Source organism: Poecile atricapillus, chromosome 17 (assembly GCF_030490865.1).
Source record: "Poecile atricapillus isolate bPoeAtr1 chromosome 17, bPoeAtr1.hap1, whole genome shotgun sequence".
Lineage (NCBI taxonomy): Eukaryota > Metazoa > Chordata > Aves > Passeriformes > Paridae > Poecile > Poecile atricapillus.
Genome location: NC_081265.1, coordinates 5590957 through 5854667, shown reverse-complemented (window position 1 = coordinate 5854667; position 263711 = coordinate 5590957). Strand labels below are relative to the sequence as shown.

At 42.3% G+C, this 263711-nt stretch overlaps 10 protein-coding genes and 1 long non-coding RNA gene across 32 annotated transcripts; 6 read left to right on the top strand and 5 right to left on the bottom strand.

The window, feature by feature from the left end:
• Positions 1-979: 979 nt before the first annotated feature.
• ANKRD40 (ankyrin repeat domain 40) lies at positions 980-8471 on the bottom strand. The gene is made up of 5 exons (XM_058852027.1): positions 8227-8471; positions 5525-5673; positions 3431-3904; positions 2436-2617; positions 980-1238 (listed from the first exon to the last, which is right to left on the bottom strand). Exons 1-5 carry the CDS (start codon positions 8400-8402, stop codon positions 1098-1100), a joined length of 1122 nt encoding a protein of 373 aa, XP_058708010.1. The 5' UTR covers positions 8403-8471; the 3' UTR covers positions 980-1097.
• Positions 8472-11871: 3400 nt separating this feature from the next.
• LUC7L3 (LUC7 like 3 pre-mRNA splicing factor) lies at positions 11872-30844 on the top strand. Of its 6 annotated transcripts, none has more exons than XM_058852023.1 (12): positions 11872-12082; positions 18711-18777; positions 19789-19828; positions 20089-20233; positions 21207-21281; positions 21370-21474; positions 22545-22706; positions 22895-23178; positions 23720-23880; positions 28724-28864; positions 28970-29075; positions 30394-30844. In XM_058852023.1, exons 1-12 carry the CDS (start codon positions 11984-11986, stop codon positions 30404-30406), a joined length of 1398 nt encoding a protein of 465 aa, XP_058708006.1. In that variant the 5' UTR covers positions 11872-11983; the 3' UTR covers positions 30407-30844. The 6 variants fall into 6 exon arrangements, with proteins under 6 accessions (XP_058708006.1, XP_058708004.1, XP_058708009.1 ...); XM_058852021.1 differs by having other exon boundaries at positions 29492-30844; XM_058852026.1 differs by lacking the exon at positions 28724-28864.
• Positions 30845-32382: 1538 nt separating this feature from the next.
• LOC131585770 (ankyrin repeat domain-containing protein 40-like) lies at positions 32383-39524 on the bottom strand. Its single transcript, XM_058852239.1, has 5 exons — positions 39057-39524; positions 38346-38494; positions 36358-36828; positions 35687-35862; positions 32383-34995 (listed from the first exon to the last, which is right to left on the bottom strand). The coding sequence occupies exons 1-5, from the start codon at positions 39188-39190 to the stop codon at positions 34852-34854; spliced, it is 1074 nt and encodes a 357-aa protein (XP_058708222.1). The 5' UTR covers positions 39191-39524; the 3' UTR covers positions 32383-34851.
• A 14458-nt stretch (positions 39525-53982) lies between these two features.
• WFIKKN2 (WAP, follistatin/kazal, immunoglobulin, kunitz and netrin domain containing 2) lies at positions 53983-59335 on the top strand. The gene is made up of 2 exons (XM_058852238.1): positions 53983-54254; positions 56387-59335. The coding sequence occupies exons 1-2, from the start codon at positions 54054-54056 to the stop codon at positions 57896-57898; spliced, it is 1713 nt and encodes a 570-aa protein (XP_058708221.1). The 5' UTR covers positions 53983-54053; the 3' UTR covers positions 57899-59335.
• Positions 59336-80946: 21611 nt separating this feature from the next.
• On the bottom strand, positions 80947-85375 carry TOB1 (transducer of ERBB2, 1). Its single transcript, XM_058852240.1, has 2 exons — positions 85110-85375; positions 80947-82887 (listed from the first exon to the last, which is right to left on the bottom strand). Exon 2 carries the CDS (start codon positions 82748-82750, stop codon positions 81779-81781), a length of 972 nt encoding a protein of 323 aa, XP_058708223.1. The 5' UTR covers positions 82751-82887; positions 85110-85375; the 3' UTR covers positions 80947-81778.
• Positions 85376-85476: 101 nt separating this feature from the next.
• Positions 85477-127519, top strand: LOC131585825 (uncharacterized). 2 transcript variants are annotated; one of them, XR_009279052.1, is made up of 9 exons: positions 85477-85976; positions 103482-103803; positions 104342-104495; positions 104952-108044; positions 109415-109518; positions 119146-119358; positions 120782-120874; positions 122766-122831; positions 127268-127519. It is a non-coding gene; the product is annotated as an uncharacterized LOC131585825 (long non-coding RNA). The 2 variants fall into 2 exon arrangements; XR_009279051.1 differs by lacking the exons at positions 119146-119358; positions 120782-120874.
• Positions 127520-145968: 18449 nt separating this feature from the next.
• On the bottom strand, positions 145969-204271 carry SPAG9 (sperm associated antigen 9). Of its 4 annotated transcripts, XM_058852481.1 has the most exons (30): positions 203831-204271; positions 197589-197709; positions 186749-186819; positions 180300-180394; positions 175602-175755; positions 172643-172853; positions 172066-172165; positions 171374-171495; positions 168320-168377; positions 167666-167818; positions 167526-167577; positions 166974-167104; positions 165777-165833; positions 164703-164876; positions 163906-164035; positions 163569-163661; positions 163121-163288; positions 162206-162377; positions 160879-161106; positions 159982-160177; positions 159428-159550; positions 158798-158878; positions 158245-158312; positions 156888-157036; positions 155667-155838; positions 154605-154718; positions 152880-152918; positions 151842-152018; positions 151346-151483; positions 145969-149627 (listed from the first exon to the last, which is right to left on the bottom strand). In XM_058852481.1, exons 1-30 carry the CDS (start codon positions 204134-204136, stop codon positions 149512-149514), a joined length of 3969 nt encoding a protein of 1322 aa, XP_058708464.1. In that variant the 5' UTR covers positions 204137-204271; the 3' UTR covers positions 145969-149511. The 4 variants fall into 4 exon arrangements, with proteins under 4 accessions (XP_058708464.1, XP_058708465.1, XP_058708466.1 ...); XM_058852482.1 differs by lacking the exon at positions 152880-152918; XM_058852483.1 differs by lacking the exons at positions 180300-180394; positions 186749-186819; positions 197589-197709; positions 203831-204271 and adding an exon at positions 179467-179784.
• Positions 204272-207899: 3628 nt separating this feature from the next.
• LOC131585874 (nucleoside diphosphate kinase-like) lies at positions 207900-211695 on the top strand. Its single transcript, XM_058852497.1, has 5 exons — positions 207900-208145; positions 208656-208788; positions 209314-209415; positions 209748-209860; positions 210192-211695. The coding sequence occupies exons 2-5, from the start codon at positions 208660-208662 to the stop codon at positions 210307-210309; spliced, it is 462 nt and encodes a 153-aa protein (XP_058708480.1). The 5' UTR covers positions 207900-208145; positions 208656-208659; the 3' UTR covers positions 210310-211695.
• Positions 211696-212444: 749 nt separating this feature from the next.
• On the top strand, positions 212445-215241 carry LOC131585974 (nucleoside diphosphate kinase; the record flags this gene model as incomplete). Its single annotated transcript, XM_058852668.1, has 5 exons — positions 212445-212749; positions 212944-213076; positions 213648-213749; positions 214452-214564; positions 215005-215241. Coding segments are annotated over 5 exons (771 nt in total), but the record flags the coding sequence as incomplete, so codon positions are not given.
• On the bottom strand, positions 213091-251323 carry MBTD1 (mbt domain containing 1). Of its 12 annotated transcripts, XM_058852496.1 has the most exons (18): positions 251135-251323; positions 249753-249800; positions 249230-249418; positions 243401-243602; positions 242112-242251; positions 241429-241543; positions 241255-241340; positions 235633-235750; positions 234858-234992; positions 234296-234384; positions 232705-232939; positions 231388-231443; positions 231023-231127; positions 230079-230232; positions 227528-227610; positions 226984-227218; positions 226317-226394; positions 215671-219597 (listed from the first exon to the last, which is right to left on the bottom strand). In XM_058852496.1, exons 4-18 carry the CDS (start codon positions 243552-243554, stop codon positions 219479-219481), a joined length of 1902 nt encoding a protein of 633 aa, XP_058708479.1. In that variant the 5' UTR covers positions 243555-243602; positions 249230-249418; positions 249753-249800; positions 251135-251323; the 3' UTR covers positions 215671-219478. The 12 variants fall into 12 exon arrangements, 11 of the variants coding, with proteins under 11 accessions (XP_058708479.1, XP_058708477.1, XP_058708478.1 ...); XR_009279057.1 differs by lacking the exons at positions 249230-249418; positions 249753-249800 and adding an exon at positions 213091-213427 and having other exon boundaries at positions 219381-219597; positions 251135-251318; XM_058852494.1 differs by lacking the exon at positions 249753-249800 and having other exon boundaries at positions 251135-251314.
• Positions 251324-251762: 439 nt separating this feature from the next.
• On the top strand, positions 251763-260224 carry UTP18 (UTP18 small subunit processome component). Of its 2 annotated transcripts, XM_058852573.1 has the most exons (14): positions 251764-252130; positions 252261-252388; positions 252490-252585; positions 253354-253433; positions 253660-253745; positions 254311-254436; positions 255292-255466; positions 255803-255903; positions 256647-256737; positions 257053-257176; positions 258092-258266; positions 258673-258815; positions 259412-259471; positions 260071-260223. In XM_058852573.1, exons 1-13 carry the CDS (start codon positions 251819-251821, stop codon positions 259434-259436), a joined length of 1662 nt encoding a protein of 553 aa, XP_058708556.1. In that variant the 5' UTR covers positions 251764-251818; the 3' UTR covers positions 259437-259471; positions 260071-260223. The 2 variants fall into 2 exon arrangements, with proteins under 2 accessions (XP_058708557.1, XP_058708556.1); XM_058852574.1 differs by lacking the exon at positions 258673-258815 and having other exon boundaries at positions 251763-252130; positions 260071-260224.
• The last annotated feature ends 3487 nt before the right edge of the window (positions 260225-263711 follow it).

Here is a 263711-nt window from a genome sequence, read left to right as displayed (position 1 = left end):
CACAGCATCTGCACTTCTCGTGGCCTACCAGAGTAGAACTGTTCCTCAAATTCAAGTGACTAAATACTAAAATCAGATAAAATCCAGCTCTTAAATACTTTTCAATTTCTTTATTTGAGAATTTCACAGCAAAGTAATCAAATCCTGACTTTTAACTAACTGTGATTTTTTTTTTTCAGTAAACTACATGGGTAAAAACAAGTTACAGTGAAAAAAAAAATACATTGCATAGGAACATCAAGATTGGCTATCAGCCCAGAGAACCCTGGGTATTTCACTAGTTTCTTTTTACACAGGTAACTATAGGTTCAAGATGCAGGTTTTCTCAGTTATGTAGGTCAAAGGAAAATAAAATTACACTTTTTGTGCTTTTAAAAGGGGAAATTAAAGCAGCATTGAAGAAATGTCAACACAGTAACAAAAATAGTATATTAAATTGCACATGTCAATTGCTCATGTATGTACTCACAGACAACACTAAAAGGGATTTTGGTTGAGAGTATATATTTATTATTTGAATAATTACTGTCACTTTTATTTTCAACCTGAGAAACAGGGAAAAGTGTAAACAGGGATTAAGAAATCACAGGTAATAAGTCACTTGATAGAATTTAAACTTGACATAGTTTTGTGCTTCTATAGATTTAAACCCTTCCGGGGTTTTTTTTCCCTCTAAGTAAGATAGGACTTAATAAACATGATCTAAAAAGAGAACACTGATGGTAATGGACTCAGTACAAATATTAAATGGGCTTCATGGCAGGTTCTTTAGCTCAACTACCTCTGCTATTTTATAGCAAACAAATTATTACAACAGCTTAAAGTAAGCCTTTCCCTGAGAGCTGCTAACTCTGCAGTATTTCATTACCTTTTTGTAAGGAAGTGTTGCATTAACAGATAGTTCTACCAATACTTCCTGTGCATTGAGCTACTTTTATACCAGACTCACTGTTCATAGATTAATTAGAAGCTGTGAATGTGCATAACCACTTCAGTTTATTTCATGGTTAACAAAATAGATTTTTTCACATCATTAGCCCTTTTAGATACTGTTTTTCAAACCCAATTGTAAAACAAAAGATAAAAATATTCCTTAATTAGTACATAAGTTCTGATGCCTTCTTGTTATACCCACTCTGTTCAGAAAGTGTTGGGACTCTGAAAAGTAAGTTTTTGTCGCTTACTGTTAGAACAAGCTCCAGTTCTTGGAAATCCTGTAGCCTTGCAACATCCTTGTCCTTTAAACAAATACAATAAGGAGTTAGGTGATAGTGTCTGTTAATTTTGCAGAGGTATGTTAAAATAATAACACAAGGTATGTATTTATTCATAACTATGAATGGTTTTTTACAGTGAACTGGAAAGCAAATATCCTGCTGCACCTTGTATTTACTCTGGGGTCTTATTCAGCTATGCCATTATAATTCTATTTTTAGAGGGAATGCAACACTGACAGTGACTGCAAGTGATTAGTGGGATTACACTTGTCAAGATCTACTGCATGCCAACCAAATCCTTTTTTTCTACCCTTGCTAATTCTTGGAAGCTGATGAATTGATGCTTGTGCCTACCCAAGGAGGTACTGGATGTGGCTGGCTTCCTTCAGAGCTACCCAGCAAGGCCAGCTCTGAGCCCCTGCAGCAGTGCTCTGCTGCCAACAGCAGTACACAGTCAGATTTGTGCCACTGCAGGAACAGTAGGGGTCCTGAAGTCCTACCAGAGAGCCTGAAGTGATTAGAGGTGAAAATAAAAAGTTCTTTCAACAGTAACCAAAGTTGGAAAGTGACAGAATTGCTCATGTCTTTTTTTTTCTCCACTTCTTGACTAACACAAAGACATCCTGTAGTCAGTGAAGATGCAGCAGAGTGAAGTCTGTTAATCTATTTCTAATCAGATTTTCCCCGCAAACAATGCTCTACAAAGATTTCAGGATGAAAGAAATGTCAGTGGTGAGTTGGTAAAACAGGTCAGCAGGTCCCTTCTCTGCTGGCTGCAGGGTAAATGTCACTGAAGGAAGGACAGTTATGTTCAGAGTAACCCTGAAAAACACCTCTGTGCAAGGACTGCAGCCAGGCCTTGCTCAACTCACAGGGTTTGGTTGAGCTCTGCAGGCTTTGTAAATGCTGCTGGCAGCTCACAGTGGTGTTATGCTGTAATGAATTTTACAACAGAGTCATAAGATAAGGTATTAACTGGGTCCAGCACCAAATGATTATGAAAGGAGGTGATCAAGAAAATTGAGAATCTTTTTACTTAAGAAATCCCAAACAAGTTCTGAGTGTTACAAGTTGAGCAGAGATTTTTCATTTTTGGTTTGTTTTTTTTTTTTTTTTCCAACATGGACCTATGCAAGTGACCAACAAATTATTCCTTTATAACAGTAACCTAAAAATCTCTTCTATAAGTTGCTGCACTTCAAAAGGTAGAGCTCTTACCTTTCTTAACATTGTATTTGGTAATTTTCTGATCTTCTGGACATGCTCAGGGTTCACACCCAGCTCACGGCAACTCACTCGGAGCAGCTCCTTGTAGGTCAGTTCTTGTCTGTCCAGTTCAATTTCAATGAAGTCATTTTCTCTAAGATTAGGGGTTTTTATTCTCACTTTAAGCACCAGTTCTATTAGAAATAAAAAGTCACATTAATAGGCAGAGGTATAAAGGAACTGGAAACAATGCCTTTATAACAACTTCCAGGTATTTCTATGTTCTATTAACCTCATTTGTGTCATTGGTAAGAATACATGAATCCTCAGAAAGCAAAACTTGGAATTCTATGACCACAGTTTTAATTAGATTGATTTCATCAAACTATATGAAAAAATCATAGCAAATCTAATGCAATATATGTGTGCATGTCTGAACCACTGTATGAATACTTTTAATTGATTTAAGCTGATCTACCAGCAGCTTACACCAGTTACCAATTTCCTGAGCAAACCAAGATTGCTTTATTGGTATTTCTTGCTCTCAGTTACTTCCCATTGCTACCCCATGGTATCACAATGCCTTTTACTTGAAGAATGAAAGAATGGTAACTGGAATTCCAGGTTTCCCTCTCTGGGTAGGCAAAGTTTCCCTGCAGAACAGGCAGATCCTAGAACAGCTCAGTGCAGACTGAGCCATGTGAGTTTCTCTTGAGCACACTGGCTGCTTGCTCATGATCTGTATTTGCAGCTTGGACTATGCTATTTAGAGAATTAGATTACCTGGGTGTCTGTATGCTTTTATAGCAATTGAGACAGCAAATGTTTACATCAATATTTTAATAACAGTTCCAGCAGAAACAGGGTATCTGCCTACTTCATTCCCTTCAAATGTTTCCTGAATGCCAAAGCATGGCAATCTGAAAGTCTCTGGACACATGTGATTAGTCTGCATTGCCCAGGGTGACAGAAGATCCACACAAACCACAAGAGATTTTTGGAGTTACCTTGCACGTTGGGTGGAAAAGCTCCCGTGAAGAAAACAGGCTGAAAGGCTGGCACAGGCCCCATGCAGGAGCTGTTCCCTTGCTGGGGTAGGAATTGGTTGGATCCTGCTGGTGAAGAGGGGCTTCTCCCCCAGGACACTGAGCCCTGGTAAACAGGAGCTCTCTGGAGGAGAGGATTTGGGTGTGATGGCCCAGCAGACCCTCGAGGCAGGGGTGGGATGTCCCCATTAGGAGGCACCTCAGGAGCACTGTTCCCGGGCTGCAATGGTCCTTGTGCTCGTCTGTAGGTGTCAGAGTCAGCTACAGATGGAGAGATGGTGTCTTGTGCTTCCAGGTGTGAGAGATTCCCATTCAGGGCAAGATCTGGAACGCTGGTACTTGAGGTGTAAACATATGGGAAAGGTGGGTTAGCCAGGTAATTGGGGACGATTGGCAGATCTGAATCTTGCTTCAAGTCTGGGAGTTCATCTTCCACTGTAAAACAAACCAAACAACATTCTCCAAGACCGATTTTGGGTTTCTTTTTTTTTCTTTTTCTTTTTTTTTCCTTTTCCCCTATTTTTTACAGAAGGGAATGCAATGTTAAAAGCATCATGGGTTAGAAGATGCATCAGGAAGCACTGTGTCTTTTTTTCCTGTTGGAGTCAGAGGCACAGAGTGTGTGCCCTTGTCTCTGATACCTGGCTCTGACATCCAAGAAAGCACTGAATTTCATTTAACACCATGAAAACAACTGTTAAATAGAAAAACTGAAAATCTAAGTGTGTAAATTAGAGAGTTTTCTTAAGTCATTGGGTGAGAGGGTTGAAGTTTAAGGTTTGAGCTAGTTATAAAATAAGAGGCAAGATGGAGGAATTAAGGCATTGTCTCTTTTCCTTCTTCTTTCCTCTTCATCTTCTTTTTCTAGAGATTTTTGGGTAGTAGTAAGTGATTGGATAGAGAATGCCGCAGTGCAGCACACAAATGGTGGGTCATTGGGTCAGTAAGAAAAATAATTTACTTGGCATTTGTTAATTGGTTAAATAGATATATAAAAAACCTTGAAGAAGATCTTTGTTAGCCATTTTGCACCTTTCTTAGTGCACATAACTCCTTGTACCCTGTATCCATGTAATGTAGATAAAAGAAGAATAAACAACCAAGTCCAAACAAGAGAAAACTGCCTCTCTCTCATCAATCTTCAGTCCAAGGGGGAAAAAGAGCCCAATTGCAAATGTCCCATCAGGACATTTTCCTACAGTAAACAGAATGCTCAGGTGTTGCCATACAAACATAAAAGCTGAGTCTCATTCTAATAATTCTGAGAGTGCTAATTCCTTCTATACACTGCAGTACTTCTGTTTTGGCTTGTTTTAATCTGTAGCAGCACATGGTATGGTAACATGATCTCTGGTGGAATAATGCTGTCATCTTCATAATATATCAGGCAACAAAAAACAAAGGGTCGTATGTTGTTTGCTATCAGGACAGAGGATAAAGGGAAGAGAACATGCAGTACTGGGAAAGCTGCAGCATTACCCATTCAACAGCTGGGAGAGACAACAATGAAAACAAAACCAGACATAGGAGTACCAAGGAGAGACAAGAGGTTGTTAATCGACCACATTTCAAATTACTTATCACCTCCAGCAGCAAAACCTGCTCTGGTCCAGCGATAGAGATGCTCTACCTGTTAATGTCCTTTAATGAGCTGTTTATCTGGGCTGCTAATTTTTGATTTATCCAACACACAAATTGGAAAATTAGGTGTTGCTCATACAAGGGCTTCCTACAAATTTGAGAGATTTCTCTCCTGCTGTTCTTCTGAAAACTGGAAGCTGCATTTACTTAGCAGATAGCATTCCTAAAAATACAGTTTTTCTGAATTTCCAGTGTTTAGAAAAAAAGTTTGACTAGCTGGGTATGGAATTTATTGGTATTCCCCTTTACTAAAAACTTTGTTTTCTTACCATGTAAACACTCTAGAAAGTAAGTCCTAATAGTAAAATCTAAACACGAGTGTCTTCACATGCAAAACAAAGATTGGAGCACACATGCTTTCAACAGCCTTTTACTAATCTTTGATGATTATATGGCACAGCCACTACAGGTTACCTCCCAACATCTTCCTGATCTCTCTCTTGGATGTTAACTGTGCTGGCCTCTCCCCTTTCTTCGTCAGGATGTCCTTGTCAGCCCCAGCATGCAGCAGATAAGCCACAACCGCGGCGTGGTTCCGCTTACAGGCCCAGTGCAAACAGGTCCTGCAGGTGGAAAACAAGAACACTGTGTCAAATCCTGAGTTATGGTACATTAATCTCCACTCCTTCTTGCTGCCCATGAGAAGAACACCCTCTGCACATGTAAAGTGGGTTTGATTTGCAAATTTCCTTGGAAATTCACCCTGGATTGGGAGTCTGCAATGGCACCTGCTGATGGCATTTTCTCTTTGCTCCAATGCTCTTTACTGCAGTAGCATTTTTAAAGTTCAGCATCTTTTCAATTTATCATTTCTTAGGCTACAGCTTTTAGGCTACTGGAAAAATATGAAAGTAAGGTTTGTGTATGATATTTTAATCTTTGAAAGAATTAATGTACTTAGAATACTTGTGTTTGTGTGTATATGCGATCTATTACCGGTATCTCCCTAGGATGCTGTATGTACTCTTTAATTAATGCTGCCAGCACAAGTACTTGCACTTTCTGGCAAGTAAATTATGTTTAAAATATTGTAAGCAGTTTCTAAGAACAGTTCTTTGCCCAGTTGCCATTTGCTGCATCAGTAATTACTCAGCTTAGATCTGCAGACAACAAATTTTCTGCAATCTGTAAGTGATGCACACAATTAATCCCTCTTCTCTATTTTTAAATTATTGTTTGCAGTTGCTGGCTAGAGAAACATATTAAGGAAACATCCTGAAAGTTTCTTAGTCCTCATATCTTATTTAGTGTGTGTATTAAGGACTTATAGACTCACACGTAACTTGTTATAAAGTTGTACCATTCTTTCCTATCCCAGGTTCCAGTGGTGTTTGACCTTTCTCTAGCTTTTATATTTTATTTTAATTCTCTAGCTCCAGCTGAAGGAAATTCTTAAGAAAAATGAACATGCTCAACCCTTCTCCAAGTTTGTTCATTTATTTTTTAAGAATTATATAAAATAAAGCAGAGATAAATAAACTTAGAAAGGAAAAAACTTTCATTTGAAAGTCCCGCTCAAAAAGCTTTTTCCACTTCAGATGGTTTGGTTTGGTTTGGTTTGGTTTGGTTTGGTTTGGTTTGGTTTGGTGGGAATTTTTTTAGTGAAAGAGACTGCAAAGTCAGAGAGACAGGGTGGTATTTGCATTGAGCACAAAATTTACTGTTTAAAAAAGTTTAGTTTTTAGAGAAGATGTGTAAGGCTCAAGAGCACAGCCTCATTTTGGGATTCATTCTGGCAATTCCACATGGCCTGTGAAGAGAGGAACCATATCACAGACCTGATATGTACCAAAATATAAGTACTTGACATCTCTAAGCATCACATATACTAAAAAGCTCACTGCAAAAATTTTAAGTGTACAGACTTAAACAATAATGAAGATCCATTTATTGCCATGGCTAAAAATTACCAGATCATTATTTTTGAAAATATTTAATTTCATTACAAGATTTATTTAATAAATTCCAGTTTTAGACACAAACTCATTCTGATGACAGGTTGCTTTTCATCTCACTAAGATAATTCAGTGTCCTGTGAATCAGTTACTTTAAATTTTTACAAGCTTTAATTTTAATTTATAGCTCAAGTGTTCCACACTTCTCAAAACTGTTGTTTAGAAGTCTTGCTCCTTTCCTAATTTTATTTTTCCTATTTTTAATTATAATGTCATAGAATCCTAGAATGGTTTGAGTTGTAAGGGACCTTAAAGTTCATCTCATTCCACCCCCTACCAGGGGCAGGGACACTTTCCACTATCCCAGGTTGCTCCAAGTCCTGTCCAACCCAGCCTCGAACATTTCCAGGGAAGAAGAAGCCAATTTCTCTGTGCAGCCTGTGCCAGGGACTCACCATCCTCACAGGAAGAATTTCTTCCTTACATCTAACCTAAGTCTCTCCTCTTTTAATTTCAAACTTTCCCCCTTGTCTTGTAACTATCTGTGTAAAAAGTTGTTCCCCCTTTTTTTATAAGTTTATAATTTTAAGCACAAAACAGCACAGTAAATACAGGCTGAATTGAACCTGTGGGAAACAGTCTCCAAAAATGCCTGAGCATTCCCTGTAAAATCCTCCTTCAAATAAAATTATGTGTGTGTTTATGTCTACAGTGTTACTTGTACAAGTGTCTATTACAGACCAACCTTTGCTTTAGTGTCCTCAGGTGGATCTGAACGAGATGCCAAATCCCAAGTGTTTCTATACATCACTGGAACAAGTTCCCTGCTTGAAAGTCATTTTCTAACTTGAGTTAATAATAAATATTTCTGCTTAGGCAAGAGCACATAAAACCGGGGTTCGTGTTCTGACAGATCACGCTGTCTCAGGCTGGAAAAAGAAAAATCAAAACCAACACTACAAAGTAAGTCCACAGTGACCTGGAGAAGGGGCAAACAGGAGAGAGGTGGAGTGGGGAATGTGTTTGTGACCCCGGTTATCCTCTCTGGAATAGGGACAGCTCCATAACGGAGTATTCGGAGGCAAATCCACCTTTTCCTTCTCCTCAATTAAAACCACGACACCCTGCCTCGCTCGCCGTTCACCTGCGGAGCGAATCGGCGGCAGCCTCCGCACGGAGCCGAGCTCGCCGAGAGGCCCTGGGCTCGGGGGGTGCCCTTACCATCCGTTGACTTCATTCTGGGAGTTGAGGCCGACCCCCAGCTCCACGAGCCGCCGCACCTCCTCCGCATCGCCGAGCGCCGCCGCCTCCCGCAGCCGCTCCTGCCGCTCCCGCTCCGCCATCTCCCCGCAGCTCCCGCCGGGCTCCCGCATCGCCTCCCGCATCGCCTCCCGCATCGCCTCCCACACTGCCTTCCACACCGCCTCCCACACCGCCTCCACACCGCCTCCCACACCGCCTCCACACCGCCTCCGCACCCCCGGCCGCTCCCAGCTCCGCGCTCCGGCCTGGGGGACACTATTGCCGGTGACAACCCGGCCCCGACAGCCGGTTCCGGGGCGCGGCCGCTGCCCGGCTACGGGCCGGACGGGGAAGGCCCGGGTAGGTGTTGTTTAATAGACATAGAAAAGCATCGTTCACCCTGTCTCCTGCTCCGCTGATTGTTTTTGCGGGCTCTGGGTTTGTCATAGAGTGAATTATGGAATCATTGAGTGTTAAGTGTTGGGAGGGACTACGGATGCTAAATATGAGCAAAAGCAGGGAGCACAGTTCCTGTGGAAAGGCAGGCCGCAGAGCTCTCTCAGTCTCGCTTGAGAAAGTGGCCTGAGAAATCATGAGGAATTTTTTTAAAACAATCCTCAGACATAGAAGACAGCCTTGCAGGTGCTGTTTGACAGTTTCTTGTTTTCTTGCAGAAGAAGGTGGAGGGGTGGTGTACTCCACTGTCCAGTGATGGTGATGTGTTAATTCACTAATCAATAAGAGTTTTACCTTTCTGTACTTTCACATATCTGCCTATAAAAGAAGATCTGAGGTAATAAACCTCACCCTCCTGATCAACTCACAACAGAGTCTGTGTTGTGCTTCTCACTGTTCCCAGTAAAGCAACAAGGGACCTTAAAGATCATCTCGTTCCAGTCCTTTGTCATGGGCAGGGACACTTTCCACTAGACTGGGTTATTTAGAAGCCACATCCAGCCTGGCACTGGACACTTCCAGGGGTGGGCCATATTTCTAGCTCACTGAGTGTCTGTGGTAATTTAATTAATATTAATTTTATCCAGTGGTTTTACTCAAGGAAAGAAGAACTTTATGATAACCACTGTTATGCAAAAACCTGCTGCTAAAGAGGCTAAATAGAGGGATTCAGAAAAAATGGGTTTGCCTGGTAACTGCATGAGGAGGTAGTGAAGAGATTTTTAAGATTATGATGATTTGTGTTGGGAAGGAACATAACACTCATCCAGTTCCAACCCCCTGCCATGGGCAGGGACACCTTCCACTAGACAGGCTGCTCCAATCCCCATCCTGCCTGGCCTTGAACACTTCCAAGGATGGGGCATCCTCTTATCCTGCATAGGAAACTCTCCATCATCTTTGTGTGTTCTCAGCAGAATCAACTAATCCCTAAAAAACCTAACTAAAATAAAGATCACTGTCTGCAAAGCAATTGGAAAGATTATAGGTAATTCCTGCCACTTGCATGGATTGGTTTGAAAAGCTGTTTTTTGTCCTCGTGGATTTGTCCTAAACCAAGTTCAAAATAATAATTTCAAACTCTACTCAAACTTTTGTATTCCAGCTTGCTCTGTGCAGCAACTGCACCATGCCAAGGAATTCTGCAGTAGTTGGGCTTCAGTGTAACTCCTGTTTGCTTCCTTTATGCAATCAGAGCATTACAAAGAAACTGAAACAGCCCAGTTCTGCTCCAGTTCCCAATACTAGCACTCCACTTTCCTTCCCATCCCCAAACCCAGACTGCAGGATATTGACTGAAAATTCATACCATAGCTTGTGTTACATTGATTTCAATCACACTGTTCCAACTGTTCCATTGGGTTCTTAAATCAGTACAAAATTGCAAAGCTTGGAAGAAGTTTGTGGTGCCTCACAGTGCTGCATTAGGGAGAGATTTCCAGTAGGAAACTCCTCAGGTGCTTGCATGAAGTCCTCAGTGATGCTGAACAAAGTTGCTGTCAGTCTAAGTGGGTCTTACAGGATCAGCATGAACAGTGGCTTCAAGCTTTTCAAAAAATATAATTAAAATTTTAATTAATTGCATGTACTTAGGACATTCAAAACGATGTTGAGGAATTGGGAAATAGTTGACAATTGCTATTGTATTCAGTATCTATCGAGTACAAGGTCACATGTAGAAGGGAAAACAAAATGGGCTGGTTCTATGGTCAAAGAAAAAGATTTATGTTACATATGCAGGACTTCTATTTTCCCTCAACCTGTGAAGCATGGAGACAGGCTTTCCAGTGAAGTGGTGGAGTCATCCAGTGTGAAAAATAGAGTTCACTCTTTAGAATTTTTAAAAGATTAATAAGGGGATAAAAGGGACAGTGTCCAATGCTGGGGGTGTTTCTGGCTATTGGCCAAAGAACACACCAGCAGATTAAGACAGTGTTATTTATGTACTGTTACATTACTGAGGTATATGCATATTCATGTGTTTCATACATTATTCAAATATTCTTGTGAGCTTCTTGATGTTTCAGGAACTCTTTTGTTTGATTTTACACATCATCTTATCTGCATGACATCCTGTGGGTTAAGTCCATATATTTTTATTTCTTCTTGTGTTTCCATCCTTTTGTTTCACACACCCTGATAAGCAGTTAACAAGTTCTTCTATAATTCTTCTCCAGTGCTCTAGTTTGTATCAGTTATCACTTAGAGAGGTTGATCAGCAGATGTGGGGGGAGCAAGCGTAATTCCCTTCTCTTAGTAACACCATTCTGTTAGTTACTTAAGAGCATTTTAACATTCCATGTATTGCTAAGACCTATGATATAGTACATTCATCACACCACTATTTCTACAAGCTATATGGTGCAAAACTAATAGATTGTGTTACATTAATAAGCAGCCAAAAGGATATCCAATATCCTTTTATGGTTATTTGGATAACCATATCCAAATACTTAGGATTAATAACAACATGTAAAAGCTAATACATAAACGCAAAAGCCAATATTTTATTGTAATTTTTAACATTTTAACTTAAGTGTTCAAAAAGCGTGTGGATATGGCGATTGAGGACATGGTTTATTGGTGCGGCGATGGTTGGGCTGGATGATCTTAGAGGCCTTTTCCATCATAACGATCCTACAATTCCCTGCATTTTGAAGAGATCGTGCCCAGCTGGAGGCACTCAGGAGCGGGACTCGGTAGCTTCCAGGAGCGGTTTGGGTGATTTTATTCTGGAAGGATGCAGAGGGGGCCCTGAGGCTGCTTCAGCTGTGCCCAGGCCCGTGTCCTTCGCCTCCAGCCACGACCAGCAAACCCACCTAGCGCTGTGTGTGTGGGCTGTGTCCCGGTGCTGTGACACCGCACTGGGCTGGACACTGTCTGTCGCGACAGCTTTCCATCCACAGTGACACCACGGGGAGCACATTATCTCTCATCATTCCTCTCTGGGCTAGACCTGGTTTGCCGTGACACCTCACTGGGCAGGACACCGTCTGTGTGGCACCCGCTGTCCCTCAGGCGGAGCCAGGCACGGCTGTGGCGGTTCCCCGTTCCGGTATTAGCCGGGACCCCCCGTTGTTCCCCGTGTCCCGCCGGTGCCCGGGCTGGGCGGCACGGAGGCGCCGTGAGGGAGCGGAGCGCGGCCAGCCCGGCCCGCGCGGTGCATTGTGGGCAGGGCCAGCCACCGCCGCCATTTTGTCTCTGTCAGGAGCGGCGCAGGCGGTCGGGGCGAGGCGGCCGAGGTGGTGTCTGGCGAGGGGGATCCGGCCCGCAGCTCACGATGATATCGGCCGCCCAGCTCCTCGATGAGCTCATGGGCCGGGACAGGAACCTGGCCCCGGATGAAAAGCGCAGCAACGTGCGGTGGGACCACGAGAGCGTGAGTGCAGCGGGGCCGCCTATCTCCTCCCTCCTTCGCTGCTCTCGCACACTGCGCGGGGCCAGGGGTTTGTCGTAGCCACATGGGCGGCTTCTCTCGGCCGGAGACAACTGCGGGGAGGGGGGAAGAGGGAAGGGGTGAGGTGCCGGCCAGAGCGAGAGTTCCGCGTGGTTTGTCGGGGTGCGGGTCGGCGCCTCTGTGGTGGGCCCTGCATGGCGGCCTAGGGCGGGCCCGGCCCGGCCGTGCGCGGGAGCAGCGCCGAGTCTCACCGAGGAGGAGGAGGAGGAGGAAGATCCCGACACTGCCGGGCTATTGTTGGGCTGCAAGAGGGACAGCCCCGGTGTTTGGGTATCTGCGGCAGCCGCCGTTAACGGGAACTGGGGTTTCCAGAAGGCTGCTGGTGGCGGAGGTCTCCCGTAGGGAAGCACAAAATAAAGCGTCGGGGCGGTTAAAAGAATTCAGCACCTCTCAGTAGAAGCTGCTGCCTTCCACGAAGAGGGATGGGACAGATGTTCTAGTTTGGGAGATAAATTGTCTCTGGATCTCTTCTTGGGGTGGTGTTGGGGGAGGAAAAAGAAGGGCATGCGCGTACCGACTTTAATGTCTGGAGGTTGTACCACAAGGAATAACTATAAGACTTTGGAAAGTGAGGGTTTGGTTAAGAAAAGCCTTATTCTTTCCATGTTTCCTCGCTCAGAGGAATCTGCTGGGGAGGAGAGCCGGTCGCTAACCTAAACAAGACTGTTTAGGAGTACTTAGGTACTTTTGTTAGTGTGGTGTTCATTCATTTTCTGCAGTAAGTAATCCAAACAAGACAACGTTGTTGTTGTTATTGTTGTTTTTATTGTTATTATTAGTTGGGGTTTCTCCATTGGTTGAGCTTTAATGAATGATGAGTTAGTTTTGGCCGTCATAGTTGGATTGTAAGTTATTTATGGAAAACCCAGTGGTACGTAATAGTTCCTATAGCTGCTGCTTTGAGGGAGATGAACGCTGATGAATTTTTCAATTTTCTCCCGTTTATGGTACCTTTTTTAGTTATGCCATGTGTTAAAAGAAAGTGTCACAGTTACAATAATTTATCACTTAAGTGATAGGAATTTCTGTGGTTTAAGTTGCACAAAGCGTTCAGCTCCTTCCCCCTTAGCATTTGCTTGGGGTGTTATTTGGGAGGAGGGAGAAGTGCTTGGGTTTGGCTGTTCTAAACTGCATCTTAATCAGATACATTATTTCATGTTTTTATATGGGATTTAGGTCATTATAAAGGAAGATAATACTTGTTTGAATTTGTTTTGATTGGTTGCAGTTGCATGATCTAAGGACCAATCTTACCTTAAATTTTTCAAGTGTGAGGAACCATTCCTTCCCTTGAAAAATGCTGCTCTAGGTAAACAGTGCAAGTCAGGAAGAAATTGTGAGTTCAGGAAGTTTTCATGACCTTGTTTATGTGTTTCTATGCTTACTTCATTAAGAAAATAATTCAGTTAGGTGAACAGTCAGATATTTTCCTTTGATTGTGAATTTAAAATAAGGAGGAGTTAGATGAATTATGTGAAATACAAGGTGAATGGCTTAAGCCATGTTCATCCAGGTAGAACAGATAAGGGGATTGGTTTGATTTGGTTTGTTTTATTAATTAAGGTGAGAAAGACCTCTCTTCTTGGTTGGTTTTTGTTTCACTATCATTTGCTTTTAATAAGTTCAGATTACTTTCTTCAAATAAGCAAATCAGAATATTTTCAGTTTTTCTTTTCACTTACAACATTAGGCTGAAGAGTTTGACCATAACCAAAGGACTCCATCTCTAAGCTGTTGTGTTTTGTTGTTTTAGAAACAGGGCCTTGTCTCTCCTTCCCAGTCCTCTGACAGTTAAGAAAGTGAGAGCTGTTCTGTGTCTGACAGCAGTGGGAAAATTACAGGTTTAGGATTGAGCCTTCAGTCCTGCAGGGTCTGCTGCTGTTTGCTCTGCTTCTGCTTTTATTTATGATTTAATACAACCTTTCTGCAAGGAATGTTTTCCTAGGTTCCTATAGTCAACTGATGAGTTCAGAAAACCCAACAGTTATGCCTCTTAAACACGTGTCTCAGTTTGACTTTGTCGCCTAAAGATTAAACTTGCTAATGCTGACATGTTTTAAGACAGGAAATGCAGATGAGGTTCAAATGGTGACATTAGTTTCTCTACCTGCTGTCCTGCTTTTCATGTGAAATCCATGTGCTAATGTAATTTCTTTTGAGATTAGATATAGATCAACATGCAGCCTGCTCAATGCCAGCATGTTGTATTGATCCCAAAATGTAGAATTTTGTGTCACATTCAGTTTTGAATGTGGAAGATTATCAGAAGCAGCTCATCTCTATTTTGCTTATCATTTGAAGATTATTTCCATGTGGCTATCAGAAACTGGAAGGTGCAGTGAAATGCAAGATAGAAGTGGAAGTTGAAAGTGTGGAAACAGGGTGTGATAGCTCAGTGTGTAATTTATTTGCAGTGCCAATGAAACATGTTGATCATATATTATAGAATATTTCGTAGAGCTTAAGTTCTTACTTTAAAACTTTGACATGATTAAAGCCTTTAATCTTTAAAAATTGGAATGCCATTTGTGGTATATTTCAGTATGATGGCATGTCCTTAACCAATCCTGGTTATGGCAAAAAGGCTTTGTTTTGTGTGCAGGAAGAAATTATTAATATCTTGTATTTCAGTCTTTCTGCTTACTATCATATCTGTAGACAGAGTATATTTCTTAATTGATTCACGCCTTCCTGCTTTAATATGCCACCTGCAACAAAGTGATTTATTACAGAAACAACGATTGCATAAGAGTCTGAGGCTGGTCTGTAGCACAAGACAGCCCAGCACAGACTGCCCGTGCTCCTGTAAGGTTTGTAAGTTCAATGCTTCATCAAGGCAAACTCCGGGTTTTCAGGAAAGTGGAAAGGGGTGAAGAGCTGTTAGAGACAAATGGCTGTGAGCAATCACCTCTGATAATGCAGTTTCTTAAAATGTAGGTATTCAGAATATGATTGGATGGTTTTAGCTATTTATAATGTGTTGTGCTTTTACTTTTATAATGCCAGTGACCTAAATTGCTTCACATCTAGGTAGAATTTAAGGACTTAATCCTTCAGGGGACAGAGGGAGAGAACCTAACCTTCCATTACTAATACTCTTCCAAGAGCAAAAAACATTTGTCTTTAAGCTTGGGTTTGGGAGAAGGGCTGATGTTTGTTTGGGTGGGCGGGCATTGCTCTTAAAATGTCTGCTCATGTGAGCTTTAATGGATTCAAAGAACTCAGCTATGAGAAGGAATTTACAGGTTTTTGATGTGTAAACCAGAATCTGCTGGATTTTATTCTCAGCCTTTTTACTAGGAATTGTCTCCCTGAAGGAATTTGTTTATGTCATTGTTTGTTACTGTTAGATACTTCTCCATCAGTAAATAAATTTCTTGAAGAAGAGAAACATGTTAATGTAGAAGCATTAATAATATTGATCTGTCAATACCTTCCTTATATGGGAAAGCTTTGAACTGCTTCCCAAACTCCAATTGAGCTTGCAATTCTTGCTGTTAACTTAATGGACTTGGATGTAAAGGATACTATTTCCCACCTCCATGAGATTTCAGGGATTAGTCAATTTGTGATGAAGAAGTGGAAAGTTCCAAGCATTCCTCTTGTAGTGTGGTAGTGTCTTACCAAAATGAGAGCACTTGGGAGCTTTGAGACCCAAGCTCTGGCTTATCCTGCAGCAGCAGTTTGACAGTGACACTTCTCTGTTGCACCTTCTTGGTAGCAGAGTTGCCATAATAATTCTGCAGAAAGGAGTAAACGCTTGTTACCTGCATAGGGACTTAGGCCTACCAAACTGCCTGTTATAGAATGTGTTTTCATAATTTCATATTACTTGTGATTAGTGCAGTGGCCTGATAAACCGTGCATGAGTGATGCCAGTTGAAGCTTATCAATCACCTCTGTTTCAGTCCTTTATGACTCCATGATGCTTAAGCCATTCCTTGGCCCTTACTGTTCCCACTCACCATTGATTACTTAGGATTGATTGGAAGTGCAGTTGATGTTCAGCCTGGGAAGGCAGATGTTGCACTCAGTGAAGCTGAGCTGGAATGATACTTGCAAGATGCTGCAGGATTCCAGCAAACAGTATTTTCCTGTTGAGGCAAACTTAGTTGAAGAGCATAAAGAAATAGGTATGAGAGGGGAAGAAAATCACTTCTGCCACAGTGGTCTGAACCACTCTGAAGTGAGTATTTCTCTGCAGGCTGCTTCCTAGGAGAGAATGTCAGGTAATTAATTCACTGTCTCACTCACTAGGAGTGCCATCCGAGTGCTAGAGTGACAGCATCTAGAAGCTGATAGAAAATTATGGCAGCTTTTTGGTGTGTGTGTGTCTTGTCATTATTTTGGGTTTGAGTTTCTTGTTTGTTGGATATGGCTTGTGTTTGTTTGGGGCTTTTAATAGATAAATAATTGCTATTGTGTATGGAGTGTTTAAACCTTGTATTTTAGTATTGGTTACTGCAACTTTTGGCTATAACCATCAGTTCATAAAAAGAGGACTTTCCTAGTAGAGCTGTTGAATAATAATTGTAATTCTTTTGGATTTCATTGGGGGTGGGGTTTTTTGTTTTGTTTTGTTCATCATACTTGTAAGTACTTTTCCTTTGCTGCTTTAGTTACTAGTAGTTTCTAAATTTTTACAGGCCAGTTTGCCTAATTTTTTGGTTGATAGAAGATATTCTACAGCCCTTTTAACAGTATGGTACGGTCAGACTGTCATTACTGTGCTCTCTGTGTCTTAGGAAATTGTCTAATCCATCTCTGAAATTTTTTGGGAGGTGTCTTTCCACTGATCCTTATACCTGGATGTGAGTATGAGAAAATGGAAGAAGAGAATGTATAGAGAAGTTACATTTCTATGGACTAGTACAGAAATCCATCCCAGAAACTGCTCCTTTGAAGCAACACCGTAGTAAAAAAAGGGATATTGCAGCTTTCAGAGAAGAGCAGATTCTGAAACCAGATTTTGTCCAGTAACTTTGTCCTTCTGAGAAGAAAAAAAAAAAAAAAAGGTCATTTTGCATGTTTTCTTAACTATTCTTGGTAAATTGCTTCAGATAAGTACCAGTGTCCAGACCTGGATCATGGGAGATGTATTCAGATAACATAAGAGATTTGTGTTTCTTGTCCATGGTTTGTTAATAGAAGCCTGATTGTTTTTCTGAGTGATCTCTAAAGCATTCAGTAGTGTTTTAATTTCCATAGCCTGAATTGCAGCTTGGAAAAATAAATCGGGTTGATCTAATTTGATCAGCGGATATCACAGGCTTTTTAGTGAGTTGGTGGTGTTTGGGGCCTCTCTTCTCACCCTCGTTTCTTCAAATACTTTAGTGAGTATCATGGGAGATAAGATCCTGCAAGTCTTTCTCTGAAGGATATGTGAGAGGATTAGAATTAGGCTGTAATGCATTCACAGTTACTAGATTTGCCAAAAATCAGAAAGTAACATGATGTAAAGGAGGTGCTGGTAGAATGTTCAGGCTAGTTTTGGATTTACCCCTTAATTAATGGCAGTCACATCTGTGGGAAGGGCCTAGTGAAAAGTTAATTATTTAAGACTGTTTATCAAGTTAGGGATCAAAGTATTTCTACTAGATCTAAGATTCTACCCTTATGGCTCTTCTGATGAATAGACAGGAGATATTTCTGTGTTATGAACATCAGGAACTGACCAACTTGACTAGCTAAGCCCATGTTCGTGGGTGAGGGTGAAATATCTTTTTAACAAAAGCTCGTTTTACCTCATCATATGTTAAGTATTTACTGACTAGAGTAACAGGTTAGTAGGTTTTTGAACTCTCTGGTGGTCTTTTTCTGTTATCAGAAAAAGAACATGACTCAACGTAAAACCATACTGTGCAGAAACAAACCAAACCCTTTCTCATTGGCAGGAAACCAGGTTAAAATGAATGTTCTTTTCTGCCTGAAGAGCTATATAATGTCTTGTTGCCTGTCATTCTTAAAGTAGGGAATTGTAAAAGCATTGGAGTGGGAAAGCTTCTGGATAATTCTCAGTCTTTTAATTGCCATTACAGTCCTTGGGGCAGTACCTCACGTTTGAGTGCAGGTAGCTCCAGTTCTCCGGGCAAGTAGCTCTGAGGAAGTGAAGGCTGAACCAGGCAAGAAGAGGAACTTGTTCCATGCTTCCATGGCAATTGTTCTCATCTCTTGTGGCTTTTCATAGTTAAGAATTTAATTCAAACTTATTAAATAGTCCAATCTGATTTAATTCCTTTCCTTTGGAACTAGTAAATATTTATATTTATAAACTGATGACTCTCTCCTCTAATCTTAAATATTTGGTGGTAAAATTAAGAACTATTACTATTGCAAGGAAAAGTAAGATTTTTAGTCTTTTGTCATCAAGATGCATCTTGTAGCACTCACTGCTGCCAAGAAATATAAAGACAAGAGGGTGTGTAAATTTTTAGAAATTGTACTATGTTTAAAGGAAACTTTATCGCTGTGTTTTAGAAATAAAAGCAATTACATAAAATTTTCAGTTCAAGGGGCAAAAAATGATGCCTGTTTCTTTCTTCTCTATCAGGTTTGCAAATACTACCTTTGTGGCTTTTGCCCAGCTGAATTATTTACAAATACCCGTTCTGATTTAGGTAAGTTTATAAGTCATGACATTTTTATTCACATAAAAGTAATTACAATTGAGCTTTTGAATGCAAACTATGTTTTTTATTGTTAATTACTCTGTCAGAACACTTTGAATTTTATTTTTTCATTTCAAGGGTTTCTAGTGATACAATATGCTAAAAGAAATATTTATCCTAGATCCTACTTTGTCTAAGTGAAAAAATGTCTTAATTTTTTTTTCTTACTGTGTAAGCCAAATTACTGGGTGTGGGGTGCTTTTCTCCTGCTCAAGTGTCAGTTTCTAGTTTGGGTTATTCTACCTGGGCAGGGTTTTAACCTATTTTTGTGTGAGTATCCATGATTGAGCTGCTTTACTTTAGAGACTCTCTTACTGTAGTAGTTACTTCTGAAGACCAGCTGTAAATTGCTGGTAGTTTTCAAGTGATGGCTACCTGTAGGATGTTGTTTGGAGATGGTCACTTAGCAAAACCAGACTTTTTGTCTTAGTTTCTAAGTCTGTTGAAGAGTTTGAGAGTCTGGGGATGGTGAGGAATTTTAACACAGCCACCTTCATGAAGTCAGAGCACATACCTCCTAATTTACTCTGAAGATCTATGTTTAAAGTAGCCTGTGTGTTGCAGAGAACCCTGGAAATTAGAAAGTGCCTGATGAAATTACCCTTCATATGTAATTTTTTCTTTTTTTTTTTTCCTTTTTTTTTTTTAAGCTCCAGGTGTTTAGGATATTACTTTGTTTGTTTGTATTTAATGATGTAAAACTTTATCTGGAAATCCTATTTTTATGAAGACTTTGTATATAGAGTCTCTTTTGGTTTTATAATTACTAAACAATGTCGGTATTCTTTTTCTTTAATGTATCTTTCAAGCTCCAGGCAAAGGAAGTAGAAAGCCAGAAGCATAAAAGTCCTTGTGAAATGTTTATAGCCCTTTTCTGTCATGGTGCACAAACTGGTGCTGGTGGAATATGAATACAACATTTAGGAATGCAAACTTTAGCTTTTTGTGTTGTCTTCTTAGGTCCTTGTGAAAAAATACATGATGAAAACCTACGCAAACAGTAAGTTTGTTTGATTTGTTAAAGCAGATAGAGTTTCTGGTATCTTTGAAATTTGTTAATAGCAACCCAAACATTACAAATTACTCGCTCGTTTTATTTGTGTAAACTTATTTATATTTTTATTTGAATAAAAATTTACTTATTTAAATTTATAGCATTCTCTTACTCTGAGCAAGAATTTATAATACTGTGTGTCTTGTTATTTAATTTTCTTCTATTAGGGCTTGATGTGAGCTCTCATTTTTAAATTTTTTTCTCAGGTATGAGAAGAGCTCTCGGTTTATGAAGGTGGGCTATGAGAGAGACTTCCTGCGCTATTTGCAGAGCTTGCTTGCAGAGGTGGAGCGCAGGATCCGGAGGGGCCATGCTCGTTTGGCACTGTCACAGAACCAACAGTCTTCTGGGGTGAGTCTGCAAGAGTCCTTGAGGCAGCTTTTCCTGTAGACAGTGTCTTCAGGGCCTTACCTATTCAGGTAAAACTTATTGTTATCCAGAAGATTCCTGATCAATAAGATTTTTCATCATTTAGCCAGGAGATCGTATCTGGCGCTAATGGATGAGCCAAGAGAGACTCCACAGTCAGCAAGAGCCCTCTCTGTTCTCACTGTCTCTTGATTTCCTCAGAATGAGTATCTGTTCTCTACCTGTCAAGTGTTGTCTTTACCTTGACCTCAGTTCACCTTCTCTCCACTAGTTGCACATTCCTCCCTCCCTGCACTAGCAAGCTGTATCTTGTCCCCTGATGGATTTGGAGCAGTGTCTGTGGCCTGTGCTCTGTGGCTTTTGTGACTGCCTTGCTCCTTTCTGCTGCCCCACACTGTTCTGTGCAAAGTCCACTTGCTTCAGAAGGAGCTGTGGACAATACCTGGTCGAGAGACAACACTTGTGGAGCAGAGCAGAGGTGGGAGGGCAGCAATAAGCTTATTCTGACAGCCTGCAGAGAGGACACTGCTGACAAATGCATCTTTGAAGTGAGATTCTTTTCACATTTTATGCTCAGAATTTGAATTCAAAGCCCACAGAACTTCTAAGTCATACTTCAGTGTCTGCAAAGATATGTAATAGCTGCATGGGAGTGTCAGAGTTTGAAGTTAGGACTTTGAATACAGTTTTCTTGCCTTTTATGGGCCAGGACCTTGAACGTTTTTGTTGATTTGGGAGGAATTAGTGTGACTAGACTTAACAGGAGTGGGGTAAATTGTATTGAGGAGTGTTTTATATTAGACTAGACTATTCTTAGTAGCTTCTTGTGGGAGAAGAGGCCCAGGGGGAGGTTATTCCCAGAGCATCTCTGGAATATGAGAAGACATACATTTGTATGCTTAAGCTATTTTAACAAAAGAAGAATAACCCCAACTCACTCTTTTACTTTTTGCAGGGAGCGGGACCTACTGGTAAAAATGAAGAGAAAATTCAGGTGTTAACTGACAAAATTGATGTACTGCTTCAACAGGTGAGGGTTTTTTAACCCCCATAAGAGAGATCTCTTGCTTTTGTTACTTGATCAAAAATTAAACTTTATTTTTTTTATTGTGTTTTAGATTGAAGAACTAGGTTCAGAAGGGAAGGTGGAAGAAGCACAAGGAATGATGAAACTCGTTGAGCAGTTAAAGGAAGAGAGAGAACTGCTGAGGTCTACAACTTCAGTAAGTAATGTGTTTGTAGTTCTGAGACATACCAAAATATCCTTCTGCTGAAGGTATGCAAGGTCTGTGCAGAATTTATTATATAGTAACAGGACATTTGGCTTTGTTAGTCCAGTGTGTTGATGAGGCATTTTACCTTGAGAGTGGGTTTCCTGCATACAAATTATTATATTCACCTAGCAGTGCTGGAAGAGAGCTTGCACCTTCCTCTAGTTGAGGTCTCAGTTAAACTTTGCCCTGTAGCCTCTGCAATATAATTGTACTGAACTACTGTGACTGTTACAGAAAGCCCTTGAGTCAAGGTTTGACTAGAGACAGGCATCTGTCTGACTCTTGAGAGCTACAGAAGCCAGAGGGAATGTGTTAAGTATCAAGATCCTGTTAATGAAAAGGAACTTAAGTTTAAAGATTTGACTTTGGTGTTTAATGAAATGCTCAAATTGAGATTCTTGTTTTATCTTTTGAGAGCCCAGAAATGTTGCAGACAGCGTGTTTGTGTCCATACTGTATGATTCATGAACATTGCACAGCAATAATCACCTGGGTTTATGTTGAAATATCAGTGTACTTCTCATATGTCTGTTGAAACAGTGGTTTAATTTGACCCCTCTACTTCTAAATTGAAGCCAGTAATTATTTTTGTTTTTCTTCATGGGGTATTCTAGCCCTTTGATTCCTTGAGGTATATTCCATGGTAGTTCTGCAGCTCCTGACATTTCAGTTGATGCCAAAGTAATCTTAAAACTGGAAAAGAAAGCTTTAAAAGAAAAACTTAAAACTTTAATTTTTCTGATATTGTGAGGAAGCTGCAGATGTAACTGTGTACATATTAATGCAGTCAGTAATGGTTCTGTGGTTTCTCATGGGCTCCTTCCATGTGGGAATGGGCATAGGGTGGCCTCTTTTCTCCCTATTTACTCTGATGGGGTGCAGTGCTCCTAAGAGAAAGCAGGCAGATGTGATTTCAGCTTTCAGTAGAGCCTGCGATTTGACAACAGTAATATAGAGTTCTAAACCTCTTCACTGACCAAAACTTTCCTTTTGCCTTATCAAATATTCTTCTTTTTCAGACAATTGAGAGCTTTGCAGCCCAGGAAAAACAAATGGAAGTTTGTGAAGTTTGTGGAGCCTTTTTAATTGTAGGAGATGCACAATCCAGGGTAGATGACCACTTGATGGGAAAGCAGCACATGGGTTATGCCAAAATAAAAGCTACTGTAGAAGATTTAAAAGTAAGTATTTCCTTCAGTTATTGAAATGCAAAATTCTTGGAGGCTTCCTAATTTACATAAAAGGCTGTCAAGTGAAAAGTTCAGGCTTTTATATCCTCAGAATCTATAAGCTTAAGTATAAGTAGTCGTCATTTCTTGAGTGAGTCATTGAGTAATCATCATTTCTTCCTGTGAACTTGTTTTTTAAGGAAAAGTTACGAAAAAGAACAGAAGAGCCTGACCGTGATGAAAGGTTGAAAAAAGAGAAGCTAGAACGGGAGGAGAGAGAGAAGGAGAGGGAGCGGGAAAGAGAAGAGCGGGAAAGGAAGAGACGACGTGAAGAGGAAGAGAAGGAAAAAGAGAGGGCTCGTGACAGAGAGAGACGTAAAAGGAGCCGATCACGTAGCAGGCATTCAAGCAGGACATCTGACAGGAGGTGCAGCCGCTCACGAGACCACAAAAGGTCAAGAAGCAGAGAAAGAAGGCGGAGCAGGTACCTGTGTTTGTGTCTGTGTGTCTCTTAAGTATTTTCCTATAACTTTCCAAAAGGTAAAAATCTTGTGGGGACTTGATCTGTCAGCCTGAGTCACATCACTGATTTGTTAGCTTCACTTAGGTCTGGCTTCTTAAGCCAAGACACACCTTATTGGTTCTAAGGATAGGCAAGTTTTTGCTGAGTGTCTTCTGTCCATTTTTGGAAGATGACACCGTAGTGGTGGAATTTGCTTTATGAGGGAGCTTTCAGCAGATAAAGAATGCTCCCAAAAAAGTAGGGTCTTCTTTCTTCCTTTAGTTGGTCTTTGTTTCATGGTGGTAGATACTTTGAAGCTGTGTAGTTAAGTGTTTTAGTAAATGAAGAGGTCAGTATGAAACCAGGTCTTATGTACTGGGAAATATTTATATACAATTTGTTAAGATTTGGTTTCTGCAGATAATCACTGTATTTAAAAGTGCTACTGTTCTACAGTTTTATATTCCGAGTTAGAAAATAGCAGCTGAGATTTACATTTTTGAAATTCTCTCTGAATGTTAAGGAGTCGTGACCGGAGGAGAAGCAGAAGCCATGATAGATCAGAAAGGAAACACAGGTCTCGTAGTAGGGACAGGAGACGGTCAAAAAGCCGGGATCGGAAGTCCTACAAGCACAGAAGCAAAAGCAGAGAGAGAGAACAAGACAGGAAGTCAAAAGAAAAAGGTATGTTTGTATAAAGACTGAGTTCTTAGCAAGTTTTGAAATACTCTCTTCTTAGAGTCTCAAAAGCTGTTAGCCTTTCAGTGAGTGACTGAAAGTTCTTAGTACCAGATCAGACCTGGTTCTGAAAGCTGTGTGTGTTGCTGCAAGCAATTTGAAGCATTTTGTTTTTTCCAGTTAACATCACTGCATATGTGTGCATACCTACACCCCAGGGTCCTTCTCTTACCTGTTGCACTTTGTCTGCAGATGAAGTGTGCAAGGATTTTCTCATATTTTAAGACCTGTTTACTTTTAGGAAAACAAGCCTGTAATCATCATTTCGTAAGAGTGAATGTCTTACATTCCTACTCTTAGTGGATATTTGCAAATTACCCTTTGCAGGCACACGTTTTGTGGGAGATTGGTACCTGGCTTCTCACCTGTACCATCTATTACTTCTCAACACTATCAGGTTTCCATTGTTATTCTTTTAACAGTGCTTTCAAGTTTTTTTTCTAATCTATAAATGCGGTCCAAGATAAATATTGCAGAATCTCTGTGATGCTCTAAATGACAATTTATGCCTCCTCCCCAGTCTCCTGCTCTTCCTCCCCACCTTTCTCCCTTTTTTTTGGTTTTTTTGTTTTTTTGGGTTTTTTTTATTTTGTTTGTTGTTTAAACAAAGTGAGTTTTGCTTTGTCAGTATTCAGGTGAGTCTCAACAGAAAGCTGTGTTAGTCCTTGGAACGGTTTTGTAGCTGTACATGCCATGTACCACAGCATTCATGGTGACTCACTGCTTCACCAGAGGCTGAAGCTCAGAAACTTGACTTTAAGTAGGATTACAAAGAGCTACAGTGAGAACACTGTAGATTCAAATTTTGTGAGAAGATACTAATTCACTGTTATTGCTAAATTTCCCCCTTTAAAAGTCTTTTGGAACTTCTGAAGGAACGTAATACTTCTGGCTCTGGTGGGGAGCTGACTAATGGCCAGTCCGAAACAGCCACCCCACTTCATGGGCTGATCATCAGTAATGGATGAAACAATTGTGTTTCTAAGGTACTTTTGAGGTTCTCTGGAATGAAAGGTGCTCTGTGCATGTGTCTGGGTTGCATAGGCCTGTCTGCTTGACCCTTCTCCGTATTTATCCAGTGGATTGGTTGCCAAAATGTTGGTAATGCTTCATGTATTTCTCTTCCCTGACTTCCTTGGACTGTTTGAATTATTCTGGTTTATACTGTGGGGCACCTTTAGTATTGATGCTTCTCTCATTTTCCTTTGCCATGTAAGAGAGTGGGTTTTGTTGCTTGCTCGTTGGCAGTGGAAATGATGTGCAGGCTTTAAACTCAGATTCAGTGTTGTAGCCTATATCTGTCCATTTGTTACTATTCTTACCTGATACTGTGCCTTTTTTGCCTGCTTTATGAACAGATTTTTGGTACTTGGTCAAGAATGTCCTGTTTTCCTGAATGTGTGTATCTATGCATATAAGTAACTGTTCTCTTATTTATTCAAATTTGATCTGGTTTTGAGATTTTCTCAATTCAATTTTCTCAGTTCTTTCCTTAATCTTCCCATAAATAGAGGAGCTAGTGAACTTTCTTCAGCATCTCAAGTATTTTTAGTTTTAACTTGACTGATTTCCTTGCTGGCTGTTTTATTTGCTGCTTGCTACTTTCTTCCACCAGAGATGAGAACAGTGAGGTGATGCTATGAGCTGCGATGAAAATCCCACCTGGGAAAACCAATTACTTTTTTTCACTGTGCCATCTTAACATTTGTAAAAACACAAATAGGCCTTAGAGCAGAAGAAGTTTGTTGTTTTCCCTTTGCTGGGAAAATCCTTTAACAGAAAAAAAAAATTAAAAAGAGGAGGGGAGGAAGGAAAAAACCCCAGTAGTAGTTAATAAGACCACATTCAATTTCTGTGCTGAAGCTGTAAGCACCATTGCAGCTTCATATTTACAATGTGGCACTGTAGGTAGGTAGTAAAGAGGAAAGCTTTAGAGATTCATATATCTGAAGTGTGTAACTTAAGTAGTAACTTAAAAGTTAAATCTTAGTACATTGGGGATATTTGCTTCAGAATCTGCTGGTCTTTATAGCCATCACTGATCTGCAGTTGTAAAAGTAAGCAGCAAAGGCTTTAACTACTTGTGGTAGTGCCTTTCATCTGGAAATCCCAAACTGCTTTATAAATATGAATATTAACACCAAAAAACCCCAAGGAACAGTTTCCCAAGATTTGCATAGAATTGCATATTAAATTAGTGCCACACTTCGAAAATTCAGAAGTCCTGGCTTCTTGTTCACTAAGATACTGTAGAAGACAACAGCCAAGGTTATAAGAAAAAAGTATGTGTAAAAATGGGGGCACTTGATTTGTCACTCAGATTTCAGGGTCAGGGATACCTTTGCTAAAGAAAGGAGCCACCAGCCATTAACACCAGCCATTAACAGCTGAGTGTTAGGTTAATATAAATCAGTAGAATGCATCTAGTGTTGAAGTTAACAAACTTCAGAGCAGATGGAGTAAATAGGGAGTTTTAATAAAAGAAAAATTATTTTCCAAGTACCTTAATTTTATGAAGGGTTCATACTGGAATGGGCCTCTAGACCACTTTGGCTTGGCTCTCTACCTTCCCTAATCTGGATTCTGATACTTACATAAAAGTAATTATGATCATGTTTTAATGTTAGTGATTAAACCTCAGCAGATACTGCCAGAACAGCTCAGTAATACTGGATATTATGTTTGATTTTCTGAATAGTAAAGCGATTCACTTTGTTGTGGTAAGAATTCTCACAAAACACATCTCAGTTGCTTGCACAAACTCAATCAGAAAAATGTGCTTTAATGTGTTTAATCAGGAAGCAAAGTCAATGTTATGTGATTATACCTAATACATCACAGTTGAAGTAATACACCCATTTTCAACAGCAAACTAATTTTGTGTGCTTTCTCTCTTACTGATTAAAAATACAGTGGAGGAACTTAACTTTTTGCAGATACTCTAGGGGTTAAAAAGTTATTGGGCTATTTGTTGAATACACTTTTTCAGTTCTGCTTGGCAAACTGGAGGTTTGCTATGGTAAACCTGTTTTAATTCTAAAATTTTTAGAAGAGTTTGATCTTTCATGCCACAGTTTATTAGTTTTTTTAACCTTGAACAAAATTATCCTTCCTGACCACATTCAAGACACAAAAAAGACAGAACAAAACCCTGCACACTGCACATCCATAGGGCTATTAAGATCTACCATATCTACATAGGACAGAAGATAAGATTATTGGACTGACTACTAGTCCTCTGCGGGGAAACAAGACTACTATTCCTCAGTGGATCCACGTGTGCACCGGAGATACCTTTAAGACACAAAAAGAAGACTTTTTAACAAGGTTAGTTAGAGTGCAATCTACCTGCGGAGTTGCCAAATCAAGGGCAGACAGACCCAAACTGACTTAGTCTTTCAGTGAGCTGGGTGACATTGCCGTGTGCTTTCTCCAAGCACCCTGCACTGGATGTGCTTCTGCAGGTGAATCCTCACTACTGGTGGTCATTAGGCAGTTGCCTTCATTTCTCTGTGAGGGCTTTACCCTATCCTTTGGTGTAGTGTGTTATAAAGCAAAGAAGTCGGGATGTCGCTGTTCTTTTAAAGCTTAATTTCTTGCTTTGTCTCCTGGAATATTAAAGTCTGTTATGCCAGTCTAGGTGATAATGTTATTTAAAATAGCTTTTTCAGAGTGTTCGATCTGTGCGCTCCTGTGTTGGAGATATATCTGTCTATTTATATTACTTACTTTGCCCGGATAGCAGGGAATAATCAGAAAAAAGAGCATGAATGTTGTTCTGTATGATGACATCTGAGAGGTTGGTTTTCTGGATTTTTTTTTTTTTTTCTCTCCAGAGTGTCTTTACTGATCAAGAGGTGAATATTATGGTGTGAAATAATACAGCAGGAATTGGTATTTTTAGTAAATTTGAAAATACTGAATTTACAGATGAGGCACGCAGCTCTAATACTGAATGTCTTTCTTCCCATGGAAATATTTTTACTTCTGGCTTCCTTCCTTCTTTGAGTTTTTAGTGTAGCAAATGCTTCAGTGAGCTTCCCAATTCATGATGAAATTGTGGGCTCATTCCCCCATATCTTGCTGTTTCTTTGCCTTTGAAAAAAAGTTGCTTTTTATATGTCTTCCAAGCTGTCTTCCCAAGTCCTTTTAATGAGTTGTCTATAAATGATGGCTGTTTTTATAAAATTGAGAATTAACAACGCTGACAAATGTGCAGCTTCAAATTTAATTTTGATTGTCACTGATCTCCACCTGCAGAGCTGTCAGTGCTTAATATTGCTTCCCAAAGTGTTTGATAGTTTGAGATTGCTCGTTTTCAATTGGCAAGTATCAATTTCTTTGATTATGCAGTGAAGCATTGTCCCATCACTCTTTTCTGATTCTCTTTCAAGACCCATAATTAACAAGAATTGTAAACCAAAGCAAGCCATACACAATCAGAAATCAAAACTTGGGGACCAAAAGAGTCCCGTAACAAGTAAGGAAGCCATGCACCATAATTACACATTTGCCTAACCTCTTTACCCCCAATTTGTTCATTTTGACAGAGAGCTGAGTAGCTGCCTCTGTTTCTCCTCTTCCCCCACCCTGTCCTGTCCCCTTCTACCTTTATTTTGTCCCCTCTCCATTCCAGCATGGTAGTCTGAAGCCTATTTCTGTAACTTCTTGAGTATTACTGTTACTGCTATACAAAGTAACTGTCTCATGTTGTATGCAATATATATCTCACATGTGCAATGTTTGTTTTTACTTTGAAATCCATGGTCAATGTCTTCTTTCATGGCAGAAAAGAGGGGATCTGATGATAAAAAAAGTAGTATGAAGTCCAGTAGTCGAGAAAAACAGAGTGAAGACACAAATACAGACTCGAAGGAGAGTGAGACTAAGAATGAGGTCAATGGGACCAATGAAGACATAAAATCTGAAGGTGACACTCAGTCCAATTAAAACTGATCTGATATGACCTCAGATCAGACAGAGGTAAGTGCATTATTTCAAACTTTGATTAGGGCTTTTTGTTACTGTTTAACAGTGCAGCGTAAGTATGCACAGATGAAGATGGAACTAAGTCAAGTAAGAAGACAAACTAAAGCACCTTCTGAAGGAAATGACAGTGTAGTCCTGCAAAACATTTTGAGGTACATTGTTTTGTCTCAGCTATTTTGTAGCAGACTCGTGCCCCCATTAGTGTGCCTCTTTGGGACATATTTGTAATATAGTCACCATAGAAAAATTAATGGTACTTTTTTTTATTTTTAGGGATTTTGTTTCGTTTTTTTAAAAAAAGTTGAACTGGTTTTGTATTTAAGTCCATATTGTGTTGGTACATCAGCAGAAACTTTTGCTTAAATACTTAATATCTGAGGCACATGTTGGACTACTTTGTTTTCATATAAACTGCTAGTATTTCTTTGTCAAGGATGTTTCTAGTTTTTTTGCTTTATTGCCTTGCATTCTAATGCAGTTTGTTCTGTAACTCGAGAGCCAGTAGCATTGGATTGATGGAAGTGTAGGGTTTATGAATTATTGCAGCTGACTACCATACCTCACACAGCGTTGGTGTTGTGAGCGGCCCATGAAAAGCCAAATTAAAAATCAAGGATTCAGTCAAACTAAGCAGGTACTCATGCCAGGTACTCCTTTCTCTACCCACATCCATGTTTGAATGCTGTTGCCTGTAATCTTTAAGCTTACTGTTGTGTTTTTGATTTTGAAGCTAGTGAAAAGGACTTTTTGTGTATTGTGTGAATACTGTAAATCTGATGTTAACAGAATGGAATTTTCTTTCAACTGTGTGTAGGGATGCAGTGCTGCCCAGAATTAGATATCTTTAAAGAGTTTAAAATGCAATAAACACTACATAATATTCGCCTTGTTACTTTCAATGCAATTCAAGTCTTTAAGAGGTATGTGTTTAATATTTCCTACTGTGTAGGAGACTTTGCAGTCAGCCGTAGCACAGAACAGTGGAATGGCTGATGACAGGCTTGTAAGGCAAATGTAAATGCAGAGACAGATGCCACCAAATGATGACAGTGTTGATGGCAGGAATGTATGCTGGAAACAGTTTGTGGGATATGAAGCAGCTAAGCAATAGGCAATTCCAATACTGTATTGAAAGGACAACTTGAAGTTTTTTCCCCGCTCTTTCTTACAGAAGGTCTTTAGTTGTATTCCTGAAATAAGGAACTAAAAGTGGAGATACCAGCTGATAAATGAGCTTCTTGTAACATAATTTGTTACTGTAGTTGCATTATGTATGCTAGGAGCTCTTAAACATTTAATGTTGATATTAAACCATTAATGCTACGTCATTGCTTCTAAAGCTAGTCATGTTCATTGATGTTTTTGTAGAGTTAAGATGACAGCTAACAACTGGGCGAGTGTATAGGAATGGTAAACAAAATGCTCCTAATGCTGTCTAATCGTCTGTTCTCCCAAAATTTTGCATTATAGGACTACTACATGAAGAGTCTGTGAAGACAGCGGAAGACAGCTTAAACTGAAGATCTGCTTTAAAATGAGGTGAAAGAAAGCTGTAGTGACGTAGAAAAATATAAAGTTGAGTTAGAATTTTTTTTTAAAAAATTTAATTCAGGACTGGTGTTTCCTCCCAGAGTTCAGAAAGATGTGTTGATAATAGCACATATGCTACTGAGAATATAAGTCCTGTATCCTTTTTTTTTTCTTTAAGACTTTTTAAGATAAGAAACCAACATAACCTGAACACATGGCTTGCTCAGTGTTTAATTGCAAGTTTTCATTCTTGGACTTTAAAATACAAGAATAAATGTTTAGTATTTGTGTGAATCAAACTAAAATGAATCCCATTTTTACAACTAAGCAATTCCTAGCTTCTTGATATATGAGAAATGGAAATAAAGTATCTTTGAATTTCTGTTACAAATTTGATTGTCTCTGTCATTGAACATTTAATAATATTAATTAAGCTGCTTTCCTAATAAATTGCTCATGTCTTCAAGCTTAGTTTATTAATTTGGATGCTTAGTTATTCTGTGCTGTTTGTGGGTTTGGGTTTTTTTGGTGCCATCAGGATTTGATTTCTGGATTACTTTTGCAGCAGTTAAATGCTTTTGGGTTCAGCATCTCCCCAAAAAGTGTCTTTTGCTGCAGTTGGTTAAGAAATCATAGAAATCTTGCAATAAAAATGTAGATATTAACTCTTTACAAAACTGTTCAACTTTGACAGCATATTAAGAGCAATTCCAGCACTGAAGTTGGCATTCAGACTGCCTTATATTTGCATTGCTTATATTACATTGATATTTTATTTATTGATTGATATTTATAATATTGATGTATTATTGATTAACAGCCCCTATGCAGTTGGTCAGAACAGACACACAGGGAGGGAGATGTGCCCTGTGAAGCTGTAGTGCAAGCAGGAGTGGTTCTTGTTGGAAAAGAACTGCAGTGTGTACTAGTCAGTGCTGTGGCTGTAAGGCAATGAATTTATGCTCTTTTAAAAGAACATTCTCTTTCTCACTAGTATTCAGGCCTTGACTGTATGTCACCAAAGTCAGACATGGACAGAACACCATTGTAACTTGTGCTGGCTTCTGTGGCCTGTGTGTGAAGTGCACTTGGGAGGAATCTGTATCTTGGTCTCTTTGGTCAGTAGGGCTAGGCTTTGATACCACATGTAGACAGCTATGTTCCTTTCTTGACTTCTGTTGTTCTATTTTTATATTCTATTGTTTATTAATTTAAGCAAGTACATGTGCAGGGGCACAGGGGATGGAGAGTGGGTATGGCGGTGTTTTTCAGAGAAAATAAAGTGTGAGCAAGTGAAATTAGCTAAATCCTAATTGGAAAGACATTGGATGAACACCTCCTCCTTTTAGAACTTAGGAGACAGGACTCAGCCTCTTCCTGGATGAGTTACTTCTTTCAGCGATGAAAATGTTTGTCTTGCACCTTCCACTGCACTTACTTGTTACAGGATTTGTGTTTCCCCTTACTTTGCAGAAGTAAAAATGATAAAATGAGGTACCTTAGGTACATTAGCCTGGGATTCAGATTCTGAAAGTATCATAGGGGGAGTCTTTAATGCTTGAAGGAAAATTCTGTTTTGCAGAGCATAGGAAATATGGTGCCTTTCGGCCTCCAGATTTGACTGTACAAACATCTCCACAGAGATTAATTCATCTTTGTGAGAGGTACCTTTCAAAGCTCAAGCCCAGGATAAATACCATCCCAGATTTTCTAGGAATGCTAGGCAAAAGGCAAGTATCTGATTTCAGTAAGCACCTCTTACATGCTTTTTCCATACTGGTTTTGATAACCTGACAGTCTTTTATTAGGTGTTACAAATGTACTGGTCCATGATTTTTCAAAGTTGCATTAAAATTTAAGTGTTGTGTTCGCTCTAGAGTGATCTTCACATCCTTCTACCCCTCACTCTGTAAAGGAAGAGATCGAGGTACTTGAAATGACTGATAATTTAATGTAAGTGAAGAGTAGTAATGTCAGATCAGTACAAGTCTGTAGTGCAAACAAAAGTCATCCCTGGAAGAACAGTAAGTTTTGTAAACTTAATCTCAGTTGTCATTCCAACAGTTTATTGTTCAAAGAAAAAGCCCAACAAAACCAGTTAACATAACTAGTGTGCCTTAGAGTTTATCAAACTGCATAAAACATACAAAAATATTTCTCTGAATGCATAGATTTACTGTTACTACAGTCAGATTATGAGTGGAGTTTAACACATTAACTGTTACTCTTGGTGGAAACTAGAGAAATAAAGCTTTTTAAACCAGCTTCCCTCTAGCAGAATGCTCAGTAATTAGTGGAGACAGTCCTTACACTGACTTCCTAAATTAAGGTACAGGAAAGAAATCAGATACTCCTATTAATTTTGAGCCATTTAACCACTACTGTTTTTCAGACAGTTATTGCACTTAATCTGAGCTAGCCTCCAAGCTATGCCTGGAAAGATAAATACACAGTTGTTAAAATAAAACCTTTTTTCCTGTCCTACAAGAAAAACAAAGCAGGAACCTTAGTTAAGAAGTTTTACTTCATACTGTGTCACAGTCTTGAGCTTCCCAAGGGTTGAATCTGGCATTAAAGTAGCTCAGCTCCTGGTTGAAGGAAAAAACCAGGATTGAGAATAGGAAATTAGCAGGGTTAAGGTGATGTGTATGGACAAAAGGATTTTCATTATTTTGACTGCAGCAAGCAAGAATTTTAAGTCTAAGTAACTTGGTGAAATCTGAGCCCAGAGTCAAGCAACTCCTCTGCTGGCAGAAGGGATTTCTGTGTTCTCTTGGCATGCAGCAGCTTGGGGGAGTCTTCCAGGGTAAAGCAGGACCCAGGGAGGGTGGCAGCCATGCTGCTTCTACCAGAACATGGTGCTGTACTATTTATAGTTTGACTGTCAACATTGCAGTCCAGATCAACAACAAACACAGCGCCAGCTGTACACAAACTGCTCTAGTGCAGCTTCATAAAGCAGAGATGGAAGGAAAATCAATACAGCTTGGGGTGGGGGGAGGAGGGGGAACAGAGGGGAGAAAAAGCAGCTCATGCAGTAAAAGCAAGTTTCTCACCCCTCCACCCACCACAGGATTCAGTTAAGGCTTTTGGTGCAAAGGTCAGCATCATATCTTTTGGTAAAAAAGAAAACAGCCTCCAAATGTATAGCCTTCCAGTCTGCCATTTTAATCAGGAAAAGCTTCAAGCTATTTATACTCCAGCAATGCTGTGACTTAAACACTTTAACCCACAAATCATTTTTTTCATTACTGACTTGCTTAAATGCAAGTTAAACAGTCTGTAGTTTAACCAGAGATGTTTTTTTTTCACTCCCCACAAAGAAGAGGAAAAAAAAAAAAGTTTAAAGCACCTGGCATTCAGCCCTTTCAGTACTCACATGGCTAAAACAAGGCTATGTAACAGTGACAGTAGACTGCATGATGTAAAGTTACAAGTTAGTTACTTGCTTGTGGGGTGTTTCCCATCTAGTGGCTCATAAAAGCATGCTGTGTTCCTTCCAGCTGTCATCTCTCATGAGGACACTACTATGCTTCTCACACAACAGAAACCACAGCTCCCCTTGGAACTAGTGTAGGAGGGATGGCCACAAAGAGCTTCCCTGTCTTGGTAATACTGACACCTGCTGTGGGTAATGCACAGGCTCACATCGGTCAGGAAGTAAATAAAACCACAGGTGCAGATTGGGGGTCCCCTCCCCATCTCCTGAAACACGAGCTTTCTCTTGAAAGGGCACTCCAGCTTGATTGAGACTTAATTAAGGAACATTTTGAGAGGCTTCTGTATTTTTTTGGTGGAAGTACAATATTCTCATGGGGGGGGGGCGGTATAATCATTTACATATGGACATGCTTATTCCACTTATTTTCAACCCAGTAAAAGGGTTTCTCCTGCCACTTTTGATGATTAAATATCTCCAGACAACCCATCTTGGTGTGTTTGTGAGGTGCAAAGATTAAGGACATTTACATTTTTAGAGAGCAACTATTCATTGTGTGCCTCTTTTAATTTAATAAGGAAGTTTAAAATGCATATATATGCACAGAGACACACAATTTCCTGAATCTTTCCATACATCTTACTTGGTCAGAGTGGGTATACTTAACATAATTTTCATATCAACAATTACATCTTTTGTGACTTCACTGCCAGATACAACCAATAAACTTCCTTGAAATATATTGGAAGCGTGTTATTTTACTAAACAAATGAGGTATCCCTTGGCTGAATACAGTATCAAGTAAAAAAATAAAAGCAAACAGGATATTAAATATAAAATATTAGTTAAAATAGTAACCCTAATAATAACTTAAGGTTTTACACACATTTAAGTTGCTGCCTTCCAAAGGCAGCACATGTCACTGCCAGGTGTTCACACTGCAGTTGCAGCACTCAGGGTCAGTAGGTCAGCTTGGATGCTCTGCTCTTGTGGCACGGCCACTCTGTCAGCATGGCTGCAGCGTTCAGGAAAGGAGAGCTGTCACTTCTCATAAGGACCAACTCCAGCTCTTGGAAGTCCTGGAGTCTGGCAACATCCTTGTCCTTGTAAGGAACAGACAAAACAACATTCTACTAAACATAGCTGGTTGTTAATTATAAAATAACTATAGGAAGTAAAAACTAAAATTCCACATCCAATAATAGCAATAAAGAATGAGAAAATAAATCCTACCAGCATATATACTCATCAGAAGTGTAGCAGGTTTGATTGGTTGATTTTTCTCCTCAAACTTTTTCTTCTCCTTTAATCTCATTATGATTTGGTTGGTTTTGTGCACGTCACTTAACAAAGAGTTGTGACCACTTTCGTTTAGGGACCTCCAGAATGTGTATTTTTGGAACAGAAGAGCAGGTTCATTTGTTAACAGCCTATCTTTAAGTGTTTGTATGCCAATTTGTGGATGTTTTTCCCCTTACTGTTTGTTCTTTTTAGGCAAGCAAGCCGTGAACAGGCAATTAATGTCAAAAACACGCTAAATGCACCGTTTGGGACACATTTTTAAAAAGTCAAGCTGTAATAGTTCCATCTGCTTTAGGAGCTAAAATACTCTGCCTATTTTGACAAGAATTATTTTTAAACAAGTTATGATGAATTTTTAAGAAAGGTCCAACATCCCTTTAAATCTGTCAGTTTAAGTCAATTTTTATTTAACAGTGATGTTTTGCCATTCTTTTTACAAAAATACCTTCTGATGTCTGTAAAGTCAAGGTAGTCTCTCATTTCTGTTCTTACCTTTCTTACAAGTGTATTGGGTAGTTTTCTGATCTTCTCTACTTGCTCTGGATTAACACCCAGTTCACAGCAGCTCACTCTGAGCAGATCTTGGTAGGTCAATTCCTGTCTGTCCAGTTCAATCTCAATGAAGTCATTGTCTCTGAGGTTCTGGACTCTGACCTTGAGCACAAGTTCTGACAGAGAAACAATTAAAAGGTTAACAACAAAAAAGACAAGCAACTCTAACCCAACACTACAGTGTTTACCATTATCTTCTGAATTCAAGTTTTTAAATACAATCCCTGTGATCTCACTGAGAAATACTGTGCAGTTAACAGAAGGTTCCAGCAAAAATACACAGAAGAATCATGTTAACACTGTTAAAACTGATCCATCCAGTCACAAAATCATTACCAAACTACCAGAGGTGTATTTGATGTAAATGTAGTGCAAAATTTAATTTTTCATGCTACATGGACCGATCTTTTCATTGCTTTGCGAAGTATTCCCATGGTTAAAATACAGTGTAACAGACATTTCACTTAACTGACTGAGCACTAGAAAGTTGGGGCACTTTTGGCCACAGAATTCAACATTTCTGCCTCTACTTTACCAGAATCTTAAGTGAAATTCGTACTTAACTTTTCACCCAGTAACTAACAGAACTATGAGATACGGCACCTGCTTACCTTGCATGTTATAGGGGAATGTTCCAGTGAAGAAGATGGGCTGGAAGGCAGGTGCAGGGCCACTGGGGGAGGTGTCTGGCTGCAGAGGCATGGCCTGGCTGGATGCTTCTGGAGAGCAGGGCCCATGGCTGGGGGGCATGGCTGGGGGGCAGCTGGGGCCATGGGGCACCCCTGGGCTGGCTGCAGCGATGGGGGGCACGGGGGGTGGCCTGGCTTCACCATCTGGTGCTGGGAAAGTCTTGCTGCTGCTTGACTTGGGTGTGCAGATGCTTTCAGCCTGAGTAGCTGATGAACAAGGGCTAGTTTCATTCTGGGAAGCAGAAGAGATGGAAGCACTTTCATTCTGGGATTCTGCCAAGCTGCCTGGAATGCTTTCTTCGGTACAAACGTTAGGGAGTGGTGGGTTGGCCAAGTAGTTCGCAACAATGGGTAAATTTAAATCCTTCAATCCTTGACATTCAGTTTGTTCCTCTATTGATGAAGTTCAAAAATGAGGGGTAAGGGATGGAGAGAGAAAAAAATCCATCATGTTACTGGATAGATCTAATTTTGAATATTGTTAGTTTTCCCATTGTATCATGAAACTACATCACATTCCAAGGCCATCAAAGAATGACACTAATTCTTTAGTGAAGAAGTCACATGCCAAGGCATGTAACACTTGGAGGCCAGTAGCTGTAAAGTGAAAGAAAAACATGTAAATGTCTTCAGTATATTGTTTTTTATAAACAAAGTGGGGGGAAAAAATAACCTTTGAAAGACACATCATTTCTAGCAGTGTTGTTCCAGCACTTTCAAATGAATTGGATGACCAGTAGTCCTTTCTTGAATCTCATTTTAAAATGCTTTTAATAGCGCAGCTGCAAATAGTTTATTATTACCTAGGCCAGTAAATTCAACCCAGTACTTCTTCAGGGAAGTCACTACTTGCTGTAATACCCAAACAAACTCAACTCTTGCACAAAAGCACTGCAGTAAGTGGCATTCCTGCCTGAGGATTACAGAACATAAATAGTGATGTCAAAGTAGATCAGAAAGATCTGCTCAATGATACCACACTCCCAGAATAAAAACTAGGAGAGAAGGTAAGTGATAGGTTTATTCCCCAGGAAACACATGAAAGCTTAACAGACAGAAAAATAAGATGAACTATGAACAGAGTTCATACATGTGTGCTTGTTTAGATGTCAAAAACAGGTGTCGTTTGCCACAAATTAGGCCCAAGAGATGAGCACTTTGCCCAAAAGAAAGCAAAAGTATCGTGTAAGAACATGCCATGTCAGGCACAGCTCTTGGAACCCGAGTCATGATTTAGCTGCAACCTTGTGAAGGATAACCCTGCACTGTTGATGTAAGAGCATATCATTCTAGGGAGCAATTTAAGTGCAAATATAGAAAACAGCACATTTCCAAAGGTAAAGCACATCAGAATTTTAATCTGGAGTGCAATACCTAGATGCTGATGGCACTTGCTCTTTTGCAGGAGTGTTACACACATCTAACTGGGTTTGCTGTGCACATGAAAAGTGTAAGATGGCAGAATTGCAGGGCAAAAATTAACCATAGCAGCAGCAAGTCACACTATAAAAGTGCTCAGAAGGCTTAAGTTCCTGAGTGATGAAGTTGTTTTGAGGGGATTTGTAATATTGATCATGGTCAGACCACAGGAAATTGTACAATTGCAAAAGCCCCCATTTGCAGCCTGCGTGCCAGCTTTAGCTTAATGACGGCAAACAGGAGTGCAGCAGCACACTTCCCAAAGCATACAGCTCTTCCACTTCTTGGTGACACAGCTCAGGCAGCTTTCCTGCCTGGAATACCCACGTCTGTTTGCCCAAATATGAATTCCAGTTAAAAATCAGAGCTATCTAATGAGATACAATGGTCCTAGCCAAGATTTTGCCAATTACTGCCTCAGATAAAAGCACTAAAAGTGTTTCAGTGTTTAGACTAAGAATTCTAGATTTTTTTTAAGATGAGAATGGTACCTCCCAAAATCTTGCGGATGTCTGGTTTCGATGTTAGCTGTGCCGCCAGCTCTCCCTTAGCAGTTAGGATGTGCTTGTCTGCACCAGCCTCCAGCAGGCAGGACACCACTTGGGCATGGTTCCGCTTGCAGGCCCAGTGCAGGCAGGTCCTGCGGGAAGGAAGCAGAAGGGTTGGGATTCACTGCCCCGGCCACTCCTCACCAGCCCCGTCCTACTTCACCCGAGTTACGCCTCAAGTGGTTAACTGGGAATAAAGTTTCCTTCATTGCAGCACTTTATTTAAAGTTCTGAATCTGTAAGTTGTGCAGGGCAGGGCCCTCCTTTGCCTTGCGGGGTGACTCCCACTACTGTCCCGCAGAAGCGATTGGACGGGGACCCTGAGCGCACACGCACAGTGACAGGTAAATGAGGGCGAGCTGCTTTTATCGTGATCCTCTTTAGCAGTAAATCTCCGAGCCTCCCGAGATTAGCTTTTCTGTACTCGCAAATGGGAAAACTAAGAAACATAAGAGCTGCGTCCCCGGAGTAGCTGCCTCACCCCGTGCCTGATGATACGTTTGGGGGGAGCCCTGAGCTCAACCACCCCGAACACGGCCGCTGAGACGGGCAGCGGGGGAAGAGCCGGGCCCCGCGGGAAGAGCCGGGCCCCGCAGCGACCCCGGCCCGCCCCTCGTCCCCCGCAGTGCCGGGACCCCGCAGGCCGCTCCTCACCAGCCATTGATCTCGTTGCGGGAGTCGATGTCTGCCCCCGCGGCCAGCAGCCGCTGCACCTCCGCCACATCCCCCAGGGCCGCCGCCTCCCGCAGCCGCTCCTCCAGCTCCCGCGCCTCCGCCGTGCCGCTCATGGCCGGCTCCGGCTGCGGCCCCTCCCCGCCCCGCCGGAGCCCGGCGGGAGGGGCCGGGCGGCCTCAGCGCGGCCGAGCCGGGCCCTTCCCGCCCCGGGGCCCCGCTCCGCTCCTCACGGCCGCCGGCATCTTGAGCCGGGCGGGGCGGGAAGCGCTGGAGCTGACCCGGCAGGGAACGGCCCTGTCCTGGAGTTCTGTGTCCGGTTCTGGGCTCCTCAGCACAGGAAAAACAAGGAGCTGCTGGAGAGGGCCCAGCGAAGGCTGCAGAGATGATGAGGGGTCCGGAACACTCTCCGATGCACGGACTCTGCGGGAGCTGGGCCTGTTTGGTCTGGAGAAGACTGGGAGGGGATCTCACCAATGCATTTAAATACATCCAAGGAGTATCAGAGGATGCTGTCAGACTTTTCATTGGTGCCCACAGACAGGACGAGGGGCAATGACCATAAACTAAAATACAAAATGTTCCACCTCAACACTAGGAAGAAATCCTTTACATTAATAAATGTAAACAGAGCTCTGGAACAGCTGCCCAGAGAGGCTGTGGAGTCTGGAGACATTCCAAAGCCACCTGGACATGTTCCCATGTCACCTGCTCCAGGTGACCCTGCCTTAGCAGAGGGTTGGACTGGGTGACCTCCAGAGGTCCTTTCCAACCCCAATGATTATGTGATTCAGTGCTCTCCCCACTCCAGGTGCTGGACAGGGTGAAAATCAAGACTAGAGTGTTTTGATGGGTTCATCCTCACCTGATATCCTGAGCCCTGTGTGGAGGCTTGAGGGGAGAGAGTTCCTGGGCGGAGGGGAAAAGCTGCAGGTGAAAACTGCCTGCCTGCAAAAGCACATCATAGAATTATTTAGGTTGGAAGAGACCTCCAGGGTCTTTGAGTCCAACCCATCATCTATCACCGTGGCCTTGCCCTTTTTGGGGTGTTTTTTAACCAGCAGCCTGGCTCCTGCTGTTGAGCTGTGAGGCTGCCATGGGCTGGGAAAGGACCACAAGGATGGGGTCAAATCCACAGGTTTTCCCAGACACTTCCAGCCCTGGCACCCACAGTTCCCAGCCCTTTCTTTCCTCTCCAGTGTGTTGCTCACACGCTTAATTAAATCACTGTGGCATGTGTTGGGGAGCTCATTTAACTCCAGGCTTTCTGTTTTGGCATCAGTGTCTGCCACCAAGGAGAAATTTTCACTATGCTGTTTTTTTATTTCATTGCGTCTCTTTTATTGCTTACTTTTCTTATTAGCGACATTATTTTTAACCTACCATTTAATTTAGGTCTTTGGTTGCTGTTGCTTTGCTCTGCTGTTCCTTCTCTGGTAATTGTGGCCATTAGGTGAAGATGATGCCTGCAGCATTACCATCCAAACAGTTCCTGAATATCTCTCCATATAGATGAAGCTTCAAAGCACAAACACCCATCTTCCTTTTAATCAGTCAAGAGAGGAAGAGGCCCACAGGCCAAATGTTTCTCTAAGAGAGAAGCAGCCCTGCAAACCACACTAATGAAAGCAGGAGGCAGAAGCAAGCAGTGACATTTTTAACTACTATGGCAAAGGTTACACAGTGACTCAGTGGCAATTTTTTCACACTAGATCACATGCTGTTGATCCCATACAATAGACTGAACAAACATTTTGCCCAGCTGCTACCAAAAGACTCAACAAACTGCATGAACTGGATTTGGAGAATGGTTTGCAAAGAAGATTTACCTGATGACAACTGCAAATTCAAACTTTAGGGACCTAGAAGACCAGCCCTCAACTGGACACTGCTGTGACCTAAATATTTGTGTTTTAACTCGTTGGCTTTTTCAGTAAAAGCATCTTAAATGATCACTCTTTAAGCCACAATCCCTTTTGTCTTTTTTCAGTGTCTGTGCCATAAAGCTATAAAACAAGGCACACATAAGTGGAGACCTAGTGATACATTCCAAGAAGCAGGATGCCTTCTTGCCAGCTGTGAAAATTTTAAATCCCGATTTTTTACATCTGTAAAAATCCAGTAGGATTAGTGGCAAAAGAGCTTTTTCCAAAATAATACAAGACAACTCTCAGATGGATAGGGAAAAGCTACTCAGGAGACAGGGACAGGCCTGAAACCAGGAACACTATTCCTGTGGTGTTCTCCAGTGCCACTGCCACTAGATGTCACAGTGGAACAGCAAGAGGAGCCCAGAGTGTGGCTTTGTGCTTGCTGTAATTGTGAAATGTCTTTAAATTTGTCTTGGCACATCCATAGTGTCTCCATACAGCTTTGATCCTGCAGATTTGAAAGCTCCTTGTGGTGCAAAGGGACATTATGCAACTTTTCCACACAAGAGCAGGGAAACCCAGTGCAGGGAGCTGCTTTCTGGGGGGGGGGTTATGGGCTTTTTTCTTTTTTTTTTTTCCCCCTCTACTTGAGCTCCTCTCCCAAAGCCACACAGGGCTTTTAAGGACTTGAAGCCGGCGGGTGATGCACTGAGATGCTCTCTCTCACGCTCTCTTGGGATGAGGATCCTTCTCTGTTGTGCCTGCGCCAAGCCCTGTTAAATGGAGCTTGGGTTCACCATTGCTTAGTTACACAATGTACTTCTCCCTGGAGTCATGAGATCTCCTCCCGCGAGGAAGGCTGTGTGGAAGAGGATTAGCAGCAAGTTCACTTGACTCAAACCTCCCCACTGCTGCCATGAACCTCCTGTTCGTGCCCTGCACATGGAGCCTCAGACCCCCTCGCACACGTCTGTCCCCTTTATTGGCACTGGTGTCACACTCACCAGCTCCCAGCAGAGCCTGAACTTGTCCTTTCCCATGGGACAGCTGGGTTTGTGCCTGTACCTGTGCAGGGCACACACACACACACACACACACACTTCCCTGCCTGAGCGTGGGGCAGGAGCCAGCTGAGTGAGCACTGGCCTCTGGAAACTGCTGGAAACTGGAATTGCACATGGTGCTCATGGCTGGAGCAGCCGCTTTGCCTCCCAAATGTTAAATGACTTTCGCCCTCCCCCGGGAACACACTGAGCTCTGAGCCTGTGTCAGGACCCCAGCTCAGTGATGTTTTGTTTTCTTTGTGATTTACAGGTGCTCAGTGCTCCCTGTTCACCAGCCCTGTGCCTGCAGCATCCCCTGGCAGAGCCTGCACCTCACTATCACAGCCTTGCAACAACCACAGGGGAGGCTTGGACCAGTCCTTGTCCCCACAGCAAGTTTTCCAGGTTTTATTGGTTAAGTGTTAATATCTGTCTTTATGCAAGCTTCTGACTGTGCCAGAGGATTGGTTCTTTTCTGCTTTTTTGTCTGTTTGCTATTTGCTCCTGTCTATTGTAAGGCTTATGAAGTTTTTTATTCCCTTTACATTTCAGGTTTCGTTCCCCATATCACTCCATTCCTCCCCATTAAACCAGCTTCTCAGTCACTGAAAGTTATGATTAAACATCTTTTTAAAGGCTTAATTCCCAGTTACACAGTGATACTGACAGCTGTGCAATCACATTTTAAGCACTTGTTCCCCACCCAACCCACTGAAATAATGTTTCTGGCAATTTAAACCAGCACGGCAGTTGTGGACTTGTGAGAAATAAGATTTAAGGGATAGTCAGAAACCTTAAATATGATACTCACTGCATACACTCAGATTGAAAGCTGTTGTGGGATTAAGGCTCAGGGAAATGGAAGGGACTGGTGGAGAATAAAGATGGAATTAAAAGTCAAGCCAGATACTCACTTAGATTTAAACTAATCTGTTCTGCTCACACTGTTTGGGAGTTTGAAGTGGAAAATGGGAGTTTGAAGGCAAAGGAGACAATTTCAAAGGAGGAAGCTGAAGTCACGTGGGAGAAGCAGTTTATGTGATACCAGTTTTTGTGATGACCCCCATGAGAATCTGTAGGTGAATTAGGTTAAATTCAAACCTCCATGTTATCAAGTCTTAGCCTGTGTCACCCAACACTCACCTCATGTCCATGGGGGGAAACACGCAGCACAAAGATTCATCTCCTTCCAGGACAAGGGTCTAAAATAGCACAGCCAAATCATCCTCTGGAGATGCCCCTTGTGTTCTACCCCTTGCCAAAAGATCCAAAGAGAATGAGCTTTGAACAAAAAAATTTCCAGCTGTGTACTGCCAGGCAAGATGAGCACCTGAGGCAGGGTGGATAGGGCTCTACTCAATAATATTTCCTCTATTTCTGATGAGATAAAAAAATCCTTCCAGTGAATCCCAAAACTGTGGGGAACTCACCCATCATCTTTCTTTTGACCATGAATGATAGCTTTTTCACTAAATCACCCAGCAGGAATTGCTACCCTGATAGTGGTGTGGAGGACTGGGATTCAGGACAGGTTTTAGCATCCTGGAGCATCCCTGAATTACAGTGCAACCAGCTATCTCATGAATTTTCAGCCCTGCTGCAGGGGCTCAAGGGGAGATAAGTGTCTAAAGAGGGACATTTAAGCAGGTGTGAGCACACACTCATGCACAGAGATGAACATGCCTGCAGCATGGAGTGAAATTTGACAGGAAGGTTTTGGAAAATGGCATTTATATTGGGGGAATGGTGATCTGCAAGGGAAAGATCTGCTCAGGCAGCCAAATCCCTTTAGAAATCAGGAATGGTGTGCGGCTGATCTTTATTCCAGTCGTTAATTTAACATTGTTTCTATTTGTAGAACAAATAAATAACTTCTGAACAAACAAATCAGGGAGCTGGAACCTGAGTGGTGTGGTACATCAGCTCAGGGACTCGTGGTTAAGAAGTCCAATAGATTTTGATAACAACTGGAAATTGTTCAGTGGATTAGTGCCTAAAGCCAGTTTGGCTTCAAGTAATGACAAGCCTGAGCTGCTGTGCCGTGGAGCCAAATTTCTCCCCCTGAGGATGGTTGTTGCTTGTTTTGGGATTGTGGCAGCGTCCCCAGGTGTCAGCCAAGTCCCTTCTGAGCTCAGAGACATCCTAAGCCAAAAAGCTGTTGAAAGGGACTGCCTTTGCTTTTTCTCCAGAGTTTTGTGTGCATTCTTCTCTGCCCATGTCTGTAGTCCCTCCCTTTGCTCTACTAATCCATGAAACATGTTCATCCTGGGGATAAGGGGCAAATATAACTAATTGCCTGAATTCTGCATGAAGGCATGTCCTGTCTAGGCATTTGGAGTCAAAAGGCTTCTGTGGATCTTGTCCCACTTTATCTCCTGTAGGAGCTGACTCCTGTGGAAAGTTCACAAGATGACAGATGTTTCACTTGCATGCCTGAGAAAAAAATTGTTTTGCTAAGACAAGATATACATTTATTTCTCCAGAGCTCTTTTCTTTAGAGGAAGCTGGCCTCATGCAGAAGATCAGTTGAGGGTGTTTGGATTCTCCTTAGGCTGTGTTTTGGCCATCAAGGAGAAAGCCCCCAGTGCAAATCATAACTGGTTACCCCGAGGGGCTGTGCCCTGTGCATCCCTCATGGGCACAAGACACAGCCAGTCAGTTTGGAAGTCTCCATTGACTTGGCCAGGCTTTCAACCAGGCACTATACAATTCATCAGAGTAATTAGCAAAGCTGTAACTAAAGAGGTCTCCATAGAGATTGACAGCATCACCTCCCAGCTGGTACACTCTCTGCCTCCTATTCTAAATTTGTTCTCGCTGTTTCCCTGGCTCTAATCCATAAGGTTAGTGAAATCTTCCAACATTTGTGACACATTACTGCAGTGGAAAGAAGGACAAAGGTGGCTAGGAGGGGGCTGAGAAAGAAAGAACCTGGTTGGTGCCTCAAGGGAAGCAGCAGAAACTGTTCACACATATATAGCCACAGTTTTGAGAATGGGATTAGGCAGAACAGCACCTCTGCCTGCCTGTCACTTGCAAATTCTTGCTAATACTTTAGGAGCTTATTGGAGGTCAGCACGAAACACCCAAACAGACTAATCTGTATTATAGACACATAATCAAAGTCACAAGGTTTTACATAATATATATTGGTGACACAAGAAATGTTTGTTCAAATAATTTTGTCATCAAGATTAGTGGCCATGAAAGCCTCTACTGTGCACTAACCTGGTTTTTATGGCCATGGCTACACCAGATTCCTCAGACAAATCAAAAAGGATCTGAGAAAGTACAAATATATGTCCTGAAACAATTATAATATTAGGTTTCTTGCCATAGCAAAGTTTAAAAAAAAAAAGTGTGTGTGTCTGTGTGTGTGTTTGTGTGTCTGTGTGAATTAGAAAGGGCTGTGCTTAAACTTCAGCTTAAGAGAGTTGAACAAATGGCTGGAGATACAATTTTTGCATTCGCCATTTTTTCCCAACAGTTTTGCAATTGCAGCAAATCACACCTCACACTCACACACTGCTCTGTGGGAATGTCAAGAAGTTGGGATTTCAAAGATAAATTGATGTCACTTGACCCACTTGTGAGCTTTACAGTCCCTTTCAGGGAGGTGGAAGCTGTAGTGCAGAGAACAAGTGGTGTGGGCTCACAAAGTCAGAGGCAAAGACAGGAATGGTTCCTGTGGACATAACAATTCCAAACTGAGAAATCCAATTCAAAAGGAAATTAGTCAATGGAAATATTTAGAAACGTACAGAAAAGTCTGATTTTCCACTTTCATAGAGATTTTTATGTATGACGTTACACAAACACACAAAAAAATCTGTACAATTATGAAAGAAAAATCACCCCTCCCTGGGGAAAAAAAATAAAAGGAGAAAAAGAATTTAAGAGCATTTTCTCTGTGCTGGGAAGAGACAAAGCCACAGCTCACACCACATTGTAAAGATTTTGACCAGCTTGTTCTCCTGGCTGATGTACAGCAAAGCCAAAGGCCTTGTGAGGGTTCTCCACATTTGCTGCCCCACTGCAGGAGTTCACCCCACCAAACTGAAGTGCCTCTGTGGAAATCCCATTGCCCTAAACTCCCCCACAGTCAGTGAAAAGAGAGCAAGAGTGATGCCAGCCAGACATTTGCAGAAGTGGAGTCAGAACTTGGGAGAGCTGAATTGGCCTCTAGATTTGTTGCAATTCACATGCTGCTACCATGTGAACCCAGGGCTAAAAACACTCCGGCGGCTTTTCCAGGACTCCTGAAAGCTCCTTTGTGGAAGCAGAGCTGACTGAACTGCCATTCTGGTCAAGAAAAATCAAGCACTGGGTGGGATTTCCAAGAGTACTTGGCTGTAACCTCACCCCATTCCCCTTTTCTGTCATTAAACACAATCCCAGCAACTGGTGAGACAGAGCACTGAGCCCAACGTGCTGGCCCTAAAGGCATAGGGAAGTTGTAACGATTAAACCACATGAATCTCTTAAATTGTTACCCAGGATTGCTCTGCCAGCCACCATCGTGTCAGGCAGGACCCATTATCTCCAAAATTGTCATGGAAAGAAAGTGCTGCATCTCAGCAGACCCTGCTATGCTGCAGGCTGCAGGTGGACTCTGAAAAGAAAAAAAAAAAAAGATGAAAATAAGAATGTAAGTTGAATTAGCTGGAATCAGAAAGAACAGCAGTGAAAAAAAGCTATCAAATGCAGGCAAACATCCCATTGCCAGGGCAGGAAGGGCGGGCTAGCTGCTCAAAAGATCAATGGAAGTGGGTCATCACTGTTTGCAGACATCACTGGCACCTCCAGTTGAGATGAATGAAGAGCACCTTTACAAACCAGAGCTGCACTTTGCTGTCTTTGGGCACTTCAGTAAAGGCATCAATAGCCCCGAAGAGCTGCACTGTCTCCTTCTGCTGGCCACTGCCTGGCTCCAGCTGCTGCAGACTCTGTGATGCCTTGCATCTGGTGGCACACAGGGAAAACTAAAACAAAATAGTTCACCTCTTGGAAAGACTCTTAATGTGCCCAGTTTAGAAGGCAGGGACTGCTCCTGGCAAAGGTCACCCTCTGGACACAGGCAGAGGATGTGCTGAGTAATAGCCAGGACTGCTAACAGCCAGCAAAACCAAAACAGGCAATAACTCTTCAGTTAAAAAGGAGTTTTGTCCTAATTTAAATTCCAATAAGACAGAATTGTTGCTAAAGGGATTTCATGGTATCTGCAGAAATGGAAATAGTTCCATTTTGTGAAAATTATCTTGTTTATAGTGAAGTTTTGGATACCAAACCCTCAGAGGAGCTCTGGAACTTCCAGGTTGTCTGGAGAAGCCAACACTCATTGCCTGATGAAAAGCCCAGATGCTGGGAGCTGCTCTGCATCTCCTGGAGAGGCTCCCAGCCACAAGGAGGGTTCCAAATATCCACAGGATTTGGTAAAATCTCACAATGGAGCACAAAATCATGCAAATCTGCAGCAGTTTAATCTCACCTCACAAACTCTTCTCCACTGAAAGGTTCAGAACCTTTCTTAAAAAAATCATCTCCAAGTGACAAAGAGATGGTTCCTTCATCACAGGGAATTAATGCTTGGGGTTGAACTAAATTAGTACACCAGATTAAAACCTGACTGTTTATATAAATTGAATCACATCACAAACAAAAGAAATGTAACTTTTCTATATTTAACCTGCATTTTGAGAAGGAAATGGTGCCCATGGGGTTGGAAGCAGGGTCTTGGGACTCCAACCTTTCGAGGCTGTTGCTGTGTGATACTCAGCAAGTGATTTCCTCCCAGCTTTAAATTCCTAAAAGTAAATAAGGGAGGTTAAATTAGGGTCATTTGTAGACTGAAGTGAATCTGTGCAAAGGGTTCAGTAATATTCATTAGTTCTACATGGGGAACTAAATTAACATTCCTGGAGAAACACCGCTGGCTCTGGTGAAAAATGTGCTGAGCACTCATCAGCCTGAGCACGTGCACCTCACTTTTATTCTGACCTCTGATTCAAACCGAGCTGGAACGAAGCACAACAACTGAAAATATAAAGAACAACAACAGATAAACCAGCTCAACAGCCACATGGGAACATTTCCATCTGCACACCACGGGTTTGGAGCCAGTTCCCTAAAGTACTCTTATTCAATCTTGCCATAAAACTAACTATGAACTCCTAAAACCTGCAACAAAACAAGGTGCTCAACTTCATGTGTCCATGTTGTCTGTATTTGTCACTCAGCAGGTGACAGGACGTGGTCCAGTCTGTACACCAGGTGGCTGAGAGGCCTTGACACAGAAAGTGCTGGCCCTGCACTAATGCCACTGACTGTGATTTCTGTTTCTTGGCATTCCAGGCTGCATTACAGAGCTCAGGTTTCCCTGACTCAAAGCTTAATTGAGGGAGCAGGTCTCACTCAGCATTGACAGTGACAGAGAACTGGAAGGGACTTTAGGAAGAGATTTAGATCATCCAGCTCTAAGGCAGGATGAACCCATTCCTAACATTTCATCTTTGCAATCTTAACAATCCAAAGATACCAACATGACCTCTCTGAATTATCTATTGGCTATCTTAGGCTTTGTCTCTAAAACAGAGACAGAAAGAGATGGGCTGGTAAAAGCTTCTGAGCTCAGCTTTTCACCATATCTCGCTGATAATGGGTATCTCATTGATTATCTTCCTTTGTATCCTTGGTGCCTCTTGCTATGCTGTTTCAGACAGAATAAACCAAACAATAATGAACCATCATCAAACTGGCAATTGCTTCCTGCCCAGCTTATATTAGCAGAGAAAGAGAAAGCAAATGATGATTAGTCCTATGTCTGCACTCAAAGATAAAACCCCTGAGCAGAAGCCATCTGCTGAGGCATAAAATAATAATTCTGGCACTAGCCCTGTCTGAGTGCAGTGCCATCAGCCCTTCCCAAAACACAATGCAATGCAGGCCTAATGCTGAGTTCTAGCAGGTGGCCCATAACCCTGTAATAAACTCCCTGCCATTGATTCCCCCCCCAAACTGAGCCCTTTTGTCTAACCACATTAACTCCTGCTCACTGAGCAGCTGCACATGAGGCAGCGTGCACACCAGCAGCAGCTCCTTTCGGTGAGCAATCACCATGCCAAATGTGCCCACTGAGCCTTCCCTGTTCTCTGAGATCTGCTCAGCTGTGTTATTTCAGAAGTCAAAACCTGCACTTGTTAGCTCTGGGTGCTTACAGGAAGATTTCTATCTTAGCTTGGGGAAAACTGAAATATGCCTCTGCTGCTAATTTTGCATATGAAGGGAGCAGAAATAAGACCCAGACAGGCTGTTCCCATTTTACACCTTCAGCCAAATCTGCCTGGCCCATTTGCATGTGCTCCCAAAGCATGTGGCCAGCACATCAGCCTTTGCCTGCTCTTTGATGTTCAGAGGTGCATCTCCTGCTGCCAAAAATCCTCCTCTCTCAGCCAGCTATCCAGCCAGCAGGAGACGTGTGGTCTTCTGAGGGCTGTGGAAAGACATCCAAGCTGGGTTCCCTGGCCATCCCCTGAGCAGGTCCTGCCAAGGTTCAGGATATCACTCAAAGGGGAAGGTTTGACTCTTTGCAGTCCAAAGCAAGATTAAGCTGAGGTCCCAAGGCATTATCTGTATTTCTCTGTGGAAATTTCCTGCTTGAGACAAACAGTTGGCAGCTATGCACCAAAAGGATGTCATCAGCATCTAGCAGTGATGTTCCCTTTCAAATGTCTGGCTATCAGCTTTAAGTGCAATAAGCTTTACATACAGCTTGGAACACTGTTACTGTCTAAATGAAACAGGTTTTTTTAGAGTACAGGCATGGTATTTTCAGCTGTGCATGGACAAGGAGCCACCTACAGAGGGTGCATGGTGATGGTGGGGCTGAAGAAGAGCATGTCCTTGGAGCTGCCTGCATGAGCAGGGTCCCTGTGGGCAGGGCAGATTTGGGATCCCATTTGGAAGAAGGGGCTGATTGATGCTGAGGACAGTGCAGGGAGTTGGTACCAGGTCCTGTTGCCACCAGCTGTCCTGTGAGAGGAGGAGGAGGGTGGCCTCAAGGACCAGACAGAGTCTTTGCTTTGTGCTACTCTCAGAGGCAGAGCAGATCCAGCATCCAGCCTTCACCCCTGGCCTTAATCTGCAGCATGTGCTGGGGACATCAATGGCACTGCTGCTCCAGCTGGGAGCCCTCGGGCAGGGTTTCGATGCCTCAGGCAGCAAAGTGCCACCAGCAGTGATGAGACACAGCCTGTCTGGAGAGGGGGTGGCAGCCGTGTTTGTGTTGGCAAAACCAGCTGCCAGTGGCAGCAGGCCCAGGGAGCACAAGAGGCTGGGGCTGGAAGGGCCCCTGTGCCGAGGAAGAGATCAATGGGAGCTGGAGTTTTAACATTGCAGGGTGATGGTTCCTGCCAAGAGCCTTCCACAATAAAACCAGCAAATCAATCCTCCACTGAGTAACTCCAGATGAGGGCTGCTGGCCTAGTAAATCTGATCAACAGTTTGCTGCTCCTTTAGCAGTGGCTTAAGGAAAAATAACAAAATAAAATTATACTTTTCTGCACATCAGAGAATCCTCTTTCTGTCCACAGTTAAAGGGTGCCACAACACACTCTGGGTCAACACTTGGCACAGAAGAAGAGGGCAAAAAAGGACAAAGAAATTATAATTTACATGAAACCCAACAACAGTTAAGGCAGTTCTAGATTACCAACCCTAACCAGGGCCTTGGGCACCTTAGGACTGGGGCTTTTCAGGACTGGTGCTGGTCACACACCAATGTCTCCACTGCTGGGAGCAGACCCAGGATGTTGACTGGTGCCATCAGGGCTCAGGTTTGTCCATCGGAGATCCAGAGAATTTCGTCCCATTTCCCCATCCAGCAGACTCATTCCAGCATCTTGATCAGAAAAAGGGATTTTTGGGTAGTAGTAGGGTTGCTTCTAAGGCTTGATCTCTTTTGGGAAGACCTTTATCACATCAGTATCTGACATGGCTGATATAAGATAAACCATAAAGTCAGCTTTCATAATGGATTTGTTCCTAGCAATGGGGAATGGGGATTACTTTATTATTAAATAAAAGATGCACAGTACTTTATACACAAGGAGAAACAGAAAAACTGGGCCCAGGGATTTTGGTGGAGACCGCAGTTCACAACAGTCATTGACTGGTGGTGTTCTGGAGTGTCCAGTCAGATCTACCGAGGTCACTGGAGTTAAATTAACTTAAACCAGGCAAGTAAACAGCCCTCAATGAAACCCAGGAGACAGTGAGTGCATTATTCAGAGCTTGGCTGTCCATGATGGGACAATCAGGGTCCCCGTGGTCCCTGAGCCAACCTGGGGCAGCCTGTATAGTGGTTTCCCTCCTGGATGTGCTCCTCAGGCTGGCTAACAGCATCTCTGGGATGTGCTGGCAGGACAGAGCAGCTGTCAAGGGTTGTTTGGAGCCCTCACTGCTTCCCCTGCCCTCTGGAGCTGTCTGCTCACATTCACAGGAAGATTTATGGCAATGTTTTCCTCTCTCATGGCTGAGCTCAAGTGGCCAAGGGACTGATGCAGGAACATGATCCCTCAGAGCTGAAAGCAGAAAGCTGCAGTGGGACTTACCTTTCACTGGAGAATATACCTGTGGATGGAGAATGACATAGCAAAGCAGAAGGCTGCTCTGTCTGTCTGATGAAAACCAGTATCAGATTTTTCAGAGCCCCACTCTGCTCCCCCACTGAAATGTGCCTCTGGGCAAGGGATCCCTGGTCAGGGACAGTTAAAAATTAGATTTTTTTTTTCTTCCTGTTTGGAACAGAGTTCCATCTATGGTGGCCCATATTAGTACATCTCTCACTCACCAAAGCTAGCACAGACCTGGCTGTGTGGCGCCAGGAGAGGAGATGTAGGCTGTAAGATCCCCAGCAGGTAAGGGGATAAAACAACCACAAAAGATTAAAGCTGGCAGGAAAAGACTGCATCCATGGCTGCTCTGTGGCAATGCCATGGATTGAGGGAAAACTCCCTGCGTGTGCTCTGGCTGTTGAGGTCACCAAGGCAGCTTCCCTGGATACCTGCACTCCTCAAGGCCCATGTACATCTAGCTTCAAAGCTTATCTGTAGTCAGTTTTACACTGTAAAGTGTCTTTGTTTAGTCAACAGAACCACTAATACATGTGATTTTGTTTTTAATAGAGCTTTAAGAATTTTAAGTACCTCTTGGGAATGTGTCATTTTTGGTCGGTTTTTTCAGGCATCACAGGGCGCTACGTTTGTCTTTGTAAACAAGCGCTGAATAAAACATTTAGCACACAGCCGCACTTTGTACAAGTGTCATGCAGGTTTCTAAAGTTTCAGAAAGAATAAATCAACTGCAAACTGCTGCCTGGCAGTTGACTTCACTCCTTATAAATAGCTAATTTGGACAACTTCGCTCTGCACGTCCCATGAAATTCAAATACTGTGCATATGGTTAATGCAGGCACACAAATCAGAGCTGCAGCAGCCCCTTTTATCAGCCTGGGTTGTTACAGAAATGCCACGGCGAGGGGCAGATCAGCTCCAGGTTGCCCTCCCTTTCTCCTGGAGGTGATCCCGGGGAACACCAGCAGGTCATTGTGCTCTGCTGCCTGGCCCCAGGGGAGGGGCAGGAGCCCCATGGTGACCCAGTTCACTGCCGCTTGTACTGGTTGGCAGCCATCATTGCTCATTGCTCAGGGGAGAATTAGGTCCAAACTCAGCCATGAAAAACAACCCTGGATTTATAAACCCAGTGGAAAAAGTAAGGGCTGACTCTGGCTTTGCAGCTCTCGGCACTGGGCATGGGGTGGATGCACACCCTTCCCTCCTGCCCAGGCACAGTGCTGCTGATCCAGCCTTGCAGAACCTCCATGTGGGATGCAAACTTACCTGATCCTCCCAGGAGGCTCTTAGCAACACACAGGATCCATCCAAGCTACTCCAAAACTCAGCCCAGAGGCCCTAATCCTGGAAGGTGCTGAGCAACTCAGACTTCTGCCACTCACCTCTGAATTTTGGCACGTGTTCAGCACAAGCAGGATCAGTCCCTTGCTGTAATAATCGGGGAATGAGGAACTCAGCTTGACCGAGTTTCCCTCCCACACCCCAACGCAAAAATGCTGTACATTCCTTTATGCAGGTTTCCATAGAAATATTTTTTTTGTTGTTGCTGTTAAAGGGGTCAGCAATGCACTGTACAATGGGATCTAGCTGTCAGGAAATATGGAGGAATTCAGGGACACTTTTAACATCTTCCTGGTGTGACTGGAAGGCAGCATTAAACTTAGCATCATGGAAATCTCCCAACCAAAGAGAAGAAAAAAGTCCGGAAGAGCCCCAGTAGAAGTTATGAAGACATTCTGCTTTGTTGATCCTAAGTTTAAATAAGTTATTTCTTCCCTACTTCCTTTGTTAAAATATGATATTCTGGCTTTAATTGCTTCAATCCTATTATTTGTTCCTTTTAGCAAGTGATTGTGTAGCCCCTTGCTGTGGGGAAATCCCCTGACTGCGGGTCCGTGTTCCTTAGACAAGTCCCCTTTCAGAAGTAAATGCCATTCTTAGCATAGGGAAGTACTTTAGGTCTAAAGGGGTTAAGAAGGCCTCCCTGCATTCAGAAACATGCAGGGGTCCCACCATGCCAGTTCCAGCCTTTTGAACTCTTTCCAGCTTTTTTTTCTTGCAACAAATCTGTCTGACTGCCACCAGGACATAGGAAGCGTGTGCCTGTCAAAGAAATCAAGTTTACTTTTTCTGACTTGTTAACAGAGGCAGGGTATAAATAGAGCTAACTCTGCTCGCACAAGTAGTGTTTCTCTTAAAATAAGGGGGTGACTTCCTAGGACCTTTAATCCAATGAGGTCCAGACCAAACTGCACTATCGACAGAGGCAGCAGAGGAGCTTGCTGAAGTTTTTACCGAAGTCAGGTGCATCTGGGTTCCTCAAAAACTTAAGGCTTACCAAAAAAAAAAAAAAAAAAAGAAAAAAAAAAAAAAAGAGCAACCCCAAGAGAACAAGAACTGCTTCAAGCTCGGACACTGCCCTGGAGAAGTTCTGAGATGTTGTTGGTACTGTTCACTCGGTGGATGTGGATCTTGCTGGGGAAGAGCACTGTCCTCTTGCTTCTGGAGGTGTCTCTGAAAGGGAGAGCCCTACCTCCAATCCGCTACTCCCACGCTGGGATATGCCCCAATGACATGAACCCCAACCTGTGGGTCGACGCGCAGAGCACCTGCAAGAGGGAGTGCGACGCTGACCTGGTGAGTGATGCACGTTTTTGTGTCTCTGCACCACTGCTGCAGCTCTCGGGGGGTTTGCTGGGAGCCTTCTGTCCCAGCTGGAAGGGCGCTGGCACCAGGCAGAGCCCAAAGCAGACAGCACATGTGTTGAACTGACCCGTGACTGATATAACATAGAAAAGGTTTGGTGGGTTATCAGTTAAGAGGGGAGGTGTGTGTCAGCTCTCATTTTTGCTGGTGTGGGTATAGCACTCACTCTGATCCTTTTCCTTGTTTTCACGTCAAAAGAAATGTCTGAATTTGATACTCCAGAGCTCAGCATGCCCTGAGGCCAATCTGTGGTATTTTAACAGTGTCATCTTGCTCTTTGTTGTTGGTGGCCATCATCAATGTTTTATATTCCCAGGAGGAATCCTGTATGAAATAGTTTAATTTAACATACGAATCAACCTTTGCTGCATTTGAAGTGCAAAGCTTGCTTGGGGTGCAGAATAGGGCATGGCTGAAATGACCAGACAGATGTTCTGTGGGATGCTCCCAGCTCAAAATGTGTTTAGCTTACCACCCTAAAATTCATTTTTCAACTTGTCAGCACTGCCAGCTCAGGCTGGCATCTGAAAATACCTGCTTGTCCTACCTCTTACATCATGTCCTGTGACAGAGTTTCTGCAGCCCAAACCTGGCTGACAGGAACATTTACTGTGCTGAAAAAAAGTGTTTGGGTTTGTGTTCTGTAGCCAGGTTGTTTCTGCAATGCTAAAAAGGGGGGAAAAAAAGACAAAAATTCTGGCCATAAGTAAACAAAGACATTTACTCAGATGGATCCCATGTGTTAGGAATGAAGGCGCTCTTTTTACTTTTGCCATTTCCAAATAAGCTGCCTCTGTTCCAACTACCAGGTGCAGCAATGAACACTAAAACACTTTCAAAACCCCAGCAGCAGCAGCACCAGCAGCAGACAATGATGTTTTAATAATTTACTGGCCAAAACCTGAAAGCCAAAAGCCAGTGGCTACAAAAATTCCTTTTGCCTAGTGGCAGCACAGAGTCCTGGGACTTTGGATGGAGTGAGTGTACTGCAGGCAACCAAGGACTCTGCCAAGCCACACTCCTTAACCCCAGCTGAAAACATCCCCAATCCTGGTTTCTAGCTTTGCTTCTGAAACATAGTAATGTGCAGCTGGAAATGGGGAAAGAGTTTTTGTATTAGGTCATATTTTTCCCAATAAGGAAAGGATATGGGACTCAGGAGAAGCTCTTTAGTGTGGTAGCTTAAAAACCATTTTGTTCTCACTTAGGGAAAAAGCTGATGGATTTTAGGGGGCTTGTAGAGGTTTAACACATGGTGGAAGTGTACCCTGTTGGCCACATGGTAGCTGTTTCCCTGGTCCCTTGAAATAATCCATAACCTCCCAGAAACCCTGATCACATGTATCAAATACCTTTTCTGCACAGAAGATGAAAATTCTGCTAAAATTAACCACAATTTAGAGCTGACTATAGCCGAGGCGGGGTGTAATAAATCACTAGTAGAGTGATGCTGCATTTCAAAATAGGACTAAAATAGGACAGAGAAGCCATAATGAGCTGTTTGGGGTTTGTTTTTCTAAATACCATAGAAAAACTATTTTTGGAGCAAGTATTACCTTGAGATATTCTATTTCCTCTACAATGTGAACAATTACAAATCCTTGGCAGTTTCACCTCCAAGAGCCGGCTGTTAGTCTCAGGGAATTCAAATAATACTTTACATACTTGTGTGGAAAATAAGAAGGATTACTGCCTACAGCCATATGATAAGACTTTCCATCTGCTCTTGTTTCTCAGGGCTTGTCCACAGGCATTTCAGAGAGCATGGAAGGGGGGTGGTTGGTTCATAGTCAAGCAGTCCATGTGACTCTGGGGTAAAGACTTACGAGGAGGTTTAGGAAACAGAATTACATTTTCCTTCCCAAGAGTCTTCTCCTTCAGCACTTCAGAACCCCCTGGGAAATGCTGAGGGAATGTTCCTACTCACTGACAGCAGGGGCACTGAGTTTCAGATCACGGATATCTGTGGCAGAGCTGAGTTTCTGGGCTCTCTGCTTGCTGAGTCTCCAAAAAGGCCTTTACTCTGTTCCCAGTAACGATCAGGTTATTTTCCTTCCCCACAGGAGTGCGAGACCTTTGAGAAGTGCTGCCCCAATGTCTGTGGAACCAAGAGCTGTGTGGCCGCTCGTTACATGGACATCAAGGGGAAAAAGGGGCCTGTGGGGATGCCCAAAGAGGCAACCTGTGACCGCTTCATGTGCATCCAGCAAGGCTCAGAGTGCGACATCTGGGACGGGCAGCCGGTCTGCAAGTGCAAGGACAGGTGTGAGAAGGAACCGAGCTTCACCTGTGCCTCTGATGGGCTCACCTACTACAACAAGTGCTACATGGATGCAGAGGCCTGTATCAAGGGCATTACACTGAACGTGGTCACCTGTAGGTACCATCTCACCTGGCCAAACACCAGCCCTATCCCCCCAGAAACAACAGCTCGCCCGACCACCGCCTACTCCGAGACAACAGTCATCGATATCTTGCCACCTGTGCTGGTGAACAACCCCGTCCAGCAGTCCGTCTATGTAGGAGAGACTGTCAGCTTCCTCTGCGATGTCACAGGGAGACCCAAGCCAGAAATCACATGGGAGAAGCAGGTGGATGGGAAGGACAAAGTCATCATGAAGCCAAACCACGTCAGAGGGAACGTGGTGGTCACCAACATCGCCCAGCTGGTCATCTACAACACGCAGCTGCAGGATGCGGGAATCTACACCTGCACCGCCCAGAACAGCGGCGGCCTCCTCCAGGTGGATTTCCCTTTGTCAGTCATCAGAGGAGAGCCCACATCCAAGGAAGCTTCCCAGAACAAAACACATTTTCCCACCGATGAGTGCCTGAAGCAGCCAGACAGTGAAGACTGTGGGGAAGAGCAGACCAGGTGGTACTATGATGCCAAGAAAAACAACTGCTTTACTTTCATCTATGGGAACTGCAACAGCAACCTCAACCACTTTGAGACCTATGAGCGTTGCATGCTAACGTGCATGAACGGCCCCATCAACACCTGCAACCTGCCAGCCCTTCAAGGCCACTGCAAGGCCTATGAGCCCAGGTGGGCCTACAACAGCTTGACAAAGCAGTGCCAGTCCTTCATCTATGGCGGGTGTGGAGGCAATGAGAACAACTTTGAGAGCCGGGAGGCCTGCGAGGAGATGTGCCCCTTTCCGAAGAACACGCACTGCAAGGCCTGCAAACCCCGCCAGAAGCTGGTGACCAGCTTCTGCAAAAGTGACTTTGTCATCTTGGGCCGCATTACGGAGCTGACCGAAGACCAGGACTCGGGACACGCCCTGGTGACGGTGGAGGAGATTCTCAAGGATGAAAAAATGGGATTAAAATTCCTGGGGAAGGAACCACTGGAAATCACGCTTTTGAACATGGACTGGAGCTGCCCGTGTCCCAACATGACCACAGTGGATGGCCAGCTGATCATCATGGGGGATGTCCACAATGGCATGGCTGTCCTACAGCCAGACAGCTTCGTGGGCACCTCCAGCATCCGGCGCGTGCGCAAGCTCCGCGAAGTCATCCACAAGAAAACCTGTGAGCTTTTGAAAGAGTTCCTGGGATTGCATTAACCTCCCTCATACGTGTGAGCTGCCCTGATCCATGTGTTAGTAGGGCTAACAAGTGCTAGGCTAGAGCCAAACTAAACTCACTGTTTAGGAGGAAGGAAGATCCACTGTAGGAGTTACGCAGAACCCCTATTTTAATCCATTAATGATGCTTAGCAACAACATAGTTTGGTCTTTGGCAGGCATGTAAACCAGCAGCAAAAGGCCATTAATCTTGCATTGAAATCAATTTGTCCATATAGGAGTGCCATTTAACTAGGTGACTCACTTCAGTAATTATACAATTTTTATCTAGCTTCCATCATAAATGACAGAATTCATAGCATTTGTTTGGCTAGTTGGTACACAGCTAAGAAATACGTAATGTCAATTTAATCTCTCATTTTCAGTCAGTTTGTCATTGTAAGTCACACACGGCTCCTTATAGCAGCACTAATATTTCAAGAGAAAAGCCTGTAAATTATTGTCTATATTTACAATTGTGTGCATTTAACCAACCTATGCATTATGAGTTTGCTTCTTTTAATTGCAATTTTCCTTTTTTTTTTCTTTTAAAAACCTCATTTTTAAATGGCAACTGCTACCTATCTTGCAATCCTTACTGGAGGAGAAACTCCCTTGGTTCTGTGCCCAGGACAACAGGTGCCTATAAAAGCTCAAGGCACAGTCTCACCCTGAAATGACATTTCTGTCACCAGAAAAAGGTCAGCAAACACCCTCGTTCCCTATTTAAGTTTCAATCAATATATTGTCTATCACAAAAAGTCCAAACCAGGACAGCAGTGTGCTGCCAGATGTCTTGCTTTTGAAAAGCCTTTACACCTGAGTACACACAGCGATTTATTGCTTATTTTCAGTATCAATCCTGCTTTTATAGATGAGAGAGCAAAGTAAGAGGAGCCAGAACAAAATTCAGCCTAGGAAAGTGAGATACACAATCTGCAAACTGCATTAGGCAGACACAAAGCTCCTGAATCTGAACTGCACAAACACCAGCAGACAAAGTGGACACTTTAAAGGTTTTTATCAGTGTCACCCTTTTAGAGCCTTTTTAGAGTCTTTCAAACCTCAGAATACACTTTCCACCTGGCCACTGTATATAGGTGTATGAATGAATTCCCTAAGACAGCCAGCACAGGCTGTGGGTGGGAGCAGGTGAATACACATAGGATAAATAATTTTAACACTTGTGTGTCCAAAAAATGTAACATTTGCCTATAAAAAAATCCTTAAATAAAGAAAAGGCTGATCCTGGAAACATCCTGCCGTGCTGAGGAGTGTGATTGAAAGGAAGAGGGGCGAACGTGGCACAGTGAGCCTTGTCACTGCTCCTTGTTCTGTGGGCTCAGCCAAGTGACTGTGGCAGAGCTCAGAGCTTGCTGCCCTGCACAAAGGGCCTGTTCAGGGCTGGAGCAGTGTCAAGACATGTCTGGGTGAGAAGGAAAGGAGGAAGGGAGGCAGGAAGGTGCAGGCAGTGCTGCCCCATGGTGCCATCTAACGGGCTTGCTGCGGGGCAGCCCAGGCTGGCAGGGGAACACCTGTGTCTCTGCAGGCCTGTGGTGGGGCTGGGGAAGGGGATTAAACAGGCAGATGTTGGATATCTGCACCCCCCCAAAAGCCTGTGCATGTTGAGTGTTTGGTAGTTGCAGGGAGGAAAACTCACAGTGAGAGAAACGGCATCGGATGTGAGTCCAGCTCTGCTTCCCCTGATTCCACACTCTGCACCAGCAGCCAAGCCACGGGTAGAGACCACTGCAGGATGGAGAACTGGGCTCCTCTCCCAGTGGTTTGGGCTTGGGTTATTTCTGAAATGTCCCTGCAACTGGAATGGATCTAAATCTCTAGTTATTTGGATAATTTCACAAGAAGCTGAGTGGGAGAGAGAGGAGTCTGGACCAGGCTTTGCTGACCAAGAAAATACCTGCTGGGTTTTTCGTTGTACCTTTCCTAAGTGTATGTGAAAAAAACCTCCAATTAAAGGCCCATAATGTTTGCATATGTTCTTGTGGAGACCATTTTCTGCAGATGGGAGATGCTGGCCCTACTGCCCTCTGAAACAGCTGGCATCTCCATCCCCAGCTGTGGCAGCCACCACTGACCTATGGCTCATCTGCCATTTTTTGAGCAACCTGGAGGAAGTGGCATGTTCTTACAATACTAACAGAAAGCTTTTGGAGGATGGAGGTTTAATAAACAGAGGCTTTGTATGCCTCCCTTTTCCCTAAAGTTAGGGGATTTTGCAAGTGTGAGAGTGTTGAGGTAACTCAGGAGTGTTGGAATGCCTTGGGACAGGTGGAGCTGATTGTTCAGAAGAGCTGGGATGCAAACATAGCTGGCTGGAGCAGAAAGTAGAGGATTCATTGCTTCTCCAGCCAGCACAGTGCAGTGCTGTAGCCTTGGCTCTAAAGTGCTTTCTTGGCTTTCCCTTCTGGTGAATCCCTTGGGAAGGCAGCAGGCACTTAAAACATGCAGCATGCAGTGCAAGTGCTCTGAGGCACCGAGAGACAGGGCTGTGCAAGGTGTAAAGTGTCTGCCAGCCCCCTTGGGGCACTCAGGCCTGCTGTTAGAGGGGTTTTCTGCACAGGGGATCCCAGGGGACACTCTGGGCCAGTTTTCAAAGTGGTGGGGTGAGATGGACACTGAACAGAGCAGTGCAGCTCCCTAGCACAGCACAGCCACTCTCATGTAGCTCCAGCCCAAAGCTGCAGACATGACCAGGTCCTGTGAGCCCCTCGGGCTCTGCCCCTGGCTATGCCCCACGGCACAGAACCACCACAGGTACCCTGAGGCAGAAGGAGCAGGCATCCCTCACCTGCTCACCAGGAAAAAACCCATTCCTGGCAGTTCTGTGAGCACCACACCTCCCTGTGGCATGGGGCTGACCCCAACCCAAGCCTCTCCACCTTCTGACCTTGAGGAATTCAGGTCTCCATTCAAAGCTAGTTTAGTTCAGCCTCTTATTAGATCCTTTAAGAAGCCTAAAATTTGAGCCTGACCAGCCCAGCAGCCCAGGGATGCTGCTGCATGGGGCCAGTGCTGGAGGATGTTGCTCCACCTTTCAGGACTAATAGGCACATGCATGTGGCTTCTCACCAGGAGGTCCCTTTTGTGTTGCTCATGAGCTCAGGTTCCATCCTGCCCTGTGGGGTCCTTCTCAGGCTGTCAGAAAGCTGGAAGGAAATGCCAGTATTTAAAGTTATATAAAATTTATGAGAGGAGAGAGGGAAAGGGAAAAGCCTCCTTGAGTCCTTTCCCTGCATGGCTGTGGGCTCAGAAGGAGCACCAGTGCCTGCACGAGGCTCCAGGGAAGAGCTGGGGATTGATGCCACCTCCAAAGCCACATGGCTGTGGCCAGTGACTCATGTCAAAACTTTCCTCCACATGCAGACAGGAGGGAAACAGCATTCCCCACAGACACCGGCTCAGGAAGCAACACAGAGTCATAGAATCACTAAGGTTGGAAAATACCTCCTAAAATCATTGAGTCCAACTGTGAAGCTGAGAACAGACCTACACTGGCTGGGTCTGAGACCTGCAGGAGCTCCCCAGGGCTCAGGGATGGATCTAATGGATACTTGACAGCCCAGTGTGAGGTGCCCACCTCCCTCACCCCCAAGCTGGAGTGAGGATGAGAAGTGCAACCCCCGAATCTACAAACCCTGCAGCTGGACAGACAGCACCCAGCAGCTGGATCTCCACAGGAATCATGGGTGTTGTGTCTGACTCTGTTAACAGGGGACAAACAGCAGCAGCAGCAAAGTGATGGCGTGTGGCTGCTGCACACAGATTGTGTGTGGCACTGGTGCCACACAAGGCTGGTGTCACACAGCACTGGTGTCACACAGCACTGGTGCCACACAAGGCTGGTGTCACACAAGGCTGGTGTCACACAAGGCTGGTGTCACACAAGGCTGGTGCCACACAGCTGGCAGGGCACGAGGAGCTGCACACATGGAGAGCTGGCTGATTACTCAGAGAGATTCTGCATCACCCACAGCACTCAGAGCTGCTGAGCTCAAAGGAAAGAGGCAATTGAGCATGTTTTCATTGCAGGGGCTCCAGATGAGATCAGGCAGAAGATTTAATGGGCAACCAGTTCCAGAACAAGGAGCAAACAGTAGTGATGATGCCACTGGAATATGATTCAGACAGCAAAGGTATTTAAGAGCTCAGTGTCCACTTGTTTTAAAAGAAATTAGGGACCCCTGCAAGAATTCCCCCCTGGCCATGGGTCTCAGTTCCTGAGGGAGGTGGCTGTGATGAAGGTCATACATGGCTTCAGACAACACCTAATGATTTCCTGCAAAAATGAGGATTAATTCAGCTGTCACCAAATGAGCACCTTGCGCCACAGGACCTACTTCCTCCACCTGAAGCACCTTGTGCCACATTTGGCTGTAATTTGTGCATGTGCCAGGAAATTCTCCCTGTGGATAATTAGCAGGAAAATATCATGGCCAAGCTGGTACCTCCAGTGAGGCTGGATGGAGCCAGATTTTAAAGGCACAGCTGTGAAAATGTCAGCCTGAGCAAGAACATCCAGTTTAGAGCCTGTTCTAATACCAAGGATTTAGTGGTTTCCCCTCTGCCAGGACTGGTTACTGATTGACTACAAGTGACCTCCAGTTGCTGTATTGATTTACAGCAGCTGTCAAAGGGCAAAAAGCTAGCCCCATGCCCAAGACCTGAGAACCTCTGAATGGAGATTGCACAACTGAATGAATGTTCTGCCAGCACTTTAAATCTTGGAAAGAAAAAGTTAGCTTGAGGTCCTGATCTCCAAGGCAAACAGCAGTAAAATTTGAATATAAGGTTGCAGCATTAGAGGACATATCTATTAGCCAAAAAAGCAGCACAAGTCTGTTTAATTCTCAGCTATTTATGGCTGGGCAAATGATACATTTAGGCCTCAGAGTTTAGAAAGCAAATGGGAAGTCTTCCAGGGGCTGATGGGTGGGTCAGGTTTCAGCAAGGAAACTCTCTAACTCCGGTATTTTTCTCTGTGCCCATCCCTACATCCGCCTTTCTTCCCATCCAACTCTCCCTGGTGCCCAGCCAAAAGGTGTTGGGGGTCTCCTCCAAACCCCTGGCTTTGGTGGACACAGACCTGCATGTGCCAAAGACCATCTCTAACAAAGACAAGGAGAGTTGAATGTCCACGTTTCAGAATTTTAGGGACACTTGGGGTGGGGAGCTGGGTCCTCCCCAGACCCCTGGTACTGTTCCCTGGAGGAGAAGGCTGGAGACGAGATAAAGAGGGAAAGATTCCTCCAGAGGAGGGAGGGGGAGCACAATTTCACCTTAAACTGGTCTTGCAACATGACAGTTGGTCTGGATCACCTGGCATGAAAAGAACTGTCATAAAGGGCTGTGTGCCTTCTCTTTCTCCTTTGCTCTGCTTCTCACACCCCTGAGCCAAGTGGAGACTGTGACATGTGTAAAGGACATTGCTTCCTCTACTGCTTGAAATAAACAGGAAAACAACAGTAATAAATCTCCAGGATCAGATGGTTTTCACCCAAGGGTAAAAGTACTTACATAAAACATTGCTTAACCATTAACTGCAGCAGATAACCTTTACTTCAGTGTGTGGCAGGACCAGAGCATGCAAGGTAGCAAACATGGGGCTAATTTTAGAGGAGGGTTCCCAAGGGCTGGGTATGAAAACTCAGCAAGTCTGGCAGAAACTGTAAGATAGACTAAAACTCACAGCTGGGTGGTAAATAGGTGAGGAGGAAGAGTGTGTGTGCTTCAACAGAGGGAAATGCTGCTCTGTGACACTTCCTTTGAAGCAATCACACGACAGGGATGGTCCAGCTGAGGGAGTTGATTTGGATCAAGGCCTTAGAGCACCAGCTCTCTCACCCAAGGCTTTTGAAGTCATTTAGCTGTCCTGAGATTGGGAGAGGTGTGACAGTCCCCTGAGCCAACAACTGGTTGAAATATCAGAAAGAAGGAGTGAGAGCAAAAGGTCAGTGTTCAGTGTGAAGAGAAGTCATCAGCAGCATCCCAGGGAACCTATGGAGATCATCTGGGAGAGGGATGGGAGAGACAGGTTATGAAGGTTGTTGTTGAGATCAGATTATTCAGGGCTGCAAAATCACAAGCTGACTGTGAGGAGCTGCAGTAATACCAAGTGACAGGATGATAAAATAGCAAATGAAATGTAATATTGGTTAATATACCTGGGGGAAATAGAGCCCTGGCTCTGCATTCCCATGACAACTTCAAGAAAGCTGCTCCCATTCCAGACCTGGATGATCCACACCTGGGTCTGACCCACGGGGGGTCCAGCCTGGCTCTTGTGTGCAGGCAGCCCCCTGAGCAGATCCTCCACATCACACATCTCAAAACAGCACCAGCAGCTTGACAACCTGCAACATTCCTGTTAACAGGCACAAAGAGCCTGTGGACATCTCAAAATCCCAGCAGCACTGGCACATGTTCAGGCTGGACAAGTTACTGCCCTGCTAACAGAGTGCTCCTTGCTATTAGGAACGTGCTCCTGACATCACCAGATAAATCTCAGTCACATCCCAGCCTCGTAGGGTCAGGTCCTGCTAAAACAGGCACCTCACCTGCATCTGCCCCCGCAAGCAGCTCGTGCTGCAGGAGGGACAGCAGGCTCAGACCCAAACCCAGCTCTGGAGACCTGAGTCTCTTCAGAGGATCCCCACAATTCCTGCATCTCTGGTGCTTGGAGAAGACCATGGAAATGACAAAGCTCTGTCTGGAAATGCCTCCAAGGCTGGCCTTGGCCAAATCCCTCCATCCCTGAACAAAGAGCAAGATGCAACCAGGATATTCCAGGGGAGCTGTGGAGCAGAGGGGTCTCACCAGCCTCAGCAGGACTCACCATATCCTAGAACTGTACAATCATCACAGGGTTTGGTTTGGAAGGGACCTTTAAAGACCTTCTCTTTCCATGCCCTGCCATATGCAGGAACACTTTTCACCAGCCTAAGTTGCTCCAAGCCCCATCCAACCTGACCTTGAATATTTCCAGGGATGAAGCATCCCCCACCTCCCTGGGCAGGCTGTGCCAGGGTCTCCACCCTCACTGCACAGGCAGGGCCATGTTCTCCATCCTGCACTGCTCAACACAAAATTTAATCCAGAGCCAGAGCCAGCACCAGCCCCCAAGAGTGGAACAGCATTACTGCACCCACCATGGCCCCAGAGTGACCCAAGGCCTTCCTCACGCAGCCTCAGCTTCCTCTTTTGGCAATACTGGAGAGCAAGTTTTTAAAACAGCCCTTATCTCTCAGCACTGACACAACCTCAGGTGCTGGAAACGGGGACAGGAGCCTCCAGCCGCTCCCAGTGCCCGACACGAGATGGCATCGCGACATCGGGGTGACATCGGGGTGACATCGGGGTGACATCGGGGTGACATCAGGGTGACATCGGGGTGACATTGGGGTGACATCAGGGTGACATCAGGGTGACATTGGGGGTGACATCGGGGGTGACATCAGAGGTGACATCGGGGGTGACATCAGGGTGACATCGGGGTGACATCCGGGGTGACATCAGGGTGACATCGGGGTGACATCGGGGTGACATTGGGGTGACATCAGGGTGACATCGGGGTGACATCGGGGTGACATCGGGGTGACATTGGGGTGACATCAGGGTGACATCAGGGTGATATTGGGGTGACATCGGGGTGACATCGGGGGTGACATCAGGGTGACATTGGGGTGACATCAGGGTGATATTGGGGTGACATCGGGGGTGACATCAGGGTGACATTGGGGTGATATTGGGGTGACATCAGGGTGACATCAGGGTGATATTGGGGTGACATTGGGGTGACATCAGGGTGACATTGGGGTGACATCGGGGTGATATTGGGGTGACATCAGAGGTAACATCAGGGTGATATTGGGGTGACATCAGAGGTGACATCGGGGTGACATTGGGGTGACATCAGGGTGACATCAGGGTGATATTGGGGTGACATTAGGGTGACATCAGGGTGATATTGGGGTGACATTGGGGTGACATCAGGGTGACATCAGGGTGATATCGGGGTGACATCAGGGTGACATCGGTGGGGACACCACGAGGGGACCCGCACGCAGCCACTTCATCTGTTCTGAAGGAGGAACATCCTCCCCCTGAGACTGGCCTGCTCTGGCCCTGATTCATTTCACTGTTCCACAGACACCCGGCTACATAACTTGTATTATTCATTAATAAAATTATTAATTTCTCTAAGTGGGAAGCAACACCACCCTGCCACGCTGGGCAGCTGGGTCCTTCCTCACTGATTTCATCATTGTCTTGTTAGAAAAACAGGAGGAGAGATTTTAGGTTTATCAGGGGGAATAAAGATCCAGTAGGGAGTGTGATAAGGCAATTAAATCCATTTGCAGAGCTGCAGGGAAAAGCCACAATGTATAATTTGAGATGTTCTCTCTCCCTGTGTGCAAATTGCACAGTTTCTAAAGATATTGGTCCAGTTATTCAAAATTATTCATGAATCTCTTCAGTGGATAATACTCGACCAGCAGATGAACTAATAAGTGAATATTGCAGTAGCATTGCAACTGAATTCTCCATTTCTGCTGTAATTTATTGTCACTAATAGATGTGGACAACTCAGGTAATTAACCTGGGATGAAATTCAAATTGTGTATTTGGTTATAATATTTGCAATCCTCAATTTTTACTGTTCTAGCCAGCTCCAAAGGTCAGCTCATCAAGAGATGGGTGAAAGTATCTGATCTCTGACTTAATGGAATTGCTACTTTTATTGGGAGATTTGGATTTTGGTGATGGAGCAGTCAGTGAGCACAGAGAATTAACAGAAAATAAACATAGGTTAAGATGGAAAAATTAATGACCTTCTCAGATCTACTAATCTAACAGGTGTTATCAGCAGGACCTACTCCAAAATCTCTTTATCTGTTGGGTCCCTGATGGTGCTTTTCCCCTGAACTACCAGGTGTGGCAACCCAAAGCATTCAGGAATCGAGAGCCACAACTCCCAGTGCCACAAAATTGGCTTTAAATTCCTGTTACTTCTTTTAAATAAATAAATAGTCAGAGTTTTTTGGTCATTCTTTCAGTTTGCCTTCAGATGGCAGACCCTTCCAGCACAGGTTTACACTTTTTTTTTTTCCTTTGCCACCACCAGCATTAAACAGAAATATTTTCCTCAGTTTTCTTTGTGAAGGAAAGTTTAATGTCTGTGTCTCCAGAGCTGGGACTGCAGCTCTCACCCGAGGCTCCCGGGAGGGTCTGGAGGAGCAGTGTTGCCACCTAGGGACTCCTCAGAGCTCCAAAAGAGTTTCCTCCAAGCTGGGATGCTCTGATGTGTTTCTGTCGGGTCCTGGCTGCTTGCCTGCTCGCTGTAGGAGTCCTGGGAGGGAAGCAGGTTTTGGAGATGGCATTTTTGGCTTGGCTTTTGTTTTCCTACAAAATTATTAGCCCTTGTGGCTCAGCACTGGATGCCAGCCAGAAATCCTCCACCAGCAGCCCCGTAAAAGCTGTCACAGCCCCTCCACCACAGGCTCCAGGAGCACTTTCATCCTTCCTCAAGGTGCTCCCCTACACCTTTTGCTTGTCAATCCAATTTTTCACGTTTATAGAAGTTTTCCAGCAGACAAAAACTGAACGAGGATTTGCTGCTCCTGCCCTGACAGGAAGATTAACACACAAGCAAATTATTTGTAACAAACACCTTGTAAGATAGATGGAGCTGCTCCTCTTGTTCACAAATTATTCACAGAGCACAGGCTTGAAGAGGAAGAATTTTTTTACTTCCTTTGTGAAATACACACACATTTTTTTATTTTTATTTATAAACACTTTCACAGTAAAAAAACACTCCTGAGAGCATCTTTTGAAGAATTATTGCTACTCACAGGTTATTTAGTTAGCAATCTGAACAGACAACAAGTTTGGTTGCTTGGGTTGTTTTTTTTTGTCTTTTCCCTTTTTTTTTAGCAATTGCCTAGATCAGCAAGACTTTTGTCACTGGCTTGAGCTTGTCATACAATTGAAGTTCCTGGTCTCCACTTTTCTCACCAGTCTGCTCAAGGGAGAGTATTGCCAAATCAGGCTCTGGGTTTTTCTGGATGACCACAGGGCTTTAAATCAGACTCTGGGACAAATGCTCTGGCCCAGCCCTCAGAGATGGAGCTCTGCAAGTGCTCCATGGAAAAAGTGCTGCTTCCAGAACAGTCTCTGGAAAGATGGGGCTTTCTGGAGCCTCTGGAAGCTGTGAGAAATGGACAGCTAACCAGAAACAAGGGCTATGGGCACCCTGAAGAGCTCAGAAAGGTGTTCGAGGTGCAGCCTTGTGGTTTGCTTCAATTTCTTATTTCCTATATAAAGAAATATTTTTTTTCTTTTTGGTAAAGTTTAATTTTCCCTACTTCCATAGCCAGAATTAAAGTGCATTGCCATGTCCTTGGCAGTGCTGTGAGCAGAGGCAGATCCTTGATCCAGCGTTGTGATCCTTGTCCTGTGCTACATTCACATGGAATTTGGAGTTTTCCTTCTGGGCCAGCCAGGTGAGGGAAGCAGCTTCCAGCTTTGCTCTGTGGTAGAGCTGCATCCTGCAGGAGCTGTACATTGAGATGGGCACTGCCACTCTGTGCCTCAGAAATCTAACACCTCATTAAAAATAAAAAATTAAAAATATGTTTTTACCCTGAAATCCAGACAGTGCCAGGGTGCTTGCAAGATCACCGTTCAGTCCCTGCCTTCATGGCTCATGTGTTCCAGATGTGAGCACGTGTCCACGTTCTGTATTGACTGGTGCAAATCATGTAACATATGTAAAACCTGCCGGCCTGTGAGCTGAACAAACACACAACTGCTCTATGAATCCATTACTGCTGGGTGTAGATGGGTTCCTGGCCTAAATAAACGCATTTCAAACTCCTCAAGGTCTGCTTTCAAAACCAGCACTTTGTTTATATAACACAGAGCAGCCAGGCTCCTGCCCCTTCTGCTCACCAAACCCTCCCTGCCCTGGAGCTCAGGTACTTTCATTTCTGCTTAAAGAAAATCAGAACATGAATACGTTTTTGCAAACATAACTAATTAAAAAAAAAAAAAAATCTTACTTTGTAAATAAGAGTAAAGCATTGTCTATATTCAGGCACTGTTAACTGGAAGCATCCACAACACATCACTCTAAGGCACACCAAAATAGGCACAGAATAAAAATATCTCTAAAGACCTGGACCTGTAAATGCTGAGTAACTTTATACTCTGGAGCAGAAGTGCCTTGAAACACAATAATTTTATCCCTCCCTGCTGGAGCTGCACATGGGGGATGGCCGGAGTCAGAAATGAAAAGTTTCCTTTATCCTGCTGCTGACAGAAAAAACAAACCAAGCAGTCAATGAGGTGGGGGAAATCACGTTTTTGTTTGATTTGTAGGTGCTTGGGTGGGTGCTGCTCATTCACCTGGGGGAGCCTATTTGTGACACAACCCCAGAGGCAGCGGCTCTGCAGGGATAGAAAGTGTGTGGGGAGAGGGGGAGCAGGAGGAGAAAGGGGAGATGTTCTCCACAGACACAGAGACAGCCTGTGGGGGAGAGAAGGAGCAGGGGGTTTAAGGGGAGATGTTCTCCACACACACACAGTTTGTGGGGAAGATAAGGAGCAGGGGTTTAAGGGGAGATGCTCTGGTTGCTCATCAGCTCCCTGCTCCCAGCCGGAGCCCCAGCAGATTCTGGCTCTCCTTGGCAGGAGCTGGCGTGGCCCCGCAGTGTCACCTTGTCCTGTCCCCTCCCTGTGCCGAGCCCTTCCGAGGGGGCGTGGGCCACCTCCACCTTAATTTTTTGTGTTCGCTTTTAGGGCTTTAGAACGAAAACGAAAGGAAGAAGAGAGCCCTGCGGTGGGGGGAGACATTGCTCCTTTCATAGTCTTTCCTGTTTCTTCATTTCCTTGTTCTCCCCCCTGCAGTCTCTTCCCTGACGTGTTGAAACATGGCTACGGCCACACGATGAGGGAAAAGCTGCAATTTTTACGTGTGAAGCCGTTAGAATTTTAAATAAGTGCTTTTTAAAGAAGCCCGAAAGAGCCCGGAGGAAGAGAGCGTGTGCCTCTCTCTGCTGTGCCACCTGCAGGTCCCTGGCACCTCTCTGCAGACACCCTTCCACCCTGGCAAAACGCAATGTTTACACTTGCCATTTATATTTATAGTGCATCCGAGCCCCAGCCGTGCCTCAGCACATCCTCGTGGGCCAATTGCCACGGGGGGAGGCACCTCCCAGCAAGTGTTTCTTCATTTCTGGAAGGACTGAGGAAAGAACAATCCCCAAATGGATCCCGGCAGGAGCTGGCTGCAGGTCCCCATTTCACCAGTCCTTCAGGTTCTTCCAGTTCACGAGGACAAGGTGCACAGCAAAGGCATTGGCTCTGCAAGTGGCCTCTCAGCACCTGACCTCTGGGAATGCAAACAGCTCTTAAAGCAGCCAAGTTTGACACAGACCCCTCAGCCCAGCCTTGGAGCACCACAGAGGGACCAGCAGGGTAAATCCTGTGGGGTTTGGTGGCCCTTTGGGGTCTGTTTCTAAAAGGACCTCAAAGTTACAAGTAACAGTGACCAATTTCCAGTTTTCCTTCATTTTTGCCTCAATTGGCTTGTCCCTGTTCTACTGGGATGCCGCTGAGTGTTGGGCAGCACTCATTAACATTCTCACTGTGGGCATAGCCCGAGTGATCCCCGGCAGAGAGGATTTGAGTCACTGCTCTTTAGTCCTACCCAACATCAGTTCCCTTGAAAACACCCCATAATCATCTGTCCCCAGTTTAAGCACGTCCTGACCAAGCACAGGACATTGAATGGATCAGAAGCAAATCATACTTTCCCTTTCCTCTGCTGTGGCAGGGATTTCACAGGAGAAAAAGGCCAACATGGTGCCCAGGGCTCACCTCAGCAGGGAAGGCAATGCCACAGGGGGATTTTCTGAGGATAAAAGCCTGTGATTTTCTGAGGATAAAAACCTGGAGGTGCTTTGCAACAGCAGTGGTATCATAGCCCAGGGTCAGCCAGAGCTCTCAGGCAAGAAGCAAACGTTAGATCTCCTCTCCAAGGCACAGAAAATGGGTTACACCTTGTTCTAATGGGAAATGTGAGCCCAGAGAAACCAGAACTGCTGCTGGAAGGCAGGAGTAGGAGAGCAGGTCATATGCTCCCATTCCCAGCTTTCCATTGCATGATTTATCAAGTTGTTATGAAAAAAGAAACAAACAAAAAAAACAAGGAAAAACAAGTAAAGAAGGAAAGAATTGGATAGAGGTTGTACAGCCCGGGCTCCTCTTTGTCTTCCAGCCTGCCTGGACAAATGTCATTCTGGGAAAGGCTGGAGTTCAGATACAGCCCTCAAGTTCAGGAGCTCTAACAGGGAATGAAAGAAAAGGCTCTGGATGAAGATAACTGCAGCAGTTATATGACTAATCCAAACATCTTCAGATGTTTTCCCCTCTGCCTGTAAGAGTTATGTGATCCTAAACATCCTCAAGGGAAGCAAACCCATTCTGGCTAGCAGATGACTAACTGCATGCAAATTACACAGATATCTTATTATTTACTACAAAAGACCAAAATATCCAAAATGACAGTGCCCCATGGGAGGGCTCAGACCGGGCACTCCAGCACCGCTCTTTCCAAAAAGCAATTGGGAGCTGGGCAGAGCAAGAGCCCGGACACAGCCAGAATGAGCCTTTTGTTCCAGCAGGCCACTTGCCAGCTTGCAGCAATGCCCCCATCAGCAGGGCTGGGCTAGAGAGCCCCAGATCTCTCTGGAAAAGAGGCAAAATCGAAATCCTGTCTCTGTAACCACTGTGACTTTTGGAGGGAGACATCTCCAAGCTGGGCTCACAGCTGATCTTCATCTTCTCTTACACAGTGCTCGTTCTCCAGTTCCACTAGGGAGATGTTGATGTGCAGAGCCCATTTGTGCAGGCAGCAAAAATTCCAACTCATTGGACATCCCTGGCCAAAATGTGTTTGAAAATGCATTATTAGCCACACATTGCCCCCAGCACATGCGCAGAGGGATGTGTCAGTGGAAGTTTCCGTTTTCTAAAGGCAGAAGTCTGTCCCACATGCATGAGGTTTCACTCCCAACCTTTACCTCTGTGAGTAGGGTCATCCATCCATCCATCCATCCATCCATCATCCATCCATCCATCATCCATCCATCCATCCATCATCCATCCATCCATCCATCCATCCATCCATCCATCCATCCATCATCCATCCATCCATCCATCATCCATCCATCCATCCATCCATCCATCATCCATCCATCAATCCATCCATCCATCATCCCTCCATCATCCATCCATCATCCATCATCCATCCATCATCCATCCATCATCCATCCATCCATCCATCCATCCATCCATCCATCCATCCATCCATCCATCCATCCATCATCCATCCATCATCCATCCATCATCCATCCATCCATCCATCCATCATCCATCCATCATCCATCCATCCATCCATCCATCATCCATCCATCCATCCATCCATCATCCATCCATCCATCATCCATCCATCCATCCATCATCCATCCATCATCCATCCATCCATCATCCATCCATCCATCCATCCATCATCCATCCATCATCCATCATCCATCCATCATCCATCCATCCATCATCCATCCATCCATCCATCATCCATCCATCCATCCATCCATCCATCCATCCATCCATCCATCATCCATCCATCCATCCATCATCCATCCATCCATCCATCCATCATCCATCCATCAATCCATCCATCCATCATCCCTCCATCATCCATCCATCATCCATCATCCATCCATCATCCATCCATCATCCATCCATCCATCCATCCATCCATCCATCCATCCATCCATCCATCATCCATCCATCATCCATCCATCCATCCATCCATCCATCCATCATCCATCCATCATCCATCCATCCATCCATCCATCATCCATCCATCCATCCATCCATCATCCATCCATCCATCATCCATCCATCCATCCATCATCCATCCATCATCCATCCATCCATCATCCATCCATCCATCCATCCATCATCCATCCATCATCCATCATCCATCCATCATCCATCCATCCATCCATCCATCCATCATCCATCCATCCATCCATCATCCATCCATCCATCATCCATCCATCCATCCATCCATCATCCATTATCCATCCATCATCCATCCATCATCCATCATCCATCCATCCATCCATCCATCATCCATCCATCATCCATCCATCCATCCATCCATCCATCCATCCATCCATCCATCCATCATCCATCCATCCATCCATCATCCATCCATCATCCATCCATCCATCCATCCATCCATCCATCATCCATCCATCATCCATCATCCATCCATCCATCCATCCATCCATCATCCATCATCCATCCATCCATCATCCATCCATCCATCCATCCATCATCCATCCATCCATCCATCCATCCATCCATCCATCCATCCATCCATCATCCATCCATCCATCCATCATCCATCCATCCATCCATCATCCATCCATCCATCCATCCATCCATCCATCCATCCATCCATCCATCATCCATCCATCCATTTTCTCATCCTCCCACACTGGGAGAGCCAAGTGAAGGGGACTCTTCCAACAGCAGTAGCAGAGGCCAAGGAAATCAGCCTTGGAAGGGATGCTGCAGAGAAGGAAAGGGATAAAGTTAAGATATTACTACAGCAGGACTGGTTAAAAAGTTTTAGTCCTGTGTTGCCATTGACAGTTAACTATAAATCAGCAGAGGAACATTGTTCTCTGACATAAGCCCCTGTATTTTTTAGATAAATACATTCTATAAATGTTTTGTAGAGACTTCTTTGCCACTTCTTTGCTACTTCTTCCCATGCCTCAGTGGTACAGCATAAACCACGTTAGCAGTAACAATTGTTTCCTGCATTTGTTTCTGGAACACAGATCACAAAACACAGTTTATTTGGGAGTGTCTATGTACTCTTCTATTTTTGTTCTTCTTATTCAGCCTCATAAAGTAAAACAGGCAACTGTGAGTCTGGGGCAGGACACAGCCCTGCCCTGGAGAGATTACAGTCTCCATCAGATAATACACTGCAAATTATGCATGGTGAGGTACAGACCTCAGACAAGCAGGAGGGGAGAACAGCTTGGTTTGGGAAGAAAACTAAGAAAAGCAAGTTTTAAGTGAGACATTGAAGGAAAACAGAAAAAAAAAATAAAATCAGGAGGGGGAAACCTAGAAATTTCAAGGACTAAACAAGGTAGGAGAGAGGTTGTACAGCAGAACACTGGAAAAATGACTGATTTGTACAGATGAGATCCAGATGCTGAATTTAATCAGATCTCCTGGTATGTTGCTTTGGGCAGGTCAGAGACTCTAAACACTGACTACTTAAAACCATAGAGACGCCGAGAAAAAGAGAGACAACTTTACTGACCTCCAAAAGTTCATCACCCCCAAATGAGTGCTGTCTAAAGAAATGACCATGCAGCCAGCCTTGCTCCCAGCTCTCCAGTGTCACCAGCACCTTCTCTTAGCTGCCATCAGCCCCTGCCAGGCCGCACTGGGAGGCAGGTGGATGGGTGTGGCAGACAGAGCAGCTGCAGCACACGATGCCTGTGCTTCCCCCTCAAACTGAACCAGGAGAGCATCTCCCATAGCAGCTCCTTGAGCCTGTGCCTTCCTTGGCAGACTCAACCCAGCAGGAACAAGGCTGGAGGTGTAGCAGAGGTGTTAGAGTGAGGACAGGGCAAGATGGAAGTGAGGCAAGGGCAGGGACAGGGGAGATAGTTTATTAGGTCAGTGGGCACACTCAGAAAAACGACACAATTGCAGGCACATCAGGCTGTTTCAGATCTGAAACAGAAGCAATACCCTTAGAGCTAAATATAGGTTGAGAATGGTTGTTCTGTGTTAAACTTCATTGTATTAATGAATTAGGCAATTTGAGAGAAAGGGTGATTGGTTCCTGTTGATCAAAGGGAGGATGCTAGCCAGAGGACAAGTGATGATGTAATTTAAGGCACAAAAAGAGAGTAAGAGAGATAGGAATAATTATTGCCTAGAAATGCCTGGTGATAGCAAAAACCATAATTTTATGTGCAATCTATTTTCTATCCTGGAACCAGGAATTTTAGTACTTGGATTGTCCTTTGAAACAGTTCTGGAGACCTTCCTTGCAGGTCAGGAGTGAGAGGTTGGAGATGCAGTGGTTGATCTCTTTACTGAGTGTTTCTGTCCCTTATCAGTTTGTACAAGTTAATTTGAGGTGATTGCCTGCAGTTGTTGCCACCAGCCTGTCAAATATGTCATGCAAAGCACAGAACCAGGAGAGTGGTAGCAGGTCTCAGTCCTTCTGTGTCACTTAGAAATCTCATTCCATTAAGCAGCTGTTGGTTAATTGCCAGCAATTCTGTGTTCATCACTATCCCTTCAATATTGTTTCCTGTGCAGTGACAGTTCCAGGGAAACTGTGATTTCCTAAGGACCTAAATTTTCACATAAATATAAGTTCTTAGTGGACTTATGGAGAGAAGGAAACTCTGAAATCTATTTAACTCTACACCCAGAAGATAAATTAATGTGATGTGAAGTGGATTATTATTTATGATTACTTCATAATTTCTAAAATATTCTTGGAAGACTGAATCACAATTTCTCAAGTGATTTGGTTTAGTAATGCTGAAATGAATCTTTAAGGACAGCACTGTAACAGTTTAAAGGAAAAGAGCAGAACGTCTGTACCCATTACTCAAAAACAAAGTAGCAATTTCCTCAAATAAAATATGAGCTATGTCTCAAAGCAGTTAATAAATACAACATGAGATTCAATATGTAGCATTCATATACCTGCAAAGTAGGAAATTGCCCCAGGTGTTAATATTTTCAACAGTAATTGGAATTTTGCACTCTTCCACTCAGTTGTAGAGGTGCTGTATGTACCTGGTTAACCCTGAAAGACAGAGACCCCTGGGCTTCAAAAACACATTGTAGTTACCAACATCTGAGACTTGGCAGGGAGTTAAAGGCTCAAATATGGGCTTAAAGTCAGCACATCTACTGTTTCCCAGTCAACCTGTGGAAGATTCACACTTCTTAGCATGGCTGTGGCAAAGCCCCAGCAGCCCTGTCTCTGCTGGCACATGGGCTGTGTAACATCAGGGTCTAATGAAAATCAAAGGGGAGTTTGTTTTAGTTTGTAAAATCTGTCTGCAAATCTAATTTTGGCCAGCAGCAACTTCAGTGGGTAGGCTGTTGCAAATTTTTCACATGATTTGTACTGGAGGAATATATACTTCATATCTATGGATATATACTTTTGTATCTATAGAAACAACCATAGACATTCTTTTAGAGAATCACAATAGTCAGTATGTGAGATTTCACTGCTCCAGAGGCCTTCTGCTCTGATGGGGATGAATTAGACTCCACATACCATGGACAATGAGAATCCAGTGCCTCACTTTTATAGGCATGCCTTGTTTCAAAACACAAAGGTCACCTAATCCTGGCTAAGAGAACTGTGCGACAAAGGAGACGCTTCAAGGCCACAGAGACTGAATGCAATAAAAGGAGGGAATAGCAGGTCAGCATCAGAGGATGTTCCTGTGGCACAGAGAAGCTGGATGAAGTTCCTTGTAGCAAACAGACAGGGAATGTCTGACACTAACAGCGGATTCCAGTGGAGACAGAGGCGGAAAGACAGAAAAGGGCAGTGGCTTGCCCACAGTCAGCTCTGGATTGTGGGGTGTCTGAGTTGTCATCTGTGATCTGCCACCTCTGGTTTCCATCAGTGTGCCTGAAAATACCTGGGCTATTGCATTACTGCCCAAGCAGCAAATTCACCCCATTCCCTGGGACTGAGAGCAGCTCCTGCAACCCTTTCCTGTGTTCTGACACTCTGGAGCTCTTTACACTTTGTCTTTGAAGTGAAGCCAAGCCAAGCCTGAGGCCAGGAGGCACTGGGAGAGGGCACCTCTCTGGCTGGATCCTTGAGCGTGGTGTCTCCCCTGGCACAACAGCCCCAGCATCGCACAGTTCAGAGCTGAGCTCAGGCAGAGGTGGAGTCTGGGTGAAGAGAGGAGCAATGTGAAAGCCTGGAGCAGCACAGAAAGTAGCAAGAGGTGGTGAACAAAGGGAGCAACACAGAACTCAGTCCTACTGAGGATGCTGTGGGAGGCAGAAAAGCCATGGTTATGGATGTAGCAGGGAATGAATACGTTCTGCCAAGGAAAGGAGGTAGATTTCCAGGCCTGGTTTTGAGGGCATTAGCCAGTTAATAAAAACTTCTCAGAGATGCTCACAGGGGCACTAAACAACAATAATTAAGGCTCTGCATTCCCAGAGTACTCTTTTCTTTTATGCTCTTGGTAATCCCGAAGCCAAGGGGACAAGGGAATGATGCAGCACAATGAGCTCCATGACTGACAGACTGTGTAAATGTGTGTCCCAAAACTCAGAGCAAAGGAGCTCTGATCCCAGGCCTCTGAAGTGCTAAATCACCAAATGCAAACTACAGGAAGTTCCACCAAAACTGCAGCCATCAATACTACAGGTTGTTTATGAAAAACTAAAGCTGACAGAATAAAGGATGGGGGTTGAGGGATGTCTGCACTACACACCAAGGTTTTTCTGAAAATATTTTACACCTGCCATTTGTTCCACACACTGATCATATTTTGTCTATGAGGTAGAGAACTCATAGTGTCAAAGGGAATGTGGTTTATGTTCCCAAGTCTTAATGCTTTTTCCCTTCTGTAAGGCAAAATTCCTTACTACTGTCACTGAAATAAAGCCAAGAGGACAAAGTCACACAGGCAATGCCACAGTAACAGTTTAACTGTTCCTCTTGCTGATCTTTGGAAACAGTCCCTTCAGCAGGATTTTACAGCTCTGGCACTTTGATTTAGCGAACTTTTTATGCAACTCATGAGGGGAATGCAGCCAACTCTGTACACTCAATTTAAATCAACTTGCTGATGATATGAAAAAGAGTGCTGAACCACCAGTTTGCTTCATCTGCTCCAAAACTACCAACACAAACCCTGAGGTATTTATTCCTGAAACGTTAATAGAACAGTCTGGGGCATCAGATCAGTACATGAACTCTGCTTTGATCCCATGTCAGTCCAAAGAGCTGATTTAACAACTCGTTGTTTGGTTACTTGATAGTTCAGAATGCAGCTGGGCTTTTTGCTTCCACCAGGCTTTTGCAGGTTGGGATGTGGTGGGAGCAGAGAGTGCAGCACTGGGGGAACCCTGTCCTGGTGTGCACCAAGAGATCGTACAAGCAATGTTCAGCAGCTTTCTAATTTTCCATCAAGGGTGAAGGATGAGACAGCTTCAATTAAATGAAGTGGCTCAGGGCCCATCCTCAGTGTATATGAATTACCTGAGCTGAAGCTGAGAACTGCAGAACTTGTACTCACCAAGCTGCAGTGCCAGGCCTTGGATTCAGCTCCAGGGACCCTGGAGAACAGGACACAACAAAGGAGCACTAATCTGTGAACTCCTCCCACGATTCAACTTCCCACTGCAGAAATAACCAGACCAATTTAATTTTGGTGGCCATTACCAGACTCCTGATCAAGAGAGAGGTCTGTTCCCTACCCACAGAGTGAACACAGCACAGACTGTAGCTGTCCCCTTCTGTGGAGCCACGCTGGAGCCTCTGAGCAGCTTCAGGGATCCTAGACTGCAGTTTTGAAAAGTTATTGACTTGTGCTGAATTAAGTGAGCCCTACAGACCAAAAGTACCTTGAACTTGTGCTTGGGTGGGGACCTGGGGTGAGGAAGCACTAAGCAGCATTGAGGGGGTCACACATTTCTACCCTTTCCTTCACTGTAAATTTAAAAGCCACCTTCCAAGATTTAAGTCTCACTGGCAATTCTAAGGAAGCAAACTGCATGTTCACATGAGAAAATACAAAAGAACTCGCACACCTGAGCAAATGTTTCCTTTTCCCTGTTTTAATGTCCTTTCTATCCAAGCAAGTGCATTTACCTGACAGCAAAATACTGGGTGTGCACAAATGACCCCAGCAACTGACCTGACACTCCCTGAGAACAGAATCTTGCAATGTAAATGTTTGGTCTCAAAAATTCAGCACCAAACTTCAGCAGAAGATAAATAACTGGGTGAAGCAGATTGAACACAAAGCAGGCATCTCTAGTTCCTCTAAGATTAAAAAATCATTCACACTTAAATGTTAAAAAACATTAAAGCAAAAAAAACCTCCACACTTGCATTGAGAGAACTTGAAGCTCTCTTTCTTACTTGTCTCCTTTCAAAGCACCAGAACCAAACCCTGCTTGTCAAATCTTTATAACAAAAGGTGCTGCAAAAAACATGTGTTCCAAAAGATTTTTCCTTGCATGGCCCTTCAGACACAGAGCAGGCTACAGTGGAAAGGAACAAATCAGCCTTGGAAGAGGATAAGCTCACTGACCTTTAAACAAATTATCTCAGTTTAAATCACAGGAATAGAAATATTACAGAACACATGAAGAGTCTCCACTGTCAGAGTTGCTCAACCGCTTGGGCAGTTTACGTATCATGCTGTAAATAGTAAAACAGTAGTAAATCTTAAAGCTAGGCATTCAAATAGGAATAATTCACAAAGCTGGCATTCTCTGTTTTCCAGCAATTGATCCAGCATTTTTGTAATTCCTCTTAAAAGCAAACTCATCCACTTAAAATGAGGTAACAAACGATGCACTTTTAAGGCCGGTGCTGTCCGTGGCTGTGCTGTGAGCGGAAAGATAAACCAGATGGCAAACTCAATAAAAGGCAGCCAGTTAAACAGAGACAGATGAATGCAAAAAAAACCTCCCTTCACTCCATTATTGCTTTTGAACTGGTTGTCATGGTGCTGGAAATGGATACCACTGTCAGCCTCCCACCTCTGCCCCGCCAGCTCTTCCCAGCGTCTGCCCAAAACAGGGAGCTCCCACTGGTGTGAAAAGCACAGGCTGCTGCCACCACAGCTGCACTCCCACCAAACAGGGGGGAGTACAAAGAATCACATCTTTTGTCACATCAAGTGCATCCAACAGGAAAAGACTGACCTTCGGTCTCAAATTCCTGTGTCAGAACACTGAAGTTCAGCTCATTTTAATCCTGTGCTCCGTCTGTAGCTCACAACTCTGCCAAGAGCCAAGGACTATCCACTTAGCAGCGGGTCTCTGTATGGCTGGAGCTGCCATGGAACATAAGCTGACCTTTGTCAGATTTACACATTAAAGCAGTTTCTCTTCCCCTTGACAATGTCCATTAGCAAGGAACTCTATTTGCTGAGCAGATGGAAAAGAATATGGGGTGCAACTTCAAAATAGCCCTGGAAAAACAGTTGTTCTGTCAGCCTGTGAATTCTTTCCCCTCCCACTCACATTTGATTTTGAGCATATATTCAGCTAAAATTGGTAAAATCTGCTAAAATCAATACCTTAGAATATCACAGCGTAGCTGTATTACATTTCTTTTGTTAATAGAGCATATAAAATGCGAGTTTGCAATGGGTTTAGTAAGCTGTAAATCAGCACTTTTATTCAGTTTCATTTCTGAGCTATTAATCCCTAATACAGAGGCAGAATGCTGATTTGCTGGTCTAGGACCTCCCGAGAGAATAGTTCCAATAATCCTGATGACATGGAAAGGAGATGTTACTGAATCACCTGAGTCCCTACTAGACACGTTCCATTGCCCCATAACTCAGTGTTCACAGAGCTTAAGAGTCTTAATTATTATTATTTTATTGTTATTATTCCTTATTATTAAGGAAAAAAAAATAGAATTGCGTTTTGGCTTTAGTGAACTGCAGTTATGAAAAACAAGTGGAATGTGTTCAAATAATTGCAGGCAAGTCCCTAATGGGGTTCTGTGCTTTGACAGGGGTATTTTGGGTTAAGAACCCCCCTTGAGGTGCAGCCACAGACCCACCCTTCCCTTTGCTCCTGAGTCAGACTGTGGTGCATCCCAGCACAAGGAATGCAGTCATCACATTCTCACTGGGACACAAAGAACACGCATACACATCGCCACAGCCAAGTAATTTTAAAGAATTTTAATACAAACTTAATATAAACTATTTCAGTCCCTCTTAACATGTAAGACACTGACTCAAAATACTTTTATACCTTTTTTCAAGTATTGCACAATGTAGGTACAAAATTAATATTTACGATTACATTTTCTTCCATAATATATAGCAAAAATCTTTAAACTTTTAACAGAAAATACAATTTGTGTTTCTTTTGAAAAAAGCAAATATTTCATACATTTTAATTCCACTACTAAGGTATATTCTGTACACAACTTTTTTACTTTTTTTAGAATTGATGTCTTTAAGATGGATATCTTACAATTTCAGTAAAAAAAATACAACATGAAGCTGCTGCAGCTGTCACAGATCACTGTAGTAAAAAGATATAAATGCAATACCATGTTGTAGAAACAATATATATACTCTGATATTTTACAAACTTTGTACTAAATTAAATTATACAATTAGAAAAAGACCAATAAACCCACCTACTAGTGCCAATTTTTTATATATATATATACATATATGTCTGAGCACATATATATATATATAGTCACATGAAAAAAATCAGCCACTTCCTTGCTATATCTTAAATACTGGCAAGAGGCCATATTTTTGAGAGTATATTTTTGTAATGTACAGTCAGTATAAAATAATTTTGTGCTTGGTTGGCAAATGAAAAAATGATGCATGTTGTATTTATCTAACCAAGCCTGAATGTATTCATACTACAAGCCTTAAAAAAAATCTCAAGAGGTGGAAAAAAAGATACACCCTTGGGTACGTGCATTTTAACTTGTACAATAGTATTTACTTGGATTTCATTTTCGGTTTATTTTTAGTTAGCCATAACTGGCTGGAATTGCTGGTTAGAATACTGCATGTTGTTTAAACTAAAATTCAAGCCATCCACAAAAGACTTCTCATTTAGACCTCCATAGGCTGCAAACATATCAAAGGCATTACTGTACTGGAGAGGACTGAGGTTAAGGGGGCTGTCACCAGGAAAGATGCTACTGGTACTACCTTGACCCTGCATGCTGGGGAAAATGAACTCCTTTGCGTTAGGAGACAGGGCAGAAGTCTTCTGCTGTTGCTGTTGCTGACTGCCTAGGCTGAGCCCATACAGAGAGTGCATGGAGGAGGAGAGGGATTTCTGCTTCAACAGGTCATTGACATTCAAGCCAAGGTTGGTGGGAGAGGTGCGGGCGACCTTGTTGCCACGGCTGCTGTTCTTCATTTTGGTTGAGCCAAACTTGGTGGCAGCAAATGTGGCAGTAGTGAAGGTTAAAGGCTGAGTGGAGCGGGGCATGAAGGTTGGGCTCACAGCAGCTGAGTGACCAAAGGGAGGAGAAGGAGAACTAGACACTGAAGATGCTGGGTCACTAATAGGCATGAACACCTGGGCCTCGGGGTTAAAGCTGTTCTTGATTTCCTTATCCAACTCACATCCATTTTCATTATCATCCACATAAAGCACTTTCACTGGTCCCTTTTCACCGATTTGGTATGAAACCTCAAACGGGTCAATCCAAACACTAAGATCCTGAGGCAAGTTGCCACGAACATCATCAATGTCCAAACCACTCTCTTTGGATGCTTGTTCTATGACTGGGTCCACTTTCTCCCCTATATGAATACATCTAAACCCTGATCCTTTGTATGGCTTTTCTGGATACCAGTGCCCTTCATACTTCTTCTTCAGAAGTCTTTCAAGCTCTTCACCAAAAATGTTGACACGTCGTCTGGGAAGCTTATTGTACAAATATGAAATAATAAAATTGAGTGCTACTTGGATTTCAAGCTGCATAGCTGCTGTGCCACAGAGTTATAAGTCAGTTTCAAAACCCGAAGAAGAAAGTGTTCAAGATGCCACAGGGAAACAAAATTTCATTCAAAGTGCTGATTCAAGTTGATTATTATCCTTCACCTTGAGTGCTCTTGTTCCTTTAAGAAAAAACAAAAGCAAACATATCCAAGTAAGAACAGCGTAAGATTCAAGCTCCAAGGCCTATTCTTTTAGCTTCACTTTCTGCAGAAAATAGGTTACTTTTTAAGTGAAAAAATGTACATCAAACTATTTCTGTTCCTGCCTGCGGAAGGTGAGGATGTCAGCTCCATTCAGCATGACTTATAAACAACACCAGAAAGGATGGGCTTGTGTTTACTTATACAGCATGGGGCACTTCCAAATCACATGAGCTGGGTGTTTAGTTATTCACAAAGCAGCAAGGATAATTTTTAAGATATCACAGAACTCCCAAGCCTGTCAAGGGTTCAATTACCAACCTGTATTTGGATGATTTATAGTACTCAGCTGCAAAATTTAGTACCAGACCATTAGTTTAGCCTGAAAGGTCTTAGTCCAAGGGTCATTTATCACTTTAAAGTTTGGAAACATATTGACTGCAACTGTAGGCTGCAGAATTATAAAAATGTTGACAATTGCTCTAGATTTCATACAAATAGCTAAAATGACGCAACATTTATTTTAAATCCAAGCAAATCTTCTCCCTGAACTCTTCACGGGTGAAATTATGCAAACTGAGGAGAAAATGTCTGCTGTGCACATCCAACAGTTCACACTAAAATGCAGTCAGCACATACATAATAACTGCACATATGTTCTGTCAGAAGGCTGGCAAGACTGATAAATTAATTCACAAATTTTTCACTTTATACAAATTTTTCTCTATTTTCAGATGCAAGATGCAATTATATACCCAATTACTGTATCACATTGTCTGTAGCTCAGATTAAAAAAAGTTCCTGGCCTGACAGGGCTTTTGACAGCCTCAAACCAGATTACCTTTCTCCTTCTCCATGACTCCATTTTATATTTAATGTAAGATATGGCTGTCACTCCTTCACAAAGGGCGAAAGAGAAATTAGCTGTCTAAAGTTAGAGAAGGGACGAGAATCAGGTATTAGCACATGAACTGTTAATGCAAATCCTGCAGTACCCTGGTATAAACATACACACTACACACCTTTGTCAAAAGTTCCAATAAAAAAAAAAAAAGGAGATTGTTTTTTGGCTCAAGTTAAAAGCCCAGAATTTCTGTTAACAGTGGAATGTTCTGCACTGCATCACTAAGAACAAAATTTAGCATAGCTATCACTAAAGATTAGAGAAATCAGTTAAAGGATTTTGATATTAACAATGTTAGGGTTTACATGTGATTACATGGCTTTTTTATTTTTCGCTCCAAATAATCTCTTTTTAAAATCTGGAACCCTATTTCCAAACCATTCGTGTTCTCCCCAACATGGTATGGGAATAGTTTGAAAGGCTGTATGATAAGGCGACCTTTAAACGTTTGCTGGATCAGCACCGGGTGGGGATAAGGAAAAGATCAAGGGCAAACAGAAGATATTTACAAAAGGGGCACAATCAGTACCGAAAAGCTGATTGGGTGGTTAAACGGGGTATTTAAAAATGATTTATTAATCCATCTTTGCTAGTTCCCTTCCCCCATGTCCTTTAAGAAAGGAATGCTCCTTTCTGAGCGCACCAGGCTGACGCTGTAAATTTCTCTACGCGAAACGAATTCACAGTACAAAAGCAGCTGATCAAACATATTGGCTTGATCATCTCGAACTTGTTCTTTTCATGTATTTATAGGAAGACGGCAGTATTTCTGGGGGACCAGAGCCCATACGTGGCCCGGCAGCAGCGCCCTGGCAGGAGCCTTTAACAGTGGGAGTTACATAACCAGGCAGTTGGGTCTCATTAGATTTCTGCTCACAGCCGTGAAGCTCCGGCGGCAGCGGGAGGAGGAAGAGCATTTTCTGAGCCCGTAGGAAAGCGAAGGAGGAAGAGGAAGGGGGACAGCTGGAGGGCGGCTGGGGGTTGCAGGGCCCCTCTCCCGGCGCACAGTCGGGCAGGTCCCGCAGGGCGCAGCCGATGCTCCCGGAGCGGCCCAGCGCCGATTACTCAGCCGGCACCGCTTCCTCCTCCCCACCCGAGCGCGGCCGGGGGGAGCCACCCCTCACAGCCCGGCCGTGCTCTCTCTCTTTCAGTCCCTTCCCCGAGGAGCACCTGCACTCACCGGCTCCCCCCCGGCACCCCCAGGTCGTGACCGCCTCCAGCACACCCCACCCAGGGGCCGGCGGTGCTGCCTCAACCCCCCGGCCGCGCTCCCGCACGCCTCAAGGCCGGTACTCACCCAGGGGTGCGTGAGTAGTGCAAACAGTCCCGGCGGGGGTGTGAGGGCGGGGGGGGAAGGGTGGCTCAGCACCCGACCCCCATCTCCGAGCGCCGGCTCTCTCGGCGAGGATGGGAGGGGAGAGGAAAGAGAAGAAAAAAAAAAAAGGGAGGGGGAAGGGTCGGAAAAAAAAAGGGGGGGAGGGAAGGGGGGGAGGGCAGCGCTGCTCACACCCCCACGACGCGCACACTCAGCTGCTGCAGCTACGCTCCCTCTACTTCTCCCCCGCCGCCCGCCGCGCCCTTACTTATAGCCTCCCTTGCCCCGCCCCCAGCCTCGCCCCCCACACCGCACCCCGCGCGGCCCAAGCCCCGCCCCGCCCCGCGCGGCCCCGCCTGGCCCCGCCCCGCCTGCCGGGGCTCCGCTCCCCGCCCGCGGCCTCCGCTTCCCCCCGCCGCGGCGCGCGGGGCCGCTCTGACGTCAGCGCGCTGCTCGCCCCTCAGCCCCGCTGCGTCACTGCCGATGTCAAACCGTGCCCTTGTGCCCCTCAGTCCCGCGTGGAAGGGAAGGGGGGAGCGCTAGACTACATCTCCCATGACCACCGCGGCCCGCGGGGGCCTCGGCAGCGGCGATGGCGAGGCTGGCAGGGACCGCCTACGCGGCTGGCACCCCTCGGGCTCTGGGGTGACGCGCGGGCTCCTTCCTGAGGGGGCGCGGGACGACCCCAGCCCCACATCACCGCCAGGCCCCGCCTACTCCGCGCCCGGCGGCTAAAAATACTCCCCACAGGTAGCAACGCCCGGCGATTGGCTGCCTTCCCGAGCGGCCATCGCTGATTGGCCAGCGGAGCCAGGGGGCGGAGCCAGGCCGGGTTTTGGGGGACCGAGGGTGAGCGACGGCAGCGGCGGGCGGGGAGTGGATGGGTGCTGGGAGTGTCGAGGGGCTGCTCCTTGTGCGAGGGTCGGGGGGTTCTGGCGCCTCCAGGGGCACTGGAGTGTGAACTGGAACACTGGAGTGTTTTTAGTATTCCTTAAATCATCCCCCGGATTTGCTCTTAAACACCGCTCGGGGTGTTCAGGGTTGGCGCTGGGGCGGTTTCCCTCACACCGCCAGCAGGACCCTGCTCTGGAGGACGAATTGCGAAGGGATATATATGTGTATATATATATATATATGTATATATATATGTGATTCTCTGCCTCTTGCTCTGTTTGTATGATAATGAAGCATTTTGGCATAAGTGCTCCACGGGCCCCGGGAGAGATTTGGAAATGCCAATTAGAAGAAATGCCAAGACTCTTAACCCTTTGGAGAGACTATATATATGGGAATATAAGCTTAAAATATTAAGGGAAAGAAGAGAGTAATATTTAGGATTTACAGAGCTTAACATTTCTGATGGAATAGTTAAATCACTGTAAGACAGTTTTTATTCAGATGTATCAGTGCTGATGCTGTTGGGATTGTGGTATTACAAACGACTTGAAAATCTTGATTAAGACCCAAAATATTTACAATTCCCCCCTTTATTTCTCACTCATTTTTAAATCTAGAGGGTTGAAGATGCCTTCAGTGAAAACTGGGCCACTTGTCACTATGCACCCCAAATGGAAAATAAAGTGTGAAATGATAACAAGCACTGGCAACTAGGAGACTACTGGGAACTGCTGTAGCATCTCTGGGAATCTGAAAGAGAGTCCTGGGTATTTATTTTGATCAAAAAGAGACAAAGTGAAACAACTCCCTGAACAGAGAAGGTGAAAAGACAAATAGAGGGGGTTGTTTTGGTTTGGTTTGGTTTTGATATTAGAGCTCAGGAGTCTCCGTGGAACAACAAACACACGCTGGCAGGTGACATCAGATACTGGTGATGGTTCAGCTCTCGCTGTGCTCAGTTCTGGGGTGGCAGCAGCAGATTTCCCTTTGAAGTGGGAGAAACAGCACACTGCCTCAGATCACTGTTTTCAGGTGAGATTTCATGAGGAGCTTTACAAACCCGGTGGCTGCTGCTGAGCTGCTAAAAAAAGCCAGGTTTTAAAAGCAGAGACTTTCTTTTAAATGGCTTTAGTGTTACATGATAAGTATTAGAAGCATGAATTAAATGTACAGAGCTAAGACATTGGTAATCAAGGCAGTCATGGGATCCTTTAAAGCTGTAAAAATCGGGATGTGCTTTTCTGGGGCTTATGGAAAGGAAACTTCTCATGCAGTCCATGCTTTAGGAAAATTTAGTGTTAAATGCAACTAGACCGATTTTTAGGTCCCTCTCGCCCCAAACCATTCTATGATTCTAAATGTTAATGATGGGTCATTGGCCCAGGAGTAACCTTTGAGGATCAACCCCACTTCTAGTGTTCCAGTGAAAGTTTCAATTTATCCATGTTTGTCTGAAGAAATAGCTTTTAAACTGCAGTGATCACAGTGTAGTCCATACACAGCATGGACTACACAGTGGCCAAACTGTAGTAGTGTTAAATTATTAACACCTAAACCCAGAGTTTAATCCAGGATCATTTGTATTCTTAAAACCTCAACTGGCTTTTTGATCCACAAGGGTCAGATTAGGGCCTGCAGTATTTTTCAGCCCCTTTGATTAATATACAGCAATAACAGAATGTCTGCCTGCTAGAAAAATCTTTAAAAATGCAATCAATACAAAATAACCCCAGCAGCAAAATTTTGCTCATGTTGCCAGTTCTATTCAGCTGGAAGATTAATCTTAAAAGAAAAGAAAAACTATATATTCTCATCTCTTCTGACAGACCTTGACAAGTCTTCTCCCCAGCAGAGCAAATCAACACAAGTATTTCAGAGTAGGGAAGGAGGCAGGAGTGAGATTAGAAGTAGGAAGACTTTCTTAATCTATATTAAATAAGAAGGGTTTGATCTCATGCCCTGCTCATAGCCAGATCCTGCAATGCTGGCCAGCAGACAGCCATCAGCAGCTGAACTACAATTTCCATAGTCTCTGCAGAATAATCTTTAAGATCTCTGCATTGTAGAACAACTACATTACCATAAAACCTTGCCGAGACTGCACAGACTTGACAAAGAGACCTTCTTTTCTGCTAAAGAAAGCTAAATCTGATTCCTCAAATAATAACTAGCACTCTTTAAAAATCTAAATTAGTATTGCTTATTGATCAACACTGTGTCCAAATCCAAAATACTGTTTGTTAATCTTAAAAATTGTTTAAAGCAATCATATATAACCAAGACATTTTTTACTAATTATGTCAACGAGGACAAGAATTTTAAAGCTGCAGGAAGACAGGCTCAGAATTTCTACCACCCATGCTTTTCATAGAATCGTTTTCTCTGCTAAATGAATGTTGCTGTACAGAATATATAAGATTTATCCTGACGGTGGACATGGAGTTTTGTATCATACATTCCTCAATAGAGTGCAGACTCTTTTTTAACATTTTCTTATTTAGGATAACAATTCTCCCTTTAGCGTGGGAGACTGGGCTTTGATCTTGAAAAAATGGAAAGCTTTCCCCATTGTATTCATCCCTCTCTAGCCTGATTTTATCCATTTGCTGATTTTAACATGTGTTCTTTTTCCCCACCATCTATCAGTGTGAGCAACCAGGCCTGGCTGCTCTCCAGCAGATTTCTTAGCACTGAGTTTGAAATGGAATGTATATTCTTTTTCATTTCACTTTACCAGCAGTGATTTCTCTGTAAATACTGATTAGAAGGGGGGTCTGGACCTATCAGGTGTTGCCCAGTACCAAGAGCTCTCTGACCACAAAGGTTTTTTGATGTGGGAAACCACTAAATCACCTTGTAAGTGACATTTCAATGGAGTAAGAAATAAGCAGGAGCAGAATTCAGGCAAAGCAGCCAGGTCACCTTGTAGGAGAGCCCCAGTGTTGTCTGTAATCCTGTGAAGGTGTACGTGTTGGTTCCCAGCGATGGAGAGCAGCTGTCAGGCAGTGGCTGGCACAGCTCAAGCTGCCAAGGAAGTGCACATGGCAGAATGTGTGCCATGACTCTGTGCAACCTCCTGCCCCAGGGCAAACAGCCCAAGTTGTGCCCGGGCTTGGTCCTCTGCTGCTCAGGGGGCTGAAGAGTGGGAGCTGGGTCCTGGGAACGTGCAGGGAAGGGATGGAGGCAGTGTCTGTTGGTTTGGGCAGAGGTTCAGTTGTGACAGAGGGGGAAGAACAGCCCTTAAAGAGGAAGGAGGGAAATATTGCAGTTAAAGGGAGAGAATGGAGGACAGAGGGTGCAGTACCGATGGGCTGAGAACAGCCCAGCATTGATCACCCCATCCTGGAAACCCTGGAATTTTGGGTATCAGTTCCTGTGGGATGCTCTGGGTCTGGTCTGCCCCACAGCTTAGCTGGGAAAGCAAATCCAAAACACCAGCAACAGGACTTGCTCTGCTGTTCCAGTGTGTGTGATGTTAGTGTCTCTGGTGATGCCAATATTTTAGAAAGTTGGCTACCAAGAGCTGGAGCTCGAATGCCATAGACTGAAGGGCAGGTTCCAAGTCTGGGTATCTACAGCTTTTTGTAGGGAGTATACTGAAAAAAACCCCTTCTAAGTTGGTACTTAGATATTAGTTACTCATCTTAATAAAAAAAACAGCTCTCTATATGAGTATATATGTGCATATATATGTAATTTTTCTCTCAATATATGCAATTTTTCTGGGCCAACAGTAGAAGGAACTGATATGCAGGAGATTAGAGCTCAGAGCTCACAAGAACATCAGTCCCTCTTAAGTGGAATGCTACCAATAATATAGATTACCTGGAAAAATTTGAGCAAGACACAGAAATCAGTTGCTGGATAAGAAGGAGAAATAAAACCAGGAGAAATAAAGATTTTGCACCAAAGTTGTTTCTTCCCAAAGTTTCGTCCACCTTCAAAGATGAAACTTCAAGTGAAAATGTGGGTTGTTGTTTTGTCAGAAGATGGTATAAGGTAGGATCTGTTCCTGAAGATAAGCCTGATAAGTGACATTTTCAGAATGGGGTACAGATTCTGAGAAGGCCAGTAAAAAAGAATGAAATGAGGAGTAAGTAATCTAAAACTGCTGTGAAAAGTAATGGTCAGAAGTAGGTAGAAACTGTAACAGGAAGGGGAGGAATGGGAAATATTTTATGAGCATCAGAATTTCCTACAGCTGTGAATAAATGGGCTGAAGAAGGAAGGTTGATTTAATACATTAAAGAGGTTGACCTTTAAAGAAATTTTTATTAAAATCCAATATAATTTTTTCCTCGAGTTCACCTTTGTGCTGGGATCCTGCCAGTTTGTCAGTTCGCTGTGCAGTATCTGTTAATAGATAAAATTATGGGGTGAGGACCTGATAGCCATGATAGCTGATAGCCATGGAACTTCTAAGTTAATCAGCTTCAAGTGCTTTACTATGCTCATTCCAAACAGTGATTCATAAACAGTTTTAAAGAGACAGAAAGCTGCTTTTTAAATTGTCAATACTTTCATGGGGATCAAAAATAAACATTGAAGATGAAGGGCTGATCTTTTGCCCTTTCAGTTTCTGAATAGATGAAGGTAGCTTGAAAACATCTCACTAGGAATTTACTTAATAATTTCGTGTACTTAGCATTTTCCAGGAAGGCAAGGAAATCTTTATTTTCCTGAAAAAGGAATTCCAGGAAAACCATTCAGTCTTATTCAAGAGAGATACTGAATGTAAAAAAAATAGATAATGAATGGGGAAAAAAGTCAGTACAAAGAAATAGCTTTCATTCAGTCCATTTAAACTGAAAGAAGGAGGAATGAGGTATGACTGTTTACCATAACAGTCCAATAAACACAAAAATTCTGCTACTTTTTTGACATTCTGATTATCATCAGCTAGGGTAAAAAAAATACCAGTGGTCTCTTTTTGAAATAAATGGAAACTCAACTTTATTTAGGCAGAGATCCAACCAATACCACCTTTCCTGACTAACCACAGTGTTCTCTAAGCCAAATCTGCACTCTTTGGCTCTCCCAGCAATGCTTTTTGTTTACTTAGGAAGGATCAGTGAAGCCTTCACTATTTTCTAGTTCTTCAACAAAGTGATGTAGATGCTCCTTAAACGAGAAGAAGAGGAAGGATGTTTCCCTGTACTGTCAATTTATTATCAAGACAGGAAGGCACCTCAATTTTTTGCAATAAAACCCAGAAGAAAATATAATTTTAACATCCCCAAAAGATCTCCCTTGGTTCTTGCCTAAGAACTTAAAACAATCAAGAACAGTGCAGCTCAGTAGGAAGCCATCCATATTTTAAGCTTTCAGGCAACCCCTTTTTTCTGGAGCATGTGGCTGTTGACTGGGTTTCATATGCCTTCCTGCATACTATTCCTATCAGTAACTGTTTTATTCTGAGCCCAGGACTTGGAGAGTTTAATTAGTGACTACCAGGTGGCAGGCAGAATATCACCTTTAGGAAGGGCACTGGTTAGAGGTGTTGATGCTAGGTCTGGAGGCAGTCTGATTTGAGAAGTGCTGAGTTAACCTGCTGTGCTATCATGCTATGACTGTGTGAGTGATGGCGACTTCAAAGTAAATGAGTTCAAATGGGTCTTTTTAAGTCTGAAAATCGTCTTCATGAGAAGATCATTAAAACTATCTTAATTTAAAAGGAAACCAAACAAAACCCAACAAGGGTGTTTCCCAGATAAGCAGGGACCTAATATTAGTGCAGATATGAAGAGTTGAGTGGAAAGATGTCTGGATAGGACAGCTGAAGGTTTGACCCTGAATCTTTAAGGGTATTATCCATAGGGGGAAAAAAGCCAATGGAAATATCTCTTTAAGCTTGCTGTGCTACAGATCTGGTCCTTACTCAGCTCCTATTAAAGTCCATTGAGTCACAGAGACAGGAGCAATGGAAGGGAATGAAGATTCAAACTGTGTGTTTGCTTCTGAGACATACAAAATGGATTTTACACAGTTTGTGCATCCTGTTCATGTAAGGAGAAATTCATGGGAGACTCAGTCCAAATAGTAAATCACTCATTTCCTCTTCAGCTTCTGATTCCTAAAAGAGTAGTTCCCAACATAAGTGCCTTAAAAGATTAAGCAAAAAGTCATATTAGCTTAACATCGTTCCCGAACTGATGTCAAAATGCTGCATAAAACCACACCTTGAAATCCCCCAGGACAGTGCTCATGGGACTTGTCAATAACACAATTTCACAGAGATTCTTCTGTTTCACAGGTCACAGCTCTTTACCCCGTAATGGATAGATCACCCTCATGTACCTACATATGTAAGACCCACTTCATTAGAACAGAATGTTTTCTCTAGAACACAGAACCCAGTAGGAGCCATTATCTCATGTGCTATTATTTATGCAAAGACTTCAGACAGCTCCTGCACACAGCAGTGGATCTGTGCAGTCTCAAGAGCATCTGTAACAAAGATCTGCAGAAGCAGGGATAAAACAGCCATGTCACACAATTACATTGAGTTTGGAAATGGAAAGAAGAGATTTTTTTCTTGATCCCACATGACGATTATCTTGCATGCTGGGAAATGAGCACTCAGAGTGACATACTTTTTATTGTAGCTAATGGAACTCAGATTTGTAAAGAAAGTGATTCTACTGTGTGACCATATTATCTAAATTGCTTTGTCGCCAACGCATAAAAAACTGAATATAAAATTGCCTGAGCATAATTGAGTGCTGACTCACCCCCCGATTAGGGTAAATGGTGCAGTGTTCCAGGGTGCCTTGGAGCTTTCTATAGTCTCACAATCCTATGTGAAATCTCCTGATTGATTTTTTCCTCCTCCAAGCAAACTTATGTTTCATGATCCTATTTGAGGCTAGATGCTACAAATCCAGCTGCTGTCACAAGACATCTTCCCCCTGCTTTGTTATCTTGATCAATTTCCTGCTGAAACCCTCATCTTTCATCCTGGCTGGTGCAGTTGCCTCCCTTGTGATTATTCCAACTCCTGGCTCTCCATATTCATAGCCATTCTCTGAGCTCCAACTCTAACTCTCTAGTTTCTAAGGCTACATAGTGAGGATGTTTTCTCACAAAGAGCTTTTCCATAAATTCTTGCAATTTCATTTCAGTCTAACCCAAGGCTGCAAACAGACCTGACACTGCTCGGAACAGACTTTTATTAAAAGTACCTGCATACATGACCAAGTTAATGAAGACCTAAGTATTTTAAATGGATTTTTTTAAATCTTGAAAATAACCTCTTACTCATTTGGAGGTATAACTGTGTGATTATGCTTAAAACCAGAAGAATTCTCAGGTTTTGAAATTTAAGTGTAATAAGGGCAATTGTAAGAGGCAATGCCAGAGACCCGAGGTGAACTGAGCTATGGGTACTGGGAAGAGAGCTCAGATTTAGCTGACTGTGGCAGTAAGTCAAACCAGCACTTGTGCCTTGGATGATCTCTGTTTCAACACTCCCTCAGGTAGTGAAAAGAAAGAGCAGAAGAAGGGCTTTGACCTAAATGAATTACAGCAAAAAAGATCTTTTGCAAACCCTCCCACCTATGAGGATTTGCAAAAGATGCCAGCCCCGAGCTGGAGGATCTGGAAGTGAAAACAGTCATGGAAATGGCAGAAATTGGTATTGTTTCCAGTTATCTATGAACATCTTTCTAGCTGGCTGAACTATTTATTGCATGAGCAGCTGTTGAAAGCTGAGTAAGGAAGAGGCTGAAATTTGTTTCCTATATAAATGGGACTGGTTTCATATCAGAAAATAAAGAGTAACTTCAGCACATGTGTCAGGCTTACATTCTCCAGAAGTACTTGTTGCTGCACAGCCCAACCTTGTTCCTTACCAGGAATTGTAACTTTTGTTGCCTGATAAATTCTTTGCCTCAAAGAGGATAAATCCCATTTATCTCCAGCTCCAGAGAGATAATAATGCAATTGTTCCTTCACACCAGGAGATGTGCTCCCTGGAAATTCTCTTCTGAGTTTGATAATATTTTCTCCAAGATCTTCCTTCTGTAGAATAAGAAGAAATTTAATTGAAATGTGTTTCCAGAGACAAGTCCTTAAGAATAAAACTAATTTTAAAAAAACACCATAAATGTGGTAAGGAGGAGCAAATCCAAATTTCAGAGCTGATCTAAAGCTGGGTCAGAATCCAGCCAGAGTTAAGGATCTGGTCTCTTCTGGTTGATCAGCACAAAGGTTGAACCTTTGCAAAATAAAGCCACATTTAAAAGATGTAATGGGGAAAAGAAAGGAATCTCTAATGGTGAAGAAAGCAACACATTCTGAGATTTTAAAAAATGCTGTCTGAACCCTTTAAAGATAAGTGTGAAATACATGAAAGCATCCATGGCTTCCTCAGACAGGTTGGTGTTGGTTGTACTCTCAGCCCAAGGTGCATTTGACAGCTCTCTCTCACTTATATGGACAGAATTATGTTTGGAAAGCCCAATATTCCTGTCCAGATTGTTCTTGCTAGGTGCTTGACAGCAGCCTGCCCAAGTGGCATCCAATTAATTGTTAATGTCCCCAGTTCAGCTGGATGGGGGAAGTGCCTACATGACAAGAACATCACTGGGAAGACTCCAGGGAGACACCAGGGGATTTGCTGAGGGGAGCGATGGATTCAATGTCTGCAGCCACTCCAGCACTTCACCTCTTCATCCACAGCAACTGCTGGGTTACTCAGCTGCCATTTACTGTTGCCTTGCCAGGAGGAGTGTGGACAGAGCAGGGAGCAGAGCACTCTTGGCTGGAAGTCCTAGCTCTTTCTGCAGCAAAGATGAGCCCTTGGATGGAAATTCTTCGAAGGGATGAGGATGGGCAGACTGTCACTATGGGTGTCTTGGAGCAGGCAATCAGTCCTCCCTTTAACAAACAGAGATACAAGATGGTCAGAGAAGAACGTGCTTCTTAAATGTGTTGGAAAAAAGAGGCTGGGACATCTGTCATCCCTGATCCACAAAGCGATAGAGGTTCCTGAAGAAACAGCAACACCTGCACAGCCAAACAGGAGCAACTCTGCTGGTCCCGCCCTGCAGCTTGTGATCTAAACTATAACTAATGAGTGTAAAGGACCTGACAAAAAAGAGCTTCCACATAATCCCTTTTCTTAGGCCTTTGATTTTACTGGAACATGCACAGCAGTAAAATTCATATAGTTAATGGGAAAGCCATGTCCTGGCCTGACCCTGCCACAGAAAACAACAAAACAAAAAGGCAAGCTGGGGAGGATCCTTGGAGATTTGGGGTCATGTTCAGGGAGGATCCATGATTCAGCATGTCTGTTTACTAAATCTCCTCTAATTTGTCACGTAATGAAGGAGTGGGACAAACACCTGCAGCTCTAGGCTGCTGTTTCATTGTGAAAAGGTACGACTGGGGCAGTGACGAGCATCTGAGGAATAAATGAGTTTCAATTAGGACAGTAGGTCAGAAAGAGCAAGATGATTCATATCCAGGATGTCCTCCAACCCTCCACAATAGCACTCAGCAATTCTGTTCAGCTTTGCTCCTTCAAAGTGCCCACAAACACCCTGTCCTTTCCATGGCACTGGCAGGTAACAGGCAGAGAGGCTTGGGCGGGCACTGAGACCTACTGATTCCTGGAATAACTGAGATCAGCTGGGAAAAAATTGCCTTCCACAGCAACAGGAAGGAATGAGACAGCTCTGCCCTAGTCACAGCGTGCCACCGTTTGTTTAGAAATCAGGGGACATAAAGATTCACACCCCAAAATTAATAAATAAGGTACCCAGTATTAATAGTCTATTTTAGGGAGCTGTCTGCCTGCAGTTTTCCCAGGGGTAAGGAACAGGTCATCACAGATGGGGTTTAGGAGTGCTTGGCTCCTAGGTTAGCACCCCGTCAATGCCTCTGCTCAGCTGTGTAAATCATATTTTACTTGCTTGACTATGAGTTGCTGGGCAGTGGGATGTAATTTTCCATGCTTGCTGTTGGCACTGGGTTTTACCTTGACTTGTATCTGACAGTGCCAGCTCTGTCAACATTGTTTCGCCTCTTGGAAAATAATAATTAAGAAGCCTGGATGATAGGCATATATTAGTACCCAAGAATTCATGGCCAGCTCCACTTTAACCTAGTCACCGTAGTTTACTACTCTGCCACAAAATGTCTTTTCCAGGTTTACCTGAAGACTGGGATGTAAGAAAGCCTCAGGGGTGCCAGACATACACTGGATTGACTTTGATCTTTCTGAAGACAAATATTTTAAAGTTTAGATCAAGGAATCTTTTAATGAAACAAAGAAATCGTGCCACTTATATCAGTTCCAGATATAAATAAGTCTGCTAGAAATAAACAGGAGCAAGGCAAAAAGGAGACAGCCATGCTCTGCAATGTCAGCCCAAAGTGACTGATGGATGATGATATGGCTGGCTGAGAAAAAAAGTCAAAAAGTCTTGCTGCCATCCATCTGGCAAATCTTCCAAAGGATATTGCTGTACAATGGCACTGAATTGGTACCTGCTTTGCATTTCCTGCTATCAAGGAAGGCTATTCACTCCTTTAATGAAGTGAGGATTTTGTAATCTCTGCTAAGACTCTCACCTTAGGGACTCATTGTAGCCTTCCCCACAGCCAGTTGGAAAAATCTATAAGATTAAGTCCAGCTATAAACCAGCACTTGCCAAGCCCACCATTAAACCACGTCCCCAAATGCCACCCCTGCAAGTCCTTTAGATACCTACAGGGATGGTGACTCCATCACTGCCCTGGGCAGCCTGCTCCAATTCTTGGCATCCCTTTAGGTGAAGAAATTTTTCCTAATATCATCATAGGATCATGGAATGGTTGGGGTTGGAAGGGACCTCTGGAGATGCTTGATCCAGACCCCTGCTAATGCTGGCTTACCCAGAGTAGGTTGCACAAAGGAAAAATGCTTTTTAAAAAGATCTTCCCATAGTAAAGATGCTCTTGGACATTTAGGGCATCACTAAAATGCAGAGCACACCTGACTCCATCCAGGCTACTCCAGACCCTCTACCTGTTCACAGCTCAGGGTTCTGTTCCCTTGTCCTGCAGGGGAGGCAGAAGTTCACAGCACCAGGATTTGTAGCACATCCATACTCTTGCTCCAGAAGCATCATTACTTCATGCTTGGAGCTGAAGAGCCACATTTCATACTTCTGAACAGTATAAGGCTTATTTTCATAACCCAGTCATTTGGACTCTACCACAGAAGGAGTAAATATCACCACTGGCCATTTCCTAATGAATGAGGTAACAATGTCACTTCAAAACACCCCAAAATTTTTCCATGAAAACAAAAGATCTCTAAAGAGCAGGCTGCCTGAATTAATATTAATGACTTTTTTTCCCCCGTTTCTTCAGCTCTTCCCATGTGGTCCACAATCAGCTGTAACTGAGTTCATGACCCTCCTGAGTTGTGATGAAGCACAATGGTTTCAGACCATGTAACTGGGAGTACCAGCACATGGATAGCCCTGACTGAGGAGCAGCTGCTTATCTGGTGACCAGACACTTCTGGGTTTTAACATGGGCCCACTAAAAGCAGTTTTCAGCCTAAAAGATCTTTGATACTGAAACTAGAGTTAACCTGGATGGTGAGCAGAGGAGGTCATCTGCTCTGAGAAATAAACCAAGGGAGAAGGGGTTGGGAGAAGAGTGGGAAGATAACAAAGGAGAGGGACTCTTTAGGGAGAGGAATTAATTTGGAAACATGCAGTGATGGAAAAAGGAATACAGGAAAAACTGATGTTGCCTCTCCCCCTCACTCCCTACCAGGTCCCTGTCCCCACTCAAGTGCCAGCCACATTCGTAATTTGTAATTCTCAGCCTTCTTAGATAGATGGGGCTAAGAAGCAAAAGCTGTCTCAAAGCAGCTCCTCTCACCTTTGCTACTGCCAATTTTAGTAATTTTTAGTCAATTTGGTTTGGTTGTTAATAAGGACTTGATTCTAATTTCACCATGTGCAGCAGTAACTTGTTAACAAGCTGCTCCAGGAGATCTTTATAGGACAGTGGAAACCAGGGAGAGGAAATAATTACAGTATTTCCACCTATGGTAGTCTGCTGCAGGGCAAGTATAAATAGATCCATAAGTGTTTGTTCGCTTAAAAGTTCAGCCCAACTGCTTTCTCAATTGCCAGCAGCAGAGTTAATGGATGGGGTTTTTTGTTAAAAAATGAGGGCAAAGATCATCTACTAAATATCACCCTCCCTTTCTAGACTGCAAGTAGTATTTAAAAAGGTACAGAATTTTTACCAAAAACAGATGTTAGGTGTATAAAAGTACAGGCAGTTTTTCAAAGACATTGTTTGTTTGGAATGGGAAGGACAATTAGCTCAGAAAACTCAATTCAGCTTCAGAACAGAGGAACTTAATGGGGAAAAAAAGAAGGAATTTACATTTCATTCACTTGGTGCATCCAAAAAGCTCTGGAGTGGTGTATGCAAAGAGTAGCTCCCTTTGGAGCAGCACCACAAGCTTTGAGAAAGCAGTTGCTAAAGTGTCTGAAAGCAGCCTGTTTCTTATCCTCTGCTCTCTGAGGAGGGATAACAACACAATGCCCACATGGGGTGGAACAGGAGTCTCAGCAGGTTATGGGGACATTGATCTGTGAGCTGGGCAGTGGGACACTTGCATCCAGTTTGAGCATCCCAGAAATAACCTACCTGCCTCAAAGAAGGTTTGGAGACCTCTCCTCAGGGCCCAGCACACCTTGGTGCAGGAGGAAGAAGAGCCCAGTGTGGGTGGCCTGGACCTCTCTCCAGGAGCAGCCCTCCCACAGCTCCATCTACTCGTGGCTGCAACCCAAATCCCTGCCAACATTGATTTTTCCCTGCACCAAATTGTTTAAATAAACTCCCCCAGTGTGGACTCAAAGAAATGCAATAAACATTGTTTGTGTGGCTCCTTGGGAGCTCAGTTAATGGGCCGCCTGGAAGGACTTTCTAGGCAAATGTGCTGCTTCTGGCCACACACACTGAAACCCACCTTGCATTCCATCAGTGCACCCCATCAGCCCCTCAGTGCAATACCCTGCTTCTGCCTATTGTTCAAGCTTCAGGTACCACGTTTAGCCAAACAATAGCTAAGAAACAAAAGACATTTTAAGTGACTTGTGGCAGCTGTTGAGCACCAGCTGCCCTTTTTGTGTTCTACCATGTCTTCTGTCCTGATGCTCTGTGCTCAGGTCTCCTGGGTCCCATCCAGCTGCAAAAGCCCAAAGCTACAGTGAGAGGAACAATCTAATCTGGTAGGAAAATAAAACAGCTGATGACTCATAAAAGCAAAAGGGACAGATATTTGAAAAGGAAAATAGCAGAACAGATTCAGATGTGAGTACTAGCACAGGAGTGCCTGGAAAAGTAGCAAGTTCTGCAGCATTTTTCCACTGGAGCCCCCAATCAGCTTCAGTGGAGCCAGGACTCAAACCTGTGGTTCCAGGTAGCCTTAATAAAGCTTGGATCTGAATTAAACCACTCTTCTGCATGCCTGGGGATGTGGTGACATGTGGCAGCCTTGGCTGCTTGAGGCTGCCCTGGAGCTGAAGAATCTGAAGGAACATGTTCATGAGTGACAGCCCAAAGCAGTGGTACAGAGCTGTGTGCAGCCACAGGAGCTGGGGCTCTGCTGGAGTCTGAGATAGCCTGAGGGGGAAGGAGCTGTTTGCAGGTTTCCCATGGGGAGCTGAATCCAAAATCAACTCTTTTGAAGGCAGCAACAACAACACAAGACCCTGGGCAGCACAGGGATGCATGGGTGGCTCTAGGAGAGGAGGATGGCAGGCTGAGTTCACTCACCTGAACGCCCACCTTCCCCTGGAGGAGCAGCAGGTGGAGTCAGTGGCTGCTCTTCAGGGGAAGAGGGACCCCGGGCTGGCTCAGACACCCCTGTGATGGGGAAGGGTGGGGAATAATCCCTGGGACTGATGGGACCCCCTCATAGCCCAGCTGTAGCACTTGGGGCTGTTACCTCTGTGGTCCCTTCTCTCTCTCCAAGGCAGTGTAACGAGGCCAGTGCAAATCTGAAGAAGAGAGATTTCCTTTACTCGAGGTTTCCTATTCAAAGTTACAGCTATTGACAGATTTTTTTCTACTGCTACACTTGGTGGAAGCTGATAGTATTTATTAAGTTGATCCCAGGCACCAGAGCTGGATACACAGGCAATCACTGGAGCCTGTTGTGTTTGCATGAATGTACTAATCCTGCCTCTGCTTCCTGAATGCACAAAGCCATGTATAGGACTATTCAGCTCCCAGAGACTTGGAGATGGCTGCAGAGGGCGAGACAATGCTTTTAATATGGAGAACTCCAAGGCAAGCTATTTTGGTGCCTCAGGATCATTAACATTTTTGAATGTCTGAGAAGCTGCTAACATTTATAAGACATTACAACCAAGATTCATTCTCCCAAATGGAGAAAGAGCTCCTATTTTTCACACACACTCTACATATTGATAATTTTCTCATTTTCTGATATGACAGGGATTTTTATCTCCACTGAGACAAGATGACTGATAGATGGAGATAAGAATTTCTCATAAAGAGAAGCAATGTATTTTTACACAGCTGAGGCTGGAAGAAAGCAATAATTGTCTTAATGCATAGGTACAGCCCTCCAGAATGGCTGATTATTTACTTCAAGGCTCAGTCATCACTGACCAGAATGCCAGGCATGTCTTCCCAAACCAAGATGTGAGCTGAGATCAGTGCAAACAAACCCTCACCCCTCTGTCCACCTGCTGTGCTGCTGTTGGGTGATGAAGGCTGGTCCTGGGTGGAGATGCCAGCCTGGGATACTCCGACCATGGTGGGTCAGACCAGCAGAGATTCACCAGCACCTCTGTCATGGTGAGCCCCACAGTGAGCCACAGAGCTGGCACTTGGCACAGGCTGAGTTCAGTTTTAGGGTCATTCTCAGCAAATGCTTGGAGAGTCTCTGGAACTTGAGGCAGGAGTTAGAGCTGCCACTGCAGAACTCATCTGGGATCTGCCTAAAAAAATGACAACAAAAACCACCCAAACCCCCTCAAAACAACAATAATAATAAAAAGAAAAATTAAAACAAACAAACAAAACCCCCACTAAAACCCCCAGGAGAAAGTCAGAGAAACTGCTTCCAGCTCTTGGGCCAGGACAAAGCCTTGGAGCAGCAGGAGAGCAGGAGTACCCATTCTCAGCATCACCACCGCTTCTGTCCCCCTAGAGCAGCTGAGCAGCTTTGCTTCCTGCAGGGATCCTCTGGAACTGTGAGACTTTTCCCATGCTAGACCACATCTTGCAGGGTTGTAGCTGTTGTACTGGTACACACAAGCCAAAATTTACACCCCTTTACCTGCTTTCCTCCCAGCCTTCTCTTACACCTGTTCTCCCCTCTCACTATCTGCAGATTCTGTTCTTTTCTGCTGTTCCTAATAGCTTCCATCTGTGCCAAGTCCCATCCTACTCAGCTCTCTTTAAACCTCAGACCTTGGGCAGAGCTTTTCTGCATTCATCTCCCAGCAAGCTTTTGTCTCTTTGACGTCTAGGTTCTCTTTGTTTGTGCTTTTCTCTCTGGATCTGGGAATTATTCTGCTTCAGTTGATGCATGGATACAGGCCCTGATATTTTGTTGAACTCTGTGGGATCTCTTCTGCTTAGCAGGTGCAGTGGTGGATGTGGCTGCTCCTGGCACCAGCAGCACCCATGGTGTTGGAAAGGCCTTGAGAGGGTAATGTGTATCTCAAGCAGTAGGCAGCTTATCTTGTGCTAGACATTGGCTTGAGAGAGACATTATCCCTGGCCAGCTCCAGAGAGACATTTTCCATGGCATCCCTGCCCAGGAATAGATCCTGACTTCATGAAACAGAGGAACTGATTGTACAGGAGTGTGCTGCTCACTGGAGGATGGCACGGCCAAAGGGAATGGCATGGGGTCACCCCTGCATGTTTTGTTCTCTGATGCCTCAGATCAGGATCTTGATAAAAAGCTTCGGATCTGAGCAGCTCCTGCTGGCAGCAAGTGCTCCCCCTGGAGCATGACAGGTCCCAGAATATGTGTGCCAAGAGGATCTTTTATTTGGAAAACAAATGGTAATGCCTATTTATAAACCTCTGCTTAGAGTAAGGCAGGCCAGGAGGAAAAAATGCACCCATGGGTGAGTGAAGGTGCTTGGTGAGGAACAGGGCAGCCCCGAATTATGGGGCAGCAGTGAGCAAGTGACTTTACCTTTTCTTTTTTGCCTCCTACTGATTTAGTCTGGAAGCATTTCAGTGGGCACTTTGTCTAGTTATACGGTGATAAAACCCTGGACTCAATAACTGTGATCTGCTATCTGGCATCAGAGCAATACAAATAACAATAAAACAAGCAAAATAGAGGTGAGCCAGGCTGGTTTTCACTTGGAAAAACATCAGTGATCCTTATTACTCACTAGCTCTCCACTGCCACCACTGAGGCTGAACTTGTAGGGAGGCTGTATTTTGCTCAGGTCCTTCTAAAAAAGGTTCTCCCTGGGGTTTTGGAGGGTTGATGGTTGCATATCCACATCAACAGGACCATGTATAAGCAGCCTTTTTTCAGAGCAAAAGCCTTTTAGCATCTGACCCCTGTGGAACCACGAGGCTGAAGAAACAGCACAGCATGGAGAGGCCACAGCCCATGGTGGGACAGTCAATCCTTGAGGCCTTGGTTTTCATCTGGGGGGAAGAAACAGAGGAGGGAGCCTGGAGGAGGCCCTCAGGCTGGCTGAGGTCACCCCTGGGATCCTGAGCCATGGCTCTGTCATGCCACGCAGAGTATCATCACAACAGCCCTGATGCATCCAAAACACAGAGAAGCGGCCAAGTCCAGCTGGAGGTTGATTCCTGCTATTGAGATTTTTATTCATTAATTTGTAGCTCACTTGCTTTCTTTTGGCACCATTTTTCTCTGCAAGTGAAAAATTTCCCCTGAATCACTACGTGTTATTTCCACTTGTCAAGATAAAGGTTAGTGAAATACCAGTAACTGCATCACAAATCCAGCTCCATATCTATCCAGGATTTTATATGGCAAGTTATACTGCACAGCCTGTTCCTAGAAAAGGCTGTGATTAAAAAAAACTAAAACTGTCAGAGGTCAAGAAATTCATAGTTAGAGCAGCATAGCCTCTGCCCTTCTCTCCTCACATCTTGCCTGCAGGACAAGGAATAAAAAACCTCCTGGAACTGGCACAAACAAGTGTGGGACGAGATTTCCTCCAGCACACAAGATTCTGCAGGATTGTGGTATTTAAAGAGCATTTTAGTTTGCAAATGTTTCCTGCATCTGGAAAATGGTTACTTGGATATTTATACACTTCGTAAATAATATATAAAATACACAAATACCATAGAATCATAGAATATCTTGAGTTGGAAAAGACCATTGAGTCCTATAAATAGATACAGAATTTAGAAGCAACATGATGCTATAATTGACATATATCTTTCTTCAAATAGATTTGCACCAGAGGCACAAGGAGAATTTGACACACTTGCTGCAAAGAGGTTTTCATGCCCCGAACGTGAAACCACCAGGACTGGCTGAAGGACACTCTGTGCCCAGGGACTGGGGAGCTGAGACCTGAAATGGATGAGCTATTTTACTGCTATTTTACTGCTGCAAACGCCTCTTCAAGATGTGCTGGCACAGCCTCACTCCCCAAGTTAAACACTTGGAAACACAGAAGATGCCCCTGTCCAGCAGCAGTTGGGGCACGTGAAGTTTCAGGAAGGAAGGGAGGAGCTGCTTTGTTTTCTTCCTAGGGAAGGCCAGCGATGGGTGAGTGTTGAGAACTGCCATTTGGGGTGAGTCAGGAGATTGGCATGGGGTGGTTTGCATTAATACTGGCTTGAACACATGCCAGAGAGGATTTCCAAAATTCACAGCCAGTTATTTCTCATCATAGAGATCCTATAGCCTGTTCTTCCACTCTGAGGCATGCAATCAAAAGCCTGCAGAAATTATTCTGAGAAGGTTTGTTTGTTCTGTAAATATATATTTAAAATCTTGAATAAAGATGACTAAGTTTGAAGAAAAAAACAAAACAATAACATCTAACAGAGCAATCCGTCATACAGAGAGTCTTATCCCTCCCTTGGAAGTGGATTGAAAAGCATTGTTATGAAATCCCAGTGCAGATTTTATTATGGGCTAAATCAAAATGCTTTGGAGTTTTTGGAATTCAGATCTGAAGTTCAATGTTTCAGCCCATATGCTCCATCTAAAAGTAAGATAAATGAAAGGATGTGCTTTTCCTTCCTTTTGATATGCAAAGATTTAGATGAAATGCTTACTTTCCAATTTGCTTTTTCAATAGAATTTCACTAGAGATCCTACCAACATTAAATACTCTGTGAAGCCTCAGGAGCTCCTGAGATGATGGATGACATCAAGAGCCAAAAGAACATGTACAAAGCATCTGCAGAAAGAGATCCTTAATGACTGTGTGAAGTCTGTTGATTTGTTGCCAGGTACTTAACTTAAAGCTTGTGTTGTCATATATCTAACTTTAATGAACCAGTTGCAGAAAGGAAATCTCTGTTAAAAAATTCAGTCCTGTCCCTTCAGCTGCAGTGTGAGCAGTAACACACTTCATTGGATACTCTCAGCAAGTCTCTCATTAAAACAGTAGCACCAGATGAGATCTGATTTTCCTAATATTTGTCGACTACAATGCAAGACTGAAAATATTTGAGATTTTATGTATTTCTGAAGAACGGATTTTAAAAAAACAGCAAAACAATCAATTTTAATTTTAATTTTTCAGTATTTTACTACTGAAGTTTAATATCAATAATAATATTTTTTTTAAAAAAAAATTAACCACTAGATGACTTTAATTGTTATGGCCATGCTTAATTTTTGGTATCAAATTCTTATCTTTAAAAAATTCTGTTCTTTCTTTTTGTTAATCTTATATTCTTCAGCACATGCTCTCACTCTCCATGTCAGCGTTTGCAACAATGGGATCCTCACTTTGGAAATTTCAGCTGCTTATAGGAAGTTTAGGTGTTCAAAATGGCCACTGCAATGGGCTTGTATAACATCTAAGGCACAGAAATCCACCATAATTTTGAAGAATAAAGTGGGAATTAATTTTTCATTATTGGAAGAAATACTTTGTTTTCTGCTATTACAAGGAATGATCAAAGACTCGGAGCCCTTTGGAAAGAGTTTCCAATAGTGTGGCATTTAATGCGAGCAATTTGTGATTACTGTTGGAGCACAAAAACATTGTAAATCTGAAGGAGAGCCCAGAAGGCAGGATTGAGCATCTCCCGTGTCCTAGATTCAGCAGAGGAACTGATGTGAAAAAGAAGCAGGATCTGCTGGATGGAAAGCTCAAACGATGTATCACAGGAAATACAATTTCCCTGCTGTTTGCACGGGCTCTAGTCCAGAAGCAGCAGTGCATCTGGGTAGTGGATTTGCAAAATGTTTGCTGGCTGTGGTTCCTCCTCCAGGTTTTCAGAGGATCCACCCAAAGGGAACAGGCTCAGGTACGGAGACTTCCCCCATTCAGCCAGCAAGCAGGGCACCAATGCTTCCTTTGAACAGAAATGCCTGAATATAAACATCTACATATCTTTGGCAGCTCTTGACTACAAGATATGAAAAGGGAATTGCCTGTTTTCTGTTTTAAGCCAAACACAAGTTTTAAGCAGCACACAGAGACATTTGTAGGAATTCTCCACCAAGCATAAGCCAGTACAGAATCAACGAGGCATCACTGCAGACCCTTGGGCACGGTGCATGGTCCTCCCAGCAGGACATAAATCTGCCCTTAATGGGAATTACTTCATTTCCATTCAGGAGTTTGCCCACCAGTTCAGCACTGTGCCAAAGGGGTAATCAGGGGCCATCAGGTTTCATAAGACTTAAGTGCAACTTAATTGTCTTTGAAAGAGGATTTTTTTCAGCTGGAGCAAGAGCAGCTTGGTCAGGGCAGTGCCTGTGGCTCACCTAAAAACTCCCCCAGCACAGCACTGAGCTCTGTGGGTCATGTGGAAGAGAGAGCACCTCTGGGAAAAGAAGTGCTGTGATAAGATTTGATTCAGAGAAATTCAGGACTTCTGTAGTGTACCGGTTTAATATCAGCCAAGTAGATAATTTCACTTATTGCTCTCTCTTCCAAAAGCACACTGAGGTGCTTGGATGGCCCAGCTGCAGTCAGAGCAGAGCATCCCCCTGCTCTACCTGGATTTCTTTCTAATTTAGAAGAACTGAGCGTTCTCTTTCTGTGTAGGAACACAGATTCATGCCAGCACGTGAGTCCCATGTGCTGTGGGTTTGTCAGACAGGGGCACAGTCCCTGTCCCTCCAGATCAGCTCCAGACATTGTCCACAGCCCTACATTGACTCACCTGTCTTATCATTTTGGGTGTGGGGTCTGGTTTGCCTTCAGTCTTTTCCTGGCACATGCAAATCCAGATTACCTGGATATTTAAATCAAGTTCATTGTCATGCTAGCTGAACACCTTATAAAGGGATATTGATCAAGAAAGAATAATGAGCCTTCAAATTCCCCTAAGCTGTAAGGACAAAGTGCTCAAGTAAAACATCCCTCATTCTAAATGAGTCCTTACTTCTAAGTCTTCTGCATACTCAAAACAAGGTAAACTAAACACTGGGACAAATGGATGAAGCTAAGTACTCCTCAGAAAGATGGACGTCTGTTTTACCCTCTCTTCCTTTCAAAGCAATTCATGCCATCATCCTGTGAAACAATCTGAGTAAGTCCCTGGAACTCAAGACATTTATTTGAGACCCTCTGACTCACTGACTTTTCTCTTTTTCTGTCCACAGTGAATCTTGCTGAACAGGTTGAACCAAAATTATCTTCTTGCAAACATTCTGTAAATAGATCAATGCCATATCCTGTATCAAACACTCCCTACCTGGAGCCCATTGAATAAATGGATGTCTTTGCTATGAAATTATAAACCAGAACTTCATGTGGCATCATACCCATACAGATTTGAAATAATTTAGCTTTCAGCAGGGTTTTCAGCATTTCAGTAAGAGCAGTATAAATAGCCACAGTGTCTCAGCATTGCAAAGGACAGGGATTAAGGTCAGCAGCCACAGTGCAGTGGTTGGCCTTTGAAGACTGGAGCAGACTACAGAAGGTGCAGGGTACCTGGGGCTCCCATTCAACTGTGATGGGGCTGTGGATGCCTTGTATTACTTGATTATCACTCTGGAGGGATTTGAACGAGAAGCAGATGTGTGGAAACTTGCAAGATACTTTTGAATAACAGAAGGTCTCTTGCAGAGAGGACAAGGCTGGTTCAAGACCAAAGCACCAGCTCCTGCGTGGAGCAAAGTTCCATGTTGTCCATGTTGTCCCAGTGGAGCACAGCTCACCCACCCAAAGGAAACCTCACACCACAGGTGTTTGCTGGGTAAAAAACAAGTCACCCCTGAGATATCAGCACTGGAGAGAAACAGAGGAAGAGCTGCAATGGGTGCTCCTCACCTCGTGTGACTCACCTCAAGAAGATGTGTGGGTTTGGGTATTTTTAAAGCTGACAGAGGGCAGGTTAAATTAGGTACAAAGAAGAAATTCTTCCCAGTGAGGCTGATAGTGTGCTGGCATGGATTGCCCAGAGAAGCTGTGGCTGCCCCATACCTGGAAGTATCCCAGGCCAGCTTGGATGAGGCTTGGAGTAACCTGGTCTGGTGGAAGGTGTCCCTGCCCATGGCAGGGGTTTGGAACTGGATGAGTGTTAAAGGTCCTTCCCATCCCCAGCTATTCTATGAGTCTGTTGGGAGAGTGACACACATAAGGCACTGAAATACATTCAGGTACCCCAGAGAGTCATCTGAATTGTGCTGGAGATACACAGCTCAGAGTCCAAGCTGCAGGAAACCATGAGGACTGAGAGCAACCCGAGCAGCCCTGGTGGGTCAGATGGCTGCTGGCTTTCTCAGGCTGAGCAGCACTCACTCCACAGCCAGATCCCCCACAGCCAGGGGAAGGCTCTGGACAACAAACCTGGCATCAGATGGGCCTTGGGGTGAGTCACACGCTCTCTGAGAAGGGACTCTGCCACCTTCATTAGTCTTATCTGGGAATTGCTCTGAAACAAAGCATTTTGTGAGCCTGAACAAAAACACTGGGGAGCGCTCGGCAGCGAATTCTTTCACATGCTGCCTTTTTGTTTTCTATGATTTGCAGCGTTTCTGGCAAAAACATTTCCTCTGACTGTTTTCCTTCTAGAAACAGTCTTCTTCCAGACAGGGCTACTCTGCTGATATTTAGCAGGGTAGACACAGGGCTATTTAAAACACAGAGCTGGAACATTAGCAAAACACTTGTCTCATTCCAAGACAAGCAGGGAAGGGGAGGGTGCACATTGCCGAGTGCAACCTTGCTTGTCCCTGGGAGGTTTGTGCCTGCATCATGCCGATATGTGCTGAATTTAAGGCTTCTGGGGATGAAGTATGTGGCAAAATCTGACAAGAGTTTTTAGAAGCTGCTAGTTCACAGCCTTGAGCATTTATGATTTTTGGCTGCCAGTTCTCACACACATTGCGGTCAGCAGTTTAATTATTTACCAGGCTCTGTACAGTACTGTTCAAGCAGCCACCATCAAATTTGACATTTTGATATTGTGAGGGTAATTGGGTAATTTTTTTTTTCTTCCCCTCCCACCAGCTCCAACCCCCTATTCTGCTGGGAGATGCAGAGTCATAGCTCTGCTGGCTTGGCTTCCTGCCACCTCACTGCTCCTTTAAAATCCCATACCTCCCATTGAAGGAACTCAGTGTCCTGTTCACCAGGAGGACGTCAATGTTTCTATGGAAACTCTTCCCAAAGATTCTTGCTCCACGCTGCTGCTGCTGCGTATTGTATGACTGGCTTTGTATACTGCAATTCATTATCCAGGCTGTGACGAAAAAGGAGCAGCTTTCTGCCCAATGGGAAAAAACATTAAATGAAAATAAAAACCCAAAACACTAACCCCCTCGCTCCACCACCTTAATATTAATAAAATAAGCCACTAAAACCAAAGGTGTTGAAGTTGTTTAGCATTTGAGCTATGAATGGAATCTGCTCGCCTGTGCTCCTTGCAGTGAAAAATACCCTTTCCTGAATAATTAACTCAGCTGAAGAAGCTTATAAATTCTTTGTAAGGTCCCTTTTCCTTCCGAGTAACAAGAAGAAAATTTTCCACCCCTCACAATTACAATTCTGATGATGGATGAGTGTCACGTAGGTAACAAATGTGCCTGCGCAGGAACCCTGTGCATGAACTGCGTGGAGAGCAGGGAAAGCTCAAACCCAGGCTCAGATTTTGCATTTGAATTAATGTCTGCAAAGGGGATGCAGAATTAATAGGCTGAAGGACAATTCACATTAATTTCTCATTTGCCTCAATAACAGGAAGTCTCTGGGACCAGCGGAGAGCGTGGTGACAATGTTTACATGCATGTCCCTTACTAATGATGTCCAAAGGTGGCCAGATTACCTCTGCAGATGAGCTCCAGGTATTTCATATTTAACAGGTAAAATGGTACAGATTTTGTTCCCACCTCTATCACAGATTTGCTGTTATTTTGTATTCAGGCATCACTGTTAACTTTGAAAACAGGAATTTCTGGGTGCTGCTCTGAAGGAGCCTGATTTTCTTGACTTCCACTGGATCACTGATGGGCTCTTGGCACCTCAGACAATCAGATTTCAGGTGTCCCAAAGCATGTACTTCAAACCCAAGGTACTCAGCTCACAAGACATGCAGAAAGACAGCTCCTTAACCCAGAAGAACTTTGAGATCTGAAGAAAAACATTACACTCTTCTACTATGCTGGGAACCAGCACTGAGTAAAAACCTGAGTAAAATGAAGATGAGAGGAGACAAGTATTTTATTTTTAAACCTTATGAATTTCTGAGTAGTTCTGCTTTGTCGCTTTCCTAGAGAGGAAGATCAGAATTTCAAACTCTGCTCCCTCCCTGATACCACGCTAAAGACTTGTATTACCATTAATTGATGTTTCTGAGTGCATTCGCATTGATTTACTCCAGCCGTGCTCTTTATGCAGGGAACATTCTATTCTCAGAGCATAATCTAGACCCATATGAACAATATAGATGTTTCCTGATAACATAATTTAGAAAGAGGAGACATAATTACTGCCTGTGCTGAATGCACAGCATCTCTCTGCTTGCCAGAGTGCTGCAAACCCATGACCCCTTTCAGAATCCATACAGGGAGAAAAGTCACAAATCCTTCAATGTGGTTCTCATTTTGCCATTTTCATCTTATTAAATATGCTGGTCCTTGTGCCTTTGATTTTAACTTCCTAAGGATAGCTCATGCTGAAATTATTTAGAAGGCTCTCAGAGGCTCTTAGATGAAATTCAGGGATCATTCCTGCAGAAATGTGTCTGTTTGTGGGATGTGGGACAGCAGCAACTTGGGCATCTGCTGAGGAAAAATTGGGAGGGGACCCAGCAAGTTCTCCCTCAGGTTCTTTTAAGAAGTGCAACAAAGCAGATTCTTGTTGTTAAGGACTTCCCTTAAATACTTTTAGAGGAGATTGGAATTCATTTGACCTGCTCCAAAACCAGTTGGCTTGGCTGTGCATAGTCCAGTTGCTGTGATTTAAAATGAGTAGTTGGAGTGCTTTTGTCTTCTAAATCATCCCACAAACAGTGTGCTTCACTGTCATCTCTCTGTTGGAAGGATATCCAGGGTGAGACATTGCAATTCAAATTTTCATCTCTAGGGTCAAATCTGTTTCAGTTCAGTAATGCCTAGAAAGCCCAGCCGTGCAGCGGGGTTTAATGTGAAATAAGCAAGCTCCCTCCATGGGACAGTAATTCGAGATTCACAGCACAGAAAAATTACCACTGTAATTGCTCTCTGTATCAGCTGCGTCAGGAAAAAATAAAATAATAAATAAATAAAAATCAATGACTGAATTGGCCCTGGAGACTGAGTCACTCTGATTTAGAGAGTGGTCCCTCCTGAATACTTTTCCACATTGCAAAGCCACCACATAATGGAACAATTCAGTTCCACTGACAGCCCTGGCTAAAATAGCCCTAGAGCAAAATAGGGAAGGTGTTGTAGGTCACTGCTGAGGTGCTTGGCAGGGTTGGCCATGAGAACCATGCCCACACTAAGAGTTTTTCCAACTATTTCAGTGAGACCAGACTTAGCTTGCAAGCCTGATGCAACAGTTCAGAGAGAAGCTGTTTTGTATTTTGGATTTGTGCAAATCTGGTATCAGCTTCTCCCTGTGTTCTGTAGCAGCAGCTTCCCTGTTTTCATCCATGGTTAATGGTCAGGTACAGGCTGCCTCTGGGAACCACTGTCAGAGGAGAGGGCCCAGCTCTCCACCCTGTTTCTTTCTTGGGATCTGACAGAACCTGAATTTAATTTGCCTTGTGATCCTGGCTAAAGTCCTGCTACTCAGAAAAATAATTTACTGCTTTAAACTCTTTAAGCATGGCCCTCAATAGGTCTTAAGAACAAGAAATCCCCATTGTAATTGTTTATCATTATCTGAATTGGACATGAGGGGAGCAAGGGTTGAGTTCAATGACTGTTGGGATTAAGAGAGAACAAGGAGACCACCTTTAAGGAAAATAACAGCAACCAAACACATATTGAGCAAGCACAAAACACAATCAAAGAGGGACCAGTTGACAAAAATGGGGCTAAATATCACTGGTATTTAGCATTAATATTTTTGTCTTTATCTTGCTATGCATCCTCCCAAATCTCATGTCTGGTGAGACTGGACAACCCAGGGGCTTTGATTTAAAACCAGTTCAGGTTAATTCTGCAGAATGAACATGGGTGAGACTAAACCATATAGCTCATGACATAAGAATGCCACTCTATTCATGATAAAAAAACAAACTATAGTTCAATTTGTTCAAAAAAAGCACCATTTCTGAGGCAGATGAGCAGCCAAATCAGTGACTGAGTGTGGACATGGTTTTCTGAGCCTGAGAGATTTTTCAGCCTGTCAGTGGCTGATCTGTTTCCCAAGAGAAATTCTTTTGGGAAACTTTTCTCTCTCAAGGACTGTTTTTTGTAAATAGGTTTTGGTTCTCAAAACAATGTTGTACAGATGTTCTGGATGTGTTTTTCTCTCATTCCACCAATGGGACCAGAAAGACGTTGTTCCTTTTACCAATCAGATTAACCTGTATCAGAACACCTTATAAAAGGGGCTGAAAACCCCAAATAAAGGCTTCTGCCTCCTTAGGATGAAAACCTCAGCTATTGTGATTGAACCCATGCTTCTATCTTGTGTCCTCTAGTGACAACTGAGAGGAACTAGAGGTGAAAGTTGAGAAAAAGAGATATTAATACACTTACTTTCAAACATTTTGATTTCAAGTCAAACCATTCAATGTGTGTCCTGGGGTTTCTTTAAACAGGGAAAGAAGATTAAAATACTAATCTCTGCTGATTTCCCTGTGCAGCAGCAAAAATGAGCATGCCTCAAAAGACTGACCTATGAGCAAAGATTAAGAACAGCTAAATTTGTGTAGCTTGGCTAAGCAGCAACCACAAGGGACACACTGGCAGAGTGCAAAACCAGAGAAAATGGAGTATTATTTGGAAAGACAACAGAGTCAGGGGATGAAAACTAAAGAAAAATCAGGCAGAATGGTAAAGTCCCTAAGACTCTGGCCTGTATTTAAAGGAAAGAAAGCCAGAGCACTCAAAGCATATAAGTACAAGAATAAACTGAACTCTGGTGTGAGGATTGTTTGGTGCAACCAGTGACTTTAAGCACTTCTATTCTTGAATTCCCAAAGAAAATCACCTTTAGAAAAGGGACAGCTCAGCTCATACTATAAATCATTTCTTCTCAAGCTCAGCACCCAGCAGCCACCAATCAGTTCTTAAAATCTTGAGTGAAAAATAAACCACTGTGCTCTGAGGGAACGGACAAGCTAATCTAATACATCTTTGTCATCTGTGGTTTCCATGACAGTTGCATAATCAGACATTTATGTAAGTAGAGGTTTCCTCCTTAAATAGCAGCCTATGATCTCATCTGCACCTACAGTATAACCCATTTGAATGGAAATTATATGCCAGTCATGTGTACAACTAATTTTTTAATGTTTCTCTCTTATTTTTATTTATTTAATGTGGCACATCAGCCTCTCACATGACTAACTCTTCTTGTTGTGGTCTTCTTGTGGTCCAGAAATAACAACAGTCCCCAGATCAGATTAATGGTTGGCCTCACCCTTGCTCAGCAATTCAGTGTGAAAAGTGATGGTGTATCCACAAAACCCCAGTGCAGCCTCCCAGGAACACAGAAGGGTTTGGATTGGAAGGGACCTTGAAGATCATCTAGTTCCAAACCACTGCCATGTCTAGGGACACCTTCCACCAGACCACGTTGCTCAGAGCCACATAGAAGGAGAGCTCCAGGGATTTGTCTTGGCCAATTTGGGATTTCTCAGGGTTGGAGGAAAGCTCCCAGGACAGTTCTACTGCTGCAGAAACTGCCTGGAGACTCTGAACTCATGCAGAGTACCATAAAGCAATGCTAAAAATATAGATCTCTTCCTATATGCCATATTAATTGAAATTAAGAAAAGCAGACCCAGTCCATGATCTCACTCCTACTCCCATCTAAATTCATGTAACAAGGGTGAAAGCAAGCAAAAGTAACTGCAGTTAAATCTACATGCAGAAATTCTCAAAAACATCTAAAAATGAAAATAAAAATCAGCTACCTGGAAGGAGTGACTTTTATCTAAAAGCTGCAGACATCAGCAGTAGATGATGTTCAACTGGGATCAACTCTAGGGAGCTGATCCCAGTAGGCAAATATTTTTTAAGATGGATGTTCAGGGATATCAGACACTCTTCAAAATCTGTCCAGAAACCGTGTCCAGTGAGTTGATCCTGAAATGTAAGTGGTTCTGTTTAGACGATCCTCTTAGTGCTTTTTTGCATCACTCTACATCATCCACTGTGCACAAAAATATGCCCCAAGCAAAGGAAAACAGGCAAGAACAGAAACCTAATCCAATCTGCCAGCCTTTGCAGCCTCAAATTTGCGGGACTCTTGCCAGCCTTTGGATGTTGTAGCACCTTCTCTCAAGGATCCCACTATTAGAACAACAAGTATGTTATGCACTATTGTTCCCAGCATCAAACAATCAGCAAAAATCTCTCCTCTTGCTCTTCAGCCTGACCTCTCTTCTCCCACTGAAGCTGATTTAGTGACAAATACAGAGAAACAGAGGGGAAGGGGGTTTGCAAGTGATTGTCAATTGGATTTTGTGAGCCCAGCAGTATCTCAGGGAGGCTCCAATTTTCCCTGACCCCCCTGCAGCTCCTATTAGCCTTGATAACTGCTTCTAATTTTATCCAGGACATTTGCCCAGAGTTCTGAAGAAAGGGGGGTGATGGGGTCTCTTTCCCTGGTGCAGAGAGGCTCCCACCTCCATGAAGCAAAGGTGGACTGGGTAATGATTTAATTACAGTGAGAATTCCTGCCCTGTCCAGCCAGGCTCTGACGCATGTTACGTAACTGGGCTGTTAATGCTTTTTATATGTTGGCGGAACTGAAATTAAAAGAGGAAATTATTCTCCTGATGCTCAACTCTAATCCCCATCTGTCTGTGTTTTTACTTTTCTGCACTTGCAAAGCTCCCTGATCAAAAGGTCTTGAATAGATTCCAGATTTCCAATTTAGTTTGCTTATGCAACCCAAAATATTATGGCAGTCTTTCCTGGGGGCGATTAAGCATATATTTTCAGATCCTCCAATTCTCTCTGTTCCAAAAGTGCTAAAAATGGCATAAAGCTTTATCTCATTCCATACCATTAGCACCACAAATGACTTTTTTTTAAAGACTTTTTAAGAAGATAGGAATAGCCAAGAGCTTTCCAGGGAAGGAATATATTCTGAAAAAACAAAAAAAAAAGGGGGGGACTTGTTTAATGTCCCCTATGCCTTGGTGAAAGCAAGAAGAGAGTCTGTACTGACAGAGCTTTGCAAGGCATACAGAGGGCGACCAGACAGGCAAGGAGGGAGCTACATCTTCAACCAGGGTGGATTCCTGAATCCAAAAAACCTAAAGAGCTCTCTGGATCCAGACTTCTGCTTTGTCCCATCCAAAGGATGAGCTTCAGCTCGACAGCTGGGAATAGATCTGATCTTTCCTGTGTAATTTGGATCATCCCTGTCTGAAAACTGACACAATTTTTTTTATCCATTTGCTCTCCTTTCCCAGTCCTTCCCCTGCTGCTGGAACTACGTGATCAGCAGCTTGCTATATTAGTGGGAACAAGGAGGCTTCTTATGTTAGAAAATGAAACTTTTACCCAAATCACCAGCAAATGAACCCAAAGTACTGCTGTAACAGTTGTGTTTCATCACTTCTTTGGTTTCTGAGTGCAGAATGGGAGGCAGCACCCCCAGTGCTCACCTGGATCCTGATCACTGAGATAATGTCACTCTGGAGAGAGCAGTGAGGAATACATTTGGGACCACTGGTGTTGGGCTCACTGTTTTTAAAGAGTTTTTTCTACTTTCAATACAGAAGGAAGGTCTTTATTTATCCACAGCTGTTGTGTGCCTGCTCACATGGAGCAGGCAGGCAGCAACACACAGGATGGGGCCACCCCTTCTGGCCACCTGTCCTGTGTTTGTGGCAGCCCCAGGACAATGGCATCACAGTACAGCTCTGGGTCAAAAATCTGAATGGCACTTTTTCCAAATTCGGATTAGGGAAGCTGTGATTTAAGGCAGTTGCTGAGTCCCAGAAAATACTGTGTTCTGGCTCAGCCAAGGCTTGGAGCTTTTCTGCATTCCAGGATAATTTGATTTGAGAGTCCAAGGGCTGTCAATCTCCCAGGTTTCAGAGAAACCCAGCACATGAGCCAAACAGGTGATCCTGGGGGAAGCCATGCTGATCCCAACCTGCCTGGTTTTGCTAAAGTCAGCTTCAGACCATCTCTGCTGACTGTTTTGACAAAGTGCCAAACCCTGCCCTGAACATCTGAGCTTTCCCAGGCTGAGAGCATTCCCTTCAGTGTGGTTCAGTCTTAAGTACACCAACACACTTGAAGCCTTAGAGCAGAAAAGGTGTTGGAGGACCCCCATCCCAGCCAGCACATCCAGGAAAGGCAGCAGGCCTTGGATGTACTCAGCAAAGTTGTGTCAAATCACATGAGCCATTTATTATCTGTATTTCAGCAACACCCACAGGCCTCAGGCAGCGACCTGCACTGTGCCTGTACAACAACATCCAAATATAGAGCAAGACATCAGCACAGCCACAAAGCTTCACTCTGGAGCACTGCCCCCTTCCCTGTCCTGACAAAAGTCCCTCCAACCCCAAACTGGTGAGAAGCTGCTCTTGCTTTTACCAGAAATAACGTATTATAAGGTGTTTGGTTTTCCTCAATGTTTTTAGCAGTGTGACAGATCCACCAGTTCTAGAAAGGCAGGAGGGAAATCATCTGCCAGAGCTGCTCAGGTTCCAGGCTTGAGGAATATTTAAGCATATGCTCAAACTCCCTTGCCTCTGGTTAAAGCAAAGCACGTGTTTAAACGCTTTGCTGAGCAGAGGTGGACTTAAGGACATACCTTGCTGTAGGCATGTGCTTAACTACTTTGTAAAATTAAACTGAAGATAATCAAGTGCTTTTGCTGAATCAGGCCCAAGTGCTCTGCAAACCCCCATCCTCTTAAGCAAGGCAGCTTTCAGCAACATTTAATTTGAGAACACACTCAGAAAGTACCATTAAAAAAAATGTTAAAGAGCCAAGAGCCTTTTAGAGAGTGGAAATAAATAACTAAAAAGATATCTAAGGAAATCATTAAACTGCACAAACCATCACTGGGCTTTAAAAAAAGAAACTTTGCCTTGTGCCAGTTCAGCATTTGCACATAGATGAGAGATGCTTCAGCTGCAAGGACCTGAATTGTGTTGGGATTTCCCCCCAGCTCATGCCACCAACGCTGCTACCAAGCCAGGCGGATTCAGCCTCACACATTTTCCCCTGAGCCCAGCCCCAAAGGAGGTTGTTTTGGAAATGGTGGGAGAAACCCTGCTGGAAACAGACACACTGTGGGCCAGGCTGTGTGTGTGTCCCTGGGTGCCGAGGGTTCCATCCAGGAGAAGTCCCTGGTAAAACATCGCTGCTCTCAGCCACGAGTACCCTGTGTATAAATAGCCTCACATTCCCTTTCTCCCTGACCTTCATGTCTCAGCCCTGCCAAACCAGTTCTGTGCAAATCCAAACTTATCACAGTCACACCTCTGTCCCAGACAGGCATCCCTGGGGGTTTTGGGCTTCCATCCCAGCTTGGCATGATGGTGATGTCCCCTACATAGGGAACCAGCCCCCTGCAATGACAGCATGGCAGAGTTGTCCCCAGATGACCACAGCTCAATTGGATTTGGCATCAGTGCCTTTGGGATGGTTTGCCAGGAGATTTTTCATTGAAAAAGGAGGGGTTTCATGGAAAAGGTTGATAAAGGGGTTTGCACATTCTCAGATGTCTTAATACAAGCCAGCAAAGTTTGGGTAGAAATGGAATGGTAGGTAGAAATTACGTTAGAAATTAAATGTAGCTGTGCTTTGCAAACATTTACCTTTCTTTAAGTGTGCCTTTTGAATGCAAAACTCACTGCAGATAGAATTGTTGAAGCTCATATAACAGAGACCTGTCCTCTCCCCCTCCCCAGACTTTCACCAAGAGGAGATTTCCTGGTTAGATTTAGACTTGCAAATGATAGGCCAGACTGGCAGTGTTTCTAGTCAGCTTGGGCTGATTTGGAGCTTGGGTACATAAACTCAGTGACCTGAAACAAGAGGAAACATTCCTGCCTTGGTCCCAGCCTAAAGCTACTGACCTGGCCATAGAGCACTGGATCAAACTCCCCCTGAATATGCATCCAGAGCATCCCAAAAAACAGCCCCCTAGCCAAACACCTTCCTGAACACACACAGCCTACCTGTTCAGGTAATTTAAAAACTCTTCCAAAAGTCAATATATGGGATACTGAAACAAACTATGAAACTTCCCATCAAAAAACATCCTTTGCTTTCCCTTTTGTCCTTGGTACCAGCACTGTCCCAAAACCCCAGTGAGGACAAACTCAGCTGTCAATGTGCCATGGGCACCCCTGCATTTCCCAGGAGGGGTAACTGTCACTGTTGGAAATGCAGAGGTGCCCATGATGAAAATATTTTTTGGGATGAGCTGGGATTCCCTCTGAGATCCCAAATAACACAGGCAGTGTCACTATTTCAAACGTTGCTACAAGTCTCTCCACTTTCTCCCCATGCCCACTGCCATTTGCACACAAGGATTAGCAAGAATAGATAATATAGCAGAACAACAAACTTTTCCCTTCCTTTCTTCTGGAATTAATTAATTCATTTCCAATGAATTGGCATTTTAAATTTCTTGATAGCAAAGCCTAAAATAAATATATCTTCAGTATGGCCTCAGTGCTATCTAATGGCATTGTAAATCTATCAAAAACCACAAAAACTGTCACTTGTAATTTTCTGTGTTCACAGGAAAAAAAATTATATAGTAAGATAAACTGAACCATTCTCTTTGAACTTTTCCTTTGTTTGAGTTAAACACTCTGGAAGCCACCAAGTTAATCACACTGCAAAACCCATCAGGTTTGAAAGCTTAGATATAGATTTTTTTTTAATGAGCAAGTGTTCCTTGTGATAACTTGAATTATACTTTCTGAATGGTGGGAAAATACACAATTGTGTCACATCCCTCCAAACTAAACACACTATTCATGAAACACAATTAAAATTAAAAAAAAAAAAATCTTCTTTGCTTCTGTACTGGAGAACTTCATTTGGGGATTATAAATCCTTTTGAAATGTTCTTTTTTAATGATGTCACTCCTATTCATGTTCCTTTTACAGCATTTTCTGAATTGTTTTCAGTGTTTGGGTCTGGTTATTTGACTTGAAAATGTATTTTCCCCCTTCTAGAGTAACACTTGATCTAAAACCCTTTCTGTTCTAATGTTATGAAGTAGGTGCACTTGAGATTGCAGCTTCTGATGCAATTAATCATCTTGTTTTATTTCCAAGGATAATTGCTACAGTAAATAACTCCTTTCCATTGACTGGCAGGTCTTGGGGGAGTTGCAGGTTTCTGCTCTCTAGTCCTGCCTGCACAATCCAAGGCCCAGCAGCACAAAACCACCCTCACATCCCCTGAGCTGTGCAGGAGGAGACCAGAACAGTGATTCCAACCTCTTCCAGTGCCTCTGCCTTTAGCTTGTACCCTCCAGGCAATTTCCTACAGAACTTCTTCCTCCATAAAAGCCTCGGGAACAATGCAAGGTACACATAACCTGATAATTTGGCAACAACTGGGGCTTGAGTGGGGCTGTGGGAAACAGCCAAGCATCTTCTGCAGAGTTCCCTGAACAGCAGCACCTTTGTTCAGCTTTGAATCTCTCAGATTAAACTTTCCAGCAAAATTTATTTCAATGAGGTTTTTTCCTGTTACAACAAAAAGCCATGGCAGCTTCAGGAGTAGCCAGCCCGCTCCAGTAAGTGACTCAGAGCTTATGTGTCCCATGGTGAAGGCTCAGGACCCTGCAACCACCTCAGGAACAAGCCAGAGACAAGAGAGTGAAGGCAGGTTCAAAAATCAGACACTTTTCTGTTACAGTGGACCACAGAACAGACCCCAAACATTCAAGCTGAAGGATGTGTTTAGAGCTTGTTGCTCATTAGGAATGTCTGTGTTTTTCCCCAGAAATTTGTCTCCTTGTTTCCTTAGTAACCCCTCTTGGTAGAAGTAAATGCACCTGAGCATAGCTGAGCAATTGGAATGTTCTCCATCCATTTCTGCATCCCTTGCCACCCCCACACCGTGTCCCCAGGAGCATCCGTGCCAGCCCCGCCACACACGGGGCTCGGTGAGGAGCTGCACTTGGAGAACGAGGAGCCCAATAACCAAAAAGTCTTAGCAAAGAACAAAAATAAACCCTCTCCAGTCACTTCTTGCAAATGTTACTCCCAAGGGATGGGGTGGGGGGGGATTTGTACTCCAAGATGTACACGAAGGAGCTGCCTACGCTGCTGTGTGGGAAGGGGTTTAATAGGGAGCCGAGAAAGAGCCTGCGCGTAGGAGGAGAAAAGAGCAGATGTTAGCGGTGCCTTTTTGTTTTCCTGGATGGCATGGCAAGCAGGGAAGATGGAAAGAAAAGCTCCCCTTCTGCAGAAATAGAAGCTGAAGATAGGTAAGGCTTTTTCCAGTTGTCCAGGCTGGGCTCAGAGGTGGTTGCAGCGCCTGTAGGAAGAGGATCAGGGGCTCGCTGCCAGCACCACACACTGACCATCCTGGAGCACCAGGAAAAGAGAGAGTCCTGTTGTGAGACACCAGACTTGGGAATGACTCCACTGTGCTTATGAAGGCTGGAACAGGTCCCCTTCATTCTCCCCAGGGGACTCTGGAGACAGTCACAGGCTGCCAGGGGCATCTCCCATTGGGAACACACTGACAAGTTTCTGAATACACCAACGATTCCAGTTCCACTACAAAAACTTTAGTGACTTCCCAAAGAATCATCTCTCTCCCCAAAATAGCCCTGTGGCATGCAAGTACATGTAAAGTGATGTGTAACACTCTAAGCGAGGGAGGGCTGGGCAATTCACCATATCAGACATGCACGTTCTGTTCCTGGGCCATGTTATTGCATTTCATATCTTGAATTTTTATGTGAGCCTGTTTGATAATCTCCAATGAAAATTCCAGGTGAACAGCAATGCCTGGTGAGCTACTGGACACACAGGATCCCTGCTCCTCCTGTGAGCAGAGAGGCTTCTTCTAAAAAGAAAGGATTTGCAGGTAAGATATGAAGTGCAAAATTAGGCCAGAAGAGGAGCAAACAGTGCAGGTGCACAGGACAAAAGGCTGAGAGGACCAAATATCTGTACTTACCACAAATACCCTCTGTTACTTGGTTTGCACTGTCATAGGTTTTAGAAGCCCTGAAATTAACCTCTGTCACTGCACTACACAGAATATGCCTTCTTGGAAGATTTTTGACTTAAATATTTCACAGAATTTGTTTTTCTGTAACTCAGAGAAGGACTGCATAGATCCTTCAGTAATGCCTCAGCTCTGTGTGCAGAGGCCATTTCAGTGTCCAATTGACTGCCCTGGGTGTGTTTTTATGTAGTTTTGTTCACTTTCAGAGGCTGCACAGACTGCTCACCTCATCTCCCCACATCTCCCCATCTGAGCAGGGCACAGAGACAGGGGACCTTTAAACCCTGCATGAATGAGGCTCTCATAAATTCCATATTTGAGAAACTCTGGCTGTATCCTTTGGCCATAAAAAGAAATTAAAGCTGCATGTAACATACAGTACCCTGTAATCCTGCTGCACAGCCTTGTGCCTGCATAAATCAGCCTCTCATGAATATTGCACTGTACCTGCAACAGCCTGACACGGGAGTTAAAAAAAGGATAAATCAAAGGGAAACGAGGCAACGGTCACAGAAAGGCTTCACAAACAGCACCTGCTTTCTGAGAGCCTTAAAGGTCACCAAAAGCAATCTGAGAAGTGCACAGATTTCAGGGACCAAATCAAAGCTGTAAAAAGAGGAGAGAGCGGATATTTTTCCCTTTTCCTTGCCACAATGAAGCAAGCCTTGGAATACACAACAAATCCTCTGGCAGGAGTTTTGTGGTCATGGAGAGGGACAAGCTGTGGAACACCCAGAATGTGGAGAGGAGCAAGGAAGAAAAGCTATTTTATAAACCTTGGAGGGGGAGGAGGACCTGAACTTCAACAGTGTTTTTCTACCAGAAATAACTCACAAAAACTTAGGATTTCAAATTCTGTTTTGGTTAAATATAATTAACTCCATGTATTTATTTTAATTCAAAAGCTTTAAATAAGGAAAAGTCTATCTTGTCCAGCTTAAAAAAACAGAGAGCAGGAATAGCTTCTATTAACAACTTCCTCAGAGACCTGGAAAACACATTGCAGTGCTCAGGGGGAATTTTTTTATTGCTGAAATCTTCAGTAATGGGCAAGAAAAAAATTCAGCCAAGACATCCCCCTCTGTCCCCTCCACCTTTCCCAGTTTATTTGCAGCCCAGCAGGTCACCCCTGACAGAATTTGTGCACAGGAACAGCATAGTGGCAAGAAAGGGACAGGGAAAAACACAAGTGTGATTCCACCTTCTCTGAATGGATTCAGAGACTGTGAGCCAAGATTGTCACTCCCTGGCCATTAACTTGCTTTGCAACCTTTGCCAAGTTAAGCACTCTGCCTCAGTTTCCCCACTTGGGAACAGTAAAGTTGTGTATTTCAAACTTCCTGGTGTCCACCAAGCACCTTATGAGAGTCCACTTGAGCTTTGACCTGCACTCTTTTACTCAGGGGTTTGCACAGATTTGCTGTCTGCCACCTTCCCTCCAAACTGTGGATTTTTTCTTTCACAGCAGACCCCCCCTTGCAGCTCCTGAGTGCTACTCATGTCAGCCAGGAACACAACACACCTTGTGCTCTCTGTTCCTGTGTTTCAAAATCCTACATCTTAAGTCATTCAGAAAAAGTTTGTATTGCAGCCAACAAACACTGTTAAAGGGTATTGAAAGCTTCTTCCATTGTCATTAATTGAGTGAAGAGAAAACAGATTCTGCTGCTGTCATAGCACATCAAAATAATTAGTTCAGCTATAAATAGCTTAGTTTACTCACTTTTTTCTGTTCTTCTTTTTTAAGGTCAAGGCTGCAGCCAAAAGGAGTAGCAGCACATCCTAGAGGAGCATCCCTTCTGCTTGGATTCAGGTAAAACAGCGAGATAAGGAGTGCATCTGTAATCAATGATCCCAAGGCTACACAATTACATCATAATTAGAGAAATAATTATTCCCATTTAGGCAGGAAGAGGGAGGAAAGAGTGTTAGCAAGCCCACATACACGCAAATTTACCTTAGCCTAAGAAATGAGTATTTTCAAACCAAATTTAGCTAAACTGCCTTTGTTTTTGTTGGATGATGCTTCTGTATCGACTTGGCTTTATCTTTAATCATTTCTGCATTGAGTAGAGCTTCTGCACAAGAAAAGCCAGTGGAACAAGCTGTGACACCAAGGTATTTTCTTCACCTTAATTAAGGGCTTTCAAACCTCCCCCTTGTGCAAGCCCTGCTCTTGCATTTGCTGCAGTTGACCCTGTCCGATCATCTGCAGCTTGTTAGAGGTGATAACCTGAGTTTCCAGGCACTCTGATAGCACTAGATCCAGATACTATAAAGATCAATAAGAATAAGCAATTGTAGCAACTCTGATCCCAGTGCAGATCAGGTCAGCAGATGTACTCTGCTCCTAGATGTATATAATAGGCACTGCTTTAGAAAGATGTGCATTGCCTGACACAAACAGCAGCCACACTCTGTCCCTTCACCTTTCCTGCTGAATTAGCTTTGCCATCATTTCAGAATTGCAAACATGTTCCAGCAATTAACATCTTCAGTATACAACAAATCAAATCTACACTAGATGAAAATATTTATAGTCACATTAATTGGAAAGATCTCTGAATTTTTATAAGAATGCTCTAACAGAGCTGTTTGTGTGAGGTTATTGTTATCCCCAGGGAATATTCCCCTGATGCTCGAGGATGCACTTAGGCATTTAGCCACTTTTGGGTGATGTTTATTTTGTGCAAGTCACAGCCTCAGTTCCAGACCATGAGCTGCACAATGATGTATTTAGATCCATCTCTAGCGACTGCATGAGACCTAAAATATTCCTTTTCTTCTTTCCTAACTGCTCAACTCTTTGTAACATCATCAATCACAGAACCTTCTTTCCCCATGCTTGCACAGGGCTATGCAGGTGGGGACTGCGTAGTCTCTATTGTACAAAACAAAAGATTTTCTGCAATTTTTGAGTTTTCATGGGAGCCAGTGGGAGTTAAACATCCAGCTTGAAAAATGTATTTGAACTCAGGCAGGTCTGGCAGATCTTCAATTGGATCCTGACCTACTCACAGATATTTTTTTCTGCCTAGCCTCACATGCAACCATATTTTCTAGGTACACTTGTCTACCTGTCACATACAACAATGTACAGCCCTGAAGAAAACAAAGCAGGTGATTATCTTTCCCCAGTCAAACGCAGTGGAAAGGTCAGATTTAATTTGAAGCTGAGGGGCAATGAAATGATAGAGAAAATGTACAAAAATAGAGTGTAGCCGTGCTGGGAGGGAAGCGAGTCTGCTCATCCCTGTGGAACAGCCAGCAGCATGGATACACCATTCATCCCTTCTCTTTATTGCTCCCTGGTCTTTGATTTGGGACTTGGCTCCACTATCATGGAAGATACATTTTTGGGAAGATGTGAATTGGGCAGGTGAATCATTTCCTTCTGCATGGCCTTCAGCCAGAGCCACCGACATTGAGCACCCACCAGCTCCTGGAGTATCCCCAAGGGAATTGGATTGTTCCAGGCTTTTAAGATGGAGAAGATATTTTTCCTCAATCCCACCCTTCCAATGGCTGGCAAGGTGCTACATGTTGTATACACAGTCTTGCAGTTACTTATTTTAATCTTGGTAATGCCCTTGAGCATTGCTGGACTCCTACAAAATCAGCACCTAAATGGAAATAAATCCACAACGCTGCAGCTCCCTGCATTCAGAGCAATTCAGTATGTCCCATGTCCTAAATGCAACTGGGTGTTTCACAACCTCTGTATCTAAATTAGGTTTTTCCATGCACATTTTTTCCCTCTTAGTCCTGCCTAAAACCCAGAGCAAATTCCAAGGAGAAATTTTTCTTGGCCCACTCACTAGGGCTTGAGCCCCACATCCAAAGCACTTAGACTGAAGACCAGCTGCAGAAAACAGAAGTTTCACAGTTTCATTGTTGAAAACAAGCTCCTGCTTTTACTCTTCCTGGTAATTTTGAGCTCAGGATTCCAAATGTCCTTCTGCACTCAGGTCCATGCAGACCTGTTTGGATGGATGAATGCCTTGAAAGTTATGGGTAAGAGCTCAAACCTGGAAGTGGTTGTTCTCAAAGCTGAGAAAGGAAAATTCCCAAAGGTCTCTATGATAAGTTGATAAGAAATAATGGAGAATTGTTTCATTTAAACACAAAGAACAATTCAGCCATATCATGGCTTATGATAGAGACATTAAAAGTTAGATAGAGACATTGAAAGTTATCAGATTAACGTCTGCATGCTTTATCTTTTTAATATTGAAGAGAAATGTAACAGTTTACTGTCCATGATGAAGCCTGGGCTCCCTGGAAGGGTACCCTGCCTTGCTGCTTCTCCATGTTCCCCATGTCTGCCTCTGCCTTTCTAATGAGTGGCACCAATCCCAGTCTAATGGCAATGTTTTAAATAACTAGTTCTTTCCCAGGAAGTCAAATAAAGCCCACTTAAAAGAGAACTCTGTGCATCTGACAAATATTTAGAGAGTGAATCTCAAACCCAGGAGTGATCTGCTTCCTTTATCTGCAGACCCTGGATGTGATGCAGACACTGGCACTCCCAGCATCTCTTGCAGGCCAGTGGTGTGAGCTCATGAGGGGAACTAAGAAAAATTATATCTAGAATGAAAAATAGATCCAGAAAACCCCACCAATAGCTAATTCTGGCCAGCTAAAAAAATCAGTATATCATCTAAACTAGTCACCTGGACCTTTCCTGTTGGAAGTTTGCTTTCCTCACAAGGTCCCTTTGAGACACCCCCTCCTTTGAGGCACCACTGACTGAAGGACTGGTTTCAAACCTCTTTAAGACCCATATGAAGAGTCTATACCCCACAGCAAGTTTGGCAATCAGCACTTTAAAAAATAAACTCAGCTCCGGAATGATGATTTGCATAGTGCATGGTGACTAAAATTAGCCTGCCTCAACTCCATCTCAGGAGGAAGTCTGAGTTGCCACTGCAGTTTCAGGTTTCTTGGCTTTCAGAAAAATTCATAGCATCTGAGGAACACAGATGTGTCTTCTGTGCAGCCCTGCTCCTCTTGGCTGGCACTTCTCTCCCAAGCTGCATCTCAAAGCTGTCCTACAGCACCAGCAAACCTCATCCTTCCTCTCATAGGAAACCAGAATGTGCTGAAACCTGTGAAAGCCTTTATTCAGTATGAAGATGTTTGGGAGATTAATTAGTAAAGAGAGAATGCACTGCAGGTCACAAATGGTCTGTCCTGGGTGTAGGAAGGGTAAAACCTCCTCGAGAGCTATTTACCACAAGACAGAGGTTTCTCCAAGCAGAGGTGTGCTGGAAGGTGCTCTGCAGGAGACATACACCATATAAAGTTGGGTTAGGACTCATAGTTTAACCTTCAATAGCTGCTGGATGAAGGTGAGATCCCCAACTTGATTCTCAGCTATAGCCCCATAATACCAGTGCATAAGAGCTTGTGTTTCTCTGTCGTAATTTAATATTGTGATTTGGCTAACCAGAGAGTCACACACTCCCTTGGTCTCATTTTATACTGCAGATGAACAGATCCATAGGAGGTCATGCTAGTCTACCACAGATGTCCCTATTGAGCTTAAATTATTCAAAAAGTCAGTCATCAGCTAAGTGCTAAACGGTTGCAGCTTTTTTGGGTTGGTTTTTTGTGGGTTTTTTTCAGCTTGAGATGTGGCTATAGCTTTTCTCCCCAAGATGCATAAATAACTCATGCAGTTATGAAGCAGGATCACTCAGGGCCCGTGTGAAGAGTGCTGCTGGCTCAGATCCCACATCACCTACTGAACAAATCCAGCTCAGCTCCCTTCCTTCATCCACCCTCCAGCCCAGGTCAGGCCATGAACCCTCAGGCCACATTTCACAGTTTTGGTTCCTCTATCCCTGCAAGGTCCCAGACACCTTTGAATCCAAGATCACAGGTACCAGAGGCTTGTAGCTTAATATTTGTAGAAAATTTGTACAAAATAAACTTGCTGTAGCAACAATCCAGTCCAGTACTTGTTTTTATATTTTATATGAACACAGGCCAGCAGCTAATTTAATTTTCTGCTGTTGTTGTAGAATTGAAAGGTAAAGATTCACCCTTAAAAATACATTTTAAATTGTTTAGTAATGACTCTATCTACAGTATGTATCTTATGGAGGAAGCCCAGAGTAAAAGCTCAGTGATGTGCAGAGTCCTGGCTAGATACAATCAGGAAAAGCCTTGTGACATGAAATCCAATGATACACTGAACTTCTGACCTATAGGAGAAATCTGATCCCACCTTCTTCTTCATTTCAGCTCTGTTCAGAAAAACAAAAGTCTTCATTCAGCATTCAATTTTCTTCACCCTTCACCACTGGAATTTTTCTATGAGCTGAATTAAATATGCCAGACTTCAAAGGTAAATATCCTCAGTGGCTCAGTGATATCCATGGTGTCTTTCTGTTAACCACTGTCATTAAGCCTCATTCTGTTCTGATGAGGCCCTGCAGGAAAGTGAGGTGCTCCTGTGTCCAGCTTCACTGTTTAAGCAGAATAAAATACTGACTGTAATACCAGTGAATTACTTTTTGTCTGAACTGGAGGCAATCACTGGCTTTTGCTGACTTTAGCCACATTCTCTGCTCTGAAGGTACTAAGCATTAACCCTGAACTCCTTATTCAGGATTCCCAACATTCAAGGCAAAGTTTGAGCCAGACACAGACTACTAAACACAGAGTTTACTGACCATGCAGAGGTGGTGAGCTGGGCTGGAACACCCAGTAACCTGTGGTGTGTCAGCATTGTGGGGCTGACACATCTGCAGTGTGCAGATAATGAGGCCTTAAAAGACACGGCACCATGGCTGGATGGAGGCCAGCTCAGAATTCCTGCTAATTTGAGCTCCTGCTCTGCTTCAGGCATGTTGCTCTTTGCTCATCCACAGCTGAGCTCCCTGGGATCTGGGTGTGCATAAGAGGACAAGGGCTTTACCCACCCCTGCTCTGATAAACTGAAAACAGATTGAAGCTCTAAGTCAACTACACTTGAGCATGTGATAAAATTCTTTGCTAAACTGGGGCCTAAGTCAGTGTGCTCTTAGGGTGGAACTCAAATAGCTGCTCTTGGAGGAGAGAGAACAGGCACACAAATGGAGCCAAAGGTCCTCCTGGGGTGATGGGCTGGGGGTGAGTGGCAAGAGCCTGAGCAAATCAGGGAATGGCCTGATGCAAGAAGAGGAAGGATTGTGTGACTGGCTGTGTGGCTGTGGCTTGGGAGGAGGAATTTCCTTGTGGGAATGTTGCCAGGAGGGTGAGGAAATTGCTTGCTTTTCCAAGCTGAAGCAGCAAATGAAGAAAGGGTGATAGCAAAGGTTCTGTACTGCAGGCAGTGCCACTGAGACACAGAAGGAGGGGTGATTTGAGTTGTGGAGTCCAAAATAGCACACTGGCTTCAGACCTTGAAAACTCTGAAAGGATAAAGTTATAGAGCTTTTCATCCCACATAAATATCTGTGGTTACCATTCAGGAGGGCAATGGCTCATGTAGTCAAGGATAAAAATAAGCCTGAGATACCAGCCCCAGATTTCATCCAAAGTTTTGGAGACCAAGTGAGTCCCTGGCTGAGTCCCTGGAGCCCCTCAATACACCAAGCTGACCTGCCTGTTCTCTCTGTTTGTGCCTCCTTTGGGGCTTTTGGGCCACCTCACAGCTCTTTGCTCTAAAACATAATGAAACTTTGTCATCATGATATAGGGGAGAGCTTCTGTCCTTCTGAAAGAATTTGTGGAAAAGGCACAGAAGGACTAGAAAAAGATGGTTCAGGCTTTTGACCCTTTTGGAAAATAAGTAAATTGCAATCTGGGTGGAGGGGACCATAACTTCCCAGGAAAACATTTCAATACAATAGGAACTACATTGAAATTGTTAGAGCTATGTGTGCAAGAACCCAGCTTCTCCACTCACAAAGACACTTCAACTACAGCCAAAAAATCTGTGAAAGACAGAACCAACCAATCTCCCAAAAATGCATTCCCCCTGAGGGGGGTTTTGGGCACTGTGCTGGCTGACAAGAGGCTCGGAGCTGTGCAGAAAAGCTGTTTCTGGAGACATTCCTACTACACATAGGGAAAGAAGATTTTGTGCCTGAAGGATCTCCTTGATTACATCTCCATTTCGTAGGCAGCATCTACAAGTGGTTAGAGCCTAAAAATAGCAATTTCTTCTGCTCAGAAGAGACAGGAGCCGCTTTTCTCTTCTTATACCAGAAAAAAAAATTGTTTTGAACAGACTCTTCTAGATAAATAGCACTTAGAAGTAACTGTAGTGCTTATGATGAATCTCATGTAGGGATTTGCAGTTAGTTTTCATGCCACAGATCACAAATGAATTACGAAAATCTTGTCTCTTGGAAACTCTTCTATTCACAGTCGCATCAAGTCACTCTAGCAGTAACTTGCATGGAACAATAACATTAGGGATATTTTTATTTTTAGCTATCTTAATGAAATATAGCAGATGGAAATAAAGAGGAGAAGCCCATCCTGTGTGACTAGCCATCTGTCTGGGGATCAGCAGCAAGTGTTTCATGGATCACAGCTAGAAAATTAGTGGGTAATTAGCGTCAGTCTTCAAGCTACCCTACAATTCTTCACACTCATTATTTTACTCTATAGAGTGGCTTTCAAATGCCACCCAGAGCTTACCCACGTGCTCTTAGCAGCACCTCTGGCTTCAGAGCACTGCCTTGGGCTGAGCACCAGCAGTTCCCTACCATCCCACCCTCCCTCTCACACAAAGCTGACAGTGATCAGATAAAATCCACTCTTCCAACTACCAAGATCCCCAGGACTATTCCAGACAATCTAAATTTGCCTTTAAGATGTTCCCCTCCAAGTCCTCCAGCACACCAAGCACTGGGATTTGCACTGGGCATGCCATGGAAACCAGATTACCAACTTGAACACAGAGTAAAGAGCTATTATCCAAAAACTATTTTGTGTTGGGTTTATTATTTCTGGCCTGTGGCTTTTCCAAGTCCGTTGAGTAGCTGGGCTGGAATCTCACTCTCCAAAGCCGCTCCAATGACTTCCACACACTGCTCTGCTGGAGGAAGCCTGCCTTGTTTAATGACATCCTAAACAGACACACAATCCTGACTACTGCTAAAGGTCAGGCAGCCTGAGCTTTTGGAGATGAGATACTTGCTCAGTGTTGTCATCATCACACCCTTTCAGTGCCCATGCTGCATTACATCTCAGGGTTGTTCTCCCCTTCCTTTCTGGGAAAATCAGTGTCTTCTCACAAGAAAGGTTTTGTATTTCACCATTAGAGAGTAATGCTTATTCTTCTTTGGTAACAGGATATTGATATCAGGCTGTTTTATCTTTATTTATTACCTCCATTGCTCCAGCTGCTACAATTCACTTGATACCGGTTTGGTTATTTTTATGCTTTTATTTAAGAACAGTGTACTCCAAGGCTGCACTTAAAGAAATGCCCAAGGAGTGGAGCCAAGGGAGTCATCAACTTATTTACTGGACAGAGCTGAGCCCAACACGATGCCTTAGGAAATAACCTCTATTCCTGGAAATCCATGGATAACTCTTAAACTCTACTGTATGGCATAAACATAACTAATCTTCACAAACCCTGGGCATGCAACATCTGAATGTGACATAGCAGGTGGAAATAATGTCATTCTTCATACTGAGAAAGTGGCCCCAATGACAGAGCTTAAATCAGGGAATCCTCTTTGTAGACCTCCTTGAATTTTGGCTCTGTCAATTACTTTTAAGGCCCTTTTTTTCCCCTCCCTTCTGAATGAGTAAGCAATCATAGTTTGCTGGCAAATGCCAAATATTTGCAAACATGTTTCAGTCTGCCCTTTCCAAGCCTGAAGGTAGATTTATAAGTCATGGAAACATTCTCTTCACTCTGCATCAATGCCTTCACCATCTTCCCCCCTCTTCCTTCCAGCCCATCCCAGGACAGAGGAAGGAATCAGGGCTGGGATGGGATTGCAATGGCAGTAGAGGGATGCCATCAATCAGCCCCTCCCTTCCCATTTTCCTCTGAAAAAGGAGGAAATGCCTGGTATGCATCCCAGCTGGTCCCAGCTGGCTCATCCACTGAGGTGTAAATTAGCAGAGCAGATGGGGGTTGAGTTCATGCTGCCTTTGCAGGTGAGCCACCCCCAGAGCCATCCTTGTGGGATGCTGGGGCTCACCTCCATGTGCTCCTGGAGGGTGGGACACATGTGTGGGGTGGTTTGCTTTGGTAGATTTATCTGCCTAAAAAATGGGAATTGTAGAGCTTAACCTCTCCATAAAGACTTAGTGAGGATGATCCAATTAACACACAAAGGGTTGATAAGAACTGTAAAGGGAGAGCTTATGAGATGTAAAATGCCATTTGCTTTTTAATGAAAAAAGGATAAAGAGATGATCTTAAAAACAAACACAGACACAGTGTCATGTACCTTCTGTGCATCCTTTGGTGTGGCCTAGTTTCTGTTTCAGTTGCCTGTGCACATCTGGGTGTGCACATCTGGAAGGGAGATGGAGCTGCTGCTGCTTTTTTACTCCCTGGAACAGACTCAAGAGCGAGTGCACAGAGGTGCTGCCTCCCAAAGAAGGGTGATCACCCCTTTAAGTCCTTTGCTGCACTCTAAGCTACACTCTGAGACTATGTACAGCCAGAAGATTGATTTCCCTGGTACTTTATACCCAAATTAAGGTAGTAAAAACAGCAGGGTGGTTCCAGATGTCTTCCTCATTTCTCTTTCTAAAGTTTTGAGTTGCCAGAAGGTTACCCAGAGACCGAGGCAAAGGGAATTTCTTCATGAGCTCTACCTAAGCTGAATTCCCCAACACTGAACCCCAAAGGTTTTTTGGTAGATCTCTTGGCTCTTTGTTGTGGTTTCTGTTTCAATCCCAGGAACAAGACTGAGCCTTTTGCAGTGCAGGCACCTTCCTCTTGCCAAGAGGGCTGGAGCAAGGAGGCCAAGCTCAGAAACCCTGTCCATGTGGTGGAGTCACCACACCAGGGCAAAGCCTCAATCCACTGGTTTGAAGCTATCTGGGGGTTTGGGCAGCACATACTTGGGGCCCTATGATGTCCAGTTTTTCTCCCAAGGACCATGAGAATCCTTTGCCAGGTTCCTGCTCTTTTTCCCACCCCTTCTGGCCTGTTGTCAGTATTTGTAGCAGCAGAGAACACAGAGCTCATTTCAAAATCCCCCTTTGCTCTCATGGCTGAATTAACCTCTGTTATGATCCAGTTTAAAGACAGAAGAGCAGAGGGAACAAAGTCTTGTGAATAAAGTGGATCAAACCCAGAAAGGTTCAAAATATATTCATAAAATGTGATTGAAACCAAATAGGGAGGGAGGGAGGGAGGGACAGGACACAGCACGGTGTGGCACCATTGCCATGCACACTTTTCTCTTTTTTTCTCTTTGCCTCTTTTACTATTAAACAAAATGTGTCAAGTTTTTGGCACCAACATCTAACCTCATTTGGTTTTAATTATGGGTTTTTTGGGTATATTTCATACCTTTCTGGGTTTGATTTTCTTTATTTGCAGAGACTTCATTTCTTCTGTTCTTCTGTGTTTAAACTGGATCATAAGAACCACCCAGCTATCCAGGAACTGGTAACCAAGCCTGGTGTCTGCAGGGGCTGGATGACACATGACACAACTCTCCACTCTGCCATCCTACACAGAGAAACTCGAGCCTTTTCAGGATGTATTTAACCTGCAGCTCTATCTCTCTGTAGGGATAAGACTGGGATTTCTTAAGTGACACCACTAGGAATTTGTTGCTCAGTTTCAATTGTGTTTCAGGGGATTTGGCAAATAACTTACAGCCTTTTTTAAGGCTTTTACACAAAATGGCAGTGAAGATGAATTTGCAGGTTGCTCACAGAGGCAGACTGCTGAGGTTCATTATGGGACCAGTTAAATGTTGTTTATCACATTCATTGTTTCATTCAAGTTATTCATTTCCCTCAGAAACCCAAAGAGTTGGACACATGAGATGTCTGGACAAGATTCTTCTTTCAACTGTCCTTCTCTGTTTAGGAATAATACCTAGAAAGATCTTTTTTCTGTAGAGCCATAACCCTCCAGCCAGGGCAAACAACTGCTTATTACAGGAGCTCAGATACAAAGTTTGTCATTATTCATGGACAACTGGATCCAGGATTTTGGTTTGGCTGGTGGTAAAGAAAGGCGAGAAAAGCTGAGTAAATCCAGATCTGAACCACTCCCAGCTTCCATGGCCAGGGACTGGGCTGATTTCAGCCCATGGCCTGAGCAGCAAAATCAATTCTGGAGCACCAGAAGGGTTTGAGTAAAAATGCATTTCTGTTACACTAAATAAATACATGAAGTAATACCTACTGAGGTGAAGAAAGCTACACCTGAGTCATGACATTTGAGTTACTGAGTTGCATCCTTGGGATTTTCACCCTGGGTTTGTTGAGGGGCTGTTCCCATGGGAGGATCCAGCACAATTCCTGGCTCCTGGGAAGTTGTGAGTGTTTTCCAGGCTGTAACAGAGCCCAGAGGGCTCCAGTGCCTGCTCTGGGTGACTAACAGCACAGCTGCCAGGGCACTGAGGCAGGCAGGAGGGATGCAGACAGCTCGTATCGTGCCATTTGATCCGAGGAATCCCCGGCAGGATCACCCTGCGGGCTCCAAAGGGCAGGGAAAGGAGCTGGGATGCAGAAGGTGGCTCAGAGCCTTGCTGGGATGATCCCTCAATCCCCACAGCTGACCCCCCCTTCCCAAAGCAAATCCTCCCCCTGATCCCTCATCTCACTGCTCAACACAAACACAAACTGCCCTTTCCAGATGAAGGGAAAGGGCAAACAGATTTCTTGCCTCTGTCCATCCCATCCTGACTGTTGTGGTGGTGGGAGTTCAAGATCCCCAGCATTTTTGAAGCCTGAAGGCTGCTGAAGTGCAAGTGCTTCCCTGCCTTTACCTTTTAATGATAACGTTTGAGGACTGCTTTCATTGCAATAATGGTAAGAAACTATGAAAGAAAATACCAAAAGCCAACCCTCAGAATTTTACTCACAAATGGAAGGAGGCAGATACAGAAAAGTGACTTGCTCAAGATAAAATTACGGAGCAGAAAACTCTTCAGCACTGCAGGTCTCTCCTCCAGTGAAGTGAACCTCCTGAGCTGGGGTGTTTCCCAAATGCAAACAAGTTTCAGAGCCATGGTTTTGGATGCCATTCCAGTGGGCACATGGTTGAACGCTCTCCTGAACCTCTGCCTCCCTAATTACCCCTCAGTTAAATACCTGGGGGGAGCTGACAGCCCTGGAGGTCCTTTGGGAACAGATCCTTCATAACCCACTCGAAAATGAAAATATAAACAAGCCAGTTCCTGCCAGCCTTGGTTTTACCTGCCCTTGCCAAAACATCACCTTCAGTTTCCAAACTTGCTGCCCTCTTTCTTAGCACCAGGATGATCACTAGGCTTATTGGGCTAGAGGATCAGCAAGTCCAGGCTCTTATTCCTCTGTCTCAATATTTGGGAATTTTATTCCATGGTCTATTTTAGCCACACATTAAATAAAAGAGGTGGCACATGAAAAAGAATAAAAGCAATATCCTTACACAAACACCCTGTGCCTAGTGAGAAACCAGGCGTGCCATGGACTTTGCTGGCTGTTCAGAGTTTGGCTGCTGTTTTTCTGGAGTTTTGGGGTGCAGTGGATGCCCTCAGTCACCCACCCCATCCTGGGTGACAGGCTTGTGCAGCAGTGCCTGCTGCCTGTCAGGACATTGATCAGGTGCATTTTGATCTTACTGCTGGGTCAAAAATAGCCAAGCTGCTTTATTTTCACATCCACTTCAGCAGCATGGGGCTTTGCCTCTGTCTCAAAGGGCTGGAGAACAGCTCAAGTCTGAAAGGTTTTAGGGGAAAAAAGTGTTATGGGGTGGGAGGAGGAGGGAATAATCCAGGAGAAACTTGCTGCTGCTTCCAGACACAGCTCAGGCAAGACCCATCACAAACATAGACTTTTCCTCCTTATTTTTTTCCAGCCCATGAGCCCAAGTTAAAGCTGTGTTTCAGTGTAGAGGAGACATGTGGAGTCAGTGCTCTCTGCAGCAGAGCTCCAGATCATCTCCCACACCTGTTTGAGCCTGGTTTTCTTATAGAGATTACATGTTCAGGGGCAGGTGGACATTGTTCCTGGCAATCCTCAGAGTGCCTTGCCCAGAGGGCCTCATGCACTTCCTCATACTGACTGAATACACACAGAAAAACCTTGCTGCTATCACCCAAATTAGTGAGGGGGGAAGGCAGTGTGTGTATTAAACAATACTTAGCAGTATAAAGGATTAATTGCCCTGTTCATGTAAGGGAAAGAAAAAAGGAAAAATAAAGGAAAAATAGAGAAAAAGGAGCTTTCTAAAAGCTTAAATTTGGGGCCTATCACTTTGCTGAGCAGCTGGGCCTCCCACACTATCTGGTTTGAAGTGAATCTCTCAGACAGGGACTGTGTGTGCTCAGAGCCCCCACTATCCACAGGCAGGGATGTTTGTGTGTGTTTGTGTGTGCTACACAGCACCAGCTCACAGGTTCCATTAATTAACAGAAATACCCTGCTATTACAGTTGGTCAGCCAAGGAGAATCCCATGGTCCTGCCTGATTCCATCCTAGGACTGCAGCCATCTGTTGTCTGCCACTAAAACCTAAGTCCACAAAGGCCATGGAAGCATCCAGCTGGTAACACCTCACATTAAAGCCCTGGGCTTGGGCTCAGCCCTGGCTGCAGCAGAAACCAGCAGCAGGGGGGCTACAGCAGGAAAACAGCACTAAATAAACCCAATCTTAGCACCAAGGTTGATACAAAAAGCCATAAAAACCTGCAACAATAAAAAAGAAAAAATGCATGGCAAAACCAAAATTCAGACACTGACATTTAAGTGGTTGGTTTGGAAGAGGCTGCCCATAATTTTTCTCTTCTGAAGGCTGTGACATGTCCTGTCCTAGCAGGATTATGGCTTGCACACACGTCAGCTTGTATTCATAGCCCTAAATGTTCCTGTCAGTTGTACACTCCACAAATGCCAGCAAGATCAGGATGCTGCTTCCCCCTGCCCCTTCTCACCCCTGTTGCTGTTTCATCTACCTGTTCCATCTATCATCAGCCCATCCCCAGCTCCACCTCAGCATGTGTTGCAGGAGGAAAAATATAATTAAGTTCAGAAGATTCACTTTGAGGTAACCAGCTGTCCTGCACCACCTCGCATTTTCCCATGCTTCAGTTAGCAGAGGGAAAGTGGCAGCACTGATGGTGGAGGTCTGGAAGCCCCTGCCTCACTGCAGAGCAGACTGGATTCACACTGACAGAGGGAAGCATCCTCTCCACGAACACATCCTGCAAAGGTTCTTGGAGCACTGCAATGGATCTGGAGAGGACTCAACTCCTGGTGCTCTTCACCTGCTCACATCCTGATTGCCTGTACACAGTGACTTCCCTTTGTCTTGCTTCAGGGCTGCAGGCTTGGTTTATTATGATCAGAAGAGTGTGGTTATGTGTTCCTACACCAATTGCAGGTTGTGAGTCAGTGCTGTCACTTCTGGATGCTGGCTGGGGGATGTGGCAGTGATACCTGTACTGGGGCACTGCAGGTACAGGAGCTGCACTCACAAGTCAGGATTAGCTGAGTGCCCACAGCACAAACATCCACCAAGACCATGTGATAATGGCATTTCCAGATTGCTGCTTTACAGGAAATTCTGTATTATTCCATAAAATAACAGAACACCCCAGCCTGTCAGTCAGAGCCCAGACTCACAACCCAGCAGTTCACCCAGGGCAGCAGGGCTGGTTTCATTCTCTCCAAAACCCCTTCATTCTGCTAAAAGCTTAAATCCCTCTGATGGCCTTCAGGTGAACTCCTGCTCTGCAGAGAGGGAAGGGATTGCTCAGAGGGGTGGAGTGATGCTGGTAAACCAGCAGCTGTGAGAAGCAGCCCTGATGGGAGGGGGCCAGACACTGTCTGTGTCGCTGCTCCAGGGGATGGGTTCCCTGTGGATGCCCAAGCTGTGTGCCTGCTCTCCAGGGAACTGTGCATGGCTATTTCTGTCCCACTGGCAGCAGCCAGGAGCCCCGGGGTGTTCCTCTCCCAGCCTTGCTGTTTCCCCCAGGGCCAGGTTTCCTCCCTCTGTCCCATCCAGCTCGCTGGGTCCCTGCCAGAGGCCCTGGTGCCAAGGGAGGGGTGACACAACTCCCATCTCCCTGAATGGAGCTGAGAGGGACAGGGGAGGGACTTGAGTTATCTGACTCATGCACCTGTCCCCCTGCTGCTCCCTCTCCTCTGGAGGGTCCCACTGTGCTGGGAGGATCACCTTGGTGTGGGATGTGCAGCAGGGAGACCTCACCAAGCTCACACCTCAGTGCTGTGAGCCACAAAACAAGACCCCCAAACCAACACAACAACCCATTTCTGTATCCTCAGCTGTGTTTGGAAAAAGCTGAGACAGACCCAGCATGAGCTGGGTGTCCAGCAGGAGTGGCTGTGCCTGGAGTGCAGATGCTGCCCTGGGATGGGGCATCTCGTTGTGCTGCCTGCAGACAAAAAACTTCCCCAGATGCTGCCCACCTGGTGCTGGAGATGAGTTTGGGAAACAGCAATAAGAAACTGAAAATAAAAGGCTGAAAAGAGAGAGATACAGGGCCCATACCAGAAGTGAGAGCACTAAAAATAGTGGTGATCTGATCCATCAGAGCTATAGGTCACAATTAAGGACTTGTGTGTCTCTGGGCATCAAACACCTCTCCAGCAATAGGAAACTCACAGGGGTTTAACAGGAGAGACAGAGTGTCCTGGGCTCCCAGCCAGACTCTGCCCAAAATAGAGCTTGTATGGACAGTGCTCTGAGGGGCTGATGCCAGGCACTGCTGGGGCATTGCCCCTCTGCTCTGTCTTAGGCTCCAGCACACTCCTGTCACCCCAAGGCATGGAGCTGTGGGGTTTTCCAGGGAGCAGGAAGGCAGGGTCACTCCTTGGGGCACAAGCCCACTGCTGTATCCCCAGTAGCTCTCAGGAGCTGCAGAGACATGGATACACCAACAAGATGCAGGAGCAGCTTGCCTGAGGCTCAGCACATCAGCATCTCCTTCATGGTGGTTTTGGAAGGGGAAGCCACAGCTCTGAGCCACCTTCCAGGCTGGAGATGATCCGTGCTTGCTAGGCTGCCCCATCCCAGGCTGCTCCATCTTCCATGGGAGCTCCCAGCCCCTGGGAGCTTGGTTTGATTGCAGTCCAAGCTTTTATCCAAACCCTAGCTGGTGCTCAAGTGATTGAAATGATCAAGGCAAGACTCCTGGATGTGCCTTTTCCTCACTGGTGAATCCTCAGCTCCACCCCTCCCAACACCCCCACGTTGTGCAGAGCTTGGCAGAGTCCCCCTGGCCAGCAGGAACTGCCCATTCCTGGGGTGCCCCATTTCCCCAGGAAAAGGTGATTTTACACCAGTAATCTTCACCAGGGGATGAGCAAGAGTGGCTCATCAGGTTTGGTTCTCTGCTGCTGCGCCCAGCCCAACACCTGTGGGTCCAGCATCTGGCCAAGTGCCCATGCCAGTGGTCATGATCAACTAAAAGGTGCCTCTCAAGTCAATTTCTGCTGCTCTTTAGTTTCTGTATAGAATACCGTGCATGAGATTGTGTGGAAAATGCCTTGAACTCCTCCAGAAGCAGGATTATTCAACTGAGCTTCTATTCCCTGGAAACTTTTGACTCAAGCATTACAGCATTGCAATACAGGAGAAATTCAATACCACAACAGCCCTTGACTAATCTGCTTTCTCTTCTGGGACCAGGAAAGCTCAGACTGGAATAAGAAAATTTAAAACCAGTTTAGCTCTAAGAACAAGTGGTAGTTAAAACCAGCATGAAATAGGCGGGGATTTTGAAAACAAACACATGGCTTAATCAAACATGATCCTAAAAGAAGTTAAAGCAGCTGCTCCTGCTCAGTGTGTACAGAGTGTGAGAGCAGGCTGAAGGACACAGCAGCCAGCAGGGACTGAGACTGAGGTGGATTTCTTGGCACAGACTGGACCAGCTGGAGCACAGCACTGGGACTGGGAGGAGGGGACTGGTGTCCTCTGTGTGGCCATGGGGTGCCTCTCCCAAGGGTGCCCTGTGCACCTGCAGCTGCACAGCTGGGCTGGGCTTGAGACGGAAGAGCTTGAAAGCCATAGTTTTATTTTCTCTCATTCTCCCTATTTTTGGCTTCAGATTCTTGGATGGCTCCTGCCTACTCCCCAAATATGTGACAAGGAGTAGGTTTGAGATAGTAACAATATTAAAATGAGTCAAAGCACAGATTGAGCTGAAAGTTAGCACAAATGCAGGATTAAAACCTCTCAGCAAAGAGTCAGGTAGGCAGAAGATCCTCAGGAAAAGACTGGGAAGCAAGGGAATACCACAGGCTCAGTGGGGTCCCCAGTGCCACATGGTTTAGGAAACCTCACGGGGTAAATCAAGTCACACTTCAGACACCCCTGCTCAGCACTGCCCAGGCTGAACCACAGTGGCAAAATCCAGACTGGAATGGGAATGATCCCAAAATACAGGCTATGAGAAAAGAGAGGGACACAGCCAGCAAATAAACAAACCCCAAGATACTGGATGCCAATAAAATCTTGCACCCTCTAGGTGGTGGAACCTAGAAGGAAGGTTCTGCAGCATCAGTGATTTATTTAGTTTGTGATGAGAAGTAATGAGAGATGGCCAAGCAGGGTGTGAGATATACCTAAAAAATGGAACCTGTTACAAACAAGAAAGGAAATTGCAGCAGCTGTGGAGCAAAGCTCCTGTGTCTCTTGTCCAAGCACTAAAACTTCCCTGGAGGAAGGTGTGAGGCACACTGTGCCCTGAGGCCAGTGTTTGGGTGTAGAGTCACTGGAGGAGCAAACACCCCCAGCCCTGAAGGACCTCCAGCCTTGTACCAGTCTGATCTGCAGTTCTCCTGAACCATTCTCAGCTGGCCTTTTTTGCTCTGATTTTTTCTTTTGGGGATCAGTCTGAGAACAGACCTGCATTTTATCATAGTTAGACACCAGCCCAAAGCAACACTGAGCAATAAGAAGCAGTAAGAAGCAGTAAGAAGTCTAGCTTGATACCATGCAACCCAGCTGCTCAAGGCACAGAGAGCCCAGCAAAGTCTGCTTGAATCACAAGAGGAACGTGGAAACTGCTGAAACAATAAATTCACGGACAAAGGACTCTCTAACTATTTAAAGTTAGGGATGGTATGTTTATCATGGTTGGGTGACAGGCCAGAGTCCTCTCCCAAAGATGTGCCATTACATATGCATAGGATTATACAATGCACCTATTACATATTTATTGCCTGACCCTGCTTGCTCTTGTCTTGCATGACAATGAGCTCCACTCCTCTCTGGGCATGCTCAGTCCTTCTTTTGAAATGAGTCTGGGGTCTTTTTAATTGATCATAATGAAATCTTCCTTTTCCTCGGGCTTGAACCTTTCAGCTGTGTCTTGTTGGCAGCTTTCTTAGTCCTCTTGGATGTAGTTTAGATCTCTTGCTTGCAGGTGCAGACATGGTCCTCTTCTTTTCCACAATAGTCTATTCTTCATGTCTCCTTCTACAAACACAACTTAACACAAGTAAATTATAGATATCCTTGGGCTATTCATTTCATTTTGGCAATCGTTGACTAATTTACATTTTTTCTACAAGCAAAAGGTATGTAGCCTTGCTTTTAACTAAGCACACCTAGTAATCATTAACTGCCTATATTGCTCTTACCTTAAATTTTCGTATGTTTCTTTTACCTTGAATTTTTTAAGTTGCTCCTATTCTAATTAAAATCTTAATTTCTTAATTTTCTTAACTCACTGCCACTTGGTCAGCAGATGAAACCCTACCAGTACTGCCTCCTTCTGAAAACTCTCCTTGGGACCTATTCTCATTTCCTTCACCCTTTTATGTCTGATTTCAGATCACATCTCACACTGCTTGCAAAGTCCAGCTCACAAAACAAGAACAGTTCAACACCCAAGTGCTGCTGCTGTCAGCCCAGAACGCTGCTGGTGGCTCAGCAGAGCTTTGTTAAAATCTCTTAATTCCTCAAAACTCTCCTCCATGCTTTGTTTTGAAGGTTTCTGACCCATTTGTGTGATTTCCAGGCTGAATGAAGTGATGAACCCCCCTGGCCATTTCATGAGCTTCTTGCAGACCAGGATTTTAGCAGAGGCTGGACTGGAAGGGTGTGAAGAGCTGTAACTTCCCAGGATGAGCAGTCCCACAGGGACCAAGGTGTGAACTCCATCTCCCCCAGAGGTGCACATCCACCTCTCTGCTCACAGCTTGCTGCAGTTCAGCCACAGCCTTGGCCCAGAGGTGACACTTGGGGCTTTATTGCAGATGCAGGTTGCTATGGTGAAATAACCTTCCAGGCACCCTGGAAAGTTCAGAGAACAATTAAAAATGTTTGCAAAAGCCAGTCATTGACTTGCTGCACCCAGCTGATTGCAGGTCGTCACCCAAAAAGCAGAAAAGCTGTTTCCTCACCCCCTTTGCATCCAACCTTTATTTTGTCCTGGTGTTCTCTGACGCTCCTGGTACCTTCCTTCCTCTGGAAATGTCCTTCCTCATTTTCTCATCCCACATATGGAAATCTGCACAGCCCTGAGCAAGGCAAGGATGGGTACCTTGTGTCTGGTGCTGAGTTTGCAATGCCAAGGAGGGCTGGTCCTGCACCCCCTGAACCTCTGAGCTTGGGCCTGGCTGAGCATCCATCTATCCATCCATCCATCATCCATCCATCCATCCATCCATCATCCATCCATCCATCCATCATCCATCCATCATCCATCCATCCATCATCCATCATCCATCCATCATCCATCCATCATCCATCCATCATCCATCCATCATCCATCCATCCATCATCCATCCATCATCCATCCATCCATCATCCATCCATCCATCCCTCCATCCATCCATCATCCATCCATCATCCATCATCCATCCATCATCCATCATCCATCCATCATCCATCCATCATCCATCCATCATCCATCCATCATCCATCCATCCATCATCCATCCATCATCCATCCATCATCCATCTGTCCATCCATCCATCATCCATCCATCCATCCATCATCCATCCATCATCCATCCGTCATCCATCCATCATCCATCCATCCATCATCCATCCGTCATCCATCCATCCATCATCCATCATCCATCCATCCATCATCCATCATCCATCCATCATCCATCCATCCATCATCCATCCATCATCCATCCATCATCCATCATCCATCCATCATCCATCCATCCATCATCCATCCATCATCCATCCATCCATCATCCATCCATCCATCCACCCATCATCCATCCATCCATCCATCATCCATCATCCATCCATCATCCATCCATCATCCATCCATCATCCATCCATCCATCATCCATCATCCATCCATCCATCCATCATCCATCATCCATCCATCATCCATCCATCATCCATCCATCCATCCATCCATCCATCCATCCATCATCCATCCATCCATCATCCATCCATCCATCCATCCATCCATCCATCCATCCATCCATCATCCATCCATCCATCATCCATCCATCATCCATCATCGATCCATCCATCATCCATCCATCATCCATCCATCCATCCATCATCCATCCATCATCCATCCATCATCCATCATCCATCCATCCATCATCCATCCATCCATCATCCATCCATCCATCATCCATCCATCCATCCATCATCCATCCATCCATCATCCATCCATCATCCATCATCCATCATCCATCCATCATCCATCCATCATCCATCCATCCTTCCTTCCTCCCTCCCTCCCTTCCTTCCTTTTCAGGGGGAATGAGACACAAGCATATCTGCAAAGGGCAGAAGAGCTTTTTTAGCTCCCAAGCACCCACACAGTGTTTATTTGCAAGTGAGTCAACTGGACTCTAATGGGTTGTGGATGCTGCACAATTCACCTCTCTCTTATCTCAGGGATTTTCATTACCTTTAGGGCAATTTTGACAAGGATTAAATTTTCCCCTCCCACACACACATCCTGCTGTTCTCTCATTGAACACATGAATTAGCAGCCAAAAAAGTCCTCAGCACCTTTTCTCCCCTGGATTCAGCCTCCCTCATCAGCCTTTAACAACATTTCCTTGTGCAGTTACCCACCCCAAACCAGGTCTGGCCTGAAAGACTGAAACATTTCACACCTGATCCATGTGCTGCTCATCCCACAGATCTCTCTGTGCCATCCCAGGAGCAGAATGCAAATGCCCCAAGCAGCAACAGAGCCATGTGTGGCACCTGCATCCCTGCAACAGCATCTGTCAAGGAACACCCATGCAGTGGCAGAACAAGTGTAAAATTGTCTGAGCCTCAGGGACACCAGGATATTGATCCCATCTCAGCCCTATGTACCAAAAGGTGGACATGAAAAGCAGATGTCATATCTAGGAAGGTTTCCAGCATGTTTTTTTTGGGGGGGGGGGGGGGGGGTGTTTCCCCTTTTCCTCTTCATTTAAGCTCCAAATCTGAGACAGCCTAAAAGGCCCCTGGACACAGCAACACTCAGGAGCAGGAGATGGCAGCACCCCCAACGTGCCCTAAAATCCCTGAGCATTGGAGGGGGGCAGGGGAAGGTCTGGGGTAGATGTAAGGAGCATCAGCCCCCTCAGCCCTGCAGCCACTCCTGCTGCTGGCTCACAGGTTTAGAACTGCTGTTCTCAGGCAGCGAATGAGTGAAGGGAGCCTTTAACATCGCACCTGCAAACTGGAACAGAACTTCCCTGAAGGCTGGAGAAGCAGCAGGAAGGGGAATGCTGGGGAGCAGCTGCTCAGCCCTTGCAGTGCCAGGAAACCTCATCCCCCCCATCCTGCCTAGCTCCATCCCAGTGCCCAGCAGGACATTTGTCTAATAAAGGAAAAGCTTTCCCTTCACCAGGCATCAGGTGAATTGGACTAGAAGTCCCAGCTCTGGAGCAGAGGCAAATCCCACCTGGAGCACTCACAGGGGTGAGGGCAGGGGAGCAGCTCCTGAACCCCAGAGTGACCAAGTGCTTGGGTTCCTCCATCCTTCCTCACACACAACAGCTTCACCTGGGAGAGCTGTTTCATGGAAGCTGAGGCTTGGCTGCTGCAGGAAGGCCGGGAGAAGGGAATGCTCCAGCAGAATGAGTTTTCTCTCGAGCTCCACGTTCTGTTTGGATTGTAAGAGCACCATCTTGTGTCACAACTTGGACTGCTCCTGGGCAGAAGTGTAATAAGCACCAATCCACACCTCTTCCCATCAGCTCCCTTCCCACCATCATCCTGAAGTGTTTTAAAAAGCAGGAAACTATTTGTGCTCAAAATAGGGTTTTTTTTGAAGTGTAACCACACAGAATGACAGCGAGTCCTGGAGGAGTTGCTGGCCAGAGGCCTCTCACAGCTTGTTCTACAGTAGAATTAAGGGGCACTTGTGCATCAGATATCAGCAGGATATTCAGTACCAGCTCCAGACTGTATTGCATAGACAGGATGCTGAAAATGGGAGGTGAAGGCAAAAAGAATCCCAGAATTTTGGTTTACTATTTATTCCATTGTAGAAAAAGGTAAATAGTCTCCCTCAGTAGGTTTGTGGGTTAATTTTCAGAAAAAAAAAAAGTATTTTTTTAATAAAAGCATTTGCATTGAAAAAGTTAAACAGTGTGTGTATTCTGCCCTGGAAACCTCTTTGTGTAGGACACTGATAAAATTGAGAGAACTTTTTTAGAAATCCACCTCAGAAACAGTGAGTGCTTTTCCCATGTTCCAATGCCCAGTGCAGACAGATTTGTTATTTCCAATGGCTTCAAACTTCAGTCTCCAAATAGCACTTGTAAGACCTTAGCTCAGTTCACAATTCTATTCTCACATCTCTCTCAACACTGCATCTGAAAAATTCAATTACTTACCTACAGACCTGAGGGGTTCCAGGGCTGCTGGAACAGCTGAAGCACTCCCAGAGTGAAGATTTATGATGTTTTTTCCCTTTTAATACAGACACACTCTGCTTTAGCACAGCGCAGTGTGTGACCTGCCTGGGAATGCACACAGCCCCAGAATCATCACTGTGAGGAGAGGGAAATGCACCAGCACATCAGTTCTGGAGAGGCAAAAATCTTGCAGGAAAACCCCACTAACTGCACAAAAAAACTGTTAAAAACACCAGGTTTATAAAGCTTCAAGGTGGTACAACCATGGCAACAGGACATTTGGTGGTTCTCATCCATGGATGATTCCAGTGTTTGCATATGCATTTGTGAAAAAAAACCTGAAGCTTTTTTGTTCTGGAAGTTTTAAATAACTTCATGTGGACCCTTCACCAGTGCCCAAGGGCAGCAATAACACCAGCAGTGACACTCATGGGGAAGGCAGGGGGGCTTTGTGCACCAAGTGGGGCTCCCCCAGCCCCTGGGGTTCTCAGGGCCACTCCTGACACACTGATCAGGACACAGCTGGGACAAATGTGCTTAGAAAGGGGCAGGGGAGCTGGGAAAACATGAAACCCTGGCCTTGGCCTAGTGCTCTGTTTCTGCAGTCACCATGCCCTCATTCTTCTGCCCTAAAAACACATCATTTCCTTTGCTAAGCAGGAAGGAACCAGCGAGCATTTGAGCTCTGATGAATCTGTGCTAAAACAATTTCAAAAATAAATCTGAGTGTCAGCATCCATTTCATCCAAGCTGCATTAAGCAGATCTCCTCCAGATGTGCATCTTAAGAGAGGTACAGACATCACAGCTTTTATTCACAGTTTTTGTCTGGGCCTGCTATGAGAGAACAGGGTAACACTAGTCCTGGACTGGCTCAAACACACCATTGATAATGACAATATTTGGTGTTAGTGTAAAATCCCCAAAACTGAGTCTTTGGATAGCACCACAACTCTGTAAAATTACCATGAGATTACAAAGAACACACTGACCCGATGCATGTTTCATATACATATTTATATATATTTCATGTACAAAGTTACATTCTGAACCTCATGGATTCAATAATAGAAATAAATACTGAAATAACTACACTGCTATATGAGCTCTTCTGCTCACAGAAAAGAAGCCTCAAGTTTTAACAGACAGCAAGTTTAACGCTGTAGAATCCATCTCAGATTACAGAGGCAAGTAAAATTCAGCGTAAAGTGTCCAACAGACAAAACTTTCAAAAATTACAGACCATAAAATGTTTAAAATATATGTTTAAAAGATTGAGAAATGTGCATCAACAAAATTAATAAAGGAAACTTAATCTGTTAGAGGGTGGGAGAGACATTTAGTGTATAGAAAAATGCTTTGAGGTGCAATATAGGTTGTTACAATATGGCATAACCCTATTAGAAAAGAACATTTCATATCCCTACAGAAGAACTGTATTTGAGTTTACCATGTCTTGTTTTACAAAGCGGGACCTTCACAAAGCCCACCTCAACAGGGCCATTTACAGAGTGCTAAGTCAGGTTTAATCCTTTGGTAACTTTTATAATACTCACATGGAAATAAATATTCAGTTACACAGCATTTTTTAAAGACACACGTTCTTTAGAACTGTTAGTATAATAAAACAGATTTAACATTTGTTTGTTACTAAGGCAGCCTATGATAAAGTGTCTACGCTCTGTCAGCTCAATCCTATCCGGCACAGGAAGACCTTCCCAAGGAATGGACGATGCAGCCTCACCCTCACCATGCAAACACCCCTACCCAGGCAAGTCATGTGCTGCATATTTTGTGCTCAAAATGTTTCCAAACTATTAACAAGCTGTAGCTATCAAGAGATTAGCTCCTATTTATATGATGCTTTAATCACGAGTGTAATGCATAAACACATTCTTGAGACGGAGTTGAGGGTGTATTATCATCCCAGTGCCTGGGGTTTGCGTGCTTTATTCACCTTTCAAAGTGACCTTAAAAGGATTTATACAGCCCAGCACACTGTGATGGCAACAGGGACCCAGTTAACCTACTGTACTTTAGGTCAGGGGATAAAGTTTTTAAATGAGAAATACAAAGAAGTGCACATGCCCTTATCTACACCCATAGTGCTACACAGTTCAACTACTGTCTGCTTTAAAACCCTTCTGCTTTTGGACAGAAGCAATCAATCATTCTCTGAAATATTTGCAAGGACTGGCCCACTGAGGTGACTAAAATGGCACGGTGGGGCAGCTCCATTTGGCAAAAGACCAGGTACACACTTGTCAGGTTACACTGCTCCAGCTGGAGCAGCAACGCCACTCAGAGAGAACAGCTTGTCTCTAATAACAAATAAAAGCCTACACAGAACCAAGGAACAGAATTGTGCGCTTTTTTTTTCTGAGAACATGAGAATGTGACAATCAACCAGTGAGTAAAAAACTTTGGAGACTGTGTTTTCCAAAGAGAAAAAAAAAAAAAAAATTAATTCAAGAAAATGGCAGAAAAAGCAATGAAACTGCACCACTCACAGTGAAGATTCTGCACAACAGTAAAAGTTTAGACAGCATTTTTCTTAAAACATCCAATCCCATTAGTTAATTCAGATGTGCTTCATGTTCAGCACACATGCCTATAAGTTTAAAATAGGTCTAAGAATGTTGACTCAGGTTACTTTTGTATAATTAGTATTTGTATAATTTTTAATAAGCTTCCATACTTTAAGCTAAAGTACTTTAAGAGTGACATTCAAGATGAATATGGAAAGCAAATTATGAACAACATGCTCTCATTGCTTTTGGCATTCTGAAGAGAAAAATACTACCAAGATATTAAACATCTTTAATAAGGATTTTTACTACATAGTTCATGTCCTAAATACATATTTACGAGAGGAACAGCTGTGTACAAAATATGTTGCTTAAAAAGTATTTATATATATAAATCTAACCAATAGACCTGAATGGAGATTTTCTGGTTTATCAGCTATGATATGCATTTGAAAAAGCTGCCTAAATATATATTTACACAATAGACCTCAGCTAAATGTGTTCATTTAAAAAATTAAGAAAATATATAAACACATGTTTGCCTGATAGACCAGAACTGCTCCTATTGCATAAAAATGTTTAGGCAGTTTTAAAAAAGTGTTTCTATATTTATTCCTTTGAAACTGTTCAGTTCTCTCACATAATCGAGTTACTAAATTTCTCTGCTAATCTGAACAGCTCCAGCCTTTTAGGGGTAAATGCTGGATGTTTATTAAAACCCCTCAAAACTTTTACTTTCCAGAGACTAAATTAAAGAGCAAATCTGGGTTTTTAAATCTTCTGAAGTACAGAAGTAATGAAGAGTTTAACTTAGGTCTGATACTAATGCAGAAATTTCAATGTAAAAGGAAGATGGTCTTAAACTCACATTTATGGATAAAAAAGATTGATGGTGAGTAGACAGAATGTCAGCCTAATATTAGTCTCCTGAATTTCAGTAATTTTCTCTGTGTTACCTGATAATATTGTTGCTAAATTATGTATTTTTTTACTAAATTTGGATATGGAGCTACAAAAACTATATTTTGTACCTAATTATCTGGAACTACACTTCCTTTATGATCTCACTTGAGCAGAATGTGAGTTTTTTCCTGTATACTCTCAGTCTTTTCTCATGCTCCAATTAAGGTCTCCAACCTTTACACACATAGTGCCTTATGAGTTTGACCAGCTAGGCAAAGAAGATCATTCTAAGTGCTTAGGACATAAGGAATTAAGACAAGAAAAGAACAAAACATATCCCCTGATTGAGAATTTTACAGTTATTTTCCAATTTATATCAACCTAAGAATACCCTTTGGAAACAGAGTTGTTCCATGTCAGGGAGATGGAAAAACATTATGCTCAAAATTGCTCATTACTGAGGGCAGCAGTTCTCAAACATTAAGGTTCAATTGTGAAAATATTATTTTATTTAAATATTTTCATTTTAATTCCTATACAGTCTCCTCTTTCCCCCCACAAATTCTGAAGGATGTAACAAATTAAACCGTGTACGCTATATGAGCAAGATTTTCCAGGTTTGAAATCAAAAGCTGAAATATACAGCTTGCTTTAGCCCTCACTGAGTATTTGGATGTGTCTTAATAATCCATCTTCTAATTTGTCCATTTTTTTCATACTCTGGGAATAACTTTGCTGTTTTACCCTATGCATTATACAGTGAAATAAAGCTCAGCTGGAACAAAGCTGAATGAACTCAAGTGAGACTACCAAAGAAGTGAACACATGAGATTGCTGTGGTACAGTAAAACTGTTCCAGCTGCTCACTGTGGTGTGCACACCAGCTGGAGAAACATCTGATTTCCTCACACTGTTCCACTTAACACGGGTGCAGTAAAACAGCACAAGCTAATTCCTGTATAGCTAAAGGTATGACAGATTTGCAATATAAAGATAAACAGCAAAGAAATGCTTCCAACATCATGTAGTGAAACAGGTTCACAAAATAAAAAAAACATGCAGAAGCTTCCCCCCCCCCATTTTTAAAGTCTCCAACTGCATCCTACAGGCTCACTCACTGCCACACATGACTTGCCACACTATCAAGTGACTCCTCTCAGCTTTGGCTACAGAAGGTTCAAGTGGTAGAGCTTCCCCCAGGAGTTCAGATTCTCCTCCTTCATCACCTGGAAAAAAACAGCTTTGGTTGAGGCAGCCAATAACTAGAACAGCATCAACACTATATGCATCAAGAAAAAACAAGAAAAACACTAAAAAGACAGTGTTACCGCCATATGCTGAAATAAAAACATATTAAAGTCTGTGAATGTCAACAGAGTGTGTTACATAATTATCTCAGAGCCCAGTGTTCAGCTGGCCATATTCTTTACTTCTAGGCCAAAAAATAATGGCAGTTTCAAAAGTATTATTCATCTTCTACATGCTTCATTACTTATAACTCTTTGATGTACAGAGACCTCCTAATCTGCAAACTACCAGGCAGACACAGAGATGTTTCTGCCACAGAGAGTGTGCTGGGACATACCTAAACATAAATGCCCTGGGACAAAAGCTGTAATTGAGCACATGTGAGACAATACCACATTCATGTCCATGGTCAACCTTTCCCACTCTTTCTGCCTGTTCCAGTTATTGCAGCTTGTCACAACTCTGCCCACAGTGGCAAAGACAGCCTTGAGCATTTTCTCCTTTATAGCTCTTCAAAAAGAAGAGCAGTTTTGTAGCTGCACCTGAACTCTGGGTGAAGGAGCTGACTGGAACAAAGGTGACACTGAACTGCACATGGACAGCCAGGACCATCAATCCAGGTCACTTTAACCAGAGGAATCAGGAACTGACCTACACCTTCAGGAAAACGTCAAATCAAATTTTGTTCTGGTTAGACTCCTTTGGAGGGCTGAGGGAGCTAAACAGAAAGTAGCTGCAAATTGCTCTTGACCAGTTTGCTGGGGTCATGGTGGCTGTGGCTGGGCTAAGGCAGCACTGGCACTCAGCTCAGGGACAGCAAAACAAGCATTTGGAATATGGCTGTTCCTTCCAGCTGCTCTGGAGTGACTGCAGCACTTGAGCCCTTACTGCACTGAGGCACAGAACTGCCTCCAGCCCTGCCTCCCACAGAAATCCAACACCCTCACCTGCTGCCATTGATTAGTGGGATGATGGGATTTGGGATGGCCTTCCTGGGTTTTCCTTTGTAATGGTTTATGTGGGTTGTTTTGCTGCTTGGCTGGTTTTGAAAGACTACAGACATTTAGGCAAAAGGTCAAAAGCAGATCTAAGAGTAGTGACACCTTCTAATGCACTTTTTGTCAAGATCTCCAGCTGCAGATTATAAGCACAGAATCACAACAGCTCTCACTTTATTTCCCCAAAGAGTTCAATATAAAAATTGAACAAGAACTCTTTTTATGGGCTAGATGCTATCCAAGAAAAGCAAGAAAAGCAGTGATCAAATATGATGGGCATGCAGATAAGTGGTCTACTTTATTCCTTCCCACTCAAAAATTTTACACTGAGCATTCTTTACTTAACACGACTTTATTTCAGTCAGTCTGCATATTTAAGTAACTAAGGACATGTTTTCCAGCAGTTTGAGACAGAAAATTAACCTGCCAAAGACTGAAAGCATAAACAGGAAGGTGGTGCATTACTCCAAACCAGAGCTTCAAATAAACCTTCTTACACAGTCATCCCTAAGGTCATGATTGATTGAGAGAAGAAGCTGAAGGTGTCAGAATAAAAATACTTCTAACTCTGCAGTGTATGGTAAAGACTGTATATTCTGACCATACAAATGCACTCATTGCAATTACAGCAGCAGTTATTATGTGGTTAATACCCCTTCAGTACCAAGTATGACTCATTTAAAGCTCAGATTTCTTACCCATTCTGAAGTCAATGTATCCTTCTCCACCACTTATCACCAACATTGATTTTAAGGGACTCTGGTTGAAGGACTCTTGGGCTTGTTTATCAGGTGTTAGATCTGTTCCACCACTACTCTGAGGGGAAACAACCTGACCTGGGTGAAAAACAAAACACTTTTTTATGCATTATCTCAGAGCAAAACCTTCTGTTTTTGTGGATTACAACACCTAAAGCAGGTGAGTGCCTTCTTAACTGGCAGTGCTCACTTAGCACAGAATCTTTTTCACAGATGGAAGCAAAGTCCTTGCTTGTGATCAAGCTCTGTTCCTCCCACTAAACAGCAAAAAATTAGCAATCAGGCAAGTCTTGTAATTAAAATACAGTACATTCTTTCTGAAAGTATGAATTCATACTCTTGCTATTTTTGCCTAAAGTGAATGAAGGCAAAAACCACAACAAACAAACAAACAAAAACCCCCCAAAAAACTTTGAAGATGGTAACAAAACCTCACCTGGTACTGCAACAAAGAATTTCACAGCATCTCGGTGGCCATGGAAGCAGAGCTGTGCGTGTGCCATGGAACAGTAGGGGATGAATGTCCCTGGAGTCACTTTGTCACTGTGCTCATCTCCATACACACGGATCACACTCCCCGGACGGTTTCCAGAGCCTGCTGCTGATTTATTGGCTGTAAAAGAAGGAGTTGTTTTCTACTTCAAAACACAAATTGCTGAAGTGATTATTTGTTAAGAAACCTTATGGTACCATCTAAAAGCTAAAGCCAACTTAGATAAAAATGAAACAGAAAGGCAGCAATGCCAATTCAAGACAGAGCTGGAAAGAAAAAGACTGCATGCTTTGTTATTTTAAGTACATCAGAAAATGGAGCAGGATTCTTATTAGTCTAGCATAAACACCAGATTTCAATATCCTAGTTTTGGGAAAAAATAATTTGTGACAGGACTATCTTTCATAGAAAATAGGTACCTCTAATGTGCCTCAGTATGAGCAAATTCCATGTACTTAAACACGTAATTAAAGACAGTTTTGTTCCAACTAATCATAATGTATGCCCTTGCCAGCAAAAATTCTCAGGAAACAGCCACCTGTGGCCATGAAAGAGCTACCCTATTATCATTCTACATCTAGATTTTACTAAGAAGTTTTAAAGTACATTAAACTAGAGAAGTACTCATGCTAGACATACAAGCCATCTCCATTCCAAAGACTATCAAAGTAGTGAAAGAAACAGTGATTTGTAACAAGACAGCAAATGATGTGGATTAATGACAAAGTTATAAGATGTGGTATCACATTGGCTGGAAGAAAAACAGTCTATATGACAGTTCAGCTGCAACACAGGATGATATGCTAAACTGCTGAGCAGATTGGTGGCCATTTAGCAAACATAAAACTGCTGCAATGCAGTAACTGCAAGTGGAAAAACATTGAGGAACATACAAAGGGTAAATCTATAAGGAGTGGGAAACAGCCTCAAAGTGGCTATTAGAAGCCTGAAAATAGGTTTTGGTTCAGGATCTGCACTTACCCCGCAGCCCCAGTAAACGTCCCTGGTGGAGGATTACAGCTAGTGAGAAAGGAGGAAAGGGGAAATGGATAGGTATGACAGTAGAGGAGAAGGATTAATGAGAACCCACCACTCATATTTTGGTTTCTGATAAGGTAGAGCTTAAAATTTTAGCTCCTAAAAAAACCAATAGATATTTAATTACAGAAGAGTCAATCAAAAGTCACAAAGAACAGCATCTTATTATAGAAATTTCAGTACAAAATAGACCACAAAAGCACTGTCACGTATTTTTGAGTTTATTGTTGATTAGCAACATTTCCCCTTTCTCTCTTTCTGTGGCAGGAGGCTCCAGAATAATACAGAGCGACTCATGTACCCTTTTGGAACATCATCTGCTGCCCTGCTACTGAGACCCAGGGGACTGAAAGACACCACTGCTCGTGCAAGGATGTGACTGCTTTTAAAAACCATTAATATTTCTCACCAAGGTTCTCAGCCCCACTATCAGACTACTCCCAAAAGGCTGTTCTGACCCACAACCAACCAACAGAACTAAAATGAAACTCAACAGCTTTAATAGGGAATTCTTCATGTTCACTCCTGGTTTAAAAGAAACTCTGGAAACATTAAATTATCTTGATGCAAATTAAGAGCTATAATTTTTGAAAACGTGATTTAAAATGTCTCAAAATCCATGACAGAAGTCTGTCCTTCTTTAGTACATTCATGCAAGGCAAAAGAAAGACAATTACTGAATGGATGGAGAATGCAATGGAACAATATGAGAAACAATGCATGTGTTTGCTGTTCAACAAAGCAGATACAACATGAAGAGTTTTCACTATTAAATCACCCTAAAACTTCACCTATCAGACTGCACTATTTCCTAGGTAACAACAGTATAATTAGGACTATCTAAGATCGGCATTTTATTTTCTGAAACTTCTGTCCACCTGTTATAACATGAGTATCAGGCACAAGTGTTGGGGCTTTTTTTTTCTTGTTTAAATGCAATCAATTTACTCAGAGATTCTTCCCAAGTTTTACCTATTTAAGATTTGGTTTGCCCTTGAGCTGTTCTTTTCTCCTGAGATTCAACTGCCCTCAATTAGTTTCAGCCTGTGACAAGAGTCTGGGGTCTGTTATTAAGCATAAAACAGAATTTACATGATAGGAATTTGACCAGGATGTGAGTGCCCTGTTTGAAGAATGTGTTCACAGCTCCTATAACTCTGAACATGTCCTCTAAAGCAGTCTGCTACTTCTGTTCCAGTCCTTTATACCCACTTTGTGATGGATTCTCAAGAACTAAAGCAAATCAAATTGTATTAGGAACACCACCAACATGGTCAAATCAAAGAAAAATCTACTTTGTGATCACATGGCAATCAAAAACAACATTAATTAGAAAACTAATGATATCTCATATAAGCAATAAATTTCTATTAATGCTGCTAATGCTCAGAACACCTCTAAGGCTTCCAAGTGTCCCTTTGATTCAAGCCAACTCTGCTCCAACAGCAGGACAGGAGATTCTGGAGATGTGTTATTTTCTCAGAGTAATTGTAACCACATACACAGATTTAGGTGCTAAACACCACACAGGCCTGATCTGTTAAAAACCTGAAAGAGTCAGACCTGACATTGAAGCTTTCTATCCACTGGCAAGCATCTGACTGGTGTTTAATACTTTTTTACACCTACAGCATATTGCACAGTGCCATTCATTGACATTTTACTTACTTTCTGTTAATGGAATGGAGATGATGACACCATTTCCTGTTCCTACCCATAAACGATTACAAGACACCATAAGTGCTGTGATTCTCACAAATGAGAATCCCAGTTTACCAGTACCTAAAAACAAAAGATGCTTTTCATCAAAAATTATAAAGCAAGAATAATTTTAGTTCTACAACAGAGAATCTTAAATCCACCTCCCAGATCACACAGACAAGCAATTCCCTCCCACTTCTGACAGAAACAAAGTAGAGGAGTACATTTAAGTTGTAAAGATAACCCAGAAGGCTACAACACTGTAATTAGATTGAAAACTTATAATACAAGAGTCTAACATTAGCTATGAAAAAGCAAAAAAGGTATAACAGCTCCTTAATGCTGCACAGTAAAATCTTTTGGGGCTCACCAGCTCTTAAACAAAAAAGTGAGTTTACAGATATAAGATAGTGGTTTGTCATCCATTAAAATTAATTTCTCATTTATTAGCATGATGAGGGGAGCAGAAGGCTGACCAGCCATGTGCAATGCACAGCAGTGACTTGTGAATGATTTCCCAGAGCCTAATTACCTGTATTTGTTATGTAATGTAGGTGGTCAAACTGCTCTTATACTAATGAAAAAATCAGAAAGCTTACTAGGTTCAACAGCAATAAAAATTTGCTATTTTGAGGGTGTTTTTTTGAAAAAAGAGGCAATTTTTCTAGGCAGGTAATAGATTCTTCCCAGTTTTAGCTACAAAAAATGTATCAGTATAGAAAAAAAGATTGTAGTGTCTCTATTGGTGCCTGCCCAATTCAATCAGCATTTTCCTCCTTAGTTCTGAGTTTTTAAGGATACTTTAGACACCAGGTAAGGTCAACAGACTGTGACAAATGACCCAACACCTCCATCATGCTTCACAGATCGACTCAGGCTTCTGCTTCCAGAATCAAGTTTGCACAAACTGATTTTAACTGGCCTTTCCACCCACCCTTAACTCAAATCTGCAGTGAGAACTGCCTGATCCCTAGCAGGAAAAGGAAACTGCAGACAGCAAGCACACAGCAGTTTCTCCTGGGAACTTACCAAGCATTTTGCTTACATAGGGCTCAATGTCCACGTCCTGCAGGTGCTGGTAGGTGTGGGCGTGGTAGAGGCGCAGGGTGGAGTCCAGGCGGATGGACACCCACACCCCGTCCCCCACCCATGCCAGCTGCCTCACTTGGCTCTCCCTCCTTGGGTGGGCATCAAAGGACTTCTATGAAACATTGGGGTTCAAATCAGAAGGTAAAACAAAAGGAAGAATAAGAAAGGTTTCTCTGTTGTTCTCACACAGTTGGAACCGACAATTTTAAATCAAGCACAGCCCTCTGATTTGCAAGATCACAGACAGTGTTTAGCTCAGTTACAAGTAGCATGTGATGCTCTAAAATTGCTGGTTCCCTGTCCTGAATGTGATCTCAAAGCTGTCTTCCTACTCTGTCTTCATTTACACATCTCATCCCAGTCCGCTCCAGCTTCTGCCTCCCTTGAAGCTGGAGCTCTTTTGGTCTGAGATCCTGCTGCCACAGCACAAGGTACATGTACCCAAAAAGTGTCTTTCTTCCTTGTTCCATCATGACTGACTCTCATAAACAACCTCACCTGTGCAAAACACACACTATCCACCAGCAAAACAATCCATTCCACTTCTATATCAACTTCATTTCAGTTTTCCCATATATATATTTATAGTCCTCTTCACAAAAGCAGGTTATTATTGGGTGATTGGTACTTTCAGAAGAGCTAAGCAGTCACCCTCAAAGGCCTGGCCCATGTCTCAGGCCAATTAGCAGGAGCTGAAGCACTTACACTGCTCAAAGTTTGCAGAAACCTCAGCCACTTTCTGCTGCTGAGATGACAGATTAAACACTGCAGATAAAACACCAGCTCACACACCTTGCATAAACTGTTTTCTAACTGGAAGGAGAGTACATTCCAAATTAACACTTACAAATCTCTGATTGTCAGTGGAGCACAAAATGAGACACACAGAATAGCTGGGTGCTGGCCTTACAAACTCTGCACAAGGACACTTTCCAGCTTCTGGCCAGCTAAAAGTGGATAACTAAATCTCCCAAAAACTGGTTTCAACAAGTGAGAACTATCTCATCACAGCTTTAAGTCTTCCAAAACAGCTATTTCTAAACACAAATTTGTTATGCTGCCTGCTTCTGTACTGATGAAAACAGATGTTTCTGGAGTTACTCTGGAGTCTGAGCTGCAGCATTAAAACACAGTATTATTTTAATCCCCACTGGAATTTACCTCTATTTTCATGGCCTTTGGTTGAACAACATAGATTTTGTTCCTGTAGCCACACCAGACCTTGTCATGTACCACTGTCATGCACCGGATCGAGTGGTGTGGCCGGCCCAGGTCCAAGAGGTGATAGTTTGTCAAATCCCACTGACCATCTGCAAAAACAGGAGGAAAACAAAAATCAAAACTCTTAGGAACCTGTGTTTAGTTTAAGGAAAATTTAGAAGTATAAGAAACTATCTCAAAAGTCTAATTTTTTTTAAAGCACTGTAATAATCTGGGTAAGTCTGTACAAGTTTATGGCTAGGCTCCTTGTTAAAAAAAACCAGCAACTAACATCCCAAATGTTACCTTATTTTAAAAAATAAGGTTGTACAATGATTCAGGTTAAAAATCCAGCAAAACATTTTTAAATCAGTACATTACCCAGTGCTACAGGATCTGCTTAACTAGGACCAGTACCTGTGAAAACAATCAATGTCCCACACAGCACCAGGTACCTGCTGTTTGGTTGAACATTGAAGTGTTGGCCAGTGAAGATTTTTTTTTTTTTAATATGTTACAAGATCTTAAAAAGGCACCTGAAATCTACTAAAAGCATACTAAATTGGGGCATTCAACACCAAGTAAAATTCTTCTGTAGACTGAACTAAGGCCACAGATCATCAATTACAGTCACTAGGGAGACTTAGGTATTGTCAGCCATTGCAGAGAGTTTTAAAAAAATAAACAACAAAACCACCAAAACCAACTTCATCCCAGATTCATCTTTTCCAGTACTTGCATTAGTGTTGTGCAACCTTTTTAATTCTTTTAAATGCTGAGCACAAGGATTTAAGCATCACAAGGGAAAGATGAAATGAATAAGGGAAATACAAGCAAATAGATAAGTTCCAGTTGCTCATAGTAAGACCTTCCCCTGTAGGTCCTATTTCTGGTGGCTGAAGAATGGAGCTGGTTCAGAAGCAGTTTGGGCAGAAATTCTGAAGAGATATCTAAAAAATTCTCATCAAGGGACTTGCCCAGAGACAATTTTTAGCACTAATAAAACAGAATACATGACTATTGAGCATAATGAAAATGAGAGATGATGATCAAAGTGGACTTTCAGATGGCTTTTCCCTATTTAGATCAGATCTATCCCATTCTCCATTTCAGAGTAAGAAAACACTCCAAGAATGAACCACAACACTGCAAAAACAGTACTTGAATCTGAAACTGAAATAACAAGAAATATTTCTCATGACAACCCAAAAAGAGGTCATTGTGGAAAACATTATCAAAACATCACTTGTAAATGGCACATTTCTTTCCTGACTACTGCTAAGAATTCCCTGGTTTCCAGATGCAACAGAATCCTTACCAACTCCCCGGTGAAAGATCGCGAGTGTCCCATCTGCCAGTGCAACCAAGACTATTCCTTTGACATGTCTGTGGAAAAAGGAGGCACAGCACACTCTGTCAGACTGCTCTGCTCAGAAGGCAGGTTTAAAGCCTGGTTATACCAGGCTATAATATAACATTTGATATTCCAGCATATTTTTTACAGTCACATTAGCCCCAATGTTTTGATTTCTACAATATAGCTCAAGAGAAGGGATGTAACAAGGGATCAAAATCCAGTTCAGAGAGCTTGAAATAGATCTGGCTACAACACCTGAAGAAAACAGCAAAGATAGCAACCTATAACTGCTTTGCATAGCTACAGCTCAACCTTTGGGCTATGTATTTTCAACAGGTACAAGATTCCTTTTATTTTCCTTACTCCCCAGAAGTTTTCCACTGTCTCTCAAACAGCATGCAGGCAGTTATGGCAACTGACATTACCAATATCTGAGGAGGAAATGTAAAACTACTTTGGAAAGTATTTTAACAGAAATTCATTATTATTTACATGACATTCTTTCAGGACTTACACAATACTGAGAATAGAATCTTTAAGTTTAATGGCATGTACACATTTCCTCCACTGGGCCACTGACGAATGAACATACAGGCTGCAAAGACAAATCAGGAGGGATTAAAAGTACTACCAGACAAAAACAACCACAAACAAAATCCTTATAAACTGAAATCCACAATCAAAGGGAAAATAAGTTTTCATCTTCCACTGGAAGTTATGTATACACTGAAAAGAAGAACTACATGAGCAGCAGAATGGCTCTTTCAGAGGCCTAAAGCATTACAAACTCACTTGGAGATCCATCTGCAGTAAAAATTACAATACATTTTTCTAGCACACTAAAATATTGAAAGTTATGGAATTAACAGACTATAACAATTTCTTTGACTACAAACAAAAAACCAACCCAGAACTCCTCTGCAGATGAAGAGCTATCTAACAAAAAAGGGCTTGCTAATCACCTACAGTACTTCCTTTGAATTCTATAATGCCTAAAAATGCAGCAAAACATTCAAGGTTTTGGCTCTCTTGAGATCATCCTGTGCTTAATCTTGACTGGAGACAGCTATCAGGCCTGTAGGCACAAGAAGCAAGTTTAAAGTAATTATTATAAATAAATGTAACAAGATTAGCACTTCCTTACCATCCATTCTGTGCTCCAAGCCACATGGTTGGTAAAAGGCTACTCATTTTCTGTGCTTCCTCTCTCACTAGATCTTGCTCATTTGGCAGAACTGCAACATCCTTATATAACTCTGATTCAGTACTAGAAGAAAACACCAGATAAAACACATTTAATGGAGTACACAGATAACCCAGGTGTTTACCTCACTACTGAGAGTTCCTACACTGGCTTTTGAAGTACATGAGGTGTTTAAAAACACAGTAACCACACATGAAAGTACAACACAGATTGAAAACCTCAATAACAATGAATTTCTTCGAGTGAACATTTACTTTTACAAGGAAAACTTCCATTCAAACCTGCCAGTATTATTATCACTGGGAAATGGCAGAAGAGAGTCACAAAGCAGAATCTTGTACCAAGACTACTTATATAAACCTCAACCCACTCAAAAAGGAAAAAAGAAGTAGTCATTTTATCTCCATGCTATGTTCCTACAACATATTGTTGTATTTATGTATATTTCTTTTTTTAAATACATTTTAAGAGGTATAAGGACTGAGACTAGGTACTTAGGCTGATACACAGGGGATGCCTCTGTTGTATGCTGCACTCCCAAGGGATCTGTAAAGACATGCTCTGTGTAGACTCCAGTTTGTGCAATATCAGCTGTGTCCTCTCCTGTCCCTGCATTGACTTCTGTTGCTTCTGTTGCCTCCTCTGCCGTTGGAATGTTCTCATCTACTGAATTATTTTCAGTTGCAATATCTATGAAACAAACAAATTTGAAAAACCTTTTAACAGCTGCGATAGAATTTGCTATTGTTCATAACAGCCTGAACTTGATACTTAAACTGAACTGAATACCTGCCAGACAGTCACAATTTCCACATCAGAATCAAAAACAGCACATGAGAAATGCCCAAATTTTAGCAGGTTGCACTGTATAAACAAATGTCAAATGCACTTTAAGTATCAACCCGGTGACTGATGGCTCAGATTGGCCATTAAATGATTAACTAGGACAGCAGTGAACAAGGCCAACTACCACATATCCACTGACAACCATATCACCATGCAGCTCTGCAGGGCATATGACAAAACACAGTAAGAATGTCTGTAAAATAATCCATTTCACTTAAATCTCTGTTAAGACCTGACAAAATCCAAGGCATTTATTTTAGTCACTCTATGGCAAGATCTGAATTTCAAATATTACATTAAAATCTCTCTCTAGAGCAGGCACAAGAATTCTCAGAAGTACCTGCAAGAAGCAGCTGCCAATTCCCATTTCATGTGACATGTGGTGTCACCTCCACCACATTTTCAGCTACAATTTACAGATCTAAAGAGAGAGTTTATGTCATCGTGCTTACACACTGTTCACCTCAGTGGCTGCACCACTCATTTCCAGCTGCACCTCAAGGTGTTTGGCCAGCCCTGACACACCTGCAGTGTTTATTACATACCTGACTGTTTCTCTGCCACAGGTGAGGCCCCATTGATGTCGTGGGCACCAGAAGCCCCTGTGAGACCCTCAGCAGTGCAGCCCACCACGGTGATGCCCCCCAGCAGACTGTCAGTCTCAGCAGAGCTGTTGCTGGTCATGCTGCCACACAGGGAGGATTTGTCCACTTGGCTGGAATCTGCTTCCTGGGACCCTTCTTCTCCTGCAGGGTAATCTGTTTCCCTTGCCCCTGAAAGAGATTAAACTCAGAATAACACAATATCCTGAGCTGGATGGGACTCACAAAGATCCAGCCCAACTCCTGGCCCTGCACAGACTCCCAACAATCCCATCCTTTGTCTCAGAGCATTATTCAAACAATCCCGGGGTGCTGGCAGCCTTGGTGCCATGACCACTACCTTGGGGAGTCCTTTCAGTGCCCCACCACCCCCTAGGGATGACTTTTTTTGATATCCAGCCTAAACCTCCCCTGACACAACTTCAGGCCATTCCTTTGGGCCCTGTCACTGGGTGTTTTTCATAGGGATAAAGCTGAATCACTTCTCTAACCATTAAGCTTCAAACTGAATGAACTCTCCAGAAACTGAGATGAAACAAGCAGACAGCCTCTATCTACAAGGTTATTTTAACATGATCAGCAAAAGTGGAAGATGCTGTCACAAAGCTCACAAAACAAAAGCAAGATTGACATATGCTGCCCTACAATGTCATTCACTGTATTTCAATCTGCGGTTTTCCACATAGCTTATTTATATTGTAATTATATCTTCCTCTAAAATTAGATTTCATAAGAGTGCATGTATGCAAGGGCACCCATCTATATCTTTATGTAGAGTTTAGGTTCAATAGATCCTTTGTTCTGGAAGAAAAAACATTTTTCTCATGTTCAACCCTCTTATACTTTCAAGACTTAAAATACACTCAAATGCAACAAAGATTCCCTCTGCGAGGATCTGCAAGACTTGCTGCTTATCTTCAAGGGGCTGAAGAGGTCAAAAAAGCAACCAGCATATTATTCCTTTTGTGACATTCACAATTCCATGAAATATTGACACTGTTGCACAGTTTAGAGTACATCAAACAAAACAGCTCCCCTTGGCTGCTGACATCTCTCTGATTTTCAGTTAATTTAGGTCAACAGCCACCTAAAGAGTGAAACAGCAGGGTAGAAATGCAATAGTTTAATGTACAATTAAACACTTTCCTACTGCTGTGTTACATTAATTCTTTATCACAGTAAGTAACAAATCTGTGGGTTTTCATTGCCTAAGAAAAGCTGAATAAGAAACAGTTAAAAAAGCAGGAGCTGAACCAACCCAAGTATTTACCTGGAACACTGGCAATACAAAGCACATGAGAATTGCAAACAATGAAACTGTCCAGAATATTCCCTGGTTGATTTGCATCAATGATGATAACTTTTGTAGCAGAATGTGTGCTAGTACAGATCCAAACCAGACTGGATAATTCTTCCTGATGTTTCAGTTCCTTCTGCTGATCCTGAACCACAACAAAGGCAGAAATGAACAGAAGAAAGGGGGACAAGAATAGAATTATTACCTTTGATCTTTTATGGTCTTACATTTTCACCTACAGAAATATACATAAATATGTGGGAAGTTAAATATCTTCAATGCCATTGTAAAATTACATGTAGTTACTTGTTCTCCACATATCTGAAATATAAACCTCCTTCATATTTCATACTTATTAAAATATATACATACATATTAATAATAGATACATATTAAAAATACAGAAAATATTATAATTACACTGCATAATTATATAGTTAGACCAATATAATATAAAAACATTACTGACAAGCCAACTACCATACTCAGTATCACCACAGGTTAATGTGATATACCAAAGGACTTTAAGACTGTTTTTATGCTCTTAATATTAATCCCATTCATGGCAGTTAGAACATAAACAGTTCTGTTACAAATGATTTTTGAAGAAAGCAGCACTGGTATAAGCAGTACATCATTTTGATGTAAAATTTATTTGCTCCTGAGATTTGCCAGCAAGGGAAGAATTAAAGTATTTAATAGTTGGATTCAATAACCCAAATATCCTGGGCTAATGACTAACCAAGAAAAATCTATTTGTTACCAATGAACCTGATTAGAAAATACCATATCACTCTACAGTTACACAGTAAAGATGTATAATGATATAATTTTTATTTATTTATTAATTATATAATTATTATTAAATGTGCCTTGCAGTGACCTTACCTTGAGCTCTTGGTCTAGTTTATCTAAGCTACTCTGGGATCCTGTTTGCTGCTTGTTGCCATCTGCATCCACACCAGTCACATCATTGTAGAACACACTGGCACCAACCACAGACCCTCCATCTCGTGTCTTCCCTCCTGACAGGTTCACCCCTACAGCACACCACAGCTTGGGAGAAAAATAAATGTTTCACTTGAAACTCAAACTAAAAAAAGAGACACAAGCATTGTTAAATATGCTAAGTGGTATCAACATTATTATATACCCAAAATCCATTTTAAGTTATTAATTACAAAACAAGTAATGTACATTTTATTGAGACATAAAATCTTCACTATGCTTTAAAAAGAAACAACTTGATTTGAAAAATAATGTAATTGAGTCCAAACCAAAAATACTCCAGCTATAGTTTGCCCAAATCTCTCTAACATCGCTGGAAATATCCTACCTTCATAGAGGTATCCTTCTCATCTAAAGGTCTCAGATAAACAGGTACAGGCAAGTTCTTCATCTTATTTTCACCCTGTCCACCATTTGCCACCTAGGTAAAAAAACAAAGAGGAAAAGTTTTACCTTTAAAAGAGGTTTACAATCTTTGGAATCAGTTGCTCAGAATTTATTAAACACAATTGAGAGTTCCACATTTTTGTTTCCTTTAGAAAGATTCTTTACTGCTAAGTTAAAAAAAAGAAAGGCTGGAATCAATCAAACAAGCTGTAAAATCATACCCTAGTTAAATGTAACAAAACATGAAGCTGTTACCATTACACTTGAAAACATCATACCTGTTTGTACTTCTGAGGTAAACTCCAGCCAAAAGCCTGCACTCTGCCATCCTCTTTCTGGACATGAGCTTTCACCTGGCGGTACTGCTCTCTCTTCTGCTCCCGGCGTGAGGCTAAACTGGCTTCAGTTCTGGGCAAGAATCAGGATTGATGAACTTCTTACTTTTGCTCTTTAGAATCTCTTGTGAAATGGGAATTGCTGTTAACCTCAACAACAAAGATCTCTGTGGAAGCACTGGATTACCAAGGATATCCCTAGTTTTTTTGCCCTATCAAAATACCAGGTTTCCTGTGGGCTATTTTTAAGGGACTGGTGAAAACCAGGCAAAACCAGAAAGTCTATTGCATCCTTAAAAGAAATTAATTTGGGCTGTGTACCTCTACTAGGAGCTTTAGAAGTCATAACTCACAAGCATCTGTTGCCAAAACAAAGCACAGAAGGAAAAAAATAATTACAGATACTTGTTAGCCTGACTCTTAAATGAACCTTAAGTACCAACAGTTATTGCCCAGCTACAACATTTGCATATAGAAGTGTACCAAGTATTGCCTCCTGTGCCTAAATGCACTTTTTTGAAAGACAGTGGTATTTACCAAGTAGAGTATTTCAGCCAGGTGCTGAAAATATTCACCCACTGCTGTATATTTCACTCTGCATTATATTGAGTCTATATGAATCAACACTCACCTCAGGAGAACATTATACCTCACTTAGCAGCATGCTAGTAATCTCAGAGGACTAAAAGAGTGATAACCTGATAGAGCACATCTACTAGTATAAAACCAAAATGTCTTACTCTTCACTGAGGAATTCAAAGGCTTTAGATTTGTCACTGGGTAATTGAGATAAGGTGCTGCTTCTTTTCTTGACAGATGGAGTAATGTGAGAGGTTGGAGCATTATACTTAACATTGACAGGAGGTTCTGGTTTCTTTGCTGTATTGCTGGATGAACTGAACAGCCTGCTAAAACTAGAAGAGAAAAAGACAAGAGTCATGATTTGTCAGATACATCCAAATTTGACTATGCAGGCAAAACACAGCCTGCTCAAGATAGTTGAAGTAAGAAACTGGAGCCCAACATAGCAGCAGCCACCACACACTCACTAACACTCTCAAAGCACAAGAACTCATGTCCATAAGAAAAATTCTTAAAGGATTATTATCACATTTATCAAATTCAATGGGAACTTCATTGTGAATTAACATTTACAGGGAACCAACAAAATTAGGATGTGAACATCACACCTGGACAGTTCTATGAAGGACACTAGTTCATGCAGAGAGCATTTTAAAAACCCCACTATATTTATATATATATATATTTATATATTTATATATATATAAATATTTATATATTTATTTTCTAGGCAATAAGATAAAACAGTTATCAGCAAATCACAATATCAAAAGGATTATTTGACAAATATCTCACTGTGAAAAACACTGGTTTGGATTTAAAGAGCTTGAGGTCAGCAAGGAGAATGTAACAATTAGTAAGCTATACTTCACAGAGTGAAAAGAAGCTGAAGTAAATGCAATCTACATGTGCTATTCAGTTGCTACTTTTCACCATAAAAACAAATATGGAAAAAATGTTCAGAAGAATCCTGGTGCATATTCAGCTAGGAAAAAAATCCCAGCACTTTGGCATTTAACTTCACAAAGTTCACAGCCACTCACTACATGCTGTGGCTTACAACACATTTTGTCTTCAAGACCAATCTTACCAAGTTGGCATGCTGGGCAACAAGAGAAGGGTTAAGAGATCTTCATCTGCCAAAAAATAATTAGCTAACATACACAAATGTGCCAGCTAATTGGTTGAAGTTTTTACTTATTTCTGCCAGTGAGTTGTTTTTCTATACTTACAATTGCCAAATGCTTGATCTTTTCTTCTCTTGCATGGCTGGATTTTCTCTGGATGCTCTACAAGAAATGAATTCCAAGTTTACTGAGTAAACAACAACTAAAAAAGGAAAAGGAACAGTGTGTAACTCTTATTTTTTTTTGAAAAGGATAACATCATGAAAATAACAGAACCTGTTTTTTCACACTGCTACTTCTTTACTGATCAGAGAACAATATTGAAATTCCCACTAGGGGAACTAAAGTTACATAATAAACTTCATCGACATCATTGCAACCCAAACAATCTAGCAACTTTTCAGACAGAAGAGACAAGTCTGCATAACACTTTATAATGAAAAGAGCTTGAAGAAAGCTGCAAACCATTTAAAATTATTCTGTCCCCTATTTAATATTTTAACCATTGCTTTTTTGTTTTAAAGCCTGTTAATCTTCAATACACCAGTAAATAATTGATAAAGTAAGTGTTCCTATAGCCATAGATAAGAGATAGGAGAGGATTTCTACATCAGAAACAGCTACAGAAGAACAAGCCATGCCTGTTGAGAATGTGCATTTTTCCTCCCAAAGAGTCACAGGCATGAGGACAATGGGAACAATTACATGTCACTGCTGTCCATGGCCAGCAGGCAGCACCACAGCCTCTGATACCTGTGCTCAGGGACAAGGATGAGCTGAGGTCTGAGACTTTGGTTTTTAAACTATACCTTCCAAACAACTAAATATTCAGGATGCAAATGAGACCAAATCACCATCTTTATTGCTCATATTTAACACACCTTGCACAACTTTTAACTGTTTTATCCTGAACAACTTAAGTCCTTCCAAAGAAATTATGCTCAGTCTGAAGGCTACATAATCTGTATTTTGACATCACAAGGTATGTGTACACACAGAGTAATTTTTACTGCCCACCAGATTAATGTTGTTTATAATTACCAACTTTTGTAACTGTTCTAAAATAAGAATCCCTTGAAAAAAATGTATTTCACATCATATGAAGTAACAGCTTCACTGTGATGAAGACGTTCACTCCACTTGGTGAGGTATCACCAAGAACTATTCTGACAAATTTTATGCCCATAACTTAAAAACAATGTTCCTCATGGGCATGAGGAAAACAAGCAGAAGGCAATGAACCTGCTGACCAGATCACTCTGCAGCTAAAAACCACAAGGAGCTCTGTAAGATCCTTTTCACCTTATCATCTCAGTCCATCGGACAGCCTCCTGCAGCTCCATCAGCCTCTCCTTGTACTGGTTCCTCTCCATCAGCACTCGGGCCATTTCCACACGTGTGAAGCGTTTCCGCTGCGCCGTGGGGACATCGCTCTGGGCACACAAAAACACACGTGGCAGGGACAAATGAGCACCACAGGGCCCTGCAGAGCCACCCTCTGCCTCCTGGTAACAGCCAGGCTAGGGCACAATCCCAGATTTCAAGTAGTTAAGGGCCTTGGAAATCTGAGTTTTACCTTCCTCTCCTCCCATCCTTTGTATGCGATATAACGTGAATTAAAACATTTCTTCAAAAAAAAGAGTGATAATAGTGGGCAGAGAGGAAAGCAAGCAAACCAATCACTGCCAATTTAAGTTTACTTGTGCCCTTTAGACCTTCTGTCATTTCTACACAGGGAGGAACTTTACCACTAATTATTAGGCAGTAAGTTTTAGTAGAACTCATGAAACACACAGACTTCTAGTGTCCCATTCAATTACACACACAAAACCACACAGACATATATCCACCTACATCATCATCCTCTTTAGCCTTCTGTCTTGCTTCCTCTGCTTCTGCACGAGCTCTAAATACAAAATAAAAACCAGCTGCATTAAATACCATGGAAGAGGTTTTCTTCTTTTACTTTTTTACATTAATTAAATTAAACTTACTTTCTCAGCTCTTCTTCCAATTCTTTATTCTTCTCTTCAAGCTTCTGTTTTGCTTGTTTTACAGCCTCTAATTCACCTTGTAGTACATCCTTCTCACAGGTCAGTTCATCCACCTTTGCTATTAAATCATTCTTCACTACATTCAGTGCATTTCTACATGAACATTGAAAACACATGGTTATAAGGATGACCATGGTCTCACAGTTCAGCCTGGATTTATTTTTGAAGACCTACACATTTCTTAGAGCTACTGTAAAAAGAAGCAGCTTTCTTAGAAGTCAAACCATCTCCCCCCTCACATCTCCAACATTCAAACACATTCACATTCTCTCTATTAGAAAAAAGTACTGATAAATCAGTCCTCAACAGTGCTCCACTGGATTTGCCTCTGCACTTAAAGCTGCGTGTCTTTCACAGAGCTGATCTCATCAGGACACAGCACTGCATGTCCTGGAGCCTTACAAGGATAAAAGCAGATTTTGCTTCTTAGGCCCTTAATTTCTAGAACACCAACTCAGACAAATACACCTCCTAGAATATACTACTCTTAGAACTGAAAGCACATTTGTATAGTTTCAATTCTGTATCAGGATATTGAAGATATAATGAAATAACAGGAAGTCAGTATTTCTGACTTCTCACATTCTCACTTACTTTGTCTCCAGCAGCTGAGTGTTTTCCAAAATAAGGTTTTCAACCTCACGCCCCATTCCTTTCAAAGGAAACAAACACATGAAATTAGCAAATAAAATCGATTTGTTTACAAAACTTGTGTTTTGCCACTGTTTAAAGTCAACTGAATTTTAAGTATGACAAACTTGTCAGAAGAACTGTGAACTAGCTGAAGTTGCAGGTCCAACTTACTTTCTAAAACCTTTCCCCCCACCTTCTCCCAGTCTGACTTCAATTAAAGCCCGAAGACATCCCTGACTAAGCACAGGCCAGTGCTGCTACTCTATTTTTAGAAGATGTTACAGTACTTAGTCAAAAACCAAACACAGCATATGTTGCACAAGTGTTAGACCACAAAAAGTTAAGTTTAAAATGATCAACTGTCTTTAATACCATGTTAGATACCAAAGAGTATCAGTTATGGACACAAGACATGCTGAATATAAAGTTCAGACTGTGAAAGCCCTGCAGATTTCCCCAGAACAAATGATACCTTACCAAAGAAATTATGGTCTTTAAAGCCCATGCATTCCATGTAGAGCAAAAACAAGAACAAGAAACATTTCATGTGAGGTGTAGTATGAGCGAGGAGTAATAAAATATTTAGATTTAGGAAGTAAGAGTGAATTAAAACAAAGCCACCACCAAAAATGTGAAGTGAGATGTGATATGATTAGAAGCAGGATTTATACAGAAGACTGATGTTGAAGAATTTAAGTTTGTTGCAACCATTTCCAATGGTTGAACTTAAAAAAACCAGTAACAATAAAAGTCTCTCATTTTCTGTGAGTCCTTGGAAGAAATTCTAAGCCATTCAGAAGTTTCCAATCAATATGCTATTATGGAAAAAAGTGAACATAACTTTTCAAGTAACAACTTCAGTGTTACTTAATTTCTGGAAATTAATTTCTCACCCTATTTTTTGCACACCTTGTATAATTTTCAGAATTTTAAAAAAGGTAATTTCAGGAGAGAATAATTATTTTGCATCTTGCACAGCAAAATAATTACCACACAGATAACAGCAGAAATTATGTTAATTCAAGATTAACATAATGAATGAAAAAGGTATCTTAATGGTGGAGGCCTTTTAAAATACTTTAGGAATATAATCTTCTAAATAACTTTGGCAGTGGAAGACTTTAAAGATATTTGGATAACAAAGAAAGTATCTATAAATAGATATGCAAGTCAAAGTTCCCTCTTTTGACATTTACCTCTCTGAGTTTTGGATTCAAATTAAATGACATTTACTGAAGTAACTTAGACATGGTTAATTTATCAATATCAGGTGAAATCCCCTATACTACAGCCATCAAGAGATTTTATTCGAGTTGCTATTGCTTTTTAAACATTTTCAATATTCACAGATAAAAGCACGTAGGATCACATCCAACAGGCTTCAGGATCTTTTATAATGCAAGAACAAAAACTAGAAAGCTAGGGTGCAACAGCAAAAAAAAAGTTACCAAGCAAAGAAAAAATGCAGAGAATGTATTTTATGAGAGCAGCAGCCAAGAATGCCTAACTGGAGAAGCAACAGATTTCAAAGATTTTTTGAAAAAAGAAGCATACACACCAGAATATTCCCCTGGGTATGCAGCCCAAGAGAAAACAGATTAGAGAATCCCAATTAACTATTTTTACACAACTCCATAGTGAAGTTTAATGCTCACTTAGAACAGGTCCAAATGCTTCACACACAGACTAGCCTGGATGCAGGTGTGGCTTTTCAGGTTTTGGGCTACAGTTGCCCTCAAACTGAAATGATGATTCTAAAATAAAATTTTCAGACCAACACATTCTGCATAACAAATGCAGGAATAACCCTAGGCTTAGTTTGCACACACTGGTGCTTCCGGCAATAGATTTATAGAAAATGGTAATAAACTCACTGACAAACCTTTAATAAGTTATACTAAAAAGTATGTTATTTTTTGCTCATGAAAAACAAAGCATTAGAATCAGGATATCCTGACAATAGTTTGATTTCTTTAATCAATTTATCACAGCTAAGGGATGGGTGTTACTCCATGTTAATACTTCTCCAGTATCTGTATTTTTGCATGCAGAATGTGTCCCTGTGACAATGGAATGACATCCAAGAGTTTTGGATGGAGTATGCTGCACTAAGGATGTGGAGAGCCTCACAGAATGACAACAAAGAAAAACCATCTCAGACTGGAGATGGACCCATTACTCCTAATGAGTAATACCTGCAGAAATGTCTCCAGTTTGATGTAAAATAAGTTTCTGGAGGAACAGTGAACAACCAGAAATCCAGATTGCACACAGGAGTTTTAAGTGCTAACAATCTGTATTTTTGTGGGGTCAGAGTACAGAAGCAAACAAGCTGCTGATTGTCTGCCTACAGCCCATTTCAAAAGCACCCGAGAGTGGCATCTGCATTTTATACATTCCATAGTATTCATTATTTCAAAATGAGGCCTGAACAATTATATAGCAAAAAATAACTTGCTATGTTGTTTATAGAAAGAGCATTCTTCTGATGACATTTTTGATCTGATTTCTGACCCAAAACTCAAGTTTTTTTCAGTCAGCCTAGAAGTAACAACAAGCTGCTTAGTGGAAGGAGAAATGTGGGTTTCCCCTCCCCTATAAATTAACAGTTTGATTCTCAAATTACCACCACTCCATTTGCTGCAATTCTCCTTCAAGTTAAAATCCCTAAGGAGGTGATAAAGCCAGGCCACTAGAGATCAGGCACGACCTGAATAAAACTACCTAGAACTAGTTCAAGGCAAAAATCCTTCCTTAAGATAAAAATCCTTACATAAGAGAAAATACAGGGAGAAATGGAGAAGAGTGAAGGAAGTGCCCCAAAAGATTAAGATCATTATACAGAGAGAAAGAACAAACACTTTCTTCTGGTTTTGCATTCCAATGACTACCTTAGGATGCTACTCAAACAATTTCAATGCAAATGAAGCCTAACAATAAATCCAGCAATAATAATTAAGTACTTCCTAAAAAGGAAAATTGCTGTATACAGCATCTTTAAATAACCTTTCTTACCCAGTAAATCTGCACCTTCATCCACATCTCCAATTAGGCCAGAACCAGCAGATGACAGCTCTTCAAAGAGTGACTCTGTGTTACGGTCAAATGCTTTGTTCTTGATGCCTTTGGTGGGAGTGCTGGGCAGAGAATTAAACAAGACATGAAAAGCAGGGAGATAACATTCCCACAACAAAGAAAAGCTTGCTCTGGATTTTTTTACCAGTAGTTCATTTGTTCCCTCAAACAAGCCCCAGAAGTTTTCAGTTGGCTTACAAGTTCTAGATTATATTTTCAAATACTGTTGTGCCATCAAGATCCCAAACTTGAAGCAGTTGCTGATACTGAGCTGGACATTATTTTAATAAATTAAAGCATATCAAGTTTTGGCCTATAAAAATTCAGTTGTGTCAGGGCTTGGTTAGCCCAAATGCCTGAAGAACAGACAGCTCAGCAAAACTGGAAGTCATTTAATATAAAAAGAATGCAAGAGAATTGAATAGTAGGAGGTCAAACTGTTCCTCTGGTCAGAGAAGGGGCTCCTTTCACACAAAGCTCTTACACCCCTAAGATTCACCATACAGGGTAATTTTACCTTTCTCATCAAAAGAATGAAACAAAGACAAGAAAAAGCAAAATTCCCCTACACAGCATCTTTAAATAACCTTCTAAAATTTGTCTTCTTCCTCAAATCACAAAACACAACTTACCTGGAACCCTTATATCCACTGATGTCTTTATCCATATCCAACTCTGGAGTTGAGTCAATGATTGCCTGAACTTCAGATTTTTCTTCATTTTCATTTCCCCCTGGGGCAAAGCAAGTGGTACATGTCCATAAACAGAATCATCATGACATATTAACTACATATAATAGTTCTTGAACCACCAACTTAGGATACTTCTGTTCAAAGACTTATCAAGGTAATTAAATGAAAAGACCCACAGATTTTGATACTCTAGTGCAGACACTGGAATTTCTAGATCTCTTCTGAATTTAACACAAGTCATCCAACAGCAGTTATTTCCTACTATTTCTGCAATTGAAACCATGATGTCCAATACTTCGTGACTTTGTGCCTTTTCTACTGCCAAAGAAATGTCATAAAAAAATTCTGATTCTGAAGAAAAAAGGACTAAAGTCACCAAAAACAACCTCTGACCAATATTTTATACTTAAAATATTGAGTAAAAAAACCCATTTTCATTTGTGGCACAACAAAAGATAATAAGTGATCAAATATGAGGTCCACAGTAACCCTACATTAAGAAGTTGAAGCAGCTCACCAGTGCACACATTTCTTGTCTCTTGAGCTGCCTGTATTTCAATATTCTTGCTTACATCCAGTTTCTCATTTGACATCTCTCTGTCCTTTGCAAGCCCTTCAACATTTTCCTTTTGAGGGGTTTCAGCAGGCAGCACAGGATCATCTGAAGCAGCTGTGGATGCTGGAGTAGTACATTTGGATCCTCCTTGGCTAACATCAGAGAGCTCATCCTAGAATTGCACCATTACCAGTAAAAAATCAACACAAAGTGTTAATAGAAGAGTTGGGCATATAAACTAAATAACAGACAACAAAACCACTGTATTATACTGAAAATTACGCAAATGCAAAGACAGATAAATAAAAAGAATATTTTAAGCCAGTACAGTCATCTTTAGCCTATGGCTGTTTCACTGATGTTAAGGCATTTATAGCTACATAAAAATGCCTTTATTTTTAATAGTAATGTTTGATCTCAGCTGATAATATTAGTCACAACTTTAAGGTACTTTTCCATGAAGTCTTCCAGAAAACAAGCAACATTCTAAGAGTCCTCCTAGCTGCACAATGAACTGCTAAATCCTCCCAAAGCTGATACAAAATTACTGATTCAGAATATACATGGTACCTTAAAAAGCAGCCATTGAAGCACTGATGCAAACATGGATTTAAAAGTTTTATATAAAACTGTAGTAATTCATAGAATCATAATCACAGAATAGTTTCAGCTGGGAAAGACCTTAAAGATCATCTTCTTCCAACCCCCGAGTCTAGTGGTGAGCAGGGACTCTCCACTAGACCATGTTGCTTCAAGCCCTGTCCAAGCTGGCCATGAACATTCCCAGATTTGCAAGCACTTTGCTCAGGTTTTATGCACTTTCCAGCCTGAACTGTGAGCACTGGCTGACACTGGGACTGAGACATGGAACTGTGGTAACTCCTTGTCCAGTTAAGATTTCAGATCGACCAAGGAACATCAGCAAACAGCTCCTCCTCCAAAGCTGATTCTAGTAACAATTTACAGGGACACTGTGTCAAGACCCACAAATATTGCATTAATTATGGACTTAATCCAGATTGAGACCATCACTCAGACAGAGCTGCACCAGGCACTGGGTGGAAGGGCAGAGTGGATTGTGTGTGACACAACCTGAATATACCAACAGCCCATTTTTGGCTCTTCTCTCATCTCCTTCATCCACATTTTACCTCCCATTCATGCCCAGACCTACATCAGATGTCTGGTCTATGACTTCAGCAGCACATTACAGCGAACAACAGCTCACTGCAGAGAGGAAAACAAGTCTGCCTGTTCAGGCCAATAGCTTCTAGCACACACCATTAGAGTAATCTTGTGGAAAATAAAGATGAAACCTGAGGTTGCTGTGTGCAAAAGAAAGGCAGGATGGTAACCCTTTATCAAAAGTTCTTGTAGGGTTTGTCTGGGAATCAGAGGTGAGAGCAAGGCTCCTGGACAAGTCTGTGAAATTCTTTAAAGATAACGTGACTGAACTTGTCCAGAACAAAACAGGTTTAAAATAAAATAGATTTTGCAAAGCACAAATTCACTGCATGCCTTTTTGAGGATGAAATGAAAGTGAATTTTAAGATAAATTTTATTTTAAAAAAAAACACAGAAGAGACCTGCATGTAGATATACACTGTCTCGTTTGTTCTTAGCATAAGATTACTATGAATTTTAACTTACAAATTTCTCCTTTTGGAACTTACTAAGGCAAAATTTTTATTTGTGTGGGGACAGGAAGCAAAATACACGTTTATGTATATCAGCATAAATTTAAAGCTTGCATCCTACAGTAACATCTCCACACTGAATTTGCAAGCCCTAGAAATAAAAAATACAGCACTAATTGCCTATCAGTTACTGACAGTTGCCATTGTTTAATAGTAAACTGCAGAATAACCAATTATTAATATGTGATTTTCTGTCAAAAGTATTCAGAAATACAGACACCTCTAAAGGAATAAAAGAAAAGAAAAAACCACTACCCAAAGGCCTTTTGAATGGGTGAAGTTGAGGGACTGGCTAATGGTTCTTCATACTTGAGTGAGCAGATACAGAAGGGAGGAAGTGGTGCCCCTTACTGAGGGCATCCAGAGCTCACGCAAACAAGGAATAAAACCTCAGCAGAGCTGCTGGCTCTGTTTAGACATTTGAACATCTTTGTATTCCAAGAGCATCCACTAACTGATGCAGCACAAACTGATCACTGACTTTCACACACAAAGCTCAAGGAAAATAGCTTGACAATAGCACAAGGAAAAACGGGGAATAGAATGGTCCTTTCCCTAAGGGAATTTCAAATCACCCCATCTATTTTATATTTCTGACTTTATGGTATCTTTTTAGCTTACTCTTGGAAACCACACAGATTAAACTGTTATGAGTATTTGTTCTAGAACTAAAGAAAAGCAAAAGAAATTTCATTAAGTGACACCAAATTAATCAGAATATCTCAAAGCCTAAACATTTGCAAGTCAGTGCTGTGTTGACTTAGCAAAATTGACTTTTTTGGTTATGTTGCCTGAAAAAACAGAAAAAAGAGTTTAAAAATTCAATAATTAAATCTGAAGGAGTAACTCATCTGCAATGCTGTGCAGGATAAAGCTAATTAGACTGTTCCCACTACCCAGTAACATATCTAGTGTAGAAAAACAAGTTGGAACCTTTAAAGAGGGTCCCACGTCAGAAAGAAAAGACCCACTGCAGAGAATAAAAGGAGAACTAACCTGTATTATCACTCATTGGAAAATGCCCCCAAAACTTTGTTTCTTGTACTAAGAAAGTTCCCTCAAAGCTCACTGGAGTAAGCAATGCACCTGCCTTATACAGAGAGGTTTTAGGGGTCTACCACCTGTCTTTCAATTTGGGTTTGGTTTTTTTTCCATCCTCCCAGAGATCTACCATCTGTTATGGGAGTTTTTCCTGCCACACAAGGCAGCCAGGCTGTGCTCACCTTGAGGCTGGTGTGGGACCGTGGCTGGCTCAGCTCATGGAATTTCCAGTGCTCTGCTGCCGGTGTTTCTGCCGCCTCCCTCTGAGCCTCAGGCGTGAGGAGAGCATCTCCTGCAGGTAATGGGAAGATGCCCAGGGATATTGGACGCTCCTTCCTGTTGGAAAGACAGGCAGGGTTCATCAGCCATCTCAGATGTCCCACAGTTTATTTTCCTGCAGGCCTCTGGAATCAGCAGGGAAGTGGTGTAATTCCACATTCAAACATCCAGACGCTGCTCCATTAAATGCGCAGTGCAGCACACCCACACTGTGCCACAGCACCCAATAATTCCTCGTTTCACAATTGCCAAGTCGATTCCATGGCTTTAAATAGCAGTTATTGATTTATACTGCATCTAATCTGTAGCCAACAGAAGTTTCACAGACATAAAACACCAACAGAAGTGTAAGACAAAAGTGTTTCCCTACTTCAGTTTGAAATTAGTTTTCATTGGCTACTATTAAAAATACCATTTTGCACCTTATTCTCCAAGATACAACCACATAATTTCTACAACAGCAAACAGCTAAATCATCAACTGAAATATCTGCAAAATTGTAAACAGTAAACCTCAAGCAACTCTTCTCAAATCATTGGGTATTTTATTCCTGAAGATCACAGAAATTACATGGATTTGTGTAAGAGAAAAGAAATGGGCCAGGGAATTACCAATGCTACAACTGGCTCTGCTAAAAATTGTGTAGTTTTACCCAAGATCAGTTCAACACTGCTTCACCCTAAAGCTGCACAAAAGCAAAGCAAATTATTTCATCACAAATTTTCACTTTTTCACTCTTTCTATTTCCCTGTGGCAAATAGCATTTGGAAATTTGAAAGGTTTATGTAGTAACCCCAAAAAAGAAACAAAAAATCCCCAGGTCAGTAGTGTGCTCAGTGAACAAGAGGATTCATTCTTCCTGCTAGGAAGAGACAAAAACATTGTGTGCAATGCCATTCATAAGATGCTCTGGCCAGTCCTGAAAAGGAAAAATATCAGCCAGGCTTAGAACTGAGATAAGCAAAGTGTTTGTTTAGGCAGAACAATGTAATGCAGAAAAAAATGACTACAATCAAGTAGCACAGCTTTAAGTATAGTAGAAGATAAAAGTGTGCACAAGTGATGGCATAGTTCTCACATTTTAGCATTATAAAAGGTCAAGTCACAACCAAATGTGCTTTCTTTCACAAGGCCCCTCACAAATTAAACATAACCTAGGCAGAATTGGTATTTGCATACAAAATACATGATAATATATGGCAGGGAGCACTGAAAAGCAAAAGTTAAGCATTTTTGGACATATTTTTGATTTTATTTACTTTGAAGAAAAGTTAGTGAAGAAAGGATTTTATTTACCAATTAATCAGTAAACTCCCATTGGCAAATTTTACATTGTCAAAATCACAATGTTCAAACAGCAAACAATTCTAATTGGCATCAACCTTTCCAGTCCAGGTGTACAAATATGCTCCTTGTCACAAAAACCTTTACACTTAATTCTCATATTGGAGCTATCTCGGCCTTTCAGAAATATTACTCCAAATTAAGTCATTAATTGTGAAGTAGTAGGCAGCAAAGTGAGTAAAGCTAAATCAGTCTGGGTTACAAAATTCAAAAGAGCTGATAATGTTCCAGCATCTGCAACTGCTGGAATGAGAAACCCCGCAGTGGATTCCAAGGATTCCCACTATTGTAACACTCCTGCTTTGCTTTAGATTTCCCATAACTCTCAGGCGTGTGAGGAACAAAAGACAGCCCATTCCATTGGATAAGAAGTGCAGGAACAAAAAGGAGGAAGAAAAGCTCCTCTTCAGTGGCTGACAGAGCTGCATTGTGAGGGGCTTGAACTTAGGCAGAGGCTCCAGCACATTTCCTTATTGCAGGACTTGCTAGAAAGGCAGATGCTTTGCAATCCTCAAGAGAGAGAATATTAAATGGGCACCAAAACAGTTCATACCTGACATTGCTTTTTTTTTTTCCAGATTAGTTTGAAAGAAATTTTATAATAAAACATATTTTGATGTGTTGGAACAGAGGTCACGTGAATTGCAAGGCTGTACAGTAAATGAAGTTTGCAAAAGAGACTAATTTTGGAAATGAAGCTTTATTATGTGAATATCTACATGAAATGAAATAATTGAAATGAGACTGAAGCTATTTCAATTTATTTCACTGCTTGTTGAGCAGAAAGCAAAGAACCTCTTCTGCTTTCCCAGTGCCCAAAAACATACGAAAATGCCACGGTAAGCAGAATGGAAACACGTATTTTAAAGGCTTAAATTATTATTCTGAAGTGATGCACTAAAGCATTTACAGGAACCTTTAAGAACTTTTAGATGTTCAGTTCTAAAATTTGACTAGTGTTACAAAATAGAAACAATTCTTCTACCATCAGATTCCTTCATCCTAGATTTTTATCTCTTTTTTTAAATGAATGAAGATTAAGAAAGTGAATTCTAATTCGTGTAATTCCTAAAGCAAATTAGAAGAGCAGGAAACAGCATAGTTTCCCTAAACCCCTCAAATCCATTAAATACTCCAGGGGACCAAAATCATGTTACAAAAAAAAGAAAAAACAAAAAAAGAAAAAACAAACAAACAATCTATTCCTTAAACCTTAGACTTAAACCTTAGTCTTCTTAGACTCCTAGAACTTAAAAATATCTTATAAGTTACTGAATATGAAGTTCTGTTTTGGTTTTGTTTGGTTTTAGAGTTGGGAAATATTTGTTCTGGGTTTGGGTTTCCCCCCCCTTTTAAACAAACATAGCCTTACTAACTAGATCAATCTATAGGGTTTCAGTCAGAATTTATTTTATTTCTTCGTATTTAAATATTCATTCAAGTTTTTTATCAGCTACTGGTATAAATTGGTATTTCTTTCATCTACTGATTGCCTTTAACCTTTGGAACATTTCTGTGCTGACAGACCCAAGTTAAAAGCAAATTACCATATGAAGTCTACATGCACCGTTAAGGAGGAAAAAGCACATAGCTGTTCAGATAACACTAATTTCCAGCATTTTTCCCATTTAAAATAAAATTTACTATTAAATTTATAACCACAGCTAAAACATGTCAAGTTTTCAGGCCAGAAAGGTGCATTTTAAAACTTTTCCAGCTGTTTTCCATCTGTAATTATAGTATTAAAACATGTCAAGACTACTTTTGGCCACAATATTGTAATGCATTTCTGTCTGCTACTGCTCCAAGCACGTAGGACAAACAGAACATAACCTGGGGGGGGAAGACAGCTGGCAACTTGCCATACAAGTACAGGAACAGAGGAGAGGGTAACATTTGGCTGAACAATAGTGAATAGGCTTTAAGAGCTCTAATGCTTAAATAATGAAAGACTTTTTTTCCCCCACCAACCAATAATCAGATTTTTTGAAAATAACATTATCAATTAATTACTGTGGTCTTAACATCAATTAATTGATCTTACATAAGCCTTTTGATTAAAACAGGTGCAGTTTAACTGTACAAAGCCTCAGACTGCATACATCTATGCTACACAAGATCAGCCAGGTACTTGACAATACACTGAACGTGAGCTTTATCCCTGGCATTAACATTGCAGCTTTTGCAGCAGGTTACAATAAACTGATGTTAAAAGCTTTGCACAAAATAGAGGTACATAAAGTGACCTCAAATAAAAGGCAATGAAAAAAATAGATTATATGTCTGTACATAGACACATTTACAACAAAGCCTGACATTTATATATAATTTACTTCTCTAATTCGTCCCTGTTTGAAGAAAGCAGAACAGAAAAGAGGGGAGCAGCGAGAGAACACAAAGACAGGGTTCAGTGGGTCAGAGTACCTGAGGATCCTTGGGAGGTTCTGCGTCAGAGCTGGCACCCCAGTGGAAATGGAAAAGTGCACGAGCAGCAGAACAGAGAGCGACACCAGGATGGCCGAGTTAATGACCACCGCCCCGCCAACGAAGCCAAACACAAACAGCAGCATGCAGCCCGGATTCATGGCGCTGTGCTGGCATGGTGGAACGCCGGCTCCGAGAAGGCTACGCAGGGGCCAAGGGGGGATCTTTGTAGGCAAAGTCTGTCATTCAGCCGCCACCACAAAAACAATGCCATCAGCAGCAGCAGTGTTCCACTCTTCTGCAGCAGCTCCAGAGCAATGACATCACCGCCCTCCTCCCCCTCGCCGCTCCTCGCAGCATTGATGCGGTAGCGCAGAGGCACAGCCAGCCCAGGAGTGCTTCTCCCTCCTTCCACGAAGGGTTCAGAGGCTCCAAAGCCCCCAGATCTGCATAATCTGTTCCCAGAGAGCCCTGAGGACCAGCAGGGAGCACGCATGCACCTCCAGAGCCCCGCACACAAAGACGCAGCCAGACCTCGGCGGTGCTGGGACAGCCGCTGACATTTTCCCTGCCTGCCCCAACACCAACACTCGAAAAAGCTGAAATTGTTTAAGGCTAATTAATGCATGAAGTAGATCTCAGTGCTTAGCAGCACGACAGCAAAAGCCTCTTTCTATGGATTTCTACGTTGTTCTCTTACCGCATTGCAATCGTACAACAAATCTTTCTGATTCAGCCAAACCGTTGTTGTAGGATTAAAGAACAAAGTCTTGCAAACACAAATGAATGGAATTTTTTCTCATTTCAGAGTGAGAGAGAAATAAATAGCTTACCTAATTCTACTGTGTGTTGTGGATTCTAGCTGATCACCCCCTGTTAGCTGATGAAGTTTGGTTCTTTCCAAGTGCTCCATATAATTGTGTATCATCTGTTTAAAAGGACAGAAACAGCAAGAAATATTTAGTAACACGTACTACAACTGCACAGTTCTTGACCAATATATTCTCCCTCTGTAATGCTAAATAGTAAAAGCATTTAGAGACATTAAAGAAATAAAGAAGCAAAATTATACAGTGTGTAAAACCACAAATCAGAGAAGTCCATAATAAATTAAAAATATTGGACAACTTCCTTGTACCTTCATGCACAGGAAACATCCTGAGGTTAAAGAAAGTGAAAGCAATATTTCAAACATGAGTTTGGAAAAGAAGTACCATGTTCAAATCCATCTTGGAGTCTGAGACCTCTATGTCCAGCAGATATTAGCATTTTTTTATATGATACATAATAGGTACTGTAGGTCTAATCACAAAGTACTGTGAAGGTCAGACAACAGGCTCCTCAAATATTAAACACTCTGAATCTGCAGACTAATAATCAGATTATTTCTGTAGGCAGAAATAGGAGGTCCCCATTTATCCTCCTTTTTTCTTCTAAAATACAAACAAACTTAAGCTTTCTGTATTTTCTACAAGGGAAGTTTGGTTTTAAATTATCTAGGCTGACATCTCATTAAAAGGACAGAATGGGTGTGGATTTTTAGCACCCAAGATGAGCTCTGCTTGCTCTCTCTTTCTCACAAGAGACACAAGACAACATGGTACTCCTGCAGTCATGACTTAAGTCATATAATATGACTTAATCTGTAAGTCATGACTTATTTAATGAGTCCTGACTCCCATGGCCAAAGGATGCTGCTCTCAGCAGGTAACTGATCTAGGACATGCATACAGAACAGGACCAGGTATCACTGCATCATTCCAAGGGCTTCATTTGGACACACATCTCTGAATTTAAAACTGGGTAAGCCTGAGGAGAAGCCTCACGTACAATTTGGTATTTTTAGCACTTCCAACATTCATGTTCACAGATGAATAGGGCTCTAGGAACAATAAAGGAAGAAAAATCACAGGTGTACTGCAGAGGAATTTAATGTAATTTTTTTTCCTGAGACATATTCAGGTCATATCTTAACAGCTTCCTCTAGAAAAAAAAAAAAAACAAACCTATTCTTTAAAACTGTAATTTCTTCTGCTATTCTACAAAGGGTATACAAACACTTCAGAATACTGATATTACCAAGCATTTGTACAACTGGTTTATATCTTTTCTCTTGGGAGCAGCTGCACACATGAGTACTGAACTCAGCAGGATCTGGAAACCTACGTTTACATGTTACTCTCAAAACAGGTTTGATGTATCAAAGTTTGACCTTCAGATGCCACCAATCTCAGCTAGTGCCAGCTTCTCAAATGCTGCTTGTCAGCATTAGCTACATAGGAATAAATATTCTTAGTTTCAATTTTTTCTGATCAAACAAACTGGCTTAAGACATCCTTGACTGATAGATAGTCTGCAAATCAGTAATTCATGTTAAGTGCCGGTTCCATACAGATGTTGGTTTTCCCAGCATTCACCTGAACTAATAAATACAATTCAGACCAGAAAAAAAATATCATGCTATTTTCAGAGAAACATTATATAATGTACTTGGACTGCTGTCAAAAGCTTACAACATTTATCCTCCAATAAAACACAGTGTTTCACCAGACCATCCCATTTATTTTCTGATTGTTAATGCTTGCTTGCACAGAGGCAAACAAAAGAACTGAAAGCTCCACCTTCAACTATCCATACTTGTTTTTTTCCATTTTAACCAAGCAGCCAGAACTACGAGTTTCAATTGTTCCTTTGCACAGTTTTACATAAATTTATTATAATGCAGACAGTTTAGAAATTCCAGGGGAGGGGAGGAACCCCAACAGTGCATAACTTTGAAATGCACATTAGACCATTCTGTATCCTGTTCATGTATTCCCTCATCACAGGAGGAAGATATTGCTGACCTGCCTACAAACACTCTCATTTGCAGCACATCAATTGGTTTCTCAAAGTAAAATATTAAACAGCACAACTGTTGTATTTTCAGCCAGTGAACAGAAAATGAGTTCTAGTACATCTCCAGGGAACTGCTAACATATGGGAAAAAAGAAGAGGGTCAGTAAAACCCACACAACTTTCATATTTTGCAAAGAACATGGTTGTAACCTACTCTCTCCCCTCCTCTGACTCTGTTATTTTGTTTCCTGACATGTCTCATCACATTTATTACTCACAGAGGCTGAAGGGCAGGTCAATTTAAAGGCAGGTTCAATTTATATTGTTCTGCAGCTGAAAATGATGCTGGTAATAAAATAAGCAAATCCATAGATTGCATACTTCAACACAATGCTTATTAGCTATAGGAAGCCAAAAATAAAATGAAAAACAAAATGTGCAGTGCTGCACAGCAATTTCTCCACAGATCCAGACTATATGTGCCTGTGGTGTCCAAAAAATCAGAACAGTGGTACCACCATGTCAAGCACCCACACTCTGCCTCAAGCCAGGGTCCCAAGGATATAAGTTGACAATACTGGAATAGTGTCCACAAGGAAGAGTTCCTCACCCTCCCTCCCCATGGGATGGGGAGCTCCACAGCTGGTGCTGTAGAGTCATAAGAAATGGTGTGTGAATTCCCAACTTCCATAAACCTAATTTGAAGGTTAAAGTAATAAATACTGCAGCTTCTTGGGAAGTAAGCCCACTCTAATTGCTCATCTGCAATAAAACTTTGAAGACTCACTCCAAAACCACTGGGATTTGAACCAGATGACATTCAAAAACCTTTTCAATCTAAATGACCGTCCAGTCTTGGCATATCCATGAAGTTCTGATCCAAAAACGTGTCATGAATTAATGCACTAGAATTCTGAGGGCTCAAAATCTGGTTAGAAGTTCTGCTGCTTTAGATTATTCAGCTGTTGAAATAAAAAGGTTTTAACATTACTGACAATTTAAAAATAGACTTAAATAGATTGAATTGCTCTCCACTCAGCACAATTTTTACTGACATTATGCTGGAGGACAAATGATAAATAATTGACTATGTCTACCCATCTTCAATACAAGCTGCAGTCAATATTTAACCATCCATAAAGTTTCATTATGGACAATTCGCTCTGCTGCCTGTGAAGTCCACAAGTATTTTGAATACAACCAGTTGTCCCAAGGAATACACATCACAAACACAGAGCACTTCAGCATTGTTGTAATTAAATACATTCCTCAATTACATTTAGCTGAGGGGATTAAAGATAAACTTGGAAGAATTACCTTAGCTAAAGCATTTCACAGATCAGGTGTTAACAGTTTTCAGGCACATGTACAAAAACAACTACAACATTCTTCTGAACACATTACAGCATGAACATGAAATCCATTTTCCCTTTGAATGCAATGTCTTTCCACCTCATAAAAATACTCAGATTGGTTTCCTCACATGGCACGTGACAAGTTTTACAACTGCAGAAGTGTTACAAGGTTTATCTACATCTTAAACTTCAGCACTCAGTAGAAGTCAATGAACATCCTGGCACTCATTTCAATTTCCACTCTTACAAATACAACCACTCCCAATGTATACAAGCCTGGCACTTGTTACAAACAAATGTGGATATGCCATGTTGGGGATGTTGTTACCTGCACCTTTGCCTTAACCAGGTTGAGAGCATCTCTTTTATACCTTCCTTGCCCTTTTACTCCTCCTTCCTTTTTGTGTCACTGCTTTAGCTCCCCCGGAAAGGTTTTAGTAATTCTTTGGCTGCCAGACCAGGCTCAGTGCTACAGCTCTTGTTGCTTATCCTGCAGATCCAATCAGGCTGGGCATAAGCAGCTCCTCCCTTTGAGAATGCGCACCCAACTGTCTGTATATAGATCTTTCTCTGTCCCACATAATCTAGATTTATTGAGATAACAGATATTTCTAGAATCTCCTTGATATCAAAGTCCTAAACATACTTCCATGTAAGCACCATTTTTCTTTTCAGTGTTTGTGGTGAGTTTCTCACGTAAGTAAAAGCACCATTCCCACTGGAGAGCTTGATGCATTTTTATCCACACACAAGACAGTGTTGCTGACATAAGTATGTAAAGATGTTAAATCCAGGTTTTATAGATCAAGCTGTTAATGTTCAGCATAAGGCTTTAGAAAAACTATTTGCTTGAGCTGATATCCAAAGCCTAATCTCACAGACAATGTGAGAGCTGCCCATGCTTAGGTATAATTGTGAAGAGACACCTCCATTAGCCTTCTCTTCCTGTCTCCTGCCCAGGGACTTGTTGGGGATGTGTTTATCCTAATGAACCTGACAAAGTCCATTCCCAATGCCGGAGCCAGGCTCACTGTTCTGTCACGTTGTATCAGTGCAGAACACTGAGAAACTTCCATGACCCAATTATGCTTCATTAAACTAAGCCCATATTCCGTGTGTCAGGGAAAGATATCGAACCACCTCAGCCTGGTGTTCCCCATAGAAGAAAAATAATAACTTCCTTAAAGAGAGAAAAAAGAGGTTTATTTTGGAAACCTGTGCAGAGAGAAGCCACAGGTATCAGTCAGTTTTCCAGCAGATCTCAAGTATTGCTTTGCCTCAGTTTCTCAACTAAGTAATAAACATAAAAGCCTTAGTCAAGCCTTTAGAAAGCCACTGCCACAGTTATGGAGTTATGCCCTTTAGCTCTGCAGAAAATAGAAAGATCCTTTACATCCTACTCAGCAGACAAAACCACCCTGAATGGTTTGCCCTGAAAGAGGTACCAGCTGCAAAGGCAAAAAAGCAGCAAAGGCAAAAAATCCCTCACAGGTACAAAGAGCAGACAGGTCTGCTTTTATCCAGGCACGAAAACAAGCCAGATTCTATAAACAGAACAGTATTTGAGATACAAGAGGCAACTGAGAGAATTCCCTTCTAAGTCAAAGAGCAAAGATTTGAAAACTTTTGTGTTAGACCACTGTCAACTATTCTGCTTTCCAGCACACCTCCCTCGGTTGTATGATTGCTTCCTGCATCTGGTCCTTTATAGTCAGAGAAAGATGAAAACAAGACTTTGCACAGTTAGGTTCCAGAAGTTCCACCTCAGCAACTCCAGCACACTGCTTTGTCACTCATCCCATCTGAGTGTTAGAGTATGATCAGCACAAGATCAAAACCCACTGCAATCGAAGGAAAGACAAGGAACCAGAGCACTGAAGTCTGAACATGTTCAGGCTGTTCCATCCATTCTGTTCTGACCAAACACTTTATCCTCAGGTTCTCATACCCTAATCCATTTAAAATCAAGCCCGTTAGCCCAAGTACAGTCTTAGTTGGAAGGAGGCTTAATGGGATATCCTGCACTCACAGCAGCCAGCCCACCTCCCTCTGCAGAGGGCAGCAGGACAGATACTGATTTAACAGAAGGGTGAGGGTAAAGCCTGTCCCCAGAGCTCTCCCCAGCCAGGGCAGCCCTGCTACCTCTGCATCTGCAGCCACCTCATTGCTGGGCAGGCTGGTGCTGCAAGAGCAATGCAGCCCCTGTCTCTGGCAGGCTGAGCTCCAAGGAGAACTCCCAGCTCACACCACAACACACACATTGTGGAGAGGGATTGATTCAGCTCTCTGCTTTACATCCCTGGTGGAACTCCTCAAGGTGACTCAGTTTCAGCAGGTCTTGGTCCATTGGGACTGAAAATGGGTGACATTCCCTGGGGTGCTGAGCCAGCATCTTTGCTGGGCAGTGAACTCCAGCAAAGGCAGCCACAGACAGGTAGGGAAGGCTGAAAAGTGGGTACTGTGAAGGACATAGATACAGAATCTCAGGTCAGGAGTTGGAAGAGAAAGACATCCAACTCTGAAATATTCATCAGTGAAATAAAGAATAAGGGGGAGTGGGAGATAAAAGAAAACAAATAATGAAGACAGAAGAGGGAAAAATTGCTAGAAATTACAATTGCATAAAATGCAGTCACATTGCATCTTTAACATGACATCTGTAAAAGCAAGCATCTTAGAGCTAAATTAATAAAATAAAAATCTTGCTAAATGCTCTGTTCATTATTTAGTCAATTGAAATAAAAACAATTACGATTTCAGTAAGTACCAAAGATGGATAACTTGTAAAGACATCAGTGAAATGAACTCAGAAGGAAAGAAGTATCCCTTCCTAGTAAAACATGGAAGAAAAAAATTTTAAAATTTCTCAATATCTGACAAAGCTATGAAAATTACAGATGTGCAATCAACATTGAGAAATAGACACTTTGATGTGAATGAGGAGAACTACATCAACAAATGAAGCCTGGTTACAACTTGGTGTACAAACCAAAATATTCAATAACGTTCCCAATTGCTCTCAACACCTGGTTTTCCACAAATCTACATTTTTACAGGTACCCCAAAATCATCTTGGTGTAACAACCTACCTCTGTATGTCTTGAATGAAGTGCATTGTATTCCTTCTTGAGTTCTGCCTCCCGCTCCTCAAGTCTGCTAACTGGAAGAATAAAAAAAAAAATTAAAACTAAATTTAGTGTTCTACTGAGACTGACTTGCCTAGGACTAAGCAAGCAGATCAGAGTATTCCTAGTAGTGAATAGCACAAAGCAGGATAAAAAGTATGTCAGTGTTTGTGTTTTTAAGCTCTTATCACAGAGCTTTCTAAGTACATCAAGCAGCACAATCTTACAATTTGCATTCCCCCTAAAGAGCCCAAGTCCTATTTTCCTCTGCTGATTACTAGGCCAGTGAGAGGGGATTTTTCCTGTTCAAGGCCAGTTCACTGCTCACCCCAATCCAGACTGTTTCACATGGAAACTGCAGGAAGAGTCACTCAATCCCAGATGAAGCCATGGGCTCCAGCTAAGGTCCTATATCAGTTCCCTAAAACACAATTTCCAGAGGTGTTTAACCAGGACAAACACAGACAAGGTATTTGTTAAAACAGGTTCAAGCCCTACGTGAAATTAAGGTTTCTGCTGGCATTCACTCACACTTCACTGAGCATTAAGGCACTAGATTTAAAGAGAGAAATCGTTTGAATACTTCTCTAGGTATTCCAAGAAATTAAAATACATCTACCAGATTTAGGAGAACTTTAGACAGTAAGTTCTTATTAAAGGGAGATGAAACAAACTGAGCAGCTCAGCTCATCTCTGCTATGTTTCAGCTCAGATGAAACTGAGCTGAAACAAACTGTGATATCCCAATGCAATTAATTTGCAGAAAAACTAACAGAATTCAGAACCTTCTACACACAACTTATTGTGTCATTCAAACACAAAACATTTTTGCTGCCTAGATGTGAATTCCATCTTTTTACTCAGTTATTTTTGAATACAATATTGATGTGACGTAAACATGTGTATCAAATTGTGTAACTGAGCTTATTCTACTTGCTCTGTTTAAATATCCCTGGGAAAGTTCAAATGTATAGTTCCATGTTTCCAGAGAGTCATTGCCAGACACACATTAGCTGAAGACAAATGCTAAGATCTCTCTCTACCATTTGCATATTTTGATGTTGCCAACTGGGTCTCCTGAAAATTAATTCTCAATATACCATTGATTTTTGATCTACAGATCTGTATTTTGGCACAGTATTTTATCATAAGTATGTTTTAATGGAAAAAAGTCTGCCCAAGTCAAATGCTGGTACCAAAATACATAACTGTCTATTTTGTATAAACATTCTGAACTCCTGATCTAATCTTGCTCTTAAAAGGACCTCAAGTTCCTTGACACAACCTCTTGCATAACCTATAAATATCTGGCTAAACTATTACATCAAATATTATTTATAACATTGCCAGATAGAATGACTCCATTTCTGCCCTATTATCGAACGGAACAAAAGCTCTTTGGATCAAACAGCAGCAAGGGAGGCACAAGTATCTATAACACAACACAGAGAAAAAGGTACTTTACAGCACAATGCATGCATCTAAAAAATACATATAGGATGGAGAACACTACTGAATGGAAGAGTTCAGCTGATTGTTTTGAGGCACAAGGTGTTTTAAGTCTCCTTGTACACTTGAAGTGCAGTTTTATGGAAGCCTTTGATAAGAGACTACAGAAACAAGAGTCAGAACTTACAATTAACAAAGCTATGATGTGACAGACCATATTTTATCCACTATCTTTGCCTGACATCCTAGTCATGAGTATGAGATGTTAAAAAGCTGCCCATCAGATACTCAGCAGCTCCCAGAGAGCACACCATGCCCAGGTGTGTACCACAACTCCCAGAGGATCTCCCTCATAACCTGTCCACTGTGCTAAACCTCCTTTGGGAAAACAGGAGATCAGACAGTGCAAACTGCACAACTGATGGACCTCATGGCTGCTGAAACCAGCTCCCTCTCCAACAAACAGTGTCCAAGGAGCCTCCCCGCTGCTTCTGGCCTCACCTGGAGCTCCCACACAAACCAGAGTGATGCACCCAACATTGTTCAGTGAGTTTGTGTCTAGACAATGCAGACAACTCCAGGGATGAATTCTGCAAGTGGATACTGGGAAAGTACTCAACAGTACATTTAATGAAGATTAACACCACATCAGGTGTTACCAACACCCTTCTTTGCAGCTGCCCAAAACCAGCCTTCAGGAAATCCACAAAAGCATTTCCCACTGTTATGGATACAACACACGCTTGCACAGGGGTTGAGGTTCCATAAAGAAGCACACCACTTTCTCCATCTGTGAAGAAAGAAATGTTTTACAATGTTTTAAAACTTTAATGGCCCAGTTATAATAAATAATTCCTTGAATCAAGTCATTGAAGACAAATGTACATACCTAGCGATGCTGCATATTCAAGGGGGATATCTCCATTAGATCTGACCACTGTTTTCATTAGGTACAAAGGTTAAAATGATTACAAGCCCAGAAAATGATACAACTCACATTAAGCACTTTCTTCTGGAAGTCATTTCCAGCTGTGCAATACATTACACCCCTAGAGCTGGAAGTTTCAGCCAGAAGAGGATGTACACTAAGCTACAAACCCTCAACAGACACCACATCAACACTCCTCAGAACTGGCTTTTCCAATACCAGCAGGATGAGACACAGCACCAGAAATCTATTCTACCCAAAATATGCCTCCCATCAAGATAAGATCTTGCCAAAACAACCAACAGAATACACTTTCTTTTTCCAGTTAAACACTGTGAAGAGATCAGATATTCCCCAAGGATCAGAGATCACCACTAACTTGAACACAGAGTCAGAAGAATTTTGAAGAAGACCACTAGATTCTCACCTCAAAAACTTTGAGAAACTTAAGTCACTATTAAAGGAACGCTCCCACCAGCAGTAACAGAAAACTAAACAATAGGGCAAAATGCTTTTCACTGGCACCCAGAAACACATTTTAAACTGAATTGTCACCAGTTCCATTTTAATACACCACCATACAAAGGAGTGGAAGTCTGGGCCTGATAACACCCCAGGTGGAATGGGGCTCTGTGCTGGCACTGCCTGCCACATCCTGGGTGTGCCAAGTGCCAACCAGATATAGTTCCTATCAGTTTGACTTAAGTAACAATACAAAAATTCCTCTGATACTTCGGTCTCGGACTTTTTTGCACTAAGATGTCAAATTCTTATGGGTAGATAATAAAATTAGTTTGATTATATATATCCTATAAGGAAAAGTATCCATTGTCTCTGTTGCAATGTGTCTTTACAAAGCCATTACAAACCCTTGTTACATCAAGGAAGATTTTACATTTCAAGATTATATTGTTTAAGATAATACATGTACAAAATAAAACATTCAACAAAAAAGCTGCACTACTCACTCTTAGAAGCTTATGTGGAAAAAAATATAAAGGTCTTCAAGCATCTTAAGTATGAGCATGAAATGCAAATATTCTAGTGCTTTTAGCCTGATGAGAAGGCATCCCTCTGGAACATCACCACAAACTCAAACCCAAGGCCTAGTGTGAACTTCTCCAGCACTGTCAATGTTCTAACACTTTTAATGACCTGAGATACCACTCTTGATCAAAGTTCTCTCACAGAAAACCAATTAAGCCTAAAAATGGGAGATTAAATATAATAGTAAACTAGAGAAACTGGAGTTTCTGTCTCCTGACAGCATTATGAGGAATTAGGCAGCCAAGCTGCCCACCCTGCCTGTTTGAAAGTCAGAGCTTACCTCCCAAGTCTGATGGCTTTTACCAAGTTTGGAACACCCTTCATCTGTATGTTGTCCTCTGCCTCAAACTCCTGATAAGCCTGAGGGGGAGAAAGAGAAACACACCTGCTAGAATGGAAAATCCAACCAGTGTGATGCCTTCAAGAGGAATTTCAAGTTCCTCCTACACAAGCCAGGATGGAGATCCAGCTCTTTAATGAACCTTTCCTGGCACCAGGACTGTCTGAAGACTTTCCTAGGACAGCTTTCATCTGGCTCTATTCCTTAATGCAGGTCCCACACCAAAGTTAAGATGTAGATCCAGAAGGACCTTATGACCTCCTAATTAGTTGCCAAAGACTACACACATCACTCATGGACTGAAAAGAGGACTGAGCTATCAAACAAGTGTTTAACATGGAAGTGGTAAGACCTGTAAATCAAACCAGCACAAAAAACCAATTTGTAAAACAGGCGAAAAATTCAATCCCTTGACAAGACCAACATCTTCAAGTAGCTCTTACATTGTGAACTACAGGTCTAGATCTCAGTTTAATAAGTAGGGCACTTGAAATTATGAAGATAATTTAGTTGTCAAGAATGCTCTGCTGATAGCAAATATCAACACATGCAGCAACAATGGTCTTATCCCTGACATTTCTGGACTGTTCAAGTTCGCACTATGTCTCAGGCACACAAAATCCCTGCAATTTGTTACCAAAAACCTGACACAAAACTTTAAAAAGAAAACCAACAAACTCTTTTAAACATTCTGCTAGAACATTTAATATAAAGACAACCACATGCCAGGACATTGCTCATATATGCTGAAACTCAATCAAGAATATATACAAGAAACTTCTACACAAAATCAAGTGAAAAATCCATCTTCTTGCCCAGTCTCTGCACAAAGAAGTGTTTCACTGAGAAAACCTTTGATTGACTGCTTTGCAAACAGTGCTATGTGCAAATTTTGCTATTGAAGCAAGTCGTTGTCTGAGAAAATACACATAAAGTCAGTGTGGACATAGAAGCTTTAGCAGACTAGATTTGTTTTTAAAGCCAGTGAAAACTCAGGAATGTCATATTCTAAGAGACATTTAAAGTAATTTTCTTCATTACTGCAATATTTTTGAGCCACAGAATCACTATAACAACCAAACTCCATCACATAAACTACAATACTCCCTTAATTTAAAAACACACATGAGCAGTTAATTATACACTAGTGGATTTCAAGCTTTTCTCACCACTTTTCTTCACGTATATTAACAGCTAAGCTTAAAGCAGGGCAATCACTGCTCTAATTTCCTGCTCCATTTTATCTTAGCCTTGAGTCCTGTAGCTTGGCTTGGTGCCTGCTCTGGAGCCAGCTGTACCCCCTGCACCATCTAGTGGGCTGCTGGCTCCCAAACCACACAGACAGCAGGTCTTTGGGAGCAGCTTTGGGCAGCCAGGAAAGGCACTTGGAAATGCAGAGTCAGTAGGAAAGCCTCCCTTTCCAGCACACCCTGATACTCACACTTCTTACAGAAGGATTTTTCAGGTGTAGTGACTGATACCTGAGGCAGGGTAGCCAAGGGCAGGGGGAACCTGCCTGGTAAACAAACCTGAGATAATGATGGACATCATCAGAGATGAGGAACATCCCCACTGAGAACACACTAGCAAACAGCTCCGTTTCACATCTGCTAATCGAGAAATAGAAGAACTCAAGGCATTCTGTTCCCCCCTTGCTGGAAATCAGATCAGTTCTGCTGCTGTCAGTCTGTGAAAAGGAAGTAGGAACAATCCAGACCCCCACTGAACAAACCTGAACTTTTCAACTTCCTTCCAGGATCTACTGAAAAGCTTTCTTGTGTTCCTTGAAACAAACACCAGTTGAGCCATCCCTAGAAGCAGCATTTACTGACAGAGCTGTTTCACACCAGTTTAGTTATTCACATCACAATCTGTGCAGATACACAAATCAAATCTCAAAACGATTTTCTGGGAAGTTTTTGTTTCTGTTAAACTTCACAGCTGAAAGCTCACATCAGAGTCTTCCTGTTAACTACAGATCCACATGAGCTGCATGATATCCCATGTGCAGCGGTGTCTCAGATATTGGATGCCTTCAGATTATCCATGAGTGGCTGTCTGCCTGGGTGTACATTACAGCCATGCTGGTGTCCTGAGAGCTCAGAAGAAAATCAAGTATCAAATAACATCTGCAGGAACATTTGCAACAAAACCCAGTCTTGCATTTTCTCTTGAAGCCAATGGAATCAATAACATTGTTTAGCTTCTGAGAAAAACAAATGTTTTTAGGTCAGCTTCTAAAGTGTTTGTCTCATACCCCAAATAAAACCTCCAGCAAGCAATAGCTGCACAGTGTCACCCAACATGGGAAATATCATCCCAGGAGTTGTGTCACATTTACAGCTCCAAAACCCAAGAGTTGTTTCTTAGGATTATACCTGTTTGGGGTTTGTTTGTTTGTTTTGTTAGGTTTCTTTCACAAATGTAGTTTTCCCCAAATGTAATCTATCTTAGACACAAAGCTCAGGTTTGATAAACTCAAATACGTAGATATATCTGTTGCCTTGTCAAATGCAGTTTGTTATTTTGGTTGTACTTTAGCACTAGGCAGATCCAGAAAAGGAGCCAAATCTTTCAACTCTCAGAGCCCACAACATCCATCAGAAAGCACTTCAGTCTTGCAGACATTGTGTTTTTCAGCGTCTCTAATGAATAAGTTACTCCAAGAATGACTCCTCCAGAAAGCTTATGCCAAAGCTGTTCCATTCCTGTAGTAAGTCAGAATATACTAGTCATATTTTACTCCCAAAAATTTAATGAACTTACAGCCTGTAATGCATAAAGAAAACTGACATTCCCAGAGAGAGAGGCAAGGGAAGAAACTAAAATAAACCTGTGTAGCTCCCTGCCAGAACTCAGTGGAACATCCCGTGAGCTGTGAGAAGATCTTATCCCTTCCTGTAACTGGAGACTGAGCACTAACCCAGCAGTATCATGTGCCTTCACTGAGCACTGCTCAGCAAATGAGCTGTGGATTGCTATTACAAGTTTTTAACAACCCTCTACTTTCCAGGTCCAGGATCAACATGTCAAACATTTTAATGCTGCAAACAAATTACAAGTAGAACCAGGGGGCCTCACAACAGCAAAGACTTGAAATAATGTGGAAGTCAGGTATTTTCAAGTTCTTGTAAGAAATATTTAAGATTATATCAAAGACTGGCTTTGCTCTTAGATACACCACTGCAGAGCAGAAGAATGTTATTTACTGAACATGTGGCATTATCATGTTCACAGGTGCCCTCTGCTGCTGAGAAGGAAAACAATTACATGAATTCTAGATAAATCATAAACCCAAAAATAGACATTTATTGACACTCAGTAAAAGTTTACTATAGTCCCACAGCAAAAACTTCTAAAAACTGCCTGTACCAACATGTTCCTAAACAAATCCCCAGGAACTCTGTGCTATTTACCTTGCTTGACCTTTTACACACCATGGACCCTGAGAGCACAGGCACTTCCTTTCCCCCCTTCTTTGTCCAGGTACTGCTGAGAGCCAAGGGACAGGGGCAACCCAGGGAAAGCTACAACCAAGAGCAATAGTGCATCAAAACAAGATGAAAAGCTGGATCACGAGCCAAGGAGCTTCATCAGCGCTGTACATTCATGTGCTCAAATAGAAGCTGCAAATCCTAACGCCTCTGCTCTCCTTTAAGCAGTTGTAATGTTTAATCAATTATCCCAGGGTGCCACATATTGCACCATGCTTTGGCAGCAAACTTGACTTAGGCAACCATCACAGCCCATCAACGACCAGCACTGAGTGCTACACCACACAGGAGTGGTAACTCCAGTGCATCTGCTCCCACCACTCGGGATTTCATCATCTGCTGGGTTCACAGGCCTCCCAGCAGTGTCTTGCTGTCATCTTTCCCTTTCTCCACCTCCTCCTGAAAAAGAACAGAGTGCTGCAAGGTACTTCACTCATCTGGCAGCAACTGTTTCAATTTCTGATGGGGGCAGGGGAAGAAGTCAGTGAACCACAAGAGCCCAGCGACTGGTGGACACAAAATAACGTCCTGATTTCACTTCTGTAATTTCACTCCGCAGCTTTATTCCAATCTAACTGGTTGAATACACGACTGTAGAAGCAATCCCACAGGGTAAATTTAAGTGCAAAGAAATACTTTTTTTTTCTTTTGATTTAGTATGACAATCACTTAGACTGCACAAACAAGTACTTAAAATTCAGGACATAGCAACCGTATCTTCTTGAGCAATTTTAACTGGCACACAGGTTTAAGCACATACAATCAAGCTGAACTCAACCATGTAACTTAAGAACTACCCCAGCTGACAAGTCTTCACTCAATGTTCAGCACTGACAGTGTTCAAGAGAATGAGTCAAAACTTTCTAACCTTGTGACAAAACTTGTTCTCACAGGCTTTGCTTATTTGAGGAAAAACAAACAGAGCACAGGCAGCCTACAGGGAGTAAGAAGTCTTGTAGGTAAAGTACGAGATGGAACCATGTTTTACCTGTTTTTCATTCTAATCTATTATTCATATCATGAACTGATGTTGTGATCTTACTCTGCACTCCAAAGCCAGGTTTTATTTGCTTACTTGCTCTATGCCAGGCATTTGCAACTCCCATTACCAGTGATAACACTGCCACTGTTTTGAGTATCAACGTGGTAACACAGTTGGCAATACCAGAACCTAATTTAGATGCACAGGCAGTACTATAGGAAGTAGAAGAGAAAAAGAAATATAGCTAAAAGACTTGGAGCTGAATTGAAGTGACACATCGGTGATTGGGATTGTACAACATGCCAGTTGCCTGGTCTATAAAACAAAACAAGGTAATTCAGTAAGGTTAAGCTGCTTTCATGACTATAGACACTTCTATGGTTTTCATACCTTAGAAATTTAGAGCACTAAAAAAACCACTTACATAATATTCATTAGATGTTCAACAAACGTGCTTATGTCCCCTTTGATCTTGCTCTGCGTCAGCAGCATATCAAATCTTCCCAAGTCTTTCACGTTGTCCCAGACGGATTATCAAAGCCAAGCATAAGCAAACTCAGTGTTTAACCCAGCCCTATTGTTTCTCCAAATATACAATTTTGCCATTACAGAAGGTTTTTCTCCAATAAAAAGATTGTTTTCCCCCCAATAAACAGATCTTGGAACTGTCTAAAAGTCATTATTCTATTACTAGAGCTTTATGTAGCTATGATAACTGTTTATAGCAACATTGCTGCTTACAAAAAAAAGTAATTCTAGCAACCCTCAGTGTTTCTACTGGAACAACTGAGTTTCTTGAAAATACTTCCATCATTATCATACACACACACACATATACATATAATGTATAAATAAAACTTTAAAATCATACATAAATTTGAAGGTTTCAAAGCCAAAAGAGAATTTCACCACAACAGATTCACAGAGCAATATAAAATGGTGTTATCAATACATGGTAAATGTAATTCATATTAGAGAAACTCCAGGTATGCTGTCACATACATTGCCAGAAATCCAACTGATTTTTCTTTTTTTTTGTGCAACCACTTTTTTCTTTGGATTGCATCAAAAGAATAAAGCCATGGCCTATATGACAAGATACAATCTTGATCCATAATCTTGTTGTCAGAGAACAAGGTCTCCCATGAACATGCTGTTTGGGCTGTGCATTTAAAGCACAGACCTTCTGGAAACAGTGTCTTTGTTACCAAAACAGACCATTTAACACCTGCTACAGTGCTTTCTTTTCCCCTCTTGTGACACTTTTAAATACAGACACAACCCCAGTAAGCAAGAATCGAAGGGCTTCTGCTACAAGTCTCTTCAATTATCCATTTTAGCCTGACTTCATCTACAAAGAGACAATCCTAGGAAATAATCACCCTGGTCTTTGCTAGGAAAGATTGCTTTAAGTGTTCCCTCCTCCCTGCCTGTACAGAATCTGAGAATATTTGAACAGTGGATATGAAGCCTCAAAGATTTGCCAACACCATTCTGAACTGTCCAAATTTCAGTAAAATTCTGCCCTAGATGCCACCTACATTCATCTGAACACTCTCAGACTAATACTCCTGCCCAGCTATAGACCCCAGGCATGCCACTGAAAATTAAACTCTACAGAAACAGTGTTACAGCTCCAGCTGGACAAGAGTTATAACTTGCTGTGTTAGGGGAAGGAAATGTGGCTGAGCAGAAATAAAGGAAGAAAGAATAGTGAGAAGGGGCTATTTTGACGACTGGCACTGCTTTTAGAAACTGGTCACCTCTCAACCTTGTCACAGTCTCACTTTACATTCCTGCAGGGTCCAGCAATAAAAGCTATATATTAACTGATGAACACACCAGTCTCACATCAACAGAGGGTGGCTTAGAAGCTTGAAGCAGAAAAGTAAAAAAACTGATCAAGTTTCATTCAGTGACTGTGTGGCTGGATAAGAAGCAGCCCAGCAGAATGTCTAAATTACAATATATGTAAATTCAAGTGTTTCAAGACAACTGATCACTCTGATCTTTTTCCAAAGCTTCCAGAAGTTGTTTTTTTTTAAATTACACAGAACATCTCTAAAAAGGGAAGTGTTCTCTCCATACTTTTTTTTCTATAAAAACTGTCTCATAGAAATAAATAATTCAGCAAAAATAATATAAAAATTAATGAGAATCACCATCAATGCTCTTCTCACCCCAGCTGTGCTTCTAAACCTGAAGACTACCTTTATTTTAGCACAGACAACTGTTTAAGAGAAAGAAGAGAGCTTATTTTATCATCACAAGGAAGTAATCTAAGCATCTCCTGGAAAAGTTGCTAAATTTGAAAAAAGCCCTGTCTAAAAGGCAAACAATACAAGCAGGATACCAGAAGAATCGGATTACAAGTCATAAGCTTGTATTTGATTTGTTTGCCTTAATTCTAAAGAAAACAGACTTGCACAAGAGTTAAACTCAGTTACCTGTCTAAGTACAGGAATCAGAGGGCACAGATATTTAGCATATGTATTATCACTTTACAGAACAAAAATTAAAATGCACTAATATCACTTACAGGGAGTGCACCGTGTTTTACTTACTTTGATCAGCATAGTTTTTTGCTTTTAGTTCAAGTTGTCGAGTTTGTGACTCTAATGCTTCCACTCTGGTCTGCAAGTCCTTTTTCTCTTGTTCTTGAGAATCTTCAAACTCAATGAATTTCTAAACAACAAGAAAATAGTTAAGTTAGACTAAACAACTAATTACATGTTTTACAGCAGATAGGAAGCAACAAAGCAGCCCTTCACAGTCAGGAAGGTGCAAGGTGGTTTTCAAAACAACTGAATAGATCCATATTTAAACACAAAGATGTATTTTAGTCCAGGTCCATCAGTCAAGCACCCAGCCTAGGTTACACCGTGTAATAACTTTCATCTAAGTGCCAGCTACTCCAGAGAACCTGCTTGGGATTAACATAAATATGAATTATTTCATTATTGTCTAGCTTAATGTACAACTGCCAACAGTGCATGTGAACACAGGGAGTCTTGGTATCCTTAGTTTGACTGATCATCAGTGAAGTTTTCACCCATAAGCCACAACGGTGCAACAGGGACACACCAGCAGTAGTGCCAGCCAAAATTATTTGATATCTTTTCCATTCCCACCCAATTCTGCTATAAATTCTAATAGTTTTCATCAAGTCCTTAACAACCATCTACAATATGTCAACTGCACAGAAAACTCTGTGCTGATCACCATCACCTTGTTTCTTTGGTTTACCAACTTTGTGACCCCACCCCTTATTCTGGATTTCACTGATGAATGCATCAGTGTTTACATTCCCTGACATAAAAATTACCAACACACCATTGTATCAGCTTTAAAAGCATATTTTTTTTATTATTTATCTTACCCAAAAAATCAAGAAATTCAGTGTGTATTGCTGGCACAGGGAATACTTCTAAAAGTCAGAGATGTTCTAGGTCATACAGTACGCTATGCTCTGCATTGCAAGGAGAAGACAAGGCCACCAACAAAAGTCATGCAGAAGGTTCATAGAAAAGGGAAGAAAGGCAGACCAGAAACCCCTGCAGGAAAAAATCCCAAACACCCACGACAGTTAAAGAGGCAAAGGCATCTGAGGACCACACGGAAGAAAAGAGACAGTGAAGGCAGCAACTCCAAAACAGTAATCTGATTTGAATATTTTTTCCTATGTACTGTTAGGAAAATTTAGTGGGAAAAATATTTCAAACTGTCACACATCAACTGTTAATGAACTATTGGTACATTTTAGCCATTGTGCTGTAGAGCTTTAACAAAAGCAGAAATTCATAACCTTATGAAAAGGGCTTCAGTTGAACAGGGTCATCAGAAGTTCTGCCTAAAACGTACTTCAGATGTAGAAATGCATCAAAACCTATGAAGTGAAACAAGAGCTCCTTTCAGACAAGCTCTGCACAGCTATCACAGGACCAGGAATGGTGTTCATATGACTGTGCTTAAAGCTAAACTATGACACAGTTGAGAAACAGCTGACATAGCCCAGGTAACTCCCCTTTGGGTGCTGCCATCGAAAATCCCACTTCAAACACAGATATGCAGAAATCTTTCTACCCACCCCCCACACAAAGTTTGGGAATATTATTTAGTCAATGTAATTTGAAAACCTCAATGTTTAAGCTGGTTTCGTGTCTTCTTTGTAATAACTGATTCAACTTTTGCACCTTTTACATTCAAGTCATGTCTGGCCTATTCTTGGCAGACTCCCTTTTCAAGAAGGGCTTCAAAGTTTGACACAAATTTGGCACTGGGGCTAAAGACCAACACAGTTTGTTACACTAAACATGAGAAAAAACATGAAAGAATTATAAAGCTGTAGCATCTTTGTTTAGTTGTTTCTCTGATGGTTTCCCAAAAATGTGTCATAGCTTGCTAAAGGCCAGGGACAATTATAAATAACAAACAGCCATTCAGAGCCATTAATGTCATGAAGCTACAGATAGATATAATTTTGTATTTCCTCTCAAGTTCTTCAACTGCAAGTGGTAAAACTGGTTTTGCCTGGAACAGTTTTGTTTCCTCCCACTAGTTTACCTTCATTTTGTTTAAGTTCAAATCTACATTACTGTACTTTAAAGCATTTCTGTAATTACAGCTGAGTATTTTTCCCCAGCAGTAAACTATACCTAATCAGATCTTGGGATTGAGAACTTTGGACTTGGAATATTTTTATTTGGTTTCACTTCTCCTTCTGGTGATAGTATAACCATAGACACAGCCCCAGCAGATTGATCATCACATCCTGACTAAGCCTGCACAAGTATGACAGAAGAACTAGTTAGATAAACCACCACAGCAGCCAAGGACAGGCTGAGCACCCTCATTGAAAGACATTTTTTGGGTTTTTTTTAATTGACAATACGCTCAAATACTGTGTATCTCCTGCACTATTTAATGTAAATCCTGCAGCACATGTAGGAACATGTTAGGCACTCAATAGCCATCCCTTCAGTTCAACTCTAGCTACTGGTTATACAAAACAGTGAGGCAGACAAAAATCTAGGTTTTCCCATTTTAAGTGATGTCCTGTTTGGGCCACAAAGATGTATCTTAAAACTCCAATGAGAAGGGTGAGAAGTGACATTTTTTTGATACCTTTTCTTATTTTCTAAGAGCAGCTGAAGGACACCAACCTGTCTTTAAAACAATCAGACTAGTTTATGTAAGACTACAGAAAATACAGCTGGAATGATCCTTAAGAGGCCATCCTGTTTCCAGGTTCTGATGCTCAGCATTGGATGTCTGGACACTAATTTTGATAAGGCTGTGATAAGGTGTAACACAGGATGCAATGCACAGCTCCTCCTGCATGTGTCTGCTACTGAAACCAATCCTGTGACACCTTCATCAGCCATGCTTGGCAACTCCCATTTAATCCATGCCATTTCCTCCAGGCAGGATCAAGTGTGTCATTTCAGACCTTTGTCCAACTTGTTCTTAAAGATCTCATATAAAAAGTGTGAAAAAGTCCCTCACAAACTTAACTCAAAAATCTTTATGTAAACAATTGTAATGTACTTGAAAGTTTGCAGAAATCTTTGCAATAAATAAAAACTCAAGACTACACAACAGCCCAGCACATCTGGAACCTTCTGTCCTGCACACAACCACTGAAGCACTCAGTACCACATTATCAGCCAAATGAAATATCTGTTCCTGTATTTGTATCATCTTCTGTCTCTTTACATCTTGTTTTCCTGTCACAGGACCCAGGTGCAATGCTGAGCATATCTGATGTCAGGGTCCCACCCACTTGGCAACCCTTATTACTTTATGACAAGTCCTTCAGCAATGTGTATTGCAACGATGATAGATTCTCAGCCAATGGCGAGCTCTTCTTGGAGCAGGGAGAAAATAAATCACCTGAAAAGCCAGTTCAGATGGACTTGGGACACAGAAAAACACATTAAAATTAAAACAACCTGATAGCTGTAAAATAGAGTGAAAGTTTTCTGTAAAATGCATCTTGGTTTTGTTCTCTCAAATGAAAAATACTTAACTCTTAATGCACAGTGTTTACTCAACATACAATCCTGAAGAAGAAAGTTACCTCTGGGAACAGTGAGAAAAAGCAGAAATCAAGCTCATGCTATGACTTACACCAATTTTAGAGGTGGTAAATCCTTTTTCATGGTTGCAAAAGATTTCAAAAACACCTTAATCCCACCAACAGCAGAAAAGCTAAAAGATATCCTAATTTGGCATGGCTAAAAGGAGTAGATTTTATCCTCTTTCTCAGTGCACACAAAACACAGCCAGCTACAAATGCAAGTCTGAAAGAGCACACTGCTGCAGAAGTAACTCTTACCAGGGTATAAAATAGCAGAAGCACAAATGCTGGTTCCTCTCCTACTTTGTTGGGGCAGGGATTGCTACCTCACAGTCACCAAGTGGGAAAGTAAGAACTGGAAGCAGAACAGCAGAGCAGCTAGTTCTTCCATTCCTTCAGCGATATCAAAAAACCTACCATGTTAAAAGTCAGACAAGTGATTTCACAGCAACTACAAAGATCAAGACTGTTGTTCTTAACCAGAAGGTTAAGAAGTAGGCCCAGAACTTCTGTCAAGGTGATTTTAAAAAAAAAATAAATCTTTCAGAAATCCACAAGCAACAACTTTTAAGGCGTTTCTTTCGTAACACTTTTTAAGCACAGGAAGTAAAGAAGGCAAATTACAAAAACGGGGAAAGGAGACCCCTGCCCAAATAGTAAACTATTTAATGCTCATTAAGATACTGCTGCAAATAAATTTCCTACAACAACAAACAGAAAGTAAAAGAAGGTGTATTGACTGTGCAGAGAAGCTGTGGCTGCCTCATCCCTGGAAGTGCTCAAGGGTAGGTTAGACAGGGCTTGGAGCAACCTGGGACAGTGGATGGTGTCCCTGCCCATGGCAGGGGTTGGAGCAACATGAACTTTGAGGTCCCTTCCAACCCAAACCACTGTGTGATTCTATGAACAGATGATAATAAATATAGAACTCAGCAGCTCAAAATTCTCCATTTTGCCACCAGATGACACAAGCAAACTCCACAACTAAAGAAATGTGCTAAACCAGCAACTTTTTGTTCAAGGAAAGTAGTGTTAAATTTCTGTTCCCTCCTTTTATTTCAACCATACTGAACCCATTAGGTTATCTCAGCATCGGAAAAATAATTCAATAATCATTCCTAACACACGTGCCTCTCCTGAACACACCAAGCTGTAAATAACACTTCCACACCTGTACAGGGCAATGATCTCAGCACATCACAGAAATGACCTTTGTGCTTACCATGAAAATACAGTCTTTGGTCTCACTGCACTTTGGAAAGGATAAGCCAGCTGTCTTGCAGCATGAGCGCTAGTTCTTCAACTGCATGAGGCCTGTCCCCTCAAGTTAATTTATCATGACACACAGAAATGGAGATGGCAGTGAAGGCCACTGCCAATACAAGCACATACAGTTCCTGAAAAGCTACAACAACATAATTAACCCCATGTTCTGTTCCATCACATTGGTATGGTTTCTGTCCTGCTGCTCAAGGCCTGTTTTATTCAATCTGGCCAATGTGCTTCAAGCCTGATGGATTTTCTCATAAATTATTTTAGAACGTATTTATTAATCCCCTCCTATTACTCTCAATAGAAAAGTATTTTCTAAAAGACTCTTTTACATCAGCTTGTGTCAGAAAGTGTAGCAACTCCAGTGCCCTGACTGGAGTCCATAAGGCATCATAAATTCACCACGTTTGACAAGGAAGATGATGAATGATCTATCAGTCCAAGACTTTGGGGGGAGGGGAGAGGCGACAACATTACTCATACCACAGCACTTCATAACAAACTGAGTCCTTGAATAATCTGCAGAAAACATTTTGCACTCACTTATACCAGAAACAAACAAATATTTCTACAGGGTAATGTTTTTATGTTTTTTTGGTTTTTTTTAATTTAACTGTCAATGTTGTGTTCACCCTAGTGCAGTTGTTCTTTTGATTTTTGGAAAATTTAGAAGGCAAGCACAACCAGAGAGATTAGCACAGAACAAGGGGTCTGGAAATAGACTTGTAAGATGGCTTGTTCTATTACAGATAATGCTGCCAATCCAATTTCCTCAGGAGTTTGGCAAGACAATGAGCCAGAGGAAGTTGTCCTGCACAGCTACTTCCTATTGTATTGCTTTATAATATCACACTAGATGATATATTTATAATATCACATAAGCTTGCCTGACAAGCTTATTTATGCCGAAGCGATTACTGGGACAAAAACTGAAATAAAAACATCTAACATCCCAAATCAGAGTGGATGTCACTGGAGAGTCCACACCACCTGTTGCTGCTTGAAGCTTTATACACCAACTCAGAAGGGCTTCAGCATACACACTGTGTATTTCATTGGTTTTTGCAAGGCGTTGTCACTGTTTTTGCGACAATGGCCAACCCGTCTCGCCGCATCCCGCGGGGCCGTGCCAGCGCAGCCAGCGCACGGTTCCATGTTAGCTGGGCTCCCCTCCCGGCAGCGCAGCGCTCCGGGGGTTCCCGGGGATGGCTCCGGGGTGAGCGGCGCGGGGCACCCCGCGCACACCGAGCCGTGCGGACGGGCCGCACGGACCGGGAGGGACTCCCCGCCTCCTCATCCTCCTGCCGAGCCGCGTCGCGACCGCCACTCCTCACCGGCGGCTCCGGCGCCGCGCCCGGCCGGGGCACAGCCGCTTCTCCGCTCTGCCCCGGGCGGGCCCAGCGCGAGAGGTGCGGCCGCCCCCCCGGAGCCGCCCCGGCCCAGGGCCGCGCTCACCTCCTCGGCCTGTTTGCGCAGCGCCTTCTCCCGCTCGTACTGCGTGAGCAGCTGCTCGTTGTCGTCCCGCAGCAGCTCCAGCTCCACGCTGGTCTCCTGGCTGTGCGCGCACACCGAGTCCAGGTTCTCCAACACGGCCACCACCAGCGGCATCAGCTCGGCCACCACCTCCTCGTCGTAGCGCCCGATGAGCCGCTCGAACTCGCGGTAGATGGAGCCCGCCAGCCCCGACACCCGCTCCGACATCATGGCGGGGCCGGGTCCGCCGGGGTCCTCCTGGTACACCACGCCGTCCGCCAGCTCCATGGCGGCGGCGGGGAGCTGCGCGGAGCCTGGCGGGGCCCGGCGGGCGCTGCTCGGAGCGGCTCCCTGCGGCGGCTGCGGAGCCTCGGCGGGGCCGGCGGGAGCGGCGCGCGCCTCTGACCTCACCCGCCGCGCCGGGCGGGGCCTGCCGGGACGGCGGCGTGAAGTGCGCGGGGGTGTGGCCTGCGTGGTGATGTCATCGAGGGGCGGGGCCACGGACGGGAAGCGGCGCGGGGGTGTGGCCTGCGCGGTGATGTCATCGAGGGGCGGGGCCACGAGTGTGAAGTGGCGCGGGGGGTGTGGTCTGCGCGGTGATGTCATCGAGGGGCGGGGCCTGTGTGGCGTTATGGCGGCGGCGCGATCGGGCCAAGCGCGTTCGGCGGGAGCGGGGGGACAGCGGGAAGGGCCGGGACACGTCAGGGGACACAGAATCATCGAATCGTCAAGGCTGGAAGAGACCTTTAAAAGGGCAACAAGGCTGGGGAAGTGTGTGGAGCACACTTCCTGTGAGAGGTGGCTGAGGGAGCTGGGGAGAGCTCAGCCTGGGGAAAAGGAGATATATAGATCCTATATATAAATCTACATAGGATCTATATATCTCCTATCCCTACAACTCCTCCTGTCAGGAGAGTGCAGCCAGGTGAGGCTGCTCCCAGGGAACAGTGACAGGACATAGCAGCTTTTGACAATGTTTTTAGTGAAGAAAACTTTCCTAATATCCACTCTAACCTCCTCTGGTGCAGCCTCTATCATAGAACTCAAACTTGGGAAAGTCAGTATTTTTCATTAGGTAATATCACATGTACAGCTGAGGAACCCGGTGGCCCAGCAGCATTCTAGGAACAAAGAAATTAAAATGTGCTTTAAAAATGGCAGAAAGCTCAAGAAGTGGTGGAATTTCAACGGTGGTGATTGCATTGAGCTCCACTGGAGAGCAGCAGAGCCTTAATTTTCTCTTTATTTGGACTGGTTCTAAGGCAATGTAGTGCAGATGTTCTGGAGCCTCACCCTTTTCCAGTGCAGCCTGGATCAGTCCATGGCAGATGGTGGGGCTGTGCTTCCACCCCTGGGGCAGTCGGTTCCAGGTGTACTGCACTCCCCTCCACGTGAAGGGAAACTGAGGCAGCAGGCATTCTGCTGCCAGGGGAATGGAGAAAAATGCATTGGCAATGTCAATAGTGGCATAACATTTCACTGCCTTGGACTCCAGCTCGTACTGGAGCTCCAGCATGTCCGGCACGGCAGCGCTCAGAGGTGGAGTCACTTCATTCAATGCACGATAGTCCACAGTCAATCTCCATTCTCTGTCAGATTTGTGCACAGGCCAGATGGGGCTGTTGAAGGGTGAGTGGGTTTTGCTGAGCACCCCTTGGCTCTCCAGATCACGGATCATCTTGTGTGATGTCATCTCGATTCATCTGAAACTGCCAGCAGTGCACTGTTGAGGTGGCACCCGGGACACCTTGTTCCTCCGCCTTCAGGAGTCCAACTGCAGAAGGACTCTGACTGTCTGAGCAAGGTGTTCAACTGCCTAATCCACTCTGCCTCCACAGCAACTATTCCAAAAGCCCGCCTGAGTCCTTTTGGGTCTTTGAAAGAGCCGTTCTAGAGAAAATCTATGCCCAGAATATAAAGGGCCTCTGGACTTTACCTTAAAGCACAACAGAAGTTAAGATAAATGAAGAGCAGGATATCCTGGAGCAACAAAACATGTCAGAGTGAGGACTCTGGTTACAAGAAGCAAGAGAGACACAGCACAAAATATGAGTTTTGATGAGAACCCCAAATATTTTGGGTGGTAAAGACAGAGGCTGTGAGCTGAGACCAGTGTAAAGCTGGGGGCAAACCAGCAAAGCTGGAGCTGTTAAATGCTACTGAAGTCTGGAGACATTCACAGTCAGTCCTTTGTCTCAGACCTGTTTTAAAAATGTCTACTGGTTGTAAGTTATGTGGAAATGTAGTTTGAGCTCAGCAATTACACTTAGTTCACTCACTAAGAACTTAGAAGGTGTTTACTTCTCTCCCATAATCAGTCCATTTTTTGGAAATTATTTGTCTAGACTCTCTACTTCATCACATATTAGATAAGCATGTAATTTCCAATGTAATTAAGTGATCTTGGTAGAATTTGCAACCAGCAAAAGCTCATTTATGTAGTAACAACTTGCTCTGCTAATCATGGATTAATCTCAAAAGTGACAAAGTTGACCCTTATTTAATGAGGTTAAAAGACTTGGCAAAGATCACAGAGGAGACCTATGCTAAAGCTGGAAGTCAAGCTTGTCCACCTTAGGGCAAGTCCTAAGCTTTAATCATTAAATTATGTAGATTTAACAAGGCTGTAAATAGATGTCCTATTGCTGCTTTAAACTTAATATTTTTAAAAACATCCTGTTTATAGAGACCTTTCTTCTATTTTTACGTATTGTTTTGCCATAGTGAAGATTACAGAGTTTGTTTAAGTAGTATGAAACATCTTAAATAAATGTGTATCAAAGCCAAAGAATAAATCGCATTGACATTGTCAGGAGAATACTCAGAAACTCTAAATCCAAAATAACCTCAAGAAGGACTTGCTAGAATGTATGATGCTGTGATTTTTAAAGTATAATTTATTAAGTCAGAGATCTTCAGAAAAAGACCCTGAATACAATAAAGCAGGTTGTTTGAATAGATGTTGAAGCCAGATCTGGAGTCTCCCAACAGAACTAAAAGTATCACAGGGTGTGTGATGGATTGTGGTGAAGAGAAGGGATCCCAAATAAGGAAATCCATGTTATCAAAAAGCTGAACCTTTACCTGTCAAGCAGCAATGTCCTAGCCAGAGGGAAGCAAAATAATTGTTTTGCTTTCGAGAACAGCCAGGAAGTAGAGCCCAGGAAGTTAATCTCAGTCTGGAAACAAAACCAGGACAATCATGGATTTCCATCCAGACACTTTATCCTCAATTCCCTCCAAGGTAATAAAATGCTCAAGGCAATGTAGCTCAGTGGTAAAGGGTTGAACGGTCTTTTGACTCAAAGAGCTAATACATTATAACCAGAAACAAACAAACAAAATTAATTACCTCCTTTAAAGAGGAAATACAAGCAGAACAGTACGATAACGAGATTTTTATTAAAATAACGCTACGTGCCTTTTGTTAAATAAAAACGCGGATCCAGCGGGCAAGACTGAAACGCTGGAAGGGCTGAGCGTTTCCGCCGCTCTAAGGGAAGAGGCACTTGGTGGGTGCCGGTGTGACCCGGGTGGGGCTGGGGAGGGGATGGATCGCGGATCCCGGGCTGGGGAAGGGATGGATGGCGGATCCCGCCCGGGAGCGGGGCTGGGGGCGGGAGCGGGGCTGGGGAGGGGGTGGATGGCGGATCCCGGGCTGGGGAGGGGATGGATCGCGGATCCCGCCCGGGAGCGGGGCTGGGGAGGGGATGGATCGCGGATCCCGCCCGGGAGCGAGGCTGGGGAGGGGATGGATGGCGGATCCCGGGCTGGGGAGGGGATGGATCGCGGATCCCGGGCTGGGGAGGGGATGGATCGCGGATCCCGGGCTGGGGAGGGGATGGATCGCGGATCCCGGGCTGGGGAGGGGATGGATGGCGGATCCCGCCCGGGAGCGGGGCTGGGGGCGGGAGCGGGAGCGGGGCTGGGGAGGGGGTGGATGGCGGATCCCGGGCTGGGGAGGGGATGGATCGCGGATCCCCGCCCGGGAGCGGGGCTGGGGGCGGGAGCGGCGCTCTCTGCGGGCGGAGGCCGCGCTGTCACCGCGGCGGCTGCCGGGCGGGCGGGGGGTGGACACCCGGCTAAGCCGGGCGGAGACCCGCGGTGACACGGCCGGACAGAGCCACCGGCGCGGGACACAGATTGCCGGAGCCACCGGGGAAACGGGAGGGGCACGGGCTGTGAGAGACACCTGGGGAACAGCGGGGTAGACGGGCTGCGAGACCCACCGAGGCCACCAGCGGGGGACACCGTTTGCCACAGCCACCGGGCCACCCGCGGGGGACAAAGCTTCAAGGTTTGCCACAGCCACCAGGCCACCAGCGGGTTAGGCGGGTCGCTGGGCAGCGGGAAGGGTCCCCCTGTCCCCGGGCAGTGTCCCCGCAGCCCCCGCGTCCCTCACCCGCTCGCTCAGGTGTGCGCGGGCACACGCGGGGCTCGAAGCCCATCTGGTCCTGCTGGTTTCCAGGTGAAAACTCTGCTCGTGGATTTATTTATTAATTTATTGCACGGCACAGGAAGATGGATCCGTGGTGATCGTGACCTTTTTTTCTGTTCAGAGCTTTTCTGATTTCGGTATTCGCTGATTGTTCCTGCACTTGGCACCGTTTCGCTGCTTCAAACTCACTCCTGCAGCACTTGGGAAAACCTGTGCGCAGCCACTGGTTCGTCCAAACGTTGGAGACCATGAATTCCTGACCTTCAGATGCAGCCAATCTAATTACACTGATAGCAGACAGGGCTGGGATGGACTGGGATCATGTTATTCCGGACCTGGAGTAACAAATTTTATTCTCTCCCTCCTCAGGACCATGGCTGCCATCGACGAGCGTACCTTCATTGCCATCAAGCCCGACGGGGTCCAGAGAGGGCTGGTGGGGGAGATCATCAAACGCTTTGAGAGGAAAGGATTCAAACTGGTAGCCATGAAGTTAATACATGTAAGCTCTCCTCAATTGCCATGCCTGCTTTTTAATATCTTCTGTAGCCTTCAAATAGAGCAGCATGCTATAACAACAAATGTGGCATCTGTAACATTTAAAACTGAAATTTTGAGAAGTTGTACTTAGGATGTTTTTGGAAAAGTTCCAATTCCCAGCTCTGGCTAACTGCTTTAGACGTGCTAAGCATACTAATTTTAGTAACCTGATGCCCTTAGTCTGAAGAGAATATTCTTCCAGGTGCACCCTATGCCTAATAAATATCTTTGAGTATCTTTCACAAATCCCAGGTCACATAAACTGCCTGTATTTGCAACAGAAACTTTTCTAAGTTTAGCTGTGGTTAAACCAAACAGTTCAAATTCATATTGACCAAAAATTCTCCTAGGAAGGTGCTAGAAATACTGAATTTTGAAGTGCGTGCAAGTTTCAGGATTACCAGAGCCCTGTGGTTAATCTCTGTGATTTCAGTATGCTCTTAAGTTCTTACTGTAAGCTTTTTTCTCTGTCTGGTTTTTAACCCAGGCCTCTGAGGACCTTCTGAGGGAGCACTACATCGACCTCAAGGACCGGCCATTCTATGATGGCCTGGTGCAGTACATGCACTCCGGACCTATTGTAGCCATGGTGAGTTCCTGGCAAGGAAAACCACACTGCTTGATTGTCTTCCCTGTGATGAGTTTGTGTCAACTGTTGAAATCTAGTTTATTTTTAAAAGGATTTAAAAATATGGATTCAAATAATGTGATTAGGAAGATGCATTGTTCTCTCCCCTCCTTGGGTGAGGAAGGGGATTGTACAGAATCTGACAAAAAGCTTGGAGATAAAATATGCCTAGCTGTGACAAATATTCAGATGTTGATTTGTGCCATGATGGACAGTCCTGTGTTCTTGTGGATGGTATAATTTATCTGCTGCTAAAATTTAATAATCTGAAAGGTTTTTTTTTATTCCTTAAGGTGTGGGAAGGTCTTAATGTGATTAAGACTGGAAGAGTAATGCTGGGCGAAACCAATCCGTTTGATTCCAAGCCTGGCACTATTCGTGGGGACTTCTGTGTCCAAGTTGGAAGGTAAATTTTAAAACTTTTGGTATCATCCAAAGGTACTAAATGCCAAGTGTTATGTCATGATACCTGCAGGAACTGTGCTCCATCCTTCTCTGTCTCACACAGAGCTGCCATTCCCTGTGCCTGTGTCATATTAGGATCTTAGGATGGGGATCAAGTCATGGTTGTCCCCATTGGCAAAAATGAGGAGTAAAGCTGGCACTGCCTATGCTGTGTCTTTTCCTACTTTACTGTTAGTTAAAGCTCCTGTCCATAACAGGAACAACTTCAAAACAAGAAGCTTACTTTAATTTAAGAATTCTCTTACTCTTTTATTCACCTTTTCTTTTCCTAGGAACATCATTCATGGCAGTGATTCTGTGGAAAGCGCTGAGACTGAGATAAATTTATGGTTCACTCCTGAAGAACTAGTTGATTACAGAAGCTGTGCTCATGAGTGGATATATGATTAAAACCCACACTGAATCTTCTGATATCCCCATGTCCATGAGCAGCTGCCAGCCTCTAGCTATTCCAAAGAATTCCCTGGTAGAAACCTCAGAAAACAGTGAGATTGCTCTGTTGTGGATGTTAAATAGTCAGTGCTTGCTGCTCCTTTGATCTAAAAGATGTCAAGTTATAGATGGAATTGCACATTTTAAAAGCTGTTTCTGGGATTGAGAGATATGAGGTGAAAACACAAAGCAGATAACAAACATATTTTTCTGAAGCACTTTATAGTCATAGAGAGTATTTTGGTAAGCATAAAAACAAATGGATAAATTATTTTTTGGTAAATAAACATGCAAATGGCTCAGAGTCAGAGGTTAACTTTGCTAAAATATTAGAGGGCAACTGATGGTGTGTAAATGTTTTGATAGTATGTCCAAGATGCTGAGCATTTACTTAATATCAAGTCAAGTGTGTCCCCATTCCTAAAACAGCTGCAGAAAAAAGCCCATTTCTCTCCCCAGAACATGCTGTGACCATAGAGAGCTCAGCTCTGGCTAAAATGACAACTGGCCTCCACACTGACACTGTTTCAACTTGTTCTTTTTTCAATCCACATGGGATTTATTTTGCATTTTAAGGAAAGATTAACTAGCCAGGCTTTATGAAATGTCCTTTTATGTGAAAAGCAGATTAATGTGAGGATGGATGAGGGAGATTCTACCTTCAGTCACTTCAGTGCAGCAGCTCTCTGACATTGCACAAAGCAATAAGTGGTGTTTGTTTTGCCAGCTGAACAGGTGATAATTTAGCTTGATTCTCATTAGTGACCTTTCTTAGTAGCTAGGACTACAAAGCAAACGGTCCTTGGATAAGTTGTTTCAGAAATTACTTTAGCACTATAGTTTTGTATTTATTTAACGATGTAAAGAAGTACAGTCGTAACAATGCAGAAAGTGTTTCAGTTTCAACAGCAAAAGTTGTACTGGATGAGGAAGTTGGGATTGATATTAGGTATTTATTTCCCTGCAACATCTTATTCACTAAGAGCAAGAGTTTCATGGAATCAGTTTCTCAAGCTCCATGATTTTTTCCCCAACACTGAGTTCTTCTATCTGAATACTGAACTATGCAATGAATATTGAATTGAAGGCTTATGATACGTTATAGTGATATCAAGCTCCTAAAAAGAGATGGCACAAAAGAAAACAATATTTGTTGTTTCTTAAGTGAAATAAAATTATATTTAAAATATTATGTCTTATATTTAGTTAATGAGTATAGGGAGGGGGGACAAATTCTCTAACTGTGAAGCTGTAGATGAGGCTGTAAGCTTCTCTTCTGAAAATATTCAGTGTTATAGAACATAAATCATTAGGTCAAAAGAAGTTGGAGGAAAGGGAATATGTGACAAACCTGAGCATGAGAATAGTAGTCTCCAGTTTAATCTTTGCTTGAAAGGTTACTTGAGACTTCTTGATTCTACAAAACAGAGAAATGTGCTTTATCTGGAGGTGTGGGGGCTGTCAGAAAGCTGTTGATTAGTGTTTCTAATGTGTTGAGACTGGGAAGACACTGAGGCCAGCATTCATTCATGGCTGAGGTGCCTGTGCAGGTCCAGTGTGAAACCTCTCATTGATGCTGTGAAGCCTGACTAACTGGCCTCTCAATAAGAGACAACACAAAGACTGCAGATATGTTTGATAAATCAGTGATATAATTTGATATCATTGGTATCCCACCCGCAGTGATGTGTGTGATTACAACTTGCTCAGGATAAGGTGCTCTATCAACCAGGAAAGGGCCAAGTATTAAGCATCATAAAAAATAACAACACACTCCGTGCTTCATGTTGTGACATGGCTTCAGGGACTGTGAGGTTTTGACACTTGGCAGTTTCATCTTCCCAATAAAATTACCAATGATGTTCCTGGGTTACGGATCCCACATAGCTCTTCTGTGATAAATAAGCTTTCGAGGAGCTGTAGCCGTGCTGTGCAGCCGGGGTGGCAGGACCAACCCTCAGGCCGCGGGAATTCCTGAAAGCACCCAACCCAGCAAAAAATGGGTAAAAAGTTATTTAGCTGTATTAAATATCCGCAGTCTTTTCAGTGACTTAAAGGCTTAAACCACAGTTGCTGCGTCTGTGAATTAATAACCCTCAAAGCGGCGGAGGCGACAGGTGCGGCCGGGCCTGGCCAAGTGCCGCCCCTCAGCCGCCGGGCCTGGCCGAGTGCCGCCGCTCGCCCGCCGGGTCCGGCAGCGACCGCAGTCCGCTCCGGTCCCGTCCCATCTCATCCCAACCCGGTCCCGCTCGGTCCTGGCGATCCCTCCCCCGAAGCGTCACCGGCCCGGCTCCTCCTATGCGCGGGGCGGGGGATCCGCCGTCCACCCGCCTCCTCCTGTGCCTCTTCCTCCGGCGGCAGCGGCGCGGGCGGTAGCGGCGGCGGCAGCTCTGCATAGGTGAGGGCGGGCCCCTGGCTCCAGGGGCATGGGGGGCTGCAGGCGGGGGGCCCGGCGGGGTTCGGCGGGGCCTGGACGGGCTCGGTGGGGCCGGGGGAACGTTCCGTGGCGGTGCCGCGTGGCGGGGAGGTGCCGCTATGGCCGCCGCCGACCTTGAGGCCGCGCGTCCCCTCACGCGGCGCTCCCGCCCGCAGCGCTATGGCGGGGAACGGCGAGCGCACCTTCATCGCCATCAAGCCCGACGGCGTCCAGCGCGGGCTGGTCGGGGAGATCATCAAGCGCTTCGAGCAGAAAGGATTCCGGCTCGTGGCCATGAAGTTCGTGCACGTGAGTGCCCGCGCCTTGCTCCCAAACCCCATCCCTGCCTTGCCCCAAATCCCGTCCCTGCTCTGCCCCAAACCCCGTCCCTGCCCTGCCCGAGGGGCACTCACCACACCCCACGGAGAATCTCCCCTTGCGGCTTCTCCTGCGGCACAATGTGGATCTGATGGCGGATGTGCTGGAGCATTCGTCAGGCCCGGCTTCCTGCCCGGCACATGGCTTTTCCCCTTAACAAAAAAACCGAATTTTGCTGCAGAGATTTAATGCAGCCCAACTGAGCTGGAATGGCCTTGACTGAAAGGTTGCATGGGGTAACATCACCTCGGGGTGCCATACTCTGCTTATCGCCGAAGATAACTGCAGTGCAAAAAAATCACATTTACAATTCCCAGCACTGCCAGAAAGAACTCCTTTAATGTTACAGCAGGAGCCCCCACTGATACCCATAATAGTACTGCAGCATTGTTGGTAACATTAATTATTACTGGATCTAATTACTAACGCCATAGTCTTACACCAGTAACACCTTTTGTTCAATGATATTCAGAAAATTTTATTTAAATTTGCCCTTTTAAAGGCCTCTGAAGACCTTCTCAAACAACATTACATTGACCTGAAAGACCGCCCCTTCTTCCCTGGTTTGGTTAAATACATGAACTCTGGACCTATTGTGGCCATGGTAAGTGGCTTAATTTTAGTTTACTTTCTTGAATATATTTGTCTTGCTCTGTAAATTATTAAAACTATTCAGAGATAGTATTGCAGAAACATTTTTTTCAAGCTACCTAGTTCTGATAGTGGCAAAAGGAAAAATTAAAACAGTGAAATTACTATATAATAAGAAAAGTGCACATATAAAATGGGTATTAAAATGCCTAATACATAAATGTATAAAGCAAAATTCCTGAAAGCAAGTCTTCTGAACCAAAATCTCTGTTTTGGGCAAAAAAAGGTCAGGCTCTCTGACACAAGAACCCAACTTCTGTGTCATTCATTCTTAGAATCCCCCCAAAACAAGGTACTTGCTGTAATAGCAGTTACTGCTGTGATGATGAACTAGGAGAGGACACTCAGCAGGCTGTCTCTGTTCCACCAAAACACCAAGGGCTGGGAATTTGCTTTGTATATTAACTCTGAGGCTTGGTAAAGTATTTCCTTCATTGCAGTAACAATGTTGATAGTTCTTTTTACAATTACTTTCAGTTCAGATGGTTTTTTTCCCTTTTCACCTTTACAGGCCTATGAGAGAGAATCTAGGCAAGGTTGATATCTTTCGTGGTAGAGCCTTTGTTTCTTTGCAAAGTATGGTAGAGCAAAGATGACTTCTCAGTATTTTGCATAAGCACAGGCTTACCAGAATTTTTGTGTTTTTTACCTTAAGGTATGGGAAGGACTCAACGTGGTTAAAACTGGGAGAGTAATGCTGGGGGAAACCAATCCTGCAGACTCCAAGCCTGGCACCATCCGTGGTGACTTCTGCATTCAAGTGGGAAGGTTTGTGCTCAGTCTGTTAATACTAAAACTCAACAACTCCTACTCATTGTTTACTTGCCAACACAAAAACTAGTGACATTCTTTTATTCTAGAAGGCCAGAATTGGTGGTAGAGACCTTAGTCTGATGGTGTTTCTGTTTGCAGGTCACAGTGCATAGCTTCTGCTTAGGAAAGTGGTACAAAGCTGATTTATTTGCAGTCCAACTCCTCCCCAGAGCAGCATGTAAGCTCAGGCAGGGGCTGGTGTAGAACAGTAGCTCTAGAGTGACCCTGATAGGCGTAATTAGCTCTTTGGGAGGGGTGGGGGTGTTGGAACACTCTACCTAAAATAACAGCAGTAGTCTCCCCACTCTAGATGCTTCATCCAAGTTTTTGCAAATTGAGAACACAGCTGCTGAAAATGTATTTTTATAGGGAACAATGTTTGTCTCCTTCCACAGGAACATCATCCATGGCAGTGACTCAGTGGAGAGTGCACAGAAAGAGATCAACCTGTGGTTCAAACCCACAGAGCTCATCGACTTCAAGCCCTGTGCACATGACTGGATCTATGAGTGATGGGTTCCCACAGGGATTTGTGCCTTCTAACACCTCATCTCATTCCAGCTGCTGCCCTGGGAGCAAACACAGTTATTTTATTGCTAAAACTGACTGTCAAATAAATGGGTGTGAACTAATTCCTTGTGGTGGATTCACTTACAACAGACCCCTGTTCAAATACTCCAAGTAATTTTAGTCATTTGGGAGCCACTGACACATGACCCTGGCACAGCTGCTGGACTCAAGCAGAAGCAAATTTGCAGAGGGAGAGCTGAAGGGAGGATGGAGCTACTTCCAACACAGCTAGAGGGAAAAAGAGATACCACAAAATTTCCCTCCTTACACAAATATTAATACTAAATGAAATGAGACAGAATGCAAAGCTTGCTCTCTGACATGCTTATCTAATACACCTTGTCTTATCAAACCCCTTGCCTTGTGTTCAGGGCCTCAAATGATTTGTTGTCACACCAACATAACTAAAATACTCATGTTTTTAGAGATTGTGGGTATTTTTAATAGGGCTAAGAGTTACTTTTAAACAAAACAATCACTATTCAGAAAAAGACTTTTAATCATTTTTATTTTGTGTAAAAAAGGCAAATTTAGTGAATTATTTTCATCTTGTACACAAAGTTATAATTTTAATGCTTTTCACATCCATGCTGAAAATCTGCAGTCTCGTAAAAATGAAAGTAACATTAATTTCTCCAAAAGCATTTTTTCACTGAGTTATGTACATTGCATGAGAAAGCTTTAAATACTCTCTCACTGACCACACAAATTACCAAGAAAATAAAAGATTAAATTTATACAGGTATTGATCTATATATCAAATACATACAGAAATGATGTAAAAACCCATTTGTTTAATCTTGATTCCCGCCCCAACATTTTCCCAGGGGCCTTTTTTTGTATAAATGGCTGTGGCTTTTCATTTTAAATATGAAAAAAAATCAAAAGGAAGAAAAATTCAGCTGAAATCACAGTTTTTTAAAATCCCCTCCCAATAAAGGATTGTTACCAAATATATTAGCACCATTGTACAAAGATTGAGGGAGGGTATTCACATCACAGAAAACAATAAAAAAACCAAAACAAACACTGAAACCCGTGTTAGTATCTGTAGAACAAGGAATCAATAACTGCTGTAGCTTTCCTCAGATGCAGCAAGGAACAGGTTAGAGAGTTCTGAAAATAAGGTAATAATGAAAGATCAGCAGAGAGATCTGGAAGAATAAAAGAGGGGCAGCAGCCAAGTCAGGGACAGGGCTTAGGCTGCCTCATGGTCAGAAAAACTTGCTGTGCCAAATGCCAAAATTAGTCCGACCCCATTGAAGGTTTCAGGTGTCCAACATTTGCTGCTCTCTCAGCCAGGGAGCGTGACTTGAAAGCCAAGAGAAACATCCCAGAGCTGTGGGAATGCTTTGCAAAGCCAGGGAGCTGCCAGAGGGACACCCCACAGGCTCTCTGGGGATCACATCCCTGGTACCACCTTGCTGAGCCTCTCTCCTCAGCAAGTGACTTCCAGCTGCTCTTTCCATGGTTTGCTTAGCACAGGTGTCACCGTACTTGACAATTACACAATTGAAGCATATTATGAACTCAGACTCACAAAAGACATTTCACCAACTGCTGAAGTCACACAGGTAGCCGAGAACATACATCACCTCACAGACTTTAGTGTTTGATGAAAAAAAGAATATTATAAAGACTGACAGACTTTAGAACAGATTCTTACATTTCTCCCAACACAGGAAGTGTGTTAAGGACTAATTTTCCCTCTTGACATTTGAAGACCAACTCTGAAATCAGGGAGGAGCCTAGGCAATACTCAGGGCAATACTCAATTTAGTGACCTGGCAATGCACCTCACTCATTCACTAGCGTGACCTTCTACATTATTTAGACATTATTACATTATTACACACTAATTAATGCAACAGTTTTTCTACTCAAGTCAGAAGCTGTTGATGAGAGAAGAAAAGTAAGACTGTGAGAACCTTGTTCCAGCTGATGGGACAACCTGCAAGATGTTGCATTAAAAAAAAATAAAGAAAAAATCAATAGTGCTATACTTACCAAATCAATGCTTGTCTAGCTGTATTTTACAGCAGATTAAATTGAGAACACAGTAAAACAATCAAGGCTCAAAGTGTCACTACAAAGGTCTCTAATCCCAGTTCTCCAATCTAGGCTGCTCAAAATAAACATCATGGATGGGTCAGAATCTGAGATAAGGTATTTGAAGTCTACCAGGTCCAACAAAGCCCTTTTTATGGCTGTTTTAGAGAGCTAAAATGTCTTTACCACCTGAAGTTATAGATTCTTGTAATCAGATTAACAGATTCTGTCAATAGAAGAAACTGTTGTTAAAAACAGGTCGTTATTTAAGAAATTTTACCAGTAAGGGAGAAAAGAATTCCAGACATTCCTACACTATACAGGACACGTTTTACTTCCAGTAGTAAATACAAAACTTTACATAATTAACCCCTCTTGCATAGAATGAGGTAAACCTGTGCATATCACCAATACTATGTACCCAAAGTTGGAGCAATATTTTAGAAAATAATCAAATTGCTGGTTTTCAACTTTCTATGCACTTTTTTTTTTAAGCTCAAACAACAATATACAAAAATGGTCTCCTGGGGCTCTGTGGGTTGATATCCTTAAAGCATTTCTTAGGCTGTAGGAATACAGATGTTAATAATTTTTGATCAATTTTTTTTAAGCCCTAATTTATGGTCAAGAGTTAGATGATCATTGTACTGCTCTGAAGGGGACCTGTGAAGACCCAGAAGCACTTATAGAACTTATGAGATAATTCCTGAGAGTTTAGTTAATGAACCTTACTGGTAAAAGCTAAAGCTCTTGATGCACATTCTTCCAGTCACAGCTCTGCAGGGCTGATCAACCACCTCATTCACCAACTCCATTGACAAAAATGTATGAAGGTTAAAAATATGGAAACAAAATCTAAATTATTAAGAGCTCCTTAAGATTATTAAGAGCAAAAATACTTTGTGTTTAAGTGGTCATCATTTTCACCCTTTTATGTGACTTTAGCCTTGTAAAAATCTGGAAGCTGACCAGGTGGGGCTAATGGGATGCTTAACATGAGACAAAAATTCCAGGCAACAGGCAAATGCAGTTTATGAATTATAGACTAAAAAACCATGTGATTTTGATACTGTTCTCAAGTCTCAACTCCTATGTTACACTATAGCAGCAAGACATGAATATTTCAGGTTATGCAGGACTGAACTATTTTTTAATCCACAATGTAGGGCTCCTTTCAGCTCACCTGAAACCATGTAGCACATCAGTTCTGAATGGTCACAGATTAATATTTAAGATGGTAAGGAAACATTTAGGGCTTTCTGAATGGAAAAAAAAAAATAAAACAAAAACACTAGAATACTCACAAGTTCCTTCCCACTACCAAGGGAGTCCTTAGTGACTGTCGATCTAAGCTGCTTCTTCAGTCAAAATTCAGAGCTACAACTAATCTTCCAATGAGAGAATTTTTTCAAATTCCAGTTTGGCATAGGGCTCTGTAAACATTTACTGAAGCATTCCAAGACTACAGACTTCATATACAGACAAGAACTTTGTAGATCCAATCCAATGCCCACTGCGGTCAACGGAGACAAAGCTACTGATATTAATGGGCACTGAATCAGACACTAAGGAACGTTAAAAAACAAGACCTTATACAAAAAAGGGTATTTTAAACTAAAAAAAAAACATCTTGAAAAGTTAAAATCTTCCTCAGGCAATGGCTCCGTTGCACTTGGGGCTACTCACTGAGTAGAGCTTTACAGGACTGTCTTCCACATATAATTTATGTCTATAAATCAGGGCTTTAAAGCCTTATTTTCACAATTAAAAAAACAGAGGCGTGACCAGTGCAGTTCACAAGAGTCTAAAAGTCTCCCAACTTGTACCAAAAAGGTTCATTTGTTATGACAGTTCATAGTTGTATTTGCAACTATATCTTCCTCCAACTGCTTCCCACAATCATGCTAAATAAACTTTAATCTTACCAAAAAATTAGAATTTCAGTTCTTGTTAACAATGCACAATAAATCTGAACTTGAAAATATTACAAAATTCTTTCAAAAGCTTCAAATACAACACAAAAGTGTCCTTTGTTTTTGTTTTTAATAAATTGAAAAATCTTTTTCACTAAAATAGTTTCCCCACCCTTCCAAAAAATTCTGAACTGAGTCTAATTCATCTACATTTAGCAAAGCACCCCAGGCACAGTCACCTGAACTGCACCATCCAAGTGGGAACAGAATCAGTCAGTCTTGGAGAAAGGTTCTTTTCCTGTCACCAATGCTGTGCCCCTCACTCCTGGGAGCTGCCTCAGGGTTCCTGTTTGATGTAGTAGCTGGCAGAGCCATTGCTTTCCTGGTCAGATGTTCCCTGCAGGAAGCTGTACTCCTCTCCATCCAGCAACTCCTCCTTCAGCTGTAACGAAGTCACTACAAATCAAAAATTCACATTAAACATTTATATCATTTAAAGTGCAACTTTTCCTTAAATTTATTTAATATTACTGATATTGGGAGCATCCCAGATCCCCATTTTCTTATATTCTGCATTTTAGTCATGCTTTAATACTCAAGATCCCACAGAAAACAGACACTGTGAGTGCAGATTGCTTTAAGTTATGCTCTAATATTAACAGATTTCAAATCACTTACAATAATATATTCTCTACCACATTTTCTCAAGAACTGAGTATTTTAAACCACTTTGCTTCTTATTTAGTCTTTATGCAAGTGAAAATGAGATTGGAAATGGCCAACAGTTAACCTACAATTCAAACTACTTAGCCCAGTTACTGTAAACAGTCTATGTGAGACAACAAAATATATTGACAAAGATTTCTCAATCCATCATTACAATTTTAAGATCACAGAAGGTAGGTTTCATTAAAACATTTTTTTGTAGTTTTATTCTTCTCTCTTATTTTGTCAAAATTTAATAGAAATGAGATTAAGACAAAGGTGCTAGGAATAGCAATAATGTCACAATTACTTTTTCAGTTTCATTAATGAATAGAGATGATAATCAAAATATGAGCACAATGAAAAGAACATTGAAAACAAAACATGTAAACCGTCATTAAAGGTGCAGTACCCACATTAAAGGGTTGATTATACAAAAATAAATGATTTGCTATGACCAAATGAATGAGAAAAGTATCAAAGTTTATAATTATTGAATATAAAGTTTATATACATTGTCAATGTGTCTTGAAATGCAGAAATATGCAGTGAAAGGAAAATACCCCAACCCAGAAACTGCTGCTACTGATAGCCCTGCAGTAATTTATAAGCTGTTTGATTATTCTTTTATAAATATTCTAAGTTGAAACAAGCTCCTGAGCTAAATAAAAATAAAATTTGAAAATTAAGATAGTAGATGATGTCAAAAGTTGCTGCAGCATAGTGCAAGCTCTCCTCATCTTTCTTTAATAGATTCCTCCTCCCACCTACACAGCCCACAATCCTTTCCTTATTTTTTTCTCCCAAACACTTTTCCCTGCATCATGCTCAATTCTGACCAAGATTCCTGATCTCTGGGGGGCTGTCTGAATGATAAGACACACAACTGGCTACTTGGCTATGCTGCAATGCCTTAAGCAAAGGCTACACAGAGGTCAGGGATATAAAGCAACCCACCATGCACTTTCCCTTCTCTCCCCTGAGCAGGAAGCTCCTGCAGGTACAGGAGTAACAGCAGTTGTCATCATTTGGATTGTCTCTGGCTCATTTCAACCAAAGTCCTGACATTTAGATATTTAATTATATGTTACTTCATTTGTTCCTATTGCATAGCTTTTAACTACAATCCTTCATTAGAAAAGCTTAGTTACAGCTACACAGCAAATTACTTGAAAGAAGAAAAAGGCAAACTAATGGAAGTCATCCAGCTGAAGGAAAAGGAATGCAGATGGGCCAGGTACTCCCTTTTTATGTTGTCTCAGTGATTTGCCAGGACACAGTGACAGACTGTGTCTGATGCCATGACATTCAAACCTCATGACCTCTCAAAACCAACACAAATGGAGCAATATGCTTCACCTACATGCTTGGATGAATCTCTGGGAACAGACTCCTCTGCCAGGCTGGCTGTAGTTTTTTTTTTTTTAATTAAGCAGTCCAACAGGTGAATTTCAGTGCTTAAGAGATCATTTCAGATGACTGAAAGATGCAAGTATTCATGCACCCTAAAGCAGCACCAGGAATTTGCTAGAGAGCAAAACCACTTTATACATACCAAGGTGAAGAAGTGCTGAACCTGTCTCCTGTGCTCATGACAGTACAAAAGGGGAAAGAATTGGGTTTGAACCTTACTGATTTCTCCCATGGACAAGAAGTTTCAGAATAGATGTTTTGTTACTAATCTTCTGCTGACTCCATTCAAAGCCATGGAAACATCCCCTGCACTGTGCCTGCATATGTCCTACAGCTACTGCAGCCATCAGGCAATGAATGATGCTGAGGAATATGTGTGTAATTAATGAGTTCTGGCCAATCTCAAACATGTTCTAAACTGATTAGATGGTATCAAGGTGATGCCTCCTTCCAAGAGTCTGAAAAGGTATGGTCTTGCTTGTTTCAATATAAACACAAACATCTTTGGACAACGAAGGCTACACCACAAAAAAAATTAATTTTGTCCAGCCATACCAAAACTCAGTGTTGAAAAGTTCCCCTCAATTGATCATAGAAAGCATTGAGTATCAGAAACCAAGGAAAACATAGGTGTTTCATAGGAACTGTAAGATCTAATGACACCTAAATTCTGACTGTGTATGTCTTTGCACTGTAGAAATGCAATGCAGGTGTAGATTTGGCATAAGAACAACTGTGCAGAAATAGATGCTCCAGAACACTCTCCCCTAAGCGAGGTTTCTCTTTGGCATCAAAGGCTCTGTTAAACACGGTATGTACGCACCAGTAGGAACACGAAGCAAAACTAAAGGGGTCCTTGAGAAGTGTGTGGAAGAGAGTAAAGGTCTTCCCTCAGGGCCTAAAGGTGGCATGTGACTTTTATCCCAGTCTGTTAATGGGTAACAGGAGTTCTGGATGTATTCCAGAGTCTACAGAGTGCTGACAGGGCAGCCTGTGCAGACTAAGGCAAGCTTGAGGGAGTAATCAAGCAAATCTGAAGTTAAATCTATCAACCCTGGCAACTGTCCTGCAGGGAGAACATCATCCAGCCTGTCTGACAGCTCCTACTGCCACAACATATTTGTTAGCAATAATTTGCTGCATTATGTTGCCAGAGACATCAGGAAAAGGGAAGAGAAAAACTACCAGATCCTCAAAGGGAATCTGTATAATTGAAGATTGTGTAAACTTTATGCAAACTATACTTAAATAAGTTCAAAATTTTAATCCACCTCAATACTACTGATTAATTTTAAGAGTTTTCTCTGCTCATTCATACAGATGCACAACTACACTGCTTCAAATATATTTTCTCAGTAATCCACAAAAGTTCAAATAATACTTTCCAAAGATATTTTCCCAGATAACTGCCTTTTTCTGATACAAAGACAAAAATGTTTATTTACAGCATAGTTATTTTCTCTGCAGAGGATAATACACAACAATGACCTATTTACATCCAATATTCCCAGATCCACATTACCATTCAGTTTTACAGAGTGCATTTTTTTAACACCCTGCAGAGCCCTCCTGGGATTCTCAGTAACCCACACCACAACCTTCTTCCTCACAAGTTCTAAACCAGCTGCAACCCTCTGCTATGACTAATTCAGTGACATGGTGCATCAGTGAGAATGGAAAGCTCTCTAACAGAAAAACTAAACCAACCAAAATTCGAAGGAAAATAAAACAGAAAAAAGAAAGAATGGATGAGTCAGCACGACACCCTGGACCATAGCTTCCCACTCTGCAGTGACACACTGCTGTGACCAGTTACCTGTTTGGAGGCTGGGACTGAACTCCTGGCTATTCCTGGGAGGCTGGAAGGCCTCAGGGGCTGTCTGTGCTGGAAGGGCTCGGTATGGAGGAGGAATCAACTCGTCATCCCCAGAGAAGCTCCTCCGCACCTCACCTGCCATGGGTGGGCTGGACAAACTGACAGGTTTCTTCCCAACTGGTATCTTCCTCTCTAAACATCAAGTCAAACTAAAATAAACGCTCGGGTTAAAGTGCATCAGGCAACTCTGTTTACTGAGAAATGGCTCTGATTGATATTCACCCATTCTCAAAAACCAGGGCCTGTACAATGGCACCACTCAGTTATTACTGGGAATATTGTTCTCAACAACCACATTGTAGTCCCTGAATTCTACAGATTACAGGTAGGACCTCAAGGGCATTTCTTAATACCATGACCCACTTATCTCATGCTCTAACAATGAAATATAAATGCAGTGAATTACTTCTGCTGCAGCTATACTGCACAGTCACATTCCTCTGCCTGGACACCCAAGATATCTTGGCTTAGTTTCAGGCTGCAGTTGTTTCAGTGTGTGTGCCTAAGAGACAGAAGGATGCATCCGGGGAAATAATCCTTTCCAGGATTATTATGTCTATCACCCCTAAAAATACACTCTCTTAATTCCCTTAGAATGGTATTTCCCATTTTTACAGGGCCTTACAAACACAAATAACCATTTCAGTGCAGAAAAAACTTCTAAAATGCCCTTGAATTATTAAGGACTGCATTAACGAAAAAATGTAATTAAAATATTTCCCACACAAAATACCATGTTTCTCTTTTATCACTAAGATGCTCCCATTCTGTGCTCAAGGCATGTTCTCTGTGGTATTGAGGGTACAAGATCTGTAACACAAATGAGTGCTTTCAGCTACATCCAAACTACGGCTGCTGATGCTTCAGCCCTATAAGCACTGTCAGGCAGACAAACAAAAGCCCAGCCCTGAAAAGGTAACTGACTATGCATATGCTAAAGATACCACCCTGCTTAAATATTCTTCTGAAAACACAACTTCAGGGTGAGCCTTTTAGAGAGATTAATGAGGCAGAATGGTGTCTACAGAATCACAGCTGTGAAAACATGGAGGTCAGATTATCATTTCAGTAACCTTATTCTGATATATACACCCAAGAGGAAGCAGACAATGCCAGCAGATATTGCATCCTTTCATTATTAATTAATTGTCCATGCTAGCAGGTTACCATTCAAAAAGTCACCTGCACAGCCTTCTGAGCAGCAGGCACACAGCACAAAACCCTACTCACTGAAACAAACCCTACTGGAAAGGGAACTGGGGGAGATTCTCAAGTATCCCCAAAAGCATTCCCAAAGTGTTTACGATGCAATCAGTTCTGCCTCCCAGCAAACACGTGTACTCCCAGTGCTCCCAGGAAGGAGGAGACATTGCAGCAGAAATCTGCATTGTTACACACAGCAGAATGACTCTGACATCCTGGGCAGTGTTGTGAGCACATGAGAAAAATGTGTGGAAATAACCCTGTCCTGATAAAACGAATCTAATTTAAGACAGAGTTTCTTGTTAATCATCTGTGTGACTTTACATGGTACATAAAAAACATGGTTGCATTATATGGTTTTCTGACTGAAATCCTTTACAAAATAACTTCCTATTTTAAGTGCTGAACAAGAAAAAGCTTCAGAAGACATTTTTAGCATTATTTCCTGTGACTCAGCACTTCTATTGCCATAACCTACTTAGAGAAAACCCATATAGGAGGCAGCTGGCTCTAACTGCTCATGACCTTGTTCTCTCACCTTCTAGCAAGTAAGAGGATTTCTTAGTATTGAGCAAACAGTCCAGAACACAATCAGAAGTTTTCCTTGCTTCCACAGGCAACATTTAACTTAGGTTAGTGAGAAATGAAGAACAAATTTCCCTAGACTAAAGCTTCCTATGGCACTAAGTAAGAGGAATTAATTTTCCAGGTTTGGGTCACACTTACTTTAAGACCGGTAGCAAGAAACCAGCAGAGGTATTAGGAAAGAGAAAAGTTAAGGAGTATGATAATCTAGGACAGCTTGCTAAACAAAATCTGCTCAGACAGTGCAGAATTACCCAAAACTAGGTACTACACACAGGTAATTAACCATAGACCCATATTTCCCTAGCTTAAAGCAACAGCACTCACAGCTTTCCATGGATATTCTCAAATCAGGAGTTTTCCAGTACCTGAATCCTATTTAAAAAATACTGCTGCAAGATTCTAAAAAGGATCTGGATTTTACTGTTTATTTTATTGTTTATTTCCTCCAACAGCAGAAAGGAAAACCAGTGCAATGTTTGAGGCACTTAACAAGAGGTTCTAAGAACTTCCCAGACACCTGTTTTATCTGTGGCACTCACCAGCCAACTTCTTTTCATGCCCAAAGATCAACACAGCAAAGGTTGTATTCCCAATGACTGGGGAAGAAGGTTCCAATTGGCCTGAATACATAGATCCATTCACAAATTCACCAGGAAGACAAGGTTTTAATTTCTCACATTAGTTCTATACAACAACAAAACATTCTAGAAACAAGACTAAATTAAGCAAGCTAATTTTATATTTTGACAATTTGATTCCAAGGGAATCAATTACTGTGGAAAGTACCTGAACACTGCAGATTCTTAAAAATATCATTACTGTGCTTTACTGTGACAAGAACAGCCACATACAGCAATGCTTTTTGCTTCTGAAAGTAATAATACAAAAGCTTAATTTACATAGATGCCTAAACCAAAAAATCTGGCAAATAAGTAACTTTTTTGTTTCAAAGAGAAGCCAGTTAGATGATAATTTAAATTTTCTACACCTCATTCTTTCTGATCCCAGCAACTTGGTTCTTTTTCCTTCACCTGTGTTACAGAGAACAGAGGGAAAACTGTTTTGATACCTGAGTATTTTGTACAAGGCAGTACAGCTACCAATATAGTACACAGCCAATATATTATTTAACTGAAATTATGTCAGAACACAAAAATATTATAACCATTGTCCATCTACAATTCATATATTATTATTATCAGCAACATCTACCCTATCACAAGTTATAAAAAATGGTTATTCTCAATGAAAAAGTTCCTTTTGTGGCATACTGCACCTTTAAGCATAACACCTATTTAGACACAAACATTTCCAAATAGAACAGGGACTTAGGTAGAGACCACAAACTTTAAAACAACAGGTAAAGTGCAAACACTATTTTGTCACCCACTTTTCTTATGTCCTTTGTACTGTTGTGATTTAGCTTTCTTCTTCTGTTTGGATGAACTTGATTGGCTATCTCTTGATGCTGCAAAAAATGAAGAATTCAAAATTCATGGTAATTATTAAAAAAAAAATTTAGAATGTGTCAAAGCTGCTACACAGCTACAGAATTTTTCCTTAGTGACATAACAAAGACAGAAACTTACTGTAGGAAACCAACTTGCATCAAACTACTTAATATGAGCTCTCTCATTACCCTTTCACTAAAAAACAGTTCTTCAAATGCATTTCATCAGTTATTATCACTTGATATGACAGGACAAGTTGTGATGTAATGAATTAGATACAGCTTCTGCACAGGCTGAGTTCCATCAAATTCAGAAACAGATACATTGGCAGTCTTAAAGCAATATAAATTCTCAGCTAGCTCCTCCAGAACTGACAAGGGGCTTTTTCCCCTGCATCAAATCAGCATCTTCTGGCATTGAAAAAAGAGTAAAAAACACCCAGAAGTACTTTCGAAATCAAAGTGGGAAAGATTAGAACTGTGAATTATAACTTCCAGGCATTAGCAAGATTTTTTTCTATTTTTGTTGTGCCTAGGAACCTAACCAGAAAAGGTTAGGAAAATGAGCCCCCATGAAATTAATTTCCATTATTGACAAAGGACTCACACTGTGGTGCTGGAGGCTGGAGCTGGTATCCAGTGAGCTGACACCATCCCACAGGATACAAATCTGGGGACTCACAATCCACCCACTGATCATATTCATCTTCCCACCCATCAAAGTGTATCCTCAGAAGCCGGTGGATAATGCGCGTCACTGTGGCCACACACACCAGGCGAGGCTCCATCAGATCTACAGCCTCCAGTTTCATGCCAACATGAAACCCATGGTTTGGAACTTCCTGGAGAAGCAAAGAAGGCAAACATCAGTAAAAAGACATTTTCTTTAAGATAGTTTAAGCACAATGCTGAAATGGAGATTTCAATCAACTTAATATAGGAAAAACCAAGAATCATTGATGAGGTTTCCTGTACCTCTGCATTTGAAATCTCTGATTTCAGAGATATCAACCTTTGTTTACTCAAATGATTCTTAACGTTAAAAGTTTTAGTTTTTCAAAATTGTATTTAACAAATGGTTCCATCCCATGCACTATGCAAAAATGTCAAGAAAATACTAATTCTAGTACAAATACGTGTAAGTTCATTACCTTATTGAAGAGCTTTACTGGTGCTGCTATTGAGTCAGTTTCCCTGAGGTAGTCAAACCATTTAAAAGGGAGTTTTGCATAACCTGTGAATTTTAAACAACATTTTCATACATCAACTGCAAACTTCATGAGTAAGGACAATAGCAAAAATAGCATACTGGGAGTGTGTTACAGCTAAAGACAACAAAAGTCAAACATTAGTATCAGAAACTTCCACTCTCTGAGCTTTGATCTAAGGGACAAAGAGCCACCTGGACATTGCCCATTTGCAACAAACAAGAAGAATGAAGTACTAGGTAACATAAAAGGTATCATTTAAGTTACGATTAATCACTTAAATTGGAAGTTTTTTGTCCATGAAGATTCTTATCTCTACAAATGCCCTACACAAATGACCCAGGACAGATCATAGAATTACGAACATCCAGTTTCTTCCCTGTGGGGAAATAGCTCCACTATTGAAACACTTAAATTGTCAGGAACAAAATGGTAAGAATAAACATGGATATTTTAAAAGTTTAATAAGGGCAAAAATAGCAGTAATACGTAATACGGAAAATTAGAGGATTTTTTTAAAGCTATTATAAAGGGAAGAAAATGATCTCTCAAAAATATATGTAGCTGCTACTGAATATCAGGAATAATAAAATAATAAAACACAGGAATATCTCTTCCTTTGGGCAACTTCAATAACTGCTTAAACTAGTAATTCTCTAATTCTAGCCAGAGCAACAACAGCCTGAAGGATATTTCTGCAGCAGTGTGCAGTGAATCCTGAAAATTTGCAGTGCATTGGGCATGGCATGGGAGCTACAGGAGAGCTCTGGATCTCACCTCTGTGGGGGCAGAGGGCTGCCACACTCAGTACCCACAGCCCAAAATTCAATCCCATCCCTCAAAATGCCCAAGCACCTTCATCTTCTACTGATTTCAGCATGGGATGAAGATGTTTGGGAGGAATGAGCTTTGCAAAGTCCAGTGATTTCACAGTAACTGAAGTTATCCACAATGGACTTGGATAAGAGTGCAACTTGGATAAGTGCTCACACTGGCTATGGAATAACTCCTTGAACAAAGGCAGCTGAAGTGTTAATAAGGGCAATACTGTATCAGTTCTGCATATTAATGCTTTCCTTAATGTAACATTCCTCTGCTACACCAATATATTTGTACTCAAGTTCATCACACACAGGAAATGTGCATGTGGGCTCTGTCAGACCAGGCAGAATTAAGAAACTGTCCATTTTCCAGCCCATAATTTGGAAAGCAAAATACCCTCCACGTTAGAGCTAAGGAGCTTTGATCACTTTGATCCTATTAAAAATGCTAATGCGCATTATACTCTGTATTTTACTGCTACTAATTCCTCTTCCAAATGAGTTTTAGATTATTGCATGTGTGATTTATAGTCACCTCTCACTGATGACACAGGACTTACGAAAAACTGCACTAAAAGGGAGAATGTACATGGAGGTAAAGTATTAGGTTGCCATGATACAAGAAACACTAAGTATCATAAATGTGCTAACAGCAAAATCCACATTCTGAAAGTAGTGTTTCAAGGGCAAAGAGGTAGTCTCATCACCAAAGGCAAGTTTTTCTCTTATTCTGTCTCATCAGTTTCATATATGTATTTCTAAATTGATTGGTATGTATTGATATTGATATACAAGCATTTCCTCCCATAAAAACTTCTATTGGAAGAGTCTCTGCACCTCAGTTTTTTGAGGGATGCTGGTGCCCATTAATTTCTAGGCAATAAATTCACTAAATGAGCTGACTGAAAAATAAAACTAAATGTGTACAACTGCACTTTCCACACAATCTACGGTGACAGAGTTGTCATTGTACAACAACAAAAATAATATGAAATTACTTTCTTCATGTTGCATTGCATTGTAGTTATTACCTAGAAAGAGAATTCATTAAATACAAGTAGAAGCCTGCAAGAATGAGAATGGAGGGAAAAAGCCATAGAAAATTGTCATCTGCTGCTACACAGCTATGATCCTCTTAAAAAATACCAGACCAAGGCAAAAAATGGGAAAAGGGAGGCAGTCTTCTGTAGGCACATGTGCTTGTGAACAGACAGCTTTTCCTCACAGAGGAAATTCAGTGTACACATTCAGTGTACAGTTCTAAAGCTCAATTTTGTGCACAGACTTCCAAAAATTGATTGGTAAAATCATGAATTAGCCTGAGATTCTTTACAATGTTCATTAATTGTTTTGGTGGCCAGGACTTCCCAAACAGTGACAGTTTCTGAATAGCCCTTTTAGTGACTCCCATACTTCCCATTGATTTAGTGGAATCCTCGATTTCTGACAGAAAATGCAAATTATTTCAGCCAATAATCAATCTTACTTTTTCTAAATGAAGACTTGGCAACCTCTGGTTTAGACTACTTCAAAGTAAAGTTGCTGTATTTGTTTCAGACTTGAGAAAGTCCTAAGAAGAGACCTGAATTTTGTAGGCTGAGTTAAGAAACAGAGCATATGGCACATACAGTATCACTGAGCAATATTCACAATAAAAGGCGTCAGAGTGCTACCTGTACCTCTGGGTGGAGTTAGTTCAATCATGTTAATTTCACAGAAACCAACAGGGAAAATAGAAGGGGAAGTGGCATGGTAACAAAACCAATCAGACCCATCTGCTGCTTCTGAGCCATCAATCCCAATCATAAGATAGCCATCTGCTAACACCTTGGTAAAGAAAAACAAAATTCCACATTAAATACCTTCAGTTGGGTGAGAAAGCTAGAAAGCAAGCATGCCATGTTTCAAGAGTGAAAGCAACTCAATAATAATTGAAACACACTTAGAAGGACATTCAATTATAACAAAAACCCTCCAAATCACACGTGTCTCCAGGACAACTGGTACATGTACCTTTGACAACCACCAAGTCATGAGATCAACATTTCCTTTTTCTGGTCTCCAGTTTATTTTTCTTGTGAACATCAGTTCTACTTCTAAAGCTTTATAACTCAGTCTATTCTTCAGCTTGCAAAGATATTCAATACACCATTACTCAAAATCATAACCATATTCCTCCTCACTAGAAGGGTTAAACAATTCAGATAAGCTGCTTTTTACATTTTCTCTTTTAAAGCAGATTTCACATGGATTGGCTCCCTTTCAATCAAGCTAAGAAAGAAGGACAGCCTTAAAATATCTTCAGAGACTTCTGCAAGATGAGGTTTGGTTTTGAACAGTTGCAAAACACTTGGTATAATTAGCAGAATATTTTCCTGCAAATTCATTTCACAAATACATTCTAATTAAAGGTAAGGCTGAATTTCCAGAGATTAAAGTCAAATTTATATGAGCATATTTTCATAGCAGTTGTATATAAACAATTGACAGACATATCCCATTCACTGTGTGAATGAACTCCACTAATTTTGGTTTTGAGCCTTTTGTTTCAAGACTGAATAAAGGTTAGGGAAAAAGGATTCCTCTGTGCCTCCCCAAAAGACATCCCCACTCTTACCTTTCTGATAGTTGCCACACATATTGCTGAAAGGTTTAGGGGGTCTATAGCTTCCAATTTCATTCCTTCTTTAAACCACTCTCCAGCTGCATCAACCTCTTTTACCTAAAGAATTACAGAACAGCAGCAGAAACAAAGAAATTTAGTGAGCCTGGAACAAAACATACCCCACACTTGCAAAGCAATAGGCTGAAATATCTGTCCTATCACCTCTGCTTATTCAAGGAGGTATAAAAGCAGAAATAAAAGCAGAAATGATTATGCTGGGCCAGGATGTCAACAGAATTTCAGGTCTGGTTTACACACAACAGGAACTAAAGGCCCTTAATCAAGTCTGTGAAGAGTGCACTAGCTACTGAACTCACCTTCATAAATAAGTGTGGGGGTGCATCAAAATGTCCATCCTGTTTCTTTGTAATATCTACAAGGAATAATAATAATACTATAATATTGTTCAGAAGTTTTGTTCACAGAGCAAATATATTTTTCTGAATATATTAACCAATACCACACAATCCCTGCTGTGGAAGATGCAGTTTATAGCAACACTACCACAAAAATCAGGAGGACATAATCCATCCATTTTCCTTGCTGACTTCAATCTGAGTTGCATCTATAACACAAACATCATTTATGGATAAAACCCAATATCCAGTATTTAGAGGACCACTTGATTATGTCACAAAATTGATAAAAAATATTACATAAAAGCTTTTGCAAAAAATTGGCAGGTAAACAATTTTGCACTATGCCATGACAGAAAATTACATTTATAAATACCTATTTTTTGTAATTACATATAACAATTTTTAATACTATGCATATGTGTATTTATATGTACCTGTATCTATCTACTTATAAATGGTTTTAGTGGAAGTTGAAGCATTAGGAAAACTGAAGGCCATTCCCTGAAGGGAAGCCCTGTGGAATGCTTTACAGAAATTGTCTCTGACAAGGGATACCAGTTCAAAGAAACAGAGAAATAATTTAAAAAACAGACTTTTTGTTGTTGTTGTTTAAAAGCCTTAACTATTTCAAATTACAGTTGTTTTTGTATTTTAGGTACAAAAGCCTTAACTGTCTCTTCTATCAGATTGTCACTTCACTTTCCCAACCCATTCCCTAAAGCACTCTAAATCATGTAAATACTGCAATAAAAAATATTAGAGTCTTCAAACTTGCAAGTAAATAGAAATTCTTAATCTACTAAGATACTTGTCCACATTGTATTGTACAAAACAAGGAGTTAGATGTGAAGAAACTAGGAGTCTGTGGAACAGGGCTGTAATTCCAGACATCAGCATGAAAAGTGAAGTTTACCATGCTTGAATTGTGCAGTTAAAGGTTTTTCTGCCTACAGTTTGCTGATCTGTTTAACATTCAATTTTCTAAACACTAGAAATCAATCTAAATATTATTGTGGCTTTTCCACCATTACATATATTAATTATAATTTTAACTTAAATTCCTGAGTGTAATAAAATTGGTAAAACCCCTGGGCCACATTACACAACATTTTAAAATATAATTTTTCAAGGTAGTTTGATTAATTATATAAAGCAATAGAACTGCTAAAGCCAGACTCCTCCCAGCCAACACTGCCCACAAAACACCTCTATGAAACCAGTAATATATTATTGGTTATATAATGATATATTATCTATAACCCAAATGAAACTTACCAGATCTTTTGAATCTGTGTCCTATACTTCGAGACCAGCCAATATGATGAATGAGTGGGCTGTACATATGGCACCAGAAGTCATCAGTTTTGTCCTCACTCTCCTCATACACCAACCTCAGGCGGCCCCCAATGACACTTTCCACCACTGCCACCCTTGTCCGGCAGAGGTGGGTCTTGTCCACTACTTCTACCCTCATGGAAGTTTTGAATGGGTACTGCATACTCTCAGACACCTTGAAGCAACACAAAACACTCCTGTAAGAATGTTCCTGCTAATGAAACCCCTACCATGTAAGAATATCCTCTCCTTTTCCTGTTTTGGAATATGTTTCCAATTTTTTGGAATATGTTTCTGTCTACTAAAGTATTGACACACTCATATTTAACAGAAGTACTTGTTAATCAACCTGGAGAAATGACACAAATTATTTCTCTTCTATTTCATTGTAACCAAATATTTTAGAAAACTAAGAATAGATCTTACAATGCTTTAATTGCTTCAAGGTCATCCCTTAAGATGAGCTACAATTCTCACATAAGTTCAGGGAATTTTCCACTGGCATAATGGAAGTTTGTTCAGTTGTTAACAATGGGTGAAGTTCCCTTGAGAAACAACTTTGAAGAGAAAAACCTCAAGATTTTTTGTTCTTGCTTCATCATCCACTCAAAATACAGCATTTTAAAAACAGGATTAAAATACTTCATTTTAAGGCATGGAAAACAAACCTTCAACATAATTAAAGCTGGCCATTTGCGAAAGTATTTCTTCAAAATACACAAAAGAGAGGAAACAGATGTTAATCTGCTTTGTGAAAATAGTCTGTGTTTAAAAATCAGTATCTGTCACTTGCCATTTTCATTACCAACTCCCCAAAGGACTGAGATCTTGCCAGTTTAATTTGGCTTATAACTGAGCCAATTTTAAAATAAAAATTTACAACTGCAGAAAGGCTTTTGGTTGTTTTTTAAACATTATATGCAGTGTAAAACAACCAGTTAAATCTCATATTTCTGCTAAGAACTATATGCACCATCATCTCACAATATTGGTAAATAAACTTATAGCACACTATACAGCAGCTGCCACACCTGAAGCCACATGACTAAGACAGAAAGAAACCCAGTCCAGAGAAGGAAAAAACCAGTAAGATGTAAAAGTATGATCTTTATTCCTTCTACATCTATACTATATTAACATATTCTGTTCAGTTTCTCGTATTAGTGCATGATAAAAATCATTCCTGAATTAGAAAAATCAGTTTCCATTTTTCTTACATATTACAGGGTAACTCATGAGCACTTCTGGGTTTTCTGTGGATTTTTTAAATGGGGTATTTCAAAATTAAAATAGACTAACTATTTTTAATAGAAAGCTATTCTTTCTAGAGTAAACAGTTTTCCAAATACATACTGACCAAGTGTGGCCATAACTGGAGATGGGATTCCAAGGAAAACTGTATCTAAGGGAAGAAACTACTCTATCTCCTTCACTGCAAGAGGAGCTAATGTGCCACTATAAAATATTTCATTTCTTCACACTGTACTTCAGTTTTCTTTACAGAACATCATTGATATTGTATCAGCCTTACCTTCTGAGAAAAGTCAGGAGGAAGTGTTTTGGCACCAGTAAGTCGTTTCACTAGAAAAGCTTTCCAGTTTGTGTATTTGTGTTGGATGGCTGTTACAAATGAAGGGTTAAAAATAAGCCACTGATTTTTTATTGTGGTCATTAGAGACAATATTAGAGCCTGGAATATGTAAACAAGAAATCCCAGATGACTATTAAAAGGCCTGGATGACAATAATAACAAAAAGCCTCTTCAGAGAATGAATGCTACCCAAGAATAAGTTTATGGGCCAGGGTAAAGAATTTAATAACCAAGCATAAATAAAATCAGTGCATATTCTCATCATTGATTAGCCAACTGCTCCCACCCTGATCTTAAAAGCTTTGAGTCACATCAGATGGGCTACTCCAAGAAACACTTTCAGCATCAGCCAAGCTCTTATTTTTCCAAAAGTTAAAATTATTAATATATAAGCATTGCAAGAGTTGTTAGGATAAAAGAATACATTGATATCTGGACCATGAGCAAATTTAATTTAATAAAGAGACCTTGAAATCAATAAATAAGGCTACTATTTACATACTTCGAGGAGGAACTAAGGGCTTCCCACTGGTTGCACACCAACCAACTGGGTGGATGTCAGACCCACAAATGTTGCACCAGAAGTCAAGACTTGAATCATTTTCAAAGCCTTCATATCTCAGCAGAGCATTGTAGCCTGAAAGAAAGCATTTAAAAAAAATACAAGAATGAAATAAGACTATAAAGTATGTATGAGTATTTCTTGACTAATCATCATGCATATTACATTGATTTTCTAAATGTAATTTTTAATCGCAAGGTTTTTTTTGGCACATTTCTGGATGCTATTAATGCACAGAATGGATTGCTTTGATAAATGTGCATGTATTATCTTGTAAGACAATTTAAATAAAATTAAAATTCTTAAACTATAAACCTTCAGAAGTTGTACATAAGAGGACAAAATTAATTACGTGCAGTATCAGCTTTTTCGTATCTTAGATCTGTGACCTTGAATTTCTAACTTTTTACCAATACATGTGATTCATATAATGAGGCTTCTTGAAAGCTCTTGAACAGCCTCCTATCTGCTCTGCACTGCTCTTACTGCACTCTGGGGCAATATTAAAAATACCAAACCAAGGATCGACATTCTCAAGAATCACAGTCATCAGTGTGGAACAGTGACAGCACTACAATGTGTAACAACCTACAGACACAGCTCTGCCAGCCTGACCAGTGTCAGCCTTACACTCACCAGGTGATCACAGACTGAAGTACTTCATCACTTCACACACTTCTTTTGATAATTTTAATTTCAATTAAAACACATTTACCTGCTAATTTTACAATTCCAGCTATCCAGAAGACTTTGGTAGGTAGGCTGCAGTCAGTGTTTGGAACCTCCACTCGCACTCCTTCTGCAATATCACCCCAGCAAGTCCCCATGGGTGCCTGTCAAGGTTGGGGTTAAAAAGTCATCAGCTCACCATATGAAAATATTTCTTTTGTAATCTCAGTGATCTACAAGCAACTTAAAAAGACAAAACATTCAATATACATATAATATATGGTTAGAAACCATTGTTTCTATGAGAACCTACTTCGATTTTGATTTGATGACTATGTGTAATACTGTAATGGTATCTAATTATTCTTGTGTATTTACTGAAAAAAACCTATAGCATTCCAAGTTTAAATAGCAGTTAAGCACAAGCACAAATTGTACATTCTCAAAGATCAGTTTTATTCTATGATATTTCAATTAGGAAGAAACTACTGATGTTAGTAAGAATGGTGGAAATTGCTATGCAATTCTACTTGCAAGAAAATCATGGTACCTGTAGCATAGACATCAAAACCTTTAAATTCTGCAAGTTAGGCATGCTGCTGGAAGAATGCCTAATTTTTTTTGTTTTTTAATCTATTCGTATGATTTATTATGGTGGGGTTGATTACCCACTGGTTCACATCCTCTCAGAGGAACAGGCTTTCACATCACCTGCAAGTGATCACTCCATGAAGCAGGCAAAAAGAACAGAAGGCTCTGAGTGGCACCTTTTTAATGAACACCAGAAGGAAAGGCACAGCAAGATCCCTCACACTGTCCCATGTGAGGTATATGTTAGGAACAAGAAGGAATATCCACCTGATGAACTCATAAGGGTTTCCAGAAGCTGGTGATAGAAATCACATTTAGTTTGCTATCTCCAGAAGAACATTTTGTTGAACAGAGCATCATGAAATGCCAGTCAAAGATGGTATTGTAGATACCAGAAATGCACAGTGATGAAGAACCTAAATTCTTAACAGTAACTCAACTGAATTTATGTTGGTAACAAGCTAGAAAATTTCTCATTCTGCATTAAACTTGAGACTACCCAGGAGAGAAGGATTCATATTTTGGGTGTTTTATAACAATAGTCATATTCATTCTGAGAAAAATAAATTGGTATCAGTTCAGAGATTACCCAGCTATCACTGGGGCAACTGAAGGAGGGATCCTCTGGCTCTGCAGTGTCTCATTTACAAAGCTCTTTGCAAAGCCAGAGAACTGAACTGGTCCTTGGGAATAGCCTCCAACTGCAGAGATACTTTGCTGAGAGCTACAAGTGAAGAAATCTGCATCAATCCTGAGTAACTGGAAATGACAATATTGGAATTTTGCTGGCAATCAAAGCTATTGCCACGAGCATCACTAGAAGCCGAGTTTATCTTAAATAAGGGAAAGACTTCATTAGTTCAAGTATTTCATATTATACAAAACTTAAAACTAGTTTCAACTCTTAAAGAAAATATAAGTATGCCAGTTTTTATTCTTGAAGCCTGGTCTCTTCATATTCTGCTATGTCCCATCTACACCAGTCTAGACCACCGAGCTCTCTTCTGCCAACTGGCAGCCTGAGAAAAATCCAACTGAAAAGACAATGGCTTATTTTCACACACAAAACATGCAGATACAACTTAAGTCCCATCCCATACTCACTACCCTCTCTAGATTGACATGTGTAGGTTTTTGAATTGAATTGGAAAATAAACTTAACCAAACTGCATATTTTAGCAAACCTTGTTGCCTGTCTAGAGATACAGATGAGGCCAAACAATCAAAAATAACAATGCTGAATAATTTCATAATCCAGCTGCACTCAACTGAAGTACATTTTACCACCTGCTCATCTACTCAGTTGATTCAGAGAGAATAGCATATCAGAACAACACTTCTGACATCAACCTATAATGGAAATTTCATTCCAAGAGCATGGATTGGTATAGACGGAAATAGCAGAAAGTTAAATTTGTCCTTGTCTGTGAAAACATTGGTTCTGCTAGTTCTCCTACACCAATCCATATGGCTCACCCTTTCAAGAAGGAAGCCATCCTGTGCAGCATCACTGCTGAAATGTCAGACAGTGGTACTGTCCTGAGGGGTGGTTTACAGCACACCTGTTACACTGCACCATCTTAGTCTCCTTCACTCATTAGGGATATTCTTAAGGCAGGAAGACCTGGATAAACCAGTGCTGTGACAGCTGTCTTCCTTCATCTCTCCTCTGTCTGATCTGATTAATCAATCAGTGTTTGAAGAGTGCTTTTAAAAACTCAAAACACCACTAGAGAAGTGTTAAATCTTACTTATCTGCTGGCTGGAAGGTGACTGCAGTCTGGATTGGCATAGTGTGAACTAGCAGAACCATCATTTACAGGTAAGAACAAATTTACCTTTCAGACTCATGATGAAGAGATCCACTTCACATCACTCCCAAACAAGGAAGAGCTGGTTCCTGGCTTCCTTCTCCGGGACATGACCTGGGAGGGGTCTATCTGTGAGCACCAAGGGCCTTCTCTGCAAGGTAAGGTGCAATCAGGAAGGGCCTGTTTGACAGGAGCACCTAAAGGCCAAGTATTCCCACATATGCACCTGAATGAAGAGCTCACATGACTTAAATAAGCGGCCTCTAAAGGTTTTGGATGGCATCAACACTGCCATGATTCCAGACTTTAAATCAGGATTTTAATGGCAAATCCTGATGGTGATGCTACTAATTCCTGAACTGTATGGAATGCTGAAACCTTGTGTGTGAGCAGTGCCCCAACAACAGGTAATGCCAGAGGAGAAAACACAAAAGGATTTAAACAAAAACCTTCAAAGCAGAGCACTGCCACCCAGTGTAGCATCCTGGAAATGCTCCCTTGAATCACTGGATATAGTTTAAAAACCCAAGAAACCAAGAGAATGGAAATATTTTGGCTCAGAATAAAATTCATCTGGAAAAAAGAACTTCATTAAATGTGCCTCTCACTAGCAACAGAGTGAAAATAAATAATTGCTCTTAATTGTGCATAAAATTGTCCAGTAAGTGGTACTGAAAAACAACTCAAACCACTGTAATTTGCTTTCCATTGTAGGAATGGCTTGAACTAATAAAAGCAACTATAGAAAAGAGTAAAAAGTGTTTAGAGGAAAAAAAGTAGAATGCAGGTCTGCAGTGAGCTCACGGAATGTCACTAAGCTATAACTCAATATTAAAAACATTGAGGTTTTTTTTTCCTTGCAGCAGCTACTGCTGTGTTCCTGATTAATGCAATTTGACAAAATAAAAAAAGAGGCTGCAAGGTGCACAAATGGGAATTCTGGCATTGTCATGGGCTTCCTGTAGGACATAAACCAAAGCAGTTCCCCTACTTCAATTTACTGAATGCTGAAGTCATGGACATGGCCACTCTAGTGCTACTGAATTTCATTAGTGTTACTCAACGCTCAAGTCTGCAACAAAGGTAACATGGAAGCAAAAAAGCGCATCAAAATACTTTGAAATTAATTCTTATCACAAAGAGAGAGAGAGAGCTTCCCAAGATTTAGATACTTTAATTCTAAAATGTAACTGTTTTAAATTGAAGAAGAAATAAAGTCCAAGGAAAAAACAAAACCAGAAAAACTGATGTGTGAAATCTACATCAGACCTGAGATACTAAAGAATTCCAGATTATTAAAAAAATAACTAATAAGCCAAATCTCACATTCCATATCCTTAAATTTTCTTTAATATTGATCCTAATGTTCCCTATCAAATATCCATACAGATACACCCAATAAAACCAGTAAATTCAATGTATTTTATTGAATAATTAATTTAAGGGTAGATATGTCATGGTTTTACTGTCAATTCAAAACTTTGGTCATGAACAGAATAAGCTTTATATACTCCATCACACACATACAGGTGTATGAAATCCATAATATATGGTAAACAAACATCAACTAATACAAACTTTTACAAATCAAAGCAATACCCAGTACACAGAAAACAGCAATAATCTTTCCAGAAAGACAAAAAGAATATTGTTTAATTATCAGTGGAGAGTGGGACAAAGAGAAGAATCTAACAGAAGAGCGCTAATGTGTTTTTCAGATTCTAACTCGTTCAAATAATGTATTTTTCAAATAAATAATTACAGTAAAGTTAAATGCAAATCATACCCTTATAAAACTAACTCATATCCACCAAAGAAGTAGAAATCTCCAAATAAAACTGCAGGATTTGCATTTTACCCCTATGAAAAAGGAAAATGAGGATAGAAAAGACACAACTTTCAGGCTACTTGGTAGTACTGTTGCCATTACCTTGCAAAAATTTTCGAGGTACAATGTGACCCATGAGTGTGGCCTTGCTTTGCACTACTGGGGCAATATAAAATAAATATAAATAAAATATAATGTTGGAGCATAGTTTACAAGTGGCCTGACAATTGTAGCTGTTTCTATTAGAGGATGCCACCCATCCTGAGACATTTGTAGATGTAATAGCACAGCCCATGTTATCAAACCATACAGTTTGATATGGACTGATGAAATCACTTATTACATGTACGTAGCTGTGAAAGCAAAGTGCAAACATGCTGACTCAAGCATGCAGAATTTGATACAAATTCCCCAAGTTCCCCTAATGCAAGGCTCTATTCTGAGCAGTAGTCGAGGCCTCTGAGGATAAAGGGTACTATTCACAAAGTGCCAACTGTCAGGAGCCCTCAAATCCCACTAGTTTATGAGCTGAGAGGGCCCAGCAGGAATTCCTGAGCTGGAGAAAACATGTCTCTTCTCCCTCATGGACAACTTCCATGAAGCAAAATGTTTGCTTTGATTACCACTTTCAGCGCAAAATTTTGGGCAAAATGAAAAAAAAAAAATTCTAAGACAGAACACTTCAACTTCTCAAATTAAAAAATATGCTGAGAAAACATCTTCTGACAAAGCTTTACTTAAGAGACAGAAAGTACTGACAATATTTTAAACAATGTCTCATTACTGGAATTTTACAAACACATTAAAGACAGATGGCACTAAATATTTTCCCCATCCCCTAATTTCCTCAGTCATTAAAGAATGTGTTTTTGTCTGAAACATTTTTTAACTCTAAAACAAAGAAAACTATCTTTTGAAATTTCAGATTTCCAAACAGCCTTCATCTTCCCCATACTAGATTACCTGGCAGAACAACTGACATGGAGAATGTGACTAAAAATGAAGAAAGAAAACCCCAAATCTAAATATGTAACAAAAAGATTGGTCCAACACAATGGAACAAGCCTGACTTAATCTAAAAAGCCTTTTGTAACTGTTTTCAGTATAGCTTGACTTCATTGGTTTGTTACTCTGCAGTACATGGGATGATTATGTGAGCTGAACAAAAGAAAAACAATTCTCAACATAAGAAAAACAATTCTCAAGTATGTAAGAGCCTTCCTTTTTGTTTATGAGAGTGTATATATGATAAAAGTAACTGATGGTGTTCAGAAAGGTTTAAAATGACAGATAAATTACCTAAAAAGCAGTCATACAGTAATATTTCATAGATCACAAGGAGTACTTGGATATTGAATGTTCTGGAAGAATGAATTCAAGAACTTCCACAGACTCATACACACAGAGAGAAAGAAAGCACAAACTGAGAAATACTCACGTGTTTAAAGCAGGTAACAGGAGCTGCTGTAAAGCTATTACTATTGATGTAGTTACCCCAGCTGAAACCTTCCACAGGGACAGCTGCTAAGGGAAAGTTATTTTAGTTAGGAAGTTGCTAATGAGGCACAAATCTTGCAGTATTTTTGTCTCTGCTCCATTTATATGCTATTACCTGCTTTTGTCTTGGCCTGGTTTTGTAAAGTTGCTTGATACTGGGCATATGCTGCTAATTTAGCCACTAAGGGCTGTTTTTGTAGAACTTTAGCCTTCTTTGTTGGAGGTTTACCCTAAAAAAAGCCAACAACCCAAGTAAATAACATCTTTCCAAACTCCCATCAGGAAATTTCCACAGGTCTGAAGCTATCTTTGGCAGATTTAAACTAAAATTAGAAGTACACAGAGACTAAGTATCACCCAAACACATGCATTATAAAAATAAATTTAAAAACCGGTAGTAAGGATTGTCCAAAAGATGACTTTTGTATTACTATCTCAACTTGAACAGCATTATAGATTCACTGTTGTTTACCTGAAAAAAAGATATCTCTTGAAAGCAGGTCAAAAGGAAGAACTTTTAATCTAACTCGTAGCAAAGCAATTTCTTGGCATTTGTTGCAATGAATTTGAGACAGGGTTTAATGATATTTCTTGACACTTCTCTTTGAATACTACAAACATGCCTGGATGATTATTTGATTAATATTTTAAGTCAATGGACATATATCTATTTTGCAACTCTACAAAGAAAATCCTCAAACCCAAGAAACTTATCTTAAAACATGCAGCCATCTGTACAAATACCCAGTTTCACCACCAGAGATGACAGAAGAGATGTAAAGAAAATGGTGTCTGTACCGCTACCTGAAGCCTGGCCAGAATGCTGGCCTTCTTGGAGTTGGAGGAGTAGCTTCTGGAGCATGACACGCTGCAGAAGCGCTTGGTTTTAGAGTAAAAAGCGTCCCGGACACCAACCATCCCACACATCTCACATGTAGCTAATCAGAGGAGAGAAAAAAAAAACCAAAATGTTAAGAGGGTAGTTAATACCTGAGTAAAAATTCAGAACAAAGAGGACAGAATGAAGGTCCTGGAGGTGGTACCATTAAACAGATTCTAAGGGTTTGACCCCAAAGAAAATTGCACAGGAAAAGAAAATTAAAACAGCACCACTAATAACAGTGAAACAACCAAGAATCTTGGTGAAGCTCTTGGTGAAACACTGCCTCTTTCTGCTCCCTATTAAGTTCACCTCTGGTGAAAGTGAATGACCCAGCTAAATCAGCTCAAGCCGATTTTTGGTTTTTCACTGTTCTCAAGGAATCATCTGCTTTGAATCTGGGCCTACCAATCTAGATTTCCTCTAAATATTGAATATTTCCAACCTGAAATAAAACCAGACCTCTTGTTTGATTCTAAATTAGTATACCCCAAACACTCCAGCCCATGAATGTTTTTTTCTGGCTAGAATCATGTTTCAGAGGTGGACAGCACCACACACTGTGTATTCCATGATGAGTAAGACTCAGAGACTAACTAATGCCAGTGAGACAATACCCAAATTCTGCCCAGAGAGAGCTCTACACTAATCTCTAGGATTTCACATAAAATATTTTTCCCTGCTAACAAAAGAAATCTTCCCTTTTAAATTTATTTTCCTAGGATCCTCCAGCTCCCAGCTAGTAAGGAGTGAACAGGTATACACTAACACGTTTTATACACCAGCAGTAATGAAGTTTTCTTAGTATAGGAAGAAATATATCTAAATTTATTCTAAATGTAACATAAAGGGCAAAGAGAAGGTATGTCCTGGCATAGATAGAACACTCTGACATTGTCCTCAAAGCTCCAAGAATAAAACCAATGCATATGAGAATACACACATGCATGTGCAGACACAACACAGTTGACAGGAGAGCAGATGTTCCCATACTATTTCTTCCATGACAGCAGGATTCAAATGCTCTCTTATTCCAGTATAGCAGAACCCAAATAACTCCCCCTCCCAAAACCAACCAATCCCAGCCCTTTAGCTGCTTTGGGCCCTTTTCAGCTGGAACCAACATTTGGGATGGGACCCTCACAACCCAGCACAGGCTAAAACCCATCAATATCCAACTCCTTGCATTCACACAGCACATACTTACCCATGCCAGATTTGCCATCTGGGTAAGTATAAACTTGCCCATTGTTCTTGATAATTGGGAGACTAGATGGCAAAGGAGCAACTTCCTCCTCACTTTCATCTGAACTGGAGCTGCTGCTGGTGTCCTCACTACAACTATCATAACCGTCAAACATCCCGAACGAGTCTCGGCGTTTCCTTTCCACTTGGGAACTATGTTCTGTCTAAAAATTAAAAATAACCAAACAACAAAAAAACAAAGAATAGCAGAATTTTCTGAATGCAAAGATTTGAGTCAAACTTAAAAAGTTTCACAGGTCAGTCTTAAAGCAGATATTCTAAGGCACTGCTGTATCAACACAGACATGTGCCATGTATTGCCAATTAAGTGAGCATTAGTATAATCAAAACTGGCCAATTTTTGGTGTTGTGATACACAGGAAGAAAAAAATCTATCTCGTGATCCACTGAGAATACATAGGAACCATCCATACATTTAGTTTCCTTGGTATCTTTAGAGTTCATTAAGCCTGATGTGCTAAACACTGACAGCCACAGGGATCTTTTATGCAAATGAGCACATTCCAGATGGCTGGAGCCAATTCCACTAAAATTCATTCATTTGAGAAAGCTGGGCAGAGAAAAGACAGTTCAATCAAGAGGGCACTTATATCACAGGAACAGGAATGAGAGGCTCTCTGCTCTCATTGGCTTGTGGGGTTATCCATAAATCACTCAGCTCCCCTACGAGTCCATGACTCCTGTGTGAAGCAGGAACACCTCTCCAGCTCACAGGGCTGTTCTGAGGATTAATACATTAACCATTATGAAGAGCTCAGTTACTATGGCAATAGGGTCTGTACAAATGCTGAAAGAGAGAAAGGTGACTAATTTGCCACTGTCATATACAAAAAGCTTGTTACATAATAGTTTTTGTATAATCAAAAAATCCGAAGTAGGATAAAACCACATAATTTTGAAGAAGGCATGACAGTTAAGCAATTTCCAGCAGACATTAAAGAAGCAAGAGATTAACTAATGTACTTTTTCTGAAGCACATCCACCACATGCATTTTGATAGTGACAATTTTCACTTTATTAATAACACATTTATTAATAATTTATTAATAACATATTTATTTTTAATAAACACATTTATTACTAACACAACTCTATTGAAATAAGGCTACTCCTATGTGAGCTGCTCTAATTAAGCTAAAAATATATTTTATGTTTCACATTATTTCCATAATCTTAAACATTATCTACTAAGTTTGAGAGGAAATAACAAACAAAGAGAAAACAAAGAAATTCTACAATAAAAATGCAAGTTAGTGGAATGAAGTACAGAGGAAAGAGAAGGAAAATTAAGAAAGCCTTTGGCTCAAGTTTCTTTTCCAAGAGCTAAATTTATTTAAAAGTCAGTGTTGACAGAAAAGTAATGTGATTGGGCTTTTCCTTCTTAAATTTCATTTGGATTCATAGCTTCAAGATTTCATCACAATTCCCCAAATCCCTTTCCTAGAGCATATGCCTGAACATCTTTATTGTTAGATTTCATTCAAGCCTTTTTCAGCCATGCTATCCCTTTATTATATTATATTCTTCTTTGTAATCTAAATAAATCCTATTATGGAAGAATTCCCTAATAGGTACAAGGGAAAACTGATTTCCACACTGACCCAATCCTAGCATGTAATTATTTAAAAAAAGTATTCCCCAAAACCAGTAAGCACAAAAGGTTATGCAATAAGGCAAACACTTTTAACACACTTGCAGTAGTTCTGAAGCAAAACAACAAAAAAAGTCAGTGTAATATCAATTATGAATATATTCCTCAGCTAAAAAAAAAATTAAAATGGTATTAAACCAAATCAAATTTACAATAGGGCATAACCTAGCAACTACCTCAAGGCACTGAAGCCAGCAATTAGGGTGCCTGTGGCATTATTAGAGGAAAGAGAGCCACAGCAGACAAAGCCCAGCCCTGACCCATGCTGGCAACAGTGTCACCTATCCTGTGTCACCTGTCCCATGTGCCACCAACATGCGTGATCAGTGACTTGTTTGTGTGTGCACATGTGTGCAGCTTAAGGCAGAAGCTGAGTGCAATGTTGCCATGGATACAGTGTCCTGCCAACACTGCCTTGAATTTTCAGAGCAGATGAAAACTAGTCATCTTCCTCAAAATTTCAGGAGCTCCTTAATATCTCACAGTACTTAAGTTCTCTTGACCACAGTTTCTGCTAAGATATAAAGTGCGATTCCATATGAACCATTCCCAGAAGCACTACCAGAGCACTGTGATACTTAGGAAGGCTTTATGGACAGAAACTCATGGTGTTTCAGAGCTCAGGGAAGGATCTCCCTCTTCATGCCCTCATCCTCTCTAAGTCAGCTGATCTGATTTCACTGAGAGATTAGGGCCTCATTCCATACCAAAGTGTGGTTCTATGGCTTCAGCCCTCTTACGGAGGCTGCAGTACAAGCCAGTCTCAGGATATCCCCTTCCCACTCCAGACTGGAGAACCTTGCACCTATAGGGTGGTAGCTTTGCTCAGTGTTCTGCTGGTAGAGGTCTGAAATGCTGTTGCCACTCAGAAGGAATTGCAGTGCAGCCCATTCCCAGTCCCTCCAACGCCCCATGCCAGCTCTGCTCCCACTGCCAGGGAAGCTGGAAGAAGAACCAGGAAGCTGGGGGCAAGGTGAAGAACCAGAAGCTGAAGCACAGGGCAAGGTGACCACCACAGCAGTGCACCTAGTTCTTTTTGTTGTTCTTTTGCAACACTTCCATTTATAACCTCCATATTACTGCTAAGCTCTCTTTGCCAAAATATCCAGAGATAGGAAGAAAAACAGTTTCTCTTCGTAAATGGAAAGTTGGGCCCTCAATTAGGAAAAAATCATTCTTCAGCATTATACAATTTCAAGAGCAGCAATCATCAAGTTTTTGAGTTTAACTATACTGTCAAAACAAATCTCATGTATCACCTTTCTATTTACTTAATATTCAGCAAACTTGTTCCAATTCAAAATTATTGAACATCAAATCTGCAATTCAAATCAGCAGCTTTGCTTACCATTTTAAAACAATACTGTAGTTTTAATAAAACATTTGTATATCAGCTTTTGCCAGAAGATGAACACATTTGCCAGATAATTTATGCAGGACATTCTCAATGTTAATTTGCAGTTATTACCTGGATTACAATTGGGGAAACTACTCAAAATGTTTTATGAGATTTCAAAACGGTAGAGTTTGCAGGAAAAAAACAAAATAAAATACTTTGTACACAAAAGTAGGTGGAAGCTCGGGAAGATGATATACACACACCTATGCTGGAATTTTGTTAGAGCAGATCAAAACACTTCTACTTTGATAATAAACACCACAGAGGTTCTTTTTAACTCATGTTGAAACATAGCATTTGTAGAAATGAACATGAGGAATCTTTGATAACCCTTTCTGCAGAATTTTGATGAACAAAAGAAAAGGAGCTCTGGAAGTGAAAAAAGTTGGGAGCATTGCCCTGAATTCAAAGGTCAAAGACATGTCCTTACAAAAAGGACAATGCAACAATTATAAATAAGATAAAGCAGGAGCTTTGGTACAGCAGCAGCCTGCAATTCCTGCTGAGCTCTTGCTAACTGGTTCCACCTTTTTCTTGTGAAAATTAAGTACAAAATTTCCCCCTTTCTGATTTTCTAGGGCCTCAATCTTTTCCCAGAAGCTCTCAACCACCTCATCAACAGTTCCTGAAGTGCTGGGTGGCCTCTAATACACTATGATGAGCTTCATCAGAGATACCAGGAAATTGGAACCATCTACCTCATGCACACATTCTCTGCTCCTTTGTTGTTTTCCCTCCTATCTTCAGAAAAGGCAAAAGGAGAATCCAGGAAATGAAAGGTCAAAGAGCCTCATCTCATCCCTGGTGAGGTGATGGAACAAGCAATGTTGGAAGCCATTCCTAGGCATGTGAAGGACAAGAAATTCTTGACGAGTCCTTTTAGGCTCCACAGACAACAGCAACATCTTGTCTGTCCAAAGCAGCATTTCACCAGAGCAGCTGCAGGGCCTTGGATTCAAAAACAGGTGTGCAAAAAAAAAAAAAAAAAAGAAAAAGAAAAGACCAACCCTCAAATCAACATCAAACCAGTTTTCTACTCTTCAAAGCTGGACTTAGCACTAAAAATCACGCTGAGGAAATTGTCTTTTCCTCAAAACATAACCTGATACTGTCCAACTTCTAACAAACCATGGAACAGCCTCCTCTCTAACCACAAAAAACTGCTTGCAGCAGGAGCCTGGCTTGTGATAAAACAGAATCTTGCAGCTGGTTAATGCCAAAAGAGCAGCAGTGAGTAACTACTCCACTAATACAGTCTATCTGTACATTAAGCAGAAGTAATGCACAAACAAAAGAACAAGACAAACTTTCAGGCATTCTGGCTAAGGCTTATTTTCTTGTTAAGATTATTGGTTCCTCAACAGAGGTTTTCAGTCAGAGCACTGTGAAATGTAGCGTGAGCAGCACTGGCAAATTACCCTGTACTATTTGCTCGGGGGGGTTTCTTGCATACTTTTCTTTATTGAAGGGATGGGTGGAGAAAGGAACTCTTAAGAACTGCTTTCTTATTCTGCCCAACTTCCCATTTTCCTGTTCTTCTCCCTGTGAATACTTGACAACAGAGCATTTTTAAGAAATACTCTTAACTAAGCATTATATAAGGCAAATGGTATGAAAAGGAATAAAGTTAAGGAAACTGGTTTCCCCGACAGCAGGAAGGCAACTCTAAACAAATAAAAAAATAACCAGTTTCTCACTCTTAACATACATTTTTATATATATATACACACACATATTGAATTTGATCAGTACATTATAGCATACATTATTTGAGTGTAGTAACTACTCTTACAACACAAAACAGTGGGCACAAAGGGTGAGCAATCCTTGGCAAAAACTAAAACCATTTCATGTTATTTAGACATTAAACACTTAACTCAGGAAATGGCTTTAGTGTCTTGATGAAGACTATGCTCAAGCATTGGCTAAATTTATGCAAAATATTTTTGAAGGTAAAAACTTGCAAGAAAAACACCCCATTATTATGTAGCCAAACCTCTTGCCCGCAGGTAAGTGCATCTGGCCACAGGAGAATGATCCAAAACAGCCACAGAAAGGCTGCAAACCACTCCAAATGGTTGTTGTTACTTTTGAATTCAATCTGGGGCTTGAATTCAGAATGGCAGCAATTTGGAGCTTGGAGTACAAGAGCTGCAGCTCAGCAAAGGCATACCAGCACTTGAACAGAGGCATCACTTCTTATTACTCAGCTCCAACCCCCCCCAAATGGGACAGAACTGCAGACAGATGGGATCTGAGACCAAGGTCAACAATGAGGTCACCACAACCTTCAAGCCAAGGGTCTGTTGTAAAACAGATTTACTTTAATCACACATCCTTAAGGGTATTTCCAAGTTAGACTTCGATTTGATGCACAGGTTTTGTTTTCAAAAGTTCATTGAGGCTTTATGCCACAAACTTAGTTTCACCTCTGGATGTCAAGGAAACACTACAACAGAATTAATTTATTGCAACTCTTCTGAATGCAAGTTGGCCAAAATTATTTACAGTAGAATAGTAACTTGTGCCTGTGGAACTGAAGCCTAATTATGCCTCAGAACACGACCAAAAAAGAAAATTCAAACATGGTACCAATTTAAAGAAAACACACTTTCAGCTTTCATTAAAAACAAACAAACAAAAAACCCCCAAGCTAAACATCTTGGGATTCTTGGAAATCAGAACCAACCAAACTTACTTTTTTTATATAAGCAACTCACCTCTATCTGGAAATGTGCCTTCCACTCTTATTATAAGTAAAATCTCTGCTGGAAAATTACAGAAATGTTTTTTCCTGTCTCTTCATTTGCTATGTATGACAGCATTTTGTCTGAAGCCAGTTTCTGCTGTTTGCCAATGGTTTTGTCCATAGCCTCTTCCCCAGGGGGTTTCACACAAGAGGGGAGACTCTTTCATAAAAAAATATATCACATTAGCAGGAAATTTTGGAGGGGGGTGTGATGATTAATATGTGAAATATCTGAGTTTTGATAAAACTAAAAATCTGTTACAAACTCCATTACGTTTCTACAAAGCCTTTACAGGAGTATCTGGAAGAGGCAAATATTTCACTTTAAACACTGTGTTACCATTAAAAAAACCAAACCAAACCAAAATTTAAATGTAAAGAACCCCAAAACCACCACCAACCCAAAACCAAAGTCTTCAACTCCTGAATTCATTCCACGTGCTCAGAGACAGGCTCAGCAATTGATCCCATATGCCCAGAGTGTACCAACTTACCTGACAAATGAAGGAATGCAGTACTGGTTTGCAGAAGATATGAAAAGCCTTGCAAAATTAAATCAAATTTTAAAAGGTAAGAGAAATGAAAGCCAATGAGAGGGAACTTTTGTGCATGTTACCACTGCTGCCAGAGGCACCTCACTCTTTAGGGAACAATGAAGAGAACTCTTACTTTCAGTTTGCAATCTTTCTGCACATGCACAAGCCCACATGTTCTCAAGAACAACACCTATTCCTGGGAGACAAGATCCCTCTGCATAGCTTCCTACAGCCTACATCACACACTTGCTCAAAACTTGCCTAGGCTGAAGGAATGAGTAAAGACAATTGACATGCCTTCTTAAGGGAACATGTTGTTTTAGTTCTCATTAAAGGCTCCAGATTACTCTCACAGTCTTACTCCATTCCTTTTAAGTCAAAATCAAACTGTTAAATTCAATAAATAGGTAAATGCAGGTCCTCAAACCTGAAAAGTAATTTAAATTTAAAATACAAGAGATTGCCCTGCAGCTTTCAGTTTTGACTAGGTTTAAGATTTGAAAAATAGCAACAGTTGCCAACTACATTTTAAAATAAATCACTTTTTCACACAGAGAATTTTATTACCATAATCAGCATACGCTTTGTAGTAGGACTTCTAATTTTCAAAGCCACGCCGGGCAGAAATTGCCACACTTTCAAACATTTCCAGCAACAACCTGAAAGTGAAACTGGCTTCACGGGTTTACTATTCCTTACAAAGAGAACAAAGTCACAATATCAGAAATCATAAAAATTCACGAGGAGGGGGGAAGTGGCCACAAAGAAAACCTTTGAAGCGCTGATATTAAAGAAAACTCTCCAGCACTTAACATGAGCACGCTGGAAAACTGAACTTTAAAGGCTGGAACTACAGGAGGAAGTTGCTGAAACCCGGCACTACAGCGGAGCAGGGAGAGAAGCAGATCCGAGCGCGCCCGCGAGAAGCTGAAACTTTTCTCTGAGGCAGGAGGAAAGAGGAGGAAAGGACAAAACCCGACCCCACACAAGCGGGCTGTAACAAAGAGGTCCGGCCGTGCCGCCCCCACGAACCCCGGCCAGACCGCCCCGCGGCTCCCCAGGACCCTCTGCAAGCAGCAGCGCCGGCCCGGCCCCTGGAGCCCCCGCCCCGAGCGGGAATAATCCCCCACAAACCCCCCAAACCCCGCGGGGCCACCCCCGCAAACAGCCGGGGGTGTCCCCGGCTCCCCCTCACACACTGCGGGGCCGCCTTCCCCCGCATGGGCACCGAGGGTGGCTCAGCTCCCGCCCCCGGCTCAGCCCACGCCGCTCTCCCCCTCAGGCGCTGGGGCTTCCGTGGGGGCGCCGCGGCCGCGCCTCCCGCGGGCTCCGGTACTCACCAGCTCCTTTGTGTTTTCCATCAGGCCCTCATGGGCAGGAGCCGCCTGCTGCCTCTGCGCGCTCGTCCCAAGGGCTCGGGCACTGCGCGTCGGGGCCGGGCCCGGCGGGGCGGGGACGGCCCAGGCGGTTCAGCCGCTCCGAGCGCCGGGGACCGACCGGGACCGACTGCGGCCGCCGGGACATCAACAACACGAGCGCACGGCTGCGCAGGCGCGGACACACCCCCGCCAGGACCGGGCTGCGCGGTGCGGCCCCCACTGCCATATCCCCCCGCTCTGGGCGAAATCATTCGTTACCGGGGGGGTGCACGCTCCGCGCCAAAGGCGGGCACCGCGGGGAATAAGAGCAGCCGTATCCGCTACCGAGTGGCGGTGCTCGTGGGATGTTCCGGTGAGGGGCCGATGAGCAGTCGGTGAGGGAGGCGTGTTGCCTCACAGGTCGGGGCTCCCCCCGCCATGGGCTCGCAATGGAGCGGCCCAGCCATGGCAGCGTCACGTGGAACTCGGGGTGGGGGCAAAGGGAGGCGAAGAAAGAAGTCACGTGATCACGGGTCGCCGGCGGGGGCGGGGTTTGGTCACGTGGCGCGGGGGCGAGTCTGCGGCACGAGCCTATGGCGGGCGGGGGCGGGGCCACGCGGGGATCATGTGACCGGGCACGTGTTCCGGTTCCGGGTCTGGCGCGCAATGCGGGTGCCGATGGCCGCGGGATGGGAGCGGGGAGCGGCAAAAGCGGGGAAAGCGCCCAGGATGAAGGCTACGAAGAAAGCAGCTAAAGTGACCAGAGCGGCCAAAATGGTGAAACCCAAGCGGACGGCGAAACGGCTTGTGGCCGTGGCGAATCAGGCGGCGGCCACCGAGGCGGCGCGGCGCGGCCGCCACCTGAAGGCGCTGAGCTGCGCGTCGGGCGCCGAGCGGGAGCTGGAGGAGCTGGTGTTCGGTGACAGCCTCAACGTGGAGGAGGACGAGCTGCTGCGGCGTCTGGCCGGGCCCTGTCAGGTATGGCACAGCCAGGCCCTGCCCGAGCCGGCAGCGGCGGCCTCGGGCGGGGGTCGCTGCTCACTGCGGCCTCGGCCGCTCGCTCCTCGGGTTCCGAACCGGGTCACCCGGCCCCTCCGGTTGTTTTCAGGTTACTGCTGCAGAGGGGAAAGGCCTTCAGGACGAGTCAAGCGATTCGGAGGGGGAAAATGAAGCGAAGGGTGACTTACTGCCCAAAAAGCCAGCCTGGGTGGATGAGGATGATGAAGCAGAGGAAAGGTAAGTTCAGGTTAGGTGATGGGAATTAAGGTATCACACTTGGCAGTCCTTATAAGTAGCCTTGGTTTGATCTTTGTGTTCTGTCTTTTTTTCCCCTCTAGTGTTGATATGACCCATAAGTACAGGAAAGATTTCATGAAAAGTGATGCTGAGACAACGCTTACTAAGAAAAAACTAAAGAAGAGACTTGAGGAACAGTGAGTTTTGCTAATGTTTTTGTGGCTGACTCTATTGAGATCATTGATCACCAAGGTGGATGCCAGAAGGATGGTGCCAGACACTTTTCAGTGGCGCCCAGACCAAGACAAGGGGGCAGTGACCATAAACTAAAAGCACAAAAACTAAACCACAAAAAGTTCTATCTCAACATGAGGAAGAATTTCTTTCCATTGAGGGTAACATACCACGGGAATAGCTGCCCAGGGAGGTTGTGGAGTCTTCCTCTGGAGACATTCCAAACACACCTAGACATGTTCCCGTGTCACCTGCTCCACCTGCCTTGGTCGGGGGGGGGGTTTGACTGGATGATCTCCAGAGGATTGATCTCCCTTCCAATGCAAAAATTTTGTGAGCTAACATGCATTTATGTGACATTTAAAGTCACTTTCCTCTTTATCCACTGTAATGATGTGGCCTCTTTAAAGCCAGTGCTTTCTGCAGTATTTACAGTGTTTTTAAATCACAAAACTAACAATAGTAAATAAAATATGCATTAGTATTGTCTAGACTAACTTGTTTAATACTTGTATCAAAGTGCCCAAACTAGTTTGTTTTCTAGTGAGTTATACAAGTAACAGTAAAATCTTAATTTTTTTAAAAAAATTTAAAACTTACATTGTGTTCTAAGTGCAAGAAGTCCTGCAAAATTCTGACTGTGCTTATTCTACGTACTTAACTCATAGAAGGATATTACTGTCTCACAAAACTTAAGTGTTTTTTTTTCCTCTTTCTCCTTTTCTTGTAAGGTTTCAGCAAGCCATGGGAGGAGTTCCTGCCTGGGCTGATCTAGAAAACAGGAAGAAATCCAAAGGGACTGGGAGTGATAGTAAATATGCCCAATACTATTCTGATAAGTGTTTCTGTGATTCCCTGTTCAGCTTGCTAGAAGATAATTACTTTTGATGTCTTTTCAGTTTCATTAGTGTGATAATATGCTGGATATGTCAGATTTGTTCCTTCAGTGTGCTGTAATTAGTTTCAGGGAGGAATGTGTTGATTTTGCTGTGGATGTTTGTGCAATTAGCTGTTTCCATGTGATTTGGTTTAATGAGGTGACAGTGATGAAGATGATGATCTGCTACGCAGGACTGGCAGTTTCATAACACACTCAGAGGCTCTGCCAAGAGGGATTTTGAAGGTAAAGACAAACCTTATCTTTACACTTTAGTTGGACTTAAGTGCATATTCTGACTCTTGTGTATGAAATTAGCAATTCTGTGAATTTGTTTCTGCAACTAGAAGGATAAGCAAATTGAACAGTTCACATGAAAGCATGAAGCAATAAACTGAGGGGGATTGTTTGACATAAGAATTTTCTGCACTCTAAATAGCATCTTGTAGTAGGATTTTAATTTCTGCAGAGGGAGGATGGAATTCTCCCACAGCTTTGAAGCTGCTGAAATGACCTTTAAGAAGACAGCCTTAAATGAGTATTTCTCACACTGTGTCCTATAGCTATCTCAGATGACTCAGAATGCAGCTGGTTTTATGCTCATTTGTAAAGCCGGTAGAAAGGCTGGTGAGTTCAGCCTGTGTTTGCATTGGAGCAGCTCCCTGAATGGGCTGTGTGTGCTCTGCTCACCTCATGCTGCCCAAAACTTCATCACAGGGCTTGAGGTCTTGTAGCGTAAAGAGTAATTGGCTTTTTATTCAGCAGAAGTGATAGTTGGGGTTTGTTTTTTACTGTCTGATGTGTGTTGTAGATGAGCACCTGCCCTCCTGCAAACCAGGAACGTTTTGCCAATGGAAAACTGGTGACGGTGCAGTTTCATCCTTCAGCTCAAGTGGTGATGACAGCTGGGCATGATCGCTCTGTGTCCCTCTTCCAGGTGAAGAATTTCAGTTTGTACTCTGCTAATGGTCACTAACATAAAGCCTTTTTTTTGAGTGTACATGAAATACCCTGGAGTGGTAGACCTTTTTTCTCTCTTCCTCTGCGCACTGGGTGTAATAGTTACAATGGAAGTTCCTTTGGTTAAAGGCATCTTGGAAGGAATTTCCACTTGACACTTAAAGCCAAGTATGTGCAGAGTACTGGCAAACTTTTTGTCTCAGAGATTTTAGCTGAAGATTTGTGTTTAAAAATATTTGGTTTGAAGGTCTACAGTGACAAGGACTAACGAGGTTTTTTGTTCCTGAGTTGTTTGGAGAGCCTGTAGTGGGGGCAGCAGCCCAGTTTGCTTTGAGCCTGTAAAAATTGCTGTGAAGTCATCTTGTGGATGAAGAGGCAGTGCTGCAGGAAGAAGGTGTTGATCCTGAGACACAGCCTTGTTCCTCTGAAAACTAAAGATCCTAATTTTATTTAGGAACTTTTAGCATGGCTCAGTGTCACTGAAATGATCAGACACAGTGTGGAATGTGATATTCCCACAGAGCTGCAAGAAAATCCAAATCAAAGTAGATGTTTCCATTTAGAAAAAGCACAATAGAAGTGATTATTTGAACAAAGCATGGGCAAGATGAGGAAGGGCAACAGGTGTGAGATGTATCAGGAAGGCAGGGAGTGTTAAGAGGCAGGTGAGAAGATAAGAACCAGATCATTTGTAGGAGAGAAAGAGTTTAAGGCTTCACAGTGGTGGTACCTCTTATTACTTAAGTCTCAGCTGAGAGGTTGATATGATTTTTCTCTGTAAAAGTATTTGATATATTCCTCAATCTGACAACCTTGTTTTTTTGTTTTGAAGGTGGATGGTATAAGGAACTCAAAAATACAGAGCATCTATTTAGAGAGTTTTCCAATTTATAAGGCTCGTTTCAGTGTGGATGGAGAACAAGTTATAGCCACTGGTACTCACCACAGCATGTTCTTTGTCTATGACATGATGGCTGGGAATATCATCCCCATTCCAAAAGTACGAGGTATGTCCTGCAGCTCTGAGTGTCTGGGCATAGTTGAAGCTGTCCCAAATACAGATGGCACATGAATTTGCTTTAAAAGGAAGTGCAGTGGGTTGTTGGAGGTTGTATTTTTAACTTGCCTTCAAGGAAATAAAGTACTTTTAGTGCTAGTTTGTCTGGTATATTAATTATCACACGTGAGCAAAGTTAAGTTCAGCTTCACTGTGACAACACAGCAGAAATTAAAAGCTGAAGCGGAGTCAGGTCTTAGTCATATTCATTCTACCTCTGAATGTTGAAGCCAAAGAATAAAAAGTAAAAGAAAACCAATCTAAAGTTTCAAATATCTTTTTAAAGGTGTGGAGGAAAAATTTCTCAGAAACTTTGAACTCTCTCCAGATGGATCATTTATGCTGCTAATTGGAACTTCAGGTTACCTTCACTTGCTGTCCATGAAGGTACTTTCTCTGCATGGTTCATCTAGCTTCATTTCATTCCTGCATTTTCCTTTTTGACCCTGCTTTTATCTCATCTGCAAGGCAATCTAACTTTCAGCTGAAGCCAAGGTATGACACATAACTGTGACAGCCCTCAAAAATGCGCTGCTGAATCAACCCACTGCAGCTTTAGGGAATTACTTTGGACCCTCTGAGACTTTGTTCTGCAGCGCCCTGGGGCTGGTGGAGATCAGGGCAGTTCAATGGGGTTTTCAGCTGGAAGAAGTTGCATGTCAGTGCTGCATTTCAGCTGCTTGCACAAGCACTGTGCTGGCAAAAGGAATGGAAACAGCTTGGGAACAGGCACCTTGGGGTGGAAGAAATACAGGACTGCTTTTTTGGGAGTCATGCTAATGCATGCTGCTGTTCCCTGTTCATGAATCATGAATCAGTCTTTCAGCTGAATTTTAAAATGCCATATGATGGCAGGTAGGTTTGTTTTAAACTTTTACAGGGAAAAATACTTTTAAAGGAGGAAGTTCAGTTTTGTATAACTCAGATCCTTCAGTGAAGGAGAAAACAAGTGTTTGTTGATCCAGCTGCAGTTGGACTCAGGAGCTTGTGCTCTGCTTTGCAGGCACTAAAAATGTTGGTGCTGTTCTCTGAATGTCTGGGTAGCTAACTTAAGATTCTTGTGGGACAGGAAACGACGTTTTTGTAGATTTTTGGTAGATTCTCTGTCAGCATTGTTCTTCATCCTACAGACAAAAGAACTGATCAGCACAATGAAGGTGAATGGAAGGTGCACTGCCTCTGCTTTCACCCCAGACAGCAGTAAAATATACAGCTATTCAAGTGAGTATTCCAGCAGCTCTAGTCATAGTTCCATTTAAATTGTGTAAGTTCTTAGAAGTGACTTACCATTTTAGAAAAGTGATTTTTAAAATTTATGTCAGTATCTCTTTTAAAAATACAACCAAGTGATCAATCAATAAAGAATGGAATTAATTATTTTAGTATGCCTTTAATTGTTGGGGTTTTTTTGAAATACCCTATGTTTGATGCATAAATGACCTTCTAGTTGCTCTATAATTAAATTTATTTTAATAAAATAGACCAACAAGTGATGTGTATGTGTGTTTCCTCTAATATACTTCATTCTGCAACCAGAGGAAGGCGAAGTTTTCATTTGGGATGTGAGAAGCAGAAAGTGTCTACACAAATTTGAAGATGAAGGTTCTTTGGAAGGAAAGTGCATTGCTGTTTCAAAAAATAACCAGTATGTGGCATGTGGGTAAGTGACTGAACTTTGACAGCTTCTTCTGCTCCCAATTTGAAGCTCTTCAATGAACTTATTGGTGGCTGGTGAGAGTGTAGGAACATGGTTTGGTTCTAATAAGCTTAGAATAGACATGAATAGATGAATATTCCCTACTTTATGATAATAATTTAGTTTTTCCTGTGTAAATATAAAATACCATAGTACTAAAACAATACTAAAACAATGGGAGTGATACTGGTATTACTATTGCCATGTATGGGTTCAGCAGTTAATTTTGAAATCACACTGACTAAAATCACAAACTGTGTAACAGGAATGTTGATTCAGGATCTTCTCTCTTTTCTACTTCTCTTCCCTGTACTCTGAATTTGGCTCCTGCAAGGCAGCATGCTAGCCTTTTAAAAGGGGCCTCAACTCAAAGCCACAACCTGAAACTCTTTCTCCAGATTCATTGAGATGCAGTTTCAGCCAGTGTTCTTTAAAGTGAGAACAGCAAATAAATACAGGAGTACAATATATATTTTCTTAGCTCACTATAGAAGAGAATTTTAAAGTGAGCTTATGCTGCACTTATTAAAAAAAAAAAAGCCTGCAATAAAAAATTTGAAGTTATTTCAGAATATTTTGATACCAAGCTCTCCTTGCTTTGAATTCATCCTCGTAAGAGATGGGCTCATCAAGGCTCTCCACAGTTGAGTCTCTTACTATGTAAGTGAAAAGAAAATCCAAACCAGCAAAAACCTAAACCCTTCCACTAAATACTGTTATAAACTCCAAAGGAAAATCAAGCTCCAAACAAAATATTATTACAAACTGCAGTAAATAATTGGAAATTACATTTTCAGGTAAGTAGTGGCTATAGATAACAAGGCAATATGTACTGAAATACTAATTTTTGGTATAATCTTTGTTCATTTTGTTCTTTAGTTCATCTTCTGGAGTTGTAAATTTATACACTACTGATGTCTGCCTCAAAGAAAACCGTCCTAAACCAGTTAAAGCCATAATGAACCTTGTTACTTCTGCCACCTGTGTGACCTTTAATCCCACCACAGAGATTCTGGCAGTAGCCTCCCGTGACACTGATGAGGCTGTCAAATTGGTATGTTCAGCTTCTTTATTGCAATATTTCTTTTATATCTTGCTAAAAGTACTGCTGGTGACATAATAAAACTGATATGAAGCAGATACAGATACTGCAAAAGGTGCTGGACCAACCAGATCAGGACATGGCTAAGACACTCTGCATTTACAAGAATATAATTTTATTTTCTTTAGTAAAGTTGCTCTGAAAATAACATTTTGTAGTTTAGTTTACATTTTTACCTTTTTAAAATGCCCTCTAAAATGTCTGGAAGTGTTTGAGGCCAGGTTGGACAGGGCTTGGAGCAACCTGGTCTAGTGGAAGGTGTTTGAACTTAACACTGAGCTTCAATTATAGATTGTAGTTTAATTTCATTTTTAGTGTTTTTTTCCAACTGTAATTTCTGACCTATTTCTCAATATAGGTGCACCTTCCTTCATATACTGTATTCTCAAACTTCCCAGTGTTCAGAAGAAAACAGATTTATCTTACTCAGTCTATGGACTTCTCTCCCAGAAGTGGATATTTCTCAGTAGCTAATAACAAAGGCAAAGCTTTGTTATTTAGGTAGGTACTAAATTAGGTCCATTAATCCCAGATAACATGTTTATGTTCTGTAAGATGGGGCAGATAACTGTAAGTAATAAGGTGATTCCTGGTCTGAGTTTCACCTGATGACTTACTGGAGTGTGGAGTTGGCTTTCCCTGCTGGAGCACAGCCCTCGTTGTTTGTCCTGGTTATGCAAAACATTCTGTTCCCATACTTTTTTATTTTCTTCCCCTGCTGGTATGGTCAGGGGTGGGGTGAGGAGCAGTGCTAACTCTAAGCAGAGATATTTATTTTTTTTCAACTCACAACTTCATGGTGCTTGTAAAACTGCTTAATTTTAAGATGAGACTTTAATGATTTACCAAAATGGAAAGGGAAAATTCATAGAAATATTCCTAAATATGAATAAATCTTGTGATTTGTCCTTTAGTTGAACTTGACCTTCATATTACAATGGCACTTAAGTAATTCTAGCAGGTAGATGTTTGCTCTTCTACTACATCAGATTAGCTAAGGATACTCAGTGACACTGCTGAAGAGCTGTTGTTTCTTTGTGTTATCCCCTCAAAAAATTCCTGAGAACTTTTAAATCTCTCAATTTCTTTTTCTTTAGGCTGAAACATTATCCATCCTTCTGAAAGAAGATACAGGAGAAAATGAACCAGTAACTGAGGTGAAAATAGCACTATAACTATTCACAATATTGGCTTGAGGAGCCTCAGAATTTTAGTTTTGCTGCCTCCACTTCTTTACAGATGGCAGGAAGAATTTCTTAGCTCTCTATAATCTGCCTTGCCTGGGTCACTCATGGGCTGGAGTAGGATTGGCCTTGTCACTCTCAGCTTCTCTGATAATGCAGAGTTCAGCTAAAAACCACTGTCAGCAGGACTGATTATATTTAAATCAAACTCAGCAATGCTGATAAACAGTTGCAGGCTGGCAGGGACTTAGCTTGATCCTGCTCTGAAGTATTGTGAGCCCACACAAATCTGCATCATTTCAAATTCCCATTACATGAATTACTGAAGTTTGAAGAATAGTTTGTGTGCAGATGTGATTTTATTGTGCACTTAAATGTCTTGGGAAACTGGAAAAACTTGTAACCTTGACAGTAATCCAGCAGACTGACAAAAACTGTGTTAATGAGGGGAGGCTGAACTTGTTTAGACTGGAAGCAGCTCTGGCTGCTGCATGTTAAGTTTGCATAGAATTTTGTGATGGCTCGGTGTTTGGAAAATACTAAAAAAATTCTCTCTACTGGTCTTTCCCCAGGTGTTGTAACCTGCAGATACAAGGATGCTGACAAAATCAAGTTTTTTTTTTTAATTTTTAATTTTATATGGAAGCTACAAAATACTAATAGAATATATGTATTTTAAAATTTGTTTGTTTTAAATAAATATACCTGGTAAGTTTCCAGGCAACTTGTTTCAACTTATTCCAGTGCTTTGTATAAGCTCACAAGTAAGATTTTATTGCTTGGCACTCAAGCTGGTGTCTTCCAGAAGTGCTCCAATGTCTAAATTATTATAAGCATGTGAAATATTCCAGTGCTGAAACAGAAATTTTGTGTAAACTGCCCTCTGCTCCATGCATTTAGCAGGAGCTTTTCCATCAGCCTCATTCACTTGAGGCTGGGTTGGAAACAGCATTTTGTTGCCTGGAGGAGCCCATTCCCCTGGGACCCTGTTGATGTTGGTGTTGTAGCTCAGCCCAACTTCCCAGCTGTAGCTTCAAGGTGTGCCATAAAGCAAGTGGTGAAAAAAACCCACCCTGTTTATGCTTTCCTGCTTCCTGTGTCACAGAAACAACTGCATCTAACACAAGTTTAATTCTTAAGGAAGACCCAGTCTTTCTATGAAAGCAAAGAATCCTGAGTACTGTTAATTTTTACATCAGTGGTGAAATTTTAATACCATCAGGGTCCCCCTGGAGGGACGGGGGTAGAGGGGCTGCCACTGCTTCTTCACTGCTTCTTCTGGAAGGGAAAGGAGACTGCCAAGCCACAATCACTAAAACTGACACAAGAGGGTGCCTCGAGTCAACAAATGCGATCTCAGCCACAGACACAAAATTAAAGCAATTCCAGAACCCCAGCTAACACTCAATCAAGTTCCAGCTCTCTCTCAGCAAATGAATTTTTATATCATGGGCATCCCCATGCTGAGATGCTGGCAAACTCAAATCAACACACCACTCTCACATGAACACCTTCTCAGAGTTCGAGAAAAATGCAAAGAATGCAACAAATGCAAAGGAATGAACCAAACTTCACCACAGAAGCGGCTCCAGACGAGGCCAGGGCTGGGCTTCAATTGTAAACGGAGACTTATTTTTCTTCATTCCTCCACCCAAGTCAAGGTGGTGACAGCGTGTGCTACAAGAGAGTGGAACAGTGATTTTTTTTTCAAACTGCAAGTTTAGCTTGATACAATGAGTCCTGATACCTCCTGAGGACAACCTCTAATACTTTCTAGGGGACTTGGAACCCCTAATTCTTCCTGGGGACTTGAAACTTTGACAGGGAAACTCTGACCCCCTGAGGTCAGCAACTCAAATCTCCCCACAATAAACTTAGGCAGGGACTCAAATCCTATTTGCAGTGACTCAACACCCCCTTACCAGTAACTCTGTGTGGGGATTCATATCCTTTGTCAGTGATCCCAAGATAAATAATTTAAATGATGCCTTTACTTACCCCAGGGATCTTGCCTCGAGTCCCTGCTGGCCAGAAGCTGAGGTTCTCCCTGAGAATTCCTCAGTGCCAGCTGGAGATCTGTTGACTGCAGATTCATTGAAGCTCTAGGCTGATCTGGCTGGCTTTCCAATTTACTGTCATGAAATCTCCAAAATATCAGAATAAGACTCCTTATCACTCTCTGCAACTCCCTGAAAGGTGGTTGTAGTCAGGTGGGGGTTGGTCTCTTCTCCCACACAGCCACTGACAGGTCAAGAAGACATAGTCCTAAGGTCTGCCAGGGGCAGTTTTGGTTAGATGTCGGGAAAAAATACTTCACTGAAGGAATGATTGGGTGCTGGAATCATCTGCCCAGGGAGGTGGTGGAGTCACCATCCCTACACATGATTAAAAAAAGACATGGCACTGTCAGTTACTGTTCCTTGTCAATAAGGTGAATTCCAATGATCTGAGTGGTAGGTCTGATAACTAGATGCTGTGACATACACAAGAGTAGAAAGATTACCCAGCAGCTGGCAAAAAAGTCCAGAAGAAACTGTCTAAGAGAATTTTCATCTGCAATGATTTCTGCAGGCTGCAAGACTCAAATGATACTTTGAAAAAAAAGTGTTCAATGGCATGCATCCAGCATAGCACCTATTGCTAAAATAATTAATGAATGCTGTATTGCTTCTCTGAGCTTGGGATGTGGTAGTAAACAAGTGTCTCATTACAATTCACACAGACCTGTGCAGTGTGTTCCACACTCTCTTACCTCTGTCTGGAAAGAAGCTGAATTGTACCTCTGGAACTTGCACTTAAAATTAGCCATAGTAACTTACTGATTTGTTTGAACATATCCTCCAGCAAACAGATCCTCCAGTAAATCATGTCATCACCTCAGAGCAATTAAACCAGTGGAACAGGACTTCACTTGAATACGTTTACTGCTCTAATCCTGCTTTTGCCATATGCTGGTTTCCCCCAGAGGGAGGAAGTCTGAGTACCATGCAAGATTTTCGAAATAGAATAATAAATGAGTGGGTGTTTGAGCTCTGAGAGGATGTGAAGCCCTGAAGCTGGTGAACCTGATTTGGTATTTCACTTGCATAGAGTAAACCCAACATTTTCCAGCATGTTTTCAGCTCGGAAACCTGCGTGTGCTTATGCAAAACATTGTCAAGAACAAATGAAGGTGAAGCACATATGACAAATTAATGAACAGGTCAGGCCTCTGCTATCCCACTTTTCCAGCTGTGGAAGGTTTTGCTAACTTTTAAGTAGAGAAATTAACATGTTTCTGTTGGAGGGCCCTGCAGGAAGGGGAACCTGTGCCCAGATCCTCTTGGCCAGCATGGGCAGGGCTGTTGGCAGCCAAGCCAGACACTCCTCACAGGGCCACACAGCCCTAAAACAGCTTCTTTATCGTGGTCAGATGCAAGAGTATGTTATTTGTGTGCTTTTTTGTGCAAGGAGGCTGCAGAAGGGCTGGCAAAGGGCTGTGGAAAGGCTGTGGACAAAGAGAAGGTTAATGCTCCACCAGTGATGCACCTCAAGGCTGCAGTTCGATGTGGGGAAGATTCTCAGGGAGGGGGAAACCTCATTTTTCTTCTACTGCTTATAGATAGCAAGATTTCCAGACACAGGGTGTCTCTGGGCATCAGAATTTCTGTTATATATTCAGTATATAACTGTAAAAATTGTAGAGAGCTGGTCCCAGAGGCCTGGGGTGGTCCTGGGTATGTACCCAGCTCTCATTTCAGTAAAAACAATGTGGCCTGTGGCTACTCCAGGAGGATGTTTTAAGGAATCCCCAAATTCATATTTTTTTTCTGCCTTTCCCCCATCTATCCTCTGGGAATCTCTTCTGTGTTTTCAGGCAGACTCAGCAAAGGCTGCAGGAAGTCTCTAGCTCAAACAAGTCCCTTAATCTAAAAATATGAGGCATGTAATTGCTGTTACCATTTGTAACAGCCTTAAACCTGTGCAAAGTTAACCGCTGGCTTTAATGGAGCTGCTCTCCATTTAGATTATTTTCCCAATGAGCTTGTCATTACTTCATTACTTTACTCTCTTCATAGTTTTCCTGCACTTTGACAACAAATTATCCTTTCCTTTCAAGGACACAGAGCACATGTTTCTATGAAGCATGTGATAATCTCACAGTCACAATTTGCTTTATGAGTGGCCATGCCACCTCCAGAGATCAGCCTAGTAAGGAGGACTATAGGAGAAA

Excerpts from the sequence above, each read along its gene's own strand:
- ANKRD40 (XM_058852027.1), bottom strand. The coding sequence starts at position 8,402 with ATGCGGGAGGCGATGCGGGAGGCGATGCGGGAGCCCGGCGGGAGCTGC. Across the intron at positions 5,674-8,226 it reads CAGAATGAAGTCAACGGATG|GACCTGTTTGCACTGGGCCT; the intron begins GTAAGGGCACCC and ends TTCCACCTGCAG. Across the intron at positions 3,905-5,524 it reads GATCAGGAAGATGTTGGGAG|TGGAAGATGAACTCCCAGAC; the intron begins GTAACCTGTAGT and ends TTTGTTTTACAG.
- LUC7L3 (XM_058852020.1), top strand. The coding sequence starts at position 11,984 with ATGATATCGGCCGCCCAGCTCCTCGATGAGCTCATGGGCCGGGACAGG. Across the intron at positions 21,282-21,369 it reads TTGATGTACTGCTTCAACAG|ATTGAAGAACTAGGTTCAGA; the intron begins GTGAGGGTTTTT and ends ATTGTGTTTTAG. Across the intron at positions 23,881-28,723 it reads CAGGAAGTCAAAAGAAAAAG|AAAAGAGGGGATCTGATGAT; the intron begins GTATGTTTGTAT and ends CTTTCATGGCAG.
- LOC131585770 (XM_058852239.1), bottom strand. The coding sequence starts at position 39,190 with ATGAGCGGCACGGCGGAGGCGCGGGAGCTGGAGGAGCGGCTGCGGGAG. Across the intron at positions 38,495-39,056 it reads CGCAACGAGATCAATGGCTG|GACCTGCCTGCACTGGGCCT; the intron begins GTGAGGAGCGGC and ends TCCTTCCCGCAG. Across the intron at positions 36,829-38,345 it reads CATCCGCAAGATTTTGGGAG|AGGAACAAACTGAATGTCAA; the intron begins GTACCATTCTCA and ends CTTCATCAATAG.
- WFIKKN2 (XM_058852238.1), top strand. The coding sequence starts at position 54,054 with ATGTTGTTGGTACTGTTCACTCGGTGGATGTGGATCTTGCTGGGGAAG. Across the intron at positions 54,255-56,386 it reads GGGAGTGCGACGCTGACCTG|GAGTGCGAGACCTTTGAGAA; the intron begins GTGAGTGATGCA and ends CCTTCCCCACAG.
- TOB1 (XM_058852240.1), bottom strand. The coding sequence starts at position 82,750 with ATGCAGCTTGAAATCCAAGTAGCACTCAATTTTATTATTTCATATTTG.
- SPAG9 (XM_058852481.1), bottom strand. The coding sequence starts at position 204,136 with ATGGAGCTGGCGGACGGCGTGGTGTACCAGGAGGACCCCGGCGGACCC. Across the intron at positions 172,854-175,601 it reads GGTCCCACACCAGCCTCAAG|GATGAGCTCTCTGATGTTAG; the intron begins GTGAGCACAGCC and ends GTGCAATTCTAG. Across the intron at positions 168,378-171,373 it reads TGAAGGTGCAGATTTACTGG|GAATGGGGCGTGAGGTTGAA; the intron begins GTAAGAAAGGTT and ends TTCCTTTGAAAG.
- LOC131585874 (XM_058852497.1), top strand. The coding sequence starts at position 208,660 with ATGGCTGCCATCGACGAGCGTACCTTCATTGCCATCAAGCCCGACGGG. Across the intron at positions 208,789-209,313 it reads TAGCCATGAAGTTAATACAT|GCCTCTGAGGACCTTCTGAG; the intron begins GTAAGCTCTCCT and ends TTTTTAACCCAG. Across the intron at positions 209,861-210,191 it reads TTCTGTGTCCAAGTTGGAAG|GAACATCATTCATGGCAGTG; the intron begins GTAAATTTTAAA and ends TTCTTTTCCTAG.
- MBTD1 (XM_058852485.1), bottom strand. The coding sequence starts at position 251,155 with ATGGAAAACACAAAGGAGCTG. Across the intron at positions 243,603-251,134 it reads TGGAAAACACAAAGGAGCTG|ACAGAACATAGTTCCCAAGT; the intron begins GTGAGTACCGGA and ends TTTAATTTTTAG. Across the intron at positions 241,544-242,111 it reads TGGCCAGGCTTCAGGTAGCG|GGTAAACCTCCAACAAAGAA; the intron begins GTACAGACACCA and ends GGCTTTTTTTAG.
- UTP18 (XM_058852573.1), top strand. The coding sequence starts at position 251,819 with ATGCGGGTGCCGATGGCCGCGGGATGGGAGCGGGGAGCGGCAAAAGCG. Across the intron at positions 252,586-253,353 it reads AAGAAGAGACTTGAGGAACA|GTTTCAGCAAGCCATGGGAG; the intron begins GTGAGTTTTGCT and ends TTTTCTTGTAAG. Across the intron at positions 253,746-254,310 it reads TGCCAAGAGGGATTTTGAAG|ATGAGCACCTGCCCTCCTGC; the intron begins GTAAAGACAAAC and ends TGTGTGTTGTAG.